The sequence below is a fragment of the Brachionichthys hirsutus genome, chromosome 9 (genome assembly GCF_040956055.1).
Source record: "Brachionichthys hirsutus isolate HB-005 chromosome 9, CSIRO-AGI_Bhir_v1, whole genome shotgun sequence".
In the NCBI taxonomy this organism is placed as follows: domain Eukaryota; kingdom Metazoa; phylum Chordata; class Actinopteri; order Lophiiformes; family Brachionichthyidae; genus Brachionichthys; species Brachionichthys hirsutus.
Window position 1 is genome coordinate 1,986,566 of NC_090905.1, and position 244,090 is coordinate 2,230,655.

General features: G+C 44.4%; 8 protein-coding genes and 3 long non-coding RNA genes across 14 annotated transcripts in view; 7 read left to right on the forward strand and 4 right to left on the reverse strand.

Moving 5' to 3' along the window:
• Positions 1 to 2,479: 2,479 nt before the first annotated feature.
• LOC137899420 (ephrin type-B receptor 1-like) lies at positions 2,480 to 48,679 on the forward strand. The gene is made up of 21 exons (XM_068743454.1): positions 2,480 to 2,550; positions 2,767 to 2,858; positions 19,358 to 19,422; positions 20,026 to 20,316; positions 20,456 to 20,674; positions 20,745 to 20,925; positions 24,480 to 24,635; positions 27,785 to 28,047; positions 29,865 to 29,940; positions 31,131 to 31,255; positions 36,623 to 36,785; positions 37,161 to 37,266; positions 37,579 to 37,640; positions 37,742 to 37,939; positions 40,783 to 41,030; positions 42,441 to 42,508; positions 42,773 to 42,920; positions 44,030 to 44,179; positions 47,555 to 47,751; positions 47,855 to 48,013; positions 48,568 to 48,679. Exons 1-21 carry the CDS (start codon positions 2,480 to 2,482, stop codon positions 48,677 to 48,679), a joined length of 3,150 nt encoding a protein of 1,049 aa, XP_068599555.1.
• Positions 48,680 to 72,109: 23,430 nt separating this feature from the next.
• On the forward strand, positions 72,110 to 76,206 carry si:ch211-262h13.5 (uncharacterized protein LOC571127 homolog). The gene is made up of 7 exons (XM_068743873.1): positions 72,110 to 72,337; positions 72,861 to 72,971; positions 73,467 to 73,554; positions 74,130 to 74,296; positions 74,618 to 74,725; positions 75,229 to 75,303; positions 75,718 to 76,206. The coding sequence occupies exons 1-7, from the start codon at positions 72,110 to 72,112 to the stop codon at positions 76,204 to 76,206; spliced, it is 1,266 nt and encodes a 421-aa protein (XP_068599974.1).
• Positions 76,207 to 78,857: 2,651 nt separating this feature from the next.
• Positions 78,858 to 89,346, forward strand: LOC137899787 (G-protein-signaling modulator 2-like). Of its 2 annotated transcripts, none has more exons than XM_068743828.1 (15): positions 78,858 to 78,940; positions 81,529 to 81,750; positions 82,151 to 82,286; positions 82,615 to 82,754; positions 83,387 to 83,510; positions 83,657 to 83,772; positions 84,369 to 84,524; positions 85,589 to 85,697; positions 85,892 to 86,057; positions 86,375 to 86,463; positions 86,655 to 86,822; positions 87,199 to 87,361; positions 87,794 to 87,979; positions 88,066 to 88,181; positions 88,536 to 89,346. In XM_068743828.1, exons 2-15 carry the CDS (start codon positions 81,530 to 81,532, stop codon positions 88,698 to 88,700), a joined length of 2,055 nt encoding a protein of 684 aa, XP_068599929.1. In that variant the 5' UTR covers positions 78,858 to 78,940; position 81,529; the 3' UTR covers positions 88,701 to 89,346. The 2 variants fall into 2 exon arrangements, with proteins under 2 accessions (XP_068599929.1, XP_068599928.1); XM_068743827.1 differs by lacking the exon at positions 78,858 to 78,940 and adding an exon at positions 80,876 to 81,015.
• Positions 89,347 to 89,470: 124 nt separating this feature from the next.
• mcoln3b (mucolipin TRP cation channel 3b) lies at positions 89,471 to 93,702 on the reverse strand. Its single transcript, XM_068743829.1, has 14 exons — positions 93,573 to 93,702; positions 92,895 to 93,118; positions 92,643 to 92,810; positions 92,134 to 92,287; positions 91,865 to 91,940; positions 91,679 to 91,775; positions 91,240 to 91,339; positions 90,990 to 91,102; positions 90,678 to 90,827; positions 90,406 to 90,507; positions 90,205 to 90,327; positions 89,899 to 90,105; positions 89,695 to 89,822; positions 89,471 to 89,587 (listed from the first exon to the last, which is right to left on the reverse strand). Exons 1-14 carry the CDS (start codon positions 93,613 to 93,615, stop codon positions 89,548 to 89,550), a joined length of 1,725 nt encoding a protein of 574 aa, XP_068599930.1. The 5' UTR covers positions 93,616 to 93,702; the 3' UTR covers positions 89,471 to 89,547.
• An 882-nt stretch (positions 93,703 to 94,584) lies between these two features.
• dnai3 (dynein axonemal intermediate chain 3) lies at positions 94,585 to 106,039 on the forward strand. The gene is made up of 21 exons (XM_068743456.1): positions 94,585 to 94,597; positions 95,888 to 96,072; positions 96,400 to 96,504; positions 96,719 to 96,841; positions 96,932 to 97,128; positions 97,365 to 97,481; positions 97,573 to 97,769; positions 98,063 to 98,193; positions 98,796 to 98,885; positions 99,069 to 99,158; positions 100,653 to 100,760; positions 101,329 to 101,402; positions 101,571 to 101,706; positions 101,865 to 101,964; positions 103,383 to 103,510; positions 103,993 to 104,053; positions 104,321 to 104,451; positions 104,572 to 104,779; positions 104,995 to 105,086; positions 105,190 to 105,288; positions 105,821 to 106,039. Exons 1-21 carry the CDS (start codon positions 94,585 to 94,587, stop codon positions 105,926 to 105,928), a joined length of 2,493 nt encoding a protein of 830 aa, XP_068599557.1. The 3' UTR covers positions 105,929 to 106,039.
• A 6,077-nt stretch (positions 106,040 to 112,116) lies between these two features.
• On the reverse strand, positions 112,117 to 141,273 carry syde2 (synapse defective 1, Rho GTPase, homolog 2 (C. elegans)). The gene is made up of 8 exons (XM_068743457.1): positions 141,153 to 141,273; positions 133,348 to 133,649; positions 132,838 to 133,234; positions 123,835 to 124,955; positions 119,195 to 119,321; positions 115,628 to 115,809; positions 115,196 to 115,427; positions 112,117 to 112,805 (listed from the first exon to the last, which is right to left on the reverse strand). The coding sequence occupies exons 1-8, from the start codon at positions 141,271 to 141,273 to the stop codon at positions 112,117 to 112,119; spliced, it is 3,171 nt and encodes a 1,056-aa protein (XP_068599558.1).
• A 4,899-nt stretch (positions 141,274 to 146,172) lies between these two features.
• On the reverse strand, positions 146,173 to 149,838 carry c9h1orf52 (chromosome 9 C1orf52 homolog). Its single transcript, XM_068743653.1, has 3 exons — positions 149,487 to 149,838; positions 149,062 to 149,272; positions 146,173 to 148,648 (listed from the first exon to the last, which is right to left on the reverse strand). The coding sequence occupies exons 1-3, from the start codon at positions 149,760 to 149,762 to the stop codon at positions 148,494 to 148,496; spliced, it is 642 nt and encodes a 213-aa protein (XP_068599754.1). The 5' UTR covers positions 149,763 to 149,838; the 3' UTR covers positions 146,173 to 148,493.
• Positions 149,839 to 194,816: 44,978 nt separating this feature from the next.
• On the forward strand, positions 194,817 to 200,144 carry LOC137899623 (uncharacterized). The gene is made up of 6 exons (XR_011105646.1): positions 194,817 to 194,844; positions 196,196 to 196,249; positions 196,766 to 196,819; positions 198,345 to 198,398; positions 198,689 to 198,742; positions 200,111 to 200,144. It is a non-coding gene; the product is annotated as an uncharacterized lncRNA (long non-coding RNA).
• An 838-nt stretch (positions 200,145 to 200,982) lies between these two features.
• Positions 200,983 to 202,430, forward strand: LOC137899625 (uncharacterized). The gene is made up of 3 exons (XR_011105648.1): positions 200,983 to 201,042; positions 201,203 to 201,247; positions 202,386 to 202,430. It is a non-coding gene; the product is annotated as an uncharacterized lncRNA (long non-coding RNA).
• Positions 202,431 to 212,846: 10,416 nt separating this feature from the next.
• On the forward strand, positions 212,847 to 213,447 carry LOC137899624 (uncharacterized). The gene is made up of 4 exons (XR_011105647.1): positions 212,847 to 212,864; positions 213,025 to 213,087; positions 213,275 to 213,328; positions 213,433 to 213,447. It is a non-coding gene; the product is annotated as an uncharacterized lncRNA (long non-coding RNA).
• A 27,847-nt stretch (positions 213,448 to 241,294) lies between these two features.
• The window catches only part of LOC137899879 (CCN family member 1-like), a 7,054-nt gene continuing 4,258 nt past the window's right edge, over positions 241,295 to 244,090 (reverse strand). Inside the window, exons 1-5 of one of the 3 annotated variants that reach the window (XM_068743930.1) lie at positions 243,785 to 243,966; positions 243,388 to 243,601; positions 242,717 to 243,061; positions 242,425 to 242,627; positions 241,295 to 242,309 (exon numbers count right to left, since the gene is read on the reverse strand). In XM_068743930.1, coding sequence (XP_068600031.1) covers positions 242,007 to 242,309; positions 242,425 to 242,627; positions 242,717 to 243,061; positions 243,388 to 243,601; positions 243,785 to 243,832 — 1,113 coding nt within the window. In that variant the 5' untranslated portion in view covers positions 243,833 to 243,966 and the 3' untranslated portion in view covers positions 241,295 to 242,006. Of the gene's footprint in view, positions 242,310 to 242,424; positions 242,628 to 242,716; positions 243,062 to 243,387; positions 243,638 to 243,784; positions 243,967 to 244,090 lie in introns of those variants that run through there. The other 2 variants (XM_068743929.1, XM_068743931.1) reach the window with 2 other exon arrangements.

Sequence of the window (244,090 nt, forward strand, 5' to 3'; positions counted from 1 at the left end):
AACGGATACGTTCGGTAGGACTTGTTTGACATGATGCAGATAAATTACCCGACTCGTGACTCGAGATGTTGTGATTGCAGGATTTTAGTTCTTTTTTTTCTTTTTTTTAACCCACGTAACTAAAAATCATCACATTTCTTTGAACAAAGCTGCGATGAACATGCAGGAAATGTTTCCCGTCAAAGACGACTCTTTGAACGCACTCTTAACTGATTGAAGTGAAGTCAGACCAAAGCACTTATTTCACTATCCACTTGTTTTCTTTGACATTTTTAGCAGACTGGTCTAATATTGAACATTAGCCGCAACCCTTTCACCAGGTTTTTGTAATTGCATAATGTTAAACGTTTTTGTACATACAGTACATGTCATATGCAGAATTTTCCCGGTGATACTCTGCATGCCCGTCTTTCAACCCATACTGTACTGGTGTACGTGGGGCACACACACACACACACAGATTTGTTTTTACCCCCCCCCCCCCCCCCCCCCCCCCACACACACACACACACACACACATCTTTCCTCTATCAGCACAAGGTGGCTGGCCCATTTTTAGGGAAATGCTCGATGGATTGATGTGAAATGTGAACCCCTTATCTTTCCATCTACAGTGTACACCATCAGGAATGAATGAATGAATGAATTTGGATGGTCATGTCTGGCTCATCAGCATGCCGGCTGATTGCATATTGCATACCAGCTGGGTATGCATCAGGTCAAACTCAAATCGGTTTTAAAACGGCCATGCTCAGCTCAATGTTAAATAGCAAATTGGCTAGTTAGCGTGTAACATCATTATTCAGCGTATGAGCATCACTGGATGCATTTTAATATGTTGTCATTAGCATTGAGCTCAAAGCGCCTGCTCAAGCATCACCTTGCAGATCACCTAACATGCCTTTTAGTGCTTTTCATTAAAAAAAAAAAGAAGAAAAATTAGAATCCAAGTCATCTGGTGCAACAGACATGCCACCAAGTAGCGTTTGTCTAACACTTAAACTGTCCTAGCATGTCCAGCCGGTTATGAATGGTTTCTGTCCACTGTGGGACCAAGCGAGGCCACGCCCACTCTCACATCAGAGCTGATGAAGAGCTGAAAAAAAAAAAAACAACCTCACCAGCTGTGATGTATCTATGAATAAACATGCTACCCTTTGTAGCAGGCGTTGACAGGCCTCATGTGGCCCTGCTGGAGAATAATGGGGCCTCATGCATGGGGTGACAGTCCTGACCTGCATCAGTCGGGGGGGGGCTGGCGTTGACGACTGATTTATTTTCTGACACATGCAACAGAAGGAATCAGAGCAGCAGGTATACTGCAAATCTGGCTTTTTTCAAGACGGGAATTAAATGTTTGATTGTTTAGGGAGTCTCCATGTCTGAAATGACCCTGTTTGTTTCTTTTTTCTTCTTCTTCTTTCTTTCATTCCCGTGATTATGAATGGTGTGTAAAATTGCACATGTCCCAAGTCGAGTCGTGATTGATTGATGCTCAGCGTTGTTACACATTTAAGAAGCGTAACTCAACCCCGGGGGTACAAAGTAAAGATAACGGTTCTGCTGCTGTGGCAATCAGCCAGTATGCAATCAATCTTTAGGTCTCCATCCTCCACCTCCTCCTCGTTTGTGTCTGCCTTGCACACACACACACACACACACACACAAGTCTTTTAAGATGCCATCGATGTGTACTGGATTCTGTTGCTGCTGAATAAAGGTGTCATAAAGTCTCTGGAAGTGAAATACCATGTTCACAGACTGAGAATCAACTCTCTGAGCTACAAAAATTAAATGTCACAGCTCTGATGTGTACTGGGGTTTAGCAGCTTTTCCCAGATGATGGTAGAGACAGGAAGCTACAGGAGATGAAGGAGAACAGTGACGGGACAGAAGCTTCAAAAATGAATCGCTCCAAATGCCACAGAGGGGCTGGCATATATCCAAATGCGTTTTCCCGTGCAGTCTTCAGCTGTCACGCAACAAATTTGAGGTTTTTGCTGCAGTTCCTGCCGCGGGCCGAGACCTTTTGGTACTTCCTTCACCCTCTTTGCTCCATACACCCTACTGCAATAAATGAATCAGAACTTTCTCACCGGCTCTGATCAACTCCTGCTGCTATAGCCCCTGCTCATCCACAAGCATCGCCTCCTGCTGCCCCCTTCTCTTCTAGCTGCTTCATACGTATTATTGCTTTGCAGCAGCATCACTTTATTATAGCTGTTGCATCTTCTTCCTGAAGTTCACTTCCTGCTCACCCTGCTGCTCCTTTCAAGACTCACAGTTTCACCAACCCACTCTCCTTCTCGTCATTCCTGGTGTGCTTCTTTTACTTCTCCCCAAGCACGGCTCCATCTGCCACCTCCTTCTCGGTCTATCTCTGTGACTTAAAATTAGAATTAAATTATGAATATTGAATTATATTAAAGGTTTTTGCTGTAGTTTTTTTTTAGTTACTATAGTACACTGCGGCCGCTAGATGTCGCTGCCCCGCCGCGCACCGACCACGCCGGGGCGGGGAGGACCCGGCCCGTTGGGCATTCAGCATGGGTCAGGTGGAAATAAACGGGTGATTGGCTATGATCCGCTATACTTCCTCCTGATTGGACGGAAAGGTGTTGGCAAGAGAGAAGGAGGGAGAGAGAGCGCGCTCCAGCCGCGGTGCGCTCCTATCCACACTGACTCTGACGCGCGCACTGAGGGGCTGAGATGTGACCGTCAACCGGAGGAATACAGCGTGTTTCTGTGGGATTTTATTTCTCTCAGTCTCGTAACGAGGGAGGACGGACGCGGAGTCATGCCGGCCACTCGGGTCGCGGCGCTCCTCTGGGTGATCACTTCGGCGTGCGCGGTGGAAGGTAGGTGCGCGGGACTGTGTCCAGATGATGCCGGTTGAATAATTGATGCCCTGACACCTCACCCCTGTCTGGAGCCCACAACTTTATTTTCCTGAATTTCCAACAGCCATGGAATAACATTTTTTAGGTGATAGATAAGGATTTGAGGAGTTCTCCTGTTCCCTGGATGTGTTTGGAGTTGAATAAAAGGGAAAATGTCCTCGTGGAGTGAGGACAACTGTCTCAGCAGAGGTTAACGATGTGTCCACGCGAGAAGTCACCTTCGTGGGTGTTACTGCTAATCCGTGTATTCGATACTTGCACAATAATCCAAACTGCTTTTGTTGGACTAGCATCTCCTTTTTTACGGAGTCACCAGATGATGCAACCACAAAGACCACAAAAAGATGAAAAAATAGTGGCGTTCATGGCAACCAGTTGAACCCAACCCACAGTGACTGTGGCATGTCGCCCCCCCTTCCCCCCTTTGTATTTTATGCTTCCATGCCCGTGTTGCATGATTCCCTGTGTTGTGTCTGACCACTTCCCCTGATTGGCACACCTGCTCTGGTTATCACACCTGCTCTCATCATCACACCTGCTCCTCGTTCCCTTCGTCACCCTACCTTCTTGCCCCCCCCCTGTCTTCATTATACCTTACGCTTGCAGTCACATTCCAGCCTTTCTTTTTTTTTTTTTAGACAAAGCTTTTATATGAACCTTTGTCTGTTTTTCGGGCCTCGCCTTTTGCCTGCTCATCTGGATGACTGCTTGGACCGAACCTTTTTTTGGGGGGGGGGAAATAAACTCTTCTGTTGCTCCACCGTCAGTCTGCGCCTCGGCATCTTGACTCCATACCATCTTCAGCGTCATTGACACACCGAGGATGATGATGTGTGTGTGTAAATTTCAGACCAGGATTACTGAGGATTATATCTGTGTAATATTGGAGGAGTTTATCATTGTGTCTGGGATTAAACATATCTGATGTGCTTTAATACTGTTCCCTCTAATGCCACTGCTCACCTGCAGCAGCAAAGTGAAGCATAATTACAGCTCTCAGGTGCCCCGTGAAGCTGCTGCCCCCTCTTCTGCCTCTCCTCCATCTGCCCCTCCCCAACACCAATTGCTCCTCCTGCTGTCTCCCTCAAAGCACCATCTCCCCTCCTTCCCCTTCATCGCCCGCCTCTTTTGTTGCGCCTCTCCTTACCCGAATGATTCTCCCTCTGATTCTGTCCAAACGCCACCTCCTGTTTCCCTCCCTCCAGATCGCCGATTATGACCTCCTGCTGTACTTCTCCTAATTAGCAGTCGATTGATGCTTCTGCTGCTCCATGCACCAACTCAGCCACTTCTTTTCCACAAGCACCACCTCCTGCTGTTCCATTTCTCAGTGTAGTAGCTATCGCTCCTCCCCAAGCATTAGTGCTCTCCGAGCATCACTTGGCACTGTTGTGCTGTTTCTTCTTCCTCGGCATCACTTCTTTCTCCTCCTGTTGCTCCTCTCAATAATCTCCTCACTCCAGATTCTCCCATCCCTGGTCCTTCTTGTCAATCACAGCATCCTGTCCTGTTATTCCTCCACACGCTTTACTGCTTGTGCTACGTTGCTCCTCTCTCAACACCTCCTACTGCCTCCCATATAATTGATCTTTTTCCTTTCACAAATGTACTTCCTGCTGTGCCTCTAAACACACATGCTCTTTTGATCACCCTTTGTTGCTCCAGCTCATTATTTTTCTGGTGCTGCTACTCTCCAAGCATCATCCCCAGCATATTGCTGCAACTCCTCCTTAAGCATGTTCTCCTACTCCCTTTTCTTGTCCTCTCAATTACTGTTTTTCCCTTGTCCGCCCCCCCAAAAAAGCAAACAAAACTTCACCCTCTACCACTTATAGTGCCTCCCTTCCTCTATGACAGGGGTGTCAAACTAATTTTTTCCAAGGGCCAAATGTAAATGTAACGCAGTAAAAAACAAAACAAAATGCAATGTCATTTAATGTAAAATAAATGTAACTACTCTTTAAATAACTATTTTTTTATTTAACTCTTTAGCCGCCACAGTAATTACAATAAAATATTCAGTTTTGATATCACTGAAAAAGTATGAACCAAAGTTCGTGATGGGAATAAATTAACGCATCTAATAATGTGGAAAAGTTCCATTCAAATGCAATCATCACACAGGAACAAAGATAATCGATACAAAATCAAAGCAAAAGCAAAATGCCACCACCTTGTCTTGTCATGGACATGCAGAAACCAAAAAAACAACCGAAGTGGGAAAGATAAAGAACATTCCCCGAGTCAAAGACAGCACTTTCAGGTTCAGCACCGGACAGCTCCATATCCTATATCCTATGGAGCTGTCTGGTGCTGATCCTGAGTGCCATATGTAGCCGGGATCAACATTTCAGCACATGTTGGGAAAAACAAAAGTTCAAATAACTTTAAAAAGTCACTGCCAGCAGATTATTGATTTCCTGACTGCAGCGTGTTGCTATTGTTATTGCCATGTTGCTGAATTTTTCCGTTTGATCAGTTCACTACTTAAGTCACAAACATTGCATGTTCAATTGTATAGTTGTAAAAATATATGGATAGATTATTGCTGTTATTATAACATAAATCCTTTCAATTGATCAGGTTAAGAAAACCACACTACTCCATTGATCAATAATGATCGATGGCATTAGTTATGGCATTAACTTAACTGCAGTACAACCAACAAATGTGGGCTGTTAACATGTGACCGATGCAGCATTTTGACAAAAACAAATGTCTGCACACAGCTCTCGCAGGCCACAAAAATGACTTGGAGGGCCACATTTGGCCCCCGGGCCTTGAGTTTGACACATGTGCTCTGACATCCCTATTTGGCAAACATTATCCAATCCTTTGAGCCACTCCTGCTCTTTATTTCCTCTGCCTCTTTTCTTCTTCTTCTTCTCCTCCCCTCTTAGGCAAGCCTCCCCTGCTCCTCCATCAGTGTCCTCCACTGCTTCTCCTCCTGCTGCTGCCGTCCCTCATAGATTAGTGCACCGCTGCGTTTTAATGGTGCGCGTAATGACGGTCTCCATAGTGAGGCTCCCCCATTATGAGACATGTAAATGCATTGAAGTGTGAGTCTGTTCCTATGAAACAAAGTGTGTGTGTGTGTGTCAGGGAGAAAAAGGTAAGTTAAGATTGTGAATATAGACAGGTAGCGTGTGGGTGGGGGTTGTGTTGTGGTCATGGTGGCCTTTCATGGTAAGTAGGTACCAAATGAGCTGGTCGGCGTCTGCCGGTGTGAAATGCACCTGCTTTCAACAGTCACTGCTGTTAGCACCCCCTTGTGTACAAGTTTACACTCGATAAAGTTGTTCTATTTTTTAAAGATTTCACCGCGTTATTGCACTTTGTTAATGTTCTAGGCTGACTTTCAGGGAGTTATGGGTTAGCTCTTTTCATTCAGTCTTCCGTTTCGGGCTGGTTTGCGGGTCAGGGGACTTGCTGTCCCAGCTTGCTATGGGCGAGAGGCAGGGTACACCGTCGGGCCAATGTACAATCCAGTGCTTTTGCTAATTTGGTGAGAGTGTGGGCTGATTGATATGGGCAGATGTGTCAGCTATTGACTTTTTCAAGCTACAAGCTATCGATATATCAGCTTTTGAGGATCCATTGAAGTAAGACAGTTCCAAAGATATGGTTTGAAAAGGTACTTTCAATTGAGGGTGTGTTGGAAATCTACGGTGCAAGGAAAACATCAATCTGGATCGATCGGTTTTCTCTTACCTCTGTGTGTGTTTCTGTACAAATACAATGACCTTTACATCCCCCTCGGATTTACTTCATTTCACGGATGCCCAGAATGTAGTGGCGTAACCCAGCAGATATTGGTGCTGCCTGTCCCACAAACGAGCCCTGGGAGGGCTGGCAAAGGCATCTGTATCTGAACCAAACGCCGCGTCGGCAGCAGGCTTTGTCACTGAAATAGCTGATTTGTGTCAGTCTCGAGTATCGGAGTTAATTCCTTTCGACTTTTTCATGCGAGCGCTCCACGAGAGCCTGTTTAGGAGTCGTAAATTTGCGAGGCACTGTTTTGCTTTCTCTGCAGAGATGGACTACATGTATGTGTGATTACACGGCACACACTGCAGCCTTTCTATGTCGGCACATGACCGATGACCTTTTTTTCCCTTGAGCCTGCATAAGTGCCACGTCCCATCTGTCACCTTGGTGGAACGCCAAGGGTTAAATATTAGTGTTTGATGCTGTAATTTACTGACTTGATTCTTGATGAGTGCGTGCTTGCGAGCGCATGCGTGCAGCAAATGATGAACGAATAATCTACCGCCTCACATTCATTGGGCGCTGATATGCAGATGACACACCGCTCTGCTGCCACACATGCACACACACTGCATGTGTGTGCATGTGTGGCTCATGTTTAAAAGATGCAGCTTCTGCATTCATCTGGTGACGGGTTATCGATGTGACAGACAGATTGTTGAACTGGGGGAATGTAGAAGCTTGGGAGGGGAGATCTTTTGCACCAGCCAGAAGGTTTCCACTCCGTTTTTCCTTTCTTGAGGGCCTCCGCTCGCTATTAAATATTTGTTTCCACACAGCATTCAAATTGTTTCAGAATAAATTGGGTTTCTTTCTTTCATTGGGTGCTTTGAACCTCTGGGAGTATTTCACTTCAGAGTCCGGGCTGGTGCTTTATTTCCCACGGCAAGCTGGGCATTGGGAGTTAATTTCATATCAGGCAGTCTGCTATTAGATACTACGCCTCTCTATACCCATCAGACTTCAATATCAGTTTCGTGTGCTACGGGAAGTAATTTCTAACGAAACAGTCATTCATTACTGGGACGTGAATATAAAGTTATCCCAATGTGAAATTGTACGTAACTTTGAATCTTCACACCTTGGCTGTGATTTGTCCCATGATTCAGCATACATTTTTTTAAGGTATATTTGAGTAAGAACTTTCATTCATTCATTTCCTGAACCACTTTGTCCGTTACCGGGGGTCATGTCATCGGGTTAAAAGCAGGCAGGAGGCTCCCAGCCTTACAGTTCTGAAGGACTGAAGCTGCCCTCTCTCGCTGGTTTACCATTACTAGCAATGGCCTGACACTGCCGGCCAATCAGCAGCTGTCCTTCAGGATCCAAACCGCCGCTCTCCACCACGGCCGCCTTTGCTAACACATTTAAATGCATGAATTGAGTTTACTGCAGAGAGATGTTGAAGCCTTGAACTGCCCTAAACTCCTCAGATGATTTGCATATCCCTCTAAGTAGATTGTATTTCCCCGATATCAAACAGTAACCAATGCCGTTGGAGAACAGAGGAATGGTGGCATAAAAGGAATGAAAGGATCCTTTGTTTAAATCCTTAAATTCTCCCCTTCTTTTCACTCGGGTCCATTATGCTGTCTCTTCAACTCATTTGCAGCTCAAAGAGTCACATCAATACGCCGCTATGTTAGACAGATGTCAGCGGCGCGCTCTGAGTCGCTCTGCCTCCTGCTTCTTAGCATGCAAGGTAAGCAGCAGAATCAATTACCCTTTCTTTCCGCGCTCGCGCTACAGCCCTCGTCAATAAAAAAAAACAACACCTCAGTTTATCCAACCTCGGGCTTCTTGATTCTTTACCAGAAAAGAGAAGAAATAAAATACTATTCTGTTTTTATGTTCAGATGAAGACGGATTTAGAGACGGGATAGTTCCTCATCAGAAACATGGTGTTACGTTCAAGTGATTCCAAAGCTGGCATCCAGGAAACATTTTAAAACTTGGAACTACAGAGTTAGATCTAAACTTGAGTTGAATTTAGACTCTCTGCAGCAACTTTCGAGAAAGAAGAAGCTGTGTGAGATCGACTTAGGCTTTCCGACTGTACGTTTGATGACGGGCTGATGTCCTGTGCACAGAATGTGGAGACATGGCGCTGCCCTGATGAATGCTGCTTCAGTTAGGAACGGCGAATCAGCCGAGGGTGACAGAAAATACTCGGAGGCAAACTGCACAGCCTGGAAGTTGTGACAATAAAACGAGTGTTTAGGCACATTTTGGATTTGGCCAATAAAAATGAAAAAAGCCCAAAGATCACAGCACCAATAGCTCATCATATTTCCAATACAGACGTTTAGGTGGCATTTTGATCAAACAATATTGATCTGGCATGATGGTTGAGGAAGCATCTTTTATGCTGGCAAATGAATTGAAAGAATAACGGGAGCAGTTATTGTGCTGTTGCATAATATTTAATATTGCGTCCACCCTTGGACACAGCCACACCCTTTCACGCGTGTCCTGTCCTGTCCCCTCTGGATGCTTTATGCTGCAGCTCTGAGCTGTAGACCTTTGCAGCTCAGCATATGATTGAACATAATGGCCCTATTATTTATTTGCCTGGTTGAGAGTGGGCCCTCTGCCAGCCTCTTCAGGGCTCCTGCCGTGGGCATACGGTCTCACAGATAGCCATGCGGGATATATTTAGGTTTGTGTCACTGTGGTTTGCAAAGGAAAATGGGGGGGACGTAATGGTTGAGACACGCACTGGTGATTTTGGCTTCACCCGGAAATGGCTGTGAGGAAAAGCACCTCATCACGACGTAAGATCTTCATCACGGCGGTATAAACCATTTTCGGGAGAATGAATTATGCGTAAACAAATTAGGGCTGCAATAACTGTTTTCCTTGTCAGACAAGTCTGAGGTGTCTGTTTTATTTAAGAACTGAATGATAGATTCCCAAGCAATAATCGCTCCTCCCGCTCAGCGCTTTATATTTAAACGATGGGGGGCGGCATCCATTTGGATGGTCTAATTAACGACAACTCAAACCTCTCGTTAGCTTCAGATCAACTTTAACCTATACGTCTGCACCGTTTTAGGCCTGAGAAGTGGGAAGAGAACTTTTAATTCAACCCAAGACCATTTTGGTGGTAACGGCATCAAAGTTTTGATTTCATTATTTATGCACAAAAAAACATTGTCAAGTATGAATATTGTGTTCCACTTCAGCCAATCATCATCAATTGGACACATTAGACCTTCCAGAAACCTTTTCCTTCTTGAGTCCTCTATCTACACGGCCCTGCCTTTCCGGTTCAGTTTAAGCTCTTAATGCTGCGGCTTTGATACCCGGCTTCATCCACCCCATCCTTGTACGTCCGTTTCTGCTCCGCTGCAGGCGTTCAGCTCAGGAACACGAGAAAACTGACCACAGGAACAGGAAAGATTATTGTTCGGGTTCTCGAACGTGACGCCGAGCGTTAAGCTTTTGTCTGGTGAAATGTCGCATGCTTGAACCGCACGCGTAGCATGACCCTGCATTTCAGCATTTTACCGGGTCTACGTTTCTCCCCTTGCGTTCTCCTCAGTAACGCAACACAATGGGTGGCAAAGCAAAAGCTGGGGCACAGCACACAGATGGGCAGGTGAACGATGGGGGGGGGGCAATGCTGGTTACCCCGTGTGATGCCGGCTTTAATAGCGGCTCTCCGGAGAGATGGAGCAGTAAAAAGAAGACTGAAGGAGAATAGGAAATGAAAGGAAGCCAAAGATATGAAGAGAGAGACAATGAAGCCAGCGGTTAGCCTTCTGCTGCTTGATATATGAAGCGGGGAGCCAATAAGTGTCAGGTCCCCCCCCAATGGGGAGCCGTTTTAACAAGCGCCTAGTATTTGAATAGCTGTTAGCAGGCTTGTGATCTCGTCTGGCACTTTCTTACGGGCGTGGAATTGCAATGATAAAGCTGCGTGGCGGTATAAACAGTTCTACCTTTCACCAGCCTGTGAGCCTTTTGCCTTGAGCTACTGTCTCACCCAGAGACATGTCTATTATTCTTGAAGGCACTGACTTTTTCTAAAAGGACGGCATCGAGATGGGAAGCCTCCGGGACGGCATCCGACACCCCACTGGTTCTGATCCAGAATCAATAATCCAAACATAGAATCTAGTTGTGTGCTTTGTGCTGCCAGTTCACCTGCGTGCTTCGGCACTTCGACACATTCCTTCATCCCGGATTGAGAGCATACGTTTCTAATTTGGGTCCTCTCCCGAACCCTCATTGTGTAATCGTGCTTTTTCTTTTTGTCCATCGAGCTCTTCGGTGTGCCCAACAAGCCCAGCGAAAGCAACGCTGCACATGCCTTCACTTTTTTGAGTCCTTTTTTTTTCAAGACACGAACACGGCAGAAACTAGAAATGCTGCCAGAGAGAGCAAACCCACCCACCCACCCCGCCCCCCCGCCCCCCCGCCCCCCCGCCAAGGCAGAGAGTCTGTTCTGATGGGCTGTGCGCCGCTGCAACCGCTACAAGCATGGATGTGTTTACAGAGCTATTTTAGAAATAAAGTCCAATCTGATGAAGGGGATTGCTCCAGGAATTTTGGTTGTCTTGGATAGGTGTTTATTTTTTTATTTTTTTGTGCAAAGGAAGCAGATCAGCCAGCAGATGGTAAGATCGATCAACCACTTATTGCAGGTATTAAAGGTTGGTGGTTCGATGCCGAAGTGTCCATGAGCTGTCTTTGTGAACCCTGTGGAAGGTTTTGGCCCACAGGGGATTAAATATTAAAATAAGGCTGCGTATAGCTGCAACTTAAGCATCCCACCGACCCAGCTAGCCGCCAGAGGCTAATGTGTCAAAAATCCCCAAATTTCAAGTAACTGTCGGGTAGAGGCCAAGAATGAAATTACAGTTCAGGGATTTGATATGGATGCTGCAGCAGTTGCCATCTAGTCATAAACGAGCTGTTAAGACAGGAAGTACCGGCTTTTAAACGACATCCTGTCCAGGGCGATGACATATGGAATACTTGATGGCAGAAATACATTCTGTCCATAGTCTGCTGTGGCTCCAGTGATGAGAGTCCAATAGACCGAACTCGAGCTATACTGCTCCTCTGAGTAAACGGGGTCTATTGGCGGGACTTGAAGACGCCACAGAAAAGGCTAACGATCAGAGAGGGCCCCATTTTATTCTGTGACGTTACTATAATCTAAATATAATTAACACTGACAAACTTGTGCTTCAGAAGCAGCAGGAAGGAAGAAGAAAAAAAAAAAAAGCAACGAAGGGGAACAGAGGTTGAGGCGAGGAGGAGATTCCCAGAGGGGAAAAGCAGAGTTCGATGCAGCCGCTGTGCCGCGGCTCGATCCGGGAGGGAACTCTGCACATCTCTGTGACGGCGGGTCAAACCGTGTGCACCGGAGCGCAGCCACGCGGGCGACAAGACATTAAGCCTTGACTTTGACGACCCTGGTGGAGCTGAAACTGTTCACGCTAAACCGCTTTGTACAGCAATTGTTTCCTCGTTTCGATCTGTTAGGATTAGGAAAACATTTTTATGAAGCCATGAATTAAAAATACTTATCTATAAACCATAAATCAGTGGTGTTGAAAGTTGTTTAAACAGAGAGGAAAAGGGAAGAATCTATAGCTGTTCTGGTCACGGGTCTCATCACACACCTCAAAGGAAAGTTCCAATCTGATGGTGACGCTGGTACAAAAATCTTATCACATGATGGATCGTGGTCTCCTTTCTTTCAGTTTAGTTGCTCTCGAAGTGAAGAGATTTGGATTCCATTTAACAGCGCTTTACAAACAGGCAAGTCCAGCACTGTCTGTTCCCCTCGGTGTGTTGCCAGAGGAATTTAAATGTACTGTGTGTTAGTTCTAAACCAGTCATTTCCATTCGCTTTAAGTGGCTTATTTGATATCTGATTCTCTCAACAATCTTTTGATTCCCTATTGATGAAGGTCGACTTTTAAGTTTGACTTTGAAAAACAAAAACTGATTCAAACAGCTTAAAAAAAGTGTGCATGAATAGTTTGCATGTGCATATTTCATTTTGCATCCTCCGTTCTAATAAATACATTCAGTAAAATGTATTCATGGGAAAGGAAGAGATGGATTGTGCAGGATTACATCTAGTGATAACTTCACAGTCAGATGAATTCTCATTTCACTGAGTCATTTGGCTTCTAAAATATAAAATTGATGGTCGGTGGGACCTCAAAGGGGGGGCGGGGTGCCCTGCCGTTAGCATGCAGCTCCACGCTGACATGGCCGAGCTTCCTACTGCGCTAGCACTTGTCTCCTAGCCACGTAGCATTTTCTGCCTGAGCATAAGGTACCTCCCTGAGCGAGTGGATCTCTTCCAGGCTCGAGCATCCGTCAACAGATTGACCCGCTGATGGGTTGAAACCGTCAATGGGGAGATGCGGCACACGGTCATCTGATATCTCTCTCTCCTTCGCTCTGTTCATTCCTGTCTTCCCCCCCATCGGTCTCCGTGCAGAGACGCATGCTGGCATGCGATAAACAGATCTGTGACTAATGGTTGGCTTTAATGGAATACAAATGCGATGATTAAATAAGCTCCTTCTCAAAATAATGCCTTAAGCTGGACTTTTTAATTATCGGTTTTATTTCAGGGGATGATGCAACAGTGGAACTTGTACGTTGGCTTCGCATGAATTGGCCCCGGGAAATAATGATCAGCTTCTCTGGCACCACAGACCGCATAGAATTTATTATATTTAGCATATATTTATAAGCATATCTCCGTTTTATATCCGCATCAAATTAATTTAATAACTGGATCTCATTCAGGACAAATCTAATAATCTGTTTCTGTAGACAAAGATGTATAATTGCAGGCTCGGAGGAAGACGCGGGCTCATTGCCGTCTCCAGCCTGCTGGAGAAGCTCGTATGTCTCCACATGGCCTTCTCATTGTAAACCTAAGAATATGTGAATCTGCTGTGCGTGTATTCTTTGTGTAAATCTTGTTATTGTGGAGATGCACTCAGACACACAACACCGGGGCCCATTTCCCCCTCAGCTGAGTTCCATTCAGCAAATGAGTACTTTTCCAGTAAGCTTCTTTCATTATTTTTTTTATCCTGATCACATGTCACATCCAGAATGATTCCGACGCCCCTACTTTGATGGACTCCCGTGAATTCCTGTCATTTCAAAAAGCGCAAAAATGGAAATGTATTTACTTAAGATTGATTTGCTGAAACATGTGGGCGCTTTCATGTCGGGGCTCTGAGATGAAATGTTGGCTTTTGCTGCCGTTAATGCTTCGACGTGCGGATCTCAGCGCCACCTCGTCGGATTTCGTCTCCCACTCGTCTTTGATTTTTCTGACTGGCGGCAGAAACATTGGAAATATCTTGATGTGCTGAAAGCCTTGCTTGATTTTGCTGCATGCTTCTTCTTTTTTTAGTGACTTTTATTAGAATTGAATTGCACGATAAACTGAAGACGTAAAGCATCATTCAGAATGGGACTAAATGATGACCTCATTGACCGGATGGATACTTTCTTTCTTTTTATTTGGAGGGGGGGGGACACTAGTCAAGAATTGATAAACATTCTGACACAAATTTCTAAAATAATAAAGTAAGAGATGAGATTATCAGAGTTGATAATTCAAATTGCTAAAGAGTAAACCGTCTTGTTTTTTTGCTGGTGTCTTTGAGCAAACTCATGTGTGTGTGTGTGTGTGTGTGTGTGTGTGCTTTTATTTTTGTGATGGTGGCAGTTTCATGTTAAGTTTTCTTCCAGATAATGAGAGGCGTGTACCAAAAATAAAAAATGTTCTGGTATTTTTGTTGTTCTGCTCCTGAGTTATTTATTTATTTTGTGGTGACGAGCATATCCTGCCATCTAAAGAACTCAACACGGTTATATTTATAGGGTGACGAGCACATTTTGTGTTTTTAAGCACAAATTTGGCCTTCGCCTTTAAAGGCTTTGTGTTTCCTTGACAGGCTTTCCTGTGTTGTGTTCAATATGCCGCAGCCGTGCGTCAGGAGTTCTGATTTTCGGCAATGGAGAAAGCTGATCGGGACTGACAAGACCGCCTCACCTCGCTTTCCGTAAAGCATAAGGAAGATGCTCTCCGCGGCGGCGATGGAGTCTTACCCTCGGGAAGTGTGTTGACTTTCATCAAGTGCAATCGGGATGCCACAGATTTTCTGGGTCGAGGCTGTCGACGGCAGAAGCGAGGCGGTGAGACGGAGGAGAGGTGAAGTCGGAGGGCGGGGCAGAACCATGAAGGGAAGGAGCCAAAAGTCTGCGATTGAAAGCATGCGCTCGCGTTTTGTGTGGGACGTTTGTTAGCCGAGAAACTGAGACGCAAGCTCATGTGACAGCTCATTCCTTTTAACGCAGCGGTCCTCCGACTCCCTTGGCAGGCGCTCTCGACACCGATGACGAGTCAACAATGGGGGAAAAACAACCTGATTTCTCAAAGCGTCTGATTCTACAGATCTTTGTGAGCGCGCGTGACCTGAAAACATTTCAGATGAGTTAAAGATTTGGGGGGGGTGGTAAAGATATTTTGTCATTGTTGATCACGAAGGGGAGGAAATGAAGCAGCAAATAGTAAAGTGAAGAAAAATATCAATAAATAAAATGGCATCAATCTTAAGTATCTGATTTGAGGCAGCACAATGGAAAGAAATCCCTGGAGAGCAGCAATCGCTCCGTGGATTCGGCCACAGCTGCTCGTTTACACCCGTAGTAGATGCTGAGCAGCATCAGCAGCCTTTGTGCCATTGGTTCTGGTTACTGGACTGTAAGTACAGCATTCGGGCGGCCCTTAGTTAGCCGGGCTGGGAACTAAACAGCACTGGTGGAAAAATGTCTGCTGAAGCTGGGGGGGATGCTCTAAAGTCATCTGTTATGTACATTTGTTTGTTCCATTCTAGGTAAGCAAGTATTATAAACTCCTTTTAAATCAATCACACGATAGTGTCACGCTATCGAAGCAGAAAGGTAATTTTCTTCACACCAGCCATGTCTAGTCGTGTAAATCTACTGTGGTTGCCTAGTTATGTCTATTTTTTTTTTTGCTGATGCGACGTGTTTTTGAACTGCTGAGCATCCCGTTTTTGAGACAACAGGGTCAGTCCATTAGCAGGCGCTTCAGACTGATGTCGAAGGTTTAAATGATCAGGTGAGACAAAGCAAAGTTTCGCTTGCAGATAAGAGCGGTTTCTGAGAATATAAAGCCTATTATGGGGCCTTCGGGAGCTCCTGTGGGTTTAGTAAAAGAAACTTGATCAGATATATTTGCTTTCATTCAATCCTCTATTTGTTTAGCCGCTCCTCCTTGTGTTTAACTCTATTGACATAATGCTCGTCAGGGATGTGTGGTGAGTTGTGTTGATAGTTCAGGGCTGTGCACCCTCAGAATGTCAGCTCGGCCTATGGATGTTTGATTCATGCACATCTGCATCTCATTTTGCATTCACGTGACTCGGTTGCCCTTCTATGATTCTGTCATTCCACTTTGACGCCTGATTGGCCAACAACTGTCTCTGCAGGCGGTGTGACATCTTCCTCTCTGGGAGGGCGTGTGTGTCTTCCTATAAACCCGGACATACAATATATACGCACACACAAACACACATGCATGTCCTGAGGCATATAAATCACGCTATTTGTGTCTCTGAGCTGTGATTCTGGTTAGCATACACCAGGCTAATTAGAAGAAGATGAACCAACCCCACTTTTGGTTTGACCCACACACACAAACGGGAGGAGGCAACAAAACAACCAAATTGCGCCTAATTCAGCATCTGTGATAGAAATACTTTTATTTCTCCCTCGTTGGCCACAACAAAGATTTAACAGCCTCTTTGACAGCTACAATATCGCACAGATTTACCTGCCTTAAAGTGTCTTTGGTTTCATTTGGCGGTGTGGTTGTGTGTTGGCTTGTGGGGGTGGCGGGTGCGCTGAGATCACAACCTCCAATATGTCAAAAGTAATTAGGCTGATCGGAATGTACACCCCAGTGTGCGCAGAGAGGTGTGTGTGGCGGATGCAATTAATTAGGCGGTTAAGCAGATGCAGTCTAATAAGCATGGATGCGTTTCTGAAGCAGAGGATTCAGGTTATGCTGTTATGATTTGAATCGTTTCTTTTTTTTGTTTTTTTTACTTCTGAGGGAATTGTTTGCAAATGAATAAAGATGCAAAGATTACTGAAGCACTTAATAAAAATTGCATTTTCGTCATTATTGAATGTCGCTTTAGCACAATTTGCCTTTAGATGGTTGATTCAAATGTTGATGTATTCTTGTTGTAAATTGAGTTGTAATTCCTCCCAGTGTTGGGTTCTCCAGCTGTCTGTTCTAAACAAGTCGTTTCAAAATGCCTTTGTATAATTTCAATAAGCGTTTTCTTTCTGTTTGTGTTATATACTTTCATTTAAAAATTTTATGGTGCCACTGAAATAATCCTAGCAAACATTTTTAGTATCAGAGGTAGTGCTCTCCTTATTAGATCCAGATCCAACAAGAAAAATATCATCCGGTGCGGGAAAAAATTATGAAATAATCAAATTGACAAAACAAGATTTAGATTAGGTTAGATTAGTGGAAGAACTGAACCTCTTTATCTTTTTTAATGTGATGTATTTGAGCTAAGAAGTTTCATATACTCAACCTGTATCTGAAATGATGATACAGAGATCTATTGAATCATAAACACTCAAACTGCCTGAAAACGCACCTTTAGCTCCGTGTTTGAAATAGAAATACGGTGCCATGGCAGAGCACGAGAATTAGCCATTGTTCTAGTCCTTAGATAAACCCCTGCATCAAATCCCTTCTTGCAAGGCTTTGCTGGAAGGTAGTCGTGGCTTGTACGATTACATGAGCTATATCAACATCTCTTCTGTCAACATTGTGGATTTCTCTCTATTTGATGTTTATCTTTTTAAGCCTCTTTTTTTTTCCGCTGCGCTTCAAAGACATCTGAACAGGATTTTTTTTTTTGCAAAAGTCTAAAATAATCTGGCTCTATATTCCGCTGTGCATCGGTTTATGAAAATCGTAAACGATTTAGTTGACAACATGTCACTAAATGCACCAAGACTACAAATTAGATTGTAACTATTGTCACCGTTTGTGTAAGCTTTGCTTCAAGATTTTGAAAGTCGATTATATCTCTGTGTGACAAGCATTTCATTTTTTCCCCAAACGACCTTCACTCCCGAGGGGAGCTGAAAACCCGGGTTCTTCCATAATTAGGCGAGATCGCTGACAAAAACAACAAAAGAAGCACCCAAGGTAGAGGGGGAGATAAAAGACACTAGAGTGGAAGGAGAGGATGAAGGTGTGGAGGAGAGGAGATAATGAGAGGCAGGGTGACGGAATGAAAGAGTGCAAGAGGAGGAGAGCATGTCAGGCACCAACGAGGGAGGGGGGGATTTGCTTGTTTGCATGCGGCTGCCACGTCGTGTGATGTTTTTGAATCTTTTCACTGTGTTCCATTACGAAGGGCTCCATGTTGGGGTCTGTGGTGGCGACATGGCGACTGACTGTGCCAGCTCCATTAAAAAAAACAACAGCTTTTTATTTATTTTTGCCAGTTCCAGTGTCTCGGGTGTCCGTTCACCACTTAATGCTCGTGCAAGTAGTGTGGGAGAAGTGAAAGTACACAAGCAAAAATTATATTTGAAACGCGCTAATAGGAGAGTAGCCGTGAGTTCATGCTGAGTTCCCAAAGTTGTAACATTTAAACATAATTCAATTCAATTCAATTCAGTTTTATTTATATAGCGCCAGATCACAACATAAAGTCATCTCAAGGCGCTTTACAGGATTAGCAGGGAAAGACCTGCAGGGAAACACAGAACCCAACTTGACCCAATACAGGATATTTGGAGGTAACTCATCAGGTAACATGCTATGTTGGATTTAGCGCATTTACCAGCAAATAAAGCCATCTGTAATAAAGTATATGGCTTAGCTTAGCACAATTTAAAAGATGTCTTCCGCCCTTCATTTGCACTCGAAGCAGCCCACCAGTTGCTCCTAGGTGGGCCCAGTCGTTAGCGGCGTCTGCAGCTAATCTATAGATTACATTTACCGGTAGATGTAATAGCTTTCCGTTTTACTCCATGAACACATGAAGCATATTCTCTACTGAAGAAAGGAAACATTCATATACAAATAAAACAAGCAGTTAATTGTTGTTTCGGTGCATATTTACAGATTCAGTCGACGCGTGCATCATAAAACACTCAGAATAAATTATGTATATTTTATGATGATATAGACTTTTTTTTTGTGAGTAAAATTTGCCAAATCACATTAAGGAGCATTCCTGGAATCCTCAGATGGTGCAGCAGTCCTGTAATTTGAGATGGATTCAAACGATGCCGGGAATGAGGTCTGATAGCGGCGTTATCTGCAGTGTAAATATGAAATGGTGGTCAGCGACGGCATCATTTTTACCTTCCTCTCCGCGTGAAATCACCCTAATAATGCATTAGCACCAACAGAGGCCTGGCTTGTTTGTTGCTACTTCTCTCTTTAATCATATGGGGGTGGGAAGAAGAGCAGGGAAAGCTGTAAAGTGGGACTTTATGAATATGAATGACACGCATCATTTTGCAGCGCTCGACTCTGTGTCTGAGCTGACTTTTAATTAAACTGAAACCTGCCCTCTTCCCCGCAGCTTCCCCTTTTCACCCTCTCTTTTGTCTGACAGAGACGGTGATGGATACAAGGACGGCGACGGCTGAGCTCGGTTGGATATCGTTCCCCGCCAATGGGGTAAGAACAATGGGCAAAAGGTGAACCGTATGTGTGTAAACGCATGCGTGTGCGTTACCCTTGAGGACGGGGAGTTTGCACACACAGGTTGCCGCTGCTCTATTAACGAGTCTGTCAAAATCTTAATTACAGTTGCAAGGTGACACCAATTAAGTGGCGTTGATGCAGAACAGGAGGGATTGGATTAGATGCGAAGGCTAGCAGGAAGTCCGCAGTGCACAAACGAATAGAATAAGATGACATCAAATAGAAGCAGCTTCATTAAAATGAGGTCTGGCTTTGCTTGCACTCCCCGGGTTCTGTAAGCGGTGACTTGGCTACTGGCCGGTCGCAGCGGTCTCTCCCGTGTGTGCATCTGAACCGAGTTGCTCTAATAATGATGAATGGTTGTCCCTGTACAGGAAAGAAAAAGGTAGCGAGGGGAGGAGAGAAATGGATTGAGGGAGGAAGGAAGGAAAAGAGGGAGAGACAAAATGCGAGGGAGGGAAGGAAAAGGTTTAATTTGTGTCAGGTCTTGGTAAACCCATTAATCATTTTAGCCTCTCATCTCCTCTCTTCCTCTGCCCCCCCCCCCCCCCCCCCCCCCGGCTCATATCATTCCAGTGGGAGGAGGTGAGCGGGTACGATGAGAACCTCAACACCATCAGGACGTATCAGGTGTGCAACGTGTTCGAACCCAGTCAGAACAACTGGCTCCTCACCACTTACATCGACCGGCGGGCGGCACAACGCATCTACGTGGAGATCCGGTTCACGGTCCGCGACTGCGCCTCCATCCCCAGTGTTCTGGGCTCCTGCAAGGAGACGTTCAACCTGTACTACCTGGAGACCGACAGGACCGTGTCAGAGGGCGTCACAGGGGTGGAGTACTGGGCGAATGCACCTTTCCTTAAGGTAATCCAGAAGTAGGGAGTCGGTTTCCCACGGAATCCATGATATTTCATTTCTTTGCCAACATTGAGGTCGATTTGAACCAGGACAGAAGACGCTGAAGGTATTAACCAGTTTCATTCCATCTGCCTGCATCTGTAAGGTGGACACCATTGCAGCCGACGAGAGCTTCTCCCAGGTCGACTTTGGAGGAAGGCTCATGAAGGTGAACACGGAGGTTCGGAGTTTCGGACCGCTGTCCAAAGGAAGAGGGTTCCACTTAGCCTTCCAGGATTTGGGTGCTTGCATGTCTCTACTGGCTGTCAGAGTATTCTACAAGAAGTGTCCCAGCATAGTGCAGAACTTCGCCTTCTTCGCAGAGGTATGGTCTGGAACCAAACGAACACTGCGTTGCTCTTTTCACTGCTGCCCAACGCTCTGATTCTGTGCAGACCCTGACTGGAGCGGAGTCCACCTCATTAGTCATCGCGAGGGGAAACTGTATCCCCAACGCTGAGGAAGTAGACGTTCCCATAAAGCTCTACTGCAACGGCGACGGAGAGTGGATGGTGCCCATCGGCAGCTGCAGCTGCAAGGCGGGTTACGAGCCTGACAATGGCAACGTGTGTCGAGGTAAATCTAGCTACCAAGCTAATGCAGCAGGAGGAGCATGCTCGAACCAAACAAATAAATGCAACCTTAGGTTTTTTTATTACAATAATGGTATAGAAAATATATTTTGGACACAATGCATGTATATGAAACCTTTTATAACAAACTATTTCTTGTCTGTTTGGCCCAAGGGGGCAGGCGGCAGTGTTCCACATGCTAATATTAACAGACATAGATTCAGGTGAACACGGCCCAGAAATAGCCCCTCTTCCCCAAGTGTTCCATATATCTCTACTTTTTATATCTGGCCTCCTTCCCCATTTCCTTGCTGAAATAGTACCCATTATTTCTTCATTTCCCTGGAGCGTCTCCACATTTTTTTTCGTGGGGGCATGTGAGCACAGGTGTCCGATGTATATATACATATGGTGAAATGATAAGCGAGGCTTCTTCATTCCCTGCTAATTAAGGCGCTCCAGTCAGATTAGGCTCCTGAAAATTAGTCTTGGACTGCAAGCGTGTGCCTCAGAGAGATAGCAGGCTGTGGCAGATAAGAGAGAGAAAAGATGACTCTGTCTCCTGCGAAATGAATTCAATGCGATTGAAATCAGCCTCGGCTTTGGTGCCGGCCCTTCAGCGACAAGATGTTTTTCCTCCCTTATATTTGAATGGGTAACAGGCAATCCTCGTGGGAAGCAGTGTTCTGGTGATGCTGTGTTGATTAAAACATTTTTGGGGGGTTAGACCCTGTGACATTAAGTTCATGTACTGGTTCTCGGAATTCTCTACTGGAAGATTCACACAGAGAAATCACAGGTCATAGGAGAATCATACGAGCTTTAAATAGAAATGTATTAGAATACATAAATTATACGTGTTGTCAGCATTAATTTATCCCAGAGTGTGAAGCGTTTAGAGGCACATCTTTGGCGCGTTGCGATCATCAGTAAATCCCTCATTTTTAAATTGCCTTTCGTCGCCATGTTTGCATTCAGGGGGAGACGCATTAGAACAGGATGCTGCGGGGATGTTTCTGATGACGGCTCTATTATTGGTGAGGCCTCAGGTGATTAGTTGTGTGTGTATATATCGCGTCGTGCTCTTTATGTACCTCGTGCTTCACCCCTGCGTTACATGTCAGGCTTTAAGTGATGTTTTTCTCACTATTTCTGAAACCGTCTCACTGAATGGCAAAACAAAACCCAAAAGTCCTACATCCCTGGAAAGGAAAGGGAAGAAGTTCGAGTTAAAGAAATGCAGACTCTGTGTACTTTGTCGTGTTTCTATCGACTGTTGCCGTTTCTTTTACACAGTGTCTCACCAATTTTATGAAGAGTGTGTTCTGTTCTAATCATTGTCATGCTGGGACTCATCTAGTTTAGGCACTTTATTCTAAAGTTTCTACTTTTGCATTGAACATTTCCATCATTCGTGTTTCTGAAAAGATGCAACGCAGAGACAGACTCCGCCGAGGTGGCCTGACAGGTTTCGTGATGCCGCCTCTACCTGCACCTGCTGCTCGTCTTTTATTTAAAGCTTGAGCTTTAAAGCAGCGACTGGAGATGTCACGGAGCACAGAGCGTGTCCTGCCTGCCTCCAGCAAGTTGGCGTTCTTTTTTTTGGTGTGCTCTTCAGCTGATAACGACTTGGCAGGGAGCTGTACTCACTATCAGAACAGATGGTAGTCTTCATGTACGTGTGTGTGGCTGTTTTTGTGTATCAGGCTACAGAGAGTCTATTTATTCAGCAAAAAACCAGCACATTGTGCAAACCATCCGGTAAAACTGGATCAACACCAAAGTGTGTGTGTGTAAATTAAACAAATATTCAAATCGACCCTTTCTTCACATCCAGCAGTCTGCAAATGTAAGCACTAGTGCTGAATGCACACAAACTACCCCTGCTGTGAACCACAGCAGCAACGAGAGTTTCTGCAGGCCTTTCTCCACATGCACACAAACACCAACACCAACACATGCACACAAACACCTCCACATGCACACCAACGCGTTAATGGATCAGCGATCCTGTGAGCCAACTTGTCTTCCATGTGGTCGCTGTGCAACGCCACACAGCTGGAGAAAGACACACAGGAAGATGTAATTAATCTTCCTTCCTCTCTTCCTGCGAATATTGAAGTAAATACATCTGAAAATCACCTACTTTTCTAATGGTTGATTTTTTATATACATTTTAACAGTACTCCTTTAACGTTACTCTTGGAAGAGTTTGTCCAAAGTTGTTGGTCCACATGAGAAATGCGATGCTTCATGATAGCGTTGTTTTATTTTTTACTTTTATCTCGATGGGACACTTAAATACTAATAGACTATTTAATACTTTACACACACACATATGCAAATGAATAATTACCTTTAAAAACCTTCACAAAAGAGAAACTGGGAGTACAGAGAAAGAGAGAGACTTGTTGCCATGGTGACATACCTCATGGGTATGAGAGGGGTTGTTGAATAAATGAACTGACAAGCCAGGTGTCTACCTGCATATACACTTACACGCACATCCAGGAATACTTCAAATGAAGTCTGATGCTCAGGATGATCTCGCACCGAACCAGAACCAGAACCCGGCTCGGGTGAAGCCTGCCGGATGACATCATCCAGAGGTTGTGCCTGTCCATCAGGAAAAGGATTACTGCTGTGGACACACAATAATTACTCAGTGTAAATTATAGTACAAGTACAAGTACAGGTTGAAATGCCCATATCACGCAAGCTACTTTACATATTTAACACAACTCATCAGAAGAGAAAGAATCATAAAGGGATTCTAAATACTTTTATGTAATCTCTTTCTGTCTCGATCAAAAAAGAACTGAGCTTTAAACTGTTTTAAGTTTAATTTGTGACACTTATTTTGTAAATACTCCACTAATGAATATATGCAAATGTTCCTTATTTGGTTTTACGGCATCGGAATCGCCTCAGAGATAAATTTACCATTCATTAGGGTGGTAAAGGGAAAACAAAGTGTTAAAGATAAATCAAACTGGTAAAGAAATTACAAGAAATTGCTTTTGTTAGCCTTTCGGCAGCGCTTTCTAATTTCTCATTTCACACCTTTGTTTTTTCCCGATTTGCTTCTTTTTCACCCATAGCAATAATTCTGAAAGTGTTTATCTTGAGCCGGACTGCTCTTCTTTTACTCCGAGATGTATCAGTCACTGAAATCATCAAAATACAAATAAAATCCAACCATGTTCATCAGAAAAAAGGGAATATCAATGTTGACGTTGCTGACGGAATATCTGAGGGTATATTGGCAGTACAGGTTTCGCTTGAAATGTTCATATTGTGTCTGTGTTCAAGGCCATAAAGGGTGATTCCATTAGTACATATGGGTAGAACTGTTTCTGACCCAGATAAAGGAACTGGAGAAATAAATCCAGTGTTTGTAAAAATTCACATGCTAATATGCTTCTATCCTCAGAAGACAGGAAGCTGTGCTTTGCCACACTCAGAAACGTTGCTCAAACATTTGTTGTTATGGTCAGGAGGCTGAGATGTTTCTATGATTGTACCCCCCCTCCTTCTATCTGTGCTTTTTCTCCACAGCTTGCCCTCAGGGCACCTTTAAATCTTTCCAGGCGGCCGGATTATGTCAGCAATGTCCGCTCAACAGTCGCTCCACCATCGAAGCCGCCACCCTCTGTGTTTGCAGGAATGGCTATTACCGTGGAGACATGGACAAACCAGAGGACGGGTGCACCAGTAAGTCACCGTGACATTAAACCCGCTCAAATCATGTGGCTGTATGCGATCCCGGTGCGCTTCGGAGTGACCGAGACGGTTTGCAGAGGTGGACTTTTGCACCACACTGACTACCGTAATAGCTGAGGAATTACAGCAGATCAGCGGCGGACGTTGGTGACGGTCCGATATTTCCCTATTGAATTAAAGGCCAATATCTGCTTTGATTTATTATTCCAGCCTTAATTTCGTGTACCACATTCAGATTATGCTGCCACATGCTCCCATCCTTGTTTGGGGATTTGGGGATCAGTAAGTAATAACACTGCCACATTCCTCTGGCTTTCCGTTGAAGTGAATATGTGTTTAGTGTGTTGAAGAGCCATATTGCTATGCAAGACGAGGCACGGAGTTTCAAAAACGCTGCCTCTCAGTTCCACAGAGAGATGGTGAAAGTAGGTTGAGACATGAATCATTTGGACTGTCTCTGCAGCAAGTCTCAAACTGTGAAAATGTGTGTGTGAGTGTGTGTGCATAATGGTGACCTGGATACTTCACGTTTTTTTTGGTTGTGCCAAGAAAGACCAGTTTCAGGGCCAGGTCTTTTTTTTTAAAGTTCCTCCAGTTCTTCCCAGGTTCTGCTTGTAGCCTGTTTATTAGCCTACGTCTACCTGTTTCTCTTACTTTGATAATGTGATGTTATACTTTACTAATTATTATTCCACACTTCCTGGAGCGAGGATAATGTATCTCTTTTCAGTCTACCTGACTGACAGGAAGGTCACTGATTGGATAATATTATCAGTATGAATCCGTGTGCATTCGATTTTAAGTCTGGTACCGGCACCAGGTCCAGCAGTTCTTTACATCTACTCATGCGTTCATTAAGGTGTTATTATTGTTTGAAGTTGACCTTGAGAACATTTGGTCTTTTTATTAGTTACTGGCCACATCTAACCTGCAGAATATCAATGAAACATATAAGCAATGAAAATCTCATCTAAAATTACTCTCCAGTGGAAGAGTTATCATGACTTAGATCTGCATCCCCTGTCAATGATGCAATGATGCAATGAGCGGACATTGCATTGTGTGTGTATATATATATACACACGCACACTCTCTCATCCGCTCTACTTTGTGCTCTCACACTGAACTGGAACTGGAAACAGACTCCAGAGTTGTTTGAGGATATCATAAGGTGTCACTTAATTAAATAAAAAAAAACAGTTTTACTTTTAATTTGGTATTGAGTCTCAAACTAGTATTTTTGTTCAAATAATGATGACTAGCTGAAGGCACTGGCTGCCTCCCTGGTGGAGGTGTAAGAAGAGTATATATAACACTTCATCCTAATTATAGTAAATAGAAATATTTTCCACTGAAAGGAAAGTTGAAGGTTGTACAGAATAGAAATAGCCAGATTTAGATTTTAGGCTTCAGAGAAGGGAAACGGTTGAACTCACCGACCCTTTGCTTTTTTTTAGGGCCTTCCTGGTTTACTTTCAGTGGGATTTTATTTGTCACCGACTTGTGGTATGTTGGTTTATATTGTTTATGTATTTGTAAAAATTGCTTTTGCATGTTTTTTCGGTTCGTTTTTATTGTCCTATAAACACAGGCTGCCCATGAAGGAGAGATTGGATTGCTTTCATTGGCCCACCCTGTATGAGACCTGGAACACAATCCCGTTCCAGAGTTTGATTGATATCTCCCTTGGTCGGTACTTGTAAATTCACCTTAATGGTCAAACACACCAAACCTCATTGGAAGTAAACCAAATCTTTTAGGTGTGGAAGTGTTGCTCTATTAATGAACCATTTAATGGATCAACAAGAATGCATCGTTGCGTTTAGCTGCTGTTTAGCTGCTTGGGTGACTTGTCAAAAATTATGCTCATATTTTGCTCCTTATTAATTTTTTATAATTATTTTTTACATTTATTTCAGCAACAGAAACCAAAGATAAACACCAAGCACAATTGAAACCCTTTGGAACCCATCCAATGCACTGTCCCAACGTCCGGGTCATGCTGCCCTGTCCATGCCGTCCTAATGATGGCATTGTCTCCACAGTGGATCTGTCTAGGAAAAGTTTGATCGAGACATTGTGGACTTTTCTTCAAAACATTTGTTTTCAGGACTCAGAACTACTCTCAAAAATCCAAAACCAGACTTCCTATATTGCAATGTCTACTCAGCTCTTCCCTATACACACTATGCATGAAGGACCGGTTTTAGAATGGCGAAAAGTTCGAAAAAGCCTCACCGGCTTTCTGACAGCAAAAAAACGACTTCCTCTGTGAAGAGGTGCCAGGTGTCAGCCTACTCTGCCTACACAGCTTCGTGAATTACCTCCACGCCTTCAATGTGAGGGCAAAAACAAATGCAGGTCCGACTTTTTTCAGATGCAGCGATGAGAAACAAGAGCGACGCCTCTGAAAAGCGTGGGATGGGAGTTCAACGCGGGAACGATGGTCACTGTTTTTTAATTTGTATAATCACATTTGCATAAAATCAGATCGGTGCGATGGAAGAGCGAGTGCATGATGCAAGGATATTCTGCTGATTGTCACTGTGTAAGCTGCTTAGAAAACAGATGTAGCATATTGTGTCGGCAGATTGCAGAACAGGAAGCCATTTCTTCCGAAACAGCTTTTAATGTTGCAGCTAAATGGTCAATTTAAAGCAAATATTTTCATCTCCTTTTTTTTTTTGTTTGGATCAAAAGCACAATGGAGTTAATATCTGTGTAAACACACCACGTATACCAGTGTTTATGAGTATGATGGTTATAATAATAATATTTTTTTGGATGCATCATCTGTCCCAGTAGATTTCCAACCCTCTAATGATTGTTAGCGCTTTGATTCCACAGTCTCTGTTTGACAAACACACACACGCTTGTATTCTACAAGGCCGTCTCAAAAGCTCCGCTTCGCTGTGATTTAATATCAGCCGAGGTTTAAATATCTGTGCCGTGTTGCTGGGTGTCATGAGCCCATCTAAGGATATGTCTTTAAACTGTGTTGTAGTTCATAATCTAAGCAATTAATGTATTCCTTTATTCATAAAATGTTTGTCACACTTTTCCCGAAAGCTCAACTGTAATTGCTTGACGGAGATATTTTTCTTGATTGATGTCCTCAGCATTTCATCTCCTCCTTCCAGGCGTCCCTTCAGCTCCCCGCCACTTGGTCTCAGTTGTCAACCAGACGTCAGTTCTCCTGGAATGGCACTCGCCTCGCGACATCGGGCACCGCGGAGACTTGTCGTACAATGTCCTGTGCCGCCGTTGCCACAGCAGCGAGCGTCGGGCGTGTCAGCCGTGCGACGACAGCGTGGCGTTCATTCCAGGCAAGCGAGGGTTGATGGACACGCGGGTGGAGATCAGCAAACTGCGAGCTCACACGTCCTACACCTTCGATATACAGGTTTGTCCTTTGAGCCGACGGCTCCCCAAAAGAACTCACCTTTGGATTTCAAACTTTACGGAAACCATCTGTACACGTCGTAGTCAGACACACCAGTGCGGTCGTAAATACAAACGTGCAGTTGTATTTGTTGCTCCAAATGTGGGCTTGGATGGAGAAATACCTTGGAGCTTGGGAACAGAGCCGAGGACCATGCTGATTGGCTGGATGTCAGAGATGTGGGAATCCTAAACTGAATTTACAGGGATGGGAACAGATCAGGAGGATGGTAATGAGAACAATCAGATGGGTGGAAGTGTTCTAGAGGACAGGCCTGAAAGTTGGTGATGACTGAACTGGAGTCTTTGGCCAGGGACTGTTCTGGACAGGCAGGCTAACCTGGAGGCATAGGCAGCGCTGTTGATAGGCCGGGCTGGCGCTCAGTGGCGTGGAGAAGCTGAGGCTCCATGGAGAACAAGCAGGCTAGAGGGTTTGTGAATCCATGACCAATCGACTGGTCGATTGCACGCCAGAGGCTCCCAGGAAGGAAATACAGACTGGATGCTGCAAGCAAGAATCTAGCAGAAGCTTGAAAGGGGCAGTGTTGGCACAAGCAGCCAAGAGCGATGATCAAGTCACCTGCTAGCATCAGAGCTGTGGCCTTGGACTCAACATTTTCATTTTGCAAAGTGTCATTTTGCACTTTGGTGACAACTTCATTGACGGTTGTAGGTACAGTCTGCGAATGCTGTCAAGGTCATAAAGTTCATGAGCATATAAAAGTATATAAACTACATAAAATAAAAGCTTGGCGTAAGCCATTAAGTGAGCATCGCTAATTACCAGGCCATAAATGCCGGTTATGACCATCAATGTGATTAACGGAGCCAATGACAAACAATATGTGACAGCTAATTAAGTAGTCTTTAAAATGCACGGGGATGCTCTTCGTCTTCTTTGTGTTGGCGAGATGAGTGACGGTGAGGCAAACATTGGCAGCACACGTGGAAATGAGAAGCGTCTCATTGTTGCTGATAATGGACCGTTTTTTAATTCTCTCCCTTGGGCAGCAAACATTCCATTCTTACCTTCTCAGCTTTGGATTTCTCAATTTGCCAAGACGACTCGAGACAACGGCGCTCGCCAAGCTGCATTTTGTTTGGGAGCTGCTCATTTGTTGTAGGAACGAGTTTGCAAGTTTACTCATGCCTGATGTTGGGCCCGGAATATTCATCCGAACTCCTGTCCCCTTAATGAACAGCGGCCGGACATCCTCAGGCAGGACTTAAACACTAAAGAGGACAGAGCTTTTACCGATGGAGCGCTTCAGCAATTTAATCAATCACTTTTCAGGACTTTTTTTCATTTTAACTGTTTGGATAAGACTATATTTTATCTTTATGTTTATTATAACAGTAGGAATTTGTATTGTGGCTCCGAGGCTCCATCGTCAAGTCAACATGTTCATATAGAAATATATGAGCAAACATCTTAAACTCCCTCACGGGGGCTGAAGGGTGGATGCTAGGATGACGGCAGACCAGACAGGGGCGTGGGTAGAGGGCAGCAAAGGCAATGACAAGCAGAGGGACAGATATGAACGGGTTTGGTGACGACGGAGGACAAAGAGATGCGACATTACATCATCGTGTAGAAATCAACAATCGACGATAAGAAAACGAGAAGCTGCTGCTGTCTGAAGTCAAACGTTTTCAGAGTTCATCAGGATCCAGAGTGTTCGATCGGGCATCTTTACCATTTTTGTGCAATAACAGAACAACATTATAAGTCATGTCTGGAACGTGGAACAGCTGACCGTGACCCTTTGTGCTCTACAGGCAGTCAACGGAGTCTCCAATAAGAGTCCTTATCCCGCCCAGCAACTGTCAATCAACATTACAACCAATCAGGCTGGTGAGTGGGGAGTGCAAGAGCTGCGTGTGTGTGTGTGTGCGAGCATCTGGGTGGATGTGTGCAGGCATACCCTCAGGCACAGTGGATTATGGCGGCTAGGGGGATGAAGGAAATTGAGCTACAGCTTTTTAATTCATAAAACATGTTATAAGCTTGTCATCTCTCTCCCTCCGTCTCCTTTTCTCTCCTCCTCCTCTGTCTTTCTTGCACATCCACAGCTTTTCATCCTGCCCCCATCCAACTCTCCCTCAGTTCTCTCGTTCCCCTCTTTATCCCCTCTCCTCTCCCCCCCCCCCCTCTCGCTCTCTGTAATTCTCAGAGACTATAAAGTGAGCCGAGTTAAGGCTCCATCAATGCTTTATGGAGACAGACACAAGTGATATTTCCACCGCTTCCCAAATTTAGATTTAAAAGGTACTTCGTTCTGATGGAAAACACATCATTTACCTCGTCTACGGAAACTCAGGCTCCATTCCTTATTGAGACACGATCCGCCGTCACCCCGCTGCTTTTCCGGACTCATTTGTTACCACTGGCAGATGAAGATCCTCCTTATCACCGAGGTCTTTTGGTACTCAACAAAAAAAAAAAGCGGGATTAAATTATTCAATAGACTATACAGTTTTTCCACGACATATAGGAAACCCAGTAACATGCCTGTTGTGGCTATATTTAAAAAGATTCTCAGGCTGTCAGGAAACACATGACTGCGGTCGACTCACGCCGCTCATAAAGGCATCACAGCGTTTACTGAGAATTATGGGCTGTCTCGTGTGGGATACACATACATCCTCTCTCTAAATATAACTTGCATCAATTTGACACTCTTTAAAGTCGCAGTTTCAATCTCCCCTCCTCTCTTCACTGTATACTTTCACTAGTACAAATATGGTAAACCCATCTCATAACCCCCCCGAGGCCAAACTATGGAATAGATTACAGCCAATAGCTTCTGTGTTGTGAAATTATGGGTAGAAATGCATCATAGATATTACTTTTGTTTCCCCATCGGTGACATGTGCAGTAATTTGTTTTCATGAGGATGGATGACAAAACATTTTTTATCCTGGGTGTAAATAATCCTCAGTAATATGTCATTACTTTACATGCTTGTGAGTCTTCAGACTGCTTAATTCATCCTCCATGTGTGTGTGTGCGTGTGTGTGCGTGCGTGCATGTGTTTTTAACAGCTCCTTCAGTGGTTCCCATAATGCATCAAGTGAGCTCAACAAGCCGCAGTTTCTCGTTGTCATGGCCACCTCCCGAACAGCCGAATGGAATTATCCTTGACTACGAGATAAAATACTACGGCAAGGTAGAGTGGGATGATGAATGTCTGCGTATTTGTGCTTTCTGGCGGTTTGACCACAGATGATCCACGGAGCGGATAAAATAGGTGAATCAGCATCTGCTTTATATAAATCACTGATTACAAATGGAAGAATGTTCCTCCTGTGTTTCCGATCGGTTTAGTCATATCATATATCATATCATACAAATGGACATTGGTTCATCTGCCCCGCATCCATGGATAAACAATCAGAGGACAGAAAAAAATCAGGGCAATTTTGAACCAATTTTGGAAGCATGCGTGATTGGATTTTGGTCCTTTTGCCTAATAAGTGAATCTGTCGGGTCATAAATAAAGAAATGTGTGCTGCTGCACCCATGACAAATGCACAATGTGTCCATCCACCATTAAATTATGCAAAATAATAACCTATCAATGTCTATAATAATTATAATCAATCATCACCTGGCACTTAGCATAAGCGCTAATGGTTGATTAAAACATTATTATCCTTTCAGCTTTTGCTGCTCAAACATGTGACATGATGAATAATTAAGGCCAGGCAAGAATGTGTCGACGTGTTTCTCGGATTTATACTTTCTCTAATTTATGTATTTCCTCTCATTTGTGCTTAATGTCCGTTAAAAAGTTCTGTTCATGCATCATCCTTTATGCAATATTAATTTATAATAAGTCTGGATTGATCTCGGAGCCATGATGCATATTTCATGGGGCTTGTTGTCGAACTAACAGGTTCTTGCAGTGATGGAAGAGCATCTCTTTATTCCAGCCCACATCAAATAATAATCGCAAAACGAGCAGCGATTCATTAACAAGTGGCCACAGTGGGATCTTGTCAAACTGCAAGACGGTGGTTACTTCAAATAAAGCTTTATTGATTAATTGAATCTGAAAATGCTGCGTGTAATTCTTCGATGAGCGAGTGATGAATGGACCGCGCAACATGGATCTGTGGACTGTGGCAGATCCAATTATATCAACGGTTTAATCGGTCAAGTGACGTGCAAATTAACTCATCGCTAGGAGAACCAGAACATCGTGGAAAATGGAAAAGGACATTAGGAACACCAGTTTGGGGAAAACGGAAATGAGGTCACCAGTATTGCTCATAATTGACCTAATGAATTTGGCGACGCACCGCAGGAGAAGAAACTACATATTTGATAGCAGTATAATTGCATCTCTTGATATTTTCTAAATGATACGACGCATGGATGCAGTTTTTTGTCTTTTAAACTCTATATTGATTGTTATGCACCCGCCATAATCCACTGGGAGGAATCCTACCGTGGTTGTGGTTTGCACTCGCTAGATCGCCTGTGCTGTTCGGTGAGTTTGTTTCCTGGGTTTGTCGAGCCCTCCATTGATGCGAGTCTCTCTCGGTGTGTACCTTTGTGTACGAAGGACAGTCAGTCCTCCTTTAGACATCGACCCCTCAGCTGGAGCGCTGCCCCGTGGGCCCGAAGACGGGGTCGATGTCTTTGTCAGCCAGGTGCAGGGAATATTTCCATTCTCTAGTTATTCCTAGCTGAGGGGATAAAACGCCATTCTCTGGATAAACTCACCAAATGCTGTCTTGTTTCCTAACAAGACCGCTTTATGGAAAATGAAATAGGACAGTTTCCTCAGAAGAAACATCTAATTCTCAACCGCCGATTTTTGTCCCAGTTTGGCAGAAAGGAATATTGTGATGAAGAAGATGCCCCCAAACAGCTTTTTGCTGGGTTTGTCAACATCCTGAAAGAACTGGAAGGTCTTTTTTTATCTACCTTGTTGAATCACTTAAACACAATTTATCTGCTGGTGGATGCTGTTGAAATCAGAACTCCGACTACTCTAAAGTAATCAAGCCTCCAGCTTTCCTACAGTCGGAAAGCTCCTAGTCTAAGACACAAAGCACTTCACGAAAAGAAACCATTGATTTAAGCTAGGTTGCATAAAGGCTGTCAAACCCGGGGGCGCCGATGAGGGGCGTCTGATTCCACGGAGACGCGTGCAGGGCCTGATTGCTTTCCCATCAAACACTGTTGCTCCGGGAAAGAACCAACTCAGAAGGACAAAACCGTGACTACATATCTTATCGTCTTTGTAACGCAGTCGGTGGGAATTGCAATGCATTTGGAATCGGAAAGTAGAATTAAAGGCACATCTATCACCCAAAGCGAAACATCTCTTCTGAAGCCGGGCCATCAGCTGCAAAAGCACTGCTGATAAATTAAAGCCAAAGAACAAAGCACCTACGAGGGTTTGTGTGAGATGCACCAACAAGAAAGCCATGCCTGCCATCTTCCAATCCTTTCCACAAAACTGGAGAAGCTTGTTTCTATCCTGTCAGAGAGCCGGTGCTTCTGCAGCTCACTTGTTGAGATGTACAAACTTTAAACCCTCAAGACGTGTCAACTTTTTTTCTTATCCGTACTTTTTGATAACAAACACTGAGGCACAATCATTGACTCCGTGACACAGATTCCAATTTCCCAGCACAGCACGCTGTGGCATATGGCCATAATATTTCTGCACACCGGATGGAAAAGAGAGAAAGAGTGTTTGTGTTTTATTGTTATTGCTTCTCTTGGCTCGCTGTGTGCGATGTGCTAATATCCTAAAACTAAGCCAGGCTCAGACACAACTGTCCAACGTGATGTAGCTTCTTATAATATTAATGCTTATGTGGATCTTTTTCACCAAGAACATCATTGCATTGTTGTTTGATGACGCGTCTGAAGCCTATATTAAGTTTTCCCATCCTGCTCTCCTGTCTTTGAAGCATGAAAAGAGTAAAAACTGTTTGACATTTTACCGCAGCAAAGCCTCCAAGGGAAGGAATTGATGGAACCTCTCACATGAGAAAAGTCTTCAAACCTTAAAAAGAATTCCAGCTCCTTATTTTTTTTCTCATTGAATGTCACAGGACTCTTGGGAAGGAGTTTAGGAGGCCTGGCTGTACAAACGGTCTCATTTTGTTACGAGAAGCAGCGTTTAATATCTGGTCTCCTCGCAGCAGCTGCACAATGGTTCCTTTCAACAATGTCTGTCATTGCACAATGTCAACTATAGAAGCTGCACAACAGAACATGAACAGATCTCCTGTTCATGCTGCAGAAGGAAACTTCAGCAAACAAATTCCTGCAACAATAAAACGCTTACTCAAGAGGCGGAGTTGCTGCATAGCGGCATCCATACATCCAAGACTTTTTGGTGAAACTATCGTTTCGAGGAAAGGAGCAGAAAGTTGAGATTTAGCCTCTCGGAGAGCAATTAGAGCGAAAAGAAGTGCACTCAGTGAGCTGTACTTCAACTGCAGTCTTTAAGCTCACAGATAAAACCCTTTCTTTGTCAAAATCAGGGCAGCGACTTTTATTGTACGATGGCCTTATTTGCTGCTGCGTCGCTTTGACTCTATTTAACATGGAAGCCAATTAAAACCCAGATTCAAAGGCTGACAGTTTGTTCTTTCATTGTTTGGTCTTCATTGGTGCACATCATAAAAATTGAGGGAAACTGTATCTTTCAGTGTTGGCCAGCCAGCTGGATGAAGTGCCTAATTTAAGCTCGTGACTGGAGGAGTCCTCGAGGAGCAGTTCGATGAGGTTGGATAGGGAGCAGAAAGGTTTTTCTTACTAGAACCTCCTTTTCTGATACTTTGTCATTTCTCCACCTTCATTCCCTCCATATCCCCCCCCACCTCCCGTAGCCACTATAGATAACGCGGTTTTAATGGAGTAATTTTGATATGGCACAGGGAGGCAGGATTTTTACCCACTACTTATCTCTGGCTACCAGACATTTCTAGATGGGATGCCCCCTAACCTTTTCCCTGTGGCAAGGGAACACGCATGCACACACACACACACGCACACACATATACCCTTCCAAATCCAAACTCCTATCCCCATCACAAAACCCCCTTTTTCTAAGGCCACTTCCTAATATAACTCCCCATATTTCACTTCGAGCCTCCAAACTCTGCAGCTGCATTATGTCCCACTTACGACAACAGTCTGGCTGGTCATAATAAAGTATAAACGGCTCACATAGAGGAAATTACAGCCTAATGACATCAAGTGCAGCGCAAAGACGTACAGGATTAACACTAATACATGGCACAATATAAGACATAATGGCTAGATCCACAGGACCCCCCCCCCCTCTTTGCCACAGTTAAATCCTTTTTTTATTTGAAAGACATGGGCGAGAGGAGGCTTAAATGGAGGGCACACAAAGATATAGGTAAAAGGTTGTAGCTTTGGGTTTATGAGATACGACAATAGGTCTGATGGCTAATTCACCTCGGCAAGAGGACTGGGCAGAAAGATGGCTAAATGCTCCGGAGGATGCGTCTCTGGGCAACAGCTAATTAACGGCATCATCAGTTCATTATATTTTAGAATGTGTAGTAAAGACTGGGTCAAACTGGTGGGAAAAGAGCAAGCTGTCAAAAAGAAACGTATCGAGTTTTGATTCAAATACAAAGAAAGACTAAAGGAATAATGATGACTGCAATTTAGATGGGAAAGATAGAGTATGCTTATTTCCACATTGTTTTGTTTTTTATGAGCTGAGGATTTGAAATATGCCCTTTCCTGCCTTCTGCCACCACCTCAGTAAAATCCAAGTTTATGAAATTCCGTTTGTGCCGCGCAAAATGCTAGAAAATGACACTCATAAGAAGTAATTGCAAAAAAACAGCAGAACGTCTCCTTGTTTTCATTTTGACCACTTGTGTACTTGCTACCTCATACCTCCAGTCCATTCTGGCACAAAAATAGTGTTTTCTGGATGACAGGTTTCTGTATCAGGGTCCGTCGAAATATCGCTTTTTTGACTCTAAGCAAAATCCCTTTTCATCCTTGCTGAGCGAGGTCTGTCGATTATTTTTAGTAACTGGGACAATATTTTGGAAGGAGCTTGTATTTTTCTTTGTTGTCATTTCTTTATTATGCCAATTCCACTCACCTGTGTTGTATTTAGTTGCCCACTGTAGATCAAAATAACAACATCTTAGGAATTCTGCGTTAAATTTTAACTTTTTGTAATTGCTAAAGACAAGAAACGAGAGTGTGTGTTAAACCCAATATTTTTTTCTTTTATCAGTGTAAAAGAATAGAGAAACGCAGAGTGTGATCGAAGCTGGCACAAAATAAATGGAGGAATTTAAACCCATCATGTCGCACCATCCTGCCATCACTGTGGTAGCACAGTCTGAAACTGGTAAATGTTGCGGTTTGGACTGGAAGACTTATTCTTGTCTTAGCTGAAGGCCAAAGCTGAGTTCTAAATTTAGTCTCTTGTAGTCTGTGCTTGATCAAGTTTTACAGTCTGTCTTGGATCGCTGTGAAACGTGAATTTCTCTCCCCACCTCCTGCTCAGTCCCAGACGTCATTGAACAGCTCTGTTGTCCAGAGCGAAACGCCCAACGTTGTCCTGGAGGGACTGAGGCCAGGGACCGGCTACGTGGTCCAGGTGAGGGCCCGCACCGTGGCAGGCTACGGGGCCTACAGCAGGGACATGCTCTTCCAAACGCTCACCGACGGTAAGTGAGCTGGCTGGAGTGTGTGCAGGTGGAGGTTATATGGTGGAGGAAGGAAGGAAAGTGCACGACCTAAAGAGCAAATTGAGAGGTTGAGCGAGAGGGAAAATCTGTCTGTGAAGTAATTAAATCCTGGCCTACTTGGTGTGAGTGTGTGTGTGTGTGTGTGTGTGTGTGTGGGTGTGAATTTATGTGCGCTCGCAGACATGAGCCATAAAATGAGCCTTGCAAATTATTTTTTTTATGTGTGTTTGAGAGAACAGTCTCAATTTCTCGGCGGTGGTGTGTTTATCTGACGCCGTCTCACAAGCGTCACAGGGGTTTGCATTTGTGTGTGTGTGTGTGTGTGTGTGTGTGTTTGTGTGTTTGTTTCTGCAGACGAGTACAAGTCAGAGCTGGGCCAGCAGCTCTCCCTGATCTCAGGCTCATTAGTAGGGGGGGTGTGCATCGTCTCACTGGTCGCCATCACCATCATCTGCACCAGGTAACGCATACACAAATGTCTTACTGGTCACCAGGTGCAGTTAAATCAGAATTATCTCAACGCCACTGAATTACAAACCGGGCGCCTCTCCTTCGTGTCTGTTACTGTTTCTATTATGACACTTGTTTCACCCTCAGATAAAGCAGGAAACGATGCACCACACAATAAACAACAACAAATCCACCACACATCCAGACTTTGTTGGACTGTTTCTTTTAGTGCAACGGAGGAGAAGACAACTAATTAGCATTTCTAACTTTTCCAACTTTCGTGCAACATTTCTGCCTCCCTCTCTCCTCTCTCCTGCTGTAGGAGGAGGCAGCTGAAGGAGAGCGTGTACGGCGACAAGCTGCAGCAGTACAACGCAGGAGGAGGTGCCACCAGTTCTTCAAATGAGCGCTGTGCTAGCACGTGCTAACATACACCCACCTCCGAAAGCAGTGCTTATATTTACACCTTCTAATTTTCCCATCAGAGGTGAGCCTGAGGCCGGACATGTTCAGCGGTCCCACCCCCACTGTGACCTTTCCCACACTGTCCGAAGGTCACAGGTCACCAGGGGTCAAGATCTACATCGACCCCTTCACCTACGAGGACCCCAACGAGGCCGTTCGGGAGTTCGCCAAGGAAATCGACCCATCCTGCGTCAAAATAGAGGAAGTCATCGGATCAGGTAGAGGGCTTTACGCTGCCTCTCACGTTGTGCCTGTAATGTGCCTGTAATGATTTCAGTACGTGTCAAATATTGCTGTACTTTAATTCTTTTTATAGAAGAGCTTTTACTGAGGAATAAGATTAAAGTCACAATCCCTGTTCGTTTTAACTACGCTGCTTCAAAAGCGGACATGAAATAAGTAAATCTTGACTTCTTTTAATGAGTCTGTGTGATGACTGTCGCAGGAAAGATCAGGCTCTCTATATTAATCTATTACTACAACCATGCCACACTTTTGTGTCAATGAGAGAGAATCTGGAAACTGCTTTATTGTCTCCCTTTGAAGTCGTCGAAATGTTTTATTCATGATGAAAACTTTCACCAGAATAAATTAAAACCGTCTCTGCACGCTCTATTCGGCTATCTGAGCTCTCGTTTGCAAAAAAAAAAAGAAAAACAAATGCTGTGTGATGTTTGGCAAATGAGAAAGTTGGATGTTGGAAGTCTCAAAAGCATTCCATGGAAGCGTTTTAGCATTACATCCGTCGGACGGAACAGCAACATAGGGATCACAGTCATAAGATCAGACAGAACACATGTAACATTTAAAGTGTGCAAAAGTTACCATTCAGGGTTATGATCGTTGATCGGTTACTGCAGGACCATCGTCGTCGTCGTCCAGCCCAAGCGTCATTTCATTAAACTCTGTCACCATAATAACTCGGCCTGGAAGTAACGATCGGCTTCTGGGTCAGCTATATGCAGTCAACTCTTACATGTTAAATTCATTAATTGTATATTAGTTGCACATATGTGTGTGTAATGTCTCTACTCGATTTAAGTTAAAACAACACAACTAAATCAACATTTCACCTGAATGCTGCTTCTGCTTGACAGATCTCCAAGCATTGATTGGTTCTTCACTGATTGATCTTTGTCTTCTACCTCAAAACCAAAACTGATCCATAAATGTTTTCATCCACCGTTATACCCTTGAGATTTCCTATTTTTCCACAGACCAAAAACCAATCAAGTCCAAATGACCGTGGAGCTCTGGGGGGATAAAGGTCATGAACTGGACTCCCCTCGCCGCCGAGAGTGTGTGCTTTCGGCTCTGGCCTGTTGAGCCACTGTGAGAGGCTTTTTTCGTAATCCCTCCGTTCCCTGCTTTATTTTCCTCAGGGGAAGGTTTTCCACCTCGGCTAGAGGTGACAGAGGAGGGAGGGGGGAAACATGGGCCAGGGTGATTGAGATGTGGTCGGACTTGGAGCCCTTAAACGGTTGAATTTCTTCCCCCTCTGCCGTGGAAGAAAGTTCAAGTTCATCCACACCTCTTTCCTTCCCTTGCCTCCCTCTGACTTTCTCGTTGTTTTTTTTCTGTATTTCTTTGGTACTTGCTCCCATCTTCACTTTCGCTCTGTGATTTAGCCCCTCTGGAGTTTTTTGGGTTTGTTTGCATATTGAGAAATGCTAAAACAAAGAACCAAAGGGATAATGCCACAACAACAGATTGGAGGGAAGATAAAAGACGAAAACACCCGAAGGAGATAGTAAAAATATCCCACCTCAATCTCTTTTCCTCTCCCCCTATTTCTATACACCCACACTGTAAAAAATGCCATTCATGAAAAGCTCTCCATTTGCCTGAGGACAAGTCCTGACACACTTTGATAGAAGAGAACGGGCCAATAGGATCGCTCCTTGACAAGCCACTTAGTTTACTTACCGTATGTGTAAATAAAAAAATTGAAATTTTAGGGAAAAAAGCACATTTATATTTATTTTCCTCTTGCATTTCCTCTCCATCGATGACTGTATTTAAAAAAAAAGAGGTAGTAACATGTCAGCTGATCCCGCCTCTTTGCAAAAGTCACAGTTTTCTTCCCTTTTATCCTCCCATCCTTCGTTCTCTCTTCACCCTTATTAGGTACCAGAATAGTCTCATTTCCATCTTTCACTTTTTCATTTCCCCCCCATCCTCTCATTGTGCTGGTTTACAGCGCTGACAGCAGATAGTTTTTAATGAGCAGTGAGATGTGGAGCAGAGATCACAGTGAGACAGGACGACGTGGCCTGTCATCCAATTCCCATCACTCATCCATTATTCACACACAGATTTTAATCTCAGGCGTAAGGCCTTTTATTTTGAAGTGATATTCAATTTTCATATCCCAGAGAAGGGCATGGCTGCATTTATTTTGACAAAAGAGGTATGGGTGTCCTGCACTGTAAGGGAATTTTCTGCACATCAGGTTAAAACCAGTTCATAGTCTGTACATGGAAATCGGCAAACAAGCTTCCTTTCTACGTGGTGGCGCAACATCGACGATGCTGCAGGTTATCAGACAGACTAAACTTTTGTTCATGAGGTCATCTGGTCGTCCTTTCTTAAAACCAAGACAGAGCTACTTCTGGAAAAGCACCATCATTGTGTCCATGAGCAAAAAGCCCTTGATCTCAATCAAACAGAGCTGCTCAAAGGTCTTCAGTATATTAGAATGAGGAAGAGGAGGTCAACTCCCACTACTGAGGGTATTTATCTGTTTTACATGCCCTGTTCCACCCGACTGCTGCTCAGCTCAGGATAATATGCTGTAGTCTAATTGATAGGAGGGTTTTTGCTACTCGGCAGTAGCCACAGTCTTGCATTTTACCACCTGAAATTCATTTAAAATGCATTTATTTATTAGCCCATTTAATTTACAATAATGTATTTACTGGCTCAGCATTCACGGCGAGCATTAAATGCAACGCCCCCCCCCCCCATGCATGATGAGTCATCTGCTGTTTCCCAAAGACCTACTAATTACCGAAGTGCAGAATGCTTTAGTTTCATCCAGTGATGATTTTGTCTCCTGCAGGTGAGTTCGGGGAAGTTTATAAAGGTCGTCTGAAGCCTGTTGGGAAAAAGGAAATTCCCGTGGCCATCAAGACTTTGAAGGTCGGCTATTCCGAGAGGCAGAGGAGAGACTTCCTGTCCGAGGCATCCATCATGGGCCAGTTTGACCAACCAAACATCATCAGACTGGAGGGCGTCGTCACCAAGAGCAGGCCGACGATGATCATAACGGAGTTCATGGAGAATGGAGCGCTGGACTCGTTTCTCCGGGTACGTAAGTCACAAGTTCGGGTGTGGTCGTTTTAGCATTGCATTTACCTTTTGTAGTGTGGATTTGGATTAAGCACTGGGTTCTGAATCAGACGTGGCTGCATCCAGATTATTCTAGGTGGGTAACACCCTCCATTAACCAGCAAGATGAGCACAGGAGGAAAAGCAAATTATATGAAGCAGGCTTCCCATCACGAAGATGCATTTTCAAGTCCATTTAGACTCTTATTCTGGACCTCTCGGCTGCATCACACGCTCATCATCACCCTCAGCAGATTGAATCTGAGTGCAGCTGAACGAGCTGAGAGCGATTTGCCGACTTATGAAGCGGCACAACCTCTTCCTCTTTGCTTTTCCCGTCTTCTTTTCCTCCTCGTCCTGCCAGTCTAACCGTCTCTTTGATCGCGCCCTCCTTTCGAGGCAGCTCTAAAGACAGAAAGAGAGACTCTTTGATGTCTGGTTCTCACAGCGTGACCCGTTTTGACTCACAAATCATCCGCTGACTCATGCACACACAAACGCGTTTATCGATCTCATTGGGGTTGCTGTCCTAGCGTGACCGTCTTGCAGGCACAGAGACCCAGAGAATCAATGTGTGATGTGCGTGTACCTAGAAAAAGGTTTTGCCTGCAGAGAATTAGGCTCGGGGAGCATCAAAGGTTCAGTTTGATGCACAAAGTGAATTAAAAGCCACACACACATCACCTTGAAGGAGGACGTCAGTGCTGTTTACAAGACGTTGAACCCTGTCTGGCCCAAAGGTGAAAGAGTTCAACGGCAGAAAAGCCAAACCGTTTGTGACAAATTTGTGCTGTTTTGTGCTGATTGACAGCCGAGTCTGGCAGGTTTATATACACCGTACATGGTCAAGAATTACAATGTAGGGTGGCGCCGCCAAATAATCATACAGAGCCTCCGATTGGGTCACTAGCGCAAGGTGGGAGTGGCCAAATTTAGGAGACTTTGCTTCCATTTTTGAATACTGGGGGGAATTTGAGTGGCTGATGCAGTCAACACGCCACAGGAAACTTGACTGGAGTGGAAATGCGTCAGGTAGCTGTAGGGAAAAGTTCAAACTGCCCAATGGATGGCCAATCAGGGCTTGAAGTGTCCGTGAATGTTGGGGTGTAGCTTTAGAAAACGTTGTCCCGTGAGTTCTATCGTTGGAAATGTGTGGCTGAGGGGGTTTTAGAAACAGTTTGGCCAGACTGAGTTTCTATGCACCTTTTCCATCGCTGAGAACATCACACACACGCTTTATATCTTGTTGCTGTCATCTGGTTTGAAATGCCTCTTTTTCTTCTGCTATCATGGCTCTTTTATTTTGGATATTACTGACGTATCATTGCGACTGCTCAGTGAAAAGGCGTGATAACGGAAACATTTCTGTCACGGTTCATGGTTCTGCAGCAAAATGATGGGCAGTTCCCCGTAATCCAGCTGGTTGGTATGCTGAGGGGCATCGCGTCTGGAATGAGGTATATACAAACGCGCACACACACACACTATAAGATCCTATCAGTACTTGACCGTGATAACGCACACACCTTTACATGCACACAAGCATTAAAACCCACTCCTGTTTTTACCACAACACATTTGCTCTCAATCCCATGAACCTTCTTTGATAGTATTCCGGGAAGTCTGTCCTTGGATCGCGCACACACACACACACACACACACACACACACACACACTCACTCACTCACGCAATAACGCAATAAATCCCGTTGATGTTCCAGATACTTGGCGGAAATGAGTTATGTTCACCGGGACCTGGCCGCTCGGAACATCTTGGTGAACAGTAACTTGGTGTGTAAGGTGTCGGACTTCGGCCTGTCCAGATACCTGGAGGAGGACACTTCGGACCCCACCTACACCAGTTCACTGGTGAGGACTCGCACGTCGACACATGCAAGAGGGAATAAATGTTATGAATCTTATGAAAGCTGCTGGGTGGTTACGTTTCTTCATTTCCCTACTGTTTAAGCACCTTCAACTTGTCATGTCAGTCCGACACTGCTCTGCAGTGAAAGAGGTTCTGGTCCGTCCGCATCCGCTCAAATTGAGTTAATCTGGTAGCGGATTTGGACACACATTTCACAGTCTTCAATTATCTGTAGTTTCCTTTCTTGCATCGTGCATCAGAAACATTTTGGTATTCTCATGCCAATGCTGGAATGATGTATTCAGCAACAGGTGATGATAGTATCATTATTGCATATGAAAGGGGTTTCCTCAAAAGGCTTAGATTGTCATGAAACCCTAAAAGAAACCTGTCTGCAAATGATTGCATCGCGTTTTTGTTTATGCGTCGCACAGTCTCTCCTCTGTTGGGGATTTGTCATAATACTTTAAGTGGGACAATAAGGTTTATTATGCACTCGGCCTTTTAGGACAGACTTGTTGGATTCGGCTCATTATTTATCACTCAGAGAGATGACACACTTCATGGGCAGCTGGATTTCTCAGGCTCAAGTGTAAGCAGAATGGTAAGGCAGGAATTTAAAGCGTGCAGCCGGATAACGTGCGCGCGGAGTCGACATAAATCTCAGCATTCACACGATGATGCGGACCCATGGGAGGAAGCCAAATGCTCGCAAGCCCGTGATGAGCTGTCTCCGTGTAAATAAGCAACCTGTGACATTCTGAACAATTAACAGGCCTGGCAGGGGGAGGATTTACAAAGAGGTGAGGTGGCTCCCCCAGATAGGGAACAATTATCCACACTGCAGAGAGAGGTTGGGGAAACACCCTCTCAGCGCAAATGAGGATTAAATGGATGTGGAATCAATGTCATTTATCATATATTGCAGTATCAAATAACTGTTTTGTCATTTATACAATAGAGATTAGAGAAACATATATTCAAATGAAGCCCTATCAGTGATGTCTTTCATGTTCCTCGCAGGATTGTGATGAGCGTTGCGTTAGCATGTGCTGTGGCTGGTTAGGCGATGGCGTGTGACAACAGTCTAAACAACCTTCTTGGCCTTCAGGGCGGTAAAATCCCAGTCCGATGGACGGCGCCGGAGGCGATCGCCTACAGGAAGTTTACATCTGCTTCCGATGTTTGGAGCTATGGGATCGTCACCTGGGAGGTGATGGCATACGGAGAGAGGCCTTACTGGGACATGAGCAACCAGGATGTGAGTCACTGCACGCTACTGTGTGTATGGATTTGGGGGGGGGGGGGTTGTTTTCTTTGCCGTCTCTCACAGCAGGGTGTCGGGGAAAACAGACAGAAAATGAGGACATCAATTTAAGTTCCAATTTTGTTCCTGGAACAAAAGGCATTAGAATTTTGTTCCAGCTGATGTTTCCTCCTGGGAGTATTCTTGTTATTTTGACAACTTTATCCCAATTACCTTCACGGTGTGAATCGCTGAAGAATCTCCCACCTTATCCTCATCTTTGTGCTGGCATCAGAGTTTTTGAAGACATGGACGATTCTGCTCTTTTGTTCTTGCATCATAAAAAGAGCTCTCTCTAATCCGTGTGTTCGGCTGATTAACCCTAAAGGGAAATCACACTCACGATATGAAAAAGGAAATTAAGATGAGACATCTTTATTTTTAGATTTCATTTCTGAAATGTGATGCAAAGATTATAGCCAATTTTGGCACGAAGACCCAGTTTCACAGAGGCTTTAAATCCCTCAAATCATAGGAGTGACCTAGAATCAGAAGAGCTGGGAAGTTTCACAAGGCTTCAGTTGTATCCTGACTTTAAACTTAAATTAATTTTGTTGTTCCAAAAATAAAATATTCAAAAACAAGTTTCAGTTTTGTTTCTCACCCAGAAAATATCTGCCCTGAACTACTTCTTGATCAAATTGATTTGATGCAGATCTCATTAACATAGACTACATGTGAGGAGTCACCCCCCCTCTACAAGTCGGAGAAACATTTTCAACAAAAGGAAAAAGAAATTCCACTATTTTTGTCAGCAGCAAAACTTTTCTCGCCTGACATCTGCATTACCTTACCTATCTCTTCCTCTTTCTTTCATGCCTCCTACCTCCTCCTCCTCGGTTTTTCTCCTCACCCCCTCCCTCGCAGGCTCATTCCACTATGGATGCTCCTTAGTAATAGATGTAGCAGCAATGACAGTTGCTATAATGGCAGGCAACAGTTTTGCAGAGGGAGTATAATGATGAGCAAAGTGTGCGTTTCCACTATAGCTAACGAGGGTCTGCTGTGGCATGAACTATTCATGAACTCCACACCCTAAACTTGCACACGCGTGGAAGCCGACATGTATGAAGGCGCACACGCGCAGGATTTCAAAGAACACGGAACTGTGAAATTGTCAGCGGAGCCGCCACAGGTGCCGTGTTCAACATGAATTAAACATGAAATAGACCTGTGATGTTTCACTGCACCCGCTATTTTGATTTCCAGTGGTGCTGAGAGAGAATTTATGCGACACAGAAGTGTGTTGGGGTCAAGTAGAGTTCACCCGGCATGCATGCAAATCCCATCGTGAAAGCACGGCATTCCCTCGGCTGAGCCTTGGGTAGTTTTAAACGTAGCCTACTCCGATATGGGTGTGCAAGTTTTAAAAACAATGAGGTGTTGATTCAAGGAATTTTATGCAGAAGGAATAATCTGCCCTTCACACATAGAGAGGGGGGGGGGATCACAGGCAGGACAGGTTGGATGAAAATGGCATTCACAAAGGCATGCAAAACCAAGGGGAAAGCTGGAAGCTGCAGGGCAGGTAAAATCAGGAGATAATGAGGGAACGAGGAGCAGGTGTGCAAGTGGGCGTGGAGGACCGGTGAGGTGGGATGCTGGGAATTCTCTGGGGACGTGGAGGAATGGCAGACAAAGATAAGATGCAGACAACTCAAATGTGTTGACTTTGAATTAATTCCTTCATTTTCTGCGGCTTTCCCGCTCTGCGGGTCACGGGAGCTTGCAGGTATGGCTTCCTGCCACTAAAGATGATCAATGACATCCTGGAAGAAACAAACGGGGGGGCATACGTGGGATTTGTGTGCCGGACCGTATCTTGGCGAAGGTTCTTCATACGGTTTCCTGGAGTTTCTTCTGTTTGCTTGGCAAGCTTGTCATTATGCTAAGCTAAACAAACCAGCTGCTGGCGGCACCTGAATTATTTACTGTACAGAGAGAGGCGTTGCTCTTCCTGTCCAACTCTTGCAAGAAAGCAAATAAGATCACTTTATTCAAACGGAGCGCTGGTATTTTTTCTTGTTCCTCATTATTCCTAGTATTTAAATCAGATGACGCATTTGCTGCCAGACGGTTGTCGTCATTATGGTGGCAGATTTCTGATACTAGAAAAGGTTTGCTCAGATAAGAAGTTTGAAATTTACACCAATGCCTTGTAGGTCATCTAGAACAGATTTCATTTTTCAGACGTTGACGCGTCGTCTTTGAAAACGGCAGAAAAAGGCGGTCGGCTCTGAAGGTTTTACAAATTCAGAACATGTTCTATCCGCTTGCTTGAGCCACCAGGTTATGTGACTTTTAAACATTACCAGCATAATGATTACAGTTGGGCAGACATTTGAAGAATTATTCTGACATTTCTGGTGCAGGGGGAAGAATAATTTGTGATAATGATCGCTGTACACGATTTTTCCCTTTCTTCTGATGCCTTTTTTTTTCAGGCAAGGCTGCTAGTTACTCTTTGAAATAAATGTTCTATTCTGTGATGTTCAGGATAATTACATTCTGCACCCAATGGTGTGTTGGTGCCTTTTTTTAGCACAGCCTCCCTGTGATACCCAAATTTTCTCCGACAAACTTTGAGACACCCTTATCATTCTCACTGATTTAATAAAATCAGAAGCTCCGCTCGTAAAACTATCCCCGCCTTGACATGAGAGACTGCAGCAGGCGTCTCTGCTTCTTACTGATGAATATCTGGATATACGCAGCGCTGCGTCGGGCGGAAGTTCTCAAATGGAAATTGAATCCTCTTAACTAATCTGAGTTTGTTAGTTTCTTTCTTCCAGCAGTTTAAAGCGGGAAGGAGGAGAAATCTTTCCTTAAACTGCACCCGCGTTATCACAGAGGAGCTGTGACAGAGGGCTGCACTGTTTCACAGATGAAAAGAAAACTCACAAATCAAAACTTGAAAGCAAAATATAAAATAACAGCAGCCATTTAATTTTTGCTTATTTGATATCCGAAGCATCACGGATGAGCACCATGCTGAGTGCAATTTACACATGTCATATCACAATCATTTGTTCCTTTCAAAGTATTTATACCCCACTGCTATTTATGTCTCTCCTTTCCCTTTCTAGAAAAGTTTCATAGCACAGAAAAACATTTGTCAGCTAAAAACCCTTGATACTGCAATTTAAATCCGTTGAGCAATTTTGTTTTTGCCGCCGTTTATCTGTCTGTCTGTCTGACTGTTAGCAACATAACTCAAAAGGTTACGGATTTATCTTGACGCTGCCCGAGTGCTTTTCTACTTGTGATTATCTGACTATTTATCTTGTTTTGTTTTTTCTTGCCTCCTCTCCGTATCCTGATGCATCCCAGGTGATTAATGCCATAGAGCAGGATTTCCGGCTGCCGGCTCCGATGGACTGCCCGGTGGTGCTGCACCAGCTGATGCTGGACTGCTGGCAGAAAGACAGGAACGCAAGGCCAAAGTTCTCGGACATCGTCAGCATGTTGGACAAAATGATACGCAACCCCGCGTCCCTGAAAGCTGGCATCAACAACATCGCCCCTGGGTGGGGAGAGCGACAAACCTATCCGCATGCACAAACTGCAACTGCGTTTTTCTCACTCTTCTTTCTTCTCTCTTGTCTGTCCATTTTTACCCAACCTCTGCAGACCTTCCCCCCATCCCTTGTTGGACCGGGGGGCTCCGGACCTGAGCAGAGTGAGCTCTGTGGAAGACTGGCTGGCGGCGCTGAAGATGACCCAGTATCGAGACTCCTTCCTGGGCTCGGGATTCACTTCCCTGCCACTCGTTACGCAGATCACAGCCGAGTACGTCGACCCGTCAAACTGCTTCCCTCTGTTCGTCTGCCCCCCCCCCCGCCTACGTCTCGCCGCTCACCTGCCAAGTCTGTCTTGTTAGTTGGACAACCGGCGGGGCAGCCGGTTGGCCGACTGCTGCTCCATGTGTTCCCTCAGAACAATCTCCCAAGCGTTTTGACTTCCATCCTTTCTTCCTCTGTTTACCAAGCTATAAAATGCCGTGAGCGCCGTCAGGGAACGATCGTGTAACTCGAATAAATTGTGATAAACTGGATTAGCTGTGCACATTCTGACAAAAATAAGAAGCCGCCACTGTCCTCCAAGTGGTGCTCAGCCTGCATTCTCCAGGCTCGAATGCATTTAAGTGAAATATGATGGAACTGAGATTTCTAATCGACATCACTTAAACTCAATCAAAACGGTCGATGCCAGCCCGTATCCATAGGCGCTGCATATTTATTAATTATAGCTCTGAACACATTTCGTTCCAATTCAAGCACCCACTGTAATCCAGTAATTATTTACTGGTAAAAAAAAATCAATCACTGTCTTCCTGTTTCCAGAGATCTCCAGAAGATTGGCGTGTCTCTGGCCGGACACCAGAAGAAAATCCTGACCAGTGTTGAGTCCATGAGGCACAGCGCTGACGACCAGTCTCCCACTGAGTCTGTGTGACCACTCATGGTGGTGGGAAGTGAAACGGTGACAAATGTTTGACAAGTGTACAGTTTGAAGGGCCCGAGCTGCCATCTTTGGACTCCTGTTTTGCCGTAACACTCTTCAGTTTAATGCTTTGTGTCTACGAGGCCTCGGCAGACGCCGGCTCCCTCCTTCGGTTATCAGACTTAAATTCCCGTTGGAGGGAATTGAATGCAGATTTTTATGCGAGCGGGAAAACGAGGCAAGACTGTTGAGCGTTTAATCAGAGGCGAGCGTTCCCTCTCACCCCGAATCTGCCTTCAATTTAGATTTCCATCCCTGTGAGTGATTGTATTTTTTCCCCCAGGTTCCCCATTGGATTCAAAGGATGACATGCTGTGGTTTTTCTGTAAGGAGGTCACAATAAGGTGCTGCTGTTGAAGCGTGGACTGACAGGACAGCAACTTATGGATGCTGGAAGTGGCAGAAAGGCTTTAAAAGGAGTGTTTCTGGAGAATTCGTGCTCTTTGCTGAGACTTACACACCGCTGTGTTGGTGGACAGTCGAATCCAGGCAGGAGCCAACGGGTGAACAGGACTTTGTGACTTTATCTTCACATTGAAGAGTCTGTAGATATAACGATGTGGGACATTTATAACCCATTTGTTCACTTGCTTTCACTCTTACCAACAGTATTCAGCGATTAGTTGTCACTGGAGTATTTGTGAGCTTAGTATGGTTCTCCTCCTCTGCCTGACTCGTCACTGGAACACACTTTTAAAGTGCTTTGGACAGCATACAGAAAAAAGTTGCGACAAATGCTTCTTCCATTTTTTTATTTTTTTTTGGACCGTCCATGCAGCCTTGAAAAGATGAACTCCTCCATGCAGAGAGCCAGCAATGCCTGGGTCACAAATAATATTAAATCAGGAGAGAGAAGAGTCATGATAGATGATGTTTCTCAGTAAAGGACCATTTCAGAATGAAAACAAACAAAAATAAACAGTAAACGGTTCAACAAGTCTAAAGAAGCATGGGAGCGACTGCAGCCTTGAAAGTCGAGAAGCAGAATCCAAAGTGCTGTGGAGACGAGCCTGTTGTGACGTGCAGCAGCCGTTAGACATCTCGGAAAACGGGAAAGCTAATCTCATCCAGCGTTCTTTTGACTCGTCTGCAAATCCCGAAGCTGTCTGTGTCGGGCGTCAATACGACGCGCAGCAAACCAGAAATCCAACGTGAAACACAAAGCAGATTTAATTTGTCACGAAAGCATACAGATTGTAATCATCGCTCTACGGCAAAGGTTTTCTTTCGCCTGCTGCCAGGTGCGTCATTGTTATCGGAGCTCGATTTTGACGGTCGCCGTTTTGCAATTGACGGAGCTGATTAATGCTGTTGTGTCAGCGTGCAGATAATATGCCGAGAGGCGACCTATCTGCATCCCTTGCACAACAATCCTTTTGATACGGGACTTGCATTATATTCATTTACGAGCAACAAAGACATTTAAGACAAGAAAATCCAACAATGGTGGATGCAAAATGCTTGAAGAGGTGAGGGAGGAATCTGCTGGCTTGTTCATCCTGTTTGAGTGCGTGAATGTAATGCTCTAATCACGAGTCTCCACAAAGAGATCAAGAAGGCCTGACATGACTCTGGGGCACACTGTTGGAGAATCTGGAGTTAATCTCAGCGAGGAGCAGATTATCAGCTGTAAAACAACAGCGGGCTCGATCCGCCTTTAGCCCCAAACCTCCGCTCATGCATCTGCACCCGCATTCGGAGGATTACCAGTCTGCAGCACTGATCGGATGCCGTGATTGCAGAAGCGACGATGTATAGTCGTTTGGATTTGTGTGTCACGTAGGACAGCAATACTTTGGTTTTTTCTCATTTTAATGAGGCGTCATGGTGGAATACGCAAATCACGAACCTTCCAATAACATTAGCTTTTTCCCAAAGCCGCAATACATACTGTCACGCTAAATCAGGGTTCGGAGCGCGGACGGAGGAGAATATTGGGTCTGGAAGGATGCTCAGCAATTTATTCTCTCATTTTAAGAATTTATATTTCCATTATGCCATTTCCTGTTTGTACAAAAAGCAACCTGTGGAGTAGTGGAGTTTTCTTCTAGACAAAGTTTTACCCTCCACTATCCCTGAGGTCGAACTAATGCCTCCTAATTCTGCATCGCAGCATTTCTTTTGGTGCATCAGAGCCACCGGCAGGAGATCTTAAATCATCCGCCGTCTATTTAAAATGCACTAACTTTGTTGTGATTAAAGGAAAGTCAATTTTATTTAGAGAGCGCACAAAAATCAAAACAGGTTTCAAAGCACTTTCCAAAAGGAACAGGTCTAGACGGGCTTTATTCGGCAATCCCACATAAACAAGCAAGACTGCTCCACAATTAGAACAAAGTTTCCCCGATCAGATTTTAGTCCACCTTTAAACTTCCTGGATGTAATCGAGCGAGATCAGCTATTTCTACCGCCCAAGACACGCGAGGCGAGTTCATTACAAATGGCAAATGTCGATGAGGGTTTCCCTTCCAGGAAGTACAGGCACTCTGAATAGTTCCTCCAACCTGGCTACTTTAGGTTTAGATTTTATGGACATGGCCGTAGGTTCAGGTGGATGAGTATCTGTTGAGCTAAATCTATTTGTGCTACTTGTTTATGTGTTCAGATGTCACTTTTGTTTATGTTGCATGGTAGTTCGTATTGTGTCTAAATGTCCTGCCCTGTGACAGGTTGACATTTTAGCAAACATACAGTATTTTTTGAGCATTACTGCCTGCCTGTGATCGGACTCTCGCAATATTTTGCTGCTGCAATGCATCCTGGTCTGTTTGGTATAATTTGCATCGGAGACAAAGTATTTATTTCTGGTCGATCATTGAAGAAGAAGAAGAAATGTTGTCTGCAGACAAACTGTCCTCTTTAATTTTAAAGGATTGCGACCACATCTACTTCAGATGTTTACAGGAAACTCCTTTCAGACGCCACGGTAACTGTGCTGGAAATATATTAAACTAATTTTTCCAAGCAATTAATTACTCCAACAGGAAAACTAGACAAAACAGACCCAGGAATGCAAGGCGTTCCGCCAGAAGCTCCTCCGAGTGTTTCGGGATGGATTTTATCTTTTCATTGCAGCTATTTTCTGGAAGCTGGACAGGATCGGGTGTTTTTCTCCTCTCCTGTTGCTCCGGTGTAATAGATACTGAAGCTGGAGATGAGAGGCAGCCAGTTATGAAGCGAGGAAAAAAAAAAAGGTGGAAGGAATAGGTAATAGAGGGTGCAACGGGAGAGAGGAAGGATAATAGAAGAAGAGGGAGAAAGGAGGGGTGGCGGTACGAGAGGCAAAGCTGGACTCGCATCTGAATAAAGATGAGGCTGGGTGTTAAGAGATTGCTTTTCTTTTTGTTTCTCTCCCTCCTTTCTCCATCAGGCTGTTCTCTTTCATCTCCCAATGCCTAGGACCTCTCTCACTCTGCTTCCAGTCACAGTTTCAAGGCGGGTGACTCGAACACTCTTTTAATTCCTAGATGTGCTTTTTTTTCTCCTTTTATTTCGCATCTCATAGAGGTGTTTTGGCAAATATCACTTTTATAAAGAAACCATTACAGTATTGTGTCGTCGTGGGATTTCAGAGGAGCATTGATCCAGATACTGTGAAAGAAAATGTCTTCTCCGCCCAAAGATAAAAGGGCTGTTCTCTCATTTTAACCCGTGACCCTTGTTCCATGTATCGCTCTCTGGACAGAAATGGTCTTCTCTTTGTCATTTTTTTAAAATTCTAATTTATTTTTCTTTTATACTGCTTGCCACAACCTTCAGTATTTATGTAATGTGAATGGTTTCTCTTGAAGAAAAAAAAAAATCAGTATTCAGCTGTAGTCAGCCTCTTTGTTTACCTACAATACTGTTATTGGTGTTACCGCTCATATTGTCGGAGCATCCTACTGTAGTGTATTATAATACTGTAATATAATGTGAGTATGCACACTGAATCCATGTGTGTGAGTGTAATGTGTGTGTGTTATTCAGTGTGCAGTGAAATGTTTGTACATTGTGCGTGCGTGAGTTTGTAGCCGTTAACTTTCTGAGTCTCACATTTACAATGCGCTGTTTGTCAATAAAGATGGCAAATCATTGAAGCCGATCAGCATTGGTAATCAATCAACAAGGTTTGGCAAAATGCTCTTTAATGAAAACATTCTATCTCAATTTAATCTCATCTCGTGTTCAGAGCCAACATGTCGCCCGACGGCCTGACGTTGAGGTTTCCTTGTGATGGGAGCATCACGTCGTGGGTGTGGCTGCATGACTTCATCACTGGTGGAAGGGGTGATGGACACGAGGTTAAGAGAGAGAAGATGGAAGAATGACTCCTGATGACAGCATGTGTGTGAAGCGGAGCGAGTCTTCTTCACAAAGCCTCCCTGCCGCTCCTCCCCCAACAGCCTCCTGGATAAATAATTGACTCTTACTCTTCCAGTGCCGACCTGCCAGAGTGAGGCGTTCTGTTCTCCTGATTTTGTTTATTGAGATGAGAGAGTGCGATTCTTTCTGTTTCTCCCTGGCTTTGTAAAATGTTTTTCTTTACCTCGTATATGCAGAAAACTAATTGTGAGGGGTTTTTGTTGTTGTCAGGGATGAGTTGGTTATCTATTATTGAACAGCAGTCTGAAGCTGCTATCTGTCTGCTGGGCTGCTGAAATAAATATGACACAGCGGTGGAGGGTTTTGCACAGATTTGAACTGAGACCTCTTGTGCTCAGTGAATTCTGAGGTGCACATTTACTTACCAGGCAAAAGCAAAACAAAGGCAAGCTCCTGGTAAAAATGGAAATAAAATATATTTCTTAGGCTTTTTGGCCTCTTTAGCTTTAGATGCTGCAATATTTCGCTTCAAAATCTTCTCCTGTCTCCTTTATCCGGGGTTTCCTGTTATTGCAGATGCTGTTACTCGCTTACCCTCCCGCTTTGGTTGATTTTCCTACCTCCCATTCCCATGGTTAGCCTCAAACACACACACACACCTGTCCCTTATTAATTAAAACGAGCTTAATTGAAGCCATATAGACTCTCCAGTGAACGCTTCTCCCTTCCCTGATCAGACTGAGTTATACAGCTTTCAACTCCTTTTTCCACATCTTCCCCATAAAAGTCCCATTTAGCTCGTATGCTTCTGCCTCGTTTTCCAATGACAACCTTCGCTCACAATGGGAGCGCCGAGGCTCGATGGCCAAGTCTGACGGGGCAGCTGGCAGGTAAAAAGCGAGGCGGGGTCATGTGGAGGAGCCATCTGCAAATGGTACTGAGCTGGGATTGGGAAAAGATTAATTGTGGGACTTGGCAATTCCAAGCTCGGAGCGTTGCATGTCACCATTCCGATTTGCTGCTGGTGCATGAAGTTGAGCAGCAGTTAATGCATTGACGCTTTGTTTGATTAGCTTGGTGCATCGTTGGCTCGGAGGCAAACCTCCAGTGTCGAGTCCAAATATCCAGACGGTAAACTGAAGATGATTTTCCTCACATCAAAATCTGTTTGGAGGTCTCCGGGAGCGTTTGTGGGAGAAGGTTGCCTGAAGTGTTTTGAGGCTGATGAGTTACTTTGAACGACGCAGCCTGAATAATTGTCTATTATGGGGCTGGAGAGTAAAATTTGATGCGAGAAGAAATCTGAGACTTGAGGAGTTATAAAAGAGCTTAAAAGACTTTATTTTGCTGCTGAAAAGATGAACCTCCGATTGACGGGTCGCCGTTGCATTGCGAGTGATTTGAGTTTGAGTAGTCGAGTACAGAATGATTTTCAGTCCTGGTTCTGAAGCAATTTGGATCATTTCCTTTCAATCCAAAACCAAGTCAGTTTGGTCTTTTCCTTTCTCTTGGATGAAATCAGAGAATCATCTCTCCTAAAGGAAGGGTTTAGTGGAGTTGGTGTGTTGTCTGGAAGCAAGGATTGTAATCAGAGGACAAACTGAAAATGTGTTTTAAAGATTGTTTTAGTGCCACAGAAATGAACAATTCCTTTATTTAAAATAAATGTAGGTTATTTCTTGCATTTTGAAAGACTCTGGAATACTAAAGCTAGAAAGAGAAGGAAAAAACTATTTTGAGACCAAATATGGCTTTCAAATTGTTCTCTCTCTCTCTGTGTGTGATCCAGCCCTGAAGGACATTCACTTTCAAGGTAAACAACTTTCCCTCCAACTTAGGTCAATGGCGTCCAAAAGACACGGCAGCTGATGTGAGTTATTGCATCTTATCGTCCAGAGATTTATGTAAAATGAAAATGTCCTGCGTCTAAACCTGACACGTCCTTGACTGCGATAAAAGAGTGCTCCAAGTTGTGAGGCTAACGGGTAGCGTCATGCATTCAATGCAACAGCAGCTTTAAATCAGGCATGGAAAGTCGTGCTTCATCTCTGCAGTCTGCACTCCTCTTCCCTCTCGGCCTCCTTCTTCCTCCCGCTTTTCCCTCCTTCCACCTTCCTCCCTTGCTCACTTCCTGCAACCATTCTTCTTTTCAGCCCCGAAGCATCTGAAGTTTAAATTTAGCCGGTGATTCTTCTGGCGCGGGGGGGGGGGGGGGGATGATCAATATGGTGTTGCTTTCCCGGGTGTTTGCAGGAAGTACTTTGCTCTAATCTTATTTATGCTGCGAGTCTCCTGCAGGAATGATTTTTAATGTGACACGATGAAGACAAACACCTGCTTCAGGACCAGAGTTTAACGATCCAGGTAGGGAGACGACATGATGCAGTAAAGGTTTAAAAGTCAGCAAGCTGATACCAGATCAGCAGTATTCGCTCTAACAACCGTGCCAGCGTCTAGACATGGAACCAAAATGTAGTCCTCTCATCACTATTTTCTAATGGAACGGTTGCTGCTGCTGAGAGTGAGGAAGATCCTCACATGACTTCACACCGGTCGGATTCATTCAGGCTCATTGTCACCACAATAGAAACCCCGGTAACGAGCAAGTGGGAGGCGACTTTGTGAGACAAGATAGCAGGGCTGTACGTCTCGGCCTCACACACACCCTTTCTGCAGACAGGACTGCGCCTACATGTTGATTTGATGATTTCACCATAAGAAGGGGGGGGGACTCAATTTTGCATCGCCATAGCAACGCGGAGCTGTGGAGAAATCTGGTTCACTCTTTTTTTTTTTTCCAAAATCTTTTTATTATTTTCTTATGAACACATAAAACATTGAAGTACAGCATGTACAAATACTCATACACATACAATGTACACATATCCATACACACTTACATTGATAATTAAAATAATAAAAACTGACACCAACAAGGGAGACAAAAAAAAAAAAAAAAAAAAGGGGTGGGGTGGGAGGAGTGAGGGGGGGGGGGGGGTCAAGCTAGTCCTATCTATGCATTTGTATGTTTATTTCTGTTTATTTTTGCTGAAGTACTCCAAAAACGCATCCCACGTCAAATAAAAGTCATCTACCCTCCGTTTCAGTTCGAATTTAATCTTCTCCAATTGAACGTGCTTCATTTTCATTTCATTTCATTTTCTAACCGCTTATTCCGCTATCGGGTCGCGGGCCAAGCTGGAGCCAATCCCAGCAGTCAATGGGCGAGAGGCAGGGGACACCCTGGACAAGCCGCCAGTTCATCGCAGGGCAACACAGAGACAGACAACCAGCCACACACACTCACACCTACGGACAATTTAGTGTCACCAATCAGCCTAGGCTGCACGTCTTTGGTGGTGGGAGGGAGCCGGAGAACCCGGAGAGAACCCACGCAGACGCGGGGAGAACATGCAAACTCCTCACAGAATGGCCACAAGCCGGAGTCGAACCTGCGACCATCTTGCTGTGAGGCAACAGTGCTTACCACTGCGCCACCGAGCCGCCAACGTGCTTCATTACATCATTTAAGAGATTTAAGTAGGACGGAGGTTTTTTTTGTTTCCAGTTTAATAGGATCAATCTCCTAGACAACACTGTAACAAATTTAACAACCGTTTTTTGCCTGTTCGAGAGACCAGTCAAGGCTGAGGGAACTCCAAACAATGCCAACACAGGATCAGGCTGTAGTTGTGTCTGACAAATGTTCGACAACATGTTAAATATCTTGGCCCAATAAGGCATTATGTCAGGACACTTCCAGAACGTATGAGCCAGTGTGGCCTGCTCTTGGCCACACCGGTCACAAGCAGTGTTCACCCCTGGAAACATTTTGGAGAGCCGCACTTTAGAGAGGTGTAGTCTGTGCAAAACTTTGAACTGCAGAAGTCCATGCCGAGCACAAACTGAAGATGAGTGGACGTTGACCTGAGCTGCAGTCCATTGAGAGGCAGTGATGTTTATCCCGATATCCTGTTGCCAGGCCTCCTTTAGATGATCAAGTGAAGGCATGTATTCTTTGTCTGATATTTCGCGACGTATTTTAGAAATTGAACCTTTTTTCAGCAGGTCTTTTGAGAGTACAGTGTTCATCTCGGAGTCAGGGGGCCGAGAGGGGAAACCAGAGAATTTTGCTTTAACAAAGCTACGAATTTGTAAATATTTGAAAAAGTCCATATTTTCAATTTTATATTTTTCTCTCAATTGCTCAAAGGTTGCGAATTTTCCACTAACATACAAGTCCTGCATGGAATTTATCCCTTTGGCTCTCCATCGATGAAATGAGACCTTACTGAGTTCTGGACCAAACTCATGATTATGTGTGATCGGGGTCAATGTTGAGATCTCCTGCCAATTAAAATGTCTCCTAATTTGATGCCAAATCTTAACTGAATGGGAAACCACAAGACTCTTGACTTTGGGTTTATTATTTTTCAAGGAGTTATTTTTCAAGGAGTCACTCTTTTAATCTCTTTTTAAATGATCTTTGAAAAGATGTGATGGCTCCTTGACGATCTCATTCTCTCTCTTTCTGTGTGCGCCTGAGGAAGAGAATGAATATTATCTATCTGGCCTCGTCTTCGTCGATGCAGAATGCCGCATTCCAGGATAGGCCTCGTTGGGTAAAAGTATTCCAGTCGTGACGTCCGCTCTCAGGATACCGTGGTTGGAAAAGCTCGCGTTTTTGCTGAAATTTGCATTTTGTAAACCTTCTCATGGGGAAGCTTTTCTGCAACATCAGGAATGAGTCGCTCAGTTCGCTAAAAACCCTAAAATAAGACCAACATCACCGACACACGATTTAGGAAAATGATTAAAAATGGAAGAGATGCATTATTAAAGCAGCACGTTCTGCATATTTTTTCTCCCTGGGCCTCGGTTGCAGGATGTTTGCATCATCTACGAGTTTAGGCGATGCGCTCACACGGACTCGCAGGCAGCGGGACTCAGGAGGCCTCCTTTAATTGTGATCTGCTTGAACTTACCGATTGATTACCTGCTTAACGCCTCACCGGAGGCGTCAAACAGCCTGAGTAATCAAACAAGTTCTCAGACGTTATTTCTCAAAATTTCTAGCATGTCTGAATTATTTTTTTTTAAACCAACCATCCCTTGGTGGCTTTGAGTCTTTTTTTTTTTTTTATCTTTAAGGCCTCGTCTGTCTCAACTGTATGCAGAGCCCCGTGTTCTGCAGCCCTTTTAAAGTTTGCGGCCTTGTTAATATTTCACAAAGCTGGAAGTCTAAGACGTCTGACTCGCTCCCATAAGGAAAGACTTCTCTTTATTTAGCCTCCGGCACGCCATGCTAACCAGACTAGCCGAGGGCTTGGCTGGAGACTATAGCTAGAAGGTAACTTCAAAGATGACATCACTGCACTGTAATTAAAGTCTTTAAAATGAAATCACGATTAGTCCTTCTTTGTCAGTCTGATTCTCATCCGCTCGCCGGAGCTGAAACCAAGTCCAACATCTTTGCCGAACCTGGAAGATCCATATGAGCCAGGGATGGATCAAATCCAATCCCGTGCTGCCCAGAACACAAATGAGCCGTAAATGGTTCTAATCTGGCCACGTTGGCGTTTACCGTAAATGAAAGCTGCGTTTAACACGTTATGCGATCTCGAGCGCTGCTCCAGATCGCTCGATGATGCAAACTAGGAGGAGATTAATGTGTCTTCCAGCACTGACATGACTAATGGTTCAGAGTTTCCGCAAAGGCAGATGGTACAGCAGCGAATGACAGATGGAAAATAACTTTCGAGCTGTTTCATCCTCTTCGTTAAATTAGAGGAGAAAATATTTGTCTAAAAAAGCAACTTCTTGGCTGAACAGGAAGTGTTGTTGCTTCCTGTTTAAAAGGTGGAAAGTGTTATGATCAGAAATATATAAAATATGGAATTCTTAGTGCTGTTACTGAAGTAGCGCAGGTTCTTTATTCATTTTGTGTGCCTACATGGATTGTATCAAGCTCACTTTTAGAGGAAATGTTTGATATTTTCAGTCGGTATCAGTGTTTATGAAGCACTTTTAGGTTAGAAACCTTTTTTCCAATCTGCAAATGACCTCTTGTTCTCGATTACTCTGGCTCAGAATCCCCCCCCCCCCACTAAGTGAGGGCTCCGTCACTTTGATTGTGTTGCTTTGATTAATACGCTGTAGTTGGGAACACACACACGAACTGCTGCAGAAATCATCAGCCGTCATCATAAATGTGGCAGAAATAGATGTGAATTTGTGGAGGATTTATGGCAGTCATTTATGGGACGATGGCTGATGGAAAAATAGTCTGTCAGTACGTCTGCCCTGGGAAGAAGCTCAGCCCGGGAATCTGATGCTATGAATGAAATATTATGTGAAGTGTGACATATTCCGCTCTGTCTGCCCTCATTATCCATCGCTCAGCGTTTGTCTCCTTCTCGCTTTGAATCAACAGACAACAGAAATATACGTTCAAATATAATTGTTTTTAATCCTTATTAATGGAATAGGATTGGAACGGGAAGTCAATGTTTAATAGTGCAGCCCCCCCCCCCCCCCCGGTCAGTATCACGCCATCTGAGCATCAGGTTCAGCGGGGAATTAGATTTTCAGGTAACCAGAAAAGCACAATAAAGTGTCTGAAAATCATTTTGGAAAGAGAAACACTTGTGCGTTTCATGCATGAATCCCTCGTTCACGCCCATGTGCGTACGGATGCACAGTAACACAGACGGAATAATAAAAAATACATCTGCTCTCATGCTGGGATGAGAGCCTGAAAGTGGAAAATAATGACATCTATTGGGAGTCAAGCATCCCTCTGTGACACACGCGTATACAAAAAACACACACACACACACACACACACACACGCACGTGCACACAGAAGTTGATGAATACCCCAATTCCCTTGCGAGCGTTGTGTATATTGAAACTGTTCTCGCAGCTCGATGTATTTGGCACGCAGGAACCTGTTGCTGCAGGACGCAGTGGCGGGCGGTGCATTCTACACCTCGGCCTTCAGTGAAGTCCTACTTAGTCCGACTTGAATAAATACCCCTCATAATACCATCATTTATGACACCACTGCTTTAGAGTACAAACACACACTTACGCACTACTGGGTGCTGCATCACCTCAATCGTGTACAACACGGGATATTTTTTCCGGAGCATTTAAAAATCAATAAACTGCATCGGCAATTAAAACTTACCACTATACGTGGTACTATCAAAGTTATAAATAAAAGGGAATTTAACATTATTTGTCCAAAACGTTTTAAAGTCCACCAAGAATATAGGCAAGCTTTAAATTGCAAACTTGCAGTTTAATATAAGAAAGACCGCAACAAAACGGCCACATTTGTCTCGTTGTGTACTTCCACTACAATCACACTGCTGCACATTATTTACACACATTGCATTTACGGTATATCTGTGATTTTATTTCGTTATCATGTTAAATAAATAAAATGTTGGTACTCACCAAAACGGCTGTCCGGTTAGAAAACAAAATCCATTCTCCTTACTTAAAGTTCCTAAATCCAGTGTTGCTCCAAACATTAAATCGATCCCTTGCAAACAAAAGTCATTCCCAGCAGAACAATTTGCAGCGACCCTCAGAAGCTGTAAGCCAAAAGTTTGAAGCCTGGAAGTGGCGTACAAATCCTTTCCCCACCTGGGACAGGTTAGCTAGCTCCGGAGCTGGACGACGTCGGCTCACGAGAGCTAGCTTCTCTGTAAAGGTCCGTCTTGAAAATGGCCTTTCAAGAATATCCACAACCAAATCCACACTTTCCCCTCCTTCGGTCATTGTGTGTTAAAAGCGCAGGAATAATTGTGGTTTTATTTTCGGTCGGTCGCGCTGTACCGGTGCCATTAGCTGATGACGCAATATGCCTAGCGCTGCCCTCTCACACGGAGTATCCAATCACAGGCAGGAAGGCCTTACTTTCACCAACTCGTGACCTGATTGGCTATCGCAACTGTCTATCAACTCTAAGAGCCAATCACAGGACGCGTTATTGAGTTCTAACGTGAGACAAGCAGGAAGGACTTGTTTCACCAACTCGTGATCTGATTGGCTATCGCAACTGTCTATCAACTCAACTCTACGAGCCCGTTCCCTCACACAACACAGACGGCAAGCAGCGCTGATTCTGCTTGCCACTGGTACTATGAAATCCGCCTGGCAACACAAGCTAGCTGAATTCTGATTGGATAAAAACTCTTACCTAAAAATACATCACTGTAATATAATATGACATAAATGTGAAGAATATATATATATATATATATATATATACATAAAATTAAATTGATTTTATCATAAATATGATCATGTATTCTTGATTTCTGGTTATGTTAGTCAAGCAGAGAAGGCCTTGCAGGCCCTGACCGCCCGCCACTGGCAGGACGTCTCTGTCACCTGCGGAACCTGACGTGTTGCCATGACAGAAGAATTTCCTGGCGCAGGAATCCTCTCCCAAGTTGTGCCAAATGTCCTAAATGTTGCACTTTGACTACAAAAAGAATGACGCTGCTGTTATGGCAGTTAACTTGCATGTACTGGAGAGTAATTTGATAATGTAAAGTTCCAGCTGTCTGGATTTTTAATGTTTAATTTTTTTATTTGATGGGTTGAGCTTTTAGGACATCACCAAGTCTTATCTCCTACTATATGCCAAACAAAATAATCCCAAATGCAGCGTAAAGATAAGGATTCACAGCACGCTAGGGGATAATCTCCTGGTACTGTGTTGTGCAAAGCGGGGTGTGCAGTACAGCCAGTTTGTGGAAGGTATTTAAATGTTCCAGTACCTGGCAAGATTGCAGCCTGAGTACTTTGGTATGTTCCAAATAATTGCACCTGAGAAGAGGCAGAGGTTACCGACAACAGTGCAGGAGCGGATAACTCCTCTCCGGGTGAGTCACGGCGAGGTTTGGAAGCAGATCCAGATCAGAGTCGTGAGTTGGGCGGGTTTCATTTGTGCAGGTTCTCATCAGGTCAAACAGAGGAGAAGTTATCTGTTTAAATTGTTTGGTGATCAATGGATCATGCTTTTGTTCTTTGGCTTTTGGCTGAAAGTCTTATGATTGGAGATTATTTGCACTTTGGAAATTATTTATAAATTTCCTCTAGTAGTTTGCAAGTGCAACATTTTTAAATATGATTTTTTTTTTTTTGCACTTTCCAGACACATACCTCCAGGAATCTCTAGTTTCATAAAAAAAAAACAGTTTTTGGTGACATGTTTTCTCAGAAATTATCTCCGCCCCTTCGATGAATGTTGGCTTTGCCGGGACATGACCTTCAGCAAACACTAGAGGAGGTTGAAGCTCCTACTTTTCATGGTCTGTGGTTCTCTGGGAAACGGTGGACTGATCTCTCTGCATCGGGACTGAGTTGCTGCAACAAATCAAGTAGCTGAAGTCTCCTGTAATCTCATTCGCAAGTGATGAAAAGCAGACGTCAATACAAACAGGCCGTTTTGGCATCTCTACATTCCAACCCAACCCCTATCGGTTAAGGTCACGACCTCTGGACAGTAACAGAAAGAGTGAATGTGTGGCTGCATGTGGCTGAAATGTTTGTTCGTCCTGGCCAAGTTTTGTTTCTAATTTCTAAAGGAAACAAAAATCTTCGGAGTTGCTTGTGAAAGTTTATTAAATGTGCAGTCTAGATGCGTGAATACTAAACGGAGCCAATACCATTAATTAAACAGACAATAAATGAGCCAAAACAGTCAAGGAAAAAGGAAAAACAAACCTCTGTCACTTTGACTCCTTCTCCTCATCACTCCGGATCAGTCTATTAGTCAGCCTTTACCGTTCCATCAAGTGTGTTCTGGTCTTGTTAGCGTCCCACTGCAGAGCCCGTTTGGGTTTGTTTCGGCACAGCGGGGGGGGAACAGACGGTGCTCTGAGTCAGCAGACAGGAGTGGCTCTGAATGTTAAAATGACTAAATGCTAAATGCCAGCTCGGTAATGAGAAACTGTCTGAAGTTGTCAGAGGCAGCCCAGAGCAAATGTTTCACTTTGATGAAGACACCTAACAGAAAACAGGCCGCGCTCCGTGAAGGTCAAGCTTTCAGGACATGAGAGGCGTTTGTTCATATTGCCTGATGGCGTCCCTTCAACTCACAAAGCGCTTAATTATGTCCAAGTTTGCATCTGGGTGTGATAACTTTTCCAAACTTTCAATTGCACCACGGCGAGGAGAGTCAGGATATGTTCCCTCTGACGCGTTTCTAATCAACGTTTTCAAACTGTGGCTGCAGTGATTCTTAAATCATTCACTGTGGAAATAGGTTAAATAATAAAGAGGACTTTAACATACTATATTAGGGATCAGTCAACAAGATGAAATATGCCATATTTCATTGTTTTATTTGGATATTTTGTTGGGAAATCTGTGGTTAGTTTGTGGTTGGCACCATCGTATCACGGCACGGGGCTCTCTGGGTTCCGATCCAGACTGGTGTTCCGTTCTCTGTGCTTTCTGCAAGCCTTCCCAGGTTCCCTGCAAGGAGCTCCAGCTTCCTCCTGCAGCCCAAGGAAATAAAAAAAATAAGACTAAATTATCTCTCGATGTGACTGTTTGTCTGAGTTCATGGCCGTCTGGCTTTATAAATAAATTCCACTGAACTTGACCTGATTACGTCTGTTCGGCTCCTCTTCAGTGATATTTTATTCGGTTTGATAGTATTGTACGGTATATTTCCAGTCTTATTCTGTTTGATGTCTCTTTATTTATCATCTCACTTAAGCAGCTCAGTCGAGCATGCTGATTTCCACGACAACCAGACAAATCCTTGATAGTCCTCTCTTTTTCTTTGTGGTTTTCTCACTGGACGATCGTCTTCGTCGGCACGGCGCTCCTTTATCAAAGTTTGGGAAGCTACTTTGATTGATCAGACAACATGGAGCCGGTAATGATGTTCTCAGCGGAGCGTTCCCTGGAGTGATTGCGGGGCCGTGTTTGTTGATGTTGCTCAGATTCATCAGTCTCGCAACCAAATGGAGTGGACGCCTGCTGCCACCGTTCGGCATTCAAATTATCTTCTAGTCAATTAGTAAGAAAAAAACTTTAGAAGAAAAACTGATCCAGGAACTTTCTTCTTCTTCTTTGAATGACCTAAATCTGTTGTTTCAAATAACCGACATTGAGTCAGCAGCGGGGGAAATGATACCCCCACCCCCACTGCTCCCCACGGAATGGGAGTTGACTTGGAGTAATTTTGGATTACGTGAGCAAGCACGCACACGAACGCACCCTCTAAATATATGCACATCCCGCCCTGACTCACTGATGAGTGCAGAAAAACCTCATTAAGATCAAACGCTTGTTTTTCTTAATTAACACACAGCAGGAAATTAATCAAACTGGGGTTATTTTTAATCGTGGATTGGCGTTTCTGGGTGTTTTCTTTCTGTTTGTGTGTGTGCGCGTGATCAAAACTATACTACATGATTATATCACTGACCTATAAAGTCACCTCCAAGTCAGGTTTATTGAGCTTGAATTGAGTGGAATCAGAATCAGTTTATAGGGAACCAGTCTAAATCCAGATGGCGTCCCTCCTACAGCCATCACATCGTCCAATCAGGATCTACAGGTTAAACGAAAATCTTTATTGCCATTTAACTACGTGCAAGCACTTTTTCCACCGGTAGTTATGTGGTTTCACAGCAATTATTTTTTCCTTTTTGTCCCCACAATCCACCAGGGCACACTGCAGGAAAGAAAAAAGCCATATTAGCTTGCAGAATGTTACGGGGATGACATCCATGCATCTCCAGGGAGGGAGGCAACAGTTTATTTCAGCCTATCTGCGGCATCAAACTTTTCAACTTATTGCATCCGAAACCTTCTGCTGCACAGGACGAGCACCTGTGCGGATTTCCTGTACAGCAGGAATTATTCCACAGGCTCACGTGCACGCTGCCTGTTTTCACCTATGCGCACCAACGCACACCTGAATCTCATCTTTTTGTGGAAGACAGTTCTGCTGCACCTCCGGGAGGGGAAATCATGTTAGATCGGGTCTTTCACACACGGTAGTAGAACGACACACAATTCAACCACAGGGGCTTTAAGGCTGGTGTCCTTTGTTCATTAAAACCTGGCCTGCGCGGATCTGATTATGCCGCATCAAAAAAAGAGTCCCCAAATGCCAAAAATGACAATGTGTGTTTTATTGTTCTTACAGAGGCCTCTCTCTCTCTCTCTCTCTCTTATTCTCCAACGCTGTGGCAGCGTATGTGTGTTTCATTTCAAACATGCCATTTCAAAGCTGCATCCAGATGTGGAAGCGGGGGTGCCCACAGAGGGAGGTGCCCACAGAGTTCAAGGCATTGTTTGTTTAATTATGCATGCAAAAACAAGGTCTGAGCTCATTACAATGATGGACCAACACCACGTCTTTATCTGCACCTGTGTGCCAAGCTTTGATGTCACAAGCTTCTGCAGCTGCTTTGCAACTTGTGAAATATCAGTGGATCATCAGCAAAACAGAAGAAACACATGCCTCTGAAAGCTGCAAAGATACATGTCACGTCCGTCTACGTATAAATGTCAAGGGAAAAGTGAATCATGAGTCCCACGGTGCAGACGCATCCAATCGCAGAGCTTTAAATCCTGTCCTTGCTCAGAAGATAAAAGTTAGAATGTTGAGAAACTGCATTATTCAATCAAGTCAGTTTTTGTGTCCGGGGTCGGTTCTGGATAACTCGGCAGCATGGACAGTCTTTGTTTACGCCCCGTCACACCGGAGGGAGACCCCGTTAGCCCTCGGGACCTGCTTGTCCTCTCCGGACAAACGTCCCATCACGTCCTTTTTAATACCGCAAACCACTTCCCATTTCAGGGTTGATAAAGCTGCAGAACCGTTCCTCTAGGGAGGCGCTGAAGTGTTTGTGTGTGAGTGTGTGTTTGTGCATGACTGTGTGTGTGGAGTGTTTTTCTTGTCCATTAATACTTAGCATTGGCATGGCTCTCCATATCCTCTCCTGTGGCATTGGAGTGTTGAAACATCTATGATTAAAGCTGTAAAATGGTGACTTCACTGTGTTCCCTTCACGCTCCTTGTGTCCCTCCTGATTTGGGACAACCTCCTCGGTGATGTCATGGAAGGTGCACGCACCGTTCTTAAAAGGGATTTCATGTTCTGAAAGGCAACATGTACGACTGTTAAATGGAAATGTTTTGTGTGTGTTTTGCTTGGGGGGGGTTGCAGCGTATTTAGAAGTTTGACTGAAACAACAAGGTTTTGAGGAATTAGACAAACTGGAAAGAGAGGGAACGACATACACACACACGAACTTCAAACGACATGCACACTGTCAGCTCACACACACACACACACACACACACACACACACACACACATGCATGCATGCAGTGACACACTTTCCTTGTCTCAGTCATTCTTTGGCTGGCATTTCCTGGGGTTGCTCTCTCCGCATGAGCTTTTCACACCTCCTCTCTCCCCGACTGTGAGCAACACTGATATGATGAATAGAGAGGGAGAGAGGGAGACAGAGAGGCAGCACAATCAAGCAGAGAGTTGGTCAGAGGCAGCCAAGCAAAGAATGGCAGGCAGACAAAGAGACAAACTGTGTTGGAACGGTGCCGGGTCCTGCATTTTTATTTTACCCTAACCAGCCGTGTCCAGTCAAACATCAAACCGAGGGAAGAGAAGGCAGAGTTCACAGGAAGGGAGGCAGCACGCGTGAATGTATTCGTTTTTTATCATTCTTAGAAACAGGACGTATCCTTAAGTCATTCTTTAAGCTTTGCATTTTAAAGACATAACAACGGATGGAAGGTCCGGCTGACCTCGGATGGCTCGGCTCGTCACCCTGGAAAAGTTTGCTTTTGCCGTAGTTTGTAAAAAACGATTATCCTCAAGAGAGGCAATTTGTACCTACAGAACAACACTGGTAGGAAAGGACAAGGCCGAAAAACATCAGCGAGCGCGCTAAATGCAACAACAAAAACACTGCATCAGCCCTTCAGTCGAGGAAACCGAATCATGAATAAATCACTGCGTGAGCTGCATGCCTGCCGACATGCTCAAAACTGTAAGAAATGTCTAGAATGCACTCTGCTATGCTAGAAATTTAAATATGTATTTATATTTCACCTCACCAGCGTTAACCATATCAAATTGTGTTATTTGCCATTGGATTAAAACAGTTTGTCGCACAGTTAGTCTTAATTTTCAGGGGTATCTGTGTCCCTGCAGCCGGGAGATAGTGTCTGAAAATCATTCTCTGCTACAGGAACGATACGAGCATCCTCCAAAGCCAGTCTGGTCAGCTGCGATATCAACACGGCACACAATATATTAAGTTCTACTTTTTATTTTGTTGTATTTAAAGTCCCTCTCTCAAAAACGCATGTGTTTCATACAGACTGACTTTAGTCTGCTTTGGCAGGCGGCCTAGATATATAACATCCCATATATAGGAAAGAGAGAGAGAGAGAGAGAGAGAGAGATCTCCAGTCCTTAACTACAACCCCCGGTGCTTGCAGTTCGGGTTGGTTTGTTAGTCATTCAGCACCCTGTGACGTCATCACTGGGTACAAAGTCGAGGATAACACAACCTCATTGAGATAGTCCAGAGACAAATTGACCTTTTTTGAAGCAGGAGCAGTCCTCTTGGAGGACCCTATAGATAAAACATGAAGAGATGTGCTAAAGCGCCCTCCAGGGGCATCCATCTTTTGATATTTCCAATTCATCAGGTGGGCCTTCATTTATTTCATTTTATTCTATAAAGTTTAGAAAGGCTTAAATGTGAAACACATTTTTTTTAAAAACAATATTTGATGGATATTAATAAAGAGAGACAATAACGCTAAGTGATTTTCAAAGACTGGGCTGAGACAAGACGTGAGATTAAAAGATCACTCCTGAGAAAGTGAAAGCAAAAGATAATTGAAATGGCGCGATGCCAACAACATCCCACATTCCCAGTTTAGTTTATAAGCTGGTCTGATAGCAATCGGATCCTTCGACAGAAAAAGAAACGGGCACAGTAAATCTACTCAAGTGGAAAGACATTAAAAAAAAAACTTTATAAAATTGTAATGCGGAAACATCCTGAGACAATTTACAGGTGTGAAAACGCGTTCAAATGTATCGCGCCCAAACAGACGCGTGGAGCAGATGGATGCAAAATACATGAGAAGTGTAAAGTCTGCCAATGCGAAAGGTAAAAAGTGGCGAGTCATCACCAAGCAGAACACGGCGGGCACGCACACGCTCGTGCACCCGCGCGTGCGTGACAAGACACACTCGCAGGCTGAGACATCCAGAGCATCCTCTGTGTGCCGGGCTCTCCCTCCAGGGTAAGTTAGTGGTGCTTTTAAGTGCCGACATCAAAGAGGGCTGTATGATAAGAAAAAGGCCTCGGGGCTGTAAAAGTTTGAGTCGTGGAGTTTGATACCCTGTCGGGTTGGACAAGGTCACGCATCGAGCGGGTGACTTCTCCCTAACCCCTCTCATGAACAAAAACACGGAAAACAACGAGCGCATGGATATAAACCTCAAAGTACAGCAAATAAACAGCAGCATCCAAGTATGAGTATATAAATAACTTGCAAATAAATAGCAAGAAGATGGGGCTTTTTCCAAAGAGCTGCAGTGTTACTGCCAAATAATTATATTTTAGGAAGATGGCCTGTAGGCAAGGCGTGATGCATCTTTAGCCGAGGAGGTAAAGCGAGGAGTTGGCATTCTTGCGTCATGTCAGCCAGAGTTTGGAGTGCCACAAGGCGCATCAATCACATGCAGTGATTGGGCCAGTCTCCCATACTGTGCGCCCTCATCCCAGCTCTGGGTCCTCTATATTGCATCCATCCATCCATCCCCCGGGTCACGGGGGCAGCAGCCTAAACAGCCGGCCACTTTTTCCTGGCTGGATGCACCTGGACATCAATAAAATTCTGAATAGTGCCAATTATTTTCATATCTGCACCTCAAAGTGGAAACTTGGAAAGACATTTCCGATTTGGTAATGCATGGGAAAACAGATGTGAGCGTTTTCCCCACACATGAGAGGACTTAGTGAGCTCACAACGCGATATGTGGTGTCAAAGGGACACAAGTCAAGGGTAGGCTAACCTAAAAATAAATCCATTCTTCACGTTAAAGGGTACGGTGATGCACCAAAGTTTTAAAATTCAAGAGAGTATTCTTCTGTCTCCCTTCCAAGAGGCATCTTCCACCAGCCACGGGCATAAAAGCATGAAACGTCTCACATTACGTTGCTCCAGAGCGGGTGTCCTGCTCCCATTCCCTTCCCATGGCTGCAGTAAAAGGAGCTGAATAGCCTACATAATGGGGAAATTAAGAGTCTGAGGCTGACAACTTTATCCAAGTAAAACGACAAAGATTTGTGACCGGCACTTGCAGAGAATGCCAATCAGCTGTGAAAGCTTTGTTAACCTGAGCTCGTAGCTTGACCAATTACAGGTGGAATGTAAAAGGTTTAGTGGTTTAGCCCCAACAGTGTTGGAAGGAAATCTTCCAGGGCGGAGGGGGGGGGAGAAAAAGTTTAAAACCAATTACACGGGGAAATGAGCTGTCCTGCTCAGTCTCCACAATGCCTTCCTTTCTCTCTGCAGACTGAAAGGAATCAGACAGAAATCCCAGAAAAGAAAATAGGGGGGGGGGGGGGAAAGAGGAACAGTGAAAGAGTTAGAAGATAGAAATCAAAGATAGTATTTGTGTAAATGAAAGCGCTGGATATACAAAGAGGATGATTTGTATATCCAGCGCAAAAGATAAAAAGACTGGCTTCCCTCTATAATTTTGTTCTATTCATTAGATGTACCGATACAAAAAAAAAAGATAAAAGGTTGAAATTTAAATAAGCCCACTGAAATGCACAAATCCCGAGTGGTTGTGAAGTGAAAGAGGAGAAATGGCATTGGCCTTATTTGATCTTAAATGTGCCGTGCAGTGAAGAAACAAACACGTTTCCTCTCCAACTGGCAAGCCATGTGATAATGGGTGCGATTTCTGCCAGTGTTTCCCCCCAGAAATGTGTTCCTGGCGATGTGGAACAGGCTGTGAAGGAAGCATTTAGACTGTGCTGCACAATTCTCTGCAGAAAACAATGAACCCCCCCCCCCCCCCCCCACCAGAATTTCAATCATGTCGGAGTAAAACTTTCTGCCACGAGGTTGCACCGATGAAGCCTTTCAAATCAGCATTCAGGCAACATGAAACTGGGAGCCCCATCGTATCTGGGCCCAGGTATCACTGCAGCGAGGCATCGCTCTGAGTCTGCAGTGGAGCACGAGAGGAGATTACTTTGTGCTCACATCAAAAGAGGGTTGTCTAACTTGGGTCTGGCGTTGTGCTGGTAAAGCGAGTCCTTGGAGCGGCCTCGCCGCTCTTATCTCTCCCCCGCAGACTCGCTCCGCTTTCTGCCGCAGCACAAGCGGCTGCCGGGAACACTGACATATGCAATCGCGGCTCTGCACGGTCAGACACCAGAGCATATTCTCTTACATTAATACCCACGCGCACACACACACACACTCGCATGAGGATTCGTGACAACACATATGGAGGCTGCTCTTTTTTTTTCTCCTCTCTTTTGATGTGTATTAACAGAATTTGTTCTGCTGAGTGAGTCTCTCAGCTTCTGCTGGGAGCTGAAGCCGGTTCACCGAATATTTGAAATTGGTTAAATGATTGTCCCTGGACAGATGGTTGCAAAAGGAACCCACTGCACTTGAATTTGACATTATAGAATTTAACCACTCAAAAAATAGGCTCACTACCAAAGTGAACAAAATAAGCTTTATCATGAAACAAAACTTCAGACCTTTGTACTACCTGATAGCTCAGATGAGGTGTACGATCTCCATGTGTTTAAGCGCCCATCCCCCACCCCCCTTGGGATGGGTTAGGGGGGTTTAGAGGTAATTATCATGTAAGGAAGTAATACTATTCAATAATAAAGAAATGCATTTAGCAAGTAGAGTCTGAGAGGTTAACTGAAACTGATAATTTGCAGAAGACTTTGGCCCGCTGCTGCTTCCAGACAGAAGAAAGGGGATCACCGCTGTCATTAAAATGAGTCCTGAAGGCGTCATGAATATCACTCGCAGATTTCAGAACAATTCATCCAGTTGAATATCTGGATCAAAGTGGTGGCAGAGCGATGGACTCACCACCGTCCGACTCCGTCGTCCCTGCAGCCGTGCTGCTAATAAGGCTGATTAAAATTCTTATTTCCTGCATGGCTTTCTATAATCATTCAAACTATTTTGTTTTCACACTTTGCCAAACCATTTGATTTGTGATTTTATAGACAAGCGTGTTCCTGCGTTAAACTCGCCGTCAGACATGGATCGATCTCGAATGGAAGCAATCAAATGGCTCCAAAGTAGTGAACCCCACCCATGAGACAAAGCTTTGTTCAACTCGAGAAACCAGCGTGTTCTGGAGCAGCTGAAATAATTACTATTGCTCATCATGGTAATAAAGTAAATTCCGTCAGATTGACGGTCGTCTGGTTTTCGGTAAAAACACGAATATCACAGGATGTAATTCCACAGTGAGTCTAACCAACTGGATTTAGGTGAATCATTAACCCAGTTCTGCCTGATGGACCCTCAGTTTCACCAGACCTCCCTCCAGTGAAGAGCTTTGGACTCACAGTGGCCCCTCATGGTGAGATGCGCACATTGCAGCCACATCATATGACCCACAAAGGAATTCTCTGCTGCAAGTTGTAATATAAATTACAGAAAATCGCTTTGCAGTTTTCCTAAATACGCCATGTGCATCTAAAACATTCCCTTGGGCTGACAATAAACCCCTGAAATCTTATTTGCATGCTTTTCGCTAACTCTATTTGACCTCTTGGGATGCATATTTTCCAGAATCAGAGCAACACCCATTCACAAATATCGGCCCCTTCGACAGCAAACACACTTTGTCCTTGGCATCATTTCAACATCCGTGATCTGTCCATTCCAAAAGTCACTGCGGACACAAAACGCAAACACAAGAGCACAAACTTCACTCAAAGCCCTCTCTTTCCGTTAGATCCCCTCTGAACCTCAGCCGCCATGGACAGATGCCTTTGCACGCCATTATTACTATTATCCCTGCTGTCCTCTCACACTGTGAGGGTGCACAGTGAGGATTTTGCACGGACGCCTATCGCTCCCGTCCCCTGCAATGACAAAGCGGTGGAGAAGTTGTCTCGTCTGGCTACCACTTACATCAACGAGGACCGTGCCGACGGCTACAAGTTTGCGCTCAACCGCATCGCAAATGTCCACCTGCATGCTCAGGTAAGCACAGAGACAAGTGTCCCTTGGAGGAAGCTGCCTGTGGTCATCGAAATACTGTGTCAGTGGGTGGCATTTGTTGGTTTAACAAGAGAAGTGGGGTAGAAAAGTTATTTTCCTCTCTGTTGTTGCTCTCGTGAAAAGGATGCCTTGGTCCAATCTTAATGCCAGTTGGGGGGGGGGGGTCCCATTTGAGATGATTTGTCTTTCATGACAGGACTGATTGTGCAAAGCTACTCTTGCAGTCAGAAATCAACCGCTGACCTTGGTGCAATGTGACTACGGTAATTCTCAATCTGGGGAAATTATAATGAAATTAAACTGTGCTTTTAAGGTCTTATATTTGGCCGCCCCAGATCATAGTTTTGGAACCACTGCACTGAAAAATAAGACTGAATTTTTTTTAATATTTGCTGCCCCTAAACAATCTCTTGAGGATAAAATTAAACAAATTAATATAGAAGAGCACTCTTGGATTTGTTGCACAGAATGCGAACACAAATTCTGTTTTATTTGTGCACCTCAGGGCCCTGCAGGCAATGTGTACTACCTGGACTTGGACGTCCTGGAGACCAAGTGTCACATAGGAAGCCCAAAATCATGGAAGCGGTGTGAAATCAGACCATTTATGGAAACGGTCAGACACACACAAAACACACACACACACACAAACCACACATCCACACAGAGGATATTACAAAGGACTTTATGAGTGACTTTGTTTGGGGAAAAAAAGGCATACAAGTTTAGTCCCTATAAGTGTACAAATGGATAAACATACCATTCTAAGCATGAATTTGAATTACTGTGCAATTTCCTTGTTTTTTACAGCTATTTTTTTCCATTGTCACCCTTAAGCTTAACCCTTTCATACAACTTTAAATTTTAAACCAATGTATTATGCAAAAACAATCCACTGAAAAAGAAAGTCCAAAATGTCCTCAGATCCCGACAATGTCCTCGCTCTCCTGGTTTATTGCGTTGGTCTGCACAAAGGTAGCAGAACAAGAACAAACACACAACCGGACTCACTTAATCCAGGACTGTTTTAGCCGGATCAGGTTCCAAATCTTTGCAGCAAAGCACTTGTGATTGTTATAACCTGAGATTCTCTCTATTTGACTCTTTCCAGCAAATCTCTGGAAACTGCAACACCACCATTCTCCACACCCCGGAGGGATACTCCTACCTGTACAGCTACGAGTGCACTCTGGTTCCAGGTATCAAGTAACAGCATTTTAGATGAGCAGCTCAATGCTGGCGGTTAGCCGTACATTGCTTCTATAAGTTATACCGCTGAATGACAGCATGAGTGAAACACCGATTTGCTCAAGAAGCTTTACGTGCCTGTTTCAATTTCATAATTGTCTTTGGTGAAGCCTGGAGGAATATAATTCTATTCCTCTCTATGCTGGGTCAACATCGTATATGATGAGAATAAATCCCCTCAAACCACCTGCGCTGAATATTTAAAGGAGATTTCTACAATGTGATATCATGGGAAGAGAATATAGATCATGCCGACTGCTGACGCTGGTTAAATTACCCAACAAGTGATTTTTGCGCTCAGTATTCAGGGCTCATTAGAAAGACAAGAAAAGGAAATCTATTTGAAATGAGGCGGTTGTCTCTGCAGACATTTGCATTTGCATTTAATAAGCCAACGTTAATGAAAACACCTGTTTAAGTGCTATCAACCTTGTCAGATCATTTATTTAAGATGCTACCAATTCAGCCAATTATTTCTATCTTTGCATGCAGCATTTAGCTACGATTCCTGTTTTGATTCCTGCAGACCCCCCAGAGAAGCTCCAGCAGACGTGTCCAACCTGCCCCCTCCTGCTGGCCATAGACAGCAAACAGGCCCTGAACGCTGCTCGGGTCACTATGGCCTCCTACAAGAGGCAGTCGACGCTGGGGGCAGGACTTGGTGTGAAGAGGATCCTCAGAGCCTCAGCACAGGTATGATATGGATTCTGATTGGACGAGCAAAGCAGCGGGGCGAGTTGTTGAGGAACGGTGCGTTTACTGGGAAATTAAATGTACCTAAAGAAGGCCCTTTAAACCTCACCGTCCAGCCAGGGTTTTGTTTGTTGAGCAAGAATCCCTCATTGAAGAGTTCACATTAGGATGAAAGGTCGATATCCTGCTCCTGCTTGCATAATTCACCTGAGATGACCACTTCCCCTCTGTCAAACCAAGATGACTATACTACTACCATACTTCATTGTAGTTATTTGTTTATATGTGCAAATTCTGCCCTTATGATTTGTTTTTTTGGAGACCATCCCAGTGAAAGCTACCTTTGTGGAGTACACAGTCCAAGAGTGTCCGGAGAGAGTGACAAAAATGGGATCCTGCCAGCGGCTGACACAAGACTCTGAGGCAGAGGTACTCGTAATTAGATCCTACAACCCTAAACCGGCCCCAGATGGGTTTTAATACATGAATATTCACATAAATGCATTACTTGCACATCATTCTAATCTCGATGCGGATATTTAAAAGTGTTTGCGCCGAGGAAAATAATGGGATATCAGTGAATAAAACTGTGTGAAGCTGCATGTAAGGACTCTGACAATTGGATGCGGGCATGACTCAAATTAATGTTGTACTAAAAACTTAAATAAACCTTAATCAGCCAGCATCTGTTAACCATCACCGCAACAAGAAGAGTTACTTGATGACCTGTCAGATTAATTTCCACTTACATTTCCACTAAAAAGCTGCAGTAATTGATTCTTTTATTGACGACCCACAGCTCCTCTCCTCATTTTTTATATTTATTAATTTACAACTACACAGGTTTTGTGCTTCCAGCTCTCTTTTCATGTTTATTTTATTTAAATAATATAAAAGGAAAATAATGAAAATGTCTCATCTTCTCCCCTCAGACTGCAGGATTCTGCACAGGATCTGTGCATGAGGATTATGATGTTCAGGTGTCTTGCGAGATGTTTAAAATACAGGTACGGGAAGTTGTTGAGCGAACGTAGAATCAGAGAGAAGATTTAGTACATTTTAGAGCATTCATGCACGTCTTTACCCAAGATGCAGCTGCTTTGACAATGTTGGTAATTTAATAACACACCGCTTTGGTAGAAATGTGACAAATGCTTTATGGTCCCGTTTGTCTCAAATGTTTTACTGAAACGAATTAAACTTTCTAAATTAATGGCGCTAGCCGTGTAATTATATTGTCATGCTGCATCTTGTGTGTTATGGAAGATTTAAAGCTGCACGATTCTGTGCTGTAATTAGCTATGATCGTCTTGCTGCTCCTTTTTGGAGCTCTGGTGCGTAACTAAACACCGAATAATCGAGGCGATTTGTTCGCCGTGCTCGTAACGTTTTCATTTATGATTTTCTCTTTTCTTCTGGAGAATGCGGACATCTTCAATCCGGTGCAACCTCAAGGTCATGATTTCCCCCTCGACCCGGAGAGCCCCACTTTCAAGCCTCCCACTGAGGAACCCGGAAATGATGGGGTTCCCTCTGAGCCCACACTGCCCCCTGCTGTTCCAGAGCCATTTGAGCCCACCCCCGTTCACCCAGTGCCCTTTGACCCCTCTGTTGGGGTTAACCCTGCTAACCCCTCGGGCTCATCTTCCAGTGAATCTGTTGAAGATCTCGCACATCGGCGCCATCAAGCTCCGGCTCTTTCTACTTTTCAGTCATCGTCTGAGGAGATCGGAGGCCTTGTGGCGCTGCGACCGCCCTTCAACTTCCGCTTCCAGAGAAGTGACCGCAAGAAACGTCTGGCCTTGGTGGAGGCGTCGCCCGCTCTCAACCCCATCTTCCGGCCTGATTTCCCTAACGGGCTCTCTCCTTTCCGCTCCTGTCCCGGTCCTTCTCGATACACCACGGTCTAACTGGAGTGTTCATGTTTGATATTTCTAGATTAGCTCTAGCGCCCTGTTACTGGAGGCTGGAAACATTGCACTGTTCCAGCCAAAGCTTTAAAAATGTGTCTTAAGTTTTGAACAATTTGAATAAATCTTGGTTTTAAACTTGGACAATACCTGCAGTAACTATTTTGGTGGCATAAAGCAATAAAATAATGATTTCACATACAAATATATCAGGGCTGATGAATGAAATCTGCAACTATCGCTGATGTCATTTCAAAATATAAGATAAGAAGTTGGTCTTCAATGTTTTAAAATATAACAGAAACAGTAAACCGATGAATAGATAGGAGGATGTCCAGTGAAGCAAAGAGGATTCTTCACACTGTGCCAAAATAGCACTGGGTTGAAAGATGAGCACAAACATCTGAGAAAAGCTATAAAAGCAGACTTTCGCCAAAAGTGTCCTTCTCAACACAGAAACTGGAGCTTTTAGAAAAAGCCCAGAGGAGAAAAGAGGCGAGGACAAAATGAAAAATCATCCTGATCCCGGCCGATTCTGAAAAAAGAGCAGCATCCCTGCTTTTCAAATTCCCCGGAAACTCATCCTCTGTGAAAGCCACTCACCGAACAAGGACGGAGCAATGTGAACTCTAAAGCAATGACAGACACCTATACATCAGGAACTGAGACATAACTAAGACAGAGCAAAGCCCTCGGGCCGAGACGCAGTACTCTGTCTTCATTTTAAGGACTGGAAAGCCCATTTTTATAGAAACGACAAGAAGTCTGACAGATGAGTGGGGAAAAGGTTAAAATAATCATCCAGAAACAAAGTTGTCATGCCTGTAGAGCGTGAGTCAAAATGTCTCATCTATGCATATTTATGAATAACAACTTTTTATTCAGACCATATTTATTATTCAAAAAACTCGAAACTGACAATACCAGAGACTTTTTTTCCTGTGATGAACCCAGATAGGGTTATTATTTATTTTAGAATAACCTGGTCCATACCTCCCCAAAGCTTGAGGATCAAACGTTTTTGGTATTACTACAGTTGGGGGCGGGGTTTCCTCACCAACACGGTGAAGAATATATTAATATTCTGAAGAAAAGCATTCTTCCTTTTATTTGGGACAGAATGTTAATGTTCCATGGACTTTTCTTCTGGTCTGAAATATCAACTTATTACAAAGTTACTACTTTGTAATAACAGGGCAAGTTTCCTCACCTCCACGGTGGTGGCATAGTTGGTAGCATTGTTGAAGGGGGCACCTGGGCAGAGTGGAGTGGACCAGCGGTCCAGTTCACTCCGCCCAGGTAAGGCCCTAGGCCTACCCTGCTACCTCTGCTCCACCCCCACTCCCACAGTTGGATTCTAACCCAGTTCCTCTGGCAGTAGACCGGTAACCCTACCGACTACGCCACCGTACAGGTGAGGAAACCTGAGGCATTAACAAGGTCATACCTGTCAAAGTTGACAGGTATGACCACAGCGTGTTGTACTACACTGTGCTTTTTCCTTAAGTGTTATGTGGAGTGGACGTGTCTCCGACATCGTGCTGGATTCAAAACCAGTGCCGCTGGCCTAAAGTCATCAATGCTACTGTCTATTGATCCTAATGTTTGACAGGGTAACGCCTCGGTCTTGGTGGTGTAGTGGGTAGCACACTGGACTACCTGCTGGAAGGTCCTGGGTTCGAAACCGAGGGGCATACAGATTCTTTTCAATAATTTGAGGTTTGTTGTTTGGTCCTCTGCAGCTGTATTGGATCAGCTGATTGATCCAGCCGGCTTAAGCCGCTCTCCAGTTGTTGTTCGCCTCTGCACTTTGTGATAATGCTGGAGAGACACTGATCATGTCACTGTGTGTAGTTTATGGTAAGAAGTAGCGATGGTGAGATGAAGCTTCACCATCAGGGTCCCCAAACTACGGCCCGCCCCGACCACCTGAACAATACCAGAGACCTTTTTTCTGTGACGAACCCAGAAAGGGTTATTTGGTTATTATTTATTTTATTAATAGTGTTATTATTTATTTCCTGACTTTTTTTTCTGTGAAGAAGGGGTGATTTGGTTATGTGTGGCTGTCTGGAAAACAATAAATGTTTAGGCACCCCTGCAATCTTCACACTTTCCTGTACAAACTGACCGCGGCCTCATCAGAGAAGGCAAAAGTTATGTGGCCCTCACAGGAAAAAGGTTTGGGAGCCCTGATCTACACCCTTGATTTTTGGGATTGTTTTATTAAATCACTGTTAATTACTTTAAAGATAAATAAGTCATAAAATTCATAGATACATGCATATGTAAATGTCCATCCATCTTCCACACAATCAGCTCGCACTGGCAACGTTGTCCGCCGGGGGGCGGTAGAGACCCTCAAATATAACTAGAACATCAGTAGTTGTTGTTTTGTACACCGCATCACGTTGTTGTATAAAATCTAACAATATCATTGAGGGCATTCAGCTCTCAATTTTACAACCAAATCAATTGTCGAACTATTTTTCACGGTTGATTGGCTCTTATGGTCGTGATTGCAACATGTCCGATGGTCCCTGAAGGCATCCGCCGTCGTGTCCTAATTGGAGGGGGCAGATATTCCGCGCGAGGAGTGGCTTCTTCAACTTCTGCCCCCCCTCACATGAAACGGAGTCGTCTTCCTCCCTAATGGCAGAGCGCGCAGGGTGGAAAGAGAAGCTTGGACTTTCCGAAGCCGTGTTCGCGCTGTGCTCGAGCGCGTCACTCTGAGGTACGTGAAACGGAAAATCCCGAATGGTTCCGGTCAGACTTCGTCGTAAAAAAAAAAAAGTTTTTATTTAGCGTTTTCTTGTTTTGAGTTTGAATCTTCATAATTTATTTGTTTTTATTGCTATTATTTTATCCTCGTGTGTTTTAACAAATATAAATCTGCCCGCTTGTTTCTGCGCGGCTCGCTGCAGACTTCCAGACGCTCACAATAAACGGACTCATTTCCAACTTGGTACTTTCCCCCAAACAAACACGCATCATCAGGAGGGTTGCGTCATCGTGAGTCTGCTGCGACAAGACAGAAAGTTGATCCCACTTTGGGGAAGTTTGGAGAAATGACAAACGCAAATGAGAGTGCGCTCAAATGTTTGATTTCGGGTTGCGTCTTTGCAGACATTCTAAAAAGCGGCTTTGAGCATCCGATTTAGATAAAGGCCGACATTGTGTCCTCTGCGCTGCGTCAGGAACGCTCCAACCCCGCAGTAAGTTTATGGCGAGTGTGACGTCATCACCAATGGAATCATGCTGAAGTTATTTGGGTTGAAACCACTTCAGCCAGCAGAATGACGTCAGAGGATAATAGACTGGTTCTGATGGTGTTCGTTGAGTGTCTGGAGAAAGTCTGCTTGTTTTTTTGAGCTTGTGATTAACTTAAATATCCTGAATCTGTTTGATCATTTTTGTTCTTCTGATAGTTTGTTCTGATTTATAAAGGGACATCTCTCACAATCGGGTGCTTCCACTTTTATTTTGTAGGGATATGAATAGTCTATTATAATAATAATCTATATCCATATGGATACAGGGATGAATAAGTCTTTGTGCAGCAGTGAAAGGTCACCTTCCTGTATAAGCGACGGACTCTGAGCAGACTTCAGGTGTTCCCTCTGACAGCGGTGTAAAAAGGACGGTTAGCGCGTGCAGCCCGATTGCACGCCGCGTCACGTTTATCTGAAATCTATCCTCTCACACAAGCCTCGTCAAGTCATTTTTACCCCGAGGCACCTTTCACTAACCGGCAACAGGCTGGCTGCAGGTTGTTGATGCAATCTGAGAGCCAGATTCTAGCTGCTGTTCCTGTTCGATGGAAGGATAATCCCTTTTCACTCGTCTAAAATATTCCCACGTACAGCAGGGATGTCTTATTCCCCATTGAGCAGCCGTTTGGGTCAGCACAAGAACATGTCACACGTTCTTGTGCTCCAACAGGGAGGTCATGCTGCACTTCTTCCTCTAGAGGGCGCTTTGCTGGATTTCTTTTTGTGCGTTGGCCTCAGCTGAGAAGGAGGACCCTGATGGGGGGGGGGGTGTCAATTTATTTCTGGCTTGCTTGCTTCCAATACTTTAATTATATTGTCTCACTGGGATTTGCCCCAAGAAATAATTGAGAATCGTGGAAATCCATCCATGAATAACTCGTCTCGATAGAACGCATGTTGCTACGCAGGCGTATTATTTCAGAAGGGCCAGCAGAAGATTCCCTCCCCACCCGGGGAGCCTGCCGCTGAGTGATTATTTCATGGAGTGCTGAGCAGATACCCTCAGCCTCGACTGGAGCCACTTAAAGTGGCTATAATTACCACTGAGGCCTGGCCTAATTGAAAGTGACACGCACCATCAGGTGGCCTCGAGATGCGGGCTACCAGTCACCGACTGATAGAGTATGACGCTCGCCTTGACGCGACGACCCAGGCGGCCCCCCCCTCGCTTCATTTTTCGCTTGGTAACAACCCGGTGTTAATCTGCAGTCGCCTCAACAAACGTTTCTCACCCGGCGTTGAAGGTCAACCTGAACACGGAGTGGATTAAGTCCTCATTTTGTTGTTTTGCCGTTGCTGCAGGTTAGCGGAGCGCTCTAAGAAAACCCGCAGCAGAATCCGACGGAGCGTTTGTCGCTTTAGGTTAATGAAACCGGGACGCCGTGGGTCTGTACGTTATGTGTATGCACACCAAGGAAGAGCAGGCGAAGGGTGCCGCGCTGGGGGAGCCGCGTCTGTGCCAGGAAGTGATCGAGACGCCTGAAATGTCCGTCGTGTCAAACTGCCTCGAGTGCGTCAATATGGGGAGAGGCAACAGGTAACGTAGGCCTAGCGAGACGTTCGGCTCCGAGTAACGCCGATCCTCCTGCGGGTGTCGTCCAAGGGGAACTGTCCAAATATCGGCACATGTTTCAAAGGGTGAATATTAAACCGGTTTTTGAATGCATGCTTCTGGCGCTGCATCAAAATGTTCTTATTTAATCTCCGCTGGAAGCCAATCTGAGATTAAATGTCATCCTTGACACTGAGGCTTACTGAAATAGTGCAGGAGAGGAATGTTCTTTTACAACCTTTTGACTGGATTTGCTCCGGTTTATTTTTTTTGCTTGCACACTAAGGAAGGGGCGTGGCCTTGTTTTGTTGGGAGGCGTGGCCATGTTTTGTTAGGAGGCGTGGGCCTTGTAAAGTTGTAGCTCTTACCGCAGACACATCTGAGTTCACTTTGTGTTCCTGCTGATATGTGAAGCACCTATTTTCAATCCAGGATAAATTTGTCGTTTTTATATTCATCATAACTCTGGGACACGGATGACTTTCCCGTCTCCTGCAGGATGGAGTCGTCTTGCCTGGACCTAGCTCTGGAGGGCGAGCGCCTCTGTAAGGCCGGCGACTATCGCGTCGGCGTTTCCTTCTTCGAGTCGGCCATCCAGGTCGGAACAGAGGACCTGCAAATCCTTAGTGCCATCTACAGCCAGCTGGGCAATGCCTACTTTCACCTGCAAGACTATAACAAAGCCCTGGAGTACCATCGCCATGACCTCACCCTGACCAGGTAGACTCCTGCTGGCAGGATTTAGGATGACCGATTGCTCGGTCCTGCATGTCTAACTGGAATAATCTAGAAATAAACTCCCCGCCGCCACTCTGTGTGCAGTGGGAAGGCTGGTACTGATTATCACTAGTATAAAAGAGGCTTTTGTTCCAGGATGTCTGTTTGTCACTGTGATGCTGAATCGCCAGACAAGAGAGACACGCCTAAAAGTTGTGTAATGAGAATTCCTTGGAGTTTCCCTGTGATTTTTAAATGAAATGATCAGACTTGCGTCGTGTTTTGTCCCCTAATCCACTTGAGCAATGCATTAATATTCCTGTATAATTATATCCTAATGCTTTTTGCCTTTTTTTAATAAATAAATATTTAATTTTTTTTATTACTACTTTGAAAATTGCAGAACAATCGGAGACGAGGTTGGCGAGGCAAAAGCCAGCGGCAACCTTGGGAACACGTTGAAGCTTTTGGGAAGGTATGATGAAGCGGTGGTTTGCTGCCAACGGCATTTGGAGATCACCAGAGCCATTTACGACAAGGTGGGTTTGAGCGAAACTTTAGGAACTCGAATTGGGCAAATCGGTCATTTTTGTTTTTCTATTTTAGCAAATGTTTGTTTGCACTGTTCTTTAAATAAAGATTTCTGTAGACGATTAGAAAAAAAGCAGGTCTGGGTTTGTTTTTAGTCGCACCACACGACATGCTCTACAACCGCAGCACACGTTTTGAGAGGCACGAGCTCCTCCGAGCAAATAGAATAGTTTCCCTGCCTGCATGTGACCAAGTGGGCCTGGTGGCCGGGTATTTTAAGTATATAATTACAACACTCTGGTCAGCATCTGTGAAAATGTGCTGTGCTTGCTTTAGGTTGGGCAGGCCCGAGCACTGTATAATTTCGGGAACGTCTACCACGCCAAAGGGAAGAGCATCTGCTGGACTGGAGCCGAGCCAGGAGAGTTCTCTGAGGAGGCCCGGGTGGCGTTGAGGAAAGCTGCTCAGTACTACGAGTGAGTCGGTATTATTCAAAAAACATGTTTGCACCCGCCTTTTTCTTTTTTTATTACATAAATAAGCAACTTGGTCTTTCAAGTCATGCAGTTATAACTATGTCTTGACTCCAGATTAAAGAATTCCCGGTGAAGTCTTCACTAAAAGTCATTTTTAAAGGCTGAAACTTAAAGTAACGAAGACATTTGTTATATACCGGTAAATGTCGCACACTTGAGCAGCAAAACTGTCTGCTCCCCTCGGGGGGGCTCAATTTTTTGGGATTTGGCTCCAGTGACTCCAGGAAGTGTTTATTTTAAAGGTTAACCACATTAATTATTGAATTCTCTAACTCTCTAGGAGGAGGAGAGGCGGAGAAGCGCTTCCCTGCTGCACAGTTTCTCTCCGGGCAAAGATGCCCCCGGTGTGAAGCTACAGTGGATTTATGCAGTATATGTTTTGTCGTGTTTTTTTGAGTCTTGACATTGTAAAGGGCGTTTTCACAGCGCAGCCATTTGTCACAGTCCGCCGCTCGCCCCTTTAATTCATCACGAGGAAGAAAAGGGAAATGAGGGTTTCTGTTTTAGGGCTCTTAATCCTTTTTTTGTGAATGATGTCCTCGTCATCACGCGTAATTGTGTTTTATTTGAAGAGCCAACCTGTCCGTGGTGAAGGAGTTGGGCGATAAGGCGGCTCAGGGTCGCACCAACGGTAACCTTGGCAACACTTACTACCTGCTGGGTGAATTTGAAACCGCGGTGGCTGCACATGAAAAAGTATGTAGCAAACTCTTCTGCAGATGAGTTGTGGCGATGCCGACCCTTTTTTCTTTGTGCGTAACATTTTCATCATGACTGCAATAAGGATGTGGCTGACCTCCGAATGTCTCCTGTTAATCTGCACCCTGCTGTTTGCTTGGCAGCGTCTGCTGATCGCTAAAGAGTTCGGGGATAAGTCCGCCGAGAGGAGAGCCCACTGTAACCTCGGGAATGCGCACATATTCCTCAGCCGGTTTGACATGGCGGCCGGTCATTACAAGTGAGTAACAAATGTGTCAATGTTGGAATCCCCGCCATTCATCTGTAGAAGATGATGGATCTATATTGGAACTGGATATTTCTGCATCGTTTGTCAGTTAAATGTTACGTCATGAGTGTCCTATTTTTTGTTTTGTTTGCTATATCTAAGATTTGTAGTCATCGCTGTAAAAACTGAATTAAGCAAGAAGGTCTAATTTCACTATTGATTCCATAACCATAAATCATTTGGGAATGCCAGTTGTCATAAAGGTAATCCCACTACACATATGTTTGCACTATAATGGCTATAAGGGCTTCCTAACTTTAACTCCTGTTCATAAGAGACCGGTGCTTAAACTGAACAAACATTAAACACGGTTTGTAATGAGATAATTTTATTCTACTTTAATAAATACTTAAAACAGCCTTGAATCTAATCAACTTCTGACTGCTTGTTTACCGCCTCTTAAATGGGACTTAAAATCTTCTTCACCCAGAGAGGTGAAATCCGCTCCTTTCTTCTCTCAGAAGAAGGGAGTAGATGGCTATCATTCTTTGTCTCTCCACCCGAGACAGTCTTTAACCCTCCCCTTCCTCCTCCCGCCCCGTCCTCAGGAGGACTCTGCAGCTGGCCAGGCTTCTGAAGGACAAAGCGGTGGAGGCTCAGGCCTGTTACAGTTTGGGCAACACCTACACACTGCTCCGGGATTACGAGAGGGCCATTGACTACCACCTCAAACATCTGGTCATTGCTCAGAACCTCAACGACAGGTATCGATCGGCCAGAGGACATTTGTTGTCCGATGTTTGGAACTTACAGGTTTTTTTTTTTTTTTTTTTTTTTTTTCTTGGGACAGTGTTTCAGAATAATCGTATATTGACAACGATCGGCAGACTGTCTTTGTGCATTTTCCTGTTGAGTGTCTGTCAAAAAAGAATTGGAACACCATCACACCTGCATCCAACGTTTTTAGAATCGAGCTTGTCATATTTTTGATGATGAAAAATGGCCCACATTTATAGTGGCTGTTAATGATAAAAACATTGAATTAAAGAAGACGGAAAGCAACGCTTGATTATTTCAGGCGTGAGTTGAGCAAAAGTAGAATAAAACAAAGCCAAATTGAACTGAAGGTAATTTGATTAGAGAAGATAAAATATTGCTGACTCCAGCAGCTGGAGTTGAGGCAAGCTTTAATGAATCCAATCAGTGCAGCTCCTCCTAAACGGCGGTTTAATGAGCGGCGTCTCTCCGGAGTTTCTCTGAAAAGCGCCTTTCTAATTGTCTTCAGTCTGTGTTGCGCCGGGGCCCTCGTGTTGGCAGGAATTCCTCTCTGATACATTTCATTCTGCTCCCAGGAGATTCCCACCACTGCATCTAATCACAGGTTTCACAGTGTAACGATAACCAGGCCCTAAGTCGTAACCAGTTTTATGGCTTTATTTTATTTTAAATGAGCATCAAGCTGCACTGGAGACGATTTGGACGCGTTTACTGAGCAGATAATTTAAGAGTAAAGTCACACGATGAGCTTCCAGTCATTTTAGAGTCTGTAAGTAGAGCCTCCTCATTAAATAATCCAGGTTTTAGACACCCCCCCCCCCTTTGCATTTTCACTTTTCAGACCCAAATGCTCGGTCCAGTCATTAAGTGTTCGTTTTAAAGAGTTCCTTTTACTCTATTCTTTCTACAAACCTGTAAATATGACATTCATGTCTGTTTTGATGGCTTCTTTGCGATCACGCTGTCTGGTAGACCTTGGCATGCCCTTCCCGTTGTTGCACAATCTCAACTGAAGTTGCTCAGCCTGTTTTCTCTCTGCGTTCCGCTGCAGAGTCGGAGAAGGAAGAGCATACTGGAGTCTCGGAAATGCCCACACTGCCCTAGGGAATCATCAGCAAGCCATGTACTTCGCTGAGAAACATCTGGAAATTGCCAAAGAGGTTGGTTTGCGTCATTCCTCAGGTCAATCGGTGTCTACGGTCGGGCCACACCTCCCTCTACTGGTCTGATGGAGAACAGCAGGGAATCATGGCTCCACAGGAACTGTGTGCATGCAATAATGTTGTTGTTGTTGTATTTTCATGGAAATAAATGGTTGTTTTAAGTTAAACTTGAGATATTTTCACTCACGCAGACCGGAGACAAAAGTGGTGAATTAACCGCCAGGATGAACCTGTCAGATCTGCGACTCGTCGTAGGCCTGAAATCCAGCGCCAACCTCCACCCAAACATCTTCCGTAACTCCAGCGCTAACAACTCTCCTCTGGCAGCGAGCTTCCAAGGTTACTCCAACCTTCCAAGTGAGTCCTAATATCCCCCCCCCCCCCCCCCCCCACTTGAGGTTTAGTTGATGTTTTGTGGGATTGTTCCTCTCTCTAAAAACCTGTTCTCTTGCACACATGAGGATTCACCTGCTTATTCAGGAAAACTAAGCACAGGAATGTAAATGTAATGTTGCGAGACAAATATTAAATAAAAAAAAAAACAGCTTTGCAGATCATGTGTGGGGAAGGATTGTAAATGGATGCAACAGGTTTGCTGTACCTCAGGGGAGTGGCACTAAACGAAATTTTTTCTCTGTTCAACAAATTACTGACTAAATTTCATATCGTTTCAGTAGCAAAGTCTCCGAGACTTGGAAACAGTGCAGAGAATCTGAGTCCAAATCAAAGCAATCGTCAAACGGGAGGTTCACCAACACATCAGGTATAAAATGACAAGAAAAACAAGCATTTATGACTTGCGTTTTGTTTAGTTTGTAACATTAAATGAGTTAAATAAGCTGTGTAACTGTCAGGAATATGTTTTTAAAAAATAAATACATTTAAAATACTGCTAATCCGGCCTGTGGTCTGCGTTGGTAATGATGAAGAGCTAAGATCCGTTTCCATGCACAGGATTGCGAGGAGGAGGTTTTGTCTGGGTCTTCAAAAAACAACACAATCAAGGCCTCGACGAAACTCTTCCTCTTTCACCGGCTGAAAAGTAAGAAGCAGAAGAACACGGAATCCTCTCCCAAAGACCAGCCGGACTCTCCTGAGCCGACGTCCCCGGTGTCTCCTAAGGTATTTCAAACGGCCCTGAACCCACAGCAGGTTTGTGAGCAGATTCGCCCTCCAGGAAGAATCTGAAAGAGAAACATGAAACACTGGAAGACTTTTGTCTTTCAGAATCGGGACGGTATGAGGAAGTGATTTGGCAGGGCGATGTGAACTCACCGGTTCTGATTCCTGTGTTTCAAAACCGTGTCGGACTGTGGGCGGGAAGGAATGATAACGCCTTCTTAGAGTTCAGCTTTCACCCCTTGAGTGATTTGTGTGGGGTTTTTATAATGGTTGTAGCAGAAAAGATAGAACACGCTCGCATCGCAGTCGCTGCCTCCACAATTCTTTAAAAGGAAACCTTCTTGCACACTTTCTGTTTTATCTTCCAACACTGTAGCCAGGATCTCAGGACACTATTGGAGAGGACGGCTTTTTCGACCTCCTCTCCCGTTTCCAGGGAAACCGACTGGACGACCAAAGGTGCTCCCTACTGGATGGCCAGAGCCATCTCCCCGCTCCCTCCTCTCCCTCCTCCACCCCACCTGTAGCTGAAAGGAAATGTGAGTCTGCCCCTTGTGTTCACGCCATGTGTCAGTTCCCTGGTTTATCTTTTCCAGAACAGAGTACGAGTGGAAACATGCAAGACTGCTCTCCTCGCTGGTTTTATTTTCAGCTGCATATGGTGTGAACATCCATAACTGTGTCCTTTTTGTGTTTTGTGATGAATCCTTTGTGAAGTTTGTTTCAGTGACTTGGATGTAAATCATTTCGGTATCAAACACTCCCTCAGTTTCACGGAAAATAGTTCCCAGAACAAAGCAGCTTCTGTAATCCTGGTTCCTCTGTGATAGTCACAAATCCAAACATTTTATTTTTTCCCAAGCCTGAGCGGAGTGTTCAAGCAGCTCATCCTTCTCAAATTGTATGTTGTACTGTTTTTCCTGGATTTACCTTTCTACGATCCATTACTAGAACAACTGTTTTGATTCCAGTTATTTTGGAGTCCGAAACGCCATCGCAGGATCCCGGTCATTTCCTGGAGCTGCTGGCCAGCTCCCAATCCCGTCGTCTGGACGACCAACGAGTCAGCCTGAGCCATTTTCCTGGCTTACGTCTCAGCACCTCCAACCCGCCTCGTACACCCTGCACCTCCAGCATAGATCAAGTCCATCCACAAGGTAAAGGAAATCCCAAATTCCTCCCATTTGTCCATTTCCAGAATCTCCACTAAGGGCATCTGATTACCACCAATGTGTCCTTGTAGCCCCAGCCTCCCACACAGATACCCCTCACACACCCTCCCTGTACAGTCGTCTCGAGGCAAGTGCTGAGCAGCCGGACGGGGATGACGTCTTCTTTGACATGCTGGTGAAATGCCAGGTGAATAACAACGTTTTTTATTTTTACCACTTTTGAACTTTGACTTGATGCATTAAATTGGCATTTGCTGTCTTGAGGAAGATTCTTGCAGGGTCATTTGTGAACTCGCAGCACCGGGTGCAACTATCCCGGTGCAGGTTTATATATTTCAAGCTACTTGAGTCGCTGACACATGACAAAGCAGCCGGGCAGCTCCGCCTGTGAGGATTAAGTCTGGCTCCAGGTGATGCGTGGCTCGCCGTCGTGTCTGACACAACAGGTTTTGATAATCTCACGCTACCGAACCGCTGCAGTTTCCAGAGCCAAAATGTAAATTGTTCTTCATTAACATGAGTAAATTATGATTTTTTTCAGGGCTCCCGGCTGAACGATCAGAGATGTGCGGCGCCGCCCTCTGAGAATAAAGGACCGACCGTTCCAGATGAGGACTTTCTCAGCCTCATCCTGCGTTCCCAGTCCAACAGGATGGAGGAGCAGCGAGTCCTGCCGCCTGACGACGCACAATCCAAACCGGACTGATCCACGAGGAACTCTTCATATTGTCTCAGGATAATAGATGAAGTGGCCATCTTTGACTTTTATTTCTTTTATTTTTAATAAAGAGCTCCTCCTTTTTGCAACCTGCAATTCTCTGGATTCCTGCCTTTTTGGATTGTCTTTGGAACTTTCCTACATGAAACACCAGAAGGACAAAAAAAAAAAACACATGGAAATAATGTTTAAGATTGTTTTGAAATTACTTTAAAGACTTGATTCAAGCCATTTTTTTTACAAGTGTAGGTTGTGTTGGTATGTGTTTGGACAAAAAGTACTGTATGCCGACCAAGCTAGAGATTTGTACTTGAAGACGGACAGAGTTCTGAGGACAAGACCCAAACGTCCCACAGGCCTGGGTTTGAATTTTTCATACCTTTCCAACATCGACTGGACTCTCGTCCATATTTCCTAGCATGCCCGGGGGCGACTGGAGCCATTTGTAGTCTTCTTCTCAGTCACACTAAATTGTTTTTCATTGTTAAAGGTTCATGAACTGAGATGGGATCGATCCGCTCCGAGGATTCCTTTAGAGAGCGAAAAAATAAATGTGATTTTTAACTTCTTTTTTTTTATTGATGTATTCTCCTGACAGTGGAGAAATAAATACGGATTATATTTCACAAATGAATTTTCAGCTCTGTTATTTCATTTTGATTTCTCTTCGCACAAGCTCCTTCCAGCATCGCGATAAATGTTCAGTGTCTTCTGCATCGACGCTTCACACGCTTGGCGTCTTCAGGACTTAAAATCACCTGAACGTTCAAAAAAAAAAAACCCTCTCCTGATTAGAATAAAATAAAGTGCACATTATTGCTAGATTAAAGGCCCGTCACATCTCGGAGGTCAGCCTCTCGCGATGTTTCCTAAACCTGAAAGGGGAGAAGGGAGGGGGAGGGGGACTCATTATAGCAACCGTGCTTTGACACGCTGCACTCGCATTCCCAGATTAATAACGCTGCAGGACGAATGGCTCTACCTGGTGATGCACCGGTCGAAGCAGCCGCTGGTCTCCTCCAGTCTGTAGACTCCAGAGTTCGGTAAATCTCTACACTCCGACAGGAACTTCTGCAGCTCGGTGGTCGGCGCCCCGCTCTGCTGCCGCTGCTAAATAATCGGAGGAGAGAATAAAACCTGACGGCAATAAATACAGGTCGTCATCCAAAGCGAGGGCAAGCGGTACCTTGATGGTGTCGTAGGTGTCTGTAATGATTGTGATGAAGAGGCTGAGGATCATGTAGATGAAGAGCGACACGAACGTGTAGAGGTAGACCCTGCTGAACACGAACACCAGGCTGCTCTTCTGCCCCATGTTCTTAAAGGTGGGGAACATGTCGTCTCCGTTGATCAGGGAGAACAAGCACTCTGACGCCGTGTTCAGAGTCCGGAACTTCAAAACAAACAAAACAACGTTTATTCTGTTAAGTGGTGAAATGAGCAGAACCCGTGATCACGAGTCATTCTGAGTTGTCTGTTTGTGCAAGCGAACCTTCTCGTGATACGGGCCCAGGACGACCCAGCCGCAGAAACAGTAGCTGAGGTAGATGATCCCGGCGCAGCAGATGAATCGGATGACGTTTGGGAAAGCCGCCCTTAGTGTCAGGATGAGAATCTGGTAAAACAAGAACAATCCAGCTCCACTGCGGTATCCGTAATGGATGGAACCTCCATTTTAAACAGTATGGGTTACATTATACTTCCTGAAGTAGCCCATGTAGCGGATGACCCCGATCCAGACGAACATGGTGCCCGTCCCGAGGAAGATGCTGCAGATGTCGTAGCTCGCGACGGCCTGAAACAAACGACGTGCGTTCAGGTTTGACATCGTGCTTTGCCTTTATCACGCGATAAACTAGGAGAGCACTCTGAGAGCGCAGACCTCCGGCAAGCGCCTGCTGCTAAATGTACAGACCGATAAACGCCGGCAAAAAACATAACCTCCTCGGTGGAGGTAACCATTACCTTCGTCTGGATCTCGATCTTGAGGATGGAACCAATGATGGACAGCGTGTCACTGACGATGATGAGGATATACCAACCGTTCAAGAACTCCAACTTTTCTGACCACGTGACTTCTTTAGCAGAATTCTGCCTGCAGGAGAGGGTGTACTCCTGTTTACAATGCAGGAAAATACAGGCACGTTTGACTTGAGGCCGGGGCGAAGGTTGAACTTATTAAATAGAGACATGCAGAGGTAAGCGATCCATCTGCGCAGGTGTGGAAAGGAGCGCAAGAAGTAATATGCTGTATTCGATCATCAGCAGAATACACACAAACTGCAGCTGGATCCCGTTGATGACGGAGCGCGTGCAGAGGGTGAAGGAGGTGATGCACATGATAACGATGAGGCAGTCAAACAGCACAGTGAGGAGGACGTTCCTGGAATCTGGAATGGAGAAAGAAAAAAAATCACTTGCTTCGTGGAATCTGAAAAGATTTGTCATCAAAGCCTGAAGTTTAGAATCTTGGATGTTGGCTTTGAAGAAGCGCAGATGATTCCTTCAAACGCGGAGGAGGACTCACACGCTCCCGTTACTTTCCAGTCTCTGCATTCATTGATGCTTACGTCATTGTCCAGGCCAACCTTTATCCTGCCGCTGTGAGCCTGGTTGCTGAAGGTGATCTGTTAAGCAGAAAGCTTTGTTTAAAGGAGACATATGATGGGAAAACTCACTTTTCTCATGTTTCTACACTATTATGGTGGTTTTGGGTCATTACCAACCCCAAAACAGCTAAATAAACCATCAAGTGAATTCCTGCGTAGTTCTGTAATCACCTACTGAAATGTGCACAAAATGTGCACGCACATGCATGCACGTTCATTATCATTTTAACTCCTGTCTTTACTGCGCAAACAGGCGCACAGCGCCACAAGGACAGGCAGTCAGATGTGTCATATCGCTGCTTTCGGGCCATGTCTAATGTGATCTGCTGAGCCTCGGAGATACATTAACAGGCGTACGGTAACAGTGAAGTCATAGCAGTCCGGCAGCTCTCGGTGTCTCACTGTCTCTAAATTTATGGCCTTGAGAACAAATTCGATCTTGATAGAGATCATCCTGGAAGACAAGAGCAGGCACAATTCAACCGAAGGGGTTTCACATATCTGGCACAAGAACCACCAGAGCGCCGCCGCTGATTTACTAACCTTTTAAAATGCAAGTCAAGATGTTTCAGTACTTCCTGGGATGATGTGTTACGCATCGGGAATACTTCCACGCAGTCTGTTGGATACAAACCACAGCGACATGACAGATGCTAAATGAACTCACTCGGCCCGGTAGGACTGGACTCCCCAAAAAAAAGCCAATAAGCCATAAACACTATAGCCATTTTAAAGACCATTTTATTGTTTTATTTCCACAGAACAACTTTTCATTTTTAGTGTGGTTTAGAGCATTTAATGTGCACACGTACCGGTGTCCACCTCTGCATTAATTTCAAAGGTCTCATTTCCGGGGAAGATGGTGCCGTTTCTGTAGAACTCCTGACACAGCGACAGAGGCGTGTAGAAACCGTCTTCTTTCTGGTACGCATGATTGCCGACAGTGATGTTCTGCAAATGTTCGTACTGGAAACAAATAATGGAGACGCTGGGTAAAATAAAGTCAGGTTTGTTGACAAGCGTTGCAGCTTAAGGGAACTGGATTTTACAGTTCAATGCAGTCTGAGCAGCGAAAAAACAGGAAAACTTAAAATCATGTGATCGAAGTCTGATCCCATGACGAGTTGCGTCTCGCCATGAAGGCCTGAAAAGCCTTTTGGCCTGGATGAGCATGTAAAGCTGTAAAATCCCATCAATGATTTGCTGCAGCATGAAAGCAATAAGGGGGGGGGGGGGGGGGGAGTCATGTGATAATAAAAAAACAAAAAGGGAACAGCAAATATACATTACGTTGTCGCACTGGAGGATGGCTTTCAGCTACCTGATCAATGACGTAACCGATGTAATCATACACATCGGCCTGCCTATAAACGGCGTACGTATCGATGCCTCCATCGGCGTAATTTTTCAGGAAGAGGTGCCTGAATGTCATCAGATTTTCCTCCTTAAACGTTACGACCATCTGGTTGCTCAGGCCGAAAGATACCAACTGAAACAAGGAGAGAAGAAAGCACACTTTATATGAGGGGGGTGGGGCACGTTGGACAACCTGTCCAGGTGCGTCTGATGGTACCTGGATGGTAATAATGGCGATCTTGATGATCTGCAGGATGAGCTTCCACGGCTTCCTGCTGCGAGCGTGGTACTTCTCACAAGGATTCATGAAGTAATATTTGATCTTCCTTCGGAGACGCTCCATATTGTTGTTGTTGTCCTCCATGCACTGATGCCCAGCTGCCCACGGAGGGGGGTCGTTTCTCCCAAAGGGTTCGTAGAACTCGTTCGACCCCTCCATACCTGCAAGTGAACGAGTAAATAGCACTTGTGTGCAGTGACAAATATGGCATGACGATGTCAAAGTGTGTTCTAGGTAATGTACAGCGAATATAAATGTCCCTTTACGAAAGGGATGCCCACAAAAGGCTGAAACCTGATGAAGCTCTGGAAACTATTCTAATATTATTGATGGTAATCTCGTGTGGGGTTTTTTCTTCCTGAGTACAGAGGAATCGTAATCTCTCGTTCTTCCAGTTCTTCAGGCCAATTAGTAAATGGTTGACTACAGGTAAGTAGGAAACTCTCTGAAGCAGCGTTAAATAATACACAGCAGCTCACATTAAAAAAAACCTGATCAGTTTCCACCATCAATAATAAAGTAGTCCGTTCAACTTGTAGGCGACCATAATCGATCGCGTCGATCCTAAACGATCGAGAACATAAATCGAGTTGGGGGGGGGGGGGGTCCTCTCACCTGAGTCCTGAACGCGGGCTACGTCATCCCCTTCTTGTCGCATCCACCTGTCGGTCGCGGCGCGCGCGCGTTGCGTCCAAATTGTCCACCTTCTGTTAAAGGGAATAGTCGCAACAACTCGGGCGTTCCTTCCCTCTCGGAGCTATTGTTGGATTACCGTAATCCGGAGTGCGCTTTGTGTTTTGTGAGCGAATCTGGCAGGTCTCAGGTAACGACGGTGTACGTCACACGTTGCATGGCTCCGATTGGCTCTTGGATATATCAGTCAAATGTTGAGCGTCCTCTTGTAACCCTGGCAACCAAACAATCCACGAGCGAAGAGGCTTTCAAGCTAGTTTAGCTACCGGTAAACTTTATTTATCTGTCTTTAAACTGCAGATATAATAATGATATACTGTAGTGGGACTTTAGATAACTGAAGGGGCGGCACATTCGATTAAACAAGAGTTTACTTAATAAACAACAACCAGGAGTGAGCGAGCAAGTATGCTAATGTGTGCTAAATTGACTTTAGAACAGGATAGATAGAAAAACAAGAGCTTCAAGGATGCTAATTAGCATTAAAGGTAATTAAAACAAAAAAGGCAAATGCAGCAGCACACAAGATTCATATAGCATGTTGTTTCCTCCTTGTTCTTGTTTCCTGTTATTACCACAGCAGTGATGCTACTGTCACCACTGAAAACATGAAAAGATACTAATCTGTATGAAGTTATTCACATTTGCTATTATTTTGCGTTACACAATAATAATAATAATTTGATCTCAAGCTGTTTTAACAGTGTAAAACTCTCTCGCTCAATAAAAGGGAAAGGGAAGTTTATAGTTCTCTCCACAAGATGGCGCCAGTGCAACAATAATGATTTGTGCTGGTGTCTGGTGTGGAAATAGAATCTAATCCAGATCAATGCAGTTTAATTCTTGGTGTTTTTCTGTGTAAACTTTGTCCTTGTCATTAGACTGGATGCTGCCAAAGACGCAAACCAATGCAGGAAGCAGAGCAGGAAATGAGATGACGAGTACAGGTGAGTGTAATAATTCAAGTACATTTAATGTGCTAAATGCATACATGAGTTTATTAGCATAGCATAGTTTATAGTGTAAATATAATGTTAAAAATGTCTATTCACCCATTTCCCATTCAGACAAGAAGAATCAGCTGCTTGCAGAAGAAGAAGAAATTCCTGGTATTTATTTTCCCCATTTTTCCAAAGTTATGTTTCACAACCCAAAAGAAGACTGATTCTTTAAATTTCATATGATTTATATCTTATATGACATTGCATATGAAAATGTAATAATTGTATTGCTACATTGTCTCACTCTGGTTTATGCCAACATACCAGCACTTAAACATTTTGGCTATAAATTATGTCATAATCTTGAATTTAAACCTGTCCTAAAATTCCTATTCCAAAAGTAAAATGCAGAAGGTTACGGATTTAGATGGTTAAGATATTTAACTCGCACTAAATGATTTTTTTTTAATCAAAACAAAAAGCTGTAATGGATTGTTGCATTAACTTATATCTCAAGCAAATCAAAATGTGGATTCCACGGTTGAGATATAACTGACACGAGGAGTGTGACTTTCTGCTGTAATGATTTTGGCATGAAGCCTAAGTGGTGTGAGTGGGAAAAGCTCGACACACCCAGCCTGGAAGTGGTTACTTAAGCTGTGCTTTAGCATTCCCAGTGTCCCCCCCAGCAACCTCCCGAAGAGGCTTTGAAGAGAGCGGCCGCGAGCGAGATGAAAACTGTCATTATGAAGAGCCATGTTTACTGCCGTGTGTCCCGGACTGAGGCTGACTTTGATATGGATCTGCCTGCAAAGGCTGTTAAGGAAAACGTTGCAGTGGTAATGGTCCATCCACTGAGCGGTTTACGTCTGCAGTTCATGCCGATCTCCTTCTCACATACGAGCAATGTGCACAATCATTTCATTTTGAATGCTGCGCGGAAAGCCGTCGTAAGGATTGCATTTCATCCGAGGGTGGTCCGCCCCGCAGGGAGGGGCAGGTGAAAGATCAGAGGCCGTGTGTTTGATCTGAAAAGGCCTCGGGCAGTGTTGGATTTAAAGCGGGTCCTTTCTGTGAGTCTCCGTTGACCAGAGCGTTTCAGGCCTGTGGTTGTAATATCGCCACATGTCCGTTTTCATCTGACTGATGAAGCTGCATGAAAAACAGGACCTGCAGTAAAAGCAGCCGATGGGAGAGGACATAGAAAAGATAACCTTTCAAACCCTGGACGAGCGCAAAAGAAATGATAACCTGGTACAGTTCTTTTACATACTGACCGTGAACTCTCTTTCCAAGGTCATCCTGATGATGTCATCCCCTTGATTGTGACATCATGCACCCAGGAGCTCTTCGGTTGTCTTGCTGATGATCATGTGACAGAGGAGAACCCTTACAAGCTGCTGAAGAAAGACGATATCCTACAGGACATCAAGACGAGGGCCGCGGTGTCCGATTTCACCCCCGTTAAGAAGATTGTGCTGGTGAGGTGATCCATTGTGACACATTACCCCCCCCCCCCCCCCCCCCCCTTCACACACACACACACACACACACACATTTTGACAGAGGTTGTGTGCATTAAATACAGAGATTAGCAGCATCATGTCTGGGCTTAAAATATACAATGAAGAGAGAGAGGTGATTGTGCTGACTGTCCTGCTTCAGGTGGGATCATGTGACCTCTTAACTGGGAGTTCTGTGTCGTCGTGTGTCTGAAGCAACTTTCTTGTTCGGGTCCCGGACATTGATCGAACAAGATTTATATGACTACTGCGAATGACACGTGTCTTTATCATATTCCTGTATAGGACTACCCAGAGGAGGAGCTCCTGCTGGTTTATGACCGGGACTACACCTATGGTAACAACTTCTACCTGGTTCTCACACCAGAGGCCAAGAGCAGACTCCTCAATGTAAGCTCACAACAGCTTTTATTTTGTAAAGACGTCAGCCGGCTGGCATCAGAGGCCAGTCGGCTTTGGAAAGCCAATTTATTATTGCTGCAGCTGCAAAAAAAAAACTTGTGAAACAAATTCACAATCTTGCTCTAATGCAGAAGTAATAAACTTCCGATTTAGTGTTCTGTTGTTCTTTTTATGTTCTCAAACTTGTCTCTGTGTTCTGCAGCCGCCACAACCAGAGCAACCAGAAGAGAACGAAGTCAAAGAATCCTGCCAACCAAAGCCTTGGATATCACTTGGTAGCGAACAGGAAATAGACAATGAATCTGTCAAAGAGACCAGACCGAAGGTACTGCCGTCTTTAAAACATCAGGCACATATTAAATTCCTTCATGCCCTCTCGTCCCATCTATTCTATTCTACATCTCTTTGTCTTCAGCTGCGGTACAAGTTCTCCAGAGTGTTGAGGAAGTTCGGTGAACCAGTCTGTCTTTCAGACCACAACCCTGCACGCGCTAAGAATAGCTACGTCGAGTGTGCCCCCTACCAAGACAGCAGATCCAGCATCAAGCAGATGGAGAGGGACTGTGGGACGCAGGCTGTTCTCAGGGTGCAGAGCAGCACTCAAACACAAAGGTAGGCCAGGAAAACCGCAGCAGAAATGGATCTGTTCTACACAAGAACATTTTCTGTCGAACAGATCCTTTGTGCTTTTTACTCAGAAGCTGCAGATTACATCATCATATATTACTGACATGCTCATAAAATAAAATCCACCATATCCCCCCCCCCCCCCCCCCCCCTCCGTTTCACTTCTAGAAACTCAATCTCCACTAATGCATTGCATATTAATTTTCTGCCCCCCTTTTCAGGATATTTAAGAGGAATATCTTCACCCAGTATGTCCCAAGAGAGTTAAGTGATGAAGACAAAGAGAACGTCCTCCAGTCTGAGAGTCTGAAAGATTTTTGCAACTCTGTGACACCCAGGTAAAAATATATGCTAGGAGTTCTTCCATAATCCAACTGCAATGGAATACTCTAAAGGACACTGAGGTGGAAAAACGTGTATGTTCTTCAGGGTTCTCCAGGCCCTTCAGCAAGAAGAACTCAATAACGTGTTCTCCGACGACTGTGCCGATCTGAGGACGGAAGCCGAGGACAGCGAGTGGTCGGCAAAGACTTCCGTAGGTCTCACGCTTTATCAGATCTTAAGAGACCAGAAGGACACAAAGGACAAGAAAATCAGCTGCATCAACTGGCATCCTACCATCTACGGTACAGGACTCAAGTGCTATGAGGTCATCAAGAACCTGCTGTAAAATCAATTATTTGTATCAGATTACTTTAGTTCACCTTTCAGAACAAATGCGGTCAATACTGCTATCCTGCACGCAGCGAGAACATCTATTATAACACGAAGCTTAAAAATGTTGAAGCTATGCTCCCAGTCGCGATCAAGATATTACTCCCAACTCAAATCTCGATCTTTTGCGGCAGCAGATTTGTTTTCCTGCAGCCGAGCAGTGGACACACCGGTTGGCATGACGTTGTGTTTTTTTATGTGGTAGGTGTGTTAGCTGTGGCTTTGACAGAGAAAAAGGATGAGCAGTCGGACCAGTCCACGACTTCTCCCGGCAGACCCTCTCTCATTCGCTTCCATTGCCTCTCGGACCCCTGTGACCCCTGCTCAGACGCCCAGGTATGGAAACGGCATGATGGGCCGCGAGTCAAAGTGTTTAAAAAAAAAAAAAAGACCAAGAAGATGCATTTGTCTCTCTCACTGACGGCTGACGGGCGAATTCTGACCTTATCATTTCTGTTCCAGACACACGTTTTCTGTCAAATGGCTGCACGGACTTGCTTTGTGTCCTCATCACAGGCAAAATTTGAGACGCTCTATTGATTTGATTTCAATCAATGGAGCTGCGCCGTTAAAATTGCTCATGAAGTAATACGAGTTCCGATGACGTGTTTCAGTTTCACCGTCTGCCTGAGCGGTGGTCAAAGCAGCAGAGAGGAAACCAGATACGTCAAATAATGGAAATCATTACATCTAGCTAGTCTGGCCAGTGAAGTCGAGTTTTTGCCCCTCATTTTAAACTCCAGGGGATTTAAACACCATCCAGCCCCTCTTTTGCCTCTTTTGCCTCATGAAATGGAATCTACTGTATGCATTTGGTTTTGCGGCTCAGAAGATGAACGCCACATGGAGAGAGATGAGAATAAATGAACACTTGGTCTGTCTACTTTTGAAGTATCGTCTTTCTGCCTTGTGTTTGTGGGTTTCTGTCTTGCTTGCAGCTGCTGCTGGAGTCCCCAGACGACATTTCTGCCTTTGAGTTCTGCCCCTCCGATCCAAATCTTATAGCTGGCGGCTGCGTAAATGGCCAGGTATGCACTCGACCTGATTGATCTTTTCATCCGCTGCCTGAGAACACTTTACTCAGTACCTTCAAAATAAAGGAATATATTTTCAATCACATTCACATCCTATAAATGTTTTTCATACTTGTTTTTAAAATTTGATTTCATCGTGTTTGATATCCAGCGATTGATTGAATTTCACGTGTTCAGGTCGTGTTGTGGGACATTTCTGCTCACGTCACACACCTACAAGAACAGCAGCCTGGAAGTGAAAAGGCTTCTGTCAACACGGGCACACTAGTGAGTCCTCACATCCTGTCCCTAATGTACACACTGTTGATCCAGTGTTCCGTGTTTGCGTTTGTTGCCTTACATGTGGTATCGGTTACCGGGATTCTTGATGACGTCAGCTCGGTTTATTCAAACACGGGCCCTCGGTTTGGTAGAGCACGCGGCGCATTCCCTGTAAAGACAGGCTGAACTCTTCGTATGACAGAGTGAGATGATGAAACATGAACTCCTGGCTTCCCTCCTCATCATCACCCTTTCATTAGATGGAAATGCAGAAGCCTAACTGTCCTTTTCAAACTAGCCACAGCTGTCAAAACTAGTTCCACAAACCCGCTAATGCCAAGCCTGACTCAAAGCAAGTTTGTGTCATTTGCATGACCCACACTGCAAGAGCATCTCTTACAAAAAAGCCACATCGAGCAGGACGATGCTACTGCACAAAAAATACTCTGAGACCGCAGAGTAAACGAATATTTAATGCCATATGTGAGCTATTTAAATCCTGTTATGAACTGTAATAAAGACAAGATGCAGAGAGAGAAGTAAAAGTGACAAAAACCAGCACTCAGATTTAAGCCGACAGCATAGCTCGTACATTAAATCCACCGTTTCCTGTTGAGACTTCCAGACACCAAATATTAAACCTTTTCTGCCGCTCAAAGCCCGACCTCCTTCCTCTCGGCCGCTGTGTTTAAATAGACATATACCCCCATCATCCAGCCCCCATTTGCTTTGTGTGTTTTTATCGCCTCTACAAGAACAGCTGTCTCCATCCCAGTCCGTGCTGCTTCCTTTCATACCACCCCCCCGCCCCCCCCCCCCCTCCATACCTCCCTCCATTCTCTCTGTCCTTGTTTGCTCTTCATTCTCTCTAGAGTCAACAGCATCAGCTCACGGACCCCAGCTGTTAGGCAAGTCCTCCATCCTCAGAAGATAACACACAGGCAAATCAAATCCCTCCTTTCCCTTTTGTTTGCAGTGCCAGCAGCAGCCGTCGCATCTGCTTATCCGCTAAAAGTCTTTATTGCCACGCCGAGCGGTGTGAAAGCTGCGCTATACCAACGCCTGTTGCTACTGTAGCCTGTCAGATAAATGAAGATTTAAAATCCTGCAGTAAGTTGACCTGTAGGCACAAACTGCTATCGAACTAGCAGCAAGGCTTTAAAATGTTCTTTTTTTTTTTACTTTGGCACATACTCAACTGCTCATTCCAATAAAGGGCACTATAATCACTGGCGTGCGGGATTTAGGATGCTTAATTTACAAGAAACGGACTGTAATATTCATAAATGTGTTTCTGCAAAAGCCCAGAATAGACCAAAAAAACCATCTCCACATGATTCTAGAGGAAAAAGGACCTTTCACTTCAGTGTGAAATGATCATTTAGTTTAGTTTCCATGCTACGTGTTACAGTGTGTGAATATCACGCTGGGCCGTCTTACCACCGGAGATCACTGTACATTCTGCTGCTTTTGTGTCTGACCTCCTACCAGGCCCTCGAGGATGACCAGAAAAAGACCCCCGTTGTGCGCTGCTGTGCGCTGTCTGCCTTGGAGAGCAGACACAATGCCCCGATCAGCGACATCCACTGGTTGCCACCGACATTTGAGGTACGCGGATCAGAGCACAGAAACAGAGGCTTACTTCCTGACCTTTTTCCATCACAGGTGCTTTGATCATGTGTTAAATACTCCCACAAGGTTAAACAGTAATTTTATTTTTTTATTCAACCTATCTTGATTAACAAAAATTGTTATAGGTGACGGAACCAGCAGAGCTTTCAGCAAAACATTCTGGAATGTTTTCTGCTTCCCAAGCTTCTATCTAATGTAAACACTGGGGCACATTATCCAACATACCAGAGGCAGCAAGAGTCAATTTCATTCCTACACACCTCAGACTCAAAGTGATTCTAAACACTAAATGCCAGATCAGGTCTCTCATTGCTCTAAGGATTGCTATATCTACCGGTAGTTTTGGAATTTATTTCTGGCTAAGGTTAAAAGCCACTTGAATTGAACGAGATTACGAGACGATAAAGATCCAGTGGGCCCAGGGTCCGGGCTAGGAGCTTCAACTGCAACGGTCCGTGATGGCTTTCTGCAGAAAAGTGATTGAATATTTGTCTCTTGACCACACTCAGCCATTTGTTAATTTTGTGACTCTGCCTCTGTTTAGGTGAGCAGGACAGGCTTAGCGGTGGAGAACAGGCTAAACATTTCCGTTCAGGTTGTCTCCTGCTCCTCCGACGGGTAGGTCGCAGACGGAAAATGTGCAAGTAAAACGTCAAACATTAAACCTACATCTGCCCGATTAAAGTAATAAAGTTTGCAGCCGTCAACAATGATTAAACCTTTGATCATTTCCACGCTGCTGTGTGTGTGTGTGTGTGTGTGTGTGTGTGTCCCTCCCCCCTGTAGCTTTCTGATGTTCTGGGATGTGCGAGTACCGAAACAGTCGAGCCAATCAGCCGCCGACCGGAAGCCCCAGTCGACGGCTCACGGCGCCCCCAACACTTTCAAACACCTCGACCGGACGTGGAAACCTCTGTTCGGGGTACCGCTGGGTTCACAGAACTCAAATGAGTCAATCCATTTTATTTTGACATTTCTTTTCTGTAGTTTCCAAATCTTTTGAACGTACGTCCGTGAATTTGGTCGGAACGTTGTTTAATCTGCCAGTTTTTTAGACATCAAAGGTCATCTTCTTGTCAGGTTTCCTTCCGAAGGATGGATAGCGGTGGAGAATACACCCCCTTGAAGTTCAGCCTGGTACACGACACCTGCGGTGGTGATAATACGGGTCCGGCCACAGGTGAGAATCTCTCCTTAAGGCGGCGTCGGTTTATTTGTTTCTGTCTGTGGTGCTGCCTCGCCCTTTCCCTTCAGTCATCCACACAAATAAACGTTACCCAACGACAGCGATTTGTGCAACAAACACTGTCTGGCTTTAGTTTTCCTTAAGCACCTTAAGGGAGTGGGTCGAACGTCTCTGCAAAAGCAATTGTCCAAAAGATGATATCTAATCAAGGATTTAATCACAATCACCTGTGATGCAAATTACATGACAAGCGTGACTTTGCCATTTTGTCACTGAAACGTGTTCAAGGATTTCTCTGGAGGAGGAGGAGGATCCCGGATTCTTTAGTTCTGCTGTGGATGGTTGAACACAGTGATCATTGGGGCAGGGCTCACCTCTCCTCCGGTTTCGTAGCACTTTATTAAGTGATACCTCCCAGACAAGGCCCTCATAGTTGCAGAGCATTAACCTCACTGACTGTCAGCTCTTTGCAATATGCTGCTCAGTCTCCTCGAAGGCCAGAAGGTGATCGTGTGCGTCCTGCTGGTCAAGTAGAGACCGGTCTTTGTCTTGGATGAAGGTCCGTCCATAAACACAGCTTTGGTGGCTGGCGGGTGTGGAATTAATATGTTCATGAACCGAGTTCATAAGTATGCTGCCCCCCCCCAGCTGCCCTTAGGGAGTCTGTTATTGAAGTTTTAATGGCTGCCATTGAATTTGATATTGAAGCAGGAAGGCTCCACTTTTGTGGGACGTAGCAACAGATGAGCGGCAGCGCGCCGTCACAAAAGCTCGTAAACTTCCACAGGTGCAGCCGTGCTGTATCGCCTGACTCTTATCTTTACACACATCTTAACCGGGGGGGGAGTGGATTCAGAAGATGCGTGAGTGGGTAATGTGATCTGACCTTGAGAAACGAATCCGGCGGAGTGAAGCAGAGGCTTGATCGGCGGGCGTGAGCAGAAAGTCCCGCACTGTCCAGACCATCAGGCCTTTGTGATGGAAAATGACTCTTCCATCACAGCCAGCCCTGCCTATCTCAACCGTCCCACCCTTCTCCCTTACCATCACCCCCCCCCCCCCAACACAATCCTCATTCCCACCTCCACCTCCTTTCTTTCCCACTCCACTCACATCCCCTTTTACCAGCCCATTCACTTCAGCTGTACCCCCCTCCACCGCCCTCTCTTTTGTCCTGCTGTCATCTTGCTCATGGTCAGATTACAGCGCAGGCTACACTAATGCCACTGTTCACTCGCTCTCGTTTCCATACAGTGACTTAATGTTACGTATCTTTTCCTTTAAATGTGTGAACAGCAGCTATGACCGAGTGGTTTTGTGTTCTACATTTTAGTCCCTCGTGTGGCTCTAAAGCCCCGTGAATGTTACCATAAGTCTGAGCTGAATTTTTAATGTCAACTTAATTCCTACAGTAGAAAGCCCAGTTGGAAATGGTTCTAAAACAGAGCTCATCCCAGACTACAGCCGGCTCCGAGCGCCCTCGGCTAACACACTCCAAACTCTTGAAGATGTCAACATCAAGCTCTGCATGGGGACAGAGGTAAACGGTCCTGCCGGCTGTGTTGTGTTAGTATATTATACAGATTTACGACTTTAATTCTCCTACAATCTCTGCACACACACACACACACATTATTCTGTATTTACATCAGGAGTGTCTTCCCAGTCTGGCCCAGGGTGTGACCCGTTCATCTCCAACAATGCATCAGCGACTCCAGCGACCAACCTCCACAAAGTGTTTGGATCTATTCCAACACTAAAAGTGGAAATTGTATCCAAGAGTGAAGAGCTCAGATTATTTTAGCCTCGCTCTTGTGTATACACACACTCCTCATGTGTACACACTCTTGTGTGCAGTCACGGCGAGATGAATTATGTCTGAGCTGAAATGGGTGTTGAGTTGAGTTCGTTATTGTCTTGAAAAGAAAAGAAAAGTTTACAGAATCTGTGTGAGAAGCGTCAGACGTTTCCAAGATTATTAATTGCTTCCTCGTTCCATGATGTGTTTATTTTTACTGCTAGAACGGGGAGATTGTTTTCACCGACTGGAAAATGGAGAAGGACGACTCTGGTCAGCTACGCAGTGAGTATTAGAGTGATTTGAAAGAAAAATAAACGTGCAAATCTTATATTCTTGACCATCCAAAACCTGCAAACCACGACTGACCGTGAGCCAAAGGAGAGCAGAGTGTGGTTTGTTCTCCTCTGAAGTTAACCACAATGGTAATGAAAGTCCTGAGAGAGAAAAAAGAAGGAGTCGGTTTAATCAGGAAAGCATGTCCAAACCAACATGTAATTTAATGACCGTTCTAGTTCATTGTTGCTCGGCTTCACTTCCTGTCTCTCCCAGGTACCAAGCCCCTGCACTCTTTTAACATCCATCAGTTGTGTGTGAACGCGGTGCAGCGGTCGCCCTTCTTCCAAAACATCATTTTGACGATCGGAGGCTATAACTTTGCCATCTGGAGGGAGGGAATGATGGTAACGGCACCTGTCCCTATGTCGCACGCACCCGCAACGATTACGATCACACGCAAAAAGCCGTCATAGACTTTAGTGTAACGAATCCATCGACATTCAATTCAATGCTTCAACGCCCAGTACGCCCCCATCGTCCTGTCACCGAGATCCGAGGAGCTCTACACCGCAGGGTGCTGGTCCCCGACCCAGCCAGCGACCATCTTCACGGGGAGGGAGGACGGCAGCATTGAAGCGTGGAACCTGGAGGAAAAGACCAGCAAGCCCTCGTACGTCCATTCACAGGCCACCGAAGCCAAGGTGACCTTCATCAAACCCTGGCCCGCCTCCCGTGAGTTCCTCACCTCCTGCTGCAATGAGAGAAATGATGAACATGAAAAACAGATCAAATCTGGTGGAAGATAAGATGAATATATAACGACCTTAAAGCATTTGAATAATCTCCCTTTGACAGTTTTTATTTCCATGGGCTTTTTCCTTTGTTGTAAAATCTTTTTATTTACGATACTCATTTACTTGTATTTATTTTTATTTTTTTGCATGAAGCCAAGCAGCATTTCCTGGCTGTGGGCGATGACGTAGGAACGGTCAGTATATTACAAATCCCAAAGGCACTCTACCGTTTCTCCGGCAATGAGGTAATTCAGGCCATTCGCATCTGTTGCACTTTTTTTTAATATATTTAGTTATTTGAAAAGAGAAATAAAGATGCGAAGTGGTCTTTGTTTTGTTTGCCTGCAGATATTGAGTGTGGGTAAATACTTTGAGCGGGAAGAAAACAGGCTGAAGACGTTTTTCAGCAGAGAACAAGAGGAAGCTGCAGATCCCAGGAAGAAAACGGTGAGCTGGAGATTCTGACTGATTTTATAGAACCTTTCAAACAGAGGAGCAAACACTATATAAATGCGTCAGTTAAAACAGGTCAAACCTTTCCTGACTGGTCAGGAAAACGACTGACAAATTATTGTTTCATTGGTAGAAAATGGGGGGCCAGTCCTCGTCCTCTGTGTCCTCTGCTCAGTCCCTGTTTGTCTTCCCGTCTCCCTTCCCTCATGTTTAATTCATCCAGATCAGCATTTGATCCTTTCCTCCAGGGAGAGTATAATTATGGACATTCAGTGCCTGGCAGTCTGTCTGCTATCTAGGGAAGCTAGATCATTTAGAGGATACATGTTTAGAGCTTAGACTTGATGGCAGTCACGTGATTAAAAGTGGTTACAGAATATTATCATTTGACAAACACTCCACCTCTGGTGAAAGGAGATGACAGCAGGGAAATGCATGACATAAAACTTGGGAACAGTCGGACTTCTTAACCTTTGTGCTTCCAGCTTCATTTGATTTGCGGCTGATTTTTCTGTTTTTACCACAGGAGCCTGAAAAACCTGCAAAATCCAATGAAGACAATGAAGAGGAATCCATGAAGGAATACCGGGATCACCTGATGATGGAGGAAAACATCCTAAAGGCACAACCATAATAATAATAACAATGTCCACAGTTCATAATGTCCAGTATAATCTAGCAGTTCAGCCAGAGTCAGTGGAGACCAAAATAGGTAGACTTGTCCCATCTGCCATTTGAAATAAAGTCTGGCTTCTGTCCAATCACTGGTTAGACTCGACTTGGTGGCTGTTTCCCTTTCAGGGAGTTGTAGCGACTGTCTGTCCTGCTCCACAGACTCTTAGAGTCTCACTGCTTCACTGGGACATATTGCTGGCAGGGGCATCGCTGAGACCCGGGTGACGAAGAGGGCCTCTGCTCTCCAGCCTTCCGGTCCTCAGACCTTTCTGGGAACTCTGTTTTTGCAGGCCTCTTTCCCGTGTGGAGTCTCTCACTTTCTCCCGGGCCAGCTAAAGAATGTGCCTTCTGCAGACCGACACAGAGACGTGCTGGGAGTGTCTTCACCCTGGCCTCGGTTAGCTATTATTGTAATAGCCAATGCAAAGAATGTATTCACTGTAAACACATGTGGCATTTCAAAGATCCACGTTTGCAGGTTAGGCTTCTCTGCTGAGAATTTCTTTTTTGTTTTGGGCAATGGACAACACCGCATAAACCCGGCAAACCCCCCCACATCCAGGGATGAAGGGCTTTTCATAATGTCCATTGTCCCGCAGTTGATTTCTTCATCTAAGGACAAGAGAAATTCCCAAACATTAAAGGAAATCTTTCACTCAGGGTGGTGTCCTTAGTGAAAGAAACAATGTGAGCAGGTGCTGTAAATCTGGCCTGGCGAATGAAGCCATTCCCTCGGCATTGTTCTGGTTGGCCTCCTGCTGGGGAGGGTGTTCGGTGGGCTGCACTGGAGTGATGGGCCGCTGCCTGAATCTCTCACCGTAGGGCGCCCTGACCCGGACATTTCACACATAGCCTTCTTCAACAGTCAAGTTGAGCATCACAAGGCCCACATGAGGAAGAATATTAAAACTGCGTCTAAATGTTGGCCTCAGAGGAACAAAAACAGGTTTGCATTTAATCAAAAAAGATGCATGTCATTAAATATATTCTGTACATTGAGTGTACAACCACTGTAGATTTGCTGAAAATCTCCCTGCTGAACTGTCTGTGTGAGGTTCACGAGTCGACCTTTGACCTCACAGGAGAGCGGGCGACGGGGACACCACTGTGGAATGTTCCCTCTTGACTCCTTTTCACTTTCTAATTTCCAAACTCTCAAACGTTGGAATTCCGTTCGTTTCACCTTGCCCCTCCCAACATGCCGTCCTTATGTGAGAGACGTGGACATCCGTACGGCTCCGGTGAGCTAAGCTATCCCAGCTAGCGCCTGGCATTTTTAGCCATCAAACAACAAAATGACCGAGCATATTCCTCTGAAATAATCCCCCCCCCCCCAAAAAAAAAAGAAGAAGAAAGAAACAATGCAATCATAACTGGTCGGCAGCATCAAGGAGATTTCTGATAGCCTAAAATTCCAGCTATGTCACTCCACTTCCTCCGCAAAGAACAAAGTTATCACTGCACCTCCTATTGGCATGAAGTTACAGGCTGGACGGAGAATGAAAGGTTGTGCCACCTGCAAGTTTATCAAACCATGGAAGCCCAAATGTTCTTATTGCGCCAGATGCTGTCAAGGCCTCTTTTCAGTCTCCCGTTTCACATTTTTCTCTCCTATCAAGCGGAGCAAACCCTCATCCTATCCTCATGCTGAAAGGAGATTGCTCTCGTCTGGGATGGGGGGTGATGAGCAGCTTACCTTTAGGAGGGGATTAGCCTTATTAAAATGAAGTATTCTACTCCTGAGGGACAGAGCAGGGAGGATATAGGGGACAGCCTACGGTGTGTGAGGCCAAGCCCCTGGGGATCTGAAGCACCGCTCCTCAGTGTTCTCCTTCCCCTCCATTCTTCACTTTCACCTCTCACTCCCCCCCCCCCCCCCCCTTACCTCTGGTCCACTCTTTCATCGTCACTGCGGTCCAGAACAGGCGGCTCTGTCAGCGGTGCGTCAAGAGATCTACCCCAAGTCCCTCAGATGGGCTGCCAAATACAGCGGCTGGATCATAGGGGAACAAAAGACCCCAAGAAACACATCAGAAAAGCTGGGACCTTGGAAAAATGTGTTTAATAGCCCCCCGATTGAAGGGCACTGCCTGTATGGAATGTTTGCCCAGGGTTGATGCTTCAAGGTTCCCAGAAGTTTCCTAAGATTAGCTTCTCTGTGTTTATAAGTGTATGTAGTGAAGACCATTAACCCCACCTGAGCATGTCCAAAGAAAGGTGTACAAACGGAATACGTAGAATGTGACTTTATATGTTTTAACTTATTAAATGATTTAATCCTTATTATGAGACTGAGTCTGAAGCCCAGAGTTAAAGACTTAAGTGTTAAAAACAACTTTCAAAAGTTTCTATGAATTGTAAAGCATAAGTTTACTTAATGCAGCATCACAAAAGTTCAACGGCATGTTGTCTAGTGACAGCATAACATGGGATTACTGCAGCAGGGTTCATGTTGCTAAGCAACAGCTTCACCTTAATGTCACAAGGATTACTTGAAATGTCTACTTTCATGTCTGTACATTGAAAGGGTCAAATGCACGATCACCTTTCTTTGCTTACCGACCATGTTACCACTACATCATTGAAAAAAATAAAAGCTGAAACAAAGACTGCATCCACGATACTGACTAAAGGTCAGCAGAGATTAAGGGAACAGAGCGGAGAAGAATAAAGGTCTGGTTTCACATGCAGGTGGCTGTCAAGGATGTTTACCAAGAGGGACTCTTATCTCTTCACTCTCCCAAATTAGAAATGAACAAAAGTTTAGTTCAGTTCACTCCGGCGGGCGGCCGCATATCAAGTGGCGACCCTGCCTAGCCAAACAGGATCTGTGTTATTATGTCTACCTCTTGTCTTCATATGGGATTTCACTCTTGTTTTTATTGGGGCTGCTTTGCAAGTCAGCCACAGATGGAGCCGTTTTGAAATTGACACTTGGGAAGTCCGGCACCTGATCTTCAAAATGAGACCATTTTCCAGATGTTTAAAAACGGAATATAAAAATGTTAGAAATAATCTGACACATTGAGTGAATCCTTTTCCACCTAAAAAAAAACAACCTGAAACAAGTGAAGCCTGGGGTGAAAGAAGCAAATGTTTTTACAAACCCAGTGTGAGGGTCATGTTGCTGCAATTCATGATTTGCCTTATTACGCACACCTGTGTCTGCCTCTCGCTCCAGGACCTGCGGCGTGCGGATTGGCTGCGGTCGCCCCGGACACACCTGAGGCAGATTGAGGCAGATTACCGCCAGCCTTCATAAGCCCTGCTCCGCCCGCCGTTCCCAGTCGTACTATTCTTTGGATTTTGTCTCTGTGTGCAGAATGTCAAAACATATGAATCTACTGTGCTGACTTCAAACAATGTGTCCACTCTCGTTTCTCATGCTGCCCAGAAATGTATCTGAAACCCGCTGGAGCTTCCAAGGCACTATTTTAACGGTCCTTATTCTTTCATGGTCTCATTTTGGATAAATCTTTAACGTTGAGATGAAATTTAGCAAGCCGCTTTGGGGCCCACCTGCTGCAGATGCCGTCTCGAGTGCATATATCTGGCCCAGCACAGCTTTCCAGCAGCTGATTTTACAGGAACGGCTAAAAGCAGCTGCATTCTGGGAATGTCCCTGGAGCTAAAGTCATTCTGGGAGATTCCCACAAGCCAACTAGGGCAATCCCCCCCCCCCCCCATCCTTATCTATTTGTCTCCGAGGCTGAGTTACAGTGCCCCCGCACCGGCGATGGGGAAAAAACCCAAAACACACAGCTCTGCTTTCTGAACTCGAAGGTGATTTGGCAAAGTGCAGCTGAAGTTTTAAGTCATTTGAAAAAGTGTGAATTCCAAATTTTTCCATGTGTTCAATGTGCACTATTTCAATTGTGTAAAACATGGTTGAAGCAAGAAAAGTGCTTTACATACGTAGCTGGGGTTCTGCAGGCGGTGGAGATCGCTCTCTAGACCCGCTTTTTGGAAATGCTTTGCCTTCATTGCTCAGGAAAGTGGCCTCCACTGTGGACAGGCAACGGCACACACCCAAACGCTTTTGGTACCATCGTCACTGCATGAAAAGTTACCTGAGCCTCGGGCTCTTTGTAACGGACGCAGGGGAGGATGATAGACAGTTCGCAGACGGACATGTCATCAATTAAGATTTTATTTTTGTATTTATCCAGTCTTCTAACAGGCTATCTCATCTGGCTAAGGGGGAGAGGCGGGGTACACCCCGGATGAGTCGCCAGCTCATTCTAGGGATAATTCTAAATAGTTATAAGCTGCACTGCAACTCAGTTTAAATAATTGGAATGGGTTAATTTTGGCTTGACGATGTGAGCGTAGCCTTTTTGGATGTGCTATTACCGGTACTGATAAAGACACATATTGCTCAAGTGAATGTAAAATAATATACTTTATTATGATCATACTTTTCTCAGGACCAATACAAAACATTTTCTGTTCTCTTTAGCAACACCATTCTTTTCTCCAAAGGACAACGAAGAAAAGGCAAAGATGAATCACATGCACACAGAAATGCTGCTCTTTTACTTAAAACTGAAACTTTAGGTATTTCCTTTTAAAGCCCAATCTTATATTTCCTTAAAACAAGTGTTCAACTCTTTCATGAAAAAGTAACCATTCATACTTCCTTGAAGTCCTCTGGAGAAAAACCTGATAAGTCGGTCTATTGGGGAAACAGGTTGACAAACAAATGAGTATACATTGCAAAAAAAAGAAGACGTCTTTTTTACAGATAAATATCAAATACAAAGGCAGATGATATAGAGCCTTGTTTATGTCATTAAAGCTTTTGACCATGCAACTTTCAGTTTAAAAAAAAGAACACGTACCAGACATATTGAACACAGCGTCGTCCACCAGAGACACAACAATGCCAAATATATACACAATAAAATTAAAATAACATCACAATTTCTGCAAGATTTTATCATATACTTTACAGCTAAAGTTGTACCATTAGTCCAGCACATTAAGATGTGTACAGGTAGCTCGAGGGGCGGACAGGCTATCACTGGGAGTCAATACTACGAGGTCATCAGAAGTATTTAAATACGCCATTGAAATAGAAGCTGTAAAAAATAATATACTCCAAATACATTTATATAATTATATACATGTAGGTTAAATACTGATCTTTCTGAATCCCTGGATTGCTGAAAACGTCCTTTGTCGATTTAGGCAGCGAGCCTGGTCGTACTAACAGATTCCACCGTCGCTCTGAAAATTGTGCTTCACATTTGGACCGTTTCACTTTTCTTTTCTTTTTCTTTTTGCCAAAAGCTGGGAACAGCAGAAAAGTGTTTTTTTTAGCAGAAAAGTTGGATATCTGGAGAAATAAATTGCTTGCTTTCCGTTGAGAGTTCAAGAAAAGCTTGACGCCACTCGTGTGCTCGAGAATCTTAATGTAGTGTAAAGAATGCATTTAAAGCCACGTTCTTTCATGCATCTTGAGGAGGTTTCAGTGGTCGTCCGTTTTCTCACTCAATCCGGTCCAGTCAATATTTTATCATGACTGAACTACAATGACAATCTACGGCATTACTGCCTGCCTCATAAGTGCATTATTGTTGTACAACATTTTGTCTTTCATACCTCAATAAAGAAGCTCTCTGCTGCCTTAATAAAGGAAACCCACCTTCAAACAGAATGTGCACACACTCTCCTCTGATGGTCTTGGTTCGATTTGCTAAACTGCTCTAGATAGCAAATTCATCTTCTTTAACAACGTCACAGATGTCGTCCTGTTGGTTGAAAATGCCCCACCAAGACCATAAGACGGGGGGAGACATTGTATTTCACTGGGGATTCTCCTTTTGATGTACCACCTTCACACAATTAAGGCACCTTTTAACCCCCCCCCCTGAGGGGGTCAATGGGTTCTTCTAATAAGAAGAGAAGCAATGATAACAACATGGAACACAGAACCGGACTGAAACAAAACCGACGACATAAACGTAAGACACCCGGCGTAATAAAAAGAGAATGAACACATCACGGAATGTCTAAGGGTAAGTGCCCCGGTACATTTCTTCTGGTCTCATCTTTTCACAGCAGTACCACGCCGTGCCGACGTCATGGAAACACGGTGGCTGTATCCTCAAGCACCGTGACCTCGCAAGCTTGTGTCAGTAAGAGTCAGTATCCGACGTTGAGCTTGTTCTTGTTGAGCTCCATCTCCAGGTTCCCGATCAAAGTGTCGATGCTCTCCTGCAGGTCTCTCAGGTTGACCCTGTTGCTCAGCACGGGGCTGATATCCTGGATCTTCATGTAAGCCTGGTAGGTCTGTTCTTTAGGGAGTCGAGGCGGCAGGATGTGGTCGCACATCATGCCCTCCACTTTGTCGTTGAATGACAGTCTGTTGCCCGAACTGTCACTCTCTCCTTGCTTCTCCTCTTCCACTTGTTCCTCCTCCTTCACCACCTCATCCTGCTGCGGCTGCTCCGGCACAACGGGACAAGAAGCAGGGATTTCGACCTTTGGTCCTCCGTCTTCCTCTATCTCCTCAGGGTTCTCTCGCTCCTCTTCAGCTACCTCAGAGGGAACATCGTCGTAGTCCGCCTCCTCTTTGCTGGGACACAGCAGGATGTCAGAAGGGAAGTAGCTCTCGCCGCAGTCGCTCCAGTCGCCGGCGTACCGGTTGCTGGGGCTGTCCAGGCGGCCCGGTCTGGGCCGCAGAACGCCAGCCATCTCCGCCTCAGAGAGGTTCAGGACCTGGGGACGTTCTTTCCTCCGACGTATTGGAGGTGCTGACAGCGGTTCAGATGAGGCCGGACCCAAAGAGACTGCATGGAGCTGGGAGGAGGACTGCCCATTTGGATCCACAACTGAGGAGCAGACAGGGAGACCGGTGCGGTTAATCAGATGTTTATGGAGTACCGGTATTTAAACTAGCCTTGACATTTTGGGGAAATCAGGTTTTGATTTCTTGCAAAGATCAAAATATCACCTCAATAAATATACATCAACAGCTGCTTAGCTTAGCATGAAGCATTGAGAAAATATATAAGAAAATATTTCCCAAAATGACAAAACTAGCTAGTTAGAAGTAGTATTAGTTAGATTAGTCAATATAAATTATCAACACAAAAAACATAGTGTTGTGTGTATATAGGTAGAGGACCCGAGCTTGAAGGAGACACTATACCGCTCACTATATATATGTACCCAGAGTTTTATTCATTTATTTTTTTTATTTAAAGATAAGAGGGCGCCTTTACGGCTGCCCTGGGGCTGCCGTGCGCTCTTGCACGATTGCACCGACAAACATTCCTAGTCTGTGCACCCTCACTGACAATGGCAATAAACTTATTCTGATTCTGAGTCTGAACAAACCCTGACAAACGGCACACGCACAGATAAAATAATCCAAACATGAACATGCCATGCTGTGCTCAGAACACATGCAGAGGTCACATCACCACCAGAATAATCATCTATCTGTGCCAGGAAGAAGAAACAGTGAGCAATCTTTTCATCTCTGCATACCCACACTGGTTGACTCTGCTAGCGCTCCCTTACTGGAGTGGAAAGGAACAAAAAAAAAAGGGTTTAAGATTTTGGGCTGTAAGTCATTGAAGTACAAAATAAAACATGACTTAATTTGAAAGAGGAATGTTTTTCTAATTTATGCTGTACATTTTTTAAAAACTCTTTTCATTTATTGGGAGCCGCAGCTGCCGATCCGGTATTTGTGTGCAGCGGTTGCACGCCTTGCAACTCTCCCGAGGCGAAAGACTTGAGTAATTATCACCTAAAACAAACAGAAATTATCCTCTTTAAAGAGACGTGCTATTTAGCTTCAGACAATGATTCACTGATGCCGTGATTACAGTTACGAGCTGTCAGCAGAGAAAATGAGCCCAGGAAGCAGACAAAAATGCCACACAAGGTGCCAACCTCGCATTGCAAAACGCTCTTGTGCTGATTTTCCGGTGGCATCTGATGTTAAACCTATAAATAAATACATAAATATGTGCACGCAACCCAAAACACACCCATTTCTCTCTTCCCCTCTATCATTCTGTTCTCGGCGTGTGCTAATCGCAAACAGTTGACAAACGGCATCATTTACACAGGAAATCCACTTCGCCTCAACACAAACGCCTCCTTTAAGCGCTGTCAGAAAATGCCTGATGTCTTCACACTCGTATAAAAAAACATGCACGTTTGAGGCCTGGGAAGCGCCTTGGAGGTTTGTGTGTGAGAGGTGTGAAGAGGCGGCTGAAAATATCCCGTAATGTATAATGAAGTGAAGCTTCAGCGGCTGAGGACTAAAGTTAAGTCTAGAATGTCTTTAATTACAGTCCAGGTGTCCGCTGAGCTCTGAGCCCGGGGAGCGGGCATGAACAGCGGCCCAAAGCTGGGTCCAGATGGGGGTGCAGAGGAAGTGCTTCCACCAGAGACTTGACCCCATCGCCCCATTGCTGCACGCCGGCCCGCTGCATCCCCTCAAATATCTTGTTTAATACTTTAATACTGTAATTATGGGATTCACAAATGCTGGTTTTTCAGGTGGTGAACTTAGTTTCCTCTCTCTGAGTGTTACTTCCCTGGCCAACGTAAAGGAGGCTGGAGGATTCTCCACTCGGCAGCAAGGATCAAGGCTGCAGTTAAAGCTGGAGGCCAGACGAGGGACGTCTTCAGACAAATTAAGACTCTGGGATGAAGTCAGTTCGGTGATATTAGATAAGACTTTTCTTTCGGTGTAAATATCGGTGTGTTCTCACACACTGTTTAGAAATAAGATGAACCCTCACGGGTTGCTCTTTTTAAGTCCTTTCATGTTTCACAGCTGCGCAGACAGACTTTTGTGGGGAGGGTCGGTTCTTGGAATCCGACTGGTATCTGTCCTTGGCTAGGGATTTATCTTTGGACAGGGGCCACGCCTTAATAGTTGGGCTTAATTTAACATTAATTTAACCCCAACATAAGCCCCCCCCCCCCCCCCCCCAATGGCTTATTGTGGGGTTTCATCTTGTAGGGCCTGACAGAGGACGACCAATGGCAGTCAGAGCTGTACTTATGGCAGCAGTGGATAGCCTCAAGCATCAAAGCAGCCCTTTATCGGCTCTGTGTAGAGCCGAACCACACGCTGGCACTGATTGGTTGCCTCATGCAGGAAGGGTTAGAGCTGCTGCAAACACACTTACTGGTACCTGCAAAATACCCCAAAGCAACTTTAAAAATAAAAAAACCACGCCGAACAATCCCTCACCTGGCCAGAGCTGCAGAAGGTAGTGCAGGACCTCGATGTGCTTCTTGAAGTGCAGCGCACTGGCCAGCTCCTCCGAGTCGATGAAGACTCTGTTGGAGTGGCAGGACGCCTCCTGACGCTGGCTGAGCAGCACGGGCCCGAAACACACCGCCAGGTTCTGGCACGTCATCTTGTTCACTTCCTGGTAGGACGCTACCAACTTTAGGTGGTCGAGAAGCCTCCGCAGTGTCATCTGTTGCACGCACACACGCACACACACACAAATGAGACGCGCTATTATTAGGATTTGTAGTTTTAGTAGTTCCACCGGCAGCAATCGAGCTGTATTGTAAAATCTACTTCTCAGCGTTATCGTCATGACGTCATCGCCCTCTCACAAGCTCTCTGGTGACAGTGTTCTGGCACTCGGACTATGACGCCTGCCTTCCTCACCCTCTCCACCTCTGGCAGGCTGTCCAGCAGGCCGACGGTGTGGTCCGAGTCCGCCTGGTCGTTCTCGCAGCCGGTCGCTCCGATCCGCAGAGGCCTCGCTGCCATGGACTGCAGCACCGCCTCATACAGGTGCTTGGTGATGAGAGGGTACGGCAGCTCTCGCAGGTAGTCCTTCAGCACCCCTGGGGAGGGGGGATGAACATTGGAAGCGAGCAGAATGATTTGAATATGATTTAAAATACGTGTCGTACAATTCTCATTGTGTCCCTTTGATCTGTGTCAGCAAGCTCTCCTTTCTTTTCTGTTCTGATATCCATTCCTAGGGTTGTTTTATCTTCTCCGGCTTTGGCATGTGATCTGTTATTGGCAAGAGATGCAAGATCTCCCTCCTCAGCGCGCCTCCACACATGCCGATTTCAAAACAGATTGGACGGGAAACCTTTCTGCGCATCCTCCGGCTTCCCCCCTTTTCCAATCTTCATGGATAATTTACTGAGATAGTTATAATCTGCTTGTTTCATCGCAGGAAAACAGACTGCCTGGAGGCAAAAATGAGACGTCCTTTTTATCCCTATCGCAGCAAAGCGAGGCTTTTCCTTTGATGGGCGGGCGTATATATCTTATCTGTACTTGCTTTTCCCCCTCAAAATTAAAACAACGGTACGGTAGACCGTCTGACCTTCCTCGTTCTGTGAGGCGGCTCATCTAGACACGGCAACGGGAAGGCCTAACTTCCTGCTGCATGGAACGGAGCTCGCCTACGTGAGTGTGTGCATGTGCCTGTGTTCTTAAGTGTTGGCGAATGCAGCCATTCAGGTGAATCATTAACCCGCTACGAGTCAGTGCTTGTGTTTACCTTTGTGTTTGGCTTCATCCCAGCAGAGATACAAAGCTGCACGTACCTCGACCCACGTGTGTGTCGGATGAACACAAAGTGGTCCGACCAGACATCCAATCAAAGGAGTAAAAACATGCAGAACGCTTCGAAAAGCAACGTTGATGTCGCAGCGTTTGTCTTGCGTAACGCTTTTATTTTAAAATTAATTCAGACCTTTTTGTGTTCCACATGTGCCACCAAACACTACAAGGCACACAATGCACTGGGGCATGGCTCTACCTTTGGCCTGTTGTTCAAACAAAGCGTAAGGTCAGCGCTCTTGTCAGCGCTGCAGTCAACGCCTTGTCTGGAGAACAAATGGTGGGCTTGTTCTCCGCCCCCCCCCCCCCCCCCCCTCTCCGCCATCCTGCATGTCCCCACAGCACTAGGGGGGGCCAGAGGGGATGTGTGAGTTTCTGCCTCGTAGTGCGGCGAAGCTTTGCACTGTGGTCTCGTCAACTTTTCCGCAGGCCTCAAAACCCCAAATGAGCGAGCCCCATTCCTAACTGTGGAAACAGTCGTGCTCTCATGCCCATTTCTGATCCCCGACCTGCACTTTGAGAATTATTCTGACACCCACACAGGCCCGCAGCTCTTTGTCAAGCGGTGGCCTGCCTCCCCAGGCCGGCCCAGGGTTCAGCTAATCCCCCATGCGTGAGCCAAATACCATCTGTGTTTGTTCGGCAACAAAGGGGGCACTTGTTAATGACTTTCCATGTCTTCACTGGAGCACTGCTGAGGGTTGGGGGGGGGGGGAGCAGGGAAGTAGACCACGGAAAAGACGAGTCAGGCAAGGCAACTTAAAGACCGCAAATGAGGATCAATAATTGCAGTGCGCTGTCAGCCGACGGGGCTTGAGACACTATTGCTTCTGAGGACGGAGGGGGAGGGGTCGGGGGACAAATGTCTCAACCAGTTTCGCCGGATCCCTTTAGAGGCTTCGTTTCAACAAGAAGGCCAGAACAGGTTGAGTTGATGGATTAATCATTCCTTAAGGTCACCAAGTGTCTTCCAAAACCAAACTTTTTCCACAGTGATGCGTTCTCCATTTCTTTGATTAGAACACGAATGGCCTGTAAATGCAGCGCGAGCCACCCGGGACGGAGGTGGATGAACGGACCCCCGAAGGAAACCCTCAAATATTCCTCCCAAGGCTGAGAAACACCAGCTTCATGCTTTGACTGCATTTTTGTCTGTTCAGACTTTATAAAGCCTGTTAAATTTCTAATTTGATTAATTAACACATATACTGTTGACGGAGATTATTAATCCCTCTGGTCTACCTCATCATTCTCCACCAGCAGGCCCGTTCAGACCTGGTATCAACATATAACCCGAGGGAATCACCCAATCACAAGCGGACGGCGAATATGCATGAAATGAACGCAGCGAAAGTTTAAATCTCAAGCTGGTTTCTTATTTAGCTAAACCGTCTCTGCTCCTTACACTAAATTGTGACAAAAACAAAAGAGTGCGTTTTAAATGAACACGGGGCTTTACGCCGAGCGTGTTTCCAAGCTTCGGGTTGAACTTTGATCCCTGGATAATCCCTTCAACTACATCCTCTTTAAAATGAGCAGTGTGTGCGGAGGCAGACCTCTTACCTCATCACTGCTGTTCACTTATTAGCCTCTACTTTGACTCCACGCTGGAGAGACTGTCAATGGATTAAGAGGCCTTCGTGTCTTACATTGGTTGACGTAACACGAGGGGACATTTCAGGACAACAGTTAATTCATGCGAGGAAATTTGTTCTGAAAAAGTTCAACAAACGACAAGATGTATTTTTTTAACTGACTCTGGAAAATGTGTTTTTACGCTTAGCCCATGATTTTATCCTACATGTACTTTTTTTTTTGCAACCCCCCCCCCCCCCCCCCCTCGCTGCCCTCTTCCACACGGGCCCATCTGCAACAGCAACTCGCGCGGTGGAGCACATTTAGGCAGTGAGCAAAAACCAACAATCCGCACCGGCGCTGGCGCTTTTTTTTCGAACCCGCTCAACTGTTAACTGTGTTCTTTGCCCTGCCGTGCAAATGCATGCGGATCAAAGCAGGCGTGATAGGACGACGCCTATGCGGGGCCTCTTCCCAAAACCAACAGCAGCTCCTACAATGCCAGGGGGTTCCACGGTCTTCCTCTGTTTGTGGGCGCAACAAAAATCATGACCATGTCATTTTGTACATCTTTGCCTCCCCCCAGTCATCCATCAGAGAGCAGTGGAGGGGGGGTGGGGGGCAATGTGGAGATATGACATGTATGATGACACGTAAATCCTTTCTTTTTTATATAAAACATTACATTTCCTTTGGGACAATAAAGGACATGTCTTTTATGCGATTAAAAGTGACCTGGAAGGGACAGCAAGAGGCAACCTTAAGGACAAAGAATGACCTGAATGTACTGATGTGTGTGTGTGTGTGTGTGTGTGTGTGTGAGCCCTTCCTCCAGGCATCGGCCTTTACTGTTAGTTCGCCTCTGGAATGCTTTTACGACAAACAGCAGTTTCACAAATGTACATACGTGCTGACCCATTTGCAGACACACCAGTTCAGACACGCATAATGAGGAGTGATCTGGATCAATACTGAATCCAGGCTCCAACACGACCCGCGACCCGGGACCCGGTGCGGGACAAAGCGGCTCAGACGATGAGTGATTTGATCTGGAGCGTACCTCGATGGGCTTACCTGTGACGACGTTGACGTCGGGGTAGGTGTTTTCACACAGCTCCACGCCGCTGCTGTCTCTCTCGAAGGCCTCGCGCAGTTCCTTCTTCACCGCCGCCGAACCGCACAGCCGATAGAGACCCACCACCTGGAAACACGCAAGCAGGTCAAGCCAACAAAGCGCTTGACGGAAAGGCAGACATTTTTACGACCCTATCGATCAACATTCTGCCTCCGAGCTTCAACAATGTGCTGGACGGAAGCCAACAAACACTTTCACAGAAAACCTGTGCCTGTTTCAGCTCTGAGAAACGGCAGCGTACTCAAACAGCTGACAATATTTTATACCCCTCTGTTGACTTTTCTAGGATTTCACATTCTAATGTAAATGACAAAAATAAAATGATTACTATTACTTTATTCCATATGCCTATTAATATTATTATTTTATTATTATTTACTATTTATTTGAGCATCAAAACATCAGGCATAAACTCAAAATGAACAAAAAATAAACCTTTGTGTGTTGCTACCAGGGTTATTATAGTTAACGAAAACTAACGAAAAAACGAAAACTAGAATTGAAAAAACATTTTCGTTAACTAGAACTAATAAAAACGATAATTAAAATAGAACACGAAAACTAACTAAAACGGTATTGTCCGTTCACAAAACTAACTAAAACTAATAAAAATTAAAGACACTAATCTCTTCGTTTTCGTTTTTATCGATTTTGAAATTGATTTATTTTGCTCGGAGTTACGCGTGCTGGCGGCTCCGTCCGGCTGTTCCCGTCACTGCTCGTTGAGAATCGGGTTGGTGACGTCACTTCCGACGGAAGCCGGCAGGAAGCGCCGAGCGCTCCAGCCCCATGTGGGATGTGTTTATTACGACGGGGGGAAACAAGAAAGCTAACTGCGAGTAGCCCCCCGGCTAGCAGTTAGCACCGCAACGGAGACAACAATAAGGGACTGCTTTTAACCTGCACCGACTGGAGCCCCCCCCCCACACACACACACTGGGGGGGCATGGCTCGCTGCATTAATGAGACATGAGAAGAAGACGAGCTGCTTGGAGCCAAGCCCAAAGTGAGGAGCCCCCTGATGGAGCCCCCCCGATGGAGCCCCCCCGATGGAGCCCCCCTCAGCTAGGAGGACCTGGAGATGGTCTGGATGAACCGTGGATTGGATTAGAGACGGACGACGAGGACACTGAACACGTTGGTGAGTGGTTCTAGTCCCAAATACATTAGTCTTGTTGACATTTTATGCTGATATAAAATGTAACAATAATCAGTGTTGTAAACTTTAATTGATATTAAAACCCCATAAAGTCCCAAAAGGAGAGGAAATAAATTATTTATTCTGATCCAAAACCTAAAATGCCAATCACAAATGTTGGAGCCTCCATCTGCTAAAACCTGAAATGTATAATTGTCACACTGACATCATCGTTATTGTCATGTCATGATTTCATATCTAATATTGGGCTTCATTATAAATATACAATATTAAATGGGTTATCCTGGGGAAGCTAATTTAGGGTGCTGACAGTGTAAGAAATTAAATATCATGAAACAAGTAACGTTATTATCCCTGCTGTAAAAACAAGGGTTATTACAGACAGTCCTAATGTCCATGAATAATTATTAAACTGTACTATTCTTTGTGTGTTTTACATTTGTTTGTTCTTTTTGCTCAGAGCTTGACCTGCCAGATGGAGAAACCAACAAGTTCCAGCTGAAGGGTGCTCTCACCCTTCAGCTCACCCTGAACGCTGTCCAAATACTGACTCGCTGATATCAAGAGCAAGAAAGCTCGTCCACGCTGAGAGCAAATCATCAGCGGCAAATGAAGTATTAAGTCCGAGATTGTAGCACGTTAGCAGCTATGCTGCGGACTGTTACGGTTGGTTGTTTAAAATTACTGAATAAATGTTTTATATGTTATCTTTTGTTGAGTTGTATTATTTTATTATATTTTAATCCTGCATCTGACAAATAACTGAAAGTATAAAAAACTAAAACTAATAAAAACTAAATTAAACTAATAAGAACAAAACTAAAACTAATAAAAACTAAATTAAACTAATAAAAACAAAACTAAAACTAATAAAAACTAACAAATCCACTCTAAAAACTAACTAAAACTAACTGAATTAGAGAAAACAAATTCAAAACTAACTAAAACTAAACTATAATTAAAAATCCAAAACTATTATAACCCTGGTTGCTACATCCAATTTCTAATAGAAAATTGTTGTAAAAATCGAGTGCAACAGAATGCATTGCCCAGAAATACGCTGCTAATGTTGTCGTGCATTAGACTAAATCAGCTCATTGTGTAAAGTGTTATAAATAAAGCAAAAGTACAGGCCTTCGTGCTGCTATTGATAATATTGGTTTATTCCCTTGGATTAATTGTTAATGCAAGTCAATGTTGCACAATGAGCAGTGATGTGTGAGCTTCCAGAGGATGTGGCGTCCATTCCTAAACAGCATCGTTTCTCAGCCAAGCCAATTCAAATAAACCTTTTTCTAAACTGCAATCAACTCTTTGAAAAACCCGTCTGACAGCTCAGCATTTAGGAATGAGCCACTGTGCAGCGCACCTTTAATATTGTTTTTAATCTAAGTCCTCAGTGTGAGATCTAAAGGAACTTCCCATTTCCTCGAGACGCAGACATTTGATAGTCGAAACACGGCACCAAAGGTCTCCTCGTTGTGCTGGGATTAGGCCCGGCTACAGACATGCCATAATTTATCCTACATGCGTCTGTCTGGTATGTGGCATAGTAGACCAACTGGTGTGGTTGCCCCAGCAACGTGTTGTTAGTGGGCTGTGAATGGCAGGTTGTGTCCGGTTCCACACAAACACACGTGCATTTGTGCACGGACACGCATGTGCTTGCTGGCCTTTCCGGGGCTGCGGTGCAGGAGTGTTTTTAACGTCTCCCCGCCAGAGCAGATTTTTGGGGCGCGCTCCTCCGGTGGAGCATCGTTTCTAAAGCTCACGCGAGCGGGAGAGAGGAGGACAGATTAGGTTGGGATTTGGCTTTCTGTGAGAGTAAACAGAAGTCATTGGGCACAAAGAACAACACGGACCTACTAAGAATGAGACAAACTAGTTCCCTGGACAGGAATGTGGAGACTGCAGGACCATCGATGTGGGATTACGTATTTTTAAAAAGAAGAAAGAATCTCGTCTGCTTCCTCTAAACAGGAATCACCTTTCTCATAAGACACATATAACGATCTGCTCTCGCCTTCATTGCAACGCCTTCCAGGCATCCTGCACTGATGAGTGTGAAATGACGCTGTAAGACTTACCACATTACATCCACACAGCATTCCAAAACCACAATAAATTCAATTTACCGTTCAAAAACGTGATAGAAAACAACAAATCTTAACCCAATTCAATAATTCAAATGAAAGCAGAAGTCCCAGTAATCCCAAATGTTCCTAATTATCAAAGACCTGCTCCGTACCATGCCATCGTAGCGTAAAAAAGCTCAATGCAACCCCTCTGGAGACAGCCTTTGCCGATCTGTATGGATGGGAAGCACTTAGGAATCTGTAGGAATGCGGGAATTCTTTCAAATGTAGAGAAAAAACGACTTAATTTTCATCAAAATTGTGTTGAAGTGCAAATGGGGCTGAAAGGCAGCGGCGTTTCTTTCCAGAATTGATGACCCAGACTCACACACATAACTCCGGTCTCTGCCGCAGACATTGTCTGCAGTCTTTTCAAAAACACTCGCAATCATCCAGCATCTTAAGAGCTCAAAGACGCCCTCAGGACACTCATTTTTGAGACGCTGAAATGCAGTCTCCATGCAACATGCAGATAATCATTTGTAAAGGCGCACCGCTGCACGTCAAGGCCTTGCGTGATTCAGTCAAATATCCCTCAAATTCCTCTGGGATCTGGTGTCAGCCCCATCCTAAATCCTGACTGTCTGCAACCTGGGGGGGGAACCTTGACGCTTGCTCTTAGCCTCTCGGGGCAGGGCGTTGCGCTCTCACTTGATATTTTCTAATTATTCTCTTGAATCTATTTAAATGCCTACATCTAATTGAGTTTCCCCGCCGACATTCCTGCTCAGAGCCAGCCTGCAGGGCGGGGTCTGATTTGACAGGCAGGCTCTTCAGATGGGACTTAATGTCTGTCTGTTGGCCCCCAGGCACCCGCTGCCCCTGGCATGCCCCCCTAGAGTGATCAGTCAGGAACGGTGGCCAGACACATTTACTCCTGTCGTCGCAAGTCTAATTAGGAGAAACTCCGCCGCCTCTCTCTCTCTCTCTCTCTTCTCCCCAGGCTTCAAAGAGCACATGAAATGTGGAGGGGCACAAAACAAGAGACGATCACATGATCCGGGGGGGGGGGGGGGGGGGAGACCTGATTCCGAAAGGATTCTATGAAGATGGGATTGAGTTTGCTCCAGATTCTCTCACTCTAATTCAAACAGGCTCGATATAAAATCATGATAAGTTTCATCCTCCAAACATGCCAATCTGTTTTCTACTCTTTTGGATGGCTTAAATTCACATTTACATCTGTGTGCGCGTCCCGACGTAATTAAACCTGCGGCTTTATTCTTTTTTAACGGTAAAAATCAACCTTTGAGATTGAGATATGAGCTTGGCAAATTGTACTCACCTGGCAGCCTCGCTTTTCAATCTCATTGATGCACTTGCTTATAAGCAGCGGCACCATCAGTCCCGTGTTCTCCCGCTCCACCACCCGCCATGCCTCCATGCCGAACACCTGGGGCTCCCGGCCTCCGTCTGGCCCGCCATCCAGTGAGTTCTGCCGCTGCTCCATCAGGCTCAGCTTGACGTAGATCAGCCCTCGCGGCTCGAGCTTCACCGCCAGCTGGTGGCAACGCGTGACCCGGAAGAGCGCCGGCAGGACCACCGTGCCGTGGCAGCAGACCCGGTTGCGTCTCGTCGCGGGCTCCCAGCTGAACACCACCAGCTTGAGGTGCTGGGCATTCTCCAGCTCGATGTTAAAGGTGTGGTCCATGTCGAGGAAGGTAGTTCGGCACGTGAGGAGAGCGGTTCGTGCTTTATTGACCGAGTCCACTTGGATGGCGCAGTAGACATCTCGCGAGTCGATGCGTGGAGGTTTGAGGTCCTCGGCGCCGTAGAAGTGGAGGCTCATCAGTCCAGAGATGTGCTGGCTGCACTTGGGCTGCTCTGTGAAGCTGTAATGACGGAAGGCATCGATGTCCAGCTCCATGCCATTCACTTTGGAGCTTCCGCTTCCTACTTCTGTCTCCTTGGCTTTCCCTGCCTTCCCCTCTGCAGGCCCATGCTTCCCAGACTTGGCCACCAGCTCGGGCGAGTCGCCATCGCTGAGGTAGCCGCCTTTACTGGCCGACTTTGAGCTGCCGTTGCTTTTCTTCTTGCTGAAACTGTGCTGTGTGGACACACTGCTGTCCAGGTGGTAGCGCGAGATCACCGTACGGCTCGCCGGACCGCCTCCAGACGCAGCTAATCTGGGAGGCCCCGAGGAATGGGGGCCGGCCTCCGAGGGGCTCACGTTGGTTCGGGGAGAATGGGCTCTGGGCTCTAGTTGACTGCTGCTGCTACTCGGTGTCCCCTTGACACTGAGTTTCCGACTGAGTTCTGGAAGCTTCTTCATCTTCATGGAGATCTTCCTCACGGTGCGTGGGGACTTAATCTTGTCTGGAAAGGACCAGTTGATGGAGCTGCTCTTCTTGGTTGGGTTTGGGCTTGAGGGAGGGGAACCGACGGCGTTGGGAAGTTCAGGGGCATCTATGGAGAACACAACAGAGCGACGGAAGAACAGATTAAAGGGAAGGAAAGTGTGGGGCATTTAGATTGTTTTTTTGTGTGGACAGGTTTAAATATTTACACTACCAAAATTCTACGGTGAGAAAAGCATTGCAGAAAGCACAATTTGAATAACGCCCAGAAACAAACGGGTACCATCAGCCTTAAGCGTAATCACTGGTGTCTCACGACGATTCGCCTCCGTCCCACAATTACGAAAAACTGTTAAGATGTCCAGCGAGGACAGACAGGAAGCAGACTCAACCTAAGACGTTCATGGCACTCATTCTCTAGTGATTAGGTTTACACGCAACCCAGTAATCCACTGACAGGCCAGGCTCCATAAACATGGGCGCACTGCACAATACCGCGTACTGGTCCATGCATGCAAACCGAGACAGCGATTTAGATCATTAACACTTTAAAAGAAAGGGTTGCTGCAATGGCATCAATGTGAAGATTAGGACTTGAATCCAGGATTAATCCATTAAACCAAAGGAAAATTGAAGTTGGATATTCATCCAGGAAAAACGAGCTTGAGTTAGTCACTGTTTAAATGGGAAAAAATTCCATTCGGACTGGACCCAGTGGGCAGTTCACGCCTAGTGAGATGTGTACAAGATGAAATTTCAAGGTCTAAAGTTCCGTGCAGGAGCGACAGCCTTTGTTTAGGCTACCGGACTGAGCTGTGGCTTTTACGTTTCATCATCTCTTCAGCAGGCTGCTCAATTTTGACACAATAATTAAAGCCGCTTTGAATCAATATTTGTTTAATCACACATTTAAACCCATATTATTATTTTTTTTTAGCTGTAAACTTACTTAAATGCATGTTTCTAATCGAAAAGAGCGCAACATTCCACCCACTGTTGCAAGGTATTATTAATATCAGTTTTAATATGTCAACCTCCAATCATTAGTTTGTGCAACTGACAAAACGTTACGCACCAATACCAACATGTACAGACCATCCCAGATATAAATACAACTCTTACACCCATTTTTGACATCCAAATAATCAACCTGGTGAAAGACGAGAAAGAGCTGGTACCCAGCCAGACCAGATTCATGTGATTAAAGTGGAATTTGTTAAATTATGGGCATCCTTGTGTTTGCCCAAGGGGAATCTGAAGCCTGCCTCCAATTAAAAAACACCAATTTTCTGTTTAGCGGCTGTTTTAATCAGATTTCCTCTGCGGATTACCTGCCTGTTTTACACTTTGGAGGGTGCACCTCTGCAGTCTGCACGGATGCATAGGAGTCAAACCTTTATTGTTTTTAGTAGCCAGAATTCAAATATGAAGTTTTTACAAGCTAAATACGTCCTCTGAATAAACCTCTGAAAAAAAAAGAGTGATTCTGCAGGACGAAATGCCAGAGAGAGAGAGAGAGAGAGAGAGAGCGAGAGAAGGGAGCCATTGCTTCACCCTGCCAATAACACCAGCTCTATTTTCAGAGGGGACCTGCTGTGCTATTCTGGGGCGAGGGCCTGCATGTGAGTGAAAAGAGGGAGGCAGAGGAGGTGCAACAGGATGAAGAACAGGGGCAGGATGGGGGGCAGGAGTGGGGCCGGGTGTAGCCGGCAGATGGGGGACAAAGGCGGCCCTTGTCCGTGCACTCAGAGGTCTGGATGGTGGACCGGAGGGCTGGCTAGATGGGCTGGTGAATGTACAAACGAACACGGCTGTTCTCGCACATTCCTCACCAAACCATGTTTAGCCTCCTTCTCCCGCCGGCTGAGCGGCCTTCCTGGTCGGGGCACCCTGCCAAGAATAGACAGAGAAGCACTCTGAGAAGGGAGAACACGGGCGGAGGGTGCCGGAGGGTGCCGGAGGGTGCCGGAGTCGCCAACCCAGCAAGCAACATCTGGGGTGTGGCCCGGAGAGGGAGCCCGGTACAATGTAGCTTCAACGCCGACCTCTGGCAGACTTCATGGCTGTTTCTTGTTGCTTTCCACACACACACACACACACACTTCACAGCTGCTCCCCTGCAGGCTTTGGCCTTCTGGCGGCAGCCAGGACAGTAACGTGACTCCTCGTGAGCTTTTGGTTCAGAGGAGATGGTTCGACACCCAACCCTCCAGGGCCATGTCCCCGGGTCAAAGGACAAAAGGTCCGCATTTCTCCGGCGACACCTGAGCCGGGGCGAGGGTCTCCAGCCCCCGGTACTTAAACACGCACATGCACTCACCATATTACCGTGACACAAAGAAAGAGTGCATGTAAATATGCGTGCGTAAACACACACACACACACACACATGCGCTGCACGACCCCGATGGCCTCCTCAGGCAACCGACCGCTGACACCTCTCAACAAAGCACAGGAATTTACGACAAAGGCTTTTCACGGCGCCGGCACCAGACAGGTGCAGGAGGAGGGCCCTGGGCGCCTTGTGTGTATTCCTAGAAGCACGACTGTTAAAGAAAGGTGCGTTTTACACGTGAGAACAGAAAGCCGCATGGCGTGCTGACCAACACGGCGAGAGGAAATGAACCGGCCAATGGCACGCTCGTCCTGTAGTTTCTTTCCCCGGTGAGCGAGGCAAGGCTCAGCACCGCTTCCTCTTCGTTTGGCTCTCAATCACTCGCCGTTGGAAGGCCTTTCAGGGGCCGCAGGAGCCCGAACGTTTCATTACAACGGTTACAAAACCCCTGCTAATATATCCGAGCTTGTGATCCTTCTCACTAGCACAATATGGCCCTCTGCCAAGGCAGCCCTCGCTCGCCGACCACTGCAGGCATCCCAGCTATGCTGCAACACAACTGATAACCCAGCACAACAACAAGGCTCGAACAGCTACGTGCTCACTGTGGAGGGCCGGCCTATTTTCATTTGGGAAAACAAAAAGAAATCAAGAGTTTCAGATAAAATATGATATTTGCTGCAATTATTATTTGCTATCTAACAGAAGCTAATTTCTCACAAGCCCCATATGAGATCCAGATGAGACAAGCAGAAGTTAGAAACAAAAGTCTTGTAAATGCCATAATCATGCAATTATAATCTTAAAAATTATAATAATAAGTCACTGTATGCTGACGACCTGTTGTTATATGTGTCAAACACTAAGGAATCTCTTCCGAAAGTAATGTCAGTTTTAAAAGATTTTGGAATAATATCAGGATATAAAATACATTTTTCAAAGAGTGTCATCTTTTTAATTACTAGCCCGACCCAAGAATCTAACCAAGTCCTTGCCTCTTATCCATTTACCGTCACAAACAATTTTAAGTATTTAGGGATCAACTTCACCAAAGAATTTTCCGGTCTTTTTAAACATAATTTCTCAAAGCTGTGTGAACAAACGACTCACAACTTGGACAAATGGAACACCCTCCCAGTTTCTCTGGCAGGAAGAATTAACATAGTAAGAATGAACATTCTTCCTAAATTTCTGTTTTTATTCCAATGCATACCATTTTATATCACCAAAGCCTTCTTCACAAAATTGGACAGTTTAATATCTCGTTTTATTTGGAATAAAAAGACACCCAGGATTAAAAAGTCTTTTTTGCAGAGACCAAAAGAGCTGGGAGGAATGGGATTGCCTTGTTTGAGAGTATACTATTGGTCGTGTAATATCCGAGCTTTGTCTTTCTGGTGCAATTCGCAGGGGGCTGACTGGGTAGAGATGGAGAATCAGAGTTGCAATTCTACCTCATTACAAGCATTGCTTTATGCCTCCTTGAAAAATAATAAACCCAAAGTCAAGAGTCTTGTGGTTTCCCATTCAGTTAAGATTTGGCATCAAATTAGGAGACATTTTAATTGGCAGGAGATCTCAACATTGACCCCGATCACACTTAATCATGAGTTTGGTCCAGAACTCAGTAAGGTCTCATTTCATCGATGGAGAGCCAAAGGGATAAATTCCATGCAGGACTTGTATGTTAGTGGAAAATTCGCAACCTTTGAGCAATTGAGAGAAAAATATAAAATTGAAAATATGGACTTTTTCAAATATTTACAAATTCGTAGCTTTGTTAAAGCAAAATTCTCTGGTTTCCCCTCTCGGCCCCCTGACTCCGAGATGAACACTGTACTCTCAAAAGACCCGCTGAAAAAAGGTTCAATTTCTAAAATACGTCGCGAAATATCAGACAAAGAATACATGCCTTCACTTGATCATCTAAAGGAGGCCTGGCAACAGGATATCGGGATAAACATCACTGCCTCTCAATGGACTGCAGCTCAGGTCAACGTCCACTCATCTTCAGTTTGTGCTCGGCATGGACTTCTGCAGTTCAAAGTTTTGCACAGACTACATCTCTCTAAAGTGCGGCTCTCCAAAATGTTTCCAGGGGTGAACACTGCTTGTGACCGGTGTGGCCAAGAGCAGGCCACACTGGCTCATACGTTCTGGAAGTGTCCTGACATAATGCCTTATTGGGCCAAGATATTTAACATGTTGTCGAACATTTGTCAGACACAACTACAGCCTGATCCTGTGTTGGCATTGTTTGGAGTTCCCTCAGCCTTGACTGGTCTCTCAAACAGGCAAAAAACGGTTGTTAAATTTGTTACAGTGTTGTCTAGGAGATTGATCCTATTAAACTGGAAACAAAAAAAACCTCCGTCCTACTTAAATCTCTTAAATGATGTAATGAAGCACGTTCAATTGGAGAAGATTAAATTCGAACTGAAACGGAGGGTAGATGACTTTTATTTGACGTGGGATGCGTTTTTGGAGTACTTCAGCAAAAATAAACAGAAATAAACATACAAATGCATAGATATGACTAGCTTGACCCCCCCCCCCCCCCCTCACTCCTCCCACCCCACCCCCTTTTTTTTTTTTTTATTTTTTTTTTTTTTTTTTGTCTCCCTTGTTGGTGTCAGTTTTTATTATTTTAATTATCAATGTAGGTGTGTATGGATATGTGTACATTGTATGTGTATGAGTATCTGTACATGCTGCACTTCAATGTTTTATGTGTTCATAAGAAAATAATAAAAAGATTTTGGAAAAAAAAAAAAATTATAATAATAATAATCTTGAATCCAGATGATAATCTGGATAACCACCAGAATCTAATGGACTATTCTGTTGGGCCTCTCAAACAAATCCAAATCTGAGGAGCAAACATAAAGTTGAAAACCTGCTCAGTTTCCTGAAAAGCTCAACAATTTATATTCTGAGTTGGAAAATGTCAAAAGTTATCGATCACAAGCAGGTCTTGTCAAAAAGGAACATGCGACTCAGCTTGACACTTATCTGACCGCGGATCAGATTTTCCATTACAATAAAGATTATGGCCTCATTGCATGTATGCAATTCAAGGGAGGCCAATTTTTGATTCATTGAAACCAGACCAGACCCTCTGCGGCTGAAAGCAAAAGCTGCAAGAAAAACTACAAGATAAACTTCACATCTAGCAACAAGCGCTTTTGAAGTTCTGCTCTCCTGAAATGTTGACTTCCTCCAGACCCCGGCCATGCAACTGCCAGCCCGAGATTAGATTCCAGCTCTCAACTCATGTAACTTTAGCAGCCCTGGCTAATTCTCAAACAGAGCAGCCAGCCTGACCAAAACAACCCCAGAATAGCTCTGATCCCATTCTGTGTGTGCCGGCCAAGTCAGATTCCCCTAACAGGCGATGAAGGGAACAAGAGATTGGGAACACACCATGCTAACCACCCCCCAAAGTCCATCAATCATTATTCTCCATACAAATGGCGCATTCAGATGGACAAAAAGCGAGTCAATAGGCAGCACACGAGGAGTCTGGAGTGTATCCGGTGAGGAGGAAAGAAGCAGCCAGCCGAACAGTGGAAATCTATAGTCGTAGAGACTCATCTACATCTGCACTGCTTCATTAATTCAGCAGACACTCTTATTCGAGCTCAATCAATGAAAAGCCTGTCACATTTTCAGTCACGCAGATAAAGTGGAGTCCATGCGGGCTCCTATTTATGAAGAATCTCGAACAGGAGACGCAATAGATGGAGCAAAAATAGTCGACAAAGTGTCTCTTACATCCGAAGCCATAATGTCCTCAGAGACGTGGGGACATTTATAAAGCACAGTTGATGCGGTGAAGATGCATCACTCTGTGGCGGCTAACACAGATGCTACAACTGACAAACACATGCCGTCATGCGGTTTGGTTTGGCATTTGACACTAGGAAGAAGAGACGTTTTACTGTCCATGTCCTCCACCAGGTAGAATGCTGTGCAGGCTGTCCCCCCATCCACCCACAGCGGTGCCCTGCAGCCAGTATAATAGTATTATTATAATATATAATAGTATCTCTCTCTGAGTGATTCATGTCTCGCCTTTCCTCCTGTTTGCTCCTGTTTGTTGCAGTCGAGTGTCAGGTAGTGTTGCCAATCCCACAGGAATCGCTGCTGAGAAGTCAACAGGCGGATGAAGGTAGGCTGTTCCCGAGGGGATGGGGATTGTTTCTTATTTCATAGCAACCAGTAAATCCACTAACACATACCTGCTGGTAAGTACTTCCCATTCAACGGAGTCGTGCTACAGGCCCTAAATGAGGCACGGATCTTTAAATGGGAACAAAATGATAGCAAATTAATTACTTTTATAGAAGCACGTACCTTGGGGGGGGGGGGGGGGGGGGGGTTTGATGGGATGTCTGCACGACAGTTTTTATTGTATAAAGCCATAATCTCTTGTTGCTGTTAGGCCTTCTGTTCACATGACAACAACATTTTGGAGCAAGTTGTTGAGTCTTAACTCGGGTTCCAGTTAGTTTCATCAGGACTGGAACATGAATCAGAAAGGAGCAGGCAGAATAATTAGCGTTGCGCATTATGATTAGCGCCTTCCGTGGCCCGGCACACTGAGACTCATTCGGGACTGATTTAATCCTAATCCGAAGGGTAAAGTTCTGCAGGGTGGTGACCTCCGTTGAGCCACATGTGATGTCAGAGGCAGCCAGGAGTTCCACGGTAGGATCAAACACGCGTCCCAGAGATAACACCTCGACAAGACTTTTGACACCGCTCAGACAAACGGCGTCTTCTCATTGTTTTCAGAGATGCATTTTTGGAGTAAAACTGTGGCTCTGAAAGCCGACGTCGAAGCGTCGCACCTTGCTCGCTGGACCCAAGCTACTCCGAGTCTCCGACAACTGGAAACGGCTCTTGCGTGCCACAGAAATGCGTTGTAATTACAGGCTCAGTTCAAGATGTGCCAATTGGTTGAAACTACCATGTTGCCACATCAGAGGGAGCAAGAAGTCGGAAGTCAAACGAAAAGCAGGCTGAGCTTATTAAGAGACAGGCAGCCAGCCGTCACTGTGGACCGGGGTCGTCAACAAGTACATCGAAACAAGCAGAGAGGACGCTCTAATGTATTTTTTGTTAACATGCTTTAAATCTACAGGCAATTAATCCTATTTTAAGCAATGGTGAGGAGTTTGGGTTTAAAGAGGAAGCTTCCAAGTTGGTATTTATTCGACTGCTGAATAAAACCCAACCAAAATGTTCACGCCTTCCTAAATGAGCTGCCGTCACAAGTAAATGGACATCCTTATGCCGGATGAGTTCTGAATTCCTATTGGATAGTTTAGAGCGATACTATCAGCTTGGCTACAATCGAGCCGCTCACATCGACTTTCATACTTACGATGCTCCGTATGTTTCTGAGTCAAGCTAAAATAGGACAGAACCAGGCTTGCAGCTAAATGCGTCTGTTGGTAGCTTCCAACCAAGGTTAAAAGAGTTATAATTAGTGCTCAAGGAGAGCCCGACCTCAAAAATGTGCCGAGGGAGACTGACTGAGATGCAAAACAAACAATAATTGCCCGTTGAGCATCCTGTCAAGGAAACGTAAGAAAAGGATTGAATGAAAGAAAACAGAATGGGAAGAAAAGGGCAAAATAAGGAGGCTTACCGGCGACCCTGCTGATGGAGAGCCCTCCGTCCTCCTGGGTCCTGCACACAACAATCTGCCTGTGCACATGGAGTGCCTCCGAGGAATGCGCAGCATTCCCCTGGTTTCCATCTCCTGAGCTGCCACAAAGGCTTTCCCCGAGCGCGTCCGGCCCGGCGCCACCACTAGCTCCAGTGTTCCTGTGGCCTTGACCCACATCCCCTCCTCTGCTTGGCCTCCTCGGTGGCGCCGCTCGATGTGGAACCGGCAAGCGAACAGAAGGCCGGCGTGACATCGCTGCTTCCTCGTCCTCTGGGATTGGGTTGTACCAGATCTCGCCTTCGTCGTCCGCGTCGTTCTCCTCGGCTGGGTCCACACTTCGAGGGTGAGGCGACACCTTCGCCTGACCGATGCTAACCTAAATCCGGACAGACGGAAAGGGATATAAAGTGCTGCCTCATTTTCTAACCAAGGGCTTCACGGTAAAGCTGTTCCATTTAAGTGCAAATTCTTGTTAACAGAGAGGCCAACCTGAGGCAGGTGCAGGCAGGCCGGCCGGGTGGGGACTCCCCCCGAGGGTCTTACGTGGTCAGGAGGTGGACTGGGAGAAGGTGGGGGGTGATGGCAGACCTGGCCACAGTCCTCCTCACATCCCAGCACCCCTTGCAGCTCGTCCTTGGTGCACTGATTCTTCCCGAGGGAGCTCTGCTGGAGCCAGTTGCGCTTTTTGGAGACCGTGATGGTGGTGAGCGGCGATCGCCACGCCTGAGTCTCACCGAGTCGGCCCACTTCCCGTCCATTTGCACAGGGGGTTTGGACATTCTCAATGAAAGCTGATTGAGTGGTGGGAAGAGAGAGAGAGAGGCCGTGAGAGTGAGAAATAATTTCATTGGTGTGAAAAGACCAACTAATCATTACAATGGCCACCATTTATGATTATTGAACTGACGGCTGATCAGCTCATTCGTGTCCTGTCAAGTTGAAGAAAACATCTGCATCAAGAAACCACAGGCGAGAAAACGCTGAATAATATCATGAGGTTTTAGTGTTTCCCATCAGCGCTCGATCTTTTCAAGTGATCAAAAGCAAGCCGTGCCTTTACTTCATCTCATGTCACTGTGATGCCTTCTATATCCTTTGGAAAGACTTCTGTAAATTTGTATTTATGACTTCAATCCAACTTCAATCAAACCACAGCCCCCCCTGGAATCACCTCCCCCTTTTTCTCCTCAGCGAGGCTTCGGAAAAATGTGGGCTTTTAAATCAAGAGATCACAGGCAGATGAGGGATTTGGGACACATGGCTTCCACAGCAAAGAAATAGCGAGAAACCACCGACGTCACAGCTGTGAAAATACAGCAGGGTTTGTGGGTGACGATGAGAATGGACAAATAAAACGTGTGATTCCTTATTGTCACAAAGGAATGTGCCTGCAAAGCTTCGGCTCTGTTGGTGCACATGTGGGCGTTGTTAAGAGATAATAATTAGAAATTCATATTTCTTAGAAATGGCCCGCAGATTATTTGTATTGCTTTTATTTTGAAAGGATTGATAAGAAGATGCAGCCGAAGGTGGGAGAAACAATAAATCTCTGAGCGCTCGTGTGTGTGTGTGTGTGTTTGTGTGATGGGAAGGCGCTGGTCTTGCTCTAACATGTACAGCAAGCTGGTGTAAAAAAATCAAAAACTGTTTTGCTACTGAGCGTCTCCCAGACGAGATCCTCAACATGCTATAATGACAACTTCTGCTTTCCTCAAGGAAACGCATTTTCATGCACGCCTGCCCGACATCCACCAAATTATAGACTCGGGGATATTTTCAACATGCAAAATTTAAATCTAACAGTGGGCATCCAGTATGTGCATGTGTGACTGCTATAAAACTGTGTTTAGGATTTCTGATTCTAGCTGAAGAGAACTACAGCATGGATTCAAATAGCAGAATCTCTTCTCAGTCAACTGAGACAAAGGTGCTTTTTTTGTGCTTTTTTATTTCCAAAGCTTCAGAGACAGTTCCACTGGGCAGCTCTCCATATTCCTGTGCACCATAAGGTAACTTTAAGAAGTCGTCTTTGTGATAAATGGTGCTTTAAAATCCCGTAAATCCACTGGAGTCTCTCTCACTGCATCCAAACTCCTAAACTTCATTTCTTTTCTTTATCCCATGACACATGACAAACACAATGGAATGGATTTGAATCTGTTAGGTATGCCGTCCCTCTGCGTTCCAACTGATTATATAAGTCCCGGATAAGTAGACAAAACAGCTGTCGGTGACGATGGAGGCCACTTTAAAGGCTTCGCTAATCTCCAGAAAACAAACTGCTTGTACTAGAAAAACACAAGCCTCTGTCGCCCATTTCAGTCCGCTTCAAACGGGCCACCACGGTACCGGGATACAAAGCACGTCTCTGTTTAAGCCGAGTGAGGTTTCCTGACAGAAACGTGCTTCTATGACCTGAGTCTTCAGCGGGTTGGAATCACATTTTGATTATTGAAGCCCGTTTTAGCAAGAGAGGGGTAAAAGTTTAGCGACCGAGACAGATCCAAAAACTGGAGGCTCTTCAGCCGAAGCACAGATCGACGACGCCAGACTAAAGCGCGGCGAGATGGTTGTGCGTGGAGCAGTTGTCAGCGTGCCATCTTCTGTAAGGGGTCTTTCATAGCTGGAAGAGGAGGCGTGTTCCGACATGAGCAGCATTCCAGACCACAGCTCCAGGTTTACAGCCTGGCCGCCGCCGCCGTCTCATTCCTCTGTCGCACTCCCTCGGCAGGATGCTGTTTTGACCTAATAAGTGATTTTTCCTGGTGTCAAACATCAAACCATCACAACAGCTTCCAGCGCAGCATCAGCTCCACCGTCCATAACAGGTTCTGACGGTCCAAAAGAAAGTCAAACTGGTGGGTTTGGACACAACAAGCAATGTGAATTAAGATAAGGGGCGGAAGACGGAGGGAAGGTTTTGTCTTTTTAAATGCTGCATCTTTAATTCCTCTTAATTTGCCTTTGTGTCCACAAGATAGGCTTCCAGGAAGCAATTGGAAGAAGATATCTCCTTTCATCTTGGTTACAATTTGATGCCCTGAACACATCCTCATAAGGACGATGTGTTCAGGGCATGGAAATCTCACATGCACTCCTGACCCAAAGGTACCAGATGGCCGGCGCTCCTAACACGAGGTTGCATGTCTGAATGAGAATATTAAGAGAAAGTCCGAGGGAGAGGAGGATTGTGGGTGTGATACGGGTTTGTCTGAGGTGCTGAAAGGAATGCACACTTCTAAAGGAACATTTATTTCCTGGAATGCGCTGGAGTGACTGTGTGTCATGCGATCCTGATAAAAAAACAATTATGTTCACATCTAAATCTCACTGAACGACATTTTCTTTCTCTCCTCTAAGACGAAACACCCAAACTGCTTTTTCATTTTCCTCATCATGCCCCAAATTCCTCTTTTCTTTACGGGGACTCTTGAGATCACAACACGCACGCACACACACACACACACACCCCAAGCTAATTCCTCCTCCTCCTCCAACACTTCATGTCTGCAAAGCCCTTTCCTGTTGACGCTCATTCATATGATAATGAAGATTGTCAGCGTTGATTTCTTTTCTTTTTTCCTCTCTTTACGCCGATGCAAAGCCGAGATCTTCCAGGGTTGCATCACATGTCAACACTTGCATCCCTGTTGAGTCCTGGCATCTGAGCCAGCTATTGCTAATGCCACTTCCTCCTCAGTGTGTTGGCTTGAAACCCAGATTCTTTTCAACGCCGCAGCTCTTTCAGAGCATCTCCTGTCCCATCTCATTGTATTTTTTTAAATGCTGCAGCGGAGAGAACAAACAGCGCATGGACTCCCAGCTTGACCCAATTAGTTCTAAAAATACATGTGAAACAACGCTGGCAGTAAAACAGTAGCTGCAAATACACTGTTGCAACATTACATGCAATCCAATTGTTTTGACAGATAATCAGTCATTTTAAAAATAAGCCAATTGCTACTATCTAACAAAGCATCCTGATGAACCCTGATGCCTCAGATGACCTGCGCCGTCTCTCGCGCCTCCATCATCCAGAAACCTGTCCGATCACAGACGCGCCAGACAAGACAAACTCTGCCGCTCAGTATAAGCCTGGCACAACAGAAAGCAGATGCCACATCGTTCAGACATGACTTGACAGCAGTCGAGGAGGATTATATTACACCTGCACGCTCACCTGGGCCTGTATCGGCTTTCGGTATAAGGAGCGGCAGGAGTTCCTGCAATCAGCGGCGTTGGGCAACGCTCCACAGCGGTGCGCCTAATGCGGTGCTTCATAACCGATGAGTTATTTAACAATTTCAGCACTTCTCTTGCAGTAAATATGAAGCAACAAAAGGTTAGCGTAGCGTAGCGACATAACAAGTTCATTAAGATTCTTACATTCTTACAACTATTTCAAAGTTGTGAGTCGCGCCAGGCGAGAGCTTAGAGGTGACTCTAACATACTTCTGGTAAGAGCGCATTGATCTTCTTACTCTTCATCGTTTTCAAAAAAAGTTATTTTGAGGACTTGCACATCTTCTTCTTTTGCCTGATGCTGCAAGGCAACCAGTCTTTCTCCACTTCCAAAATATTATATATAAAAAAAATGGGGAGAATATGAACTTCTTCCTGCCAACAGTCGAGCGCCTTCCTTCTCACACGAGCCGTGACTAACGCTGTAACACAATTCCTGGATGCTACCTTCCTCCTGGTGACTCACCCCCCCCCCAACAAAACTATAAATCCTCCAACTGCAAATATCAACATGCATGTGCACATCTCCGGTGTGGATGTGCACGATGTTCCTCACCCTCGTGGGCCGATGACTGACGTGAAATCTTTTTGCACAACAACTAAACTACAAGCCAGAACAAGAGTAAATTAGCCGAGGTTTAATTAAGATAATACTGTGCTCCACGTCCTCGGGAGTAACGTTTTATTTCCAGGTGAATCTCAGGGGAGGAAAGGGGCTATTTTTAGACAATCAGAGCATGTAAATATTTGAATAACTGAAGAGCAGAGGCGTAAACTCAATGAAGAGTTTCGAGCCAAGACAAGCAATTCGCCTGCGCTTTGGAGAGCTTAAATGGTTCTTTGTGAGCCGCTGACGGGGCCCGCGGGGGCAAGAAAAGCCCAGCGCTGACCTTAATAAATACTTAATCATCCTTCATTTTGTTCATTCATGGAGATGAATTAAGTGACACAACGCAAACAAGTTAAACAACAGGAATGGCATCTCAAATATTCCATCCAGAGCCTCCTTAAAATGCAAGTTACCATGGAGCTGTCCAGTGCAAACGACTGGGGAGGAAGGCAACATGACAGCCCAACATCCCACCCCCTTATACACACAAACACACACACACAGACACACACATACGCAACAACAGCGGCTTCTCTCGCCGATTCATCAGGCCAGAGCTGTGGAAAAGTTCAGCGAGGACAGAAAGGGGAAAATTGAGGGGAAATGAGGGGAAAAAATGAGAATTGAGGGTGAAAGCAGGAGAGGGAAAAGCTGGAGCCCGGCTGGGGGTGAAGCAGGGAGGCCTTCGGCTCGGCAGCCGCAGAGATCTCACTATTCCTAGGAGCGCAGTGTCAACAACGGCCTGTGCACATGGCAGATCCTCTATTTACTTTGGCAAACAGGCTTATGTGCACACACACACACACACACCAGAAACTATGAGCAGCAACATAAAGAGATGTTGCATGTGTTGCAGCCGTACAGAGCAGTTCTATTTCCGCACATTGTGGAAGAAAAGTCAAGCGCGTGGAGTTAGGACTGCGATGGCAACCTGGGCGTTCATCTTCCTCTGCTGAGGAAGGACCTCACAGGCAGCCGGGTGAAGTTTAAAAACCCACGTAATCCCAGACTATCTCAAAATGATACGAACTGCATAAACATTTGGAGTAAAGCGATGACACGTGTCACTTCCTAACCGTCGGTGGTTTCGTGATACAGATGTTTTCCTCTTGTAGCACCATGTGATAAACAGAGCATTGCGTCTCCATTGCACAAAGACATTCGTTCGCACACAAACCCCAGCAGCAACGCGCCGGGACGCAACGCCGCGGCGAGCAGAGGGGCGGGAGTTAGTGATTACTGACCTACACCGGGAGTGAGTCGACCTGCGACGTGATGCGGGATTAATTTGGTGTTAAAATGCACCTAAATTAGTGTGAAGGACAGAACCCCGCCACCGGTTAGAGGAAAGTAGAGAGGTCGGAGGTGTCCGTCCCTTCGCTTTGCATCCAGAAGAGCAGGGAGTGCAGGGTGGACCCCCCCCCCCAGACGGAGTTTACTACGAGGATGACAGTAGCCATGATGGGAGGAAGGAGGGTGAGGCTCCACGGGCCACTCCGTGGCGCCTTCCTACCTGGCTGCTGCTGCTGCTGCTGCAGTGGGGTCTTCACTGCGGGTGACTTGACCTTGATAGGTTTTCCCCCCCGGCTGGACGTCTGGATCCCCGGTTTGCACGCCCCGGGGTTAGCCTGGGGGCGGGGGCGGGGGCGGTCTTGGCTCTGACTTCCTCCCCGCGGTGAACACGAGCCCTCGATGCGCTGCTTCATCTCGTGCGACAGCAAGCGGCCCTTGTGCATCCACGCTTGCATCTTGTTCACGGTGACGCCGTGCCCCTTGTTGCCGCCGCTGGCCGTTTGGCTGTGGCCCTCGGGCGACTCCTGCTTGCCGCCGTGACCCCGATGCGACGACGAGTCGGCGTTGCTGTCTGACGATCCCACGAGGCTGTCGGCCGAGCCGCCGCTCTCGTCGAGCCGCCCGCCGCGGCCTTCGACCTCTTGCAACGGCTCGTCGCTGCTGACGCCATCGTAAAGCACCCGACGCTCAGCCAGCTCCCTCACCCCCGTGGCGTCAGCATCCTCCGTCTCCATGGCAACTTTCTCACCGCTGATTCCCGGATCGGGCACTCCAGCGAGCTGAAAGCAGAGCGAGGGTCCGCCCGGGTACCTCATTGCTCCGTCGCTCGCCGATCGCAGGAGCCGGGGTCGTGCTCCGGTCAAGGGCAGGTCCGCCGTACTCTTACTCCGCAGCCGGCCGATTTTGAATCCCGACTCGGGGGTTCCGCTGATGCAACGCAGGAGCGAGTCGGTGTCAGACCCCTGCTGAGGGCTGTGGTCGCCCCCGGAGGACCAGGAGTCGCTGTCCATGTTCTTAGACAGCCTGGAGCACAGGCTGTCCCTGGAGTGGCTGCTGCAAGAGGAAGCCGCCGGCTGATTGGTTAATCCAGCGCTAATCTGCTGGACATCCATGTTGATATCATTCATAGCATTGATTAGAAGGCAATAAGCCTCTCTCAGCTGGTTCCGGAGCCTGTCTGTCTCCCGGGCGCTGCTACTGTCACCCGGCCGTCTTTTGTCTGCCCCCTCTGTCCGATCCGCATCACTTCTGGCCCTAATTGTTTCATAAAAAGGCAAGATTTTATTGTCGTAGTAATCCTCATCTTCGCTGTCTAACGTGTATCTGACGGTCCCCTCCATGGCGCGCAGGGATGCCCGGTTACTGTCGCAGAGTCGCAGCTCCGTCGGGAAGAATGTCGGGCTCCGTGGCGCGCCCGTTGCGCCGCTGCCGTCCCCTGAATACTCGGGACCGTAACCCTCAACGTTCCGGATTAAAATGTGCTCCTCCGTGTTTTCCGGCGCGCAGGCTGGACGCGCAAAAGACGCGCAAAACGCAGAGTCCGTCTCCAACGCGTGGCTGCTGTCAAAAGTCCAGTTGTGTTCGCGCACGACTACAGCCATGCGCCGGGGGACAGCTCCGTCTCCGGGCTCCGTCTCAGCACTCTCCGCGGCGCCGGCCGGTTCCTCTCGCGGTTTACCGAGCCCGTTACGCACTTCTACCCGCGCTCGATATAAAACGTGACTTGAGTTGTCTCCAAAACCGATCGAATCCCCGACTCGGCACTGCCGCGGAACCGACACGAAGTGTTTACGCTGGACATGCGGCGCTCCCGCCGTGCCGCCCACCGGTGACGGGACCTCGCCACCTAATCCGGTTCCCTGGAGGCCCCCACCTCCCTGCTTCTTCACGGCTTTCTGAAGTGAGACCCCCAGGAGCTCCTCGTTAACCCGAACCCTGCCCCCGCTGCTCCACTCCCGGGGGCGTCCGCCGGCCAGCTCCGCTCCGCAGCGCTCCCTCACGATCACGACCCCCCCGGTTTGCACTACCGTCCTGTCAACGCAGTTGTCGTACGTGCTCATTCTCTCTATGGTGCAGTCCAGCCCCGCGAGCAGCACCACCGGACGAGCCGCGGCGGAGGCTCGGTGCGTCCGCACAACTTTCTCTTTACCTTCTCGGCCCCCGTGCGCCGCGGGAGCAGCGGAGCGATATCCGCCGCCGACCGTCGCTCCTTTCTTGGATGTCTTTCCCCGGAGTTTCGCTAGTAAAGTCGTCCGCAGAGGATCAGCCATTCCTCCCCCCCCCCCCCCACCCCCACCACCTCCAGGTTTCTTTCAGCAAGCTGGATCCAGAGGGAAACCACCGACTGGCCTCTCCTCGCTCGCCGCCGTCAAAGCTCGCCGGGCGGACGCGCTCCTCTCCATTCTCCGCTGTCGCCTCCTCAGTCACTGCGGGCTCCGTGAACTGCACCAGCCCTCCCTCTCTCTCTCTGTTACGCACGCACGCACGCACACACCCACACGCGCTTTGCCCCCCCTCTCCCTCCCTCTCTCATGCGCCTCACCTTCCCCTCGTGTTTGCAACTCAAATGTTTGGAATATTTTTATGGCTCAAAGTTCAGGGAACGTAAAGATCTGTTCTTCAGATACCGAAGATTCGAATCAATCCCGCCTGACTTCAAATAGTTAGTGTAAAAAAAATACATTTAGGCCCAAATATTAAGAGTTCCTTTTTGTCTCATGTAGGTTTGAATATGTATTATACAAATTAAATAGTTATTATATCAATTATACAAATTAAATAGTTATTATATCAATTATACAAATTAAATAGTTATTATATCAATTATACAGTCTATAAAAAGCAAAAACATTAAACTGACATTAGTCTCAGCAACAACCAATGAGGATGCTGCTGAGAGTAGATCATGGCTTTTACAAATGACGATGCAGGTCTGCGTGTGTGTGTGTGTGTGTGTGTGTCTTTTAATGGCTTATCTTCATTAGCAAACACACACGTGCGTGTTTTTTTTTTTGTTAACCTCCTGGTTGCCGCGCCAGCCCAATAGGCTGCATGGTGATGGATCGCCGCTGATTACTGGGCCGACACTTTTATCTGGAGTGTATCTCGAGTAATCCTCTGACCTCTGACCCCGCGTCCTCGACCCGGGACCTCCAGAGCGCAGGAGACAGCGAGGAATGGGATGAAACATGCTTCTCTGCGGCCTTGAGCCATTTGTTTTCTGTTGCGTCTGCTTGGAATGTGCGAGAAACGCTGCAGTGCGTGTGTGAAGGCGCGTGCATGCGCTCTCTGCCTCGCTTTAAGGCGCACGGATACTTTCAATCCTCTCTCACTCTGACTCTCCTGGCATAACTGTGACTCTCTTTCAAAGACAGAATGGTTGAGGGCATTTATTGCCGGTGCCCCCGACAAGCCCCCCCCCCCCCCTTCCCCCCGCCGCCGCTACCGTCAGTAAAACACGATAAGCATCTGTTATTGCTCCGCAGGAGCTGCGCTTAGGTTCTAACGCCTCGGTCTGCCTCCACATCTGACTAGACCCTGTCTGGGCAGTTATTTACAGGTCAAAACCTGCAGGCTGCATATAGTGCGTCTTTGTGCGCGCAGGAGAGGAAAGGGGGAGAGGAGTGGGAGCCGTGGAAAAGAGGGCAGACAGAGATATTCGTTATTGACCGACACGCATTCGCTGCAGGGCACGAGCGGCGCCTTTTTTCTTTGGACAAATAACATCTATTAGTGCAATTTTCATGCTGAGAATGTCTCACATTCTTTCAAATGTGACGTAGGACGCCCCCGAGGTTAGAAGGCAAATCTGCGCGTATGGCATGCGCGTGCGTCAAGCCCAAAGTCGGTTTACGAGGAGACGAGCTCGTGTGTCGAGGTTATTTTTGTGTGCGTTGCTGTTTTGTCAATAAAATAAAAATAAAAATAGTATCAACTAAGGCAAAAAACAACAACAACAACAAACAAAAAACAACAATCGATTGATTGATTGACTATTTCTTCCCAGACGCTAGTTCACAGCGCCCAGATACTCAAGCGAATTAACTCTCATTCCTAAAACAAAAAACGACATTTGTGTCTTGATGTTCTTTTTTAAGACGAACGCCCTCTGAAGGGGCCGCGGTGGCCTCGGTGCTGCAGATAGAAGTCATCCGAAGCAGTTTGTACTGATATAAAATCTGTGCAGCGATGGCGAGGCATCCTTTACGCATGGCGCGGCGTAAAGGATGCAAACACTGCGTTCACCTCTGGAGGCTGGATTCACCTTCCTCTGATCAAAACATTCCTCTAGCAGAGAAGATACAGATCTGAATCGAGATGGAATAAGCGCGTCTGGAGTTTATCTGCAAATGAGGAACCACTTCTCCTTTCTTGTGTCTTTTTTTCTCTCCACCAGTCACTTGCGGCTTTTGTGAGGCCAGCGGCGGAACATCTGCTCAGCTGCCCCCCTTGCAGAAGTTCCTGCCAGGGAGAGGGAGAAAGCCGGCGCATGTTGGGGCCCTGCAGCTGTTGGTGCGCTCCTCCTGAAGCCATTGTTCTCTCTCTCTCTCCTGCCCCAGACAGTTTATGGGTCTTGTCCTTTTTTCCCCCAGTTTGCACCTAAATAAAATTTATGTTCTTTTACTCTGGGTATAAATTAGACTGAATGATCCCACGTCAGCAGCGCTGCTAAGTGCAGCTTTTACATTCCAGAGTCACATTATTGACATAGTCGTTCACTCATATTTCACTGTTGGATAAAAAAAAAAAATCTATTTCTATTTCCAACATAAATGTTTTAATTTCTGATGAATTCATCATGAGGAATTTGGATTAAAAGTACCGCACAGACAAAACAAAATAAATCTTGACATTTTTATTAAGGTTCCTCCCTAAAGTTAAGAGTCCAAGTTAAATTAGCTCTTGTCCGTGCAAAGTGGGATAATAGATCATTGATATGAAGCCAAAAACAGTTCATTGTCTTGAATGAATCTGTATGATGCGGTTTGAACAAACATTATAGCCCATAAAACCTCCACATTATCTCCAAGCTGCAAACATCGTATCCTTTTGTGTAGAAGATGCCAGATAATAAACCTTTATCTGATGACACACGCACACGCACACACACACCGACTGGGTTTGTGTCAAGACTCACAGCAGGAAGACCATATAAGGGCTTTCCTGTGACGATCAAATAACGGCTTTAAAAAAAAAAATCTTATTTTTGATGGAACCAACACCCAAAAACATGTTTATGTTTCAGCAATGTTTGGTGTGTGCTTAAAAATAACAACACGATTAATCAGCAGCGAAGCCAGTCGGCCGTGAACGACGGAACAGTAGAAACATAAAAAACACTTTAAATAACTCTTTGGTTCGGTCGACACAAACAAGGATTGAGATTACAGAATCCACACCGCCGCTGGCTGTCCTCTCCTCATCCGAGACACACACACACACACACACACACACACAGTTCCACAGCATTATCAACATTGACATTTTTATCAGGATGGAGGTCAGGACACTCTTCTCCGGCTACCGTTCCCTATCGTCTCTGGACGTTCCCATTTCTGAGAACAGCCATCATGTGATCAGGATCACAATGTCCCATTGCACGTTCATCATCCCGTTCCTAAAGTCTGACTGGAAACCGCTTCTGTCGCCATGCATGGAAGTGCTGACTTTATTTCTAAAAAGTAAAAAGCACCTTTCTGCTCTCTTGTTTTGTTTCGTCTCATTCGGAAATCTCGCTGACATTTTTATGGTGATTGTTCTTCAATGAATTCTTTAAGCTCATCCAAGTTTCCATTTCTGCAGACAGACCCCACAAGAATGTCAAATTATCAAAAGAAATGACACACACACAGGAAACACAGTGCTGCTGATTGAAAGCCTTTATAGTCCTTGTAGTCTTTTCCTTCCTTTATCTGATTATGTAACACAATTTCATATCTTCGCCAAGACTGAAAACAAATCTTTCCTGGCTCTGCCTCGAGATCTAATCACGTCTTTCCCAGTCCGAGGGTCACCTCTACAAAATGAAATGAAAGATTTCTGCTCTCTAATAAACAAACAATGAAAGACAAACAGTGATGAAAACATTACTTTCTAAGCGAAGGAAGGAACAAAGAACAAACGAAACCGTTTATAAAAAGTGTTTTACGTGGACTTTAGAAGCACCAAATTGCATTTGTCCTCCTTAAAACCTTAGATACTCATATTATGAATGCCTCATTGGCGATAAAGGATCTACTCTACTGTATTTGGATTTCTGTCTCACAGCCGGAAGAATGTTGAGACTCCATGAGGTCTGACTGAATAATATACTCTAATGAAATTCAAAACATTTGGTCCAGACTTCCTCTGGAATGTTAGCGTCCCTTCCTATTTATGTCATAGTTCCTGCTATTTTTAACCGACTGCATTATTAGATCCTGTTAAACCCGGTTGTCCCGTGGCCACTAATACAAACTAGGAAAAGTTTCTCCAAACTCCCGTTCCACGCTTTGACATGTTGCATCTGCAAAAATAGAAATGCCTGATGAAGTAATGGAACCGGTAAAAATGAGTGGGAATCATTTGGAAATATTCTCCCACAATCAGTGGGCCGCACAATATTCTATTACCGTCTCACCAGCATTTGGAAAAGCTGACTCCACGCTCAATGTGAGCCCATGTATGGAGTATCTGCGGTTTGAGGCAGGAGCTTAGATTTCTGTTCACATTCGTCTCATTAGGAGTGAAAGCCGGAACGATGGGTGAGAATATACACGTTTGTCTTTCTGCTGAGCATCTGTTTCACACGATCCGCCCGACTACCGGCGCGAAAAGCAACTGTTTACCTCGAGCACACATCCGGAGGTGGAGCAAAGACAAACCAGAGGGTGTGCTGACATGGAAGGGCCATCCTGAGCTGCTTCCAAGTCACAACGTTTTGTATTAGCCACACTTAGCTCTGTGATTCAGATCAGGGGTTTCCCTTCCATTCCCCGGGGGGGGGGGGGCAGAAACTCGTGACCCTCACTGTCTCCTCGGAGGAGGTCGGCGCTGATGCGCGATTTTAGCTAGACTGTTTCTAATCATTTTAACATTTCATTTCATTTATGGGGGAAAAAAAAACCTTCTGACCGCACCAGCGGAGTCTTCATTCAATACATCAAATAAATCAACTGTTGGTTGGGTTGTCAACAAAGCAAGATTTATTTACAGATTTTATTCAAGCGTCTGCGAAATTAGGAGACAAAGATGTTCCCGTTTAATCAACAAAGGTCAACCAGCAGGGCGAAAAATGCAGGAACACAATCTCTAAAACACAAAGAGGCTGCAGAGGAATGTTGAATCAGAGTGACAAGCGCGCAAGCTGGGATCTGGAATAAAGTTTTCCAAACACTTGGAAGAAAGGAAAAACATTTATTGTGTGGCAAACTTCCAGCTGCAGCATCATCAGCGAGGCGAGTGATCGTTGAACGCTGATGGAGGCGACCTCGCCGATCGTTGCTAAAATCAGTGTGCTGTTGCTGCGGTGCAGAACCAGGTAGGCATTTCAGACAAGGCCAGGCACATGCCTGCAGGGCTGGAATTTTATCAGAGGCATATTTACCACCGTTTCACGTCAACTCACAATGACAGATAGGCCAGGAATTCCTCTGATCACTTAGCTGTTGCAAAGTGGGAACTTTTCCTTTTTTCAGTGTTTGGGAAACCGTTAAATGTTCTCCTCCGCTAACAGGAGGGGTGTACGGCCGATTACCAGGACATTTCCTTCAGAACAATAGAATTCAATGATTTATACATCTTTTAAAACCTAAATCCCATCAACTGAATCAGATGTCAAAAATGATTAGGAAAGTATCTCTATTTTATTCATCTTTTACAGAACATGCAAAGATTTTGGGAATTGTACAATGTTCCACACATCTGATGCGACACACACGAGTCATTTTATTCCAAGCAGTCTCCGCATCACAAAATAACTGATGAAACAAGATCAAAGAGCAGAACTCCCCTCCACACGGTCTCTCTCTCTCTCTCTCACACACGCACACACACAGGTTGTTTTCACAAAGCGCTGCTGATTTCTAGGCTAGCTCAACCGCGACATCTAGTGGCCACAAACCGGAAGGAAAGGGAACTTTAAAAAATGTAATTTCAACAGATTTAAAGTCATGTTTTTTTTCTTTTTAACCTTCCTGTTATCCTTAAATAATATTAACACATTTTATCCTCGGGGTCAATCTGATGATTCACAGAAAATTGTTGACAGAGTATCAGAGACTTTATTAGAATTAATCTATCTTGAAAAGAAAAAAAAAGAAAGAATTATGATGTAGAAGTCTCAAAATCCTGAAAACAGTGTATAAAACATGATACACTGGGATTTAAATGGCTAATTTCTAATCACCGACTTTAGAAAAATAATTGAACACCAACGAAGCTGGGACTGCCTTATGACCTACAATTTAAGATGTGAAGGAGACAGGCTGGTCTGGAAGAGAGGAAGATCCATCTTTAGGATTGAAGCAGGAAGTGCAGGAACGAGAGGAAAGAGATTCGCATGTAAAAGTTAAACATCACAGATAGTCTTTTGACACCAAAGGCTGATAATATGAACTTTGAATTTAGCACTTTTATTTGCTATTTATTTATTTTGAGAGAGAGAGACTTACACAGTTAAAACAGCTTGAGATCAAACTGACCCCATGCATAACAGGAGGTTTAAATTCCAATTATTATTTAAAGGACAGTCACTGTATTACTACTAACACAAAGACAGTGATATTTCAGAGGGATCGTTTTGAATAGACAAAGACCAAACAAGCAAATCACGGCAGCCAGACAGCATACCTTCCTTTCCTGACAATAAAACAGGCGGTAAAACCAAAAACCAGCCCTTTGTTCAATGCATCGCAACACACAGAACGCCTACTGTTCTCCTTCGTGTCTCTGTCACAGTTAACATTTCATTTACTAACTACATGATGCCAGAACACTCGTCTGGTGCATGTTGTAAAGCTCTGGATTCCACTCATGCCTGAGTCCTTGAAAGAGAGCCGGAGAGAATGATGGCCGAGACAAAAATGACTTCCGGGGATTTAACAGAAGCTTCTCGACACATTCCCAGTGGAGATTCCCTAAAAGCAAAAACACACAAAACGTGGAGTAGAAATCTCTCACCATCATCACTTAGAAGTGTGATGATGAGCCAATAACAGACCACAGGGGGTTAAAACGTCATGACGACCCCACGCCTCCGTCTCTCCGTCAGTGAAATGAATGCTGCACAAATATCTAGCTGACATCGTTGCTCGGTTCAGTGCAACAACGGTGTGACAGACACCATAAAGTAAACATCGTCTTATTCCAGGCGGCGACAGCCGGCAGCTAAAATGCCAGTCGATGTTTTTACAGCTTCCCATCTCCTAGAATATTGTGCTAATATCTGTGCGTCTTCCTGGCTGGCGTAAAATATTCAGACCCAGATTCCGCGTCGTAGTTAGTTCAGCGCTCACTCGATCTTCTGCCGGAGGATCCTTTTCTCCTCCTCCACGAAACTCTTGTCAGAGGTCGCTTGTCCCATGTCCCTCTTCCTCTTCTCCTTCTGCTGGAACGATTCCACTCGGCGCTTCTTGGCGGACAGGCCTTCCTCGTTCGATTCCTCATCTGATCGCCAGAGGAGGGTAAGATTAGGACTTTTTAGTGACTCAACGGCACACAGTAAAAACACGACAACAGGCTGCGCTTTGGCGCGACTGAATTTATTTTTATTTTTTAAGTTGCACGCTTTTTCAAAACCACACCAAACTCCATTCTTGCAACACGTTTGGTTCTGCTTCGCACACAGTTTCAGCAGGTAGAGGGTTGAAGGCGCCTCAGGCACTGAAGCCTGGCGTTCGTCACTGTGCAGGTGTGCTGTAATCACAGCCGACACCTGCCTGTATAAATAGATGAGCCTTCTGGCAAGCGTGCTCAACCTGCTCTGTGCCGGTCGGTTTAATAATGCTGCCAGAGTGCCGGCGGCTAGAATGATTGCCTCACTTGTGCAGACGTGGGGAGTAGATCAATAAGCCGCTGACCTGATTCGGAGAGCTGCTCCTCGGTGGGTAAGAAGCGGGCTTTTCCGGTGTGAGCCTTCGGTGCATCTTGTCCATTGTCCTCATAGACGTTGGACCACTTTATAGCCATGTCCATGCCTGGAGGGGGTCCCTTCTTCCTTTCTGGCTCCACAGCGTAGCTCGCAGGAGGGGGCACAGCATTTGTTTTCCACGGCTTGAATTCTCGAGCAGGCTTCATCAAATAAACAGAAAAATAAAAACAGATTTAGTTTTAAATATATTCAGAAATTAAATTCTAATTCTACTAACATTTTTATAGATGGTCCTCAAGTCCCCAAAATAAATTTTGCCTACATGTCTTGCCTACAATACCGGCGGCCTGAATCTCCACGGCTCTGTCTGGAAGTAGCTTTGCTAGCCTGGATGCTAACAGTAAAGCTGTTTACCTCTTCCGGAGGTTTCACGGCGAGAGTGTCCCAGTCGATCTCCTTATTCAGAGGGTTGTAGAGGAAAGCAGGCTTGGACACGGAGCGGAAGAGCTCGTCGGGTTTGGGTAAAGCTGCCCCGCCGGCTGGTCGTTTGGCTCCGTGTTGGGAAGACGGAGCTTCGCTTTCCTTTCGACTTTTCCCATCCTCGTCCGAGTCGCTGCCATCGCTGCTGTCGCTCAAATCAACGTAGCTCGAGAAGAAACCCAAGGATGCCGACTTCTTCTCGTCCGACATTTTGTTGGAGTCGTTAATTTCTTATATTTCTTAGATACCGGTTTCTGTAGAACGCCAAAGAAGCTGCGGGACTTGACTCGGTTCTGTTTTGCCCTCGAACTACGCCATTTTGAAAAATAGTCGTAAAGGAGTTGGGCGGTGTCACGACGACTGTCGCAAAGCTATTTAAAGGGGAAGGCCATAGAGCAGGCTGTCAAGTTGAAACGATATCGTTTTACGGCACACGCCGGACTTCCTTTCAGCGTGAAAATGACTTTTGCAAAATAAAATAGCTTATTTTCACTGTACGTCGTTAAATATTGTCTTCTCATTCTGTCTTGTGGGGTTTATTTTACTCAGCAACTACTGCAGTGGCAGAGAAGAATATTCTTTCTTTTAGAATTCTTACTTTAAATGTTAATTATCGGAATGAACCAAGAATAATAAAGCTAGAATTCACCACCAAGACACGATCTATTATAGAGTATATCTTATTAGACCTTCACAAAGTGAACTATCTGAGGATGTCCAAACAGGTGAAGGGATTACTTATAAAATAAGTTTATATACAGGTTGACCTTAACTATCTCCAGCTTAAAATATACTTTTTCCTAAAAAATAAAACACATACTATCACATTACTGCATCAAAATAACAAATTAATGGCTTATCTTTTCGACTGCTTTTTTGAAATTAACAGCTTTAACAAAATTAGCAGATGTTAAATGTAGATATTTGTCATTTTATTGTAATTATTGTTCAGTGCTATATAACAGCCTCAAAATGTTACCAGTTCTGGAGTTTGTTAGAACAGAAATTACGCTACTTTACCACCGGAGGGCAGCATAGTCCCACCGGTGAGACGATAAGTCCTGCAATAGTCTTTATTGGTTTCGTCACCGTCCACCTACAATGCACTTTTATAAGCCTTTATAAAACATGCTTCATGTTTCTTCTGTACTTTTATTGCATGAATAGATTATTTGATCTCTGGAAATCCACGAATATTAAACATTTTAACTTATTATTTATTACCTCTCCTGAGTTAGAATGTTATTTGTTGTTTATTTTAGCCTTGATGGCAACTGACACTGAAGTATCTTTTTCAGCCAGAGGTAATGACTAAGCATAACCTCTACTGTCTCAAGTCTTTGCTGCAAATCCCGAATCATCTTGATAAGATGGCTGCGACTGCGAGTGTGACTGCAAATTCTTGGAACAAAGCATCCCTTGTTTCCTCTCTGCTCAGCTGCACTACAACAAAATATTTATATAAAAAAAAGGTAGATTAAAATAAAAGCTGTTTCGAGTCAAGCTCTTAAAACGAGGCTAATTTGTGCCAGATTGATGCACCACTATCAAGAAAATTATTCCTGATACGAAATAATTAAGTCATTTAGGCATTTAAAAAAAAAACCCTATTAGAATCCATGGTGGCTTCATTTCAAATTTTAGTCTCAATGCCATCCAACCCTTGGGCAGCATTGGGTTCCATTGCTCCCATATGATCTGAGGAGTTCTGATAAACAGACCATTCTCCTGTAGTATTCTTGCCTTTTGAACACGTTAATCATCCTGAGATTCAACAGAATTGATGGGAAATCCAGGACGGAGGATGCAGCCGGCCCTTCCCCTGCATGCTTTTTGTCTGTTCTCGGCAGAGCTTGACTACGACGTGTGAAATTCCCCATGGAGGCGAAAGGCCACGCCTCCTCACGTGCCTGTTTAATATAGCCATTCATGTCTTGAACGTCTTTATTTTATCCATAGGCTTACTTCATGTCAGGACGCATCTTTGACAGCATATCAACGGGCCGTTTACTCAGCATTAGCAAATAAGCCGTAGGCGGCTGTTTCTTTTTTTCTTTTGATCTCCATTATTCATCCATTATTATTTCCCCCCCCCCTAAGCAATAAGAGAGAAATCGACTTTAGTCTTTATCCTTGGACTAAACCCTGTTACCTGTCAGAAAATCCTGTATTAGATGTTATCTGTCTGCATTGCCTCTCCATTAACGACACATAATAGAATCCTGAGTTCTTGATTGTGATAATCATGTTTTAGAGCGTTACCCTCACAGCCCACTTTGGGATTACCCAACAACACCTGCAGAATAATTCAGTTTCTAACAATAATTCAGGGAAAGTTTCTGCTCTTTTTTTTTTCAAGCCTGACATCTTCTTCCTCTGGACGGAAAAAGGGAAGTTAATAAGAAGCTATGCTGCATTCGTATTTAAGTTAGATGTTCACTTAAATGAGCTTTTATTAATGTAAACCAGAAGAGTTTAGAAAGACTATCCTCAAAGCTGCGACTTCTGGCTGTTGCCCCTGAGGTGACCTTTGACCTCAGGCTGATGGAGCGGGAAGACACACACGGGAGGAGGAACGGTGACCTCAAAAGGAGTTCATGAGAACAGACACAAGACATCTTAAATGGAAAAGTCTGATGAGGCAACCATCATCTTTAGACATGGACTGTGGTTAGCTCCACCGAGGTGGGTTTATGTGATCGCCAGCATGCGTTTGTCCGTCCATCTGTCTGTTAGCAAGATAACTCAAAACTCTGGACCGATCTCAATGACATTTTCAGGAAATGCTGGGAATGTTACGAGGAAGAGATTGTTAAATGTTGGTGATGATCCAGAAGAGATCATGGATTAGTTTGAAATTTTCGGTACCATTGCAGTCGATGGAGCTTCAAAATTTGTTTGGATCCAGAATAATATTAGGAAAAACGATTACATTTTAACATTGAAAACTCAATTTCTGGAATCAAAAATCGGGTACAAATACACGTGTATAAAGATACCAAGAACAGTTTAGAACCTTTTGATGATGATCCACATCACCATGTGGACGGTGCAAATCTAATTAGGTCTGTGCTCTCTGAGTGCTTTTCTAGTTATCTTTTAACTCGGGCTGTAACATACACATGAGGTGGTCACTGAACACATCTTTTCGTTGTCTGGTCCAAAATCAACGGAAGATATTTATTTTATTTAACCAGAACAATCACTTTCAGCATGTACACTATCAATATAAAATCAAACTGCGTAGATCTTTAAGCCGCTAAGTCATGGAAAATAGCACAGTCTGCCTTTTTAAACTCGTGTTCATTTATCAAACCTAATATTTCATTTCATTTCCCTCATTTTACATTTATCGCCATTCCACAGCGCTCTGCCACCGAAGGAGATGAATTCAGTTGTTAAAGCAGCACCTGCACAAATCACGCTCACCTTTTCCTCCAGTACTCAGTGCTCTACTATATCTATCATCTCCACTATTATCGTTTATCCACGCTAATCAAACAGAGATAGAACTCATTGGCAAAAAGCTCAGATGGAAAAATGTGTTGTCGTGACTTGTTTCTCCATCAGAAAAGAAACTCAGCTGGAGTCAAAAGGCTGCATGTCGAATATAAAACACTTTTAGATTCCCATGTCTATATAGATAGAAAAATATTCTATCTATATTTTCTGTAGAAACATAAAACCTTTTTCAATCTTCAACCTTCTGAGGATCTCGTCCAGGTTTTTAATTCCTTTCTTTGCGATCGATCCGGGCAAAGTATGCATCCACATCCTTCTCTGAGCTGCGCACACACACCCACACACACTTTCCACCGCAGTGTTTCCTCTGGTCACCGAATACTCAGTGCAGTTTCAGACCTGAGAGGTGGTATTCTTTGGCTTATTACATTAACTCGAGGCTCTGTTTGCGTCGTGTGGCCTGTCGAGGCTCGTGGTTGGAGGCCGGATCCAACTGATGTGGCAAGAAGCGAGAGAGAGAGAGAGAAGAAAAGAAAGGGTTTCTGGGAGAGAGAGAGTTGTAAGCTCTGGGTCAAAAGGACACGTTGTGGGCAGGAGGTGGGTGTTAGGGGATGATCATCCCTATCACATGTTCCACAGTGTCCAGCAGCGTGGACAGCTGTGGGCTGAGCACTGCTTTGATATTCATTGCCCTCCCTCCTGAAACTCCACAACATGCCCGTGCAGACACCACAAACGCACGCACACACGCACACACACACACACACACACACACACACACACACACACACACACACACGTCATTAAGCTCTGTCCGGGAGGGATGTTTGCAGAAACGGGTTATCATCGCCTTTAATGCTCCGCAGTTTATGTCAGAATGATAAATGATTACTCCTTGAGGTAAACTTTGCGTTTATTAGGAGTTTTATTGTCTTGGCGCTGAGTTGTGTTAAAACATGTGTGGAGAAAAACCCCAACCATTTCTGTGGGTTAGATGTAATATTGATCTTTTTATTTCCCAAACAAGGTACACAAATCTGTTCATGAAGGTTACACCAAACCCTGATATTCTTATTTTTGACTGACTACATTTGAGATTATCCAAAATATATAATAAAATGTTATAGAAATAGAAATGGAAGTGGGTGTATCATGAAATAGTGCCATTTGCTTTTAAAATCACGTGTTGATGTTTCAATTAAATAAAAATAAAGTGTTAATTTGGAAGCTTCGGATGGTCATATTCTCACTCATTATGCCATAAACTAGTCTGATCTGCTGCTGACAAACTTTTTTCTAGACTGGAACAAGGATTTCGTGACGGGCACATTTGTCTTGTGAAATTGACAGATCATTTCACTCGTATTAAGCCATTTCCCCTCTAAATTCCACACCAACGTGTAATGTTTGAAGGGGACCCCGACAGATATTTGATCCACACAGAGAGGCACCCACCATGGGTTCGTGCTCGAACCCTTCTTGTTGTGAAACAGCGGATTTATCTACCCAATCTACGATGCGGTGCATCTGCTGAGATTAGATACCAGTAGCGTGAGGTCAGATGAAGGGTTTGCCCTGATTTGATTGTTCCTTTTCTGAGCCTTCTCCTACTGTACGTCTGCTGCCTGGTGGGGTGTGCAGCAAAAGGACCAGGAGCACATTTCACACCTTGAGGACAGTTTGGGGGGGGGGGGTTGGCAGCACCTTTGATGAATGGAGTGCACCTGCACTAAGGGTGGAAGTCCCCAATACCCCTGGGGTACAGATCAAGACAGGGTAATCCTCCTTACTGTCCCTGTTCAGTATCACCATCCAATCATATGCTCAGAGGACAAATGCCTTGTACGAAACGCCTCGTCCTCTCTGATGTCGGAACTGCCTGCTTCTCCCGATGCCCATGGTGAACCCTGAAGCTCTCGCTGTGGGATTTTCTGACTCATTAGCTCTGCTCGGTCGAGTGGAGCAGCCTGCGGATTCCTTCCAGCCAAGTTCATCAACCTGGCCGGCGGCTCCAACTGCGAGGCGATAAGACAGAGGGAGCTCCAGCCATCGGACCCCGCCGTGACTTTGTTTAGCATGAAATGAGACGAGGAGGAAGGGCATAACCAGGAGTCCAGGGAGGAGAAGATAGGGGTCTTAATCCAGGCTTGCCGATGGACTCTAATGCAGTGCAGCGTACTTAACACGGCTTAGCCGCATAGTTACAGGGGAGTTAACGCCTGCTAGTTAAACTTTGGCAGCAGGTGTCTGTTTGACCCTCGGTCTGACGTGTCCTGTTGACCTGCACGGTTAAGACGTGTACAGATCAACATGAAATGAAGGGGGACGCCTTTTCACAACCGCATTCCCAAAAGCTTTACCGCCGACTTGGGCCATTAGCCGACTCGGTTGTCTTTGGCCCCGCATGAGGCAGCATCTTTGGCTGGATCCTTGAAGAAGTGCAACAACCCGTTCATAAAATGCCAATCCTGTAAGAATTCAGATCTTTAGGTGTACGTATTCCTTCCACTGGGGCTGTTGCCCAGTTTTCCCTGACCTTTCTTTTTTATCCTATTCTATTTCTGGACTTTTGAATGTTGTTTGCAAACATGTGACTTGCACTGCAAAACCTTTCTCCTAAAGGAAACAATTGCAGCAAATATTGTATTTTCTTAAACAAATTTCTTGTATTTAACTATTACAATGTAATTACAGCATCAACTCACCAGGGAATAAGTACTACCATTACTCCGACTACTACCACTACTACTACTACTAATAAGAATATTAAAATGACAAAGGAACAATAATCATTATGCAATTTAAAAACAAAAAAAGTACAAATACACAAATGGTACTTCCTGTTTCCCCCTCTTTGTTTTGTTTTACAGACTGATAAGTTCTTATTTAAATACTTGGTAGGTCTCCCTGTCCCAGATTGCATTGCAGTTTACAGCATGTCACTGTACGACGTTAATAGAGCAGAATCCCGTTCGGATTTCGCTGTGAATCTGCATCAAAGTTTTACAGTGTATTTGTCTTGGCATTGGATCCGTTTTTTGTGTGAGAAAAAACAGGCTGACAACAGGGCCTGTACAGAGAGAGCTCCTACGAAAAGGAGAAGATCAAGTGTCCTTGTCTCCATGCTGTAAATAAATGCAACGGAATTAGAGCAAACACACGGCCAGTCCCTGGAATGAGAGCGTGAACATTTAGCCCAGAAACACAACACAAAGAGAAGAATGAGACGATAAGGAGCGCGGCAGCTTTTCTTTCCTTTTTTTTTTTTACTACTTGTGTCACATGACGGTTTTTGCAGAGCCATCTTGTTTCACTTAGATGCATTCCCAACAATTTGGTGTTCGTTTTCCTTTGTGTTGTCCAGGGGAGAATGCAGTCAGTGTGTGAACCCACCAGCAGGCACTTCATGGAACATGCGGGGCACAGATAATAGCTGGAAGTCTTCATGGGGAGTTCCATTTCCTTTCTTTCTTTCTTTCTTTCTTTTTTTTTTTTTACACCACAGGCGAATCATTTAGTGGAAATTGTTCACAGATCTTAACTCAATCAGCGTCGTGACAAAAGCGTTTCTTCGTCTCGTTCGCGTTTGGACTTTGAATATATTCATGTTCTCTTCCTTTTTGTCTGTGAGGAGAAGAATGATCTGTCTGCCATATCATTCTTTTGGCATCTGTTTCTCCTGACATGTTAAAAATGGACAGGAATGGATATGAATGAAAATCTCAGGATTTTCAGGCCTTAGCTTTACCTTAAATGAAAAGTTAGACATTTTGCATATGTCTAACTATAAGATGCGTGTACTGACTTTCTTCCCAAGTATTGTTTTGGATATCAAGGTAAAAGCTAAACATATTTTCACCCACAATTTTACTCATGAGATATTAATATACATTTAGCTCATATATAAAGAGATAGATTAAAGAGATGATTCCAAAGGTTATTTTGGGAAACTTTTTTTTTCCTGTCTTCTTATGTAACAGCAGCTGACATAACCGAAGCCTTGGCCAGTTTAATGTTTGGGTTTCCATCAGCTCTTGTGTCCAGCAGAGCCAGTCAGCTCAAAACAGTCTGGAAGCCATAACGGTGATGACCTCAGTGATGTCTCTTATCCGTCTAGACTGCTTGGAGAAATCTTTTATTTTAAGGTTTACAACAGGATATGTTCCCAGATAGTCATGTTGTTTTAATCACAGCTTGAGAAATAATAAGTACAATACATTTATGAAACTGCTTTTCATCTGTGAACATGCACGAAGATAAAGTGTCCTGCTGTGCCACACTGAGCTATCTATTAATATAATATTATACTGGCAAGTTCCTGACTTTTTAGAATGCAAGTCAAATCCATTGTTTTGTGTTTTCTTTTAAATATTAAGTACGGGGGGGTGGAAATCAGGTCATTTGTCTTTGAGATGCTCACAAGTCATCCAAAATGAATCTCATAGCTCTGCACTGGAGTCCAAGTCCATTGTCAGGGATCAAAGTTGATTTGATTTTTATCACTGACTTGTTCAAAACGGGTTTTTGAAACGCATATACTGTGAAGCATCATGTCTACAGATTAATCTAATATACATGCATACAGATGAGACAAACAGGCGAGGCCCCACCCACCCCCTCAGATGTCATTAATACCCAAGAATGGAGTTCTTTATGCCGATGGAAATACTTAATCTCTCGTCCTTTCTAATCCAGGATGTGATCTCATACGTGGTCTTTTATACCTACAGTTCAGTGTTTTCCAGCCTGCACAGCATATACATATGAGGTAAGAGTGAGAGCCAGCCATACCAAACCTGGCTCGAATAGCACCCACATGAGCTAGTTGTGATTGTCCCTCCATTGTCTGGTGCCTTGCTTTTTAACCTGTGCCCTGGCTGACAGGTGGCATCGCTTCGCCCTAGTGGACAGAGAGGCGGCGGGGCAGAAAGCCGTGAGCTATTTTTTGCTTTGGTGAGGGTCAACGGGTGACACTGAGCAGCTGATGGATGGAGAAGTGCTTGAGCTTAAACTAGGCCTGGCATGAGGGGAACAAAAGGTCCTTACCACCTATAAACTGCTGAAAATGGAAACATGGGGCTTGATCTGATGGTGGAAGTGGACATTTACTATGACAATTAAATATATTTTTACCTTGAGGCAATGGCTCTTTAATTAACATCTTTCACCAAATAACAGAGACAATTGGTGAGCATAGTTTCCCCAGGAATTAGTTGATGCATAGATTAAAGCTGAAAAGAGGGTCTTGTAAAAGCCTACAAAATCAGAAAGCAAATGATAGTGGTCCCAGCACTAAACCTTGTGGGAGCCCGCCTCCGAGGTTGCCCTTTCTAGCTGAATAGCCTGAGTTCTGTCTTCGGTGCAATAAGAAAGACGGCCTTGTTTTTTTGTCTCGATGGAGAATATATTTGATCAAGCCCAAATTACTCACAGCCTAATAGTTCGACCTAGTGTTACTGAAGATAAGAGAGAAAATGCCTTTCAAGTCATTCTTTTGACCCTCTCAAGAAATGAAATCTGATTTTGTATGAGGAACATTGTAGTAAGGAAGCATAAAGCCTCTCTCTGTTCCACAGCCAGCTCCTGGGAGAATTCACGCCAGACAGAGAATCAGCTCCAGAGATGAAAGTGAGGTCAAGGTGCCCCCCCCTCCCCTCCCCCTCCCCCTCTCCTCCCTAAATCAGGCTTCTCCCCTGGATCCCTTCTCTTCCTCTCCTCCAATCTCCTCTCTCCTCATCCCAAACAGAGCGCAGTCAAAGCTCTGGAAAATGAGGGCTAAGGATGCCAAGGAGGAGTTGTGTTTGCCATTCTTTGTCCTGAATGATGACTCATCTCCAGGTGTCTGAACTACCTCATTTGTTGGGATGAATTGATTATTTATAGGTTTTACACATCATCAAGTCTATAATTGTGGCGTGTTTTATTTGAGCTGTGCATTATGGAGATCTGACACCGCCTCAAGACATGGAAACCCCTCTAAGAAACAAAACACAAATGGAAAAAACAAACTGTTTGTGTGGAGGGATTGGTGTTGCCGGGTAAACTTAGAAATGAAATGAACTATTACCTACAGATACAAATACACATTTGGCTTGATGCTAGAAATTGTCTGTGTATTTTTGGTTGAAGCTGAAAATACCTTGTGGTATTACTGGATCCTGCAGCCGAGACCAGATCCCAACCTGGGTGTTGGGAAGCCGCCGCCGCCTTCTTCGGATCACAGCGGCGAGATGACTCCAGACCCCAGGCTCCTTCTTCTGATGGATAGGTCGAGGTTTAAAGTTCAGGTCTCCAGCTGCGCTGCCTTCATGTGTGTGATTCAGTTCGTCACCACATGGAGTCGGTTCCTTTTAGTGCTGCACCTTATTTATTTTCATGTAAAATCATGTAATAGAAGATAACATCATCTCAGAGACGATGCGTGAGCTCACCCGAAGTATGAAGGCGCTTTATTGTGTGTAGTTATATGAACCTTTTAAGATACGAGACTTATTTCTGGAAGTATCCAGACCCTTCTGAATGTTTAAACCTCATTATTAAGTGCGTTTTTATCTAGACGTGTGTGTGTGTGTTCCTCCCCGATGCCCTCTCTCCACCCCACTTAACCCCCCAAAGGGACTTTCCCGACACACTCCCAAACCGTCTCTCATCCCAAACACCCCCTTCACCTCAGACTACCTGCCCCCCCTTCCCACTGCCCACATGCTCGAACACACACTCTTACATGATATGTTGTCCCAGCTATTGACTGCTCTATAATCCGCCATCTGTTGAGCACTCTCCCAGCTGTTGCCCACTCTTTCCCCACTCTGCAAAATAACAGACCTCGCGGTGACACGCTACACAAGGAAGAACTGCACAGGGCTGTTCCTGCTAATGAGAGGCAAAGCCATGTTTAGTGTCGAGCCAGTTTGCAGGTACAGCGTCATCTGTTAAACCCAACCACGCAGACACATGTCAATGGACCACTTTCCCTCCTCACAGTTCAATGGCTTATTGACCGGCCGTTTGCCCAATGAGGCATGTTACGTCGAGATGGTTTTTGAGCTGAGCTGATTTTCACGATGTCTGCTGCACGGTCACAAGACAGCGTTTTGTTTTACGCTCTATCAGCCGCGGAGCCTCCTCTCCTTCACTTTCCTGTTTTCCTTCACCAACCCGATTGACTTTGGCTTCTGTCTGATCCTTCAGGGCTAGAAAGTTTCCGCTCACCTCCCGTTTTACGAGCTGTTACTGTACTATGCTTTCTTGAAAGGCAATACGCTCTCCCATTAGGACCCGGTTTGAATCCAAGGCTTCCAGCGGGAAGCTCTGGAGCTGAAATCGGAAGTGTGCAGGTAGGAGTGCATTGGGCCCGTGGGACCGGAGCAAGCGATTCAGCTGAGCCCAGATTAAGTACGTACCTGTTCAAGAGAGATTAAGAATGCGTTGTTTCCAAACTTATAGCACCTTTTGCATTATGCAATCTTTGGTCAAATGGATGGACAACATCTGTGAAGACATGCTTCTTTATATCGGGTCATGGAAAACATTCCAAAACTCTAGAACACTGGACCATTGAGCTTCATGGTGATTCTGGTTTGATAACAGCACATTTGCCAGTATTGTATAAGTTTGAAAACTGTAGGAGGGGAATACCACATGTTTCAGGAGGAGGTCAGCGTACACTCATCTGTGTCTGCATGTTCCTCAGGAGGAAAAGAGTTGATCTGATTCTGATTATCTGACACCAGCAACTCTTGGGCCTAAAGTTCTTGTGCACAGTGCACAATGGACTGTTTAGTACACATCTGGAAATGTGGAAAAAAAAAGAGAGAAAATGCATCTTGAAAAGTTTGCTGTAAATCTGTGAACATAGTTGGTTGAAGAAGTTTTATGGGATGCTATAATGAAACGCTTTATCTAACCTTTTAGTAGAACACGAAGCCTTTTAACATTGTTTTTTGTAAATTAAGGTTTTATCAATTTGACACATGGATTCAGACGAATCCAAATGTTGACCAGTCAGCAAACGGCAAACGCTCTGCCTCTCCTTGAGAGACAGCGAGCCTCCTCTCTCTGTCTCTGGGCTTCGCTACAAACCGATCATGTAATTCATTTGCTCACGACATTGATTCATGATCTTGTCAGAGAACCAGTATCTTTCGACATTTTTTTTTTTTTTTTTATTGGACGTGGAAGAAAACATCTGGTCGAAGCATTGCTATCCTAAGGCGCTGGCTGATGGCAAAGCCAGCAAAAGAGAGAAAGCGAGGGAGGAAAAGAGAGCGAGAACATCCTATGCAAGTTCTTCCTCCGTGGAAACAACTGACTTTGATGAAGAGGGGGAAGAGAGTTTGACTCACTGTTGCAGAGACACACAGACCTCCATAGCACAAAACTGCAGCTGTCTTGTTTGCAGGCACCAAAGAAGAATGCTTTTCATTTACCTCACAGTTTATAAGGGTTGGCAGGCTCGCTTGGAGTTTCCATTTCACTTTCACCTCCCTTATATTGCTCCTTGTTTAGACATTGTGACTCTTCGCAGCAACTGTCCCTCTGCAGGTCTCAGGTTAAAAGACCCCGCACGCTCCACCTGGGATTACAGGCAGGAACCGTCTCCTCGTAGCATTCCCCCAGTTCCCTAAACGGCAAACCATATGGACCCCCTCTTCATCTTCTGAGCTTGCAGACAGGCTGTGTACGTCTGGAAGAGGATGTTGGGGTGTGTTTGGTGGAGGGGGGGGGGGCAGGGACCCACAGAGATCTGCTTGTTCAAGACTGATTGGCTAACCTTGATCGGGACCTTGGTCAAAGCGCATTTGTCTGGAAAAATCAATGAGCGAAATAAACAAAAGGGACGGTGTCATTTCCAAGTGCAAAACACGCCAACATGCGTGTTCAGGTTACAAAGGCAAAGGTTGTTTTATCCAATCAGGGCCAGAGTGAAAACCGTCATTACTTTAATCATTCAATTAATGAAGGTTTTATGCACAAAATTGTATCTGTGGGAAAAACTTGCCAGATGGAGGTGATGAGGAAACCCTCCCCAAACTAAATGGAATGCGACCTACCTGGTACAGCTCCATTGTATTTCATATGCATGAAGGAATTTATCAAATGCTGGTCTGTAACATAAATAGTTTTGCTTAAAAAGTCTGTTTCAGGCCAAAATTAGTTATCTCATTATATTTTAAACAGCAAAATAACCCCCAGAAATACCATCAGATCTGCAGCACCTTTTTTTTTTTTTACGTGTCAGCAAACATCATCAGGCTGCACCTGCTGACCTCCGGTTTCAGACATGATGTGGACTCTGCGTCTTTCTTTTTTGGTTTTGTTAGAATGACGTGTCAAGCAGAGCGCGCTCTGCCCTGGTTAATCAGCACATGGAATCAGAACTATTACAACCAAATAAGGTCGATCCAGCCGTCAGAGTAGCCAGAAAGCGTTGATGAACAAAAGACAATCGTCTATTTGCGATGTCACGAGTGCGTAACGAGTGAAATCCAACACCGCCAGCTGGCAGGAGTCTCGCTCGGGTGAAGACGGGTCCCCCTCGCATCAGGGCAAGTCACGGCACATAGCGGAAACTACCGCCCGGAGGTACGGCCGCGCCGCGCAGAGCGCAGAGCTGCAGTTGTGTTGGAGAGGAAACGAACTCGGATTCTCCGCTTCCCCGCACGACGGTCGCGTTAACGCCGCAACAGCCTCGACCAGCCGCTCACCAAGGCAGCTTTTACGCATACATGCAACTTTTTGCGCGTCTCCACATTGGATAGAAAAAGCTTGATCATTGCGCGCCGCAGAGCGCAAATGCTCCGAGTGGCTCGGGTTTGAACGACTTGGAGAGATCTCTTCTCCGGGACAGCGATACGATGAGGACATTCTGAGGCGGCTTCCTTCCAAAGTCCACTTTACGCGCGGTTTGGCTGCTGCCGAAGGGTTAGCCCATGAGCAGGCATCCTCTTGAGCGCGATTCTGTTTTCACCCAGATCTCTGCTGCCTGGACAAATGCATACAAATGCATTTAGGAGCTCAACGGACAAGGAGTGGACACGTTTCCGCGGCAGCAACGTAAGTGCGCGTTCCGGTTCGGTTTAAATGCTGTGCAGATGTTCGGATCCTGACGCGCGTTCTGCCAAAGCAGATCTTGGTCTGAAATGTCTCTGGAGGACTTCTGGCTCCTTGGCATCCGTCCCATTGAACCGATTCCCCACAGCCGCAGTGCTTTTTGCCACCAAAACCTCAGTGACAGCATTTCCTCTCTCCTCTTTTTGAAAGCTGCCGTGTTATTCTTGCAGAATTGTGCAAAAATAAATCGTCTTGCATGGATTAATTTGACTTTGTAGAGAATCTACCTTTTTCTTTTTTTTTTTTATCGGTTGATCGTTTTAAAAGACGCTCACAACTCAGGAGTTGTAAACGCGCACGACTCTGGGTCCACGAGTATGCCAGTGCGCAATGAATGAAATGGGCTCGGATGCTTATTCAGCACGTCTATTGCTGTATTCTGCATTTAGGCGTTTAATGAGTTAGTCAAACTCTGTCAAAGTGTTTAGGCTTGAAATGGAAGAAACTATATTTAGTGACTTTAACCTAAACCTTCCTCATGGAAGTGTTTAATATTGACATCCTCATTGGAGGTTCTGTTGCCATGTTGCATTCAGCTGGGACCGTGGCCAGAAGTTTGCACTGCTCTGTAGGCCACATAACAGGAAATGCGTTTTCTTCAATCAGAAGTGAAGTTGGCTGCACGTTTTCAGATCTAAAAAAAGAAAAGAAGAAGAAGAAGGAGCAGAAACCACAATGCATTCTGTTGCTCTAGAAAACAAAGCGAGCCTGAAATCCTTCCGAGGTTTCCTTTTCACCCCTTTAGAGACGAAACATGAAAGCCTGACGGTGGCGAGCTGGGAAGGAGTGTGGCCTCCCTTGAATTCTCTGGAGAGTGAGTGTGCATGCACCACTGGTTAACTGGCTGCTGACCCCCAGACAATCACCCACTGTTCACCCCACTGCTGCTCCATTGCAGGCAGTGGCTGAGTCATATATCTGCTTCAGGTACCGTGCACTTGACTGTGAGCGTGCTTTCCCCTCAGCGCTGTCTGGCCTTTCCCATAAAAAGCCGATGATGAAAGTTTCTCAGGAGGTGCAATGCTTTGCACGGCGGCGTCCTGGAGTAACGGCCGTGACACGTGGTGCACCGGTGCTTTCATGAGCAGTGAAGGCTAGATTTACACGAGGATGCATATATATATATTAGTAGATTATTTACACACGGTTAATTTGAGCTACTTTCTGTATGAGGGGGGCACGGTGGGGTAGTGGTTAGCGCTGTTGCCTTACAGCAATAAGGCACCGGGTACGAATCCTATCAGTGTGGAGTTTGTATGTTCTCCCCGTGTGGGTTTCATCCAGGTACGCCAGTTTCCTCCCACCTCCTAAAACATGGAAATTAGGTCTGTCTGGCGCAGCGATGCGCTGGCGACGGGTCCGGGGTGTAGCTCGGCCGTATCAATCTGGGATTGGCTCCCTTGACTGATTTTATTTGTCCATGTGTTTTGTAAAACACAGGCAATCACCTCAAGTTCTTTACGCCACTCAATCATTTAATGGTTGATAAAAACGTAGCTGCATAGGAAACAACCTCTAGATCTCCCTGTGGACATGTTTTATGAGGATCTACATTTTGCCCCATAATCACATCTACCTATAAAGAGTTGGCTAAAGTGGAAAAAGGTGTTGACTGACAACAACAAAAACATGTTATCAGGAGATGGGTAACTGATAAGTATTCAGCAGTGACCGACGAGTGGGCTCACAGGCCGCCCGCTTTCTGCACTCCGGCGGCTGCAGGGTTTCTGACTTGTCTGAGGGACTGAAAGCGTTTTACCCCCGGGGCATCTGCAGGTCCCTCGCAGCAGCAAAAGGGCAAACCAATAAAGGTTGGGAGGAAGTTTACTCACAGCCCCTTGTCCGCTCCCTGTCTTGTGGACTCAGTAAATCTTTACTTTGCTCTGCAACGACCTCTTGACTCCAGCCATCCTTACGAGTGACCGCAAACACATTGCATGCTCTTCGCCTCTGCACCCAGATTTGAAATATTGGCTCAAGTAAAATCAGGTTCAGATTTTTTATTTTTTATTTATCTGTTACTTTGGAAGTGCATTAAACCTGGAAAGTATCTAACGCCCTGACCTTAGAGGAATATCAGGTAGGGAATGGAAATGCTGCTAATGTGTTTTGCTGATGGCCGTTTGAATGTCTGGAGAAGAAACGGCCACTGAGTCCTTTCATAATGACGTGATCCTGACCGAGATACAGGTGTGAAAGCTGAACGCAGCCTATAGAACCAGACTTTGGCCAGTGATGTGGTTATCCAGGTTGGCAAAGGGAAGCATGTGATACCTGCTTTGCAAGAAACTCCTAAGTTTTCAATTAAAAACACTTTCTTGGCTCACAAAGGTGTGTGATTGCGTGCAGTCCCGAGTATAACCTTGAGGGATCTGCAGTCGGTTTTGTTACAACCGGACGGACATCTTGGCAAAATGGCCGACATTCGCCTCAAATACAGTTCTCTAGAGCGCCGTTAAATTTGATGTGTCAGTCATTGCCTTCCCTCCGTTTTGAACCCAAGTCCAGCTCAAACCGGGATTCCATTTCTGTCGATGGAGGTTAGGTGGGTGTCCTCTCTGTAAACCTTGACTTTCTGAATAATTTTGAAATAAATCAATATTTTTCAGGAAAGCAAGCTTTCCAACGCCAACGGGTCGGCGATGGAATGGCACATATCATGTGATTTGCCTAAATAAAATCCTCCCAAGGATCTTTCCACCAATGAAAAGAGCCGCTGCTGGATTTTTACCCCCACAGAGATTAAAAGCAGTTTCGACGGTATCCCTGCCCTCTTTGTATATTCCCTTTTTGAAGTGAAACATTTCAGAGTTGCTTGGGTAGATTAACAGCTTTGCATGCTTTGTTGCTACTAATGGATTTGGTAAGTGGCCTGCCAAATTAGCCATGTAAACAGTATACTGTGAATGTCACATCCCCCCCCCCCCCTACAGACACCAGTGATGAATGTAAGAAAATAGTTTCCCTTTCCTTATGAGGACTGTAAACACAACTTAAGTGAAGCCGCTCCCCTTTGCCAAGCGCTCTCCGTTTGCCTCGCTCAGCCTTTTCCTCGCTTGAATGGACCATTGTTAGGGATCCAGGCTAATTTCGAGGAGGTGGGTGAGGGGGTGCAAAGCGAGATCTGTTACTTCTGGAATGATTCATTGCAGTGGGGAGTTTTAAGTTGTGATTATTTATAGGCCTGACATGACACCCACTCCCCACATAGTGGTATTTCCCTCAGTCAACAGAGCTGTGTTTGGGGAGCTTTGTCTTGCTTTCAGCAGCGTTTTCCATTCACCGAAAGGACTGGAAACCATGTCATGGCGTACCGTCAGGGACAGAGACCGAGATTTACCTCAGGATATAAGACACCCGTGGCTCTGCATGAAGCCCGTGTCTCTTGTATGTCCCCTTTGTATGATAAATGACTTAAACAGGGTGAGGTAATAAAGTCCATCAAGGGGTGCTGAGACAAGTATAGGCTGACAAATCGATTGAGGTTCTGGAGAATTCCCACCAGTTATATGCTGAAGCAATGACGCATGCTCTGTGGCAGAGCTTCAGGGACGCCTTACATTGGCCTCAGCAGTGAGATTGTGACAGACAGACGAAAAACGATGTCTGAAGCATTGACACAACGGAAGGGACTGTTGGGTGAAGCGGAAAGTACAATAGTAGCAGTAGTACTGGGTACTTTTAAATCTTGTTGTCTCATCATCTTTGTAATTTTGTCCCTTTGGTCTTCTCTCAACAGATAATTGCTCTCATGTATTCCCTATTTCACTTTATTCTATTGCCTTTTTCCTGTCTGTGGAATGTCACACTCCGTTTCTGATGGGAAACGGGTGACAGTCGAAGCTCATACATTCAGTTTGTCGTGTTGGTTTCTCTCTCTCTCTCTGTCTTCCGCTCATTCTCTCGCGTTTTCTCTTTTTGTCTTGATCGAGTCGGGTCACATCGGAGCGGGACGATAAACATGAACAAACTGTCTATATGGCGCGGCATCAAACAGTGCCACGTAAACGCTGGTAGCAGCTTCCTTGGGTCATGTGGGCCTCAAAAGTCACGAGGGAGAGATGCTTGTAAGACAGTTAGCGTGCTATTGGTAACCGACGTAGCCGTAAAGCAATCGCTGAAGGCTCAAGGTGTAACAGCAGCCCGTGATTTATAGCGCTCACTTTGGCACTCTTGCGTAACTGCGTACTGGAATAGCGGCGGCATGTGCCGCCACGCTGTGTTGAAAATCATCATGGTAATCGCGTCAAGTTGCACCAGCAGCTGTTTCTACTGCGCTAAATTCTGACTAAATTTTTTTAATTTGCATGGAAATTTTATCAAATTTCCACGTGTTGTTGTTTTGTCGGTCGGTTTCATGCTGCAATTAGTCTGATAGGACAACACGGAGACAGACAATCACACACTCACACCTACGGGCAATTTTTGGTGACACAAATTCACCTAATCTGCATGTTTTTGGTGGGAGGAAACCGGAGAACCCACGCAGACACGGAGAGAACATGCCAACTCCTCACAGAAAGGCCACAAGTCGGATTTGAACCCTCGACCTCTTTGCTATTTAAGCACCGGGCCGCCTCGGCCTATTTCAAGAGATCTAGATCAGAAAATGCCACAAGCCAAAGCAAGAAATAATACCTCACCTGTAAAATAATGTCGAGTATTATAATTTAATCTAATGTCATCTACATATCAGGTTGCATTGTTATCTATAATCTCCATAATAAAGGTGGATTATGGTTTACGACAAAACAAAATTCTGTGGTAGGACACTACTACTACTACTACTACTACTACAATGAAGTCTATAGCAATTATAAATTAAATCTGTGTCCATTTGTGAGTAATTGCTTGTGTTAGACGTGTTTCTGTATTCTTGACATAAAAGGAGAGGAAGACGGAACCAGAGCATGTGTTACAAATTTAGAACGTAGAACGTTGATTTGAATTACACATTTAATGCCCGGGAATTACTATTAAAGCTGATATCAACACAATATTTATGTGAGCATCTCAACTACATAAGGAAAAACACACATCAGTGCAAAATGTAAATGCAAACATCACTTTCTTGCCTTACAGTTCTTTGGGCTTTTCCTGATTGCACTTTTTGCAGTGTGGTGGGCAGTGCCACCTAGAGGTGGGGTGAGTGAGGGCCAAAGGGCCGAGCGCTGAGGTTTCAATATGCAGCATCGGATTATACGCCTGTGCCTCCTCTTTTTATCAATGCCTGCTAAGAGCTTTTAATTAAGGTCTTCGTTTGTTCCAAACGGTTCCAATGCAATGAAAAACTGCACAAATTCTGTGTTTACAGCTGGTGACTGGCAACAGAATCAAAAGCAGTTGTTTCATTTTATTGAACGACTTAATGATTCACGTGGGGCACATTTGGCCACCACATGTAGTTGGGTTATAATTAACAACTACTATATTCTGTGCCAGTGCCTTAATTTTGTGCGCTGGTTCATGTTTTACTGACATCCCTAAATGAAACATAATCATTATTAAAGCTACTATTTACCTCGGCCAACGATGTGACGTTTTAACCAGCTTATTTGTAGGAAAACACATTTTGATAACTTTTTTCTTTCTTTCTCTTGATCAATATCTGATTTCTTTTTTTTCTAGGACTCTATCATGAGGGCAATTACAAATAGTTGCTTCCAACTTCATGGCCTGATGTCATCCTCACACCTGACATCTGGAGACTGATCTGGAGTGAAGCTTGGAAGATTCGCTATTTTGAGATAACACAATATAATGCAGAATTGCATCCTGCAGAAAACCACAAGAAGTGAAATGTGACTTTTATTGAGGAACTATGAAAATAATAAAGATGGCATGTGTCTTCAGTTTAGTCTCCAGTTCCCATATCGTCCGTGGCCACTGCTATACTTTATTCTTGTTCACTGATGACTGCTTTCAGGCAGGACACAGCAGTAACATAACGCTTGGGATTGACACAGGCTGAAATATAAGATATGTTGGTCATTATTATGACTGCTAGATGAAAGTTTGGTGTCGGCCTGATGATAATGCTGCGAGGGAGATGGGGAGGCACGCAGAGGATCTTTAGACAGCATTCCCATGACCTCTGACTAAACGGCCCATCTGGTGTGCAGAGGCAGAAAGCAGTGGAACAGTATGTGCAGGTGTTGCTGTCTGTAAAGCCTGAATGGTGCAATATGGTGTGTAGAGTCTTGTATTAATTGAATTGTACACTTGCTTTAAATGGTTTTTCACAGGCATTGAAAGAGGATTTGGGAAGTTAGGTTTATATTTTCTAATTTCCATCGACGGAAAAGGTTAGAGTAGTCCAAGGGTAATTACTGTAACATTAAATTTGCATTCATTAAGAGGGCTTAAATAGATAGGAGTGATACCTACGCTATACTTGAGGGTTTGTCTTTATCATCTCTAGACTATCAGCAACTCATCAGACTTGTTTGGCTTCATTCTGTGTTTGCCCAGTGATTGACAGGAAATTATTCCACAAGTTAGACCATTGATAAATTGCTCTTAATTAACTTGACGTAATTAGCAGTCTGCATTGGCTCCATTTTCTGGTTCTGGGCATTAAGTTGTCATTAACTCATGTATTTGTGTCTCTTTAGGTGGAATGCTCTTCTGCTCCTGTCGGTATGCTCAGCAGCGTTCTCTGGAGAAGACTTAGCTCAAGGTAAAGAACAGAATGTGACTCGCAAGCATCTCATAAAGTTAAAACGCCACTAATTATAAATTAACGCTGTGCATCTGTTGTTGTTTATATCATCGAGTCAACATTTCACTTCTATATTTGTGACTTAGAGTTATAGCTATGAGCCACAACAGCAGAATAATTCAGTCATGATTAATCACAGACTTAGATTAAAATCATTCCATAAAATTTAAATGCAGTCCCATATACAGATTTTGAATATCAGGAAAAACGGTTTCCAATTCATTTTCGATATTGGAATATTGATTTTGATTGGAGGAGAAGAAGCAGTATTTTGTGGTTGGTGCATTCCCCCATAGCAAAATGTGCAATAAATGCAAAGAACAGCTGAAAGGTCCCTCATAGGGACAGTAGCTGCAAGCCCAAGCTCCTCTTTCTTTGCGCTTCTTCTGACGTTTAACGTGTCTGCTCTTGTTCTCAAACAACACTGTGCATGAAGAAGCAGCCTAAATATCCTCCCAGCCACTCTGCCTCATCGCTGCTCCATCCGACAGCTCCTTTAAAAAAGACAAATATCATCATGGTGAGAAGTACATGCTAAGAACAGAGAAAGTACACCAATAAGTCGCATGGTGTCACGTACATGGAGGAAGAGAATTCAGATGAAAAGCACAAGGCAACATTCATCTCTGGTTTTAAGCAAAGCGGAAGAAGAAGAAGAGGGAGATAATTACTGGTGAATTTCACCAGGACTCTGTAAATGTTGTTTCTTTACAGTCCTTACCATCGAGCATATTACCACTTATTTCTCCAGGTGTGACTTTCCTGAAAGAACTTGCCTTTCCTCGACAAGGAAATCAAAATAAATCTCTCAGTCAATGGGTTGCACTGGATTTGTGTGACACATCACTGGAGAACCACCAAAAACACCTCATGATGAACTCTCCCTTATTTGATCTCCACATTTGTGTGTATTGTGTGAAGCAAACCACTTATGATTGCTGCACGGATGTATTTTTGTATAGCAATCCAGAAGATGGTTTCAGCTTGTTCCTTCTGACAGAAAGTCAAATGGAATTTTTCCATTGGAATTTAGATCATACGGGATATGCCTTTGGCAAACAATTTGAACATACATTTTCTTACACTTAAATTCTCTGGAAGGTAATATTCACAGTTTTAATTTTCAAAGTCGAATCAAATGCAATGATTTGTAACAGTACAAGTCTAAATACAGCAATGCAATAGAGGTGGACTCCTAAGTAGATCAATAGATCCCATTTATGGCATTATTTTATGTCATTGACAACCTCTGATGTCCCCTGTAGGAAATTGTTAGCAGCAGATTAAAAAATAAAACCCATTGAGTCAGAGATAAGCGACCATTTAAAAAAAAAAAGACAAAAAAGCTCATTTCTGGGTTTTAGGACTCTTTCTTTCTGCATTGTCTTTTTCCACTCTTAGAAGGATCAATCCATCGTAACAAGGCAGGAGGAGGAATGCATTCAGAATGCTAGCTCTGCTTGTCTTCACATATGAGACATGCTAATTGGAATCTGGGCTGACATTACCTAAGGCTAAAAATGTCAAGGACATCTCAGAGTCTGCTTAGATCAGGTGCAGAGAGATCAAGTCTCTGCCTGGACCTCAGGACTAAAAACTGATACAAAACTCTATCCAGGATGATTTATTCCATGTCTTAGACCTAGTTATTGCACATTCTCTCTCTGGCTTGGCTTCCTCTACCTTCCCTCAAGGTGCTGTAACTGAAAATATATTTCTTTTGTTTTCTGACACATATGAGTCAGAAAAAGCACTCATGAAAAATAAATAAATAATAAATAAATCATATTCTTTAAACTTGTGACCTTAAAGATTCCTCACCTGCTTTTGTCACAGGGTGAACGCCACAACTTGAGGAGAAGAATTTCAAATCAATACAATGGAAAAATACTTTCTGCACTTTCAAAGACACTGTAACAGTCTTCAGTTCATTGTCCGGATGTTTAGCAATAAATAATCTAATTGTGTGATTCGTGGGCTTTAAAGCTTTCCTGTTCTTAGGCCTTTTTCCTCTTACTCTGTGATTCTGCTCCTGCTCTTATTCACATACAAAATCTCCCTTAAAGCCAGCCCCTAATATGACTGACCCGTTTGTGATGTGGCTGACATTTATGATCACAATATCTGTCAGTATCCATGTTCTCATTTGTCGTATTGCCATTTTTTCCCCCTATGAGGATAACTGCCCAGTATGTGCCACGCTCGCACACGGACCATTGCCCTCCAGCGGGGTGATCTGTCTAATGATCATAACTCTGTACTGAATATCATCTGTTGCCCTGCAAGTAATGGTTAGAAATGTATTGACCATGCTGTGCCTCACTGTCAGCATCATCAGCATAATCTACTTGATGAATTACCTGTGGCGATGGGAATAAATGACAGGAGCATTTGGTAATAAGCTGCTGCTTTCATTTGTTCATTCATTTTCTGTTACACGTCATCCCATCTAAGGGTTCTAGAGCCTTCAAGTAACTAGATGTGGACTTACAGTGCACATTTTAAACCAAATTCCGATGCAGCGGAATTTGGTTATAAATTGTTAATAAAACATAAAAATATGATTGTTTACTACATCAGATGGTATGAAGATGAATCTGTCAGAAGGTCTTTGGCCTTTCGATGCTTCAGGTCAGTTGACATTGAAGGGCATTGAAGTTCTCCCTTTGTAAACCAGACACTGGTGGAGGTGGATGGTTCTGCTGAAGCTGATGAATTATGAAGTTGGTGAGTCAGTCTAACCTGGGAGGTGATAGGGAGGTGAAGGGCGGGCTAATCAGCAGCACAGATGAACAAGAGGAATGGGGAGAATTGTAAAAAGACAGGAACAAGATGATAGGCTGACAAAGAAGGTGTGTCACTGTGCTATTGGTCCGATGTGCTGAGAACTCCAGATCACGACAGCAGGAATTTAGATCTCAACCATGAGAACAAAAGTTTGCAAAGGTCTAGTCTTCCAGACTGAGCATTTGCTAAATCTTCAGTTCGCCTATTTAGTGTTGTGAATATAACAAGTTAAGACGTTTGCGAGTTATTGCTGCACTTTAAACAAATTACACCAGGTTTTTGAGTCAATGTCTGCAAGGTAACAATACGTTTGTGTGCTTTGTCCTTCAGGAGTGGATGTCCTCTATCGACTGGGGCTTACAGCGCAAAGCAGCATAGACAATTACAACGAGAGGACAAGCTCACCCTCGACTACGTACACCACTGTTCCCTCACCTTCGAAGCTTCCTCTTTCTGGACATGGAGTATTACTCAACTCAGACTCCCTTTATGAGGCCCCAGCAAGCCTTCTGTTCTCGTCGGAGATTGCAGAGGAGTTTTCAGTTGTGGTCAGCCTGAGCATCTGGCGAACGAACAATGCTTTTCTGTTTAGCGTCAAAGATGGCAAGGACCGGCTACGCTTTGGCATTCAGCTGGTGCCACGGAGAGTGGTGGTTTACACCGCTGAGCACGCACCCATCTACTTCGCCTACAACTGGCAGAATGGGCACCAACACCCTTTTGCTATTGGTGTCCGAGAACGCTCAGTGGCATTCTATGCGGATTGTGGGGCAGTGCAGCAACGGGAGCAGACCCTGGGGAGATCTCAAAAACTCGGGAATTCTGGGGGGCTCTTTACTCTCGGAAGGATGAACTCCAAATCAGCGCCATTCAATGGACACGTCTGCCAACTAGATATCTATCCATCAGCCCAAGCTGCCGTGCATTATTGCAACTACCTTAAAACACAGTGCCGGCTGGCCGACACTTACCGATCACCTTTACCGTATCCTGGTTTGGGTATTGAGGCAAATGACCCACCTTCTAAACCCTTGACAACGTTTCCTAGTTTAGTTGCAGCTCCTCATCGTACACCCATTAAAACCACAGCAGCTTTCACAGTGGCTCCAGAGCACTCAACTCTTAGGCCAACCATGCAGTCTCATGTGGCGGATTGGGGAGATGTTTCTACCACGGATTCCACTGCATCCTCCCTGATTGAACACGCAGTCCTGGACATTCATCAAAGCGCAAGTATTACCACTTCTAAAAATATGTTGGCAAAAGGGAGTACCCCCCAGGGGAATGGCTATCACTTTGAATGGAGCGCTGAGGACAAGACCAACTATGAAGACCTGCCGACTCCATTTTCCACCCTGGGTCTGATTTCCACAACCAGGCAAAGTCACGTGAAGGAAGGACTCAGGAACTCAATCACCAGCTCCGAATACTCTCAGTTTGTGCCACAACATACTTATCAGCTTGTAGAGACTCATCTGAGAGCGAACAGGACCACTTTCTACCGGGAAAATCAGGTAGACAGCCCAGAACAGCACAATCTGGATGACGGCTACGAGTATGCAGACAATGGTGGATATGATTATGGATATGAGGAGCAAGACTACTTGTACGAATACGAAGATGGTTTCCATGGCCCCAAAGGAGAGCCAGGTCCTCCGGTAAGTGTTTTGATTGGTGTTTATGGGGAAGTATTCAAAGGGTTGAGACACAAGTTGGTGCATAGTTGTTCGTGATCAAGAGGAAAGATACAAAGCAATTAAAGATAATTTATGGGTACTATTTGGCTACTATGTAAATTTGGCTCTCTTGCATGAAATCAGAACACACAAAAAAATATTTTAGCTAGGCGTAGGTGTAGTGATTTAGAAGCAATAGAAAATACAGCTCTTTTTTTCATGTATCCACATGTTGTTAAACTAACACTATTCCCTTGCTGAAATACTGCCAGTAACTATGTCTCTCATATTGGAAAGGATAAGTCATTTGAGGATTTGCGCTGGTAAGGACCTTTGCATCCAGATATACACATAAACTTCCATACTGTTTGCAGGAGCAACTTCCCTTTTCTCCCATCATGCCGCACTGGAAGGAATACAGTTTGGTAGATTAATTTTCCCATTTCAAAATGAAAGTATTACTTTTGTTAGTTTATGTTGTTGGCTGTCGGAACAGAAAGGGTTTTTGTTGGTGATTCAATTGCAATTTTTTTTAAAAATATATTTGATGGATTGTGGCTGAAGCCCAGGAGAGGGCGCCCATGAATGTGGTTTCTCAGCTCGGCCTCTCTGGTCCTGTTTGCTGCCTGATAAGAGGACAGACAGAGAACAGGATCAGTTTATGGATGGTGGAAGAAGCTGGAACCCTCGACGCCTATATTTATATTTATATCAGCATTTTAGGAAGCAAACCAGAAATCACCAATTTATACTTATTCAATCCTTTTAAAGCAGCTCAAAGAAATGTTAAAACTAATTCCAAAAAAAGCAAAAGAAAATCTATGTGGTGAACAAAAATGGAATAAAAATCAAGCTTTTCATCATCAAAGTTTCATCCAAAATGAAACCCCAAATGTATAATCCTTCTTAAAAACCAACAACAGGACACATCCTCCAAGTAGAAATACTACTACTACTACTACTACTAACAATAATAATATGTTTTGTATCAAATGAGTGCAGGAATAACAAGAATTCTGTCAAAGTGAGCGTAAAAACAGTTTTTTTCCCAGTACAGGTTAAACAACTGCAAATTAGAGAACAAAAACAATAAAACTGTATACAAAATGTGTGTACTAGAATTGATCATTAATAAATAAACAACTGAGACTTGACACGACATGCTTTTAAATCAGCAAAACCAGAAGATGCCTGACTTCTCATGCTCGCTTAAATATACAGTATAGATCGTCTGGTGTGTGTGTGTGTGTGTGTGAGGACAGAGGAAGCTAAACACAAGCTGCTCTTTGAAGTGCAGCATCATTGTGAACAGGTAACCTATAACAACCAGCAGGTTCAGGTCGGTTCTGATACGTATGACCGTCCCGTGCAGCATAAGGCGATGCGTCGCAGGGTTGGTTACCTGCACTGTTATCTATGCGGCGGTGAGAGATTTCCTGTGTTCAGGGGGTCAAGCGGGGCAGCCTGCATGGACAGGAAGCAGCATGTGTGCAGCGCAGGCAGTGGGGAGGCTGGAAGGAGAACTATAGGAGTGTGTATGTTGGAGAGTGATTCACTGGTTCAATAATAAAAAATAAAAGACATTCTCAAAACAATTTACTACTACTACTACTTACGGCGGAGACCGTACATCCAGAGGTCATGTTAGGTCATTCAGGCGTCAGACATCCCAACCTCGTCTTCATTGGGAAGGATTTGGCCCTTGTCTTTGCTGCACATGAATGTCATCATTTGCTGCACATGAATGTCATCATTTCACTGCATGAATGCCTCCGTGTCTTCGTGCCCTTTTGTTGCGGTGAAGCAGTGGCCTACTCACAGTTTCCATGTGCGGGTTTCTAGAAGGGCATAGCCGTCATTCATATTCCGAACCGCTTTGCCCTTTACCGTGTCGCGGGCCGTGCTGGAGCCTATCCCAGCATTTTTTTTTTTTTTTTTTTCAACGGGCGAGAGGCGGGGTACACCCTGGACAAGCCGCCAGTTCATCGCAGGATCGCACACAGACAGTCACACCTATGGTGCATGCTTGCTTTTTGTGGTGGGAGGAAGCTGGAGTCTGTCATGCAAACTCCCCGGCATAGATGTCTCTTTCTTCAAATCCCCCTCCTTACCCAGTTACTGCCCTGGCAGGTGGGAGGGGATGCTCCAAGGCACTCCACTTAGCAAAAGGGAAAACTTGGAATCAGAAATTAAATAGTATGCTTCTTGTTTTCAACATAACTAATGCTGAACCGAATCGTGGGATTGTATTCCAAAGCAGCAGAACAGCCCGAGGAATAAATATCTTCTTACCTGCCAACTCCTTACTATAAAAAAGGAATGGATGAACTGGGATGACATCTCCTTGAGAGAAGAAGCTTCAGCAATCCCTCATTTGTTTTGTTTTGTGTGATTTCTTGCCTTGTGTGTATTCCTATACATCGTCTTTGAAAGACATTTTCCTGTCAGAAGCCAAATCAATAGTGCTGAATTGACAGCGGATCAAAAATAACAAACCAGTGTGTTTTTAAGAACTCTTTAAACAATATACGCTGACAGCGTACTTACTATCCTGAGTTACGGATGGAATGGTGAAGAGAATGTTTCCTTTTTTTCCAAAATTACATGTCCTTACATACGGCTGAAAAATGAACACGTATACATACACGTGATTGTTGTTTTTTATCATACATCCACCACACGTTATGTACTAGATTTGTTGTGTTGTGCTTTTCCGTGTCAAAGGATTCCAAAGGCTTGTGGTGTCAGTCTCATCTTTGAACTGAGCTCATTTCCCACCTGGTTCTGTATCTGAAAAAAAATCTCATACCTGGAATATGAATGCTGCACATTCTCATCACTGCAGAGGCCTGGACAGTGAACTGCATGTTATTGCTTGCCATTAACGTATTCTATCTCTCTCTCTTTTTTTTTTGGGCCTTCACTTTCTCTCTCTCTCTTTGTCTCTGCCTGTCTACAACATTCCCTTTTTCTCTCTTCGTCCTGTCTCTCTGATTTAGGGTCCACCTGGTCCCCCTGGTTTACCTGGTCCTGCAGGAAAAAGAGGAACTCGGGTGAGTAACGAGCACAAATGTGACGTTACACAGGAAGCGTGCTTTAAAGTAGGTGTGAGCTTTTGATTGGGGAAGTCATTTGGCCATGTTGCTGTATGCAAAAATCACATTCAGATATATAAATGCACCCTTCATGTTGTAGAAAACTGCACGACATGAGGTGTACCGAGCGTTTATAAAAGACAAAAAAATGACAAGCGTGGATACAATGTTATGCATTGTTTTGATTTGGAATATAGAATCTCCTCTACAGGAAGTCATTATTGTGTTTGTGGCTTTATTGCTTACGTGAAAAATAATAAGGTCAGGGACTCAGGGTTTTCTACATCGCATCACAGAAGACTGAAGAAGCAGTGCATTTTGATATATTGTTATATTGTTACGGTAGACGGGTCATATTTTTCCCGTGTACCTCAAATCCTGCTGCAACCGTTCGGGGGGAAAAAGGAGCAGCCAGACGTGCTTCTTGTTAGACTGATGAAACTCAGGAACATGCCTTTGCTTTGTAGAAGTTCATGACATGATTACATAGTGCTCTTTGAGGATGCTGGCAGAACTGTTTTCCTGTCAGCACATTTTGCAGCATCAAGATTGAGTGACCAAACTGTTCCAGATGGGAGCAACTGCTGCAGCGGCACGAGCCACGTTTCCATTCTGAACGTGCCAGGACCGTCATGATGCAATGCTGTCATCCTGCCGCAGACCCTGTGGGCATCTTTAAAGGGAACATGACATATTTATGGATCTGCTATATGCTATAGTGAAAGTACAAGATGGTTTTCTATTGGGATTCCCCAGTGGTCTGCAGGTTGTTCTTTTTCTTTTTTGGTCAATCACTTTTTTTCAGACTTGTGTAACCTGCAGAAATTAATTTTGAAATGTGTCCACCAATTTGACAAAACTACAAGTTTTATTATGCTGTGATTTACAAAATGTAATAAATTCTGATCAGCTGTTCAATCAGTATTAAATCAGGATCGTATCGGTTTCATTTATCGTGACGTTAAACGTAGGATTGGTGTCAAAGACAGTTGGGTATAAGTCAGGAAGGGTACCTTTGAGCCGGGATCAACATGTTCAGCAGACAACCATGTGTTCTTGAGCTAGTTTGACAGACTGGCTCGACTTTAATGAATGAGAGGTATCATTTTTGCATGGCTTACGTTGCTCTGAAGTCTGTGGCCAGCATTACAGGCAGGAAGACAGGAGGGTAGAAAATAAAACGAGCCTTCAACTTAAAGGCCTGGAAAGCAGCTAACACGAAACATATTGCCAACCTCTTAAAGTGGCGATAGAGGAAGTCTTGGAATAATTTAGTGGTGGGAAGCTGTGGGGAGTGTGTGGCACTGTGGTTCAGTCTCTGCAGTCTCAGCACGAGGCAGCTTTGATTCTTTTATTTTTCTATCAGTTAGAATCACACCATAAGCAGAAAGAGAACAGGGCACCATTTGGAGTGAACATACAGACATTCTTTTTTGGATACAGAATTATACTGCTGTGTTACATTTCCTAATAATAATACTACATTTGAATATATCAGAATACATGTCAGTATTTGAGCAGAAAATACACCGCAGAACTCTTAGAAACTGCCTAATTACGTCTGCCAAACAGATTAAGTGTTTACCGGTGTTTTTTGGTTTGTTTGTTTTCCGTTACCTAGATTACACCAAAAAAACCACTTGATGCTTTTGCATGAAACTAGGTGGGAGCGTTGGGCATGTGGCTTGGAGGAAGCTAATAAATTTTGCGCTGGATGTAGATAAAAGCTTTGATTCAGACTCTTTTTTTAAAGTCTTTGTTTTAATAGAAATTTATATCAGGGTTTCCTTTAATTAAAATGAGATGTTGGGTCTTTGGAGACACTTCTGGTTTTGCCTTTGAGCGTGTTAAATGTTAAGATCTAAGGCTATCTAACCACACTTTATACAGCATTCACCCAAACTGTGAAAGAAATAATCACACAAAAAAAGGAGCTTAATGTTCATTCTTACATTTTCTATGGACAGCACGCTCTCATGGAATCCGGGCTCAAATTACTTACTTTGAAGCGAGAGTGAGGAAGAAAGGGCGCAATCCTTTGGAGAGTCTGGCATGCAAGCGTCAGGGGTACAGGTGTGCAGGAATGTATTCCTGGTGTGTGGATGTGAATGAATGCGAATGTATAGTTGCAGGTGTAGGTAATGCTTCCGTGCATTCATCACATACCTGTAAAGTTCAGGGATTGACATTATGCGCTGAAAAAAAAAAATACAAGATGCAACTAGACAGCATTAACAGAGCCAACAGGCAGCTCGGTTTCCCCATGATGTTTGCTCACTTGTTGCAATTTATGGCAGGACATCAATTTTGCTGTGGCCCACATTCCTTAGTTAAACACATCTGCAATGAGCTCACCTCCACAGGAGTCTGTTGCCCTCTCCTGGCAGGAAAACGGCATCTCCTTCCTCATCTCCCTGAGGAACACCTGTAGCAGACAGTGAATCTGGAACCGTGCCTTGTTAGCCCGTAAAGATACAGATCGCCATCAGAAGTTTATGGATTTTCCCTAACCTCTCCAAATAATTTTGTCAAAAACACCTCCAGTAATCACGCTAACAATCATAGACGCAGTCAGACAAACAATCTGATCCCATTGACTAAAATTAAACTGTATATATTGGCATAGATTATAAGCAATTCAGAAAGTTGACCCTCCACACTGCATACTAAGCTAGGATGGAGCTTGATGTGAAAATATTTTCACATCAAGCTGTAAAACTGAATTAACTTGTATGTAGACACCATATCCCAGATATTGCTCAGATGATGCAGGTCTTCAGCCAAACAAAGACATCAGCAATGCACCGTAAATTCACGCGTTCTCTGTCTCCCCTTCACTTTTTTCCAGGGTCCTATCGGTCCAAACGGAAACCCGGGTCACGCTGGACCACCTGGGCTCAAGGTGAGTGGCAGTGCCCCATTTGAGACAGGCATGAACGTCAGATGGGTCTTCTGGTTCGTATCCGCTGGTACAGACGCTCCACATGAGTTCAGATCTCAGAACTTGAACCAAGTCCACTGAGCGAGAAACACAAGTCAGGTTCTGCCAATGTCATAATCCCACATCAAGAGCTCATTAGGTTCTATAATTTCTATTCAACGATTTGACAATGAATCTGATCGTCAGTAAGGATTCTGCTACCAGAGCTAATGAGGGGATTGTGGAGGCATGTTAAACTGCGAGGTAGAATCTAGAGAGGCTGCTAAGATGTGAATGGACATTACCTCCATAGCTGCAAATGTGCAAAGCACAGTAAGGCGCACTGCAAGCAGCTGATGCTAATCAGCCAAAACTAGTAAGACCTCAGTGGTCAGCTTTAAGTCATTATATGCTGAAATTAATGGACTGACTCATGATGGCGATGACATGTTCCATGTCTTTGCTAAGTCAAGGGATGACATATTGCAATTTGTAGTTGCATAATTTTTTTTTACAAAACTGAGCTAAAGAAAATAGTTTAGGGTTTGAAAAATGTCCTTTTGGAGTATCAGATGTCTCATACATGTAATGATTAAACAGGCTGGTGGAGAATTGATACAAATCTGACAAATGATCATTTATAAATGGCCCGTAAAAATTTACAGAATGTTAAATTGTCTTTATTGAAAACCTCCACTGTACTAGCACGAAAACTGTGGAGCTTTTCCATTCACTAATCAAGGGTGTAAGGAGCGAGGATAAAGGGCAGCGTTCAGGTCACAAAGCCTAGTCAGACATTGTGATTATTTTCCCACATTAAATTTGGTGTAATGCTAATTTAGCCATCATTACACTCACAATACTGTAATCTGTATCTTGTTTTTTTTCTCAAATGGCATCAATTTGAGCGGAGACTGACGTGTTGTTCCCTCTCGAGCTGATCTCTGCTACTCTGAGCATGTGGAAGTGGGATTACACCAGAAAAACACAGATGTAGGCAAATGCTGTAACAATGAGTCGTAGTGTTATTGTCACAGTGGGGGTGGGAAAGACTGGAGGAGACAAAGGTGGTTTGTTGGTCTCAAACCTTAGCATCTAGACACCACAAAGTATCCAGGGATCATGCTAACCCGGGTCATTAGTGTTATGCTTACTTCATGTGCTGGGAGCAAAGGAAGAAAGCATTTTATTTAAAAAATCTGTTTTCCCAGATGTGAAGCGCCAGATGTGAGAAGTGCATTGATACAATGAGCAAGAATGCAGGCATCTCCATGCAGAGTTTTGTGGTAACTGCATTCCTGTCTGCCTACCAAAGAGTTACTGTATACAACAGCCAGTCTGGGGGGGGGGGGGCAACTGTTAAGAGGATGGTTTACCTTCCATCGTCCAAACAGAACAATGTTCTCTTTTGCTCACCGAGGTCTTAAAACAGCACAAGGAGTTACATGGATTTGTTCTGTGTCTCATCAAGGGGCCGTTCTGCACACACGCAAAGCCAAAATCAGTCAATCTAATACCACAGTGGCCCATCGGTGAGTCATTTCCACACCCCCGGTCCTCTCTGGAGGTGGGATGGGATTGAGAGACTCTTTTGATCAGGACATTATCCCCCTTCTTGAAATGTGTTGGGAGTTTTTCCTTGCTTCTGGCGCCAAAGTGCTTGTGGGACAAGTTTGTTTCTATCTTTCCCTGCAGTTCTTTCTCTGCTACACCTCCAAAGGGCATTGAGATAACTTTCTGTTCTAAAGTTATTTATATTTAATTAATTTTAGTCTGTGAAGGAAAGTGCAGAGAACGCCAGCTGTTCAAGTGTAAAGATGCTGTTCTGTAGCACAAACATCAGCTCTCCTTGATGTTTGCTCTGCCAGGAGGGAATTACACATGTGGTCTGGGGTAACAGAGAAATGGAATAAGATCCAGATTCTTGAAAGCATTTGCACTTCATTGTGAAATGTCTCGGTGAGCCACTTTACAAAAATGTGGATGCAAAATCGGCAATGACTTCTACATTAGTCTTTTATAACTTCACACAATAGCATTATAGTAAAAGAGCAAGAGTTCTCGAGTGGCTGCTGGGTCTTCTTAAAGTACTTCATTGGAAAAGAATCAAAGCAAAAGCTTCCGGGATGTAGTGTTTTTGATTTCTCTCTTCATTTTAAGTCATTTCAAGCAGCCCTTTCTTTGACATCGACTCCATGTCAAAGAAACATTGCTTTGAGTCCTTGTAGAACAAAGTCAAGATGGAACAATGCTTCCTGTGGACTGGCTGGTGGGATCACAAGGCTTCTACAGTTCTCACAACAACTTCAAAGTTATTCGGTTTACTGTCTGCTGTGTACGAACTACAGAGATCTAGTACTATTCCATTTCTTGCAGCTGACAGAACTATTCCAAGTTGAGATCAGCATTGAACTGTGGATGCAAGAGCTTCGGATCAGCTTGAGCAGGATGTCGTTGGTGCCTAAATTTGACTTTCATCCTACACTACATGACTTAAAGAAAGCATTCCAGCAAAACAGGCCCTCGCAAGACAACGGACAAATTTGACTTCCCTGTCGATCTCCTCAAAGTAGCAAGTCAAGAGTCTGTCATGTGTAGCATTGGGCATATGGGGCTAGACGATGGTTAGCCAACAACGCCACTTTAGGACTTTCAACCTAAAGATCTCTTTTTTCCTTTTGGTGCCCAGCTCGTTCTAGCGGGTTTCCCGACGGCACTTACGCACAGGTCCGCTCACACTGAAGACCAGCACGGCATTAGCAATTCAAAACATTTATTAACACTCTAAAAACAAAAGAAAGGGAGAGACAAGACAGTGACAATCTACGGCCAACCTGCCTTCGAGACGGGGAAAACACAAATGAGGACGCTGGAACGAGGGAGGGGAAGCACCTATATACGCCCCCCCCCCAATCAGTGGTAAATGGGCCACAGGTGCTCCCTCCCACACCTGCCTGCCCAATTAACTCCAATCATCCGGTTACACATGCATTCCACTGGGTCTTTGTTAATCACTGGGATTACGAATCTTTAAGATTTAGGAGATGACAACGAACCAAAAAGGCCTGTCGGATTGTGGCAGTTCTCGGATATATCCACGCTGACTATTGCTGTCAGATTATGGAATTGGCTGATCAATGCCATATCAGAGAAAATGCATCCAGGAGCTCATTGCCTCTTCAGATTTAAGAAAAATACATCGAGCGATTATGGACCTCATCAAGGTCTTTAAAACAAGGAACAGAGAAGCACTCTGGACAATCACAAGCCTTTGGTATATCGGCAAGATTTGGATGCTCTAGCAAAAACACTTTATCCAACACAACTATCATTATAATTTCCACGTCATAGCTCTGCAATCAATCACGAGCATCAGATGGCAAAGCGATGACGTGGAAGTTCTGGACAGGGCTGGGCATGTGAGCCTCAAGGCAATGCTTGTGGAGGCTTCATTGGGCAGGCAATGTGATTTACATGAGCAACTTCTGCCTGCCATGCCGTGTGTTCTGCAGAGTGCTTTCACATTGTGCAGGTTTTCCAAAATTCTGATTGCTTTTATACACATGAAGAACTTATCGCTGTACGTATTCTGTTAAAATTGTGCTGCCAGTATGTGATAGATTCAAAAAATACATGGATTTGCTTAAGGCTTCCTTAACCGTTGACACTGCTTCCATTTTAGGGTTCGAAAGGCGACCCAGGATTGTCTCCAGGCCAAGCTCGACCAGGCGAGGGGGTAAGATATCTGCTTCTGTTTCTCTCAGACTCCATTGTTATCTTCTCGTTCACTTTGGTCTCCTTAGACTTTATTGTTTTTCTACTAACCTTTGTCAGTCTAAATGTCTAATCAGCAAATTGAGTTACTCAAGAAGGACGCAATGTCCCACGTCGTACGCCGGCGACGCTTCCGGGGTGTATCCTGCCTCTCACCCATAGAAAGCTGGGATATAGACAGCAACGCCGGCAAGGCAGATAAAGCAGACATGAGAATGAACGAATGACTGAAGGATGTTTTGTTTCTATTTTTTGCCTGGTTGATGGCTTTGGTTGGAAATATTTTTTTCCTTATCTCAAAGCAATTTTCTAAAATCTCTCTTTCCACATGTCTGACTTATCCTAATGCCATGCCCACAAATTACAAGAGAGCTCTCATCACTCTCCACCATAAATCTATTACTATGAGTCGTTCCATAATAATTCCTCTACTATTGAGTTTTTCTTCAGGAAGATTATTTCTCTAATCCCCATTCACCTTCTCCTCTCATATCTTGTTTGAATTTTCAGAGGAGCCAGCCCTTTTGCTCAACACATGGCTTTCATTAGAAGCAGCTTAAACGAGACCTTTAAAACAAGATGAAGTGGAGGGGAAAGCACATTCTGACCGTCCATATCGCACACCTGTTGAAAATCCACCACATTTCCTGCTAAAGCGCCGTTTTATAATGATCATAAATCACCGGCCTGTTGAACCGCTGCCCTGCTGACTCGTTAATCAGCCGACAGAAGAAAATCCTGTCGCTCGTTAATCAGACGTCAAAAGAAAATAGGAATGAGCTTTTCATGCTGCTATTTAGTAAGTAATATATACAGGATTTATGTGTGTCTGGATTAAGTGTAAGAGTGCTCAGATTGGTTTCTCTTCACAACCGTTTGGCGCCGTCTGTGGATATTTGCTGACTGTGCAGATGAGAAATCTCTGAAAAATGCATGCAGATTCATGAACTGGATGCTACGAGCAGAGGGGCAGCAGAAAAGCAATACACTTAACTATTACAATAATAGGATTTGTGATCAGTTGTGATTGATACACAGAAACACTATTATGTTTCTTTTATTAGTTTAAAGGCAAATATTCGTAGATCCCATTTTCAGCGAGTGAATTACGCGACACAGGGTTACTACTGAACCAAAGGTTTTTCCATTATATATTGAGAATGGAAGAACTATTTGATGCATCCGACTCATTTTGCAAGTGTTATGATGCTCATGTTTTTATTGTTCCAACAGGGTGACAGAGGACCAGCGGGTCTGCCAGGGCCGGATGGATTTCCGGGTCTACCGGTAAGATATTTAAACTAGCAGCTGATGATGAGGATAGAATATTCAGAAGACTCAAGTTGTCGGACTCGGAGCTGATTGGACACGACTTGTCTGGTAGCTCAGTTGGCTAATCAAACACGTGTTTAGAGGGTCGTGATGCGATCAGCGCTAGTTTGCCCTGACAAACCGACCCCTTAGCTCAACCTGTCCTAATCTCAAAAGAAACAAGCTGTGACCTTTTCCTGATCCCTTTCATCCCACCCCTAATCCATCGACCTCACGCTGTGTCTTCACCCACACTTTTCCCTATATTTCTCTTCTCTGGATATGTCTCCGCCTTCTAAGATGAGGCGATGCCAGCAAAAATGTTAACGTTTGAAGTCAAAGTCAAGGGTCATCCAAAAGAGGAAGCCCCCTCCCAGGGTCAGGAGGGGTCAGTGACATGTATGAAGCTTACGCCTCCTGTCATGCAATAGGAAAGAACTTGATGGATGCTGCTGTCAGTGAAATGAAGGGCGCTGGCATCCTTCCCACGTCCACCAATACACTAACACACTCTACAAATCAGCTGTAAACAGAATTACAATGCAATGGGAACAGTAGAACATGTTTAATGATAAATAGGCTCCAATAAATGTCAATAATTTCATATTGATATCTCCCCCCCTTTAAGGGTCCTAAAGGATATCCAGGACCAGCCGGACTGCAAGGGGAACAAGTAAGTGGTGATTTGATGGCATCCCAAAAAAGCTATTGTTTATTAAAAGAAGGTTTTTTATTTAATTAGAACATTTAGGAGAATGGAAAATATTTAAAAAAACCCACAGACAAAATAAGAACATACATACAGTTATTGTTATAGATGGAGGTCTGTGATTTACAGAAAGTCAAAGGTAGTAAGGATTAGTTTATAACGCAACTGATTAATGTTTTAAATTGCACTGGACAACGGCATCAGCTAACTGTTTGATGATGAATATATTTATTAGATAGAATGTTAGAGTAAAAGTACAGTCACACAGTAGCATTTTATAGTGCATAATGTCATTTTGACAGTAGGATGGAAAAAAAAACAGCAGCAGCAGGGGCCAGTGAGGGAGGAGGTGCAGAAAGGTCCTGGAGGAGGCCGTCTTGCGAGAACACTGCTTGTTTTATATTGCAATTGGTGATGCTGATAGTTCTGTGTGTCTCCTCTTTCACTTTATCCATCCCTCTAATCTCCCTATTCACTGTTTATTCACTCTCCCTCTGTCTCCCCTCTGTGCTGCAGGGCATTCTGGGACTTCCCGGCGACACCGGGACAGCAGGTTTCCCTGGCAGGCAGGTGCAGTAAAAAAATATAAAACTAAGCTTCCAGCTCCTTGATCGCTCCTCTAAGAGTCTCGTTTTCTCTACTCAGAGCTGCACAGAGTCGCCGGTGCCTCCGTAGTTCTCCTTTCTTGGCTTCCTTTATATCTTTCTAACCTATTCGGGATTTGCAAGAAAGTTTTAATTCCAGCTCGAATGTCATACAATTATAATACACTCTAATTACGAACTAATGATTTGTTGTGTGTGTGTGTGTGTGTGTGTGAGCTTAAACCACGTGTGCCGTCAGCAGCACAGACAAGGGTAAAGAAAAAGTCTTGTCTGAGCCTCTCTCCTCACCAGTCTCTCCTTTTGTTGCAGGGATCAGCGGGGCCACAAGGTAGCCCGGGCCCTAAAGGTGTCCGTGTAAGTAAAAGAGCCTTCCTGCCCTCTTTGCTTGAGCAGCGCTGGCATGGACACATCATTTCCTGAAGGGATTACAACGTCGTTGGGCCCTCAGTTTTACTCGAGAGTTTGGTATCTGACATGCTGACATGGTTCTCCTGAATATAACTCCTCTGCCAGGAAGGCAAACAGACAGGAGAAAGTATGAAAACAGACAGGAGGGGGGGTCAAACTGACCAGTGTGAGCAGATTCTTGCAACTTGTGGAAAATGCATAGGCTGGAATGAGACAACTCGTAGGCCGACCCGGCCTGCTTCCATATTTGAATGCAAAAGATGCCTTTATTCACCTCAGGGGCCTGAAACGCTTTATCCTTATCTTAGAATGAACTTCCAGTTACAATGTGACTGGCTTTAAAGTGTAAGAGACGATCGCGGTAGAGGCGAGGCTTTCAGCATTTGGAAACTCAGACCGATGGATTGATGTTGTTGTGTTGGACGTGTAACAAAGTAAAAGACGTCTGCTTTAAATTAATTCATTGATTCATGGTCTCAGACTTTGATGTACAAACATTGGTAAACAAGTAAATATAGAAGCAAAAAAAATGTTCCATGAAGAAGGATGTAGGCAGATGTGTCCCCAAAAATATTTTTCTCCTGCTGAAGATCAGTGTTACAAGTTACTGTTCCAAATGTAATCCAGTTTCTTCCATAGACATGCTAACTGTCAAAGTAGCATAATGAACGGCGTTACTAATTGCTTACTGATGGGATCCTTTTTGTAAAACACGTATGTATGTCACAGCATTATAAATCAAAAGGCAGGCTCGGCTTGAAAGACGTATGCAACACATTACGGCTAAATGTTGCATATGTTGCTCAGCCCTTATCTGTTTTCCTGTGATGTGATGATTGGTCTTTGTCGTTGTCGCAGCCCCTCATCGCTCCAAACGTAGCTCCACAGGAATTCATCTCAAATGTTGCATGGCCACACAGCGTGAGGGTTCGTGCCGGCATTCAGACAAGATTATCTCGGCCAACAGCTCCAAAATATTCCTCCGGAATATCCGGCGGGGGGGAATATCCCCAAATATGACACGGATCTGTCAGGAATCCTGCACGCGCTGTGGAACAACAGCTTTTTGTTGGCGTATTCGGAGAATATGTTACCATGAGCTTTTGCTTATTTCTAGGGTTTCATTGGGCCTCCTGGCATCGCTGGGCCACCGGGTCCGGAGGGGGAAACAGTGAGTGATGTTTTATTACATTATCCAGGATTTCTGTGTTCTTGAACACCGTTTTTATTCCCAGCGCTGCTCACATTTATCTCTCTCCACTTGTTACCCATTCCATTTGTTTTCCCATCCTTCTCAGGATAATAAGGACCTTCCTGACAGAGTTAATAGACGCCAGCTTCCTTGAGATTTCAATTTCTTTTGTTCTTTTTTTATTGAAGGAGTTTGTATTATTCAACATTTTGCAGTCAGCCCTTTCCAAGTTTTATTATGGAGCTACTTTTACAATTTATGTCCTTTTTCTTTTTAATTGTTCGGTAAAAGTAAGATGATGCCTGACGAATTCCTTGGAACGTGAAATTTGAGGAATTTATCCACTTTTTCTCCTCTTTTCTAGGGAATTCCTGGCCCTGAGGGAAACCCTGGCATTAAAGGAAGACACGTAATAAATAAATAAATAAATTCTGCCACAACATATAATTACTTCCAAACACAAAATATATACCTCTGCTATCCATTAATTGCCACAGTCTGTTCCATCATCTGGACATCGAAAATGCAGACATCGAAGAGAGGAATAACTCCTACACAACTTCATGTGTCGCAAATCAAACTGGAAATGTTTAATCACATGTGTTTGAGTGTAAATCCTGCATTACCAAATATATTCCAGGGTGGGATTCAAACAACCAGAGACAGGGGTCTCTGGGGTCACAATCTGAAAAGTTAGAGGGCTTTATCTGTAGTTGCCAAACAGGCCGGCAGCCTGGCTGGCTCCATGGTCCAAAGGGTTTTTCATTGAGTGGATCCAAATAGAGGGGCAAAGTCACGGCTTTGTCTTTTTGAATATAGCAAGAGGATATTTTTGGAAGTTACATTTGAGTGACAGAGTTCCAGGAAATGTCATTAAGGATAGGAAGTAAAAATTTGGGAGGAACCGGAAGCTCTGGCTGTCTCAACAGAACTGATTATTCCTTGATGGACATGTCCAAGTCCTCATGGTGAAAGAATCTGATCGCAGGTGATGCGCACAAATAGGAATTTAAGGTCTTGGACCCTTAGGGAGGGAATGTTCAGTCTTGGCGGAGGTTTGCAGCTTCCTGTGTTTACTGACACCATTTATCCAATTTTGTGGAAGCAATACTTATCAACGGTTGCCATTCATTGAATCTGGTCGTCCTCTCACAGGGTGTATTGGGCGACGCAGGAGAAAGAGGGCCTCCTGGTCCTGATGGCAATGAGGTGAGAAATGTTTCCTGCATCCCGCTGTTGTTCCACCTGTTCTCTCCTGCATCTCTAAAAAATAATAATAAGTCTTCCCGCTTGGTACTTCCTCTCTAATTAGTGACTAATGTGCAGTATGAAGGCTGCTCACGATAGTGATGTCACTGTGATGTTTCACAGGGGCCTGTCGGTGGGACTGGCATGACCGGCTTTCCCGGCCTCAGGGTGAGTACCAGCTTTGCACTGCTTATTTTAACCAATAGTTGTAAAGCTAGAAAAGCACTGTTTGATCTGATCAACATGGGAACTCGGTCTTGGCTACTTGTTGCGTCCTTAACAATGCTAACTCCCTGGACGTGACAGCGCCAAAAAATCCAAACACTTCTAAAAGAGTTATATTTGTGCAAAGTTCTCTTTTACATAGCACAAAGCGATTACTGCATATAAAACCAAATGTGATACTGCGTCATATTATTTTTGTCAAGCTCATTATATTTTGTAGGAATGTCCAAAAAGAGAAGTGAGCCTTTGGGAAATAATTTGTCAGATTAAAATATAATTAAATTAAATAAAATGTTTACATTTTGAATTTTGATCCACCAATTTAGAATTGTAATAGAATTTTAATCTTTCCTGCTGTATTCAAAACCCACTTTGTCCGTCGTCATGGGCGACTGGGCGTCTGGCCACAGTTGTACAGGATGTGGTACATTGAAGATCTAAAAATGATTGGAGTTTGCGGGGGCTTCTGAAACAAACCCCTTGTTCATGTAGGTGCACCTTTCCTGTGGCATCACTTCAAGCTACATTTATAGCAGCTATCCATCCGCCTTCAGAATGGGGGGGGGGGGGGTTATTGGAATGCATGACAGGTCACTGTGTGTGTGTGAGAAACATCTGGATGGATGTGTTTTCCATAACCTCCACCTCAGGCGCAGTCTGTAAGTCATTTTTATCGTGGCCACAGACACCACCTTTAAGTCTTAACCCTAACAAGCATATTATCCCCCGGAGGCTCGTATATGTGAGGCGATCACAGAGTAAATAATCCCTGCTTTAATAAATCCTTGCACCTGAATACCACCCCCCCCCCCCCAACCTATTTTCAAAAAATGTAAAATCTTGAGGCAACTCGGTTTGAAATGACGGCTACATGCCGACACTCAAAACAAGCGGTCCTTGTTCTCGATGTAAATCAGGCTTGAAAAGCATCACAGAGAATGGTGTCAGAATTATAATGGCACTACTTGAAAGTATGGGATAGTGAAAGTCCTTCTCTAATGATCTATAAAGCCTGCCCAAAGCCGTGCCTTTCATTTTTATTTGTGACCTGCTTTATTCCCGATCGCAGCCAGCTGCTCTCACACTTTTACACGCTTCAACACTCGCACTTGTATGTTGTGTTGACTTTCCCAGTGAATGAAATACTCCACACCCTTTGCTGGCTGGTGACGGATGATTTGATCTTCTTAAAATTTGCACAGCGCCATTTCTCAGTTTGCTCGTTTCACAGCTCACACAAGGCACATAAGGAGAAGATGATGGATCCTCTGAAGAGATGAAACCGTACGACAACAAGCTGCTTGTTCTGTCTTTGTCTTTGTCTTGGTGCTGGCTTCTGCATCTTCTCGCTGCGGACTGACCGCTGGATGATGCATTCGATGGGCCAGCCACACGTTGTAGCCATTCTCGATACTTTCACATTTGCCTTCTCTTGCAAAAGTGGAGAGATTGAGTGTGAAAACTACAATTAGGTGTCAGGTCAGAAGTGTGTTTGTGCAGTGTGTGTGTTTGTCGTGCATAATTCCCATTGAGCGCCTCCTTCCGTCCACAGGGGGACCCGGGGCCTGAGGGACTGCGAGGGCTGCCTGGCATGGCGGGACCGCAGGTATTTCAGACACTGGTTGCTGCAGATGCACCGAATCCTTTGGACATTAATACACATCAATCAGTAAAGTGTGTATCCGCATCGTGCTGCTTGCAACACTACATATAAATAAGCGTTGGGCTTCCCTCAGGACTCCAGTGTAGTTTGTTTGTTCTCTCTAATGGACTGCTTTCCCTCCCCTCTGCCTCTTCCCCTCCATGGCAGGGCCCGTCAGGACGAGCCGGCCTGCCTGGATTGAAAGGTGATAAGGTGATCTAAATATTTATATTATTGCAGTGTATCCGTAATGTGTTGGTATTAACTCAAGCATTCAGACAGAGCGTGTTAGCTTTTTTTTAATGTTAAATGTATTAAAATGTACTTATTATAGTCGTATGAAGACCGCCGTGGCAGAGCGGTTTTTTGTTATATCTCTGTGTGATGTTGTGAAATCCAGGGTGAAGTGGGACCAAGTGGCGAGCCAGGAGAGATGGGATATCAAGGCGATAAGGTACGTCCACAAAACAACTAAGCATCCTGTGCTGCAAACAAACAAGATATTCCGTACACGTTTAAATCTGTCAGGTCTCAGACTTGGTCGGATCTCAGACAAAGCACGCACGCGTTTGCTTTCGCTCGTGTTTGAAGACGACAGCGGTGATGAGCTGGTCGCCTCCTGACAACGACCAAAAAAAAAAACAGTTGAGGAACTTTCATCGCTCCGAAATCAGGAAACGACTATTTAAACACTTCAGCTGATCAAAAGCACTGTGTTTGAATAAATGCAGATGTTGATCCATTAATCACATGAAGCTGGATGAAAGCAGACACACACACACACACACACACACACAGACAGACGTAGGATTGTAAGGCCAGCTTGAGAGTTTATTGTCTGTATGTTTCAGGGAGCCGTCGGTGCGCCCGGTCCTGCCGGGCCAAGAGGGGAGTTGGGCCCGCTGGTACGTTTGTGCAACGGATGCATAAGCAGACATGTATTTATTGTATTTATTTCTGTTTGTTTGTGTGTTTGTGTGTGTTTGTGCTTGGATGCAAGACTTTTTATACAGCTCTTATAGATGGAACGCCAGCAAGCTTGTAAACTGTTCAGTTCTATCGGATCAGAGTTCTTGAGGTTTACAGACAAAAATGAAACGAAGTGTCGTTAAAAAAAAATCTGTTTACTCATCAGCAGAAACCATTACAATTGAGCCACGTCATCGTCAAATGACAAATATAATAAAGTGTTTATTGAAGCAAGTGTTGTCCTTTTTTATTGTCCTTTATTTTTTTGTGCTGTTTTTTTCAAAACAGGGTAAAATTGGTGAGATGGGGCCACCAGGACCGCCAGGCCCCCCAGGACCGAAGGTAGGACATAGATGCAGTATGGTGTGTGTTTGTATACAACATAAATATTCACCTTGAATAAGCAATGTAATAATAAAGTGAAATTCCAGCTGTATTTAAAATACAGACATGTTAAAATTCATTAAACTAGTTTATTTGATAATACATTTTAAGCTAAAAAAAAAAGGTTTAACCTCGTCCGAGCCAAGTCACATGGACACAGCAGGTGAAATAACGTGACATATAAGAGAATTATGTCTGCCTGCTTGTTTTTGTAAGGGGTTTCCTGGGGACATCGGATTACCAGGGGTCAACGGTCCACCTGGACCAAAGGTGCATCAAGCCTCTCCATTTCTAGCCTGTCTTTACAAACCATGAATATCTCCCAGTTGGATTCACGGAGTCTTCTGCATTTCAGGGTCTGCAGGGTACCAGAGGGCCCAAAGGCCCACTGGGGCCCCAAGGAACACAGGTGAGACGACTCAATTCTATATATCCACTAAGATCTCGACACACTGATATAGAACATTGGAAAATGTGACTCACCAATGGATTTCCACTGGATCGTTACTCTGAAGCGTGATTATGTAACCCAGGGCTTCTCATCAAGTCTCTCGTCTCAAACAGTTGCAGCTGAGCTCCTGGGAGGGTTTTTCTTTTCTTTTTTTAATTCCACGGCATCTCTTGGGGAATGTTCCATCCCGTGAGGTCATGATTCACCATCGGGTGCTTATGAAAACAAGGCTGAAACTTTTCCAAGTTTTGGGAAAAATAGCAACATTAGCCTTTCAGAAGGTGTGCAACAAGCCGACACTTTTCATGTGCGCTGAATCTTACAGTGGCAGCAAATGAAGCTCGTCTATTTATGCGGTTAGGCTAGGTTGCATTAGCTAGACCTCTTTTGTTCAGCTATAATGTGTAACTTTTGAGGGAAACGTTTTTTGGATGTGTGAGTAAAACGTTTCCCCTCTGACACTAGTAAGCGACGAGACAGGCAAGCAAAGTGGAGACATTGATTACACATCCAGTAACTGGAATGACACGATTCTGAGTTTGCATGTCATGTTGTGTGCTTCTGCAGGGCGATGAAGGACCACTCGGCCCCCCCGGCAGCCCCGGCCCTACCGTAAGAATTCCTGGAGCTGCACACTGTACATTTACAAACACAAACTGAGCACTTTGCAGGTGGTTTGAATGAAACAATTTGCTTAGATGCCCTAACAGGAAGCAGCTGGGATGGGATGCGATAAACAGATTATGAACTTAGACCTCGTTTGATAATCGCTTTTTGTGTTTTTATGCCTGTATTTTTTTTTTTTTTTGTAGGGGCGACCTGGGAGGAAAGGCCACATAGGTGAACCCGGCCTGGAGGGATTAGAGGTGAGTGAATCCATCACTATAGACAAAGACGCTTCCTCTGAACTCGAGGAGCAAATTACCTAATAGTTCTTGTCAAAAAGAAAAGCGTAAACAAATAAATCTGTTCCTGTCTAGACAAAAGTAGGCTTGATACAAAAAAAAAAAAATACTTTAAAGACAAGATAATTAATGTCATGTTTCCAGAGCTAACATTTTAAATATTTAGACCCGTGATTCTAAATACCAACAGCAATTGTGTACTTTGTGTACCTCGGTAGGACGGAATCCCACCCTGATGTAAACTTAAGTACGTGCACGCCTAAGCGGTTTACTTCAGTAACGCACTGCGTTCCAGGCACGTTCCTTATTTCTGTTTTGTGGGCTGCGATCTTCTTTTGTTGCTGCCACAGTTGCATCGCCATGATGATGATATGATCTGTGATTACGGTTTTATTATTCTCAATAAACGTTTTGTGACCCACTTACTGTTGTCTAAGATTTACTGTTGAGTAAATGTGGTTCTAATTTCGGATTTTCTCTTCATGCTGGGTTACAAGAATATATTTTGGCAAACCAAAAGAAAAAAAAGAAAAAAAAGAAATGCGCCCAAAAGATGTGCATTCTCATGCCGTCTCTGTGTGTGTGTGTGTTCCCATTTTGCATTTTAATGACAGAAAATTAACTGGCACACTTGTGTTTTCTCCTGGCAGGGAGAGGCGGGGGACATGGGAAACGTTGGAAAAAATGGACCACAAGTAAGTTCCAGGACATCACAGGTTCACACTTGTGATGTAATGCAGTGCCATTGAGTGGCTTCTCATTAAAGCGAACCCTGTGTCGAAGCTTTCATCCTCCTAACATCCTGCCCTACAAGCATTTATTGTGCACATCAAGCCTTTCTGTAGTTAAAGATATGAAATCATCCACTGGAGGAAGTGAGATCATCTCTAAAGTCTCGCTTTCTTCTTGACCTACATTAAAAGTCTGGATCCCCGTTCTCGCCCTGTAACGCCTTCGTCATAAACCTGGCAGAACACCTCAGCAGAAAGGAGGGAACACCAATTGGTTTTCTCTAGAAGTCACTACACTTGGCTTGCAAAAGTGTGCTTCTCACCCGAGAATCAGAATGACGGTGCACGTTTTAGAAGTCTAACAACTTAAAGAGAATGATTTTTAAAAGGTGGGCTTTGTCCACCGAGTGGATTTTCCAAGTTGCTCAAAACATTTGTGCGATGATTTTTCACACACGAACCGGCCAAACACAAACGCTTTGTACGTCTGCGTTGCCTTTACACGCTTCTACCAAACCTTTTACGGCCAACGCAAAATGCAAATCTCTGCCCCTTTGTAACATCCTCACATCCACACAGCTGCCCTGAACATCCAAAGGCACGTCTGTCCTTCTTCCAGGGCCCCCTAAATGTTAATATTTGCATTCTGTGCATACTGAAGGCATATGAGAGGGATTAAGCACTTACAGAGTGGAAGGGAGCCAAAAAGGAGCCATGAGGCTGTCCCGAGGAAGAACAAACTGAAAGAACTGCACCGTATGGAGGCTGTAATGAAAGCTCTCACACCAGCTCCCCAATCAAAAAGTCGTGTAGAGAGACTTACGTCGACGCAAGGAGGCCTCAGACGGCGCTGAGGCTTTTGCGATAGTGGTCCGGAGCGCCAGATTATCTGTTCTAGAAGCCATCGATGATCCAACCCAATTTGTATTAAGTTACTAAATGTCAACATATTTACTTTAACTCCTGTTTTTATTCTTGCTTTTCAGATAGTTTAGTTCAAGCTCTCCCACTACTTGATAATAAATTCCACATGGAATGTAAAAGAGATTTTATGTCCCTTGTAGTTTGCCATGTTTCATGGTTTATGCGTGGTCTGTTTCTGCTTTGTCTTTCTATTGCACTGTTGACTGGACTGATTTTACACCTCGCAGTCTCTGAAACGCACGAAATGCGTTGTTTTATTTTGAGAAAAATCCCAATTTATTTATAAATAGCAGTCCTCACACTCTTGTACTTGTGAGACTTCGTGATCCTAAATCAGGTTTTAATCATGAGGAACTGGTCCATTGACATCCTCTCCTCTGCTCCTCTCCAGGGTCCACTGGGACTGATTGGGGTTGCCGGGGTGATAGGAGTTCCTGGTGAAAAGGTAAAGCGTGTACTTCTCTAACATTAGGCTGTCAGTCAGCAGGAGCAGAGCGGGTCGGGAATCGGAGGGCTCAAGTCTTGTTTGAGATTAAATGCAGAGTGTGTAAAAAAAGGAAATTATGCAAGCAGCAACCAAGCGGAACACTTTTCTTATTAGTCTTCCAAGAGGACACCAGATACCGCCCCCCTCGTTCAGCCTAGTCCCCGTTCCCTCCCCATCCAGAAGTCCGCCGTTTGTCAGAACATGTTATTCTGATGTGTGTTGCCATCACAGCCCATACATTTATTTTCATATCATAATTTGCATTCATTTTTCAGTGCCAGGTTCTGATTGAGAATAGCTCCCAATAAAGAGCCTTAAAAAATGCCGCTCGTGCATGTGCGGGGGGGGGGGGGGGGGGGGGGGTGCTCTCCAGTTTCATGGCTTTTTCATAGACAAGGTCTACATGAAACAGTCCTTTTCTTCAGGTCATATTTAAATGATCTCTCTTTTTTCTTTTTTCTTTTTTGTGCCCAGGGTGACCGAGGTCCAGCGGGTCCGACTGGTACGATGGGGGAAAAGGGGCCGGCGGTACGTACAGTGGCTCGGGATGCGCTGCAAGGGTCTGCTTCTTGTCTGAGCCATGTCTGAGGGGTTGTATACACTCAAAGGGTCTCTAAAGTAATCAGACATCCTGCAACAGCCAGCAAGAGCTTGAATACATTGTTAAGTAAATGAACGTCTCAGGATGATGAATAGAAAACTGAACCACGAATAAATGTACGTCGTAAGCTTTGTCAAACGTAATGAAGCTGTGAGGGAAACTTCACAGACATGAACTCACTGGGCCTGAAACATTCCAGACTTCTCACTGTTGATCTTTGGGAAATTCAGCTGTGTCATTTTTTATTTTTTTTCCACAGTAGTGTTGAGAATTGTGTTTTTTGAACCACGCAATCTGGTCGACAAAATTAAATTCGTTTTTGTAAACGGTGAGTTCCGATCTGTTGAAAGCCGTTTTCGGGGGGTTCCTCTGTCTGTGATGAGAACTGCTTATGTTTTAATGTGAAGAAGGAAAAATGTTTAATGGTAAGTGGGACAGGAAATAGACGCCAGGCTGAGGGTGGCCTTCAACGGGACGTAACGTGATCAGCGCTTTTTGCTCGTTTCTCGCGTTTCTTAGAAATGTCAATAACATTTTGTGGAAAGGTGAGAACAGGGGAGTGACAACTGTGGTTTTATTTTTAGTCCTATCCCGAAGAAGATGGATCTAGGGTTTTTATTTATTAGATTTTTTTCTTTATTGTGACAGAGGTTTTATGCCTGAAACTGATCTGATCTATTAAAAGTCTTGGGACTAAAGCCTTTGCGATTCTGAAACATTGTTGTTGCAGCGTGTTGAATGCATGAACTGTTTGTTTGGAGGTTCATGTTTGGTGAAATTTGCACTAACTAGCTACACAGGAAGAAACCGTGTGTCTCTGTCTTGAGTCCATCGGGGGCTGGCCCGTCTCGCTCGCTGTCTTCAGGCCTTGGATTGTCTCCATGTCTGTGGTTTTGGGCCCCGTTCCTGACCTAGCTGGCTGGCAGACCGGCTAACAGACTTACCGATTCGCTGGCTGGGAGGGAAGATGACGAATCCTCTGGCTGGCCCTCTGAATAGTTTGGTGATTGACTCACCAGCGATGCGTGTGCATGTTTGATGGAGATGGAGAGCTTTGCTACTTGTGTAAGGAGTTTTGGTGATTTGTGTGAGCCAGCCCGGGTTATAATGTAGCCACATTAGCGAGGAGCCTCCCCTGCCACAGATCCCGACAGACATCTCATTTGATTCCAAATGTGATTTTCAGGCATCAGCATTTCAATTTCATGCCACTTTCGTCTTTGCTGACTTTGTTATTGTGGTATTATCACCAAGTAGATTATTGCAGCCCCCCCCCCCCCGCCCCCCGGCTGCTGCCTCTGCTTTCTGGAGGGTCTCGTTAATGTGAAACACAACTCTACGGAACAGTCCTAATCCGTTCCAGTCGCAGATGCAACCGCCTCGCATTGCACAGCGCTGCCGTGTTGCTCCACGCCTGCTCTATACTGTGTGCTATTTCTGATTCATCCCAAGGGCTATCCAGGGATACCAGGAAGTCTGGGTGGCATCGGGATGCAAGGCACGCCTGTAAGTGTCGGACCTACACCACCGTTATGTGATAAACTGCAACATATGAATGAGATGTGGGAATATTAGCAACATTTCTCTCACCCTCTGCATATCGGATTGAGTCACACACAAACCTAAAAATTCAAACTCAAAATCCAGTTTTGCCTTTTTTCATCAAATCTTTTTATTTCTATAAAGTGTTGGATGTAGTTCAGTACCATGTGTTTGTGCATTTGGCTAAAGACACTATCAAAACTGCTTTTTTTCACTTTGTCCACTGTCGTGTCTCTTTCTCGTTGCCCCAACAGGGTCCACAGGGGCAGAGGGGCAGTCCGGGCATTCCCGGGCAGAAAGGCTGGAGGGTAAGAGCTCTGTCTTTAACTGTGGGACATTTTCTGCACCGCCATCTTGTACGTTAGATGTGCGAGACTTCCTCAACACAAGAAGTGACTGTCTGTTCTCCATCACAGCTCCCGGCCTGGGACGCATAATTCAAAGCAATTCAAAGACATGCATTTGTCCTTCCACTTGGCCTGCACTCCTTTATAGGGGCTTTCAAATGGCTTTCATAGGCCTTATGTGCCTCATACTGTAAGACATGGCGGTTGTGTCGAACTGATACGTTGTGGTGATGCTGGTGAGACACCGTGTGGCAAAGAGGAGAAGTACAGAAGTTAAAAAAGCACTCAGACCTCCGCCAAGCAGCTCGTTCCCCTCCTAATTAGATCTACGCCATCCACATGGTGATCCGGATCATCATCAAAAGGTTCTAAATTGTTCTTGGTATCTTTAAGCACCAACCATGAAAAGTAAAAGAGAATCTGATTTTAGTCTTAGCAGCACCTACTACTACACTACTGCGCACGCCTCATCCTGTCTGTGTTTCGCTTCCTCTCATCCTCCTTTCAGCAGAAAATGTTGCCAGACAAAACATTTGGCAGCACTTATCACGTCACAGTTTAAGTGTCTGCACTTTGTTTTTAACAACAATTCACACGTGTCAGTTTGTGGTTCCATTTCAAACAAACCCTTGTATTTGCCCCACTTGTTGATATTTTTGTAAGAATTAAATACACATGATTTCTCATCATTGCAGTTAATAAGGAAGAGAGTTAGCCCAGAATGCTACACATAAGAAGCTAAAAGAGTCCTCTGTTCTGCAGCAACGCCAGCTGCAAAGCGAGGTGTTACCGTGGGAAACTACTAGTCTAATCCATCTACCTGCCCTTGATACATGTCCGTCATTGATTTCTTTCTTGACTTTGTGGGACACCTTAAATGTTTAGCAGAATCTCTGCCGTGAAAATGAAAGGCGAGCGACTGGAAGGAACAAAGAAACCAAGTTTGTGAAAACTGAGAGGGATTTGAGTCTGACATCAGACGGAATGAAGAGCCATCAAAGGTAGCGATGTATATAAAAGAAAAAAAAGGAGACAAGATGGAATCGGTAGATAAACTGAGAATAGAAAAGATAACCGGGGTTGTGCAGATGCTTATCTGCCAGACGACCAGTGTGGTACCACGGAAATGAATGGAAACCCCTGGAATGCTTGTGGGAATGGCGGCTGCGACACCAGGGTGGAAAACTCCCACTAAGAATGCCGACTAATGGCTTTGTTAATGGTGTTAGTTCAGAGTTAACTGTATATATGTCGCCTTTTCTTCAGCACTCGTGTTTTCTTGCACCTCGCATTCTTTGTTGAGTAAAGTTGAAACGTGTTTTCGTATAGGGACCCCGGGGTCCAGACGGCCTGCTGGGAGAACAAGGCCCTGAAGGAACCAAGGTAAACATGCACCGCATCCTGTTAAAAACATCCCAGAGGATGGGATCGGAAGAGCTGGGAATGCAACGCATCCGTCTCCCTACTGTGTCAGAGCCGGAATAATAGGCTTCATTTGAACAGCCTATAAGTGGATTATTTTATTAGACTATTTTAACTTTTTATAGTGCCTTTCTGAAACTTGTCTTTTTGCAGGGTGAAAGAGGCGACGATGGGCTAAAAGGAGAGCCAGGATTTATTGTAAGTTAAAAAAGAAAAATAATCATGTTTTTACAAGTCCTTCCTTTGTATTGGACCTAAACCAACACATTTTTTTACTCGACTTTTAAACCCGAGCCACCTGAATCAAACTGAATTTAGGGGGCGTGACAATCGCAGAACAAAAATCAGTCATTCTGTTTTTTTTTTTTACTCATTTTCTTAAATGGCACCATGTAAAAATATGTTACTGCTTACAAAAGCCCAATTGATCCAACAAATGTTTGTACTCGCGTCCGTTTAAAATCCAGGCACACAACAGCAATAGGTTAAGAAACATATTCCTCAGGCTTCGCAAATTACAGGGCAGTTTTAATGCATCCCAATTATTCCAACGACGACATCATCCTGAAGCATCTGGGTTAACGTGCACATCCCTTTTGAAGATCCGTCTCTGTCATCTTTCGTCGCTCGTTATTTGTCGGGCGGCCATTTTTACAGAGACGCAAAATAAGCTGAAGATATAAATTCGAACAGCTCATCGCCACGGGCGTTGAAGTGACGCAAATGTCTCGATAACATTCATTATATCGTTCATCAGGTGATGGTGTTGGGTTCACAGCAGCTTAGAATCTGTGAACTTTTATGGACCTGCTGAAATGAATGTCTGACGTGAGACATTTGTAAGCATTTAATACATATTTGATGTTTTAAATCATGCAAATACATTCCTGTCTTGCCAATATTATCCTTGAAATACATCAGTTGGCTTGATTGGAATTGGATGTCATTCAAACAATCATTTTTTCTTTCTTTCTTTATTTTTCTTTCTTCATTTTGAAGGGCAAAGCTGGCAGCCCGGGAGAAAGAGGCCCGTCTGGGAAGCTTGTAAGTGTTGTTTACCTTGTAGTTATTTCTGCTGAATTTTCCTTTCGGGGCTTTAATGAAGGTTTTTATAACCAAAGAATGAAGCATCACTACGGGAGGAGCAGACAACACAGACTCATAAAACAACCCCACATCCTCCTTTCAGCCGTAATGTATATAATTATCACCTCGAGTGCATGTGTACCAGTAAATTCAGCCGGGGGGAAGTTGTAATCGAAAGAAGACACTGAGTAATGTTTGAATCAAAGCATACGTGCATGTCGTCTCAGCAGTTTGCCGCCACCTCCAGCTTTGATCCACGCACCGTATGAACATTATTAAAGCTGAGCTGCATTCTTAGGTGGTGTGTAAGCGGCGCGGAAAGGCTGCCAGATTTGTAGCCTCTACAGGTTCAGATCGACTTTAGATCTCAGATAGGCAGGAGGTCAGTGCACATCAATGTGGGGCTTCTTTTCTACCTCCTCTAACCGTTTAATGGCTTAACACAGGGTCGTTTTGTGATCATTCTTAATAGACACATTTATTCACACACAGACGCATGTGCAGACCTGCGTCGACACTCCCACAAGATTGATTCATTCACACGGAAATAAGAGAAATCGATGGGCATACTTGTGACGAGCTGCAGCGTGTCCTCCTGAGCACAAGCGCAAGGGTTTTTTGCAAAAAGATTCAAACGCACAAAAAAACAACAAATCTTACAGTTGCTGTATCCTTGAATATCTCAGATACATTAATAATGAGATGAACAGCTATTTATTTTCATATTTAAGTGCTAAATGAAGAGCAAGTGACACTTCCTCATAACTAACCAGCTTTCATTTCATCTCTGGCGACCAGTTGATGTCCAGCTCTGGACCCACAGCGCCATCTGGTGTCTGATAAAATCAAGACATGAATATTTAGGATGCACATTGATTAAAAACTGTTTCAAATTCGGCTTTACTGTCTGAACGCATTTGGAGTCATCTAGAAAGACGATGCTTTTTACAGCTCAGTGTTTCTGCTTCATCTTCATCTTGTTTGAGGTCACGTTCCTAATGATCATGGCCAAAGCCAAGCTTTTTTTTTTCTTTCTGTAATTACACAAATGAGTGAGTGAAGCTAAACTAAACCCCTGACCCGTGTGTGTCTCCAGGGTAAAGCGGGTATTCCGGGCAGTGCCGGGGAGAGGGGACCCCACGGTGAACCAGTAAGCATGCTGTGCTTTTGTTTGTTCTCTTTTTAGGAAGCTGCAAACACACTTTTTTCTGCAGAATCTTTATTGCTTACAAGGAAAGAAGGTTATAAGGATGGTAGTGAGAACCTTTGTCTTTGTATATTACATTAATTCTCTGTTTTCCTACCCCTTACACCTTAGCGTGGAAGGTTTGACTAAAGCTTTATATTATGGTTTCAACTTGTCCTTGGCAAGCGCTCTGCGATCTCTCATCAAACATTTATCTGCATGTGTTGGTTTGCCATTATGTGCTTGAGATATTTTATGATGTTAAATTAAATTCTTGTCATTCGTTCAATTCAGTTTATACCTCCAAGAGATGCGTCATTAAGCCTGCGTCTTTAAATCATCCTGCAATGCTTGTTCTCCCCACAGGGACCCAAAGGGCCCCCTGGAGAGGCAGGACCAGACGGAGAGCAAGGCCCTGAGGTACATTTCTTTCAATACTTGTCACCAATGTATTTATCTATGATTTATGATTGATTCTGTCCCATCTTAGGGTGGGCCTGGCGTAGAGGGGGAGTCTGGTGCCATCGGAGAACCGGGGTTAAAGGTCAACTCAACGTTTTTCGTTCATATTATTTGCATGACACTTTTCACGTGGAGCTTCAGTCCTGTTGATAACACTTTGTGGTGTTTTGACCGTGCAGGGTGATGCTGGGCCTCCGGGAGCTGAAGGGGAGCTGGGCCAGGAGGGAATGAGAGTGAGTGACTATAAACACCCCACTAATCCCTTCCTTCCTGCTGTTTGGCTAAATCTGACCCGGTCATTTATTTACTTGGCTTCATTCCGACGTCGATCCTCCAGTGCGAATGGGGTTACTTTGGGCTGATGGACGATACTTATTGCAACTAGACTGTTTGGATCTGAACTTTCTTTCCTGTCAATGGAATTAAAAACACAAATTTTTAATAAGGTTGCCCAAACACCAGACTTATTTGCTGTTTACGAGACCTAAATGGAAGATGAAAGGAATTAGATGAAGTCTGAGAAAGATAAGAATTATCTTGCACATCAGCAGCTGGTCCAAAATAATCTGATTTGACATGAAGAACAGCATTTCTAATTTTTATTCCTCAATGGAAATTGTGATTGCAGTGTGGATTTTCGAATTCCATCTTTTAGAAACTGAAACGCATCAATACTAACAAACCTTCAGCGCTATCAGACAGCTTTAATTGGTCGAGGCTTTGAGGCGCGGTGTCCCTGTTCATAATAAGGTTCCCCCACAGTTTTCCGGACGACTATTTAATGAGAAGGAAATAATAAAACACCACCAGGAGATTGCTAATGGCTAACAGCTAATTGCTAATTACCTAGATTTTATTGGGGCGGATGCTGGAATCCTGCAGTGGATAACGCAAGAGACGCAGAACCCAAAAATTCTACAATTGCAGAAACAAAACAAAAATCCCCATTGGCATGAGAATAATAATTTAATTGTTCAGATTTGTCACAATAATGACAAGTTTATGTCCTAAATGTGTTTGCAGGGCCCTCCCGGTCCCCCCGGCGAAGACGGCCCTCAAGGAAAAGATGGCACCAAGGTAAATAGTAAAGATATTCAGTCCCTGTTAGCGTTAGCATTTTAAAGAGAATAATTCAGGAAAGGAAAACATAATTGCATGTTAAATATGAATAAAGCAAACAAGTTTACAACATATCTGATTTCACATGTGGTTTGAGTGAGATATAACCTGGATTAAAGGACATGTAATTGTTTTCATTGATTGATTTCTTCCTACTGATACTGTTACTACCTCCGGCGAGGTGGAGGATATGTTTGTCTGTCAAAACATTCTGGATGGATCTGGATGAAATTTTCAGAAAATGTTGGGAAGGTCTGCCTTCTGAGTGCTTTTCTAGTTACTCTTGATTTTATCTAACTGAACTCTGGCCTTTGGGTTTTCTGCCTCTTTCTTGCTGTTAGGGGGAGCCTGGTGAACGTGGGCCAGTCGGGGAACCGGGGGACAAAGGAATTGAAGGGGACCCTGGAACCTCAGGACCATCTGGAGAGCCTGGAAAACAGGGCTTTGGTGTAGGATTATGTCATATTTCCTAAATCCCACATGCAAAAAAACAAGAACAGAATACCAGACATTTAAATTTGAGACAATCCAAAGCAAAGATGTTTGCCTCTGTTTTCTCTATGTTTTACACCGTTGTTATGTATGTGATAACTGGCGAGGGTTTCCTGGATGATTACGTAGCAAAGAGAATTCACCCTTTGAGAATGTTGAGCTTCTGAAACTGGAAGGAGCAAATCACAAAATAAGTCCAGTCTGAATAATGCCCCTCTGACCCAGTAGGGGTCAGCCTTCTCTGCGACAAAGCCTTCTCAATAGTGGTCCCATAAAACACAACACTGTGGTTGCTAAACTCAGATGACGGATGTCAGACAAAGTGTCCTCAAATAGCTTGTTTTTTGAGCGGCAACAGGGTCAACAACACCGTGGACAAACAGAGAAACACCCACTGATGATATCTGTTAAAAATGCTGTAGTATCAGGATCCATATGTGGACACGGTTCTCTGATCAACAGTGAGACAAGATCCAAAGTATGACGTCAGGTAAAGTCACAAAAGATGTGTGTGTCAATCATTGGATCTCCTGTTTACAGGGGCCCGAAGGAAAAGTTGGACTCCCAGGGAACAAGGGACGGCACGGAACGAAGGTAAGGTCTTCATCTACCGCCGCTCCCTCGTGAGGACACAGTCGAACGTCCAGAAAATAGTTGCTTTCAGCTGTGAGAAGTTGAATCTTTGGGGACAAATGTTATTTACTCCATTTCTGAGGAAGAGCAGTAACTATAGTGACCGTTAAAGACAAACAGACTCCAACACTAGGCTGGATTCCATCTGTTGTTGAAGGACAGTTACCCCTCCTGCAGTGAATAGAGCTCACAGCTCACCATAACTGCTTTTCCCAGTGTTGTCGTTTCTCCTCCCAATGACATGCTGCCTCTCTCTCTCTCCAGGGAGAGCGAGGCCCCCCGGGGCTGACCGGTGAGATTGGAGAACGAGGGGACATCGGCCACCCAGGCGAGCCGGGGTTGAAAGGTGCCAGGGGAACTCGAGGCACACCAGTTAGTGCTCATTCCTCTTCTTATTCTCAGGGTCACACTAGTGAAATCATCGTGTAAACTCAGAGCCTCTGCCAATTTCACAGAAATCTGTAGCAGCTAACTTAAATCAGGAAGCGGTTATTCTGGCTGGTGCTCATGCTAAAAGCTTAACTTTAGCAGGTTGGTAGCCTCACTCTTTTCTGGATTAAATACCTTTTAAATAGTCATGAAAGTTACGACTTTCTGCAGAGAAACAAGTTCAGCCAGCAGAACCGCCTCCGTGCCACCAATGACATCCCGCATCGGTCACCATTCATGCTAACTGGCTGGTTCTCCGGAGGATATATATAATATATCTATATATATAATCTACCTGAGAGAGCCATAGGGCAGGCATCTGCTCTTTGCTTTGGCTGCTTTTTCATTGGAACCACTAAAACTGTGTTGTGATGAAAGTGGAGGAAAGATTTAGCACCCAGCAAAAGACAACTCCGGTCACAGAATTCTGTTTGTGTGTGTGTGTGTGTGTGGGGGGGGGGGGTTAAAGTTGAGCTCATATTCAGCTGAGCCAGAGTAGAAAAGCAAAACAAACAGCACCGGGAATGTTTGAGTTATCTGCCTTCTTTTCCAGGGTCAGCCCGGATTCATGGGGATAGAAGGGCAACCGGGACTCGCAGGATACACAGTGAGTCTGTTTGCTGTATGACACAAACAGCACAACATGTACAAAACGTGCGTTTACACAACAACAAAAGGAAACAATCTTCTTACTTGAGCAGAGATTATCCGGGAGGTACAGAATGGAGAACATGTCCGGCTAGAGCAGACAAATCTTCCTCTTTGTTGTGGTCACACAAAAGTGCTCATAGTAGGAGAAGTGAACATTGAATATATTCATTGAACATTGAATTTCCTGCTTGCGGCCAAGACGAGCGCTGCAGCGGAACATTATTTTTGCATGTCGCTCCGCAGCCCGGTTAGCACCAAATTGTGCAGGTTGCGTAACACGAACGGGGCACCTTAAGTTCATTTGGTCCCTTTTCGTGTGTGTTCTTAGACTCTTAGACTCATTCAGACTTGACTCAGTGATATTTTAACCGGAGCCAAAACCCAAATCCTAAAGTGACAGAATGGAAGAGCCTCTCGACAAAGACTATCTGTGTTTATATGAAACGGTTCTGATTAATCTGCTGACAGTGGGACTCGGTTCTTTCCGAGGCGCATGCCATAGCCGGTGGAAGTCTGACAGATTCACAACGTGTAGTAATCATCTTTCATGTTACTGTTTTCAGGGCCACCCTGGCAAGCCTGGGCCCATCGGACCACCGGGGCCCAAAGGTGAAAAGGTAATTTGACACTTGAACTACTGCTTGAAATGGATTATGGGTCTAAGGAACCTCAATGAGCTTTGTGTTAGCAATGTTGCTGCATGCATGCGTGATTGTGTGTGCGTTTCTACATTCCAGGGCTATCCAGGTGAAGACAATAAGACCCCCGGACCACCAGGGCCCTTAGGTGAACCAGTAGGTCTTGCTTTCCTTTAAACTCTCCTTTCTGATCCCTGATACTCCTCCCTCTTTTAAACCCAGGCTGCTCGAATCCAAAAACGGACTCTTGAATTCCACTAGTTTTGACTTTAACAATATTAACAGGAGTCTGTGTGTTTGCGTTTCTTCTCATAACAGGATGAAATGATTGACGAGGGATTTTGGACATCGGGGCAAGCCTTCAGCTTGACTTTGTTGTTTTTTTATTCTCGAAGACGCTCGATGCACACAAATGTTTCCTTTGTGAAATCAAGACGGGCTTCACCGCCTTGCATTTGCACAAAACATGTTTGTCTTCTGCGGGGGCGTGCGGTGCCAGGAGAGGCTGGTATTACCTCGAGGGTTATTTCCCGAGAAAACAGAGTCATTATTAGATTAATATCAAAAGAGGATTAGTTCTGTCGTACAGTATCTTTGCTTTCAGGCACGTGGCAGCTGATGCAGGCCTCCATAGCGTGAACAATCATGGTTCCTCATGGCCTGCACATGTATAGATGGCAACCTTCCACATGAGTAACACTGGATTATCGGGCTGGCACGCAGCTGCGATGCGTAAAGGGTAGCCTCTGTTTTGTTGCAGCACGAGCAAAGATTGGCTCAACGTGAAGTTCAAGGTGAAATTACGCCTGCGGTAAAAAAAAAAAAAAATTGTGGCGCACGTCGAAAGAATATGTTTCATGAGTGGAGCTGCCCGGCTCAATCGCAGCTTTGTGGGGAACAAACGAAGGCATGCGTCTAGGATGCGTGTTCACATCCGTGTATTTGTGTCGACACAGGGGCCCCGAGGAGATCGAGGAGAACGTGGAGAGCCGGGCGACGAGGGATATACGGTAACTAAATCGCTAAATCAGCATTAGAGATATTGTGTAGTCACGACTCGGCACACTGTCGACTTGATTAGTGTCCATGCACACCTGGTGTTTATACGTTGGTTGTGAATAGATCGGAAGTTTGTTGGAAACAGGAAACAGTGTTTTGAGTGTGTGAATGTGAAGAAAAATTAAAAATACAGCTTTACGTGTTAAAATTAAAGGAGAATTAAATGAGAGAAAATCACAACAGTGACAAGACAAGAAAAATGCATTTCTACATGAATGTTTTTCAGGGCCATGTTGGTACCATCGGATCTCGAGGCGCTGTAGGACCACAAGGCCCGCCGGTAAGTCAGTCAATGGCTGCAGAATGTGTAGATGGATGAAAATGACTCTCCAGCCTGTCTGAAGTGGGATTAAACATATGAAATGTACTGATGGTGCGGTTGAGTATAGATTTGCATATGCTGTTATTGTTTGTGTTTCCCAGGGATCACCAGGCTTTCCTGGAGAAGCGGGACCAAAAGGAGAGACGGGCGCTCCGGTGAGTTTTAATCCCTGTAGCAAGCGAATAGAACGCACGTCCCCTGCTCTTCTTTTATGGATAAAGTTAAAAGTTTGATCAGTCATTTAACATTTTCTCCTTCCTGCTCAGAAGATTGATTGCTTAGTCACCGCCACCGCAGCCGGGTCGGGTTTGGACTGGGCTTTTAAATGATGGCGTGAATGAAGAGAAGTCCGTCTGTTTGCTGCTTGAATCTAAGACCAACCATGGCTGTTTGGCCAAAGTGCAGCTTTTTAGCACACTTTTACAAGCGTTTTCAGCTGTGGTTGGTGATTTCATCTCAGTTAAATACACTGTGGGTTTCAGATTGAAGAGTGGAAAGCAGTAAAGCAAAATATAGCGACGCTCTGAATGCATCACTTTACTTTTTTAAGTTTTTATACTTAAAGCATTTAAACAATAGCTACAATTAGGACAACTGGCAACCAAGCAGAGCTCCTTATGGTATAATAAGCCGTCCTAAATTGATAGAATTAACTTTGCTGGCTCGTTTTTGACCTTTTAACAGGCCTCCCGATTGCATAATCGCATTTCCCCTGTGGGAAAAAACCCAGAAGACTTTGATCCTCCTGAAACAAGTTCCACACAGACATTTTTAAGAGCGAAACATTTACAGCTTTCCTGATTTTCTTCTGCGTGTAAAATGGCTTGTATCTAATTCTGATTATATAACCGGTTCAAATAGTTTCTATGTTTATGTATTAAATTTGGCTCAAGGTTAAGCCTGATTTTGAGTGATATCTTCACATGCAGCATATCTGTTCATAAACACCTAAAACACAACGGTCTGCCAGGAAACGCTGGATCGGTCTTATTTCTGGTTCATCGGAACAACTTCCTGAATCATCCCTGAAGGAATATCACTGTGGCGCTGCACGTAGAGTAGAGAAGCTGTCACGTGCTTGGAAGATGTGAAATTTCCACTCTCGGATGAGAGCTGGGTGAGATGTGTGATGTGTGTTTTTGTGAATGTGTGTGTGTGTGTTTACTCAGGGCTCAGCGGGAAGTAAGGGAGCGAGGGGACTGAGTGGATCTCCTGGCATTGCGGTGAGTGTCAAATCACGTCCACAAAATAAATGTCAAAAACGGCTGCAGCCAAAATATAATGTAACTCAAAGCTGCTCGCCGGCGTTAATTGGTACAACACATTGGTGTTTGTCCTAAAATAGCCCGATGCGTTTTACAGAGGAGATGAAGTTCCAGCTCGAGGAGAGAAAAAAAAAAAAGGCATCACAATTCACACTGTTTGCTTCATACATTCAGGCTCGCCAATGACACTGGGGGAAATCTTTGTCTTATTCCAGGGGCCAATTGGTTTACCTGGACTCACTGGGATGAGGGGTTATTCAGGGCCAGACGGCCCCCCGGGACCGGCCGGTTTGGCAGGATTACCAGGAATTTGGGGACATAAGGTAACATCAGCATCATATAATCAATAATCATCAATCGCCTACTTACCCAGCAACGCGTTTGTTATTGGCACTCAAGCAATAGCAATAGCTTATTGATTGTTTTGACTACAGTCTCGAAAGCAGACGTGGGGTCTGAGGTCGGGAAGCCTTCCTCAGCTTCACTTTAAGGAACGTTGCTCACGCTAAGCTCTCACAAGTTAAAGTTGGTCAAAAGGAATTCGAGCTTCATTGTTCTGACAGATTGACTAAACATGCCCCGCCATGAATGAAGCCCGGCGACATCAAGCAGATTGGCGGAATAAGCCTCCTCCAGACTAGACTCCTGATTATACATGGTGATGTCACCCTGCGGCGAGAGACTTTGTAACGTGCGTAAAGCTCTCCTACATGTGGTTAGATAGACTAATCATTAAATGCCTTGTTTGATTGGATTGCATTCTTCTGGTTCGGACCCAGTGGGTTTGTCAAAATACTTGTACAACCAGAATTCATTGGGATTTCATGCATGAATATCTTTTTCTTTTTAGCCAGGAGTCCCTTCAGTCGTGGATTTGACTTACATAATGCTAATGGCTACCAGTGATGTGCATCGCTCCTAAATCACTCGATGTAAAAGCAAAGAAATACACGTAAAAAAGAAAGAAAGAAAATTGCTCCTTCCTTTTTTCTCTGAGAACTTTCTGAATCTTCTTTCGGCTTCTCTCGAGCCAACAATGTTGATCCCACTGGGCCCAAGCATCTGGAATGTCTGGAAAATCCATTTCATAAATGTAAATTCACGGGATGTTGATGGAATAGAATAGGCATATATTCATTCGGTCAATTCTGTATCAAACCGGCATCCAAGTGTCATAACAGAATCGGACTGGGAGGTGACCACACGTCCCTCTCTTACCTTTCAAGATGTTCTGTAAAATGTTACTGTATATCGTAATAGTTGGACACATCATCAAACGTCTGTTGGACAAGCCTGGGCCAGTTCCCCATCAGAAGCGTAAGACGCCCGCACTTTGCTGCTGGCCCCGTTCAAGGCGTCTGCTGCCGGGCCTCGTGGCCTTTCAGGAAGAAGCTCTGCTCCGCTGAGCTTTAGTTCCTGCTTCCCTGAAAGGAACTCAAGGCCTGTCGCAGCACTGGGGATGTCTACAGGAAACCATTGCCAGTTTCACAGCGCTGGCTTCTATGATGGGAAACATGCTGTAATGTGTGGTTCTTTTTGCCTCTGCTGGAAGGCTACAGAATCCCTGCAGAGGAGTCCTCGTACTCTGCGACCTTGATAAGTCAGCGTTCTCATAATGATTGCCTTTTCATGCACTGCTAATCAGTATGTCAATCGATGTCAAATATGAATCGAGGTAAACGCTTAGGGTTCGGGGTAGGCCATTGAACCTTGATTAAATGTACATCCAAGTACCAAAGCGTGAAGTGTACCAGTGTTAAATTGATTTATTTAGTAGGCGTGGGACAGCGAGGCCATAATTTCTGCTCAAATGAATAACGGTGGAAAATGACAAGAAAGAACTGCAGCATAACTCGTCCTCTGAAATAACCTGAGCACATTATTGTTACATTATTTGAAATTCCAATACTAGAGGGATGTTTTGCTTGAGGCTCTCGCGTGTACTTTTGAAAATGATTTCATCCATTGGCCTCTTGTAGCTGATTGAACCTAAATGAGCCTGCAGCATGAATTGCCCACAGAGTTCTGCTTGTGCGACTGCAGCAATGCATGTTGGTTAGAAATAAGGGACCCTGATAAAAGTCATGTGAGGTTTGATCTCTTTGAGCCGATCCTCAGCGGCTTGGGTCTCATTGCAAGAAGGGTTCCTAATTCGTCCGCTACTCTCTTCAGCGATGCGACGACCCGCTCAGTCTGTTATTCTAATTCACTCCGCCCCCCCCCCTCTCCGCCTCGCCACACTGCTGATGGAGCAGGAAACCGCTGTGGCCTGCGGTGTGAGAAAGCCAGTCAGTGAAAGACAATCGGTTTTATGGCTACACTTTGGGGGCACGCTGTCAAGAAATATTACAACCAGGAGAGCAGAGCAGACTTCAGCGCTGTGACTTCCAACTATGCCTAAACGACACATTTAGAGATGTGTTTGGATATGTGGAAATAAACACTGGAATTGAAACCTTCAAAAGAATTAAATCAAGTTAGTGCTAACACTTGTTTTATTAATGTTTCATGTATATTCAATGTTATTCCCTTAAATTACTCTCACCAGGTATTTACCATCAAACAATGGCAAAGAAGTAGAACGCTAGCTTCAAACGACACAGTCCCAAATCATCTCAAAGTTTTTGGTTTTTTTCATATCCTGCGATTCTTGTTTGCATTCAGGGTCACAGAGGCCTGCTTGGAAAAGTTGGAATCAATGGACTTCCAGGTCTGAGGGGAGAAATAGGACTTCCTGGACTACCTGGAGAAAGAGGACCACCTGGCCCAAAGGTAGAGACAAACGACGGCAATAAATGTTGACCGAATGTGTCCTCAGACTGTTGCTGCGTGTCATGACAGAATTTCCGAAGGAACATTTTCCGAAGTTTCATTAACTTTTTCCATTTCTGAACTTTCCGGAATTAGGGAGAACCGGGACTGCCAGGGGACAGGGGAGCGTCGGGAAAGAAAGGCGTGGAGGGGGCTACAGGTGACCAAGGCAGGATAGGTGACACAGGATCCAAAGGACAACCAGTGAGTGTCTGTAGCCATATTCGATTGATTTTAGAATATATGGGCCTTCAACAGACATTTCAAGGGTCTCTGCAGACCTGAAAATGAATAAACAAACTGTACTGTAACTGTGTAATACAAATATTCTTCCTTTTTTCCTGTAACGTGCGCACATACTCATTGTTCAAATGAACGTGTTCAGATTCAGAATTCTTTATTAATCCCAAAGGGTGATTGTTAAAACTTCTTCTGCTGTGCTTTTTTTTTGTAGGGGCAATATGGAAATCAGGGGCTGGTTGGTTTGCAGGGATTTCCAGGCCCAATGGTAAGAGATTGAGAAGCGAACCAACTGTAAAATTGTGAGTGAAAAAAGAAAAGAAAGAAATGTCATAAAAGTACCGGTAGATGGGATACAATTTTTAAATCGTCCCACAGTATACTGTACAGAGATTAATGAGAATTATTTCATTCTTTCATTCAAACAGGGGCCAAATGGCGATGTGGGATTCAGAGGTTTCCCTGGCCCTAAAGGCCCAATGGGTTCCCTGGTAAGTTCAATAAAAAAGGGAGGCAGTAAAGGCAACATATTTCTTTGTTCAGGTCTACTACTGGGTCAGAAGGAATGCAGGGTTCAGAATATCTTTCACACACAGCTGTGTAACCAACCCCTCATGAAGATATATCAGGATGTAGAATAACTTTTGGTTGGCCTGAAATCGTATTCATTTTTCACAGGGATTCGCTGGACCTGTGGGCCCTGAAGGAATGATGGGTCCAATGGGAAAACCTGTAGGTTCCAGTGTCTGTGTGTGTAATCATGCATGTACTGTATGGATGCAGAATACAGAGATGCATACTTTATGTATTCATGTTGCTACTTTCATTTTCCACAGGGACACAGGGGTCCAATGGGAATCAGAGGTGAAATGGTAAGATCTTGTTCTATGTAATTGCTGCCGTCTGTTTGTCCGTCCACCTGTTAGCAAGATAACTGTCTGTCCGGATCTGGATGAAATTTCGAAATCAAGAAATGTTGGGAATGTTACCAGGATGCTATGATCCACATCACCATGTGGATGGTGTAAATACGATTAGAAGGGGAACGGGCTGCTCGGCGGAGGTCTGCGCTCTCTGAGTGCTTTTCTAGTTGATTACATAATCATGATTTTTAACACACATAATTGCATGCGGATATATCATCGGAATACATATTCTAAATCATTAAAGCCTCAGTCCTGAAAATTTCTATCCAGGGAAATCACTGCTAATTATCTCGGGCGCCGCCTCAAAGCATTTTGCGGCTGTCAAAATAAAAAGCTACCGCAGATGGCGAAGGCTGTATTTAAAGACGCATGAAAGCGAGCCGAGGTTCAGCTGGAGTTCGGTTTGTGTGACTGTCCTGAGGAGACGTCAGATTGCTGTGCCTGTGCCTAAAAAGTCAAATATGCATCATGTCTACGGTCATTCTCTCACACTCCCAGGGGCCTCAAGGACCGCAGGGAAGTCCAGGACCCAGAGTAAGTGTTACCAACGCTGTTATTTGGTCAGTCCAGACTTCTTCTCTAGTGTCATACTCACACATCTCCCTATAATAACAGGTTTGAGCGTAGATGTGTAGATTCTAATCCAGGGGTGGGCTATTTTTGACTCATGGGCCACAATAGGTTCTAAAATTTGGCAGCGGGGCTGGGCCATAAACAGATGGATGGAGTGTTTTGTGTGAACTAATATAAAGCCATTACATGAAGCAATTACATGAAAGGATTTGGGAAAAGGTCAAATGAATGAGGTTTAATTATAATTAAATTAAAGAGCCCAACGGGCCATATATGGCCGTATTGTCCAAGCCAAGCCAGTCGGTATAAGAATGCAGTCCCAGTCTGTGTTGCGTGCGCCATGTGCAAACTGAAAAATCAGGACAATGTCTGGATTGTAAATATATTTTCTGCACTAGATATTAGAGAAAAAGCAGACAAACTGAACCACTAATGAGATATTGTCTCTCCTCGTCGTTCATGATCTCTCATTTTCCCCACCTTAGGGACCTCCTGGCGCTCCGGGTCCAACAGTAAGTGCTTCATATCACTCTTGAAGACAATCGGACAAGATGATATAGAAGACAAAAGCCCTGCTTAAATGATCATATAATAGATATGTTTACAGGGTAACTTGTCTAGATCTTGTGTAATCATATAAAAAATTGTATTATATTTCTGCATTTTCCGTCCTAAAGTAACTCTATAGCTGGAGGGCATTCCTGTTACACCGCTGTTTGTTCTTGACAGCCAAACATTGTGTTTCTTGACAAGAAATCAAGATGTGACGGAACCAGAAAAATTATTTTTATTTACTTGTTTGCTAAAGAACAGTTCAAAAAGCGCCTCCCCTGCAATTTTGTTCAATAGTGCTGGTTATAGAGGTCGATGATTAAACTTTGAGAGAAACCATCCTCACTTTCATGACCTGTGGATGAAGTGAAGCTTCCTGTTGTCTGAATCACCTTTTGCCGTTCTAATAATTCTAAGAACCCAGAAAAGCAACCCTATGCCCGATCTTATCACCGATTATGTGATGCTCGTAGTGTTTATGCTGAGTGGAATGTGCTCTTCACCCTCGCACTGCCGACAGGAATGTGGAGATTTATTGATAAAAGACTACTTTTACTGTTTTCCCTCCGTTATTAAAGTTTATTTTTATCTTGTATAAGTTTTCTCTATAAACGAGATGAAGCTGCTGTGTTTTCTATAGCCCGTGAACAAGCCTCATATTACAATCTTTCAGTTAAATTCTGAAATCCGCTAGACACAGATTCTGTTATCGTTTCATTAAACTGGATATGCTGATTTTGAATCCACAGAGGCAGATATACGATGACTCAGAAGACTACAGTCTCTCCGACTCTAATGCGGCCCACATGACAGAGGTATGGCACCAGTACGCTTGATGAATGGACTGGGAGATATATTTAGTCATTAAAAAGATTGGATTCAGACTGCGTGCAATCAGAGGAAGATCCGAACCAAAAGCTCCTCACAGATTCTGTGTCGGTTTTTTGTCACTGCAAAGAAGGCACTTGACATTTAACAATCTCGTACTTTCCGGGTGTCAAACAGAGTTTCCTGAACACAGAGATGAACCTGCCATATCAGAATATGGAGATACGTAAGACTCTCCATTACTTAAGCAGTGTGATTGAGAGCATCAAAAAACCTCTGGGCACACGTGAGAACCCGGCTCGCGTCTGCAAAGATCTCATTGACTGTCATCACAAGCTCAAAGATGGTGAGAGTCTCACCAGTACGGGCCATACATATATATATGTACACGTTTACATAAAGATAAATACTTGGCATCATGTTTCCTCTTTGATTTGGTATCTTCAGGTTGGTTCTGGATCGATCCAAACATGGGCTGCACTTCTGATGCCTTCAAGGCCTTCTGTAACTTTACTGCAAGGGGGCAGACCTGCTTACATCCGGTGGCCTCTAATAAGGTAACACAGGAGTGGCTAAACATGTAAGGTTGTTGATAAGCAAAGGACTTTTTGAAACCCTTCTTTCTTGACGTTGCCGGGTTTGTGTCATGATTTGGATAGTGAGGACAGAAATATGCTGCATCAATTCTCCGTACTGAATTTGTTTTTACCACGCTAGACTTGGGAGGAGGTTGTGTTGTCACTTGTTTGAGCATATATAATAAAGGCCTGTAGATGGAACTCATGTTTCTGCCTTCCAACCACAGATGGTGTTTGGCGTAGGAAAGGTCCAAATGAAGTTTCTCCATCTGCTGAGCACCGAGGCCAGCCACAGCATCAAAGTCCACTGCCTGATCCATCCTCCCGACAGCACCTCGGATGGCTACAGCTCTACCAGATCCACAGATCATGAGGAGAGCACCACGCTTCGGTTTCGTGGCTGGAACAAACAGATGTTTGAGAAAGACACACTACCTGAAACCCATGTGCTTCAAGACGAGTGCAAGGTGACGAACACTAGACAGATGCAGTTTGTTCCTGGAAATGAACATGAATGAATGAAATGTGCATATTTTATCATCAAATCTGTAATATTCAAACTTTTTATTTCTTCTTCTCAATCCACCCTCTTTGCAGATCCAAGATGGCAGCTGGCACCAGTCACATTTTTTCTTCCATACTCAGGACAGTCGTCAGCTGCCTATTGTAGATATACAGGAGTCCCCTTCAGCGCAGACCAACAGTCAGTGGCATCTAGAAATTGGTCCGGTCTGCTTCCTCTGACATCAACACCATACTGTTATGTAACTTATTTCCATGAACTGCTAAAAATAAAGGCAACTGTAAAGAAACAAACAGGTGCCTACCAAAGAATGAGCGTCCATCAGGGTTCTTCATGTAAACCTTTAGTTGGACATGTCGGAGCAAGAAAATGTTTGTTTTAAGGCAGATCTACATGGAAGAACTTGATCTCCGTGGAACCTGCAGGTTAAGATGGCCAAAGGAGAGCAATGTATAACAATATTCATCATGAATTGTTAAAAGTGTGTTTTGTTGATATTTAGGTTGGCTGTACATGGACAGATAGTACTCCGTGAAGCAGCAGCCTTTCCAGAATTGCCAACACACACCTCACACTCACCCGTTATCCTCAAACAAACCCAGACCTTCCTAAGCAGAGGCCTAAACCGAAGGAGCGTGCCAGGCCTCTACATAGGAGCACTGTCTACGTAAAGGTTTTCATGCGTGCAATAGCATGTGGATAATGTGTGGCTGCTTTAAATATTTCATTTTCTGTCTTCGTCCTGCCCATTTGGACCTGTGCATCTGCACAGATGGTGCTCTACCTCTACCTGCCCATTTGATTTCTATGCTAGTTGCTTATGTCATTTTTTTAATGATTTTTTTTGTCTTTGTGTTGTATGTACCGGTTACATAAATGTTTGTAATGTTGTATACTTATGTTGATTTGGTCATTTCTAATTTATGAACCAGTTTTTGATACACTTGTTTTGCTTTTCCTTCTACATGTTAGGTTCTTCAAGGGAAACCTATCACTGGTGCTACAGCAGATAATGAGTCATCACCGAGTTTTTACATTTCCTGTGTATATGTTGACAGCATACTGTATGTTTATTTATATCCTTTTTGGTTTTGTTCACATAATGGTACCGCAAAACTCTCAGAGAACTATTTGGTCAATCACAACTCAGTCTAAATATATATTTATGTTTAAATGGTGTGTTTGTGTGTTCACACATGTGACTGTAAGCTTATTGCACTGTTACTTCAGTTCAATCAATGGTGGTTCAGGTGAACTGGTAGCTGCATAAGGTCAGAGTCAGGATACACAGAAAACACAGTCATCATATTAAGTTATATTATCTTGAACAAAGTGTAATTATATGGCATCTTTGGAAGATATGTCTGGATGCAAATATGTAAATAATGAATAAGATGACAAATAAATGGAACATTTTATCCACAAATGCTTCGGTATTTCTGTTTAATTCAGACAGAACGTTTGGATAGCTGATTGAATATAGTGTCTCTCACATACACACACAGACCTGTAGGAACTAATGTCATCCTATCATACACTTAACCAGATAAAATTGCAAATACTGTGTAAATTATGAATTTCTACACTAACAGCTACATTAATATCGTATTTTTTTTTAAATTAGAATTATTGCTGATGTTAGACGCAAACGTCACAGGAGGCTCTTGTAGTTCTTATACACTAACGCTTGGAGGCGCCAACGGGAGGATTTCCAAACGGAAGTTAACCCCGCGTGAGAGGCCGGCGCCGGAAGAGAGTTTGTTTTGGTGCCGTGTTCACGTGTGCGCCGGTACAGCGCATACATCTTGTAAACTGCTTTAATATTTCCAACTAGAAACATGATGTCATCCGTGGAAAGCGAAGGGAAAAACGGCGGAATGGAAGAAGGGATGAAAGGAACCAAAAGAAAGATCTCTCTTTCAAAGTAAGAGTTTATACGGACCGTAAGTCAAATCAGAAACAAGTCGCTAGCTTTGCTAACGCGCTACACGAGTCCCTTTTGAATCGTGTCGAAGTTTTGGCGTTCAGACAATAGCAATAAAACACTGCGAAACGCTCTGAGGTTTAACTAAAAGGGTAGCAACTCACATATCCCGTAATAAAACTACAATACCTTATATTTTCCTCTTTATGGTTTCCGGCCAAGTGCCACAAATGTGTATTTTCTTTATCCTTTGAAGAATGTGCTTCTCGATCCACATTAGTGCTGGTTAAGCTGTACAACTACCCATAGTTTTATGTGCAGTGCTTACGCGCTCTCTGTCCTGCAGATGTGGTATTTGTGGATCAGAGGAGTCCAAGTACAGATGTCCGACCTGTCTTACCCATTCCTGCAGGTAAGATTAGTTTGCACGCAATGCATTTATTTAACTGGCAAAGACGCGGCACCAAGGCTTCCCTAAAGGGAAAATAATAAAAAGGATGAGAAATGCATGGATTTTAAGTTAAGTTCTTAAGTGTTTTTGACACCCCAGATGCTCATGAAAACTATGAATTATGTAGCGTGAGATTAGATCCAGGTGGAATGGGGACAGGAAAAAGACACGGCTTATGTCATCTTTCAGTACATATTATGCGTATTGGAAGAATTTAAGGATAGTGGCAGTAAAACGGAGATAAAGAGGGCGGTATATCTACGATTGACTGTTGTGGAGTGGGTAGTTTTGTGTAGTTCTTTTTCTCCCTTGTCCTTTGCTAATTTTATAATTTTAAGCATCCATGCTGCTAAAATTACAGTGAGATCACATAAATAATAGGATTCCTGTCGGTGAGTTGATTTTCCCATCTGCTGTTTTTCCTCTGAGATCATTTTTCATGGAGCATAAAAACCATATTCCATCTGTGTCTGATATTGTGAATAAAACCCTCCCCCCAAAGAACGGATTCTGTATTTTATGATGAAAAAAACAGGAATCTAAGAATTATCTCAAAACATTCTGTTGTATCGTTGTGTTTATGATGTTTATTTTTATTGGCTTGACTTTCATTCAAGTCCAGTAACATGATGGTAGGTCCAACGGTCCGTGGCCTATTCCCTAAATTCTGCCGATGCTGAAGCATTTATAGCTTCAACTTTGTGCTGAATGGTTGAAGCCTGCACCTGAACATTTCATCAAGCTTTATCAAGGAGCGCTTTCCCATTTCTCTCATGTTTGCTTGTTTTCTTTGGGTAACATTCAGCATTCCTTTAAGATTGTGTTTTCAGACTTCTCCTTCGGCCCTGGATAATTAGCCGTCCATCAACAAGTGTTTAAAAGTTTGCCTTTGCATTCGTATTTGTACTTGTCCACATAATGAGAGGCCTCATTCACACTCTCAGAGAACTGGGGTTATCGCTGTAACCTATGGTTTTATGATTGATTATTTTTCTTAATTTGTTTTACATCAATTTATTGCTGATCCAGACGTCCTATTGTTTTGGAATTGTCTTCCTCTGTTGAGCAGAGCTGCTGTCCTTGGATAACAGCTGTTGAATTTTGTGTTGTCTGTTTCTTTCTCCTGTCCCGGAAAGCTGAAATGTTGCCAAAGCAAATTATTTTAGAAAATGAAGTGTTACCTAACGACCTGTTCCTGCATATTCCCCAGTTTACAGTGCGTTAAGAAACACAAGAAAGATTCTGGATGCAGTGGCGTTAGGAATAAGACCGCCTTTGTGTCCGTCTCACAGTTTGATGAAATGGCGCTTCTCAGCGGTGAGCATCTTCTTTACTCGTTTCCATGACTGAAAACAGTAAAGTTCCTTTAGGGGCGTTTATTCTGAAGCAGTCTTTACAGATTAGAAGGTTATTGTCCTCGCATGTTTGGTGATATTTAGGTATTTTCATACCACGTTTTTCCCTTGCGTGTTCTTTAGACTACAGGTTCCTGGAGGACACGGGACGTTTTGCTGACGGCACTACCAGAGACGGTCTCATCCGGACTCCTCGCATGACGATGAAAGTATGTCCTCGATTGATGCTTAATGCTGAATGCATAGAGTTCGACTTCAAGTAACGCAGGACTGCATTTATTTCTTATTTCATTCACAATCTAATAATGCAGTAGCGTAGTTGTATTTTGTGCTGCTGAGTAGCTACAGAGTAAGACCAAAGTAAAGATATTGAAGTAAGTGTTTTCAAATGTATAATTTTAGCCTCCGAATGCAACATTGATTCCAAAACAGTTGGGACATGTAAAAATGTCTATAAGCACAGGATACAATTATTTACAGGTAATTACATGGAGAACAAGCATAAGGCACTGAGCGTTGAAACTGATTTGCATTCACGGAAAATATACACACATATCAATGATCCATTGTTAGATCATCAATACATCTCATACCGAAGGTGAAAACATTAAAAACTTAGCTTGTCATTCCGGAAGCAGCATCATCTCAATGTTTTTGTCTTTACTTGCGTAATGTGCGGCTTTAGTTATGTAATGCTTGGTGAGCCTTCACCTGCACAATTACTACCACAAGTGACATTGGATAGCATTGCTTAATGCTTGCTGTTTAAAGGCAGTGAATGCTTCAGTGGGCACCTATCGATCAAAACAATGAGGCTTATTCTCAGAAAGAGATAAAGGTTTGGGACATGATGAGTTTTGAGGTTTGGATTTCCACGAGAACATTACAAGGGCAGTAAGAGATCATTACTCATGTGGCCCTACCTCTAATAAAATCTCCTTTATTGTCCTTTGCTATCTTCCAATCTGATCTCAAAAATAGGAGCTGCAGGGGGGGAAAAAAAGTACCCTCTGAAAAAGTAAGAGGGCATTTTATTATAGCAAAGACACCTCCCGGCACCACCCACTGACTTTTCCACCGAACTGAAATTCCTGCAAGTTTGTGGTCTCACCAAATATTTTTAAGGGTAAGATTAGAAGACCTCCGTTACATCCTGTACCAACAACCAGCTGTACTGACTCAACTATGCTGCTGTGAGATCTCTATTAAAAACCTTTAAAAGTTATTCCGATCGCTCTAATAAATCTAGAGGCTTTCACACCGAATAAACTAGCCCGGATTTGGCCGTGCTCCCATCACTTCTGTTACACAATTTAATCTGTGACTGGGCTTTCCTCTCATCCCTTCTTCTTTTTTTCTAGGCGAAGAAGCTTGCAGCCAGTGCCAGAAAGATGTGCATCACGTTGAAGTTCCTTCCTGTCACATTTACTAGGAGCAGAGAAAACTCCACCACGTTCCTTAGAAGGTACGAATGAACTTATTAAAAGCAATGCATTTTGACTTTTGGTGCTCAGATCACAAATTATTTAGTTTTTAGCTAAGACTCCACGCATAACTTTAACAACTCATACTGAACACTTGCTCTGCTTTTAGCAAACAATTGTGAGATGAAGAAGGCGGTAATGAAATGTGTTATTGATCGTGTTACTCTCACACATCACCAACAGCAGAAGATAACAGGACACCAGATCCGTTTGTGTTTCCATCTCTGCACCGCTTCCTGGAAACGTTTCCAGACATATTGAGATCAAAGTCTTCATGGTTTTCTAGGAACGTGAAGTTCTGTGTAATCTGGACCAAAATAGACTTGGTGATGTTTTACTTTACCACAGGATGGCACTCTTGTTAAGCCCTAACAGCAGTGGTATCAAGTAGGGGTGCACCGATTGCAATTTTCTGGCCGATCACTGATTTTTTAAAAGTCCTGACCTGCCGATACCGATTTTTTAATTAACTGAAAAAAATATATTTCAATGTTCCAATCTTATTTTACTGAAAACAAACAACATTTGCGCAGCAGATTACCCTGCAGACCTGAAAAATAAAGTGCACTGCAGTATTGTGCTTTTACAAATAAAAGGAAATGACAACCTAAACAACCAATGTTTCAGTTCAGTCTGTTTGCAGACAGGCATTGATTTGAGTAACGCTTTGCTCGGGTTTACTGCCGTGTTTGTCACGCCTGGCATCTCTTCCCCGCCTTGGACGACCTCGTTGTACGTATTCTCCCACTTCTTTTGGGTCCTGCCACTAATCGCTCTGTAGGAAGAGGGGAAAATGGTTTATGAAGTTTTATAAGCCTGAAGTGCCCAGGGACAACAATGTGTGCTGATTTGGACTGCCACTAAAAGAACCCTTAGCCGGTCCATCCAGCTGTTTTCTATGTCATTGCTTTCTCTTTCACCGCCCTCTTTTCCATCACAAACGTCTCCTCCTGATCCGTTGTATCCGTCTCTGTCTTCTTGCGAGCGTAGAGTTAAATGAACCTTGTTAGGTTGTAGTAGAACAACGACCTACAACCCCACACTGCCATTTCCAACTGGCAAAAAATGTTCGTTAAGCGAGACTAGAATCTATCAGGTTTTGTTGTTTAAGATTGAACACTTAGGGGGAGGGGGGGGGGTGTCCTAAATTCCCAAGACTGGTTAAACAAAAGATACAGGAATAACATTTATGCCTAGGTCCGATAAAGAATCTTTGGCCGGCTGTGTGGCCATATTTCTTCGTTTAGTCTTTCAGCGGTGTCCCGTTCGCAAGCCAGCGGACGGCTACAAGGGACGGGATGAAAGGTATACAGTAAATCGTGAGGGTTCAAGGGAGCGCGTACTTCATAACGCACCAAGTACATAATATAAAAAGCAGATGTGTGAGCAGTGCGACTGCAGCTGGTTAGCGACACAGTCATGCTGTGCACTCGTGCTGCCAAGGAGGGATCATTACTGGCAGACAGCTGACTAGAGGGCTTTCATGCCTGGCAATGGGGTGTGTGCGTGTGTGTGTGTGTGTGTGTGTTTCAATGTGAACGTATGCATGTCTGCTAGCATGTAGATATTTGTATGCAAAACAATGAGCATGCAACTGATTTCTTTTCACCTTTCTTCCGTGGCTAAGCTAAAAAACAAGGCATAAACCGAAATGAGCGGCTAAAAGTTGCCGGCTGCCTCTCTGTATACTTGCCCTTGGAGGGTAAGTATATAATAGCTGGCATTTGGCAGAACATTGGGAGTAGCTGTGTTGGGCAGGGATTATGTTTTCTACAGCCTCTGCCTGGCATAGCAATGCATTTTCCTCATAGGCAGTTTGAGTGGACTTGACAACACAGTGCAACCGGGGATAATAACATATTTCTCTAATAACTTCAGATAATTAGTAATAAGAGCGGTTGTGGATTTATTCCATGTATGTCAGCTTGACATACGTTGGGAATCGGCTCCCTGGTGTGGAGAAGGCCTGCCGGTAATCTTTTTCCTGGTATCGATAAGCGATGAAGGGCAGGGATCTCTGAAATTGATTACGTCTTAATGACATAGTAAGAGATTCATAATCTTCAGCAAAAAAGATTCCCTAGCATGTCAGCGCAGAGGTATATTGGAAACACTGTTGTTCCGCACAAAGGGCTCAAAGTGCAGTTTTAGGTTGTCAAACCTCCGTGAAGTTATCTGGAATGCATCAGTATTTTGCATTAACATGATAAATCCTCCGTTTTACTGCAGTTTTCTTTCAAGCTGTATAGGAAAAGAACACACATTTTTGTGCATTCTGCAAAAACGGAAGATAAAGATCAAGACATCATGGTTGGACCTTCTTTTTTTCAACCAGCAAATTCTCAATCCATCGAAAGGTGTGTGTATATATATATATATATATATATATATATGTACACCTTTTATATATATAAAATGATATGTATATATTTATTTCATTTTTTAGCTGTAGATGCTCAGTTTTTTCTTTTATTGAAAACAAACAGGTACTTTCTTATGACTGCCACCTAATGGTTCAATCTACTTCCTGTTGACGGATACGCTGAACATTGTGTGACCTTTTAGTGTGACTCCTCTTATTCAAAGATCCGTAGCCCTTATCCAATGATAATTATTTACTGAATTCATTTGGCTTTTTGCCTTGCTCAACGGGGTTGGTTGCTGAAATTGCCATGTTATGTTCTCAGTTATCACAATTATCCCCTGCTGAGAAGGTGTCGGAGAAAAATATGTGACAAAAGCTCGCAATGAAAAACAAGATTATAGCAATTAATGATATCATGTGGGTCAGTTGCATCACAGATTCCAGGAAATTTAAGTGGTGCCTAAAATACTGCACGGGTTGTATGAATGCACGAATGGATTCAAGCAAATGGAGGCGTGATTCGCGGTGGATTTCTTTGCACGCTGAGGTGCTGTCTGGATATTAAGCTTAAGTGAAACAATCTACAACGGCTTCAGTCAAGTCATTTTTCCGAATCCAGAAGACAACTTTCTGGCCGCCATCGGTTTCTAACCGCTGCTGTGATGCAAAGCAGAGTCTGCGCTGGCTGCCATCTGAGGCGAGCAAGCAGATTAATCAGTGTTGCAAACATCGATCATGTAGCTGCAGCTGGGTACATGAAATTACAAGCTGAAAATTCTGCAGAAAAAGTGAGCGTGCATCAGCGCCAAAGAATAAAAGGTCAGCGTGCGTCATCTTTGGTTAACTACATTTTAATTATTAGGTTCTTACGTGCCAGCTGATGACGGGATGCAAAATGTCCATGCATGTCTGATTTTATGTAGAAGTAGTAAGAATTTCTGTGCAACACAAACATCTCTCAACGTTCCTTCTTTTACACCATGTTTTCTAGTCCATCTATGAATGAATGAATGAATATATTTATTAGATAGAATGTTAGAGTACAAGTACAGTCACACAGAAGCATGTATTACAGTACAAATAAAGTCAAACATCCTGTCTAAGAGGAGCATTTCAAAAAAGCCCTTGCGGTCTTTCCGTTGAAAGTCCTTCGTACAGCTAAGCTCTAAGGAGCCTATCAACTCCACAGAGCTCAACTGCTGACTCGTCTTTTTCCTTGCATATGCATAACGCTGTAGTATCTAGAAGTAGCACATTTTGAGCTTCTCGGAGAAAACAGACCCGTGACTTGACATTGCAGCATTTGTCCAGCAACTGAGGCTGAAGCCAGAATTTAGAAATAGTTTCAGGACAGACTTGCCTGTAATCTTTCCCCTCGCTGCCACTCCACCCTGAGGTTTTGGATCCAGCCATAGCTTTGGGCACTAGATTTATTTATTGAATCTCAGTAGAGAGGACCCAAAATCCTGTCATCTCTTTCCACCGGCACCCACTTGCCACCCAAATCCTAGCATCTGCTTCTGACGAGCAGATACACAGGACACATGGTTTCTTATGTTGCACCATTTTTGTTGGAACTGTCCTATCCTTAATCCAGCCAGATGGATCTGCTCTGACTGCCAAACGACTCTAGCATTGATGGCACAGGCGTTTCCAGTCGCTTACTTAATCCACGGTGTTTGAGCAAGTGTGTGTTCTTGTTAATGAATTCATCCATCCTGCTCCGAGTCTGGGATTCCTCATTCTCCCTCACGAATGCAGAAACCTGCTCAGTTGGTTGAGCGCTAGAGGGAAAAACAAAATTGCTTGCATTTTATTTATTTCACAAGGAGTGATTTCTGTATGGTGTACTTTAAGGGTTTAAGTTTCCATATGTGGTCCAAACGGGTGATTTTTAGCTATTTTTATTGTGTAAATATTGTGTAGCCTAGTGAGGGAAACAAAACAAGATATTGTTGTGCTGCCAATTTAGTAAAGAGGAAACAGCAGCGCCTTGGGAAGCAACAATATTTAACCACTTCCATTTATTTTTTCTGCGCGACTCGGGATGCTTGAATTAATTTTTGACCTCTAGAAGTTTTCACTGAGGACTCTTAGCTTTCAGAGTCAGGCAAAAACAAACACATTCTGGATCGGTTATGAACCAAGAGATTGGCAGCAGTTGGGTTTTCTGCAGATACTGGTGTTCAGTCTAATCGCCCACTGCTGTTGGTGCTTCTGTTTTTAATGCTTTAAAGTGTTTTCTATATTACTGAATGGCACGTATTCCAGCGTCTTGCCTGAAATGATCGCGTGCGTCATCGGGCAAGCCCCTTTTTCCATTGACCGGCATAGTTTCCATTTGCTGTAATGGCAGAATAATTGCATCACACCTGGTGCTTCACCTTTACGTGCTTGCATGTACAAACACATGCACACACACCGAGGCGCTGAAGAAGAACGACAGCCAAGAACTCAGAAACTCAGGAATCCCCCCCGACACCAAAACTAACATGCTTGCTGCCTTAACTGCCCACGGATTTACACCTTCACTCAGCCCATGCAGCCAAGTGGAAACTCACAACCACCTGTCATTGGGTCTTGTACCATTTGTGCACATACTTCTTAACTTTTGAACTCCTTCTGACCCTGTTTCTGTTTTCAAAGACCGCCCCATTCTGGATCTGCAAAATAAGCTCACATACACCGGAACGTCTTTCAGGTTCAATCAGGCTTTGTAGATCATGAGACAGTCCCAGCTTCGTTAGTGTTCATCAGTGTGTTCAGTTATTTGGTTTCCAAAGTCGGTGACTAGAAATGAACTCTTTAAAGTCCAGTATATCATATTTGATACACTTGGCGGACAAAGTTCCTGACACCAAACTTGTCCAACAATTATCTGTAAATCATTTTCTGGATAAAATGTGGTAGTAATATTTAAGGATAGCAGCAGGGTTAAAGGGACCGTGAGGTTATCCTCGGGCTCTCTGATGGCTAGCCCCAAGGCCTAATAACAAGGTCTCTAATATGCGCCTTGCAATTACTCTCTGGGTTTTGTTTCATCTTCATTCTTAGATTCATCAAAGCTTCCGTCCTTCTACTCTGATGGAAAACGGGTTGATGAATAAGTTCCATCCTATATATGGCAAATTCTGTGGTCTTGGTCGACACAAGTTTTTCTAGTTCAGTGTATGACTTTAGAACAAATAAATGACTTATCAATGCCTGTGCCAGAAGACTATTCGCTTCCTCAGGGGCCGTTAAAACATAGTCTATAAGTTTTATTTGCTTCATCTCCTCAACAGGAATCTATTTTTGTAGCATCTGGTGTCATTTAGTTCATCAGCTGTGAAATTCCAGTGACCCTCAAGTTACCACTTTATTGCTCTCAAAGAGAAAAGATGGAATTTTAGTTCGCTAAAATCGCTGAAACTGATCAAATACATTCTGTACACAATTTCTGCATAATGATGACATCAGTTGATACGAACACGGCAGCTGAGGGATACATGTTTGGTTGTAGGGGACGCCCAGCAACCCCCCCCCCCCCCCCCCCCCCAAAAAAACAGATACCCCAACAACTTTTAATAGTTACTGCCCCCAAAGCGTCAACCCAGAAGATGTGAATCATTATTTGATATCCAGCAGCTGGTGTCCTCGTATTGATTGTATATGTCCTAGTTTCCATGGTGACCCTAGTTTTTACATTGATGCACACAGTCACACAGATGGTCGACATTTTGCAATTGTATTCCAGGCGTATTGTCTTGGACAGATTAAAGATGAATCAATGTTATGCTCTCAATTTAAACGAGGGCATTTGTGTGTGACAGCGAAGGGAATACTGGTGACCTCATCCGTCTCTGTTGAAAAACAGACATCACTATTGTCGATGCGTTTAAACTCAAAGCGGCTTCTCTGTGTCTCACGCAGAGAGCAAATATTCCTGTGGCACCTGAAGCTCGTCTTTCCTCAGAGCAACGCCGACTTCAGCCAGAGGAGGTGAGTTTTCACATCGATGATGAAATAAAGATTTGGTGTAGCCTGGGAAAAGGAGCGGACAGGATCAGATGTTCACGCTTATTATTCACCAGATTAAATGTTCATGCGTGTTATTGTGACGCGTTGCAAGCTTCTTATCAATGTAAAGGCAGGCGACTGTCACCCGGTTTCCTGGACCTTTCTTGGCCCTCCTCACGTGAAAGGACTCTCGATTGATTGCTCATGTTGATGCCGTTTACTTCCAACAGCAGTGTTCAATCCCAGTGTCTGATGCATCTACCGGCAATCCAAAATAACTCATATTTAAGTGCTCAGATTAGTTGTGTATTTGTTTCTCCCATTGGGGGGAGAGTTCAGTTTAATAGTAAGAGGGATGCAGTAGTAGTATGGGAGTACCAAAATAAAAGCACAAAATAAATAGAAATCAAGTCTTTTGTGTGAGTCTCTCTCTCTCTCTCTCTCTCTCTCTCTCTCTCTCTCTCTCTCTCCCCATTCAGGGTGTCCGACATGCAAACCTTGGAAGAGGTTTTGACCTCTTATATCCACCCTGCAAAGTCTGACCCTGTGACACGTCAAAAGTAAGCTTCTCCCCTTAAATACTATGAATGATTTAGATTTCCTGGGCGGTGCCGTCACATGTTATCGTCCCGGCAGGCGGGACTTTAATGGTTTAGGTGACTTTAATGTGGTGTGTGGCGATGCTGCTTGCACATTCTCCTGAGTTCCCCTGGGACGTTTGTTTGTTTGCTGTTTGTTTGTTTTGGGGGGGGGGTTGGTGTCTTTGATTCTGCTGCATAAACAAAAGTTGTGGTTTTAAGCCACATTTTACATATATGTCATGTTTACAGGGATTTTAGAACCATCTCCCTTTTTAATTTTGCGGTTGCTCCTCTTCCCTCTTTATTTCTCAGCTTCATGTTTCTCCCAACATTTACTGCAGGTTTTTGAAGAAAAGGGCTCTTTGACTGAAAAACATTTGTATTTCTCATCTGAACCTCAGAAGAGCTATCCGACTCCTCTGACCTTTGTCAGCAGGAAGCAGTCTCCCGTAGAAGGCCTGTTGCAGGCCTGGACTTTAAATACCTTGCTGTACTCGACCTTTCAGACACAAACGCTGCCTGGTCTGGATTCCACTGTTGTTTCTGGGCCTTTATTTACCCAAATGAATGCTGAACTTTGCTTGACTTTCTGTTTCAGGCTGAAGATGTACGTCCACGCCCCGTTTGATCACGTCAAGGTCTTCATGAAAGCCGAGGGGAGAAAGGCAAACTCTGTGAGGTGAGATTTATTTTCCAATAAAAGTTTGCACAAATAGTTTTGTCCCATTTTGTAAATTTGATTATTGAAATACGTTATACCGGTAAATGGATAAAGGGATTCAGTAAAAACATAATCCTGCTGATGCTGAAGACGGAATCGGAATTAGAAATGTTCTTTTGTCTTGTAAAGCCGTATGACGAGCAATTATATATCATTTTAAAAGAAGATGTGTTTGTAGACATGACAGATATTTTAGGATTCCAAAAAACAAAGGCCCATCTTCAACCTCAGACACTCGATCTTTGTCACGCTTCTCACCAGTTGCTCGCAGTTTCTGTCAAACTGATTTATTCAACCTGCGTGAACTATATTTATGTTGTTTATTGACATGACATCCCTGACTCGCACATTCCTGCAATGTGACTGAAGGGTTTCATTCTCCTCCCATTTTTAATTGGAACGTCAAACAATGGGAAGTATTTCTGATCGGGAACTTCCACCTGCTTTATTTAAACTTACGCTGTCGCTCACTTTCAGCTTCTTCTTTTTCTGCCCTCAGGGTATGGTATCGGTTGCTTTGCCTTCTTCTTTGGCTGTCTTCCATTTCCACTTAGTGGTGAAGTGAATAATGTTCCTCGACTCATAACCATTACCTCCCATCTCATCCGTCATTCTTGTAATGCGCACATGCTGCTTTTGCAGCCTTCATACGCAGATAAATTATGTTTCACTGAAGTTTGAAGTGAAGCCAAGCGAGCCTAGATGGCATTTGTCAGGCTGTCACCTTTTACCCTCACAAATCTAATGATTGTTGGAACACTTTACAATGTCACTTAAGTCTGATGTCACACACATTTAGTGACCCCTTCATAATGAATGAATTATTAGTAAGTAGGGTCTACTTGTATATGCTAACCCATAATCATAAGTTGACGATAAGTGGTTGGGGTTGAGGTTGGGCATCAGTGTTCTCTCAAGAATATACCTTTTTGGCAATATTAAAAAAAAACATTTCCTCGATCTACTAAAAAGGTTTGTAAAAGAAAAAAATAAATAAATAAAACCTCACTATCTTTACAAAAAAAAAATAGGCAAACAGAATCAGCTTATGATGTGGGCGGTGTGTCAATTATTTTCCATCAGCTTTTCCCAGTTCTCAATTAGCTGCAACTCCATTAGTCACCGAAAATGAGTTAAAACAAGTTAATGCAGTAATAGACGCACCGTCTCCTTTGGAATGGCATCATGTAAATATACTTTACATGATGCCGTTCTTCTATTTAGAAGTATAGTCTAGCGGCAGCCCTAGCTCAGGTGCCATGTTAAGAACTCACACATGGCAGCCCTAGCTCAGGTGACGACTCGCCTCCCGAGAGCATGTCGTTGCTTGAATGGGTAGAGAATGTGAGCCATGCCAGTCTGAGGCCATCGCCCAGTCGCTGTGTTGATTATTGAGATATGCTGCTCTTCATTGCGGTAGAGGCTTCGGAATTCAAAAGGCTACCGCAGTACCTCCAGCCTGCGTCAGCTGAAGGTGCTGAAGGTGAAGTAATGAGTTGGTCCTTCGTCAGTGCCGTCTGGTTCTGTGATCTGACACTTTCATGACTGGTCTGCCATCGTGACTAATCGGTGGGCATAAATCTGCATCTCTCACCACCCTTTTCCTATCATTCCCTAACTGGCTCTGAGTATATTGTGCATCATGCAAGGACTTTCGAGTCCACAATTTAAGTGTTGAACGACAACATATTGAGAATGGATTAATGAAAATGGAGATAGAGAAGCTGATGCTTTGGATTACTTGGGCATCGTTGCATAACAAGACCATGAGATGCCCTCTACAGGCAGAGGTCAGAGGCAATTGTAAGGGTCCCAGACAGGGTAAAAAAAAAAAGCATAGCAGAAGAGGTTCTAATTTTGGAAGCTACTATAAATGTTATGAACCCATGGTTACTTTGAGTCCAAGTTTAACACAAAGAGCATGACAGCACGATTTTGTTGTTGAGCGTCTACTGGAATATCAGCCCACCCGTATAAAGAAGCTTTTATGCTAAAACGAACCCTAGCCGTGTAGCCAGTCAACGGTTTCTTACTGGAAAGGAGACGGGCTGTGGCTCACACTCCTCGGGATGCTTGTTTGTGTTATTTTTGTAATGTTTATTTTTTTCATTCATGCGCTCGATGCCTCGTCTCCTTTCCCTTACCTCGTCTTTTCCTCTCTGCCGACCGAATCCCGCAGAACGTTTCGCTTGTTGACTTTTCAAAAGTAGAGATGCTTTTTTAAAACTTTTGCAGCCAAAAAAAAGAAGTATGTGTGTGTGTTTCTTACCAATGTTGGGGACCCAATCAGACAATAATGTATCTGTCTGGTCCAAGCAATACTGTCAAATGCGCTATTTGGGCACATGAAAGGTAACAAACAGGGTCGGGTGAATTAAGAAAGCCCGGCTGCTCGTTGAGTGAACACAGGTTGTCACTGTTTACTGGATGCAGATGTGAGTGGGGTGGAAAACCAGAGGAAACGAGAACGCTGCTCTAAATGAGGCTGAAACTAAAATAAGAACAAACCTTGGGCTGATGTCTTAGAAAACAAGCTGTAAACAGTCAAATTGCACAACAGTACAACATTTAAAACCATTCAGTGGGTGTCAACGAAATGTAAAACGATTATTGGAGTATCAGAACATTGTTATATGATTCAGCCTGATTGTCAATTGAATGGTGTAGAGAGTGCCTTACCCCGGGTCAAGACTTCAGTACTGTAGTAAGTTTGATGCTAAGGAATGTGGCGGCTGAGTTTTATATCAAAACAACAAAAGATTGCGTGAGGATTATTAGTAGATTTCGTTTATTGGCATGAAAAAAATAAAATAATTGGTACTGATTATTTTGGCTGTATGTGAGGTGCAAATGTAATGCTTGGCTTTGAAATTGCCGGGCTCTGCACATTCTCACATTTACTGCGGTTTATATACCTTACAAATTTGGCATTAGCAGCACATGCATGGTGGGTGGAACGAAGTGCCGGTATTTCATTACGTAACGATACAGAACACTGAGAAAACGATATTGGCAAAAAAAAATAAAAAGACTGACATAAAGAAAATACATTCCGCAGTAATGCAGAGTGTCCACGTTCAGCAAACGAAATGAGGTTATCTGTTGTAGAATAAGTTTAATTTATCAAAGAAATGCTGCCGTTGATTTGTAGGATGTCCAATCTAACGCTGCTCTGGATTCCTCTGAGAATTCAATATTTATTCTCTCTATTTTACTGAACCATATCCAAATATTTGTAACGTGTTTTTGCCCTTTCACCATTTTCAATGCTTCACCCTTTAGATCCGTAAAGCGAGCACTATCGGAACATCTCTCGAGAGAGCATCAGTCTTCATCTTTGTCCTTTTCATTCACTAGGACACTATATGGAGGCCGGATGTGTGTGTGTGTGTGTGTGTGTGTGTGTGCGTGCGTGTGTTCTTCACTGAGTGATCCATCTGTGCCACGACACTACAGAAAGCCACGGTCCTTGCTAAAGCAGGACCGTGTGTTTATTTGTCTTGTGTACTCACTAAAATAAAATAAAAACATCCATGAGTATTAATTTATTACAAGTTAGGCATAAAAACTAACGAATGGAAACCGCATTCCATCCTCTACCCCCAGTGCACATTGCGGTTGGTTTCTGGGACTATGCAAAATGATCTGAAGCCCACCAAGGGAAACCTCCAAGTGGGAGGACTTCTTGGAACCCCCGCCCGCCTGCAAAGACCTTTAAATGTCACCATAGCGCTTTGATCGGTTTTGAAAGCGGGCGTCTACCTGGGCGGGTTTCAGTCCACTGATGCTTTCAGTAAAACAATGGCTCAATAATCTTCTGCCGCTGGTTTGAGACTTGGAGAAGTCTAGTTAGTTACTCTATACATCTAAAAATGTACGATATCTTGCGTTTCGGCGATGACGGCCTGAGTAGGACGGGTCTGAATCAGTCGAGCATAGAGGCACCCCACGTTCAACAAGAATCCAGTCAAATATGCAATCTGATGATTTATGACCGTCCCTAATGCATGACAGGACGACTTAGAGACGGGTCCACGCTGATGTCACCGAAGGACGCGGTGGGAGCTGCTCGTGAGAGACGTAGTTGTTGCTTGGTTAAGTCGGTTTCCATCTGCTGAGAAAGAAACCAAGCATCTTCAGCAAGCCAAGCGATGACTCCAGTGTCTATTAATCTTTCAAAGATTCTCAGCCATCGGTGTTCATCGCCAATGATCCAGAGCCACAGTCGCAATTTGTGCCACTTTGTTGCCCCCCCTCCACCTAAAAGCTCTAAAATGTACCTACAGTGAAGTTAGTGTAATATTTAGCAGGCATGAATTTGTTTTTAACCACCTCTTTGCTAATTATGAGCCTGAATTATTTCTGATACAGGTACCATCATTTGGACATTCACAAGAGTCTGAGGGACAACCTGAGCTACAAAACACTGATTGAATATCCTGTGCTGCACATCGTTCTCAGAGACAACTGGAAGGACTATCCTTTGAAAGGACCTGGTAAGAAACACCTTTAGCTCAAATTTAAATGCCACAAAGTTTCTAAATGATTCCTTTAAACTAATTTCTAAATGTTGCTGTTGCTGTTACAATATTAGAGAAAATTTGTTTTTTTTTAAATTCCCTTTTCACATATGTTTTCTGTAACCAAATGAAAAGGTGGATGTGCAACATGAGGCAAAACCTGCGTGGCCCCAAAATGCCAAATCCTTTCTCCACTTCCCGATTCCAGCAGCATTGTATCATGTCCTGGTTTCTCCAACCAGAGACTTAAAAAGACTCCCTGTTCCCTTATTTTTCACCATGGCAACATGCTGCCCCAACAGACATGACGGTGCTCTGCACAACATTACACACAGAAACGTAACCTAAACAGTGACTGTGTCCAAAAAAGACTCACCAAAAAAAACAACATGATTTACTATTGAACAGTGACCACATGAGTTGTGCGATGACAGATGATGAGACTCACTGTTGTGTTCTGACTGTGTTGCCGATGCGGTCCTGATGTTGTGGTGCAGTCACGACAGCAAAAACAGAGCTGACAGCGGGGAAGTCAATATTTTGTCTGCTGTGTGGAGAGAGTCTCATTGAATCTGAGCCTCAACTCGAATTTGTTCTGATGCTGAAAAATGAATGAAAACCATAAAGAAAAGTTAAAATAATGTCTTCTAACGCACACTTTGTGTGGGTTTGGGGTTGTGTCACCTACATCTGACACACCGAGGATAAAATCCTTGATTTTGGTGTCAAATGTGTTGATTTTATTCTCTTGAAATAAAATGTTCATAATTTTTTTCTAATCTTTTTTATTATAGGCTCAGCCGGATGACCATTTTACACAATATAAAAAAAACGCATATGCAAAGATGTGTAGGCTATAAAAGTCAAGTAAATTTTCCACGAATGGACTGTGGGGAGGTCGTGTTGGGGAGCCACTGCTTATAATTTACAGCTCTGCTTTTTCACAGTCATTAGTTTGTGGTCCTTCTTTCACATTTCCGCACATAATTTATTGCATAACTAATTCCTTGGCTAGCTGGTCCTGGTGAAGCAGCATGAAGCCAACAGCGTCGTCATCACTCACAATCTGTTCATTCTGTCCTTCTCTTTCAACCATGCCTGTTTAAGTCTGACTCCAGCTGTGCTCCAGTGCTTCAACATTTACATTGCATTCATTTATAGTCGCCTTTCACGACATGTGACTTGTAGCGAGATGTGTGAGAACTCTTTATTTGACATTTGATGTGATATTTGCATATGCAGGAAATGTAATAATTTACTGCTGCAAGAGCCGTATTTGATGAAGCTTGTTTTACACAGCTGAGCCTGCATCAGACCGAAGCCGCTTTGCAATGAAGAGCCAAGGGGCGGAACGCAAGGAGGGGCCATCCACCCTGGGGGGATCCAGCGCCTGGACTGGCACCCCCAAGACCAGCCCTGACACTGAGCCCCCGAAAGAGAAGGGGGCAAAGAGAGAAGTGGAGGATGGGGAGCTCACAGACAGCGGCAATGAAGAGAAAGAGGTGGAGGAGGAGCGGGAAAACGCCATACGATAAAAATATCGATGGCTTCAAAAGCCTGCCGGTGGCGCCGACGTGACTGAAGATGAACCGGTAGACAGTTGACGATGATGATGCTAGTGTTAAAAATCAGCGTCCAAATACAGACTTCCTGGTTGGCGTGAGATCAGCGTGGCAAAGGAACCACAGCCATCACTGTCAGGATGAGCATGAGTCGGCTAATGCTGCTTCCATCTGTGACTTGGAATGATAATGAAATGGATATGGGAGCAAGACAGGATGACATCAATCAGCTGTCGGCAGCAGAGCAGCACAGCCGGAATGTTGTTTTTTTTAGATGTTTGATGGACGATGGTTTCATTTTATGTATAACATTATATAAATACGAGCATTGCTTTTTGTTAATGTTTAGAATTACCTCGCATTAAATGTACTCTTTTAAAACTCTTTATGGATTCTTGTTTTACTCTTCACAGCTGTGGTCTCCTGAAGTTGGCGTCAGACACAAATATGGGAATCTTCAAGTAATTTCATCAGCGTTCGTATCGATCGGTATGTTCTGCACTGTGGAAGCAGTGGTTGATCTTCATCGCGTGGTGATGATGATGTCTATTGATGCGCTGGAAAAAAAACAACCCAGACTTGTGAGGTTTATTGGATCAGTTTTTGATCATAATCAGACGCCATCTGGTCACCATGATCACGCGATATGACTTAACTCCCCATAAATGAACCTTCAGGTTCCAGTGTCAATAGTGTCCGCTTTAAAACTCCATTTTTATAACAAGTGTTCAGGAAAAAAGAACAGTCCGTGACAACTGGACGAGCTCCACATGCTGATTATGTGATCATTTCATGATTGAAAGCTCAAATATAGCTCATAAATGTCAGTGCAACTTCCTCGCGGCCTTTTGTTTGATTTCAATCACGAGCTGCTTCTGTTTTTGGTTATCCTGGATTAATTATCTATAAAGTATTGTTTTATTATTGCTTCAAATTGTCAGCGGCTACTGAGAGGCCTGAGCGCATTACTTTTAAAGCTACATATCTGTGTGTGAAACGCTCCTGTGATGTGAATCTTTTCATCTTTCAATTCCATCCCTTTTTGAAGTTCTGTAAATTTAAAGTCACACCTTTTGCTCTATTTCTTGCCTTCAGCTAATTAAAGCTAACACCCCCCCCCCGTGTGATTGTCCTTGCGTATTCTCACCGATGCTTGTTCTTTACGAGCGCCTGTAATAACCGACACTGCGGCTCATTGGTGGGGGTCTGTGTTTGTACATGTGTTTTTCTAGCCTCTGCTAACCCCTTTTGGATCTTAACCCCGATGGACGGGCCCCTCTTTGATGTCAGGCCTGTGGTGACGCATGTTCCACCGCTCAGCAGTCAGAAGCAATGATCTCACATCTGACTGCGCATCTCTGCACGAGGAGTGTCATTGCCCGTCTTCAAGTGTTGCCGTACATTGCGAAACATTGCGAAACATCCAGCAGGATTCATATCCTGCTGGATCTCCATGCAATTGGTTGAATAAGCATTATTTGGCACACAGCTGCAGAAAATTCTTATTCTAATCTTCCTTGGCCTTATGTGTATAATGTTTGGAATTGCTGCTAAATTTTAAAGACTCAGATTAAACAGAATATTTTAATTGGATTATATAAAGTCCACACAACTGTCGCGTCTGTGTGCTCGGTTAAAGCCAATCGCTGATTGAGTTAGCCTCGCATCATGACTGGAAATGGTCGCCTCATGTTCACTGTGAACAAAGAACTCTTTTATGGACTGCACAAATAGTAAAATAAGTATTAATCATGAACTTCTGGTTTTTGTTTCCTTGTGTCAGCGCTATTTCTTCCTGTCTTTGTGCTAAGCAATGCTAACTGGCTTCTTTCCATAGCGAATGAAACCTAAACTTGAACTTGAATTAACCGTATGGAGTTAGTAAACCCCTCCACTGGGTTAGAGGCTCGTGTAGGAGCTAACCAAGTGGGTGGAAGCAGAACGTAGTAGCGTCTGCACATCTGTGCTGTTGTTTTGACTTTGCATGAGTTCAATCACCACTCATTTTAGCAGCTTTCTTAATTTTCTATCTCCATAAAGTTCCTCAGTGCGACCGCACAAAAGCTCTGTTATTTTCTGTTTGCTGTTAAAAGCCATTTTTAACTGTTTTTAGTCTGTGGAGAACCAGAGCATTGGAAATAATTCCTCCAAATTAACAAAACCACCCTTTGAAATGTCTTTAGTTTTTTCTTCTTTGCTTAATTGGTCTTGATTTGGCGGTCAGGACTAAATTTTGCTGCGTGCAGAGCTTGTTCTTTATGAGACCAGCTTCCGGTCACAGATCTGTTTGGGGGGGCTTTTGCAGAAGCAAACCTCCTCACCAGGCGAGCCAGCAACTGAAGCACAAACTCTGTTTTCCAGAGGGCTTTATGTTGCCCATTTTCACTCCAAGGGTTTTTTGTGTGTATTTGCTTAATTGCAATTTACGACAAGGGAAAACAAACAGTCACTTATTTACCGCAGGAAACAGTCAAAGTTGCTGCTCATTAGCTGCATTTCCACAGCACGGCCATTGTCAGCTTCCAAAGATCAAAAGATGCAGAAGCGATCAGAAATTGTATTGCAGTGGAAAAATGGGTGACGATATAATGACTAAGTCCTGAAGGGAGCTTATCCCTTCACGATTGTGGAATCCAGGCGCAATTACCCAGCGTGAGAGAGACTAAACAGTAGGAAAATGCATCACTCTTGTCACTTATGTTCCATAGGAATACCAGAAGAATCACAGTCCAGCTGCTTAAGAGTTCAATTCACAGTTTTTAATTGCAAACACAGCTTTTTTTTTAAAACTTATCAGTCATTCTGGTGAAGCTTTAAATAATCTGCGAAAGAAAATGAAGTTTCTCTGCATTCATGCATTTTGCTTATGTTAAAGTGGAGACATTGATTGTATAAATTGTTGAAAAGATGCAGCAGATATTTATGTAGACTTTCACTTCTAGCAGCGAGCGATGTGTTCATAATTATTCTGCTTAATTGTACCTTCTTAAACCAGAAAGAAGTGATATTAAATTCCATGTCTGCAAGAAGTCTCCTGTATCCAGGTTCTCTGTCGGTATTCCACCTATGGCTGGAGGAAGAAGGGAGCAGTGGCGTGGGACTTTGAAGGAGCTGAAGGCACAGTTGCAGCCTGTGATTCTCTCATGGCCCTGCCTGTGTCAAACAATAGCAAGAACAGCAGATGCCAGAATGACCTCAGCTGTTGACGACATGTGCCCCCTTGGAGATTATTCGGTCCAGCATTGTCTGCGTGAGGCTGGGACTTAAGTCGGCTGAAGGCTCGGTGCTGCTTCAATGCTCGGCTTGTTTGAGCTAATAATCGCTGCAGTAGCCAGCGTCCCTCTGGGGACCGGCCGAACAATCCAGCAGCCTGGGAAGGAATCGAGTCTGATTTTCCCTTAAGCCTGCTCATCAGTTATTCTTGTGTAATGGCAGATGGGGATCTGATGGGTGTGTCAGAAGAGCTGCGTCACTCCCACTATGCATGTGTCTGTGTTTCTCAGTGTGTGTGTGTGTGTGTGTTCACGCTGGTTGACGCGAGAAGGTTCCACGCCCGGGCAGGATTTGCATCGCTTTGAGTGATGATGCAAATGCTTGCTAATACGATGCACGTACATTTTCCTACTTCATCCAGCAGGTGGTGCTTTTTTTTAAAAAACATCTGGGCCATTTCCACCACCACCAAGTGGCCAGCTTCTTTCTAGTCCTCCTCACTCCTCACCCATCTGCCCCCTCATGAAGGTGATTAACCTGAGCTTGTAGACAGGAAGGCTATTAAATCGCTGACATCAGCCCATCAGCTTCCAACATGTCGTAACGGCCACTCGCCATGCTGTTAGCTCCTGGTTATGTGGGATTGCATAGCGCTTGATGAAGTTTTAATGCTAATGTCTTTGTCATATAAACACATTTCAGGTTTAGGGAATGAGGCAGTTGCTGAGTGATTTAATTGCATGTGTGTGTGTGTGTGTGTGAGGGCCTTGTTTCCCCATGATTCTGAGAGCAATTGTTTTTACAGGTTTATACGGTGATTTATTTCACACAGGTGTGAGCTTTCGGGGGGGGGGGTTGCGAACCTCGCCACTGTTCTTGTCCGTGTGTTTTAAAGGAATGCTATGGCTGACTGCTCACATAACAAACAGGTGCCGTTACATAACCCAAGCTGGCTGCATTGTGTCAACAGGGCAAATGAAGGCCTGATCGCGCGGCACGTTCCAAAAACCTGAATGACTGAGATGGAAACTTTCTTCTTCAGGAAGCGGGAGAACAGGAAGGAGCAACAACAGGGCTCCCTGAGAGTGTTTGGACTGTAAATCCATGCTGCGAGGGGGCAGCCACACATCTTTGTGATTAGGTAAACCTCAGAAGCCTTTCATGTGAGCAATCTGCCAAAGCTCAGGAGGCACATCCTGTGCGGCACGCAGCTCATTCAAAGGCAAAGCGTCCTGCTCTGTGTCTTATTAAATGCACTCGATTAAGACTCGTTCCCAGCTGCAGGGCGGGAATGTTGTGCTGGAATGTCAGGTTTTTAACAGTTGTTTGTGAGGAGTTCAAATGTATTTTTTGTGTGGACACGAGTGAAGCCCCGGGAGCGTTTGTGTATATTTGGAAAAATCTTCTCAACTAAAGTGAACATGTTGCTCAGAAATATTTTCCAACATCTGCCGCCCATCAGGATGTCTGCTTTCCGAGCCACTGCTGCATTCCTGAGCCACTCCCTTTACCTGGATATAAATAAATACATTTAAAAAAAAAAACAGCCTTCCCCTGTCGTTGCCCATGGGCTCCACTCTCCCTGCCCCGTTTCCAACCACTCCGTAGGAATTTGTACCCGGTGCAACCCTCTGCCATGTGACCCCGTGTCTCGAAAAGAAAAATAACACACATCTGTTTTGGACTTGACACTTGTTGAATTCTTCAATTAGACATGTCTGATTGTATCTCGTGCACCTTGGGGGTCATAAACCTACAAAGTCTAAGACTTCCAGGACAAATCTGAGCTCTGGTAAAGTGTGTTTGAAATGACAACACTGGTAGTTTGGTAAATGTCAAAATAAATATGAAGTTTCTATGACCACAGGAAAGAAGTAGTATGCCTCATAGTAGTATTCCTTAATGCCTGTGAAACCGAGGCCCTCCCGAAACAGCAGGGCTGTTTACAGCTGTTTTTAGCAGAACACTGCAGTTTAAGAGCCAACAGAGGCCAATGCAGCTAATTAGCTTTCAAAGACAACTGAATGAAAATGAATTGGGTCAATTTAGTTTGGGCTGTGCCACCGTGGTAAAAAAACAAAACAAAGAAGCTTCCTGGGGAATGCATTCATTTTATACAGCCTATTATAGAGAATAATAGTCATTGTCCTTCTTGCTTGGTGTCTAATCCCAGCCCATTCAGAGCAGCATTTAAGATTCTTGGCATACCGTACTCCCATACTCATTGCTACTTGTAGACTTAATCCCCCCCCTCTCTCTCTCTCTCTATCTGAATCAGTCAAGGGCATGGCTTAGTCAGATTAAATGAAAGCAAGATAGCTCGCTGCAGAATGGCATTCCAAAGCACACAAAAGTCAGGAGGGAGAGTGCCTCCAGTTGTGTTATATAAGGATGGAGTGACCCAGCTCGGTCGGTCTGAGGAGCTGCTGGCTCTACGGGATGATATAACAGAGGGATTTTCTCTGGAATCGCTGGATTTAAACATCCTCCCTGGCTCCGTGCTGTCCGGCAGAGATGTCTGAGCAGATGCAGGCGGTGTCATATTTCATAAATAAATCAGTTTTATTTGTAGCATATAAAATTAAATCATTTTACAATTTATTCCAGTATGATACATTATATCCAAATAAAGTAGCTACATTTGTCGATAAATAATATTAATAACAGCAACGACAACAATAATAATAAAAACATTCATTCATCCTTTGACATGTTTCGCTTTGTCTTTTCACGACAAGAAGTTCGGTAGCTGCCACAAAACATGAACACTAATGCCCACGTCAGGAAGGAATGGAGCCGCTCGCTTGTCAAACAAGTCCGGCGGTTTCATTTCGGTGTCTTGCTCTTAAGATACGCGATGTTAATGGGAGTTGCGCGCGTGCATATCTACATATACACATGCGAGTCTACAGTCTGTGTCATGTCTGATGGAAAGAATCAAAATATACACAGTGAATCGATATCAGCGACTAACACAAATGTACAAATATTAGTTACATCTCGCTCCATAACGAAGCTACTTCAGATGCTCCGTTAATACGAAGCGGCTCTCAGTTTAAGAATGCTGACGTCGTCACAGCAAACAGTGCACTTCATTATGTCCTCATGGTGTAAGCCCACAATTCCTTGGGAATCTAGTTACAACAAGAAGCTGGTAGTTGATTGATGGTCTATTTACACCCCTGCGTTCCTCAGTACTGTCAATGATCTTTCTGTCTTGCCGAGGGGGGGGGGGGTTCGGACATTTGCCGCCAATCAGTCTCTGAACTTGTGGATGTCGTTGGAGAGGCGGTAGAAGGGGTAGGAGGCTTCGTTGGCATGGGCACAGTCGTAGGTGCACTTGCAGGACTCGATCATCATGGTGTTCTTGTTGAAGGTCTCGCCATCCTCGCAGCGGAATTTGACACGGATGGTCCTGGTGTCGTGGGGGCTGCAGCAGCGGCCGTCCACGCAGGCGCCGCAGTACTTGGGCCTGTACTTCTTCAGGCTGGAGCAGCCAGCGTAGGTGAACTTCACCGGCTGGATGGACTTCTTGGTTCTGCTGCACTTCTTTCCTTTCTGCAAATGTACACACAAGATAGAAATGGAGGTTAGTCGTGCCTTCGAACCCAGAAGGGGATGCATTTTTAGTATCTTGCAATCGTCCATCGCATTTATGGAGGCTGAAGCGTACCTTTAGATTGGAGTATGCTGACTGGGTGCATGGCCGCACTTCGCAGATTCTTGTCTCTTTGACCGGGTTGCACTCGCTATTTTTGTTGGTGACTCTGGTGGAGATGCCCGTTCCGCAGCTCTTGGAGCACTGGGACCATGGAGTGGTTTGGACAATGCACTTCTGGTTGTCAAACATGTGGACTTCAGGGGGTGGTCTGAAAGCTGGTTAAAAGAAGCCGCATTAGTCATCTTGAAATCCGATCCATTTTGACATATTCGACAATAATATCCGGGCCGAACGGCTTTCTTACCGGGTAGAGACTTGAGACTTCCCTTGACGATTGCGATGAGCTCGTTCCTGTTGGTGAGGTCGCTTTCCGACTCATCGGTGAACATGTCTTTGCCGAAGATCTTCTCCAGGATGTCAGTCTGCTTGCCATCGTCACACACCCACTCTTCGCAGCACTGACCAGCTACCTTTACCAGTCTGGGGTTGGCACAGCCCAGGTTGGGCAGGGAGAGTTCCTGAGGGCACAGCGGGACACACCCGACTGCCTCATCGATGCATGTGCACTCGTGTTTGCAGTTGGGCTGGAAGCTCTCTCCGTTCTGGTAGATCCTGCTGCTGTACTCGCAGGGTCTGCCCTCTGACTTGGCTGCAGCGGGAGAAGGAAAAAAAACAGGAGGAAAGGAATGTTATTCTTTCCTGCTCTGCTCGGAGTGTGCTGAAGACATCACATGGCTGCCAGGTAGGGATCAGTCAAACTGTGAAATTCTTCAGGCCGCCTTGCGGAGTCTCTACCCTCCACAGTGGGCTGTCTGTAGTTTCAGATTAAGTGTCCTTCTAGCTGCATTCCACAGTGCTGAAATCACGCATGTCCCTGAACTCCTCAATTTAAAAAAAAAAAAAAACCCCAACAACAACTACATATTGCCAAAAAACGACCTTCCTATTTTGGAGGCGGGTGGTGTTTATGCATACCTCGGCAGATGCCGCGGGTGGTAAAGCTGGCCCCAAAGTTACACTCCAGCCCCTTGGTGTGGTCGCAAGGCTCGGGCAGGCTGCAGTCCTCGTTCAGCTGCCTGGCGCACACTTTGCAGCAGCCGCAGCCGTCCAGGACGACGCTCACGCCGGGCGCGCACTTGGGCATCGCCAGCGGACACTCGCACATGGAGGGGCAGGAAGAGGACAGGACCTGTTCGGCCAAACATTGAAACCGCACGTTGAACGACTGATACTTTGTGAAGGCAGGAGGCAGAATAGCGCAGCATTTCATTCCGAGAAAAGACTTCTGAAAAATTAAACGCAGAAACTGGGAAAAAAAAAAAAGTGCTGAAAGTTGCTCTGCCAGACAGAAATAGAATAAAAAATAACTCACCAAGCTGAGGCTCCCGAGGAAGGTAACGAAAACTGGAAGAGTCGGCATCGTGGATAAATGCTATCTGCGCGTTCGAGGGGAATCCTGATCCAAGACGCGTAAAAGAGAGGAGCGGTGTCTCTTAGATATTCCCTCGCCCGGTCGGGGTTGCTGCTGTTCGGGGCTCCTTTAGAGAAGGTGAAGCTCCCGGTAAAGCGGCTGCTGTCTGCTGAGGTCCGGCCACCTCCGGACTTTTATACCGGATTGGGACGGTGACGTCGTTCCCGGGCTGCCTGCTGAACTGTTCCCAAACTATGCCAGGAATGT

Excerpts from the sequence above, each read along its gene's own strand:
- LOC137899420 (XM_068743454.1), top strand. The coding sequence starts at position 2,480 with ATGTCGCTGCCCCGCCGCGCACCGACCACGCCGGGGCGGGGAGGACCC. Across the intron at positions 20,317-20,455 it reads CGAATGCACCTTTCCTTAAG|GTGGACACCATTGCAGCCGA; the intron begins GTAATCCAGAAG and ends TGCATCTGTAAG. Across the intron at positions 48,014-48,567 it reads GTTACGCAGATCACAGCCGA|AGATCTCCAGAAGATTGGCG; the intron begins GTACGTCGACCC and ends TCCTGTTTCCAG.
- si:ch211-262h13.5 (XM_068743873.1), top strand. The coding sequence starts at position 72,110 with ATGGACAGATGCCTTTGCACGCCATTATTACTATTATCCCTGCTGTCC. Across the intron at positions 72,338-72,860 it reads ATGTCCACCTGCATGCTCAG|GGCCCTGCAGGCAATGTGTA; the intron begins GTAAGCACAGAG and ends TGTGCACCTCAG. Across the intron at positions 74,297-74,617 it reads TCCTCAGAGCCTCAGCACAG|ACCATCCCAGTGAAAGCTAC; the intron begins GTATGATATGGA and ends GTTTTTTTGGAG.
- LOC137899787 (XM_068743827.1), top strand. The coding sequence starts at position 80,876 with ATGTGTATGCACACCAAGGAAGAGCAGGCGAAGGGTGCCGCGCTGGGG. Across the intron at positions 84,525-85,588 it reads GCTCAGAACCTCAACGACAG|AGTCGGAGAAGGAAGAGCAT; the intron begins GTATCGATCGGC and ends GTTCCGCTGCAG. Across the intron at positions 87,362-87,793 it reads ACCTGTAGCTGAAAGGAAAT|TTATTTTGGAGTCCGAAACG; the intron begins GTGAGTCTGCCC and ends TTTTGATTCCAG.
- mcoln3b (XM_068743829.1), bottom strand. The coding sequence starts at position 93,615 with ATGCGACAAGAAGGGGATGACGTAGCCCGCGTTCAGGACTCAG. Across the intron at positions 93,119-93,572 it reads AGCCCGCGTTCAGGACTCAG|GTATGGAGGGGTCGAACGAG; the intron begins GTGAGAGGACCC and ends GTTCACTTGCAG. Across the intron at positions 91,340-91,678 it reads GCTATGACTTCACTGTTACC|ATCACCTTCAGCAACCAGGC; the intron begins GTACGCCTGTTA and ends TCTGCTTAACAG.
- dnai3 (XM_068743456.1), top strand. Across the intron at positions 101,403-101,570 it reads GTCTCCTGCTCCTCCGACGG|CTTTCTGATGTTCTGGGATG; the intron begins GTAGGTCGCAGA and ends TCCCCCCTGTAG. Across the intron at positions 103,511-103,992 it reads AGCTCTGCATGGGGACAGAG|AACGGGGAGATTGTTTTCAC; the intron begins GTAAACGGTCCT and ends TTTTACTGCTAG.
- syde2 (XM_068743457.1), bottom strand. The coding sequence starts at position 141,273 with ATGGCTGATCCTCTGCGGACGACTTTACTAGCGAAACTCCGGGGAAAG. Across the intron at positions 133,235-133,347 it reads CCTGCCTGCACCTGCCTCAG|GTTAGCATCGGTCAGGCGAA; the intron begins GTTGGCCTCTCT and ends GTCCGGATTTAG. Across the intron at positions 124,956-132,837 it reads CTCCATCAGCAGGGTCGCCG|ATGCCCCTGAACTTCCCAAC; the intron begins GTAAGCCTCCTT and ends TGTTCTCCATAG.
- c9h1orf52 (XM_068743653.1), bottom strand. The coding sequence starts at position 149,762 with ATGTCGGACGAGAAGAAGTCGGCATCCTTGGGTTTCTTCTCGAGCTAC. Across the intron at positions 149,273-149,486 it reads CCGTGAAACCTCCGGAAGAG|CCTGCTCGAGAATTCAAGCC; the intron begins GTAAACAGCTTT and ends TATTTGATGAAG. Across the intron at positions 148,649-149,061 it reads GGAGCAGCTCTCCGAATCAG|ATGAGGAATCGAACGAGGAA; the intron begins GTCAGCGGCTTA and ends TCTGGCGATCAG.